Below are 265050 nucleotides of genomic sequence, written 5' to 3' on the forward strand. Positions count from 1 at the left end.
TTCTGCGCACACCTTCCGAGGGCCATATGCGTGCCCCAAACTTTCTTCTCTGACCTCCTCACCCTCCTCCCGAGATTCCTGCCTCACAAATAAGACCATTTCTACCCGGCTCCTAAGGCAGACCCTGGGAGTCATCCTCGCCTCCTTCTCCTCCACTCCCATGGCCACGGGTCACTGAGAGCTCTTGCTTTTCCTGTCTCTCCATCTGCATCCCTTCTCCACCTTCCCACAGCCACTGGGTGCAGCTGCCCCCCCCCCCGCCCCCGCTCACTCCCTGCCTCACTCCCTCCCCTCCCCAGCTGCAGCCAGAGAGACGTTCTCAAGTGGATGTGATGAGCCATTCCTCTGCTGCAGCTCCTGCTGAGGTTTCTGTGAGCTGAGCTCTCCTCACTGTCTAGAGCCACAGCTGGCCCTCGTGACTGGGCTCTGAGTCACTGCCACCAAGACGCTTCCTCAGCTGACCTCCCCCCATGTCTGGGTGCGGAGAGGGGGCTGTTTTGCCATTGTGCCCATCGCGCTGGGTTCTGATTTTTCCTCCTCCCAGCACGGGAGCTCGGAGGGCAGGGGCTCTGATGTCATTCATTCCTGTGCCCAGCACAGTGCCTGGCACACACTAGGTGCTCAGGGGGTGTTGATGGAACAACAAATGAGTGAAGGGGAAGGACCCTGCCTACTGTGAAAGCACGGCCAATGGAAGCACATTGTTGTTAGGTGGACTGGCCGCCTGGCGTGGGGACAGGAAGATGAATCCGTCACGCAACTGCCCTCAGTGGAAACACATCTTGAAAACCATCACTGATGTGACAGCCATTGACGTGGCCTGTTTTCAGGTTTTCAGATCCTGGTGAAGAGCCATGTCCTGGTACCTGCTCTCCTGTTGACCTCTGCTCAAGTCTGTTTCATGCCTGGAAGCCACTGGGGGGCCCTTCTGCTTCTCATGGGTCAGCCTCAGGTCTCCAAGGACATGAGCACCTTCCCTTACTTTAAACGGCCCGCACTGCCTGGCTCAAGGACTCCCAACATGGCTAGCAGGTGGGTTTGGTAGGAAAAGGGAGGGTCATTAGCTCCATGAAGACTTTGAACCTGGAGATTCCCAGACCTGCAGGTGCCTCTTCTATTGAGCCATGAGCTCAGGGGGGAAGAGGTGCTGGGAGTCTGTGCGACAGGAGCTGCATGATGACCACGGGCCCATCTTGGATGCTTGGCTATGTGGGGGCTGGTTGTTCTTGCTTAAGGGACGTGATGCAAGGTCATCGTGGGAAAGGGCTGGAGGACAGAGGCACAAGGATTCGGTGTTTGTAGGACAACCGATTGGGACCTCCTGGCAGAGGATGGCAAATTCTGGTTGTGGAGAACTGCCTCTTGCTCTACCTCTTAGAAGCCTAAGCTCTCACCACATTCCACTAGAACGATTTGGAGCTGATATTCTGTCAATGTCTCTCAAGGGCATGGTATCGTCTATAGTTCAGGACTTTTCTTTATGCTCAGGTCCTTTTAATCACAGCCCAGGGTCCCCAGTTCACCAGGATCAATATCCTGACAGGATGTAATCCATCAGCTTGGGCAGCCTGCCAAGGGGAGGGCTCTGAGCATCATGGTGGCCAGGGTGGGCTTGGCTGTGCCAGGCAGGAGCCTGTGCTCTCACCAGGCCCCCATCAGCTGGGCCTGCTGGGCTGGTGCGATGCCAGGATGCTTATAGAGATGCCCAGTCCCCCGGGTCTGTGGCGGCTCAGGCTCCTGCCTTGTGCACCTGCGGTGTCAGATGCTTCTCCATGCTGCTGTGTGCTGGACTTGAGACACGAGGCCGGAAGGGCTCAGCACGCTTGGGTCATCTGGTCTCCCCTCCCACCAGGAAGTCTCTTTCCTCATCTCTGTCCGGCACAGTTAGAGGAGCCTCATGCAACAGAGTTTCAGCCGCTGTCCTTGAAGGAACAATTCCACACACATGCACAGCTGGTGGTTTTAGAAAATCTGCAGTGTCGTATGATGGATGCTGTGTGGGGTTGAGAGCAGTCCCTGGTTTTTGCTCTTCAAAAAAAAAAAAAAAAAAAAAAAAGATCCCAACTTCTCCTCTCTCTTTTTATTTTTCCTTCCTTAAAAAAAATTAAATAAGTTGAATTGCTCTGAACAACTACTGGCTCATCCCTAATTAGCATACCCTTTTGAGTCTCTTGCCTGAATTTTCCTCTAGACTCAGGGTCTTGTGCTATATTGTCTCTTTCTAAAAGCGCTTTCCTTTACCTTTTACTTGCTACAGTGCAGTGAATCTAGCCCGAACCAACCTGCGGGGCATGTTCCTTTTATCTATACCCCAGAGGATCTAAATGTATAGTTACTTGCAATTAAGCTGACCTGGAATCTGAGGACTCAATTTAAATGGCCGTGTGACCTTGAGATGCCTGCTTAACTTCCCTGAAAGTCAAGCTCTTCATCTGCAATGTGGGGTTGATGTTAATTCATTGGGCGGGTGTGTGTATTAAATGTGATAATGCATGTAACATGCTTAGCAGAGAGCTTGTCATGTGGCAAGGGCGCTCCTCCTTAATGTTTACTTGGTATCTAAATGGTAGCAATAGGCAGACCCACAGAGATGTCTACTCACCGTTCGGGGACTGGGCTGATGTTATTATTATTATTTTTAAATAGATTTTTACTGATTTCAGAGAGAAAGGGAGAGAGAGAGAGAGAGAGAGAAACATCAATGATGAGAGAGAATCATTGGTCAGCTGCCTCCTGCACGCCCCCTACTGGGGATCAAGCCCACAACCCGGGCATGTGCCCTTGACCAGAATCGAACCCGGGAACCTTCAGTCCGCAGACCGACCCTCTATCCACTGAGCCAAACCGGCTAGGGCTGGGCTGATGTTATTCAAGGGGAGAGAGCCTCAGAAGTAAGAGCCAGGAATCCCAACTCTGCTCCTTACTTTCCTCGCCATCCTGACACGTTACATGACCTCCTGCAGCCTCATTCCGGCTCCTAGAAAATGGTGGTTGTGAGGATTAAACGAGGGAATGTCCGAAGGAACAGGTGATGGTGTGCTTGGTACTTAGTGGGCACTGCATTTCACAGACTAAGGAAAAGCTGCGACACTACCTGCTTGTTCTTCTCCCAACTCTATGTGCTCCCTCCGCTTCCCCCAGACAGAGGCTGACAACAGCACCACCCTTCACACAACATCCCCCTCGGTCCTCACCAGCACCTGGGAGCCGGGGCATTTCCAGTGCACGGAAGGAAACACCCTGGGCCGGTGTGCAATAACATCCCCACGCATCCCCGCCATGCATCATGCCACGGAGACATCCTGACGACTGGGTTTTGGCAGAAGAGCCGTGGGAGTTTTAAGCACTTTGAAGGCATGTGGGGAAAGAAGGTCTGAGGAAGCTACGACCTTTTCCCATGGAAGATGCTTGGCTCAGGAAAACTGGTACCTCTAGCCAACCAGAAGCGAAACCTGGCCATGTGACTTGAACTCATGGGGAAATGGACTCCGTTAGGTAGAAGGCAGGTAGGAGAGTCCCCATTCCATATTCATGCTCCTTGTATCTGTCACTTCTCAAACCTGGCTAGGATAAAGGCCCCTCAAAGATGTCCATGTCCTAATCCCAAGAACCTGAGAGTATTTTAGGTTGCCTGGCAAGAGGGAATTAAGGTTGCAGATCAGCTGACCTTACTAGAGGGAGATTATCTTCAGTCATCCAGATGGGTCCAGGTAATCACAAACATCCTCTAGGTGTGAGAGAGGGAGGCTGAGAACAGGGTAAGAGAGGACTGGAAGGTGCTATGCAGATGGAGGAAGCGGCCAGAAGCCAAGGAATGCAGGCGGCCTCTAGAAGCTGGAAAAGGTAAGGAAATGGGCCATCCCCAGAGCCTCCAGAAAGTAGTCCATTTCTCCATGAGTTCAAGTCACATGGCCAGGTTTCGCTTCTGGTTGGCTAGAGGTACCAGTTTCCCTGAGCCCTGCCAGTGTCCTCCTTCTCCACTCTGCTCAGGGCCATCGCCGAAAATGTGACCTCCCTTCTTCCCAGGCTCATGGCAAAGTCCTAACTGCTTTCATTGAACTATGGGGTGGGCACCCAGGTGTTTCAGTGGAACACATAACACTAAAACAACCCCATAGGTAATATTTCTGAGTCAAGTTAGAAGACATTGGCAGGTTCTAGATGTCCCCGAATTTCCGTTAAGAACGTTGAAAGCCAGTGGGCGAACCTGCACCTCCCAGAAGTTTCTGTTTTAAGGGTGCCAGGTGAGCCGATAGGCATGCCACCGGTCCAACCTCCCACACCAGAGATTTAGACACACAGAGAAGGGGGGCATGGGGCCTCTCTCCTCTGAGAAGGCAAGACCAGCACCTTCTGTGTCTCTTAGACTACACTGCCAAGTGGCAGACACGCTTCTGGAACTGTTGTTCATCACACCACCAAGAAGGAGATCACAGGCCTCTGAAAGGGCCTTGCTCTCATATATATCCCTTGATTCGTGGGGGAGAAAAGGAGGCATTCGTTGGGGCTGGAACTGGGGCCACCCCCCTTTCCCACCCCATGCTGATGCTTTTCCGTGGGGCCATCCAAATGGCTGGCGAGTCAGCAGAAGCCTGCAAACACAGCCAGCACCGTTTTTAAACACACACTCCCTCCTGCGTTCATGTATTATCCGGCTGACCTGTTAATGAGTCCTCTGGCCCCAGTAACTCTCTCTACTTACAGGCTAGAATGTCCATTAGCACCCCTGCAATAGTAGTCGCTCGTTTTTGCCTGTTATGTTTTGCTGTGGAAGAAAGAGGAGAGGTTTTTGGCCACTTCTTTTGAAAGAGGAGAAGAAAATGCACCAGGATAAAGAGGGGAGCCCTGGGTGTCCGCCGTGGGCCATGTCTCGGAAAACTTGATTAGGTCCAGTGGGTGAGTGAGTTTCTCTCACGAAGTGACTGTGAAAACTTCTTTTCTTCTGCGAGAGCCTCCCTCCGGGGACTTGTTGGCAGAGAGAATGGAGTTCCTCAGCAATAATACATTTCGAAGTTATTATGCGAGTGGAGGTGAACTACCGGGGCTTGAGGAAATGTTTTCATGATGGGCCGAAGTGCTACAAAATCACTAAACTCGTGCAATCGCCAGGCACAATCAACATCTCAAAGTCTGCTGAAATCTGGCTGACTGCAAATCGACTTGCTTACTTAAGTTGGATCCCAAGATAAAGGCAATAAATGATGTGCTTTCACACCCAGGGACAGAAATGGCAGGGACAACACCTTCTCTCCCCTACAATTCATAGAAGTGTTGCCGTGTTTATTTCTCCTTGGTCATATGTCACTAGATATATACTAATAAGAACTGAATGTGAGACGAGCAATAATATTTATGCTGACAGGCAAATGAATCAATCTGTAGCGAGCTTCCCCCTGGACCAACAGTTCTTTTGAGACCCAATTTCGATGTCCAGTAGTTCCTTATGTGTACCTGTCAGCACTGACCCCTCAGCTTGGATAGTGGACAAATGGTGGTAACGGAGGTCCGACTCCCTCTGGTTTGGTCTCGGCCGAACCCAGGGGCACGGCGTCACCCGGACTAAGGGGCACGTGGCCTCACCCATACCCAAGGGGAGCGTGGTCTCACCCGGGCCTGGGACCCAGCCTCACCCGGATGGATCCAGGGGCGCACGGCCTCACCCGGACCCAGGATCTGGCTTCACCCGTACCCAGGGACGCTTGGCCACTCCCAGACCCAGGGGCACGTGGCCTCACCCGGGCTTAGTTGCACAAGGCCTCACCTGGATCCAGGGACACATGGTCTCTCCCGGACCCAGGGACGCTTGGCCTCTCCCCGACCCAGGGCCACTTGGGCTCACCCGGGCCTAGGTGCACGAGGCCTCATCCGGATCCAGGGACGCATGGTCTCACCCGGACCCAGGGACGCTTGGCCTCTCCCAGACCCAGGGCCACTTGGGCTCACCCGGGCCTAGGTGCACGAGGCCTCATCCGGATCCAGGGACGCATGGTCTCACCCGTACCCAGGGACGCTTGGCCTCTCCCAGACCCAGGGGCACGTGGCCTCACCCGGATCCAGGGACACATGGTCTCACCCAGACCGAGGAACGTTTGGCCACTCCCAGACCCAGGGCCACTTGGGCTCACCCGGGCCTAGGTGCACGAGGCCTCACCCAGACCCAGGGACACATGGTCTCACCCGGACCCAGGGACGCTTAGCCTCTCCCAGACTCAGGGGCACGTGGCCTCACCCGGGCCTAGGTGCACGAAGCCTCATCCGGATCCAGGGACACATGGTCTCACCCGGACCCAGGGACGCTTGGCCTCTCCCAGACCCAGGGCCACTTGGGCTCACCCGGGCCGAGGTGCACGAGGCCTCATCCGGATCCAGGGACGCATGGTCTCACCCGGACCCAGGGACGCTTGGCCTCTCCCAGACCCAGGGCCACTTGGGCTCACCCGGGCCTAGGTGCACGAGGCCTCATCCGGATCCAGGGACGCATGGTCTCACCCAGACCCAGGAACGTTTGGCCACTCCCAGATCCAGGGCCACTTGGGCTCACCTGGGCCTAGGTGCACGAGGCCTCACCCAGATCCAGGGACACATGGTCTCACCCAGACCCAGGGACGCTTAGCCTCTCCCAGACCCAGGGGCACGTGGCCTCACCCGGGCCTAGGTGCACGAGGCCTCATCCGGATCCAGGGACACATGGTCTCACCCGGACCCAGGGATGCTTGGCCTCTCCCAGACCCAGGGCCACTTGGGCTCACCCGGGCCTAGGTGCACAAGGCCTCACCCGGATCCTGGGACACATGGTCTCACCCGGACCCAGGGATGCTTGGCCTCTCCCAGACCCAGGGCCACTTGGGCTCACCCGGGCCTAGGTGCACGAGGCCTCACCCGGATCCAGGGACACATGGTCTCACCCGGACCCAGGGATGCTTGGCCTCTCCCAGACCCAGGGCCACTTGGGCTCACCCGGGCCTAGGTGCACGAGGCCTCACCCGGATCCAGGGACACATGGTCTCACCCGGACCCAGGGATGCTTGGCCTCTCCCAGACCCAGGGCCACTTGGGCTCACCCGGGCCTAGGTGCACGAGGCCTCACCCGGATCCAGGGACACATGGTCTCACCCGGACCCAGGGATGCTTGGCCTCTCCCAGACCCAGGGCCACTTGGGCTCACCCGGGCCTAGGTGCACGAGGCCTCATCCGGATCCAGGGACGCATGGTCTCACCCGGACCCAGGGACGCTTGGCCACTCCCAGACCCAGGGCCACTTGGGCTCACCCGGGCCTAGGTGCACGAGGCCTCTTTATTTTGAAGAATGTGATTGTCAAAGCCAGTGAGTCATAGTGTCCAGAGCTCTGAATGTGGGGTATCATTGGGTGTTTCTTTGAGCAGAGAGAAGGAAGCTGGAAGAGTGATGGGACCCTCAGTGAAGGCTCGGCAGATCAGACTCGCTGGGGAGAATGGATGTGCGGGTCCATCCCCAGGGTGGGAAAGCCATGACTCCAAGTGATTGCCAAGCGTGGAGGCTAGAGGGCGCTGTGTGGCGGAGCCGTCCCCTCTGGACACCTAAGGGAAAGCTCTCAGGAAGGACTTCCCTACCTGGCGGTGGAGTGGGTCCTTGAATCATCTGACCTTTTCTGAGGTCAGGATGGAGGCGTGGTTAGTTTTATTAAACAGTCCATTAGCTATTGTGGAGGACTTAATTAGTGTCGACCTAGTCGTGGCTGCGCTTAACAAGAAAGATTAAAGCACTCGAGGGCTATTCTCATTCTGACTTTCTTTGGCATCCGGGAATCAAGCCCTTTGTGGCCTTACATTCTTTATCCATTTGTTTCCTCATCTATTCACTCATGCATGCTTTATGCATTCATTCAACAAACACTTAATTTTCCACTGCAAATCTTGGGTCGCTGTGCCACTCAATGGCTGAGTAGTCTAAACCTTTCAGAAAATGGGCGTGATGGTGAATGAGGTACCAGAGCTCAGGCCCGGAGCGGGGAGAAGACATTCTGAAAGGCCTGGAACTGTTTGGCTGGTCTCCATTGTGTAGGTGCAATGCTTCAGATGGGATTTCAATTAGCAGTGTTGCTAGTGACATTATGCACTGAACCTTATCCCAAGCACTTTGGGTGAACAAAAAAGTTATTGTGACCTAATGAATGGGAACAAGATGTTCCCCCACCCCCAGGGGCCATGATTAAACGGTCATCATCATTAATAAGGCATGCAAGGAGCAGGGAAGGAGCACCTTCCCTGCAGGGGCTTAACATACATTCCTTTCCTTCGGCTCAGTCGATTTTAATTTTTCATTGCACCTGTTACCTAAGCACGTGCTGGTCTTCTTACTTTTTGTGTGTGTGTGTGTGTGGGGGGGGAGTGGAATGAGAGTGTAGAAGTATATGTAGTAGTGCATTCTCAGGGAATAGATAACACTAAAAATCTAACATCAGTGGGGTTTGTGCTTGGTACCAGGGACTGTGTGGAGTGATAAGCTGGTTGATATATCTTTCAACCAGGATATGTATGTGGAAATTGTCCAGGGGCGTGGACAGCTCTGAGAAATAGATTTCTGAAACTCAGTTTCCACAGGTGCTCTGTGCTGACTGTCCAGTGTCTGTCTGTGATTTGCCGGGTTATTCCTGACTCTCTTTGCCTAATCACCCATTTCCACATTACAAAAGAGAATTCCTCGTGCCAATCTTGGATTTTACTATGGTGTACTAGTTGGGGCAGAGTATACCCCCAGGGCACCCTTAAAAGAGATAATTTAATAATGCATCACTGTTGGGGTGAGATCCCTTGAGACCAATGCCAAAAAGAGCGTCCTTAAGAAATATTGAAGAGGGGTGGTGAACACACAATATGGTGTACAGATGATGTGTTGTAGAATTGTGCATCTGAAAGTTTGTTAACCAGTATTACCCCAATTAATTCAATAAAAAAGGAAAAAGAAAAAATGAAAAAAAATTGAAGAAATATTTGCTTACTCATGTTCACTGCAACATTATTTACAATTGCCAAGAGGGGGAAGCAACTCAAACATCCATCAATGGAAGGATGGATAAAGAAAATGTGATAAATACATGCAGTGGAATGTTATTGAGCCTCAGAAAGGAAGAAAATCCTGTCACATGCTACAACATGGATAAACTGTGAAGATATTGTACTAAGTGAAATAAGCCAGCCACAAAGAGACAAATACTGTATGATTCCACTTACATGAGCTATCTAAAGTAGACAAACTTATAGGTACAGAAAGGGAAATTATGGTTGCCAGAGGATGGGGTGGGGGAAGAGGGGAGGAGAAGTGAGGAGTTGTTATTCAGTGTTATAGAGTTTCAATTCTGCAAGATGAAAAATTTCTAGAAATCTGTTGCATAACAATATGATGTAGTTAGCACTACTGAACTGTCTACATAGAAATGGTTAAAATGGTCAAGTTTATGTAATGTGTTTTTTGCCACAACAAAAAAAATATTAAAGGAGATAACACCTTAATTCATCCAGTATGACAACACTCCCATCCATCCATCCATCCATCCACCCATTTTAGAATTAGGATACAGAACAAATAAAGTTGTCACAAGCACTTGTTTTTGCACAATGGTCTAAGTAAGGCGTCCTCAAACTATGGCCCGCGGGCCACATGCGGGTGTTTTTGCCGTTTTGTTTTTTTACTTCAAAATAAGATATGTGCAGTGTGCATAGGAATTTGTTCATAGTTTTTTTTTAAACTATAGTCCGGCCCTCCAACGGTCTGAGGGACAGTGAACTGGCCCCCTGTTTAAAAAGTTTGAGGACCCCTGGTCTAAGTTAACAAGGTAATGTTAGGCTTCTTCTGACTTCAATTAAGTTTGACTTGGTGATGGGTTTGATAGGCTTTTCCAATCTTTGTTTTCCAGGTAGATTATATGGGAGACATTTTTCACAAATTGGAGCTAAATCCTCAGCTCTGAGATTATGATAAAAACATATTTAAAGTATGCATTTACTATACTGGAAAATATATCCTTTACAACTATTTAAACAATATAATAAAAATTTGGGGTATTCATTTAATGATGTGCAAGAGGGAAATAAAATACCAGACCACAACTTGGAGAGGAAATAACGTGGGTCATTCCAGTGATCTGCTTCTTTAGTTAGCAACTTAGCTGAGAGTTGAGAGAAACGTCTTTAAATCTGTAAGGATTTTCCTAGGATTTCTTGTACATGAGCAACATTTCCAAGCACAGTACTGGTGACCTGAGGTTTAATTTCCATGGCTTTGATCAGCGAAAAATATTTACCAGGTCACACTACTGACAATGGAGAACGGATAAGACACTTCTGGTCCCTTCTCCCGGTCTGTGGTTGTCATGGTTAGCAGGCAACTCAGTAAGCTGCTTACATTTGTCCTCCTTGGCCGGGGGCTTATCCTTTTGGCCATGAAGTGTGAAGCCAGGCCTGAGGGATGTGAAGCCAGGCCGGAGGGAGCCTCTGGCTGACCAGGTTGGCTCTAGTTAAGCCTATTTGTTCAGTAACATTCGGTCCTGGTTGAATAGCAGGGGCTACCCTTACCGTACCAGGGCTTATTACCCTGACACGACTCTGCCTGATTGCTCGTGGGCATGCTCTCCACTTGGAAGAGAGGTTACTGGTTGCAGAGAAAAAAAAAAATTATGGCCAAGAAAGCAGAGGCCATGTCTAAAAGACAGAATCTAAACCTGGAGGAGGCCTGACTGAGGAGAAAAGTAGAGATTGATCACCAAGCTGTGTACCCTGCTGTGGGCTGAGTCTGCCAGGAGGGAGGGGTACCTCTCCCCACCCTACAACAGCACCTTCTACTCTGTCAGCCTCGCTTGCTGCACTGCATCCTGAGCATATGCCCAGACTTGGGTAAAGCTTCCACACAGGCCAGCGGGAGCCGGCTCCTGACCTCCATTTCTGTTGCCCTTAGCCCACCTCATGGCCTTATATCTTCTTGATTTCTCCTTGGCTGAAAAATAGGAAATATCATGCATGCTAATGAGCAAGGAGTTTGACTTAAGACCTCTCCTAGGAGGAGTGTGTATTATGCCTGGGAGAAGGCCATAACCAACACACAGAAGTCAATTGGTGATGGGGGTGGGAGGGGGCGGGTCATCAGGCATCAAGGGGGATGGTTTTTTCTCGGAGGGACAGATCTTCCTATTCTGCATTCTCTTTATACCACTAGATTATAGAAAACCAGGTCTGTCTGTCTGCTGGACTTAAAAAGGTGTGATCTCCGTATAAACGCACAGAAATCCAGGGGGAGAAGAATTGGCTAACAAAGGCCAAGGCATTTAGTCAGGAGCTTCCCTGTGACTTTGGATCTTTCTTCTTCTGATTCCTCCCATTGCTCTTCCATGTCTCTCCTTTCTCCTCGTCCCTGCAGGAATATTGCGTGTAGGCAGGGCCTGCCCTCTTCCACTCTCGGTGAAACGGAAGGCTCCTTGAACTGCACGATGAACAGATGTGACCACGAAGGAACGAAATCATTTCAGGTTCTCCAAGAGGTGAAGGAGGCCCCCTATTTCCTCCCGTTTCAGGGAGTGAAGTAAACAATGTCAAAGAATAGAATTCTGAATTTCAGGTCATCTTGTTAAGCTGCTGAGAACATCACCTTTGTTCTCATGATCTGTTCAGCTACGGGCGATTTGTCCTATGAATCAAAAGCTAAGAAGTTGGCATCCCTGAATTTGCAAGTTTCAACAGGGTGGGCTGTGTCACTCTCTGCTTTCTCTCTTGTTCACGCTGAAATTGAATTTCGTTACTGTGTTAACTCCAGGTCCTTACATACTGTTATTCTACATCACATGTTGGAGAAGGAGAGAGCTGCCAACAGGCGGAATGGTATGAAATATAGCTCTATCCTAACCGAGACCTCCTTGGGACGCATAGATAAAGGATTTGGGAGAAATACCCTGGGCTGTTTCAGGCTTGTCAGGCAAATCCACGTCTGTGTAACAGTTGGACAGCAGTGTCCCAGGAGAGGTTTCACGGCTGCTGAGCCTCCCCCAAGAGTGACATTGGAAGAGAAGCTGGGCTTGGCTCCGGATCAAAATGGCCCTCCAGCTGGCAGCCGCTGCGGGAGGGGACTTCCTGCCTGACCCGGAGGGTCCTGCGGGAGCCTGGGGGTGGGGGGTGCGGGGCGCCTGCTCTGGCTACATTTACTTACACTTCCCCGCCTGTGAGTAATGCACGTGTTTAACAACCTGGCTGGCAAGCCAGTGCCAGCCCAGCAGAGAGAAGAAGGAGTAGATGGAACTCTCACCAAGAAAAGAAAGTTTTCTTATTCTATCAACTTTATTGAGCTGTTTGAAATAGGGAATGAATCAGGAAGGACCCCCCCCCTGCTCCCAACACTGCCCCCTCTCCCCCCCAGTCCCCTTTGGCTGCATCTCAGGGCAGAGAGAGCTCAGGTTCCCACAAGGGACCAAGCCTGTCCCTGGAGGCTGGTGAGCTCACGTTCGTGGTTGGGACTGAATTCTTAACGTTCAACAGAGGTGGAAAATCATGATGTTTCCTGCCTGTAATGGAGCAATCAGCCTAAAGAGCCTGTGTGTGTATGTGTGTGTGTGTGTGTGTGTGTGTGTGTGTGTGTGCGTGTGTGTGTGTATTTGTGTGTCAGAGTTTTAGAGGAGGGAGCGAGTGCACGCATGACTTACATGGAGGCAGGGATGCAGCCCGGGAGGGGAGAGCTCAATAGCCGTTGAACCATTTTTAAACAAACCATAAAATCATATTGACCGAAGGCCTACTGGGCATTCTCCGTGTGTGAATATCTTCGCGCAAGCTTGTTTTCCTAATGGAGGGTTCGTGAACAAAGACTCAAGCATGGAAGTTGTCAGAGTCCTGGGGGCGCCACGTAAGGGTGTGGTTTCATATTGGCCCTTGTTAGATGCCTAGGTAGCCCCTCTGGCAATAGCTCTCTGGGGTTTCTATCGCAGAACCTTGAAGCGTTTCAGGCTCTGTGCCCAAGACCACCTGGGCCCCTGACGGACCGACGGAGCTGGCTGGTCACTGGAGGATGGTCCACTGTCCCTGCTGTTAGCACCAGCAACCTCGAGACACGTGGGAAAGAATGTCCAGGACCCCAGGGTAGGAACGAGCCACATCCACGGCTCATCTTGGCAGCAGAAGTGTTTCTGACGTTTGTGTCGCACAAAATTGTAGCTTACCAAGAGCCTTTTGTTGATTCAGCCATAAGAATGGGACCTCCACTCTGTTTGTTGAGGAGAATGGGCTCTGCTTCTTTATTCTATTGAAGAATATACTTTTCATCACCCGGACCCAGTTTCCCCTAAAGAAAGCCATCTGTGAAATTCTGGTTGTGTTTAGTGCTTTTTAGTCTTTTCAGGGACTGAGGAGGTGGTTCCTACAAAGTCTAATTTTACTGCTTGGAACATGTTAGCTTGTAAGATCCGTTACTAATGGACACCTGCAATTAAGAAGAACCAAGGTTGGGTGTTGTAGTTGGCTGAACAATGGCTCCCAAAGGTAGCTGGTTCTCATCCCTGGGACCTGTAAATGCCAACTTTTTTGGAAAAAGGGTCTTTGCAGATGTGATTAAGTGAAGGATCTTGAGGTGGTGACACCCTGGGTTATGTGGGTGCAATCACAAGCGTCCTTGGATGAGAGGCAAACAGAAGAGGGGAAGGCAATGTAACCATGGAGGCAGAGATTGCAGTGACGTGGCCACAAACCAAGGAACTCCAGGGGCCACCAGAAGCTGGAAGAGGCAAAGAATGGAGCCCCCCGAGGGAGTGTGGCCCTGCCAAACACCTTGGTTTTGGCTCAGTGATGATTTTAGACTTCTGGCCAACAGAACTGTAAGAGATTACATTTCTGTTGTTTTAGGCCACCAAGCTTGTGGCAATTTGTTAGAGCAGCCACGGGAAATTAATATGTGTTCTATTCATTCATTTTATTTATGTGAGCTATAGCTATACCTATCTACCTAGATATAAATATAAACTAAATATAAACAACAGATAGATTTTGTGTGTTTGTTGTGTATGTGGCTGTTACTAATAGGGAAGACGTATTGCGAGGATTGTAGATTTGTTCTTCTTAAGAGCTTATAGTCCAGTACATTGGTTAAGTGCAAGGGTCAGACTGCCTTAGGTTCAATCTATGACTTACTAGCTCTGTGATCTTAGACAAGTTCAAGGGCTTCTTTGGGACTTAGACAGCTCTTTGAGGATTAAGTGCACTGATCCATGTGAAAGGCCAGAACCTGCCCAGAAGTCCTCTACAATGTTGGCCATCCAGCGATGGCTATTCAGGCTGCCCCAGTTACCAGCAAGGCAGAATCAGACAGCTTCCATATCTATGGGCCGAACTAAGTGCTGTAAGACGAAAGGGACATAACTCACTTCGGCTGGAGGATTTATGGAAACATTAAGGATGAGGGGCGTTCAGATCTAGACTTTGAGGATGGATAGGTTTTCTGGAGGCCAAGCCAGTGAGGTGGGGACCAGGCAGACAGTCCAGGTACGGGAGTTTGTGTACCAAAAGGAGCAGTGAGGAAAACCCCAGAATGTTTTCATGGAAGGAGGGCTTGAGGGGCACAGTAGACCAAGCAGGTACGACAGGTCAGGACCTGGTAGAGAAGAGTCCTTGAGGCTCCTCGAAATATTTGCAGCTGTGCACAGCTTCAGTACGACCAATTAAGTCACAGGTAATTAAACCTCCCGCTAGAGCATGAGCACATTCTTGGCTCAGACTGCTTGGAGGAGTGGGAGGGAAAAGAGTCCTCCTCTGTGAAGTGTTGGGTGAAGGAATGGCCTGACACTCACCACCAGTCGGGATGAGGTATTGCTTTGAGCCTGGCAATGCGTGGCCAGGTTTTACAGTAATTGGAGTGGCGCCTTCTCTATCTACAAGGCAATCATTTTGCCCTAACTTCAACCATAGCTTGGGAATCTGTGCTATTCAGTGCATTAAAGTGTGCCCGGTAAATAGGTAAGTGATGCCAGCAGGCCTGGAGCAAACACGCAGGAGAAATGGACACTCTACCAGGCAAACAGCAAACCCAGTGTCTCTCACGCAGCTTGTGGAGAGTTGGAATTCTCACCGCAGTCAATCTTCTGGGATTTAGGCGCCTGCACATGCTGGAGTCAGGAGGGAGGGATTTACACATTGAACGGTTCAGGGAAGGCAGCTGGGGCCAGAGAGCCAGCTATTCTAGGCTGAAAGGCTTGAGGCTGGAAAAACAGCAGCCCCCTATGTCAGTGGTCGGCAAACTGTGGCTCGCGAGCCACATGCGGCTCTTTGGCCCCTTGAGTTTTTAGCAAAGGCCAGCTTAGGAGTACCCTAATTAAGTTAATAACAATGTACCTACCTATATAGTTTAAGTTTAAAAAATTTGGCTCTCAGAAGAAATGTCAATCGTTGTACTGTTGATATTTGGCTCTGTTGACTAATGAGTTTGCCGACCACTGGTGATGTGGTGCTTGAGCCCAGAGCGGGGTTGTTAAAACAGTGAAGTGTACCTGTGCGGGCCTTTCATTATAGAAGAAGACTCAAGAGAGCCTTCCCCTTGAAAAGACACCAGTCCTTGGCTACCGGGACAGCATATTGACATCAGCGCGCTTTCTGACCAATGGGTAGCGTTCCCTAGTTGGGTTGACCTCTCTGAGATGTGGTAGGGAAAGCAGATGGAGCCAGGCTCTGGCGCCTCCTTTCATGGGAATTTGAAAAGGAAACATTCATCACAGTGGATTCCAAATTCTAAACACGGAATCAGTGGGTTGTCTAGTGAGAGGTGTGAGTGGGAGGTAATTCTGCTCTTTCCTTTGCTCAGCTAACGGTAGGTGATGGAAACAAAGGGTTCTATTTATGGCAGAGGTGGGAGATTTGGAAGAAGAGGGAAGTGAAGATATTGTTAGGGAAAGATTAGGGTGAATTGGTGGCAGTGGATCCTGGGGAAGCACTGTGGGGAGAGTTACAGACGGAGGGAATTCAGGAGGCACTTCCAGCTCCTTCTCTCTGCTCTCCTAGCTACTATCTCCACTTGTCATTTGCCTCTTTCCTGCTCAGAGTCTTTCCTTATTGCGGCTTTCCTGCTGAAATTGGGATTGCTAATTCTAGAACAAATCTAGACAGTCTGTGCTAAAAGGTAGCCCAAGAGCCCAATTGTTTCCTATTTTTAGGATGCCGCAAGCTTTCAGAATAGTTTTATAAAAATCTTCGCCTTAAATAAACTATTAGTACATAAAATGGCATAGATGCAGTTCAAAATAAATATGCTGAGTGAAAGAAATCGGTCAACATGAGTACATACAGTAGCGTTTCATTTATACAAAAGCCTAGAAACTGTACACAGTGGTTGCCTGAGAGATGGAGAAGCTGGGGAGGGGGAGGGCTAACACGGGCACAAGAAAACTTGGGGATGATGATGAATATGTTTGTTGTCTTGATTGTGGTGATGGTTGTGTGTGTGTGTTTATATATAATTTATATATATATTATGTATAAAATTGTACACTTCAAATATATGAAATATTGTATGTTAGTTATAACTCAACAAAGCTATTACAAATAACCTAGGGTTAGGACATCGGCGGGTTACACATGGGTGAAAGCAAGGAGCAGAGAAATAACCAGGAGTCCTCATGTGGAGAGGACCAATCACCCCTTCTTGCTGAGCTCACTGTTCTCCTTGGTCAGGTCCACGTTCTCCATGGAGAGAAGGGAAAATTCACTAGCAAGCACGCAGTGTTCCCGGCCTGAAACCAGTGACCCTTAAGGCCTGTTCCCTTCTATTGGGCGAGCCCACATTCACACCCTGCATACCCAGAGACAGTGAGTGCACAGGCCCGAGACTCTGGGCCCCTGAAGTGGTCCTGACTTTTAGCTGAGTCTCTGTTGCTCACACTCTGAGAAATGGAGAAAAGGGAAGCCAATCTCTGAAGTCCTTAGTCCAAATGTAGTAGACCCTGGGAGGAAAAACAAGGGGGCATAGACATTTTAGGTTGTAGGACTTTTTCATTTATTCCTAAAATCCTTGTTGAGTGCATACTATTTGCCAAGAGCCATGCTTATCATTGGGAATAAAATGACGAACAAGATGGAAATGGTGTCTCACAGTGCTTACCGTTTAAGGCTCAGAGATGACAACCAGGGGACTGTGATGTGGGCTGCCTGTATCCACCGTGGGGGGTGCAAGATCAGAGAAGACACCTCCGCCTGGAGTGGTTAGCGGGGGGAGGCATCTTAGTGTTAAGACTCTGAGAAAAGACTTGAATTTTATTTATGAAAACATGGAAGACAATTATTCACAGGGAAGGCAACTGAGTGCCCTAAAAACACTAGAATAAAGACACGAAGCTCACAGGACTCTGCGTCTGCGAGGGGGTCCAGGGAGGACAGGGCGGGAAATTGGAGCCTGTTGCAGGCACTGGGTTGAATGACATAAGGATGAGGTCGCTGCTCAGCCCAGGCTGTGGCAGCACCTGCTGGGGGTGGTGATGGGCAGGACAGAAGCCCCAGTGCAACAGGTCTGAGGACCCCGTGACAAGGACGTGGACACCGAGGTGACCCAAGGGAGGCACGGACTCCCCTTTGACATGTGGAGTTGTGAAATCTCAAGAAAAGCAAGAGGCTTGGCTGAGATAGGAATTCAACTGATAACACAGACCACAGGCTCTGGAGAGGAAAACATCAGAACTCGGCTGGTGTTTAGATTTGTGATTGACAAAAGGTTTAGCCGGGAGAAACACTCTCCAGGGCCCATCCTTGAAGGGTAACTACAGTTCACAGCAATAATCGCCTAGTGGACTCCGAGGGGCCGTAGTCGGGAGGTCACGGCAAAGACATCCCTCTCCCTCGTATGGGATGCTGAGGTGGCTTTCTGCGAGCATCCAGGGCCTTTGCCTCGATCCCGGCGGGCCAGGTAGGCTGCTCGGGCTGCCACCGACGAGGCGGCGTTTTATAATTTTCCGCAAGCTGCTGTGTCTGTTATCAGGATGGTCACTCTCGGGCTAATGTAAAACATCTCTCTGGTCCAAACATGACCTTGAGGTTTATCTAAATCGTTTGTTGCTCAGCAGAACAACATATATCAGAAGTGAAATATATGCCAAAAGACACGTCTAATGCACCATTTATCTTTTGTGTAATTGATTCTCATGCAGGACAAATGCCCGGTGGGGATTCGCAGAGGGCTTAACACGCCCTGCCATTATGATGACATCATCCCAGAAAGCAGCCCTTCTGGAGGCTGGAGAGATGACAGGATCCTTTTTCTTTTTTGTAAGTGCTGCTCCCAGCGCCACAGCTGACTATGGGATTACAAGGAGCAACTGTTCCTCTCCGGCTCCCCACCCATTGTTCCCGGCCTGCCCTGTCAAGCTAGCCCCACACTCCAATCAAAACGAAATTATTTCAAAATCCATACCCGATTGATTGCTCTTGCCAAAAGAGAGTATGTAACAATACGTAGCCATCGACTTTCGGTTTGGGTCGGCGCTGAGATTTATTGTCTCCAGGCAGATATTGAGCGGGGCGACGTTTTGGCTCGTTACGTCCCTCTCAGTCAATAAATCCAAGTGTTGACTTTGGGAGGAGTCAACGGCCACGATCGAGCATTTGTGTAAACTGATGCCTTTAAAAACGGCAAAGGGGATGCAGGGCCACCAAACCTAGTTCCAAAATCTCCCAGACCCGTGGGTTTCAAAGAAAGGGCCGAACGATGTGCAAGAAGAACCACCAGCAACGTGCCCGAGGGTGCAGGTAGAACAAGAAACCGGCTTGCTTTGAAGAACAGCCCAGGATGAAAAGGTCTCTGTCTATGAAAACCATTACATGCAGTTATACATCATGGCGGTATTAATTACATAATCATTGCAAACGGCCCTGCAGGATGTCATCCCCTGACCCCCGGGCTGCTCCGCGCAAGGCAGTCGAGCAATAATTGGTGGTTTCTCCAGATCTGTTAAGTGGAGGGGGTGGGCAGCTGAACCCTCCTGCCGAAACAGATGTCTGACAGTGGACAGGGGCCTTGAGAGATGCCATCAAGCCCACGGCACCAGCTGGGCTTCATGAGTTCATGGAAAACTGTCAGAATATCACTCAGTTAAGCGTATTTGTTCCTTGAAACTTAAGCAGACTGTTCCGAGTCTTAAAATTACATTACATGAATTCTTGGTAAGTTATGAAGAGAGGAGGGGGAAGGGGACATATTGCCAGGACATGCAGAGGTTCTCAGCAGACCCCAAATATATCCTCTAGAGTCAGTATAGGCTAGGTTCTACAGCAGTGACAAATAAACCTCCAAATCTAGGGGCTTCCTTCAACTCTCTGTTTCTCATTCCTGCTAGAGCCTGGTGTGATTTGAGTGGCTCCTCCACGCAGGGACTCAGGGATAAACACTCCTTCTAGCTGTGTTTCTGCCATGTTGACAGTTTCGCTAGCTACTCCTTGGTGTTCCTGACTCAGCATCCAGTTTGTTTGGCCAATCTGCCTGCAGGGGCCTTATCTGGACACTAGCCCCCTCATGCAAGCCTGTGCCTTAGACTGCAGCCCGCAGAGCCACGTGCAAATATAAGTTTCTGATCTGACTTTTCCAGCACCTGTATGCCTTATGCTTCCATTCCCCCACTCTTTTAGTTTGAATTGACCAATTCCTAGCCTGGGAACCCCGAGAACTCTCCTCACAGACCCTAACGAAGGCATGTGCCCCAGGTCCTCCCTCTCTCTGCACCCTCCCTGGGGGGAGAGGGGGTGTGCTCTGGACTTCCCCCAGGACCTGAGAGTAGTTAACATCTCCATTTCCATTTCTCTGTGGTCCGTGTTGCACTCAGCTTACCACTTGGCCCCTGTGCTCCACTTAACACTGTGAATTTAACAGCCATACATGCCATTCTCAACACATGGCCTTCAAGTCAGTCACTGAAGGGAACGAGAACATAGTGGGGGGATTTAAGGGCCAGGCCTGGATGCGCCTTATGCCACTTCTGTCCAGATCCTCCTGGGCAGAGCTCAGAGCGGTGGCACTCCTTCCCAACGTTCCTGTGAGTGAGGCGGCTTACCCCGGGAGCCTGCCACCCAGCCTTCCTGTGGCCGAGAAGAGGTGTCTGTGAGCACAGTGTCGCCTGTGCCACAGCCTTTTTAAAGGAAATGAATCCCCGGTGGGGCTGGTGGTATAGAGGGCGCTGCTGAGCTCATCCCCTCGGCCACCTCTGCGTTCCCCTGCAGCCACAGAGGCCGACCCTGGGCTCAGGGACAGCTCCCTGCTGCTCATGCCAATCTCCTTCCCTGTCCGCGGGCTCTGGCTCTGGCAGCGGGAGCTCAGCGTAGACCCAGGTGCCTGGAATGTAATGCCCCCAGCACAATTCTTTGCCAGAAGTGTTAGGAATTAGTGCCTAAAGACCCCAGCTCCCTCGGCCTCCCGGGACAATTCCGGGATGCACTCTACACAGCTTGTCAGTGGGGCCAAGCCCCCGAGTTCCCCGACATCCCTCCCCCCCCCCCCCCCCCCCCCCCCCCCGCCCCATAACTCGCTCACCAGCTCACCCCGTATTGCTGGTTTCTCCCTTCTGTGTCTCGCTTTCCCACTGGCTCGCTTGTTCCTTGTTCGTCCTAGGGTCCGTCCCAATAACCCAAGAGGAGGCGCCTGAGCGGGAAGGCTGGGGTGCAAAGGTCAGCAGCATTTCTCAGCAGGGACGCTGCAGAGGGTGGGAACAGGCTTTGCTGCAGATGTCAGGCTAAAGCCCTCAGATGCCCGTGGGGATGGGGGTGGGGTGGCAAGCTTTGATAAGGGCTGCTTATCTGAGCTACACTTCAGTGATTTTCCCAAAATACAAACATCTTGCTCAAAATTCCTCATTTACAAGATAAAAATTAAAACCCTAGATTCTTCCACATGGCATGCAAGTCCTTTCATGATCCAACCTCAACTTACCCATCCTCCCCCAGCGTCCGGTCACACGGCGGGCTGGTCCCAGGCATTCCCAGGATACCCTCGGAATGTTTGTAACCCTTCTTCCGGAAATAATTCCTTTAAGACTAAGCTCAATTCAGTGTCTTTTTTTTTTTTTTTTTTAAATCCTCACCCGAGGATATTTTTCTATTGATTTTTAGGGAGAGAAGAGATAGAGACAGACAGAGAGAAACATTGATGTGAGAGAAACACATTGATTGGTTGCCTCCTGCATGAGCCCTGACCATGGCCCAGGCTGGGGAGCAGCCTTCAACCAAGGTACATGCCCTTGACCGGAATTAAACCGCTCTATCCACTGAGCCCAATCAGCTAGGGCTATTCAATGTCTTCTGTGAAGCTTTCTCCAACGCCTTCACTAAGATTTTCAAGGTTTATTCATTCAACCAATATTGCTAAAATGCCTACCATGAGCCAGACACTGCTTGAAGTACTGAGGATACAACAAGGGGAAAAACGGACCACTATCCCTGCCCGCGTGACGTGGGCCTGACAACGTGGGAAGTGGAAGTCAGCGCCCATCTCTCCTCTGGCCTCTGTGCAGCTTGCAGCAATGGCACGTCTTTCATCCTCTATTCCCAGTGTCCAGAGCGTCAGTACAGCTGCTTCATGAGGGCCAGGCACTCAGGGCCAGGCACGGTCACAGAGGAGCTAAGAGGCCATCGCCACTGGACTTAGTGGGACACAATATTGCTACTTTGTTGTCTAGATTCCTTTAAGTCAGGCTCCGTATTATATCTTTGTGTTTATTCATTTCAGAGGAAAAGCTGTTAACCGACTGAGAGTGGGTTTGTGAAGGTTTTAACGTTAAGGAGTGTGACTGCACAGCGCTGTGCATGTGCTTAATGCCACCAAACGGCACCCTTTAAACTAGTGAAGACGGTCAAGTTTAGGTTTTGTGTGTTTTCCAAAAGCACAAGAGAAAGTGAGACTGGACGTTTTATTCTACAAGGAGACGCCGTTATGTACTGGGCACTGCTCCGGGGAAAGGGGACAGGGGACAGAGACAAATAGGATGTGGTCTCTCCATCCTAGAGAGACCGAGGATGTAACAGCAGGGAGAGACACCTGAGCCTCCGGGCGATCAGGTGCTGTTAGGCTGGGGAGAGCGCTCTGTTCAGCCCACACTCCCTTAGTCACAGTGACAGCCACTGGGTGCGAGGCATTGTGGGTGCTCAGAACGCCACGAGGAGTTAATCAGTCTTGTAGGACTATTGCTGTGTTTTCAAAAATGTCAAGTGATGGAAACATGACAGAACAGGTAGAATGCCAGATTCCAAGGTATCGGTTCAACGGTAAACTGAGGGTCGCCAGCCGAGTGACTTCCGAGCGGTAGAGCCCGCTGATGGCCGCGCACATTTGAAGCAGTTGAACTCCGCCTGGCAGGCCCAGGTGGATTGCCACTTGTCGGGAATGTTTAGAAGCGGCGCAGCTACGTTTGAGAAACCTGTCAGCTTGCCCCTCGGTTGAGAGGTGGGGTATAGACAGCAATGGGGTGACACACCGATTCTTGGCATGAGGTCGAGGAAGGGCTCTCCTCACCCCGTGTCTCAGAGGATGCAGGTGCATCACGCTGTTCCTTAGCAACTCAGTTAGCAGCCGGCAGTACGGTGATGGGCACAGAATTCACTCCCTCCAATAGGGAGGGTGGGGAGACCAGGGCCTGGGGACGGAAGTGAGCAGGTGCCCCGAGAGTTTATACACCCAGGGCAAGGAGAGAAATCCAGGTTCCCTGAGAGTTTATACACCTAAGGCAAGGAGAGAAAAGCAGGTGCAGATGGAGGCCCTGGGGGAATGGGCCTTGAACAGGGGTGTGGTGGCTGAGATATGGGACGTTTTTGAAATGGCAGAGGATGCCTTTAAGAGAGGACCGATGTGTCATAATTGTCTGAGTTGTGTATTGGCTTTTGCCTCCAAATCCAAGAGAATCTGATAGTGTTCTTCTCATTGGCCCATGGATGCTTCTTTTTTCTTTTTTGTTGTTGGTTTGTTTACATGAAGAAGGAATGCCAGAAGGACTGCTGTAGGGTGGTTCTCTGTGTGAGGAGTGGGGAGGATCCTGAGCGTGTGCACAGGCCGTTTAGGGCGATGCTTGCTTCTGTACCTGGGTTCCTTTTGGAAGATACTGTGTGACACATCTCTGATGAGGATGGTTTTCCTTTAGCTTCTGATTCTGACAGCTCAAAAGCGGGAGGAGATTACCTTGACAGTGTGTTTAGCTGAAGCCAGTTTAATTTACATTCCTTCAACTTAACCGATGTGTGGCGATAAGTCTCCCTAAATTTTATCTAATAAAAGAGTAATATGCAAATTGACCATCGCTCCAACACACAAGATGGCTGCCCCCATGTGGACACAAGATGGCCACAGGAGATGGCCAGCAGGGGAGGACAGTTGTGGGCGATCAGGCCAGCAGGAGAGGGCAGTTGGGGGCGACCAGGCCTGCAGGAGAGGGCAGTTGCGAGGAACCAGGCCTGCAAGGGAGGGCAGTTAGGGGTGACTGGGCTGGCAGGGGAGGGCAGTTGGGGGCAACCAGGCCGGCAGGGGAGGCAGTTGCGGAGGGACCAGGCCTGCAGGGGAGGGCAGTTGGGGGGAACCAGGCCTGCAGGGGAGGGCAGTTAGGGTTGACCAGGCTGGCAAGGGAGGGCAGTTAGGGGTTACCGGGCCAGCAGGGGAGGGCAGTTGGGGGCGACCAGGCCTGCAGGGGAGAGAAGTTAGGGGTGACCAGGCCTGCAGGGGAAGGCAGTTAGGGGCAATCAGGCCTGCAGGGGAGCAGTTAGGCATCAATCAGGCTGGCAGGGGAGTGGTTAGGGGGTGATCAGGCTGGCAGGCAGAAGCTGTTAGGGGCAATCAGGAAGGCAGGCAGGTGAATGATTGGGAGCCAGCAGTCCTGGATTGTGAGAGGGATGTCCGACTGCCCATTTAGGCCTGATCCCGAGAGGCTGCAGGCTGGGCTGAAAGACACCTGCCCCCACCCCATGTGCACAAATTTCATGCACCGGGCTTCTAGTTTATATAATAAATAGGTGCAAACTTGTCCCTTTGATGCCCTCTGCTCTCTCCCCAGATTAGCCATGTAATGCCTTAGAGCAGGTCACCTGCTGGCCAGGGCCTCAGTGTCCACATCTGTGAAATGCATCAGTTGGACCAGTTAATTTCTTGGGTGACTCTGGCCCTGCCCTACCTTTGTGATTAGTTCTATCTAGATCATTCTAGCCACCCAATTATCCCTCCGACTGGTGACTGGTGTCTGTAATTACATTAATAAAGCCCCAGAGGCCAAAACAAACACTGAGAACACCAACTGTGGGATCTCGGGGAGCCGGGAAGATAATGATACGTTGTACGAATGTGTTTTGTACACACATATCAACTCTGGGCATTTGTTCAAGTCCAGAGAGGATTTATGAAGCTCCAAGTTGCGGCTAATATTGATAAATATGAGTAATGCAATAATGCTAAACATTTCTAGCCTTGAAACAAATACTTCTGTTTTTATGATCTTTAGCACTTTCCCTTTCATTACAATTTTGTTCTAGGTTTATTACTTCAGCAAATATTGATTGAGCATCTCCCATGTGTCCGGCACTGGCCCGGGTCCCGGGAAAAGTGCAGTGAACAAGACAGACAAAAAGTCTTGATCTCGTGGAGCTTAGATCGTCACGTGGGGAGAGAGTTGTAAAATGAGCTGGGCTGCTTCGAATATTTATAATGAAAATAAAATGGGAATAAGATGAAATTAAAAGGAATGACTGAGTTGAAGGAGGTGAAGAATAAGCATGCAGGTCAAGAATGGCCTCTCTGGGGAGGTAACCTTTGAGCGGAATCCTACATGGGGGACATGTGCTTAGGCAAAGGGCATGGCAAGGTCACGGGCCCCATGAACCCAGCAGGAAAGAGAGGGTGTCTTCCTCTCACAGAAGGGTCGCCCTATGCCTGGCCTCGTGCTCTTTTCCCTGAACTATGTTGGGTAGGATCAGGGTAGATACCCGACCATCAGCGGCAATTTATGGAGCGCTCGTTATACACCAGGCTCTCTTCTCCGGGATGCAGCTGAGAACAAAACAGACGAAATCCCTGTTCGCATGGAGCTCTCATCTTGCTAATATTCAAGGGCAACACACGCCGTACAGATCTTTCCGTGTGAGTTTCTTGTGTGCCCAGCTAATGTCGACAGGGAGGGAGGGCGAACCATGTGGATGGGCTATGTGAGCTCTGGGCGTTGGGATCCCCTCTGCCACCAACTAGCAGTGGGGCTTGGAGTTCATTGAAACATCTCTCTGAGGCTCAATTAAGCGGAGGTGTTGAATTTAGACACAATCCAATGCCCCGCTCACTTTTAACACCGATGGAAATGCCGTTTGGGTGGGGAGGAAGTTTTCAGACGACTTACGGGATTTTTCTCAGTCCTGGGCATGGGGACTTTTAGAACTTATTGAGCTTTGTGTTTCCAGAGAGGTAGCCCTTCCCCGTGCCATCTTGGGTAGGTGGGTCACGTGCTGTTTTACAGGGGGACCCAGCGAATATTTCCCTCAGCCTTCCACCAGGATGCCTGGTTACTGCATAAGAGGGGCCAGCCACAGGCATTCAGGCGGTTGAGATGTGTGGCGACAAGTCTCCCTAAACAGAAGCCGTACGTTTAATGAGCGGAATTAAACATGCAAATGATGGGCACGGTTGCTGGAAAATTGCATGATGAGAGCCGGGCTCCCATGGCCTGCGTGCGGGTCCGCGTCCTGTTTATGTTTAGGCAACCAGCTGGAGGCCTCCCCTCGCCTGGGGCTTGCGGTGTGGGGGAGACCCACTCAACACCTACCTCCTTCCCAGGGGCAGCTGGGCTAATGAGGGAGCCGTTGAGATGCCCTGATGAAAGGTGCGGTGAAAGTACAAAGCCTTGTTAAGCTCTTATGAAACCGCATTTCGGCATCTGTTACCCACCAACGCCCGAGTGAAACTCGACAGTCTTTCAGCCCATTTGTTAAGTGCCGCCAGGTCCCCTCTCGGCGGCGGCGCAGGTGAAACAACAACAAATAGAAATTGAATGTGTATCCCAGGTATTTTAATCAAGTCGGCAAAGCACAGTTGCACTGGCCCCTCTGGCTCTTGCCAACTCTTGCTCATAAACAGACACCCCCCGTGGGGATATCCGCCGACTGGGCTGGGTGCGCGCGCGCAAGGTGCGAGCTCCGAGCCCGCGCTTGCTGTTGCATCCGGAGGAAAGTGCTTGGTGGATGCGCGTGGGTTACCATGGCGACCGAGGGACCATGCTCCTGGGCGTGCAGACCCCATGTTTGCAGCATTAGGCTGCAGAAGGGGGGGGGGGGGGATTTAGAGATGCAGAACAAAACATAATAAAGAAGCGTCAAACCTAATAAGACGAGGGACTGAAAGAAAGCCAGGGACTTCTGTTTAGACATCACGGCGTTCTCGCGTTGTGGGTCTGGGAACGCATCCAAGACGGAGGCTTGTTCATTATACCTCCCAGGCTGCCGGCATTCAGAAGGGCTCTCTGCATTGAAATGGCAACTTTTTCTCACCTGGCTGCAAAGAGAACCCACTGAGTTTAGAACAGTACACTGAAGGAAGAGATTTTCTCATTAAAACAACATCCTTTTGTACCTGGTCGATAAGATAGAAGGAAAGGAAAAAAAAAAAAAAAGCCCAGCTTGAATACTGAGCCAGTTGCCAACGTTGAGCCTGGAGCACCCCACGGTGTCTTTATTGGGTAACATGAATATCATTCTTGGATGTAGCCTCATTAATCAAAGCCGCAAATGCTCATGAGTTCTGATGGGAAGGATGTAGCAAAAGACGGCTTTCATCATTTACATAGTTAAAAAAAAAAAAAATCCTGGACTCTCTTCCCCGGTTTGATGCCTCTGGGTTACGGACAGCTGACACCTGCTTTCTGGGGGTGCGCTGTTTCCTTCCTGCAACTTCTCTCTGGTTGTCCAGCAGTGGGCCCCACGCTGCCCGGTGGTAGGGAAGGAAAAGTGAATGCAAACCGAAACGAAGGAATTGGAGAGAGTACGTTAATCGAGGACGCCATGGGTAAAGAGATGGGGAGTGAAGACCCCTGCTTTCTAGCCCCAGTGCGGTCAACGGCGTGGAGTGTAACCCTGGACAACTCCTTCATGTTGCTCATCAACTGAGGCTGGAAGGCAGACTCTACCCAAGGGCAGGCTCTGAGGATGAGCGCTGTTTCTTACTCTCTTTGTGTCTCACCTTGCACACAGTCTGCCTGATACCAGGCGCCTTGAATGCTCCAATTCCCAACCAAGGTTCTGTCCAGTTCTGTGAGACTTTTGCTCCGAGTTGACCGACAGAGGTCACTTGAGGCCATCCTCCTGGGGAGGCCAGTGAACGGCATCTCCCACGGACCTACAACATCTGACGCCATCTCAGAGGCTCCTCAGGGGCTGATGCAAATGGGGACAAGTTAACTCGGACCTCAGAACCTTACAGCCAGGACTAAGCATTGCATTCCATCTGGGAGACCCTGCCTTCCTCCCTGGCTCACGTAACGGATTACTGTGGAGCTCGGGAAGGGGGATGCTGTAGAAGTTGACTCCACGTTCTCCTCTTCCATGGGAGCCTCCTAATTTTTTGGGCTCTGAGGCCTGCCCCATCCTAGTTCTATCTGTAGTATTTGCTGGTTGAGAAAACCTACAAGGTGGGGGGCTGTGTTATTGTTCATGATTGTTGGTTCCCGCTCCTAAGAGGCTTACATACCCCTGCCCTTCCTGAGCCCCCGTAGGTGATGTGTGCGTCCACAATCCACAGTGAGGCCCGACAGGCTGCAGGTCCTGATGTGACTGCAGGGCTCGGGTGGGTCTCCTGCAGAAGGCCAGTCAGGGCCGCTCCTCCAGCCGAGTCCCAGAAGGAGGAGACACCTAGAGCATCGCCGAGCCCAGCCTCCACCAACCTGCAGCCTCCATGTGATCTGAGCAAGAAGTACATGCTGGCTGTTGTAAGCCGCTGAAATCTGGGGGTTGCTTGTTACCACAGCAACAAAGCAGCAATAGCAAGCAACAATTTAACGAGTGGTGTCTTAATCATTACAGCATCTACAGGCGTTTGGAAAATAGTGGGACATAGCAGTTGGATTGACGAATAAAAGGATGATTCGGCAGGTCAGTCATACTTTGTCTTTGTGCTCCATGCCGGATGTCCCATCGGAATGAGCAGGTTCCTTGCCATAAATTGGCAGCATTTCTTGCCGTAACTAAGCAGGATTGAGCCTTTGCCATAACTTGGCAGTTTTCCTTGCCATAATTTGGTTTCTGGCCCCCTCGTTTGGGAATCCCCATTCCAAAACAATTATTCTCCTTCAGGTTTCTGGCAATTTGGAAAGAGAATGAAATGTTGATACAGCGGATGTGGGTTTGGCTTCTGGCTCTGACATATTTCCCGGGTGAACTTGGGCATGACCCTCAGCTTTTCTGAGCCCATGTGTGCACTTAAAACTCTTACGGACAGGGCTGTTGGGAGCATTCAATGAAACAAGCCATGTCGATCTTTCTAACGTGAATTGTAGGTGTGATTCTTGGAGTAACTGATCCAAGGATGAAAGAGCCCATGACACCCTCACTCCTCCTCCTGCCCCCCGCCCGTCTCCCTTCTCACGGAACCCCAACCCACGGCTGTGTGCTCCCCCTGAGGTCTGAGTGTGAAAGATGGCACCGAGAAAACCCAGAGCCCTTACCGAAGGGACTGCTGGGGCATTGGCAGCTCTGGCTGGAGCAGGGCAGGCCTTTTGTTTGAATTAAAAAGTTGATTTGGAGTCTGAAACCCCCAAATTACCCAGCTTTGTATTACTCCCCACGAACGGCCCTAACAGGCTGGCCAGCGCAGCTTCCTCCCTCCCCACCACCCACATTGCCTCCGCCGGCTCCCACCCCTCAGACGTGGGTCTCTGGGCACCCAGTGCAATGGAACTTACAGCAACTGAGTTAATGAGGACCGAGGGGAGCAGGGCCACCAGGAGGCTTCACTCCCAGCCTCTGCACCTCCCCAGGGTGGGAGGACGCGTCTACCGCTACCTCGGCAGCAGCAGCAGCAGCAAACCTGTGCCCGGGAGATGCTGGAGGGAGGGCTCAGGGCTCCCCTATGATGCAGGGCTGGGGGTGGGGGCAGACTTCTGCCACATGGAAGTGACTTTAATGTGGTCAGGAGGACCCGCTGTATGTGTGTGGGGGGGTGGGAGGTGGCTTTAAAATGACGAGAGGGAGGTGGCACCAGCCGTTGGCATGCTGCTGGGTCTCCCGAGCCTTCATCACCACCCTGAGTCTTCTCACCCTGGTCCTCACCAGCCTCCCTCCCAGGCCTCTGCACCTTCCTGCCCCCCCACCTCCCCTCCGGCCCCCGTTCCCCGCTTACTACCTCGTCTGTGGAGTGGGGATAAACTCTTCCTGAGGATAAAGGAGCCCTGGCCACGTGCTGGCATGGTGTGAAGTTCTTTCCATGAAGTTGAACCATGAGAAATTGCCAGTATTTGCCTATGTTTTTTTTAAATCGTCACCTGAGGATATTTTTTCCATTGATTTTTTTTTAGGGAGGGAGGAGGGGGAGAGAGAGAGAGAGAGAGAGAGAGAGAGAGAGAGAGAGAGAGAGAGTTTGAGGGAGAGAAACATCGATGTGAGAGACACACATCAATTGGTTGCCTTCTGCTTGTGCCCTGACTGGGCCAGGGATCGAACCTGCAACTCAGGTATGTGCCCTTGACTGGGAATCAAACCTGTGACCCTTCAGTCTGTGGGCTGACGCTCTAACCACTGAGCAAACTGGCCAGGGCTATTTGCCCATTTTTGACCTACAAAAAGCAGCAATTCCATACGGTGCAGCCTATCACTTATTCTTTTAGCAACTTGAGCGGTGTGATAATTCTATCTCCACTTTTCAGATGGAGTCACTCACTCCAAATCGCTCCTTAGTAAACGACACAGTGGGGATGCACGTGCAGGGCCCTGACTCGGCGGCTCAGAACCAGCACACTGCATGGACCAGCCTACCGCTGTTCCCACACACCATCCGCAGCAGCTTCCCATGCTCCTCCTGGCCGGCCTGAGCTGCATCCCCCTCCAGGTGCATTCAGAGTCTCTCCATGCTGGCATTGGGCGCTATGGCAGGCGTTACTTTTCCCCAACTAGCCGCTCTTCCCAGGAAGTCTCTGATTTGATTTAAGAGGGTGTGCCTGGCCGCCTGGCCTGTGAGACATGCAGTAGAAATGATGGTTGAGGGGAGACGGTAGGGATAGTGCAGAAACTCATTTTCTTAAATTTTTTTTTTTACTGTTTTTCTGATTTAAGAAGCAATACCTGCTCAGTGTTATAAATAAAATAAAAATGATGCGCAATTCTTAGCTAGAGGTAGCCGCAAGGTCTCTGATTGCCATGTATCACTCTCTCTTTCTCTCCAGGTGCACATAAAAATTTTGGAGTGGGGAATCTACTGCAAACACTTTCTTATTTATTAATCCTCCAGTTTATTCCATAAAGGATTTAATATGGTTTCAAGGGCACATAAAATATGACCTGATGGTACAATTGAAGGTGGAGTCGAGGAAGAAGAGTCCATACCATAATGACATATGCATGTGTGTACTTTCCATCTTTAGTGAGGTATAATTGCCACCTACTATTGTGTAAGTTTAAGGTGTACAATGTATTGATTTGATATGTTTATATATCACAAAATGATTGCCTCTATCACGTCACAAATATACTGTGTCTTTTTTTTGTAGTGAGGAAGTTTAAGATCTCACTTAGCAACATTCAAGTTATAACACAGCGCAGATTTGTATTTTTACAACTTAACATTGCCTTGAGCGTATTTGCCCATGCCATTAAATATTCTATAGCATCATTTAAAAAATGTGATCATTTTTATGGAAATAAAACATACAAACACAGAAAAGTGCAGAGATGAGGAGCAAACAAACTCGATACAGCACCATTTCCCCCTTTATTAAATTTATTGGGGTGACATTGGTAACAAAATTATACAGGTTTCAGGTGCACAGTTGTACAGCACATTGTCTGTGCACTGTATTGTCCATCAGCATTTATCCCCATTACACACCCCTCCCGGCAATCACCACACGGTTGCACATGTCCATGAGTTCTTCCTTTTTCTCTTTCTTGCTCAATACCTCCACCCCGTCAGCCCCCACCCCCAGTGGTAGACCTGCTCTCTGAGTCTGTCTCTATTTTGCTTGCTAGTTCATTTTGTTCCTTAGATCCCACATATGAGAGAAATCATATGGCACTTGTCTTTCTCTGACTGGTTTATTTCACTTAGCACAATGCTTTCCAGGTCCATCCATGCTGTTACAAAGGGTAAAATTGTCTTCTTTTTTCATGGCTGAGTAGTATTCCATGGTATAAATGGTCCCACAGCTGTTTTACCCACTCATCTACTGATGGGCACATCTTGGCTATTGTCAACAACTCTGAAATGAACATATATTCTTTTGGATTAGTGTTTAAGGTTTCTCTGGACAAACTCCCAGAGGTACAGCATCGTTTTTAATGGTTCCAGGTCATTCCACTTATTGATGACATGGCTCTTTATCTGACCAGTTCACTTCTCATTGGCCCTTTAGTCTGTTTCCCAAATTTGAGGGTTATACATAAAGCTGCAAAGAAGGAAGATGTCTAGGACTGCTTTCAGCAGCGCTAGAAGCCATGGAGTAAGCAGTAGGTCTGAGTCCCACTCCATCCTTGAGAACACCGTCTCTGGGGCATGAATCCAGCTGCTACCCCAACTCCCTTCTGCCCAAGACTAACACCTTTAAACCAAGTTCAGTCCTCGCCCATCTCCATCTCCAGTTTCCTTCAAGCTCTGCCAGTTCCCCTGCCCCCACCCTCTGAGAGGTGTGTGGTTGGGGTGACTGCAGGGAACCCTCCTGTTGCAGTGAGTGCCCCGAAGTCGGGCATTTTGGGAAAATGGAGTAAGATACTTGCAGGAGATGAATGATGTTGGTGAGGGAAGTCGCCAGGCCTTGCTTGAGTTGTGTGTGATCCTCACCAAGTTTTCTAAACGCTTCGGATGATGCCTCTTGATGGCTGAAGAGGAAAGTGAAAAGGCAACAGGACTGGAGCTTCAGCGCCAGTAACTAAAGGACCCACGAGATGGCGCTGTTTCTCCATCGCGACGGTCCTGCGAGGGGTTCCTGAGTTGCTGGCCAGAGAGGGGCATCCTGACCACCCAGGGAACTGGCCAGACCAGCCATTGTCCTTATTTTCATTCACTCCCTTCTCAGAGCCTCTTCTCTCCATCAGTGACTCCCACCACCCACCATAGCTTTTCCTGGGGTGTCTCTGGGATGCCCCCCGTCTCCCTCATGAGCCCCATGTCATCTCTGGCTCCACTTCTTTGTTCTAGGTGCCTCTCCCTTCTTCTGTGGATTTCTGCCCCTCCTCCCCCCGCCCCAATCCTTAAGGGTCTATTCTAAAAGAGTGACACATACTTATTCCTATTTGTGTATTTAACAAAGGTGTAGGTGTACTTCTAAAATTTTAAAAGTAGAAAAATCGGTCTTTTTGTATTTCTTTATTCACAAAACCAGGATTGTTTTTTCCCTTTGCATGAGGTCCTGGTTGCTTGTCATTTAAAAAAAATATATTTTATTAATTTTTTACAGAGAGGAAGGGAGAGGGATAGAAAGTTAGAAACATCGATGAGAGAGAAACATTGATCAGCTGTCTCCTGCAACCCCCCCCCCCCACCACTGGGGATATGCCCACAACCAAGGTACATGCCCTTGACCAGAATCGAACCTGGGACCCTTTAGTCCGCAGGCCAATGCTCTATCCACTGAGCCAAACTGGTTAGGGCGTGTCATTTTTATATTTACTCTTCTGTGGCTCATGGGGCCTGAGGAGAAAACGGATGAGAAATATAACCAGTAGTCATTAGGTTCTTGGTCTATGATTCCTTTATGGTAAGGGCTGTAAACACATGTTGGCGAAATAATGCACAAATCATAGCTATCAGGTACCGAGCTAGGTGTGTGTCTCCCGTGGTCCTCACACGGCCAGTGAGGTCTTGAGGTTCCCCGAGTGTGAAGAACTGGGCCACGGTGACCTGGAGGAGGAGGGGTGCAGCTGGGATGTGATGTGGTCGTGGTGGCTTCCAGACCTGTCCAGTTGGCTGCTCTCCTAGTAACCCAGGAGGCCAGGCCGGTGCTTGGACCTGGGGAGTGAGGCTGGTTTGGGAGGTCTGGGGGCCCCTTCAGATCGGAGCAAAGTAAGGGAAAGGTTGGTTCTGAAGTACTTTGCACACCTGGAGTCCAGATCCGTGTCAGGCAGGAAATCCTGATGTCCCAACTTGGTCGTAGGTCCAGCCACTGACCCATCCTTCCCTGCTGCTCCCTCCCATGGAGGTGCGATTGCCTCTCCCCTGCAGACCACAGGGCTAGGAAGCGGCAACACTGAGCGCCCCAAGGAAGATTTGGGGTCATTTTTGTGGCCATTAATGTCCAAGAGGTTCCTCACCCAGGTGAGCCTGAGGCTCCCATTCCTTCCTGAGGCTGTGGGAGAATGCAGCCTGGGAACCAGGTGGGCTGACCAGGATGCCTTTGTGGGAGCTAAGACAGAGGTCATTTGTGTTGAGTGCAAGATCGCCCTGCCCAGCCCATGACCAGCCACTAGAGCTAATTTTCTGTTAGTGACGTAGAAATGGGGGCCAGCGGGATCAATCCACGTGGCTGGTGCAGAGATTGTCCTGGGATCAAGGTGGGGTCAGGAAAGGAGGCGGAAAAAGCCCCCTTTGCAGGGCACGGCCCAGTAAGATATCAGATGTTCAGACACATCCTCCCCCATCTCTGGCCCAGGACTTACATTGAAGCGTTAGCTCATTGAAGTCAAAGTCTCTATTCCCAATTAAAAGTATTTCGGGCAACTCAGGAGTCAAAGGGACTGTTTCCAGGGCCCTTGAAATGATCCCATGGAGGCAGCTGTAGCTGTCACCTCCCACGTCTCTTAAAAATAATAATAATAACCTGGTTACACAAGTAATTCATATCCATTGTAGAAAATTTGGAAACTACAGAAAAGCACAAAGAAGGAAATAAATTGCTACTCTTCTCAGCTTAACACCTTTAATTTATTTCTCCAAAACAGTGAGTGCAGCAAGAAGGCATTAAGCTCGGGGCTATTAACATAACAAAAGCCTCCAGTCCCTTCTGCGAACATCCAGGCAGCAGACCTGGGCTTGGAGCGGAGTCTCTGGCGCGGGGCTGCCCTTCCAAACAAGTCACTTTTGTCCCACCCACGGCATTTTCTGAGATTTAAAGAATCATTCCCTTCCTGGCAAACGCTGTAGACGGGGAGAGAGGAGCCTAGGGGAGCAACGATGGAAACCCCTTTGTTTCTGTCCCTACACTCAACATTTTTTGTGTTTTGTTTTGTTCCATTCTGGTTGTTTCCAAAAATAACGTTTTCTTGGATTGCAGTACTCGGTCAAGTACAATCACATCTGAAAAAAAAAGATCTTTTTATAGGCATTTTCAAGAGTGGTTGCATAAACCTTCCCCTGCCTCTGTCTTCACGAAGAGAAGACCTTACTCCTAGACAGCCTGGGATCCGTCGGGGCAGGGAAGGAAGGGGGGGCCGGAGCTGTGCCCAGCGCGGGGTGCTCAGTCAGGGCTTCATACCTTTCCATTCTCCTTTTTTTTTTTTTAAGTTGTAAATTTGTATTAATTTTAGAGAGGGAGGGAGAGGGAGAGAGAGATAGAAACATCAATGATGAGAGAGAGTCATTGATCAGCTGCCTCCTGTACACCCCCTACTGGGGATGGAGCCCGCAACCCGGGCATGTGCCCTTGACTGGAATCGAACCCGGGACTCGTCAGTCCCCAGGCCAACGCTCTATCCACTGAGCCAAACCAGCCAGGGCCTCTTCATTATTCTTACAAGTTGCCCGGCAGTTGTGAAAAATGGCTTAAGTTTTTTGGAGGCACTGTTTCAAAATATGTAAATCAAATTTATTAACCAAGGGCTGACAGCAGTGCTATTCCCGCTGCCCAGAGACGGCTGTTCATAATATTTTAGTGTTATCTGCAGCGTCCTTTTCATGTAGGATGTTAAAAAGTTCCCTCTGCTCTGAAACCAGCTCAGAACTTTAAAGTACACTGTGAGCATTTTCTCATGGCGGTAAGTATGTCCTGCCACTACGAGGATCACTGATGCAGAGCATTCTACCTCATTGCTTCCATTTCCTTTGTTGGATATTTAAAGGTACTGCCCCTCCCCTCCACCCGTTTTGCTAATTATTTACCATGTTGCAGTTAGCATGCTTGGGTGTATGTGCTGACACAGGTTCATAATTATTGCCTTAGGCAAGTAAAAGGGTACATACACGTTTCAGGTGATTGATAGGAGTTGACATGCGTTGCTCCAAAAAGGTTGCGTCAACTTTCACTCCTGCTCTCATTGCGTGAATATGGCCTCTTCCCCCACATTCTCGCCAATACCAGGAATTAGACATGTATTAGTATTTGTTAATGGCAGTTAGACAAAAAACAGTATCTCCTTGGTTCAGTTTTGATTTCTGGATTATAAGATCGCATCCATTTCTAAGTAATCTCTGCACCATCTTCAGTCTCGGGGCCCCATCCTCTCTCCTAACCTTTATTGAACACTTATTGGGTACCACACACTCCCAGGTATTGTTTCCATTGTTTCATATGGTTACCCTTCTTCTCCTTACATAAATGGCCCTAAGTCACAGAGGCAGTAAAAGACAAAGACAGAAATTATCTCATACTGACGTCCTGACTCATATTCTTTTTTATTTTTTCAACCCGAACTCAGTTTCGTTGGAGGTTTGATTGTTATTCAACAGCTTGCCTGCCACTCTCCTGCCTTGAACTTGCCAGGCCAGGCCTTGTGTCTTCTGTTGGACTCAGATACATCAGCCTAAACGGAGGGACAGAGCTGAAGGACGGGCAAATGGAGCCAGGCAGCAGAAACAAGACATGGGAATGTGGTTCTCCTCTGGGGCTCTTCCCAAGCACAGTCTTTAGCCGTGATTACAACGCAGAGAGTGTGTGAGTGGAGTTAGGATCAAGCTGAGTTCTTCCTGACCGGCTGCTGCAGAATAAGATGGGAGGGGCCATGAACAGCTCAGAACACCTATACCTATTTCTAAATATTTTAATATATTTGCTTCTATTTTAAATGGTATTTAAATTTTTTTTCTTTTTTCGTGGTATTTAAAAATGCAATGATGTTTGCATTTTGATTTGTGTCTCCAGCAACCGTGCTAAATTTTCTTGTTTTAGTAATTTAAAAAATTAAATTATGTTTATAAATAAATTTTAATAATATATGTATAAAATCTTTTGGGGTTTTTATGTAGTCAACTTTATTAACTGCAAAAAATGGCAGTTTAATTTCTTTCTTTCCCACTTTAGTATTGTTTATTTTTTTTTCTTGCCATAGTGCTTTGGCTAGGACTCCTAATACAATGTTTCTTGTTTTTAATCCTACCCGAGGATATTTTTTTTCCATTGATTTCCAGAGATAGTGGAAGGGAGAGAAGGAGGAAGAGAGAAAAGGAGAGAAACATTAAAGAGAGAGAGACACATTGATTGGTTGCCTCCCTCTTGCACCCTGATGGAGGCTGGGGAACCTGAAACTGAGGTCCGTGTCCTTGACCAGGAATCCAACCTGCAAACCTTTGGTCTGCAGGCTGATGCTTTAACCATTGAGCAGAAGCAGTCAGAGCCTAATACAATGTTGAGCGTGACGTTTATTGTAGATTTTTTTGTACATACTTTTTGTCGGTTAAAGAAATCCACTTCTATGTTTACTCTGTCTCTATGATTCTTATCATGAATGGGTGTTAAATTTTATCTAAATATTTTTCTGCCTTTATTTGGGTGATGATATACTTTTTCTCCTTAGATTTGTTAACGTGGTATATTGTATTGCCTTCTATACAAACATTTTCTTTCATTTCCCCCTCTTTTGGAAGATCAGCATTGACTTCATTTTGCAGATAAGAAAAGTGAGATGCAGAGAAGTTAAGTGTCTGCCCACGGGCCCAACACTGTAAGCGGTAGGCTTAGCATTGTAGCCCAGACCCGAGTCACCCCAACCCTCATGCCCTTCACACTCATCTTAGGAAGTGGGTGTCTTTCAGCGGAAGGCGGCAGTGTCCTCTCAGGGCACAGAGGAGATGCCCAGCAGGCAGATGGTGGATGCAGGAGGCCTCAACAGCTTCAATGTTATTGGACAGGCAGTGGCTGCCAGGTGGGTGGAGAAGAAAAAAGGATTTGAAAATGCAAAAAGAAAAAAAAAAAAAGAGGAAAACGAAGTGCCGAGCAAAAGAAGAAACCAAAGCCTGTCTGTGCTGCTCTTCAGGGCGCCTTTCCAGGCAGCCAAAAGGTGTGAGGGTGTCGGTGACTCCAGGTGCCAGTGCCCCTGGCTGATGGGACTGGCTCTGCGCTCACCACGGTGCCTCCTGCCTGTGTGGAGCCAGGCAAGTGAGCGGGCGCCTTCACTCTCCCAGGAGGGAGGGCAGTTTGGGGCACTATATTCTGAAGCCTCTTCTTTGAGGCAGTGTGGGGATGGGCATTGGCTGGTCACGGGATACCTGGCTCAGGTGAGTTCCGCATCGCGGGAGACCAGCCAGCAGCGAGGCCTTGCTGGGAAAAGCGTGGGCCAAAGCGCGTTGAGGTTGGATGAGTTCACCTCTCAGGCCCTTTAGTGCTAAGTTTCTGATCATTGTGAGAATTAGTAGCATTTCCACAGAAAATACGTAGAGATTAGAAGTCATGTGACTTAACCACTTGTCCAAAGTGGGAGGCGACATGTGGTTCCCATAAGCCAACAGTGTGAGGCTGGTCCCTGTCCTTGCAGACTTTGCTCCCTTCCTGAGCCCTCTCCGTGGGCTCAGAGAGAGGACTTGGCAGTGACAGTGTCACCCTGGGCTTTAGGAGCGAGTGGCCACAGTGGTCTGGGTGCCAGGCAGCTGTGATAACCAAGCTCAGCCATGAACACCACATGCGAAGTTGATTTGCTGCTCAGGAGGTGGCCGCCGGCCAACGTCCCAGGCAGCAGGCCAGTGACAAACACCCTGTGCCTCTTCCCTTGGTCCCTCCACCAGGGGACGGGGAAATCAGGAGGGACGGCTCCATGGAATGTCACAATCAGCATCGATTTTCTTCCTTTGCCCATTCGTGCCTGTTCTCTGTCACCTGACGCTTTTCCAGCTGCTTGAGAACCCTACAAATCTCCAATTTGCCAGTAAGCAGAATAAATATATAAATAAATAAAAAATCCATCATCAGCTCCTGGCCTCCTGACCCAGTCTCGAAACGTGCTGCGAATACGCTGACACGGGGGTTGCTGTGTTCAATAGCAACCAGCACCAGACCCCAGCCTACACCTGGGCGGGCTGGGCTGGCCTCCACGCTAACCTGCCACAGGACCTTCCTGAGGCCTCGGACCCACAACACACTCGGAATAACACATGCAGGAGGCGGGGAGGGGAGCAGGGGGAAAGGCATCTGCCTCCCTCTTCTAATTCCTTCCTCTACACTGCAAGTGTTAATAATGGCAATGGCCCTAATTACATCTCGGAGCCCCTCTCCCCTGTCAAGGATCTCAGACATACCAGCTGCCCTGATCTCATTAATCTTTATCCGAGGCTGATGAGCACTCAGGTTTAATTTAGGAAGGCAGCCAGGAGGGGAGATCACTTATCCAAGACCGAGGGCAGATGACCAGGTAGCAAAGTGGCTCTAAACCCTGGTTGCATTTTAGTATGTCCTGGGGGAACTTAAAATACACGAGTACTACCCCAGGCCAGTTGTTCTGAACATATTTAAAAATTTTGGGGTGAGGGGAGGATAAAGAGGGTAAAGGGGCCCAAATAAATGGTGACAGAAGGAGACTGGACTCTGGGTGGCGAGCACACAATGCCAGTATTACAGGCGATGTGTCATAGAATCGTACGCTTGAAACTTATGTAACGTAATTAACCAATGTCCCCCCAATAAATTTAGTTAAAAAGGTTTCCAATAACTGAATCCAGTATAAGTTTTACAATTTAAATGAAGCGAGAATCCCTGGGATTGGGGCCTGATCATCGATGTCTTTTAGAAACGCTCCAAGATAATTCTATTATGCAACTCAAATGCAACCGGGGTTGGGCACCACTAGTAGACTGAGCACGAGCCCTCCCCGCACTGAGCAATTACATACTTGGTTCACATGATTTATACGATAAAATTTATACGGTAAAATCACAGCACAATGGAGGTAAGATCCTATTACCCTAACTTAGCTTCCCCCGGAGCCTTATCACCCAACCTTTTTCTCTTCTGGCCACTGAGTGGGAGAGAGACCTCTATCTACTGATAGCTTACATTGCGCCAGACACTATGCATATTAGCTCATGTTGGACTTCACAGCAACCCTATGAGGTAGACATAATTAATCTAACTTTCCACGTGGGAAAAAAATGTAAGGCTTGGGGAGGTTAATTTGCCAAGTCATGGGGGTTGGGGAAAAAGACGTGGAATATGAACCCAGGTCTGAGCCCATGGAAGCAAAACTGTAAATGCGTTCTGTTGTTCATTCCATGTGAGTGTGAACCAGGGGTCCTCAAACTTTTTAAACAGGGGGCCAGGTCACTGTCCCTCAGACCGTGGGAGGGCCGGACTATAGTTTTAAAAAAAACTATGAACAAATTCCTATGCACACTGCACACATCTTATTTTGAAGTAAAAAAACAAAATGGCAACAACACCCGCATGTGGCCCGCGGGCCGTAGTTGGAGGACGCCTGGAACTGTCCCCAGCCTGTTTCGTGGGAGGGATGAGAAAGAACACACTGATCAAATCAAGTGCCACATACCATGCACCTAAGACTCCACTGATCGGCTGTGGGAAAGAAGTCACACCTGACAGGATGGCTACCCTTGGGTTCTCCACCCGTTGCGTTTGAGGGAGTCTATGGTTACTCTCGAATCTGTCTGGTCTGTGCAGGGGCCAGACTGCTACATGAAACAGAGATGGGATGGGAACCACAGCTTCTGCACCCTTTAGACTCTCCACTGTATAAATCATGTGAGCCATATATGTAACTGAAAATGTTTAACAGCCACATTAAAAAAGTGAAAAGCAGTGAAATTGATTTTAGCAAAATATTTTATTCAACTCAATCTATTAGTAATATTTTAATATGCAATAAACATAAAAGGCAACTAATGAAATATTTTATAGTCTCTTTTTTGGGGGGTACTAAGTGTATTTTATACTTACAGTATATTCCAACTCAGATGTTAAAGTTTCATCGGAAATACTTGGTCTCTAAGTTTCTTAAACTTTACAGTTGGAAAAGTACACTCACCTACTCGAGTTGTTCCAACATATTTCAAAGTTTTTCAAAAGTGACTTAAGTATGTTTTAAAATTTTATTGATTACAATGAAATAAAATAAAAAACTTAGTTCCTCAGCTGCACTAACAATATTTCAAGTTCTCAATTCCCACTTGGGCTTAGGGCTACCAATGGGACGTGCAGTTTTAGATCTTTGAGAGAGGCCCTATATTTTGGCATACCACCTTGGGTATGATTTCATTGTTTATTAAGTTGCCTGGGAGATGGCGGGTGCAAGTTTTCACATGATTATAGCTCTTACCCTTCAGGGGTGAGGGGACCACTAAGTATGTCTGTTCTGATATACATTCGCTGGCCGAGGTAATGACCACCAGGTGGGTCTAAAACTCTAGACTTTGGCCAGGGTTCCTTTTAGTATCTAGCACCTATAGATCCCCAAATGTAACAAATGTCAACTTGCATCCTGTGTCTTCAGCATGTTTGCATACCCGCCTCTCCCCAGTTCTTTTGTTACCTGAACAAATGGTCAAAGATCCTTTTGTAGAAGAACTACAAAATAGTGTGAATTCTTTTTTTTTTTTTTACAGAGAGGAAGAGAGAGGGATAGAGAGTTAGAAACATCGATGAGAGAGAAACATCGATCAGCTGCCTCTTGCACACCTCCTATTGGGGATGTGCCCGCAACCAAGGTATATGCCCTTGACCGGAATCGAACCTGGGACCCTTGAGTCCGCAGGCCGACGCTCTATCCACTGAGCCAAACCGGTTTCGGCAAAAAATAGTGTGAATTCTTGCTGTGATATTGCAGGGTCCTTTTACCTGGCTATGGGCCTCTTCTTCAGTCATTGGGCTTGGGGTCATAAAAATAGTCAAGGGATTGTGACATTGGAGTACCCCCGCTTCCCCCAGCCTCCTGATCATGTGTGATTTCTTAAGTGGGTACAAACTGAGTAGTACCCTTCTGGCTGCCCATCAATTTTACCCCTAGGTACCTCATGTAGGTTGACTCTATGCAGGTCAACCCGGTCTCTCCACCCCGCTCCAATCTTGCCACTCGTTATGATAACTACTCCTAATGGCTATGCACTGCCATCTCACCCCTATAATTGGGAGTCCTTTCATCTCATTGTTATCAGTGAGCATAGTTCTGTTATGGCCTTTCCTGCTGTCAGTCTTGGTTTACAGGTGTTTAAATTTTGGGCTCAGCTATTCTGACAATTTGGTTCTGGTTTTGGTCTTCAGTGTCCTCTGCCCTCACACTGCAGGAGACGAGCACCTCTTTGTATGCTGCCGAGGTAGTCTTCTGGCTTTCACACTTAGCTTTCGGTTGGGATTAACCCTCTCAGACTTTTCTTATATTTTTTAGTTACTATTGCCACCATAGTTCTCAACATCTTACAGCGCAACAGCTAATGCATCCCCTTCCCCGTATTCATCCCCATATACCACAGGTGGCTGTTTTTACAACTGGACTGGACTGCTGTGTTGTGTCAGGGGCTAGCTGTGCTCCAGCTCCTACCAGTGAGTGGTGGGATCTCTTTGCTAGCCAGATGGGAAGTGATGCAGCTCCAAATCCCCTCTCTATCCTCCTGCTTTCTCTTACCACTTAGGTACTAATTGTTGCAGGTTGGGTTCCCTGAAGCAGATTCAGACGAAGTTTAGCATGTAGGAGGTTTATAAGGAGGGCCCTTGGGAAGGAAAAAAAAAATGAAGCAGAGCTGTACAAAGGGAGAAATGAAGCCTCAATGCACATCCAAGAACAGTCTTAGATGAACTCTTGGTGATCTCTGAAGCTAAAATGGCTCTTCAGGGTTATCTGGAATTGGTAGATGGCCGGGCCTTTATATTCCGGCACTGTCCAGTCATTGGATGAGGACAATCAGAAGGAACTGGCATTCAGAGGCTGTCCACCAACAGCACTTAAAAGCGCTGGGGTCACAAGTCCTTCAGGGAAGGAGGGTCTGGGTGGTGCGACCTCATGTCCACCATGATGTACAATCCAGAGATTTTTTTTAAAAAAATTGAGGTATAATCAACATATGACAATATATTAGTTTCAGGTTACAACATAATGATTTAATATTTGTATACATTGTGAAATGATCACCACAATAAGCCTAGTTAACATTCATCACCATACATAGTTACAGAGGTGTTTGTTTCTTGTGATGAGAACAAAGACTTTCAAAAGAAAAAGCTATTGTACACCTTCTTACATGCACTTCTATTGGAGTAAGTGGCTTCTAGAGTTAGAATTGATTGTGTGTTTCTCTGCTTCCTAGTAAACTATGAATTCTTTGAAAGGAGGGACTTTGTCTTATGTATTCTGTACCCCAGTCCTGAGTAAATGGCCAAAGGCCTAGGATTAGACACATGGCAGGTATTTAAGACTTGCCTGTTTTTGAACATCGAGTGAGGCTTTATGATTGACCACGCTGGATGGGCAGATAGGCTTTTGGCAATGAAATTGTTGCTCATGAGAGTTCAAGTGTAATACTAGAATGCTCTTCCCATGAACAATCCTGGTGAATTAATTCAGCAAATGTTAACGAGCATTTTCTAAGTGCTAGGCATGCTTATAAATGTTATCAGAGACGTGGTGATGAACAAGACATCATTCCTGCCCGCCCTCAATGGGGTGACAACTTTGAGGATCAGGGTAAGGGGATTGGAGACCTATCAGGTCATACTTTGAGATGCATTATATCTCTTGATGGGGCATCTCTGGGATGAGCCTCATTATACTAACTGGGTGAATTCTGACCACGTAGGTGTGATGGGCTTGGCCAAGGTCAGTGGAGGAGTTATGGTTAGTTGAGGAAGGAGGAAGAGTAGAACACCACTCACTTCATACAACATAGGTGACTTTGTTACCTAGACAAGAAGAATCTGTTCATTTTGGACCCTGCATAGTTCTGTCTCTCAAGGTACTAAGTAGGAGCACACTGAGGAATAACATGGGATTGTGCATAATGGTTTATGCTAGTATTGTCCAACACGGTAGCTACTAGTTACATGTAGCTATTTAAATCTAAAATTAAAATTAAATAAAATGACAAATTTAGTTCTTCTGTTGCACAGTCACAGTTCAAGTACACAATAGTGACATGTGAATAATGCTACTCTATTAGCAGAACAAATATTAGAACATTTCTATTTCTGCAGAAAGGTCAACTGGATAGCTTAAACTGTCACTGACTCAGAGGACATTAGAGCAAGAAATGCCATCCTTATTTATGAGATAGGGAAAATGGGGCCTATGAAGCTACTAGGGCTGGGATCACGAGTCTCAGCTCAATGCTTCTTTGTTTACAGATTTCTTTTAGTTCATAGGCTTGTGGAATCCTTTTTAATCACTCAATATACCTAATGTAATATAAATTATTCATCCATCCATCTACCTATTCACCCATCTGCCCATTTTCCCTCCCATCCTCTAACATATTCTACTTCTCCTTCTACTTGTACTAGTTGCAAGAACAATATTAGTCAATAAGACACAACTCCCACTGAGAAGGTCACCTTACAACTTAACAGAGGAGATAGGAACATGATAATGATACAGTATGATTCGTGCTACAGTTGAGTATGAGTAAAGTGCACAGAGCCCAGAGGGCTTGGGACAGTACAAAGGAGGTGACGTTTAAATTTGATCCTGAAAAATAACAAGAATTTATTAGGCAAGAAGGGAGAAACGTGTTCTAGGAGAGGGAACAGCATGAACCAAGGTTTGAAATGCACTGACCTTGGCAACAGTGAGTTGTCTATTGTGGCTCCAGCGTGCCGTGGGAGGGATGGGAGGTTACCGGTCTGGAATAGTCGGCTGGACCCACCTGTGTAAGAAGGTGCACTCCAGGCGGAGCCATGTGAACTTTCTCTAGCAGGCAACGGGGCTCTTTGGAGATGAATAAGGAGGGGAAAGATGTGATTGGATCTGTTTTTCAAAAGATCAATACCTGGGGTATAGAGAATGGATGAGGGGTGCAGTTGGTTCAACTCCCTGATTTTGTCCAAGATGGAGTAGGCTCCTGAACCTAGCACAGTAATGATACTGTTGCTTTCTTCTCAGAGTTAAGTCATAATTAATGTCCCTCCAATGAAGAATTTAAAAAATTTTTACTGTACTTTTGCTTCTCCTTTTCCTAACATCCTTGCCCACCAGTCTCCCCCTAAACCACATTTCCCCCAGCATCCGATTACGCAGAGGGCTGGAAGGAGTCTGGGGACGTGCCAGGAAGGGCATGCAGCACCATGATCATCTGGGCTACTTGGGCTCCTGAAGCCCTGAGGTCTGTGTGCCCAGTGTCCTCCATGAACCCATGGAGGATACTGCTCCAGCATTTCCCGACGGTCCTGGGACCACGACGGAGAGCGGTCCTCACTCCTGGCACAGAGAAGGAGTAGTCTCTGTAGTCTTGCACAGAGAAGGATGGAGCCTTCCCTTGATTTTCTCCAAGACAACTTAAGGCAGGGACGTGAGCTGAGAGGGACTCGGAGAAACCACTTATCGGTGGAAAAGAGTAGGCCGTGTCCCCATCCCCTTCTGAGCAGAGAATGCTTTGTTGGGCTAACAGTTACGTTGGACTAAGGGCTATGACAATATGCAATTAATAATGAGTCTCTTTGTAACAAATAATAGTCAAAACATCTTGAAGCCCATTCAGGGACAATTCTGAAGCGAGCCTCGGCTGTCCACACACACATCGAACACTGTCATTAAGCCCTCCTGGGATGACAGCAGTTCATTATCCTGGGTGGCGGCAGTGTGTGTGTGGGGGGCTCCATAAATTTTCCTGAGAGAAAAAATGTCTTTTAAAAGTTAATTTGCAGCATAACACAGGCAAATACATGGAAGGGGATGTGGTCTTGTGATTCATGAAGGAGCCCTAACAAGGAGGGGCTGTACTCAATTTCTGACAGCTGAGTGATTTATTTAAAAATTTATTTAAAAAGAAAGCCTCCCCCTGCCCCCTTATTCTGCCCCCCATCAGATATTTCCACTGGCCAGAGGCATATGAGAGTTTCTCAGAAAAATCTTAAGTAAATACAATTAAGTCATATCTTTACTGTGGATAAAAATGTCCCAACACATCCTTCTAAAAATTTATTTATTTTTATGAACAAAAAAAGGCCTGGGCTTTTCATTTCAGTCAACATCAGACACAGTGGTTGCTGATCCAACATCTGCTCTGCCTGTCCTTACTAAGGAACCCCTTTCTGTTTAGGGCAGCCATGTGTCCAGTTAGAAACCACCCCCTTTCTGCTCAGGCTCTTTTCTTCAAGGTGGGATGAATGGCTTGAGTGACTCTGTCATGGGCCATGAGCTATAAGGAGAGCCTACTTGGTGGATTTTTATAACTGATCTGTTTTCTTCCTGTTAAAAGGGTGTGGACTTAGCTACCACATACAGTTTTTTCCTTCATCTTTTCTCTTTTCTACTTTTTTCTTCCTGAAACGGAGATGAGATGTCCAGGATGAGGCAGCCAACTAGTGGCACTCTGCTAGGTGCAGGGGACATTGGGGTAAAAAGAGGGCTTCTAGAGTCACAACAGCCCACAGGAGCATACAAGCATGTGGGTGGATCATCACAACCCAGTGTCCTGAGTCCTATAACAGGGAGAGGGAGGGATGTAGACTATGGGCCTAGTATGAACCATGAAAACAAAGCCCAAATTATATGAAAATCCTCAAAGTGTAAAGTCAATGACTAAGGCAAGGTTGTTCCTCACTGTTATCCAAACCCTGGGGATGGGGAACCTGGGGAACCAGTCCCTTGTCAGTGGGAATAAGCATTGAGAGTGAGAGGGGGCCAAGTGGGGAGGGGTTGCAGTTGCTCTCTGAATTCCCGCCTGCGTCCAGGGCTAAGCCCGACGTGGATTCCATTCTGTGGAGCACGCGAGCCTTGGCCCTCAGGAAATGTCTCTACCGAAGACGAGAATGCCATGCTACCCTAGGAAAAAGAGCAGATTTGACAGCTCCAATTGGTGGAAGAAACATTTAGACCAGCCTCAGGCACTGCTTGGGCACTTGGCCAGCTGAAACGAGCATGACCAATCACGAAGCTCATTTGGTGGCGTGAAAGGGACAATTCTGTTAGGGGTTAGGTGAGGAAGCTGGGGAACAATCCCACACGTGTGCTTCTCCAAATCAAAGGCAAATTATTTTTATTTATTTATTTTTTTAGCAATGGCAGGATGGGCTGTGTGATCATTTCTGCCATCATTGGTTTCTTTTTCCATCCCGATCTTTAAAATCCCAGGGGAGTTGGTAAAAATATTTAACCATCAGTGTGACAATGACACTGACCAAATCAGAAGAGATGAGGGTGTCGTGCAGATAAAGCGTTGCCCATGTGCACCCACTGAACGTCATCTCCTCATTGCTTTTTGGCTTTCTTTCCCGAAGGTTCGTGTTATGCGTGCATGTCCCAGAGCACACTACTGTGTACCGTGCTTCCAGAACACAGTGCATGCATCTGCATACGAAGAGTCGTAACCAAGACAGAAGACAGAAACCCCAAAATGGACAATGGCTCAGACACTCTGTCCCCGGGGTATCCTTCAGTGAAAAACTAACCTCGCAAGATGGTGCATGGAACCCCAAAACCCTTGTTTATGATCTGATAGACTTGGGGAAATGCTTGCCTTCTGCTTTCTTCCTGGAGATTCACACGTGTTTACATGCTAATAGCTTTGAGAAGTCTCGTAAGAGCGACACCTATTTAATTTTGATTTATCGGCACTTCCCACCTTTTCTTTGTTTTAAAACATGGAGTTTTCCTGCCCTCCTCCCACCCCAAGGAGCACCTGTCCTTGGAACACACTTTGGCCTTTTCTTCAGACATATACACAAAACAAAATGAAAGCAATAAGACAAGATACAATAAATAGTAAAAGTATGTAAATCATTTGCAAGTCAAGAAAACGTCTATTTTTGCGTTGGAGCAGGGTAGGATAGTACATATACATTTAGTCAGCCATCAGATCTGGAGGCTAGTGTTTTGGTTATCAATTTCTGAAGCACAAACAACACTAAAACAGAGAGGCGTTAGGCAACATTTCTCCTGCTCCGGGTTTTGTGGGTCAGGGATTCGATGGGACTCCATAGGAACAGCTCGTCTTTGTTCCATGATGACTGGGTGGCTCCAATGGATGGAGGTGTGGGCGTGTTTAACTGAAGCCATATATCTGAGGCTGTGATTTTGGTTGCCAGTTGGGCTTCTTGGTTTTTCTCCAGGTCACTCTGCAGGGGCTGGAATATCCAAGGTGGCTTCCTCATTTCCATTTCTGGTGCCTGCGGTAGAATGGCTGCAGCAGCTTGGTCATTACTCTCTTGCCAAGCGGCATCTTTGCATGTAGCTGGGCTGCCTCACAGGATGGCAGTCTCAGAACAGTCAGACTTACCTGACGGTTGGCTTCTCCCAGATCGAGTGTTCGAAGAATCGTGGCGGGGCTGCATGGCTTCCAGGACCTAGCCTTAGAAGGTCTCGAACTCTGTTGGCCAGCCATGTCGTAGCCAGGTCAGGTTCTAAGGGATGGGAAACACACGCCACCTTTTTGATGGGAGGAGAAGCAAAGAATCTGTGGTCATCTTTGGTCCACCACAGGCGTCGTACTGGTGGACTCTCTTAGGCACCAGACTCTTAGCTGAAATGCCAGTGGGGTCCCACCTGGCCTCAGATTTATCTTAAGCAATGCCTGGCAAAGTTCTTTTAGCTCAGGATGCCATCAGAGAACATAAAAGATTAATTGAGATGATCTAATATCTAGCTACAGAATTCAAAGCAATAATTTCAAACACAACAAACAAAATTACTATTGCGTATGACTCTGGTATTCATTCTCATTATCCTGTAAGAAGGATGAGCTGTTAAAACCTTTCTCCAAACTGCAGAAGAGGTCATGGGGAAGGCCTCTGCTCTGATCCGTTCCCGCTTTCCTCTCCTTTTGCTGTCCTGTTCCCGTGTGGCTCACTTTCCTGTGATCCTCACTAGCTCTGTCACATTTAGGGGTTTATACAAACTACCAAGTTTGCTCAGTGTTTACCTTGAATTGCTCTAAGATTTTATGTATGTATATATGTGCATATATATGTGTGTGTGTGTGTATATATATATATATATATATATATATATATACACATATATATTTGATTTTGAGGAAAAAATAGTGGACTTTACAAAGAGGGTATAACCAACATCCATATTCTCATTTCCCAGGGTTTACCAATATCAATATGCTTACCTATTTTCTGAAAGAATTTTTAAAATAAAAGAAATAAAACATTACAGAGAAAGTTGAAGTGTCTTTTGATCAAATTTCCTCCCCCACATCCCAGAGGCAAGCACTTTCATGAGTTTAGTGAGTAGGGTGATATTTTAAGTAGAGTGTTTTTATCAACTATTTTATGGCTCCATCTTCCCCTGTTTCTAATTTACTGCCGTGCAGATCTGCAGCTGAAATTTAAGGAGGCTGCCCCTTTCAAAATAGCCCGCTGCTTTATTATTTGTGCCTGGCTTCTCTCTCTGTACTGTGTGCTATGAGGGAGTTATTATCTAGGCTTTGGGGGAAGAGAACAACTAGGAAGAGGCACTTTGTAAATATTTCCTCCCACCCCGCCCCCATCTGAGTAGAAACAATCCATGTCCCCCTCTGTATTGTCCAACACCCTCACCCTGACTGTAATCATCATAAGTTAACAGCCTGAAAGTTAACTTAGTAGTTAACTGTTTTGAGGCCACCATGCCTGTAGCTTTGGGCTGGAGGTTTGGGAACCACAGGGATTTGTTAGACAAAATGTGTAAACACTCTGCTTGGCCAGCACTTCCAATATCAATGTCATCTTGTTCTTTGAGAGAGATGCAAAGTGCTGGCATGAAGTCCAACACCTTTTGTGCTATCGACCGAGTGTGTGTGTCCTCCCCAAATTCCTAGGCTGAAACCTAGTCCCCAGTGTGATGGCATTTGGAGGTGAGGCCTTTGGGAAGTGATGAGGTCATGAGGGTAGAGCCCGCATGAGTGGGATTAGTGATCCTATAAAAGAGACCCGAGAGCTCCCTTCCCCCTCTGCTGTGTGAGGGCACAGAGGGAAGGCAGCTGTCTATGAACCAGGCCAGGGGGTCTCACTGGACACTGAATCAGCGTGTGTCTTGACTTTGGATTTCCCAGCCTCCAGAATTGTGAGAAATCATTTCTGTTTATAAGCCACCCCGGCTATGGTTATAGCAGCTCAACAGACAGAGACCTTCCTGGTGATTCTCAACTCTGTCAGACTTAAGTCCTCTTTTATAAAATACTTATAATGCTGCTTATTCTCATCTGCAAAGATAATATAACTTACCAAAATAAATCACTTAAAATAATATATGACATGGCTATACTATAAAAGAAAAATAATATTTTAATAAAATAACATTTTCCAATGTGTAAATGCTTGGGTTTAATAACTAAGGTAGTCAGATAATGACACCTACATGTCAATCATCATGAAAGCAACATCCACAATGTAGACTGATCTAGGCAGGGTCATCGGCAGGGTGACTTTCTAAAATGATGAGCAACTTTTGGTAGATTTTCATACAAAACAAACTATTGATTTCTCAAAAAGCTAAACATAGAATTACCAAGTGACCCAGCAAACCCACTCCTAGGTATAGATCCCCCAAAATTGAAAACAGGTGTTCAACTAAATACCTATACACAAATGTTTGTAACAGCACTAATTACAATAGGCAACGAGTGGATAGAAACCAACTATCTATCAATGAATGAGTAGATAAGCAAAATATGGAATAACCATACAATGGAACGTCAGCCATAAAAAGGAATGAGGTACTGATTGATGCTACAACATGGATGAACCTTGAAAACATTATCCAAAGTGAAGGAAACCAGACAGAAAAGGTTACATGTTGAATGATTCCACTTATATGAGGCAAACATCCAGAATAGGTAAATTCATAAATTCATAGAGACAGAAAACAGATTGGTGGTTGCCAAGGCCTGGAGGTGTGTGTGGGGGGGTGAAGGTGAGGGTAGGTAGTGACTGCTTGATGAGTACAATGTTTTCTTTCTGTGTGGTGAAATGTTTTGGAACTAGATAGGGGTGGTGGTTGCACACAAGGTGAACATACTTTTGTGCCTTTCGTGCATTAGATTGTATACTTTATGGTGGTTAATTCATTTATGTGAATTTAAAAAAATGTCTAACGTCATTTGAAAAAAATCTTTATTGTTGAAAGTATTACCTAGGTCCTCCTTTTTCCCCCATTAACCTCTTCCAGCCCACTCCCATACCCTGCCCCCTCCAGGTCCCCACTATCCCATTGTCCATATCCACCAGTTATGCATATATGCATACAAGTTCATTGGTTGATCTCTTCCCACCCACCCTCCCCTGCCTTCCCTCTGAGGTTCAACAGTCTGTTCATTATTCTGTGTCTCTGGGTCTATTTTTTTTTTATCGCAAGTATGGACTTAATCACATCTGCAAAACACCCTCACAACACCTCGATCAGTGTTTGATTGAATGACTGGAAAATGTTGTCTAACAAAGTTGAGGAATAAACATCTCAAGTATCTGAAAAGTTAAAGTTAGGTTCAGAAAAATATAATGTATCTCTATATAAAGAGAAAACCATGATTTTCACTGATGTGGTCTAAAATAATGATCTATCTATCTATCTATCTATCTATCTATCTATCTAATATATTGGGTATATTGAGGATGATAATTGAAAATTTTCAAATAATTTTGCTGTTAATTTTCAAATCTCTTATTTTCTTTTTTTTAAATTAAATTCTTTATTGTTGAAAGTATTACATATGTCTCCTTTCCCTCCCACTGACCTCTCCTCAGCCGCTCCCACTCCCTCAGCACATGCCCTAACCCCCCTATTGTCTGTGTCCATTGGTTATGCTTATATGCATGTATACAAGTCTTTGGTTGATTTCTTACCCTCCTCCCTCCCACCCTCCTCTGCCTTCCCTCTGAGGTTGACGATTCTGGGTCTATTTTTTTAAAAAAATATATTTTTATTGGTTTCAGAGAGGAAGGGAGAGGAAGAGAGATATGGAAACATCAATGGTGAGAATCATTAACTGGCTGCCTCCTGCACGCCCCCTACTGGGGATTGATCCTGAAACCTGGGCATGTGCCCTTGACTGGAATTGAACCCAGCACCTTTCAGTCCGCAGGCCGACAGTCTATCCACTGAGCCAAACTGGCTAGGTCCTGGGTCTATTTTTGATCATCAGTTTATTTGGTTCACTAGATTTCACATATGAGTGAGATCACATGTTACTTATCTTTCTCTGACTGGCTTATTTCACTCAGCATAATGCTCTCCAGGTCCATCCATGCCATTTATGCGAATCTCACCACATTAAAAAACAAAACAAAACACAGTCTTCCCTAGGTTTATACCTTAAGTGCATTTACAGAATTCAGTGAATATTGGAACTAGGCCAAAAAATGCTGGGTGTTTATATGTAAATCCAAAGTAAGGTTCAGGCTCAGATAAATTATAAATAGATTTTCTCCTATATGATTATCTGGTGGGACATTCAAAACTTGAGTGCGATTTTGTTGGGCAGAACAGCCTTTCCATTAAAGAATGTTTGGGGTCTCTATCCCATCCCACACGTTTCCTCCCAGGGTGAGGTAAAGCGGAGGCTGACGGCCCAATATGAGTGATGGCACCCTCTGCCTTTCTCCTTCCAGCTGGTGCAGTGGTCCTTGTGCCCACACGCGAGGTCCCTGTGTCCATCACTTATGCATGCACTGCCTCAGTGTCCTGCTCTAGACGGGTTAAAAGAATCACTGTGAGACCCATGGGATAACGTTAAAAAATTAAACCCTCTCCTCATTTTATTTTTTATTGATTTCAGAGAGGAAGGGAGAGGGAGAGAGAGATAGAAACATTGATGATGAGAGAGAATCATTGATGGGCTGCCTCCTGCATGCCCCACACTGGGGCTGCCTCCTGCATGCTCCACACTGGGGATCAAACCCAAAACCTGGGCATATGCCTTGACGGGGAATCGAAATGTGCCCTCCTGGTTCTTAGGTCGATGCTCAACCACTGAGCCAGGCCGGCCGGGCTCTCTGTTCATTTTAAAAGAGAGCCTGGAGCTTTATTCCCAGGCCGACTGCCCCAGTGCAGTTAGCAGTGTGAGATGGTGTTACACTTTGTGTTTGTTTTCTGAGGCTTAGTGCCAGAGCCAGGTGCTTAAACGCGCTGTTTCTTTGGCTCCGTCCGCCTTTGGCTTTGGGGAACGATGCTACTGCTAATGCTGCTTGGTCTGATCTGGCTGCTTGGTGTTTCAGAAACCACTTTCTCTTTGCTCTTCCAGCTTCACTCCTTCAAATACAGCGTCTGGGCCAGCCTTTCTCTGGGGGCAGCTGCAAGGCAGCCTACTGACAACTTACCTCTGGCAATGTCCCCCTGTTTAAGCCACAGACCCATGGGAAGAATGGCCAAAATGGAGGTGCTTGGAGAGAGAACTGTCTGAAACACGGGGGGCGCGGGGTGGGGGGTGGTGTCACTGCTCAGGGGAGAAAAGGTCCCTGTGAATATACTCTTCTTTGGTCCTTTTTTTTAAAAAAATGTTTTTATTGATTTCAGAGAGGAAGGGAGAGGGAGAGAGAGATAGAAACATTAATGATGAGAGAGAATCATTGATCAACTGCCTCCTGCACGCCCCTTACTGGGGATCGAGCCTGAAACCTGGGCATGTGCCCTGACTGGGAATTGAACTGTGACCTCCTGGGTCATAGGTCGATGCTCAACCACTGGTTCTCTTCAGGCCAGCATCGTGTCTTCTGTTGTATGTCCTCGGAAGGGCCACGTGGAGAGGGCTGGGGGCAGGAGCTCCTCTTGAGGACAGAGGCTGTGTGTTGTCCCCTTGGGGCCAGCCCAAGGGGACCTGGGTGGTGGAGAGGATCTATGGCAGGAGAGGAGGGTGGGGACCTCAACCCCGCCTAGACCCTGTGCAGGGAGCCTCGGGGAAGAACCTGGAGGCGGCCATGCCCAGGCATCTGGGAGCGATTTCCTCTGTCTGTCAAGACCAATGCGTGTCTCAGATGGTTTCACTCTGCACCCAGCTTTCTGCCTCTTGCCATCATTTTCCTGCTTACCAGGAGCTCCAGGCCAGCCACGTGGCAGCAGCCTCGTTTGCTTTTATTCCGTTCATATGAATTTGTGCGGTTTTGCACATAAAAAGAATCAAACGAACATCAGCCGCTAACCACTCACAACCTTCCACGTGCACGTTGGAGCTTTGTCTGTGGGAACAGACTGTGTGGGGTCTGCTTCATTCATTTTGCATCATTTCACGTCCACCTGGCTCACACGCTTGCATTTTGGCGCCCAGGTAGGACTCTTTCATGAGAAAACATCATGGGCAACCTAGCCAGCCTTCCACGGCCTTATGTCAGGGAGAACCCAAGTTTCCTGCCACGTAAATTATAATTTTCCTAACCCTTTCTGTCATACGTTTTATGTATATTCCTCCCAAAAGGAAGAGCCAAGTTAAAGGGTGTAAACTCTGTTGTTCCATCTACATGCTTCCAGATAATTCCAGAGCGATAGGCCCCATGCTCACAGCCCTTGGAGAACCTGATGTGTCTTTTGCTGCCATTGCTCAGTCATTCCTCCAGCACAGGTGTTTGCTGAGTCCTCCACGTGCAAACACTGCATCGGAGCTGGGGACTGGGGGCAAGCAAGATCCGTGGCCTCAGGGCACTTCTAATTCCTGATGTGATTTCTCAAGGTAGGGTCCTGAGTCATCATGCTGGAGTCACCTGGTGCAGGTATTTATTAAAGGGACTCACCTCAGACTACTGAATCAGAAACTCTAGATCCAGAGCCCAGAGATATGAATTTTTGATAAATTCCCTGGTGCATGAGCATCACTAATCTAATGGAATGAGTAGAAGTACCCTTCTGCTCTGACGGAAACGTGAGGGGCCCAGGATGGGGAGCAGGAGACTGGCTTGACGGATCTGCTGCAGCTGGAAGACAACAGAGCTGGGTAGGTCTCCTTGCCAGAATGCCACCTCCTGCAGGACACGGACAAAGCCAGGAGCCCAGGGCAGGCCGTGACTAATGAGCAAGCCAAGAAGATAATTTTCTGCAGCAGCTGATCAGTCCCTCCTACGGGTGGAGAAGCTTGGGCCACAGGGCAGGATTAGAGCATTTTCTGGTCTCAAGATCACTGTTTCGAATTAGTTGAGCGAAGCCGACCGAGCAGCACGGGGGAGGAGGAACATGTGGCTCTGCTCCGGGAGGGAGCCGTGGGAGGCGCGTGCCCACCCAGTCTCGGTGTGCAATCCAACAGGGGCATGCAGGGCGGCGAGCCCGCCTGTCGGGCAGTTCTGCCAGGCTGGCCGTGGGGATGCAGAGAGAGGCGGCCCGGGCTGAGAAAGACCGGCTGCTCTGCCAAGTTAGGGAGATGGCCAGGCTTTGCTGAGTGATCCGGGGAAGAGGGCTTGGACCAGCTGTGTGGGAGCGGCGTGGCATGCCACCAGGCAGGACGGCAGGGCTAACTGCAGGCGGTGGCTCTGGCACCGAGGAGATACAAACCTGCAAGTGTCAAGCGTGTGGCCCCAGGAATTCCCCCAGGTCTGTGACAGCCAGTGGTCAAAAGTGAGGTGCGCTTAGCTTTCTACAGATAGGGCTGGCCCCTCAAGGGTATACCAACCTGGAGACTTGGTGTCTTTGCCAGTGCACAGCCTGGGCCTCTTTTCTGTGGCTTCTGAATTGGCCAGGTGCACGTGTCCAAGATTCACTAGGCATTTCTGAGGTGCTGCCATTGTGTGATGGCCCTGGGCCCACTGGTGGACTCAAATTTGTTTATTTTCCTATTGGAAGTGTCCTTGAGGTGGTGCAGGCTGGTCCCCCAAACCAAAAGCAGGCAGGGCCTCACCATATTGCTCTTGTTAGATACCAGTGTCCCGTGAGGCTCACAGCAAGCCGGCTTCCGGATCACTCCCAGCAGCAGGCAGGCCAGCATTTGTTCTCAGGAAGCCTGAGTCACCACACGTGGTATGGTTTGAGTTCAGTTGGGAAATGCTCCTTGGGTGGCTTTATTTCTTAATTCATGAAAATGAACATCAATCATTTTTTTTTTTTTTCTGGCCTGACCCCTTGGTGTTGATCATGTAAGGGCCAGATAGACCCAGCATCGGCCATAGTCTTTGGATACAAGTGACATCTGGCTGAGCACAGAGGTGAAGGTGTTAGGTCTCCAGGAGAACAATTCTCCAGGGCCTTTCTTCTGAACAATGTGATCGGCTCACATCATCTGATCAAGGGCGTCTTCTGCTTTCTAACTACTTAGGGTGCTGGTGGGAATAGCGTAACCATAGAAAGTCCCTGCAAGCCTCCAAGGAAGTATCTGTGACCTCATTTACATGAACTCAAACTGCTCACCATCTGTGCTGGGGAATAGAAGATGTGCCTCTGTGTGTCTGCATGTGTACACGTTTATGCACACATGTGCACGCAGGTATATGCACGCACGTGTGCAGATGCACACACATGTGCATGCATGTATGTGCATGTGTGTGCATGTATGTTCCATCAAAGATCACTACTGTAATGTCTGGTTCAAAAGTGGAGAATGAAAACAATGGGAAGAACACCTGTGATCAGCAGCCGTGCTGGACTGAGTGTCTGCTGGAAAGGAATCATTAATCGTAAATAATCAAAAAGAGAGCAAACACTTCCTGCCCTTAAACCTCTCCCTGTTGCCTTTCACAAGAACACAGTTTCTCATGCAGAAAAATCTGTTTTCAGTTGGACTGAAAAACTGCCCCTTGAGTCATAAATGTCTCTGTAGTTGTAAGGCTTTTCACAGTTGACAAAAGATTTTTGTAAAGATTTTCATTTGTTCCTCCTCAGGGGTGGAGTGACTGACCTAGAAAATGGCCCAGTGGAGCTGGATTCTCGCTTGGGTGAGTCCCACGCAGTTCAGGGGCAGCTGAGTCTCTAAGACCAAGGCTGCTGTGGGTGTGAAGGGGCTGTTGAACTTGACGTAGGAGAGGCCAGCCCATATTTTACATCTTGCTCTGCTATTGGCTCTAGGGAAACTCTCAGCCTCAATTTCCCTTCTGGGCTGAGGGTGGTGACATGAACTCATTCCCAGCAAGGAAAAGGGGTCAAGTGCATTCTTACCCTGTGGGCAAAGGGCTTGTGCAAATATTGAAACAATAAAAGTGAAGTCCTGGAATAGTTTTTAGGTACAACTACTATCTGATTCATTACTCTCAGGAGCTATTCTGTCTTGCCTCCCCCAGAGGTGGGCCATGCCCCCCAGTGCCTATTGCCCTCCACAAAGAGGGATGAGCCGAGGCAAACAGCCTAAACCAGGTATCAGCAGATTTGCTTCATGGATGCTTTCTGGTTTCTTTGTCATCAGTGGGACACAAGAGTCATCCTCAGAATCATAGAAGGTAATAATATTAATATGAAGCAAGGGCCTTTATAAAGTAGAGTCAATAGTTCATTATTTCAATGTGTTTTGATATTAAATGAATAAATAATATGAATTACATCCAAATTACTGAAATATGAGAGTCAGCATCTGTTCTTTTTCAGTCAACAACTTGAGCTTTTTATTGTTATAGTTATATATAAGTCTACAGGCATAGTCTTTTTCTGTGCTTCAATCAGGAATGTAATCTTGATTTGCCACTATCTGCCATCCCCTGAGCTACATTATTGGCTTCCTATTTATATGTGTATCAATGCCTCTCATCTCTGGACATAGGTGAACAGCGAATACTACTAAAAATATCACTCTGAGCAAACTTGCTATTTCTTTCGTAAATAATTAGGCTAAATTTATATCAGTCATCTCCCCCATATTTCCTCAGTCTTCCGTGTGTGGAACTGAGCTCATTTAATAAAGCAGACCAAAGACGCAGGCATCTTTTCCCCCTTGTCTGGCTAAATTTACTGTTGTGCACCTCGGAGGCAACTAGGCATACAGGATGTAGAGTACTTGACTGCGCAACGTGGGGCTGAACTTCATAGCACTGACTTCCCCACTGTTACCACTGACAGTGAACTTCTCCTCAGGCGGGAGGAGCAGCCCCCCCTCACACACAATCAGTACCAGCTGTAGTCCAATTAAACTCAACAGTGAACAGGTGTCCACTGTAATGACTTCCACACAAAAGCATGCTTTCATTTAATACTCTCTACATCTGATACACTAACAGCCCCAGTGAAATGAAAGCAGCAAAGGAGATGGAATTCAGTGGAGGAAAATCAGCAGCCCCCAATGTCCTCCACAATCAGCTTCAGAAGCCCCCATTAGCCTCAACATTTCACAGGTGTCCGCAGGAGGGTGTTTCCTGCAGAATCTACTCAAGTCAATTGTCCCTGGAGACGTCTTCGGAAATATTTTGAAGTTTTTCCAATTCAGGCTCTCTCATATTACCACCCCAGTACTGTTCTTACCATTATTTAATGGCTTTTAGCAGTCTACTCTGCTAGACACGTGTGGGCAGAAATATCAATTATACTCATGTAAATCCTAAAAATGCCCTTGGCCCATTGCATTAGCCTGCAAATTCTTATATTTCTGGGCTTGTGCTCCATTTGAAATAGCGAGATCTAGAGAGTACCTCTTGGGGGAAGATGCCTGGAAATGTTTTTAGTCCTACAGTGTTCCGATCAGTTATGGGATGTCTACAGTATGCTTTGCCATGGAAGAGAGGAATGACACTAGAAGCTTTTATGCTACTGGGATTCAGAGCCCCTTTAGGACTGGTAGACTGCTCAGGATCTAGTTAGAGTCACTCATAGTGGCTCATCCCAGGCTTGATGAAGAATGACTACTTACCAGGGAACTCTGGTAAATAAGTGGGTGACACTCTTTCTTCAGATCCCTCATCCCACAGCTTGGTGACCACTAACACTGAGGGTACTGCTGGAGTTGGCATTGACGGAGACTTGTTGCCTCTGAGGATAATAGAGAAAGGGGTGAGTAGGTCCGAGCAGGGACTTCTGAAGTCTGTCTCTCAACTCAGTCAGGGAGTAAGGCACACTCATAAACGTATCACCTCTCATGGTGCACAGAGCCATTTTGAAAATTTGGTCAGGAACAATTTGATAACTCACATCAGAAGGAATCCTGGGTAAAACCCAATCCCATAGGTAGAGCAAACGCTCAATTGGCATAATTAGCAAACTAGTGGATTTCCATGACTGAAGTTGGGACCTGTGACCAGACAATTCCATTCCCAGTTAAAATCCCAACAGAAATTGTTGTGGGCAGACATGACGATGGTCCCCAATGACCCCTACCGCCTGGAATTCATGGTAATCCCCACTTCTCCTCCCCTTGAGCGTGGGTGGTACCTCTGACCTTCTTCTAACCAACAGAATGTAACTGTGATGGGCTGTGACTTCCATGATTACGTTACATACTATTGTAACTTCCCTTATTGCCTTCTTGGCTTGCATGCTTTGATGTTGGAGAGGCCTACATGGTACGTAACTAAAAGGGCCCTTTGGCCAACAGCCAGGTAGGAACTGAGGCCCTCAACCCAACAGTCTTCTGGAAACTGAATTCTGCCAACACTGTGGGAGCTTGGGAGCAAATCCTTCCCCAGCTGAGACTTCAGGTGAGACCCCGCCCTGGCTGATACCTTGATGGCAGTCTGTGAGAGACCCTGAAGCAGAGGACCCAGCTCAGCTGTGTTAGGACTGCTCACCCATGGGCACTGTGGGATGTGTGTTGTTTGAAGTCTGTGCGAATTGGTTCCACAGCAACAGATCGAAAATATAGAAATGCATACAAATGTGCACCCAAGAACACGAATAAGAATTTTCATAGTGGCATTCTTCATAACACTGGGAAGTCCATGGATAGTACGATAGGCAAATACACTGTGGCATGTTCATGTAGGGGAACATTGTCAGCGAGAAGAAAATAATCAGCCGTAGCTACATGTAAATATGAGTCTCACAAATAACTGAGTGAAAAGATGACAGACCCAAAAGAGTACATACTATGTGATTCCATTTACATAAAGTTTTAAATCAGGGGAAACTAATCTACCATCCTGTTTGAAGCTTAGGATGTTGGTGGCTTTTGGGGGTAGGCAGTGACAAGAAAGGGACACAGGAAAGCTTTGAGATGCTGATAAATGTCATGTATAATAATCAGGGAGCTGGTTAGAGGGCTGTTTTGCACACTTTTATCTATGTCTGTTATAGGTTAAAAAGGCAAAAACTCCCACTTTTCCCAGCAGATAATTTTTTCAGCATAGGATATTAATAAATGTGTAGTTAGAAGGCTGCGTTATCTTTGCAGGCTCAGGATCACCATGCATCTAACAGGAAAGATAAGCTGAGTTTTAGAAAGGCTCAGAGAGGTATAGTGCGTCGCAGGAGTCAAGCTTCCAATTACTGTCAGAGCTGAAACTGCAAAACATTTCTCTTTTGTACATTCTGGTTAGATGGGAGGGCAGTGGCTGCCGACTGTCCTTCATGGCCACCATGCTTGAGTCTCTTTCTTCTTCACCCTATCAGATTGCCAGTGGATGTTGCAAATTCAGTCCAAGAAGATTCCTTTCCCAGACTGCCTGGTGTCTGGGTCTAGTCCTATGCTTTAAACTGGCCAATCCCAGTCAAGAAGGCGCCTCTGGGTGCCCTCGTTGTTTTCAAGCCGCCACCTTGCTCCGATTCACTTGAACCTTCCTCGTCATTTGCTTCCAGGCCGGGTTCTTGCACCACAACTAGTGATCTTCCCCTGTCTTATCCAGTCTCATCCTCACCCAGAGCAACGGCAGCTCAGCACCCTCCCCTGGCACTGAACTTGGCAACCCTTCTTGGCTTTGATTCGGATTCATCTTTCAGTGTGTGTTTGTTGCCAGCCGCTCTGGGTTATAACCTTGACTGGGAAGCCAGCAAGCATCTTGCTGTGTCTGCCTCAGTGTCTGCAAAAGAGGAGAGAAGCATTTTTTTTTTTTTTACCAAAGATCTACAAATATCCAATATCTCCATGTCCCAAATAAGTTCTTAAATTCTATTGCAGGAAAACATCAGCTGGTGTGGGTGTGACGAGTGAACTCGATGCCCTTTCCCCTTTACTCCTCTCCCAAGCTCAGAGAGCTAGGCTGTAAAATTAGCTCAATGGATGAGGCCAGCCATACACACTGCACCTCAAAGACAAAGTGTGTGCCAGAGGACGGCTGTGGCACTAACCCCACTGATGGTGTGGATGTGCCTAAAGAGAGAATGTCAATCAGAAAGGCAGTTGGTACGCATAGAGCTCAGACAGAGGACAGACCAGAGACAGCCCTGAAAAGCTGGTGCGAAGGTTCTGGCCGCCTGAAGCCATTAAGCTTTCAAGGCGTCTAACTCAACTGCCCTTGCTCCGATTCCAGACTCACTAGGGAGCTCTCTGGTTGTAATTTGTTTCCTGGGTAGATTTTCTTCAGGGAGAACAGTGCTGGGGAGAAGAGTGTGAATATCTGATCTTTCTGACAGCTGCACATCCTGTTGCCAATGGAGGAATGATATTTTGGTGAGAAGTTTTGGTATTTCATGAGTTTAGTTCACATAAGTCAACCCTTTACCCCGAGTCAGACAAATTCTGGAACACTAACAAGATGGAATTTTTGGACCTGTAAGTCTTCTGGCCAGACCTTGGACCGTGAAAAATTCATTAAGATAATGCCACTTTGGAAGGCCTCTTGGTAGCCAGCCAGCCAGCCATTTCCTGGTAATATTCAATATGGCTTTGGGCCCACCTAACTAGATTGAGAGGAAGAGAAAGAGGGAGCCGAGAGAAGAGGAGGTAAAATAGGGTAGTCCATTCAAATTGGTTTTCATTGTGGCCACAAATGGAAATGGAAACTTACTGAAATGGACTACTTACGTGTTTCCTAAATGGGGGTAAATATCCTTCTGGGAATATGCAGCAATGTGCTTGGGATGAATAAAGATGTGGGATAAAACTCAGCACATCTTTCAGGGAGATTAACCTTTCTCCCTGATTTTGGGAGATGGAGAATGTAAGACATTAAGTAATAACGTAAAGACATACTAGTTACCCCGAGTTGTTGCTGGGTAACTAGGGACTCTGTTTCCCAGCTCTGTTTGCATTTAAGTGGGGCCATGTGCTGAATCCTTGCTCATGGAACATGGGGAGAGTAGCTGTCAATTCTGGGCTCAAGCAGTGAAGAGGAGGTCTCTCTCCCAACCTGAAGCTGCATGGAGAGGACTTAGAGATCCTGAAGGAAAGTAGAGTCACAAGACCCAGGGTCAGGCTGTCCACCCACCAGCCACACCCACATGGACTTCATGTGAGTGAAAAGTGCATTTCTAAATGTTAAATCACCCAGGGTTTGGGCTTGATCTGTCACAGCAGATAACAGTACTATAATAGAGCCGGATAAGTAAGTTAAATATTTCGACATGAAAGCAAACATCGTATGATAGAACATACACTTTACACGAATTCTCAAGTTAAAATGGAGACTTCAAAGACATAATTTGCTTTTGGCAGGCTGTTGGCACTATCCCTGGTGCCCAGAGAATGACCCATCCGCTCTCCTCTGCTGTTGGGGGGACTTGATGGGAAGGTTTGACAAAGGCCAGACACATTCCTGTAACGGGAGAGGAAAGCTGTGGTCCTCCTGTAGACAGGAGAGCCTGTAGTGAGCAGTCACTCAGGCAGGATTAAAGGAGGTGAGGTTAGATTTCAGATGCCTTTCCTCAGTCTCCTACCCCCGACTCACACTGCTCACAATGCCCATTGTGGTCTATGCTCATCAGTGGTCTATGCCCATCAGTGGCCTATGCCCATCAGTGGTCTATGCCCATCAGTGGCCTATGCCCATTGTGGTCATGCCCATCAGTGGTCTATGCCCATCAGTGGCCTATGCCTATCAGTGGCCTATGCCCATTGCGGTCATGCCCATTAGTGGTTATGCCCATCAGTGGCCTATGCCCATCAGTGGTCTATGCCCATCAGTGGCCTATGCCCATCAGTGGTCTATGCCCATCAGTGGTCTATGCCCATCAGTGGTCTATGCCCATCAGTGGCCTATGCCCATCAGTGGCCTATGCCCATCAGTGGTCTATGCCCATCAGTGGTCTATGCCCATTAGTGGTTATGCCCATCAGTGGCCTATGCCCATCAGTGGTCTATGCCCATCAGTGGTCTATGCCCATCAGTGGTCTATGCCCATCAGTGGCCTATGCCCATCAGTGGTCTATGCCCATCAGTGGTCTATGCCTGTCAGTGGCCTATGCCCATCAGTGGTCTATGCCCATCAGTGGCCTATGCCCATCAGTGGTCTATGCCCATCAGTGGTCTATGCTCATCAGTGGCCTATGCCCATCATCAGTGGCCTATGACCATCAGTGGTCTATGCCCATCAGTGGTCTATGCCTGTCAGTGGCCTATGCCCATCAGTGGTCTATGCCCATCAGTGGCCTATGCCCATCAGTGGTCTATGCCCATCAGTGGTCTATGCTCATCAGTGGCCTATGCCCATCATCAGTGGCCTATGCCCATCAGTGGCCTATGCCCATCAGTGGTCTATGCCCATCAGTGGTCTATGCCCATCAGTGGTCTATGCCCATCAGTGGCCTATGCCCATCAGTGGTCTATGCCCATCAGTGGTCTATGCCTGTCAGTGGCCTATGCCCATCAGTGGTCTATGCCCATCAGTGGCCTATGCCCATCAGTGGTCTATGCCCATCAGTGGTCTATGCCCATCAGTGGCCTATGCCCATCATCAGTGGCCTATGCCCATCAGTGGTCTATGCCCATCAGTGGCCTATGCCTATCAGTGGCCTATGCCCATTGTGGTCATGCCCATTAGTGGTCTATGCTCATCAGTGGCCTATGCCCATCATCAGTGGCCTATGCCCATCAGTGGTCTATGCCCATCAGTGGTCTATGCCCATCAGTGGCCTATGCCCATCATCAGTGGCCTATGCCCATCAGTGGTCTATGCCCATCAGTGGCCTATGCCTATCAGTGGCCTATGCCCATTGTGGTCATGCCCATTAGTGGTTATGCCCATCAGTGGCCTATGCCCATCAGTGGTCTATGCCCATCAGTGGCCTATGCCCATCATCAGTGGCCTATGCCCATCAGTGGTCTATGCCTATCAGTGGCCTATGCCCATTGTGGTCATGCCCATTAGTGGTTATGCCCATCAGTGGCCTATGCCCATCGTGGTTATGTCCACCATGGCTCATGCTCTGGACCTTTTCTAACTTGTCAATGTCCATCCCAGCTTTTCTTTCCTTAGGAGCCTGCACTTTGGTGGGGCCAATATGCTCAAAGAATTCAGACTAAGAGGCAGGGATGACAAACAGCTGGCACCCTTCATATCAACCTTTCCCACACCAGGCAGACGTCAGGGACTGCCCACGGGCCTGCCTCCTGCTGAGCAGCTGTGGCCCCGGAAGCTCCTCAGGACAGAACTCCAGCAGCTCCTGTGAATCCGCCAGTGCTGCCTCCTGGGTTGGATTCAGCGTGCCATCCTGGATGAAAGAGAGATCACAGGTGCTCCATGGGCTATCTCTCCCAGGTAATGTTTGCTTTTTCAACAAGGTTTTCATTACTCCATTAACCAGAAGAAGACTCTGGAAATTTCCAGCACTCTGGCAGCTCCAGTAGGAGAGATTTGAAGGCAGGGAACCATTTGTTTTCATTGCTCCTCAAATTACACCACTAACCTGCTGCCTATTTCAATTCAATTCAATTCAACAGATATTTATCTCACTTACAGTAGAGCAGGCTGTGTCTAGGAAGTCACATTTAACTCCATCACCAGCAAGTTTTTATTGAGCACCTGCTGTGTACATGGCAGCAAACTAGGCGCTCAGGTGTTTCTTCTGTGATTATGTTACCTTATAATCACCACATAGAGAAGCTTTATTCTCTCTCTCTCTCATTCTCAACCTCTCTCTCTCCCGCTCCCCTCCCTCCCTTCCTACTTTCTCCCCCTGACCCTCCATTTTCCCCTGAGGGAGCTGACTTCCTGGAGGAGCCTCCTGTCCTGTCCAGGCCACCTGGGCTGTTTTGGCTGCTGTCAGAGCCTCTCACTGCCCTTCCCAAGCTCGCTTAGTGGAGGGACAGTTCCTGTGAGGCCAGGATTTGTTCTCTCCCCAATGTCCCTAAGCCATGGCATCCCGGCAGGCCACAACATTCTCTGCAGGGACCCAGCTGTCTCTGCTGGTGGCCAGTCACACTTTTTTGGAGACTGCCTTTTCAGGGCTGCTTCACCAAAACACGGCCCATGCAAAAAGAGCAGGTGTTTTCAGTCTTCCATTTGTGTAAGGGGAGGGGACTTCAATGGGCAGGATTTCTTTCCCACCCCACCCCCACCCCCACCCCATCCCACATCATATTCTAAACTGAGAGGGGCGGACCCATCCCTTCCCTCCCAGTGAAACGTGTCTAACGAGATGACTGTGGCTGCCAAGCAGAGCTGCAGCCAGCCTGGCAGCTGCAGGAGAGATGGGGTAAGGCAGCTGCCAGGACTCGGGGTTGGAGATGTGCCCCCAGGTGATGGCCACATGCATGGACCCACTTAGCCTTGGAAGTGGAGTTGGAAAGGCATGGCTAGGCGGGCAGAGGGCAAATCTCAGCTTCTCCCACCTGGGGCTACCTGTTGGGTGCTGGGTTTCCATAAGGCTGGGAGTGGGGGGGATGCTAGCTATGGGCACAGTGGGAAGGCCCGCAAACATATGATTAGTTAATGAAAGGTTGGATTTTGCAGAAAACAGCCAAATCCGTGGAAGGGTGGCAGCTGCTACACTGAGCAGGAGCCCTAGGAGAGCCCTGAAGTTGTGGAATCCGCACATTTTCCTCACCCCTGCCTCGGAGGCCGGCGCGGAGCCGTCATTACGGGGCTTTTCCAGAGGCATCAGGAAGCCAGGGAGGGTGATTTGTTTAGATTTGTCTGAAGAGTTGCGGCTGCCAAATCGCGCAGACAGCTGCAGTCAGTTGCTTTCTTCATGCTGTTCCATCCATACCGTGCGTTTTATCAGCCGCATCTCTGCGCCACCCTGACTGTCTTGGGAAATCATCATAACTTCATTGAGAGACAGAGTCCTGAATCTTCTGGTTTTCCGCAACATTGCTACATTTGTTAACCGTATCATTAGCTGGGAGGTGATAACAGACCACAGCTTCATCTCTTTCCCAACTCGGGCATTTGTTCATGGAATTCAGGTAGGAGAACAACGCATGTCACTCTCTCTGCGCCCCATAGTCCCTCCTTCCAGAGCAGGAGTGATGGGAGTGAGAAAGAGAAATCCAATTACGTATGCACTGGGAATTCGGCCTCATAGGAATTCTGTGGGCAGCCTGGCTTTATCTGCCCAGAATTCCTTTGCATAAAAGCAAAACACTGGTTCTCCCCCGCCCGCCCCCCCCCACCTTGCCAAGCAGTCTTTTCTGGTCAGTTTCTGAGTAGGGCAGGGGTAAAATCTGGGAGCTGGCCTTTGTTGTCGTTTTTCTGGTTTTAGGACAGAGTCAGCCTGCAAGATCCCGGAGCCCATTACCATTTACAGGAGGCGGCAACACCGGCCGAGAGTGGAGTTTGGGAGTCTGACTATAGGAATGAGTCTTGTGGTTTCTCTTGTTTGACCATCAGTTTGGCTTAAATCAAATCATAGAATCTTACCACTGAGTGGAAACTTGGAAATAATCTATTTCCATCCTTTCATTTTATAGATGAGGAAACCGAAGTGCAGAGAGATGACGTACATTCTTAAAGGCCCAGATCAGAGCCCGAGATCTCAGGTGTACCAGGTATCCAGGAGTATGAAGTCTTCATGTGTACCAACTCTCTAGGTGTACACCAGTGATGCTTTCTGGTTACAAAGGACAGAAACATTACCAAAGGTTTCTTGGAAGTTTTGGAAGGACACTGGAAGCTTCCAGAAATGGCGGAGGACCTGGAGAACCAGACCTGGAAATGCACTAGCGGAACCCATCTCTGGAAGGGGCCACCTAAGGAGGGTCTGTGGTAGGAGCAGTCCGGGCAGGGCAGTGATGGGCCACCACTCTTTCAGGCTCTGGGAGTGAGCATTCACTGGGCTTACGTGGCTGTGGAACAGGTGCTATCTCTGCACCAACCATGCTCTCTTGGAGGTCACCTAAAGACTGTTGCCTACATGTTCTGGGCTTCGTCTTTTCCTGCCTGAGGGCATTCTCTATCCCTGGGGTTTTGTTCAGCCAGGCAGCCAGAAGTGCTGGGGACTCCACTCCCCAAAAGTGATCTCAACAGCGAGGAACAGGAGCTGATGTATAAATACCCCAGCTTCCGCTCCCCGGGCGGAGACAACCTGAGGGGTGTCCCACACAGTCCCTCAGAGGGTCCCAATGGGGTGGAGCCTCAGTTTCCCACAGCAGTCATGTGGCCACGAGTCCATACTTTTCTCCTTTTCTCTCTCACTTCCCCTTCTTCACATTGCTTCCTGGGAATCACCTTCCAAATAAAATGCTTCTTCCCAAATGCTTCATGGTCTACATTTGGGAGACCTAAATTAAGACATGCAATTGGATTCTTGCTAGTACTACTGCTAGGAAAAAAAATGGTACCTGACAACAGTCCTGTGAGACCATATCCAACGGGGAGGAAATGATTGTCCCAAAAGAATTTTGGTGCCTTTAGGAAGGTGTCTTAGGGGAGACTTCAAAACAAATATCCACTACACTAGCCCACCGACCTCTTGGTTTCATACATGGGTTTATGGAGTGCTTTTTGACATCTGTGTTTATTACAGAGCTTACTAATTTATTTTCAACATGCCTCATACATCTCTTGTTTTTACAGTCCTCACCTGGGCCAGAGCCTATTTATTTTCTGTAGTAGGCCTTGTCTTTCTCCCTCCCTTAGATACCTTGAAGTTCATCCAGATAACATGGCCTGCCCAGCTAAAGACATTCCCCAGCCTTCGTTGCAATTAGATGCGGCCAGGGGACTACGTTTGAATCAATGGGAGGTAAGTTAAAGTGATGATGCGACTTCAAGAGCACTTCCTTTCCAAAGAAATTACATGGCCTTCTTTCTCTCACCATAGGTTCATGTAATTATAGTATTCAGAATCCTTCATTGATCCATGCATGGCCATCCATCCAACTATATTTATTAATTATTTTTGTTTTTAATCCTTGCCCAAGGATATGTTTTTATTGATTTTTAGAGAGAGAGGAAAAGGGAGAAAAAGAGAAAAGACATTGATTGGCTGTCTTCTGTACACGCCCCGACCAGGGATCGAACCTATAACCTAGGTATGTGTCCTGACCGGGAATTGAACCCACAACCTTTTTGGTGTATGGGATGACACTCCAACCAACTGAGTCACCCAGCTAGGGCTATATTTATTTAATATAGCCAGGCAGCCTTCTCTGATTTCCCTCCCCAAATTTTGATGAATGGTCCCTCCTATGAGCTACCAAGGATTCTTTATCTCCCTCGTCATAACAGTTACTAAGTTATATAGTGATTTATTCCCAACTAGACTGTAAACTCCATCAGGACAAAGACCATATTTGTCTTGTTCACCATTGTATCCTTGGTCCCCAACCCCAGTGCTTGGCACTCAGTAATGTTCAACAAATACTTGCTGGTGGACTGGCTGAATGTATTACCCAATGTTCTATGGCAGTGGTCGGCAAACTCATTAGTCAGCAGAGCCAAATATCAACAGTACAACGATTGAAATTTCTTTTGAGAGCCAAATTTTTTAAACTTAAACTTCTTCTAATGCCACTTCTTCAAAATAGACTCGCTCAGGCTGTGGTATTTTGTGGAAGAGCCACACTCAAGGGGCCAAGAGCTGCATGTGGCTCGTGAGCCGCAGTTTGCTGACCACGGTTCTATGGGACTTGGGACTCCTTTGCAGGGATGAGCCAGGGAGAAGAATGTGAAGAGCTCTATTTGTGGTCTCTTATTATTTTTAAAGCCCACTTGTGGCCTCTGATTGTTTTTAAGCCCTAGAGCACTGGAATTAATGGACCTCGGTGGTTAGCTCCAGATGCGCCCAGACCAAGACATGTGCACATGGGGAACTCCATCAGAATGGGAGGCAGATGGTGCCAGCTGACAGAGGCACAAAGGCAGGAGGGTGGGTGGCAGTGCAGAGGGGTGAGCTGCCCAGAGCAGGGCGGGCTCTGCTCTTGGTTAAAAATGATTCTAACTTAACTGGGTTGGGTCTCATCTGGGACCACAATAAGAGAGCCAGAGAGGTTAGGCGGAAATTCCCCAGTCCTCTTAGAGAGATGTTCTTGGAGTGTGGTCCAGGTTCCCGGTGGTCCCAAGGCTGCCTCCTGCAGGGGGAATGCTAATGTTAAGCCTTTGTTGCTGGTGTGAATTAGCCATCACTCATGTTGGTCTCCACTTGGTGCCTCAGTTAAAGGAGGAGCCCTCCTTCTCCTGAATTCTGTGTGTGTGTGTGTGTGTGTGTGTGTGTGTGTGTGTGTGTTTCTCAGGACAGTGAGCAGGTGCTGCTGGGATGTGTCTTTGTCCACCGAAGCGTATTGTGAGTGGGGAATTGGAGAACCGTGGCTCCAAAGGTGACTTAGACAGCAAAAGAACAGAAGCCAGGACTGGCCTCGCAGTCTCCTGGCTGCCCTGCAGTCATTCTCTGCCGGGCAGCTGCTGGTCTCCAGCTTCGAGCTGCCTGGGGAGAAAATTGTAGGCGGAGAAATGGAATTACCCAGAAAGTGTGTTTTTTCTGAGGTTGCTACACTGCAGCCAGCATTAGGTCAGCAGGAAGTCGCTGTTGATGATAATGGTGATGATAAGGGTAAATGAATGCTTAGGCCCATCTGAGCAATTGGAGATTAGGCTAATAGCAGTAGTGGCTGAGTTACTGCTTCCCACTCTTTCTGCTCTGGAAAATACACACATTTATTCCTCAGGCATCAATGTTTTTTGAGCAACTATCAGATGGTAAGCATAGTGCTAGACTCTGAGCTAACACCAGTAAAAGGGAAGAAATGTGTCCCCTGACTTCATGGAGCTTACAGTCTATCAGGGAAGGGGTATATTTTAAACAGATGAACACTCAACTGCTTAATCACAAATTGTGATGTGTGCGATAAAGCAACATAACCAGGTCTGCTGAGAGAATATGGGGCAATGTAATTTAGATTGAGGGGTCAAGGAAGGTTCCTCTGAGGAAGGCAAAGAGGGGAGGGAGGAGCATCCCAGGCAGTGAAACGTGCACAGGAAAAAGCTTCAAGGTCACCGGGAAGATCAATGCAACTGGAAAAAGAGAGCGAAGAGGAGATGTGGAGCAAGATGGTGGTGAAGCAATAGGCAAAGGTGGGTGATCGAGCCCCTTGAAGGTCATGTTAAAAAATTTTGTGCTTTGTCCTAAGTACAATGGACAGACGCTGAGAAGTTATAATCAAGAGAATACTATGTTTTTAAAAGATCTCTTTGGCATCTTTGTGAAAACCAATAGGGGGCAAGAGTAAAAGCAAGGAATCACAATGAGTGAAGCACAGATACATGTGGCAGCGTGGATGAACCACAAAGACATTAGCTAAACAAAGGGTCACATACTGTACGATTTCATTTACATGAAATGTCCAGAAGAGGTAAATCTATAGACAGAAAACAGATTAGGGGTGGCCTGGGACTTGGGGAAGGAAGGATGAGAGTGACTGCTTAATGGATATAAGGTTTCCTTTTGGGACGATGAAACTGTTCTGGAACCAGAGAGTGGTGATGGATACATAACATTGTGAATGTACTAAATTGTACACTTAACCATGGTTAAAGTGGTGTGTTATGTTATAGGTACTCTACCACAAAGTAGATAAAAATCAGTGATAGCAAGGAGACCCCTTTATAATCTATTGCTGTTGTCTTTGTGAGACTAAGGGTGGCCTGGACTGTGGAGTGGACACAGGAGGCAAGTGAGTGGATTAGGAATATGTACTTTACATAGTTCTCTTAGTTAATCTTAACAAGAACTCTGTAGTATCCTCACTTACAAATGAGGAAACTGAGGCACAGAGGCGTTGGACTTGCCCAAGGCCACACAACTAGTAAGCAGGTCTCACACCTGCCTCTCACTGGCTCCAGAGCTCTCTCTACACGCAATCACTACCCTTGAATTCTTGACTCTTGGCCCAACGGGTGAGAATGGAGGTGCATTAGAGCTTGTATTGGAGGTTTCATCCTTCCAGTGAATAAAAGCAATAGGCTTTGTCTTCCCAATAAATCCCAACCACGAGGCCTGACATTCCAGCCGGGGCAGCGACTTCTCAGCGGGATTCCACAAATTTTCACACATTTACACTTATTAGAACACTCTCATTCTGGTTGCTGGCATTTACTCTCATTCATTTTGCAGTTTCAACTTCAACCTCAGATTCCATCCAAAGCTCTGTGCGCCCTCCCCGCACTGGGTGTGCTGATGGCCCCAGCGGCTTGGAGAGGTGGTGAGGCTGCGGCTGGCTTGTACACCCGCCCTTCCCTGTGCTCTTCCCTCCGTGGTGAGAAGTAGGGCTGAAGGGGAGGGCAAAGGCTCTTCCTACCCAACTGCCAGCCAGGAGCTTGCTTGTTTTCTCTCAGGAGGTCATTACACAGCACAGCTGCTTGACCTGGGGTTTGATATGGAAAGGCGGGAACCCCAGCAACCCCCACCCCCTACCCTCAGGGACTATTGAAGGAAACGTGGCAGCTGCTGAGCGTTGTGAGCCTGGACCACATTTTTCAGCAGCTGGTAGCCCGGTGCCACATTCCCCGGAGGTCTCCCCAGTTTGGCCTCGGCCTCCGTGGTGTTGGCTGAGTCTGCAGTGAGTCTCTACACTCCATGGCCTCGTTGCTGGGCCTACAGGTAGAGGTAGATCCATCTTTAGTTCTTCTGGTAACTGGCACTTTCTGGCCTTCTGGCCTCAGTTCTCGCCACCTGGGCTAAGAAGCTGAAAAACAGAAACACCAGCCTCCCTTTCTCGCAGACACCCCTGGAGGTGATGAGCGAGTCTGAGGGCACCCACTTCCTGGCCTGGAGAGGAAACTGTCTCTCTTCTACCAGCACCCTCTCTGTTTCTCCTGCCTTCTCTCCCATCTCTTCGTGACGAAGACCGGCAGGCCACTTCTGTGGCTCTGCCCCCGGCACTGGAGCCTTCTTTGAATCTGGCCCTGAAGATGAGGAAAGGTCTCTTGCATCAGGGATTGCAAAGTAACAGTCTTAATAATCAAACTGGTATTATTTTTCATTTTCTTTTACATCTATTCTGCAGAGTTTCCATCGAAACTACAAAAACAATAAAAATACAAGATGGTATCTGGCCTCTATTTGCAAAGGGAATTTAATACGTATGAAATGCTAAACTGTGGAAAAGTCCCAAATAGTTGCTCAGTAGTAGGCTATATCAGGACCTATGGTATTTTTAAAATAAAATATTAATAAAAAAAACTCTCCTGGAAACCTTACACCAATATGATAAAGGTTACAGATGCTAAGGTCATAGAAGCCAGACTGCAATTCAGCTGCCCTGGAAAGAGCTTTGGGACTGGGCCTGAGATGCAATGTTTTCATGTTTTCAGTGGAAAGCAGGTAAAAATGAGCCTGCTTTGCTCCATGGATTACATACCAGAAACATTGCAAAATAATATCCTTAAAAACTCTTGTATTTGCAGCCCTTCCCCTCTCCCACTCTCCCTCCTCCTTATTTTATTTAAGGCACAGATTGGACTGTTCTACCTCCCTGGCCCTTCCTTTAGAAGCCAGTTTTGTGTGTATACTAGGATGAAGTGGAAAGCTTGCCAGAGGAACTATGTGTCAGAGTTGTGCCAAGTTCAGCTATATAATCATAAGGACTAGATTCATCAAAACCATAAAGAGCTTCAGCCATGTGCTATCATTTTAGAGATTTTTAAGAGGCACCATCTGTGTGGCTGCATATTTAATCAAAGTTTATTATTCAACCTTGGGCGTACCCTTTTTCTTCAGATTGGTTTAAAATCATTTCCATCTCATAATAGATCTTTCCTTTCCTACACTCAGAAGGTTTAGCAACAACCTGCTTCTAAGCTATACTTTCTGTCACAGCAGGGGATCCTAATACCCATAACCACTTCTGCTGTCAGCATCTTCCATTCGGCAACCTTGCTGAACTTGTTATTAGTCCGAATAGTTTTAAATGGATCTCTGGGCTTTTCAATATACAAGACCATACCAGCTGTAATTAGAGTTTTACTTCTTTCATTCCAACCTGAATGCCTTTAATACCTTTAATTTCATGCCTAATTGCTTAGCTAGAACCTCCAGTCTGTTGTTGAATAGACATGGCAAGAGTGGATATTCTTGTCTTGTTCCTAATCCGAATGGAAAAGCATTCAATCTTTTATCATTGAGTATGAGGTTAGTTGTAGTTATTCATAAATACTTTCATCAGGTTCCAGAAGTTCCCTTCTAGTCCTAATCTGCTGTATGTTTTTAGCATGAAAGGATCTTGGGTTTTGTCAAATGATTTTTCTGCATCTATTGAGATGATTGTGTGGCTTTTGTTTTTTATTCTGTTAATATGGAATATCACATTGACTGACTTTCAGATGTTAAATTCCAGTTGGTCATGGTATATAATTATTTTTACTAGTATATGTTGCTGGATTTGCTTTTCTAGTATCTTGGTGAGGATTTTTGCATCTATAATTATAAGGGATATTGGTTTGTAGTTTTATTTCTTGTGTGATATTTTTGTCTGGTTTTGATATTAGGTTCATACTGGCCTCATAGAATGAGTTGGAAAGAGTTCCCTACTTTGATATTTTTTGGAAGAGTTTGTGAAGAATTGTATTAATTCTTTAAATGTTTGGTAGAATTCACTAGTAAAGCCATCTAGGCTGGGCTTTCCTTTGTGGACAGTTTAATTTTCTTACTAGAGGCCCGGTGCACAAAATTCATGCATGGGGGAAGGGGGGTCCTTCAGCCCAGCCTGCACCCTCTCACAATCTGGGACATCCCTCTCGCAACCCCGGACCGCTGGCTCCTAACCGCTTACCTGCCTGCCTGCCTGATAACCCCTAACCACTCTGCCTGCCTGCCTGCCTGAGGCCGCTAACTGCTTGCCTGCCTGCCTGATCACCCCTAACTGCCTGCCTGCCTGATCACCCCTAACCACCTCTGCCTTGGCCCCTGCCGCCACAGCTTTGTCCAGAAAGACATCTAGAAGGTCGTTCAGCTGTCTGGTCTAATTAGCATATTATGCTTTTTATTATTATAGATTATTGAGTTTATTGGGGTGACATTGGTTAATATAACTATATAGATTTCAGGTGCACAATTCTATAGTACATCATCTGTGATTGTATTGTGTGCTCACCACCCAAGTCAAGTCTCCTCCTGTTACCTTCTTCTACCTCCCCCCATTCCCCTTTCCCTTTGGTAATCACCATACTGTTATCTGTGTCTAAGAGTTTTGTGGATTTTTTTTTGGTTAATACTTACCCTATTTCACCCAACCCCCAAGTCCCCTTCCCCTTTAACAGCTATCAGTCTGTTTTCTGTATCTATAAATCTGTTTCTATTTTGTTTGTTTGTTTTTGTTTATTAGAGTCCACATATAAGTGAAATTATATAGTATTTGTTTTTCTCTAACTGGCTTATTTCACTTAGCATAATGCTCTCCAGGTCCATCCATGCTGTCACAAAGGGTAAGATTTCTTTCTTTTTTATGGCCAAGTAGTATTCCACTTTGTAAATGTACCACAGCTTTTTTTATCCACTCATCTACTGATGGGCACTTGGGCTGCTTCCAAATCTTGGCTATTGTAAATAATACTGTATTGAACATAGATTCTTTCAAATCAGTGGTTTGGGTTTCTTCAGATATACCCTCAGAAGTGGAATCACTGGGTCATAAGGCAGTTCCATTTTTAATTTTTTGAGGAAGCTCTTACTGTTTTCTACAGTAGCTGGCACCAATCTGCATTCTCACCAACAGTGCACAAGGGTTCCCTTTTCTCCACACCCTCACCAACATTTGTTATTTGATGATTTATTGATGATAGCCCTTCTGACAGGTGTGAGGATATCTCATTGTGGTATTAATTTGAATCTCTCTGATGATTAGTGACATTGAGCATCTTTTCATATGTCTGTTGGCTATCTGTATGTTCTCTTTGGAGAAGTGTCTATTCAGGTCCCATGCCCATTTTTAAATTGGATTGTTTTTTTTTGTGTTTTTTTTTGTGTTGAGTTGTAGAAGCTCTTTATAAACTTTAGATGTTAACCCCTTATCTGATGTTTCATTGGCGAATATGTTTCAAAATTATGAATTCATTTTTATAGGGAAGAATTCTATTCAGATGATCTATTTCTTTTGGAGTCAGTTTTGGTAGTTTGAGTTTTATAGGAATTTTTTCATTTTGTACAACTTATTTTTTTGGCATACAATTGTTCATAGTATTTCCTTATGATATCTACTAGAGGCCTGGTGCATGAAAATTTGTGCACTTGGGGGGATGGCCTGTACCCTCTCACAGTCTGGGACCCCATGGGGGATGTCTGGCAGATGGCTTAGGCCTGCTCCTTGGGGGATCGGGCCTAAGCTGGCAGTCAGACATCTCTCTGGCATCCCAGGAGGCCTTGGGGGATGTCTACCTGCCAGTGGGAGTGGGCCTAAGCCCTTAGTCAGACATCCTTAGTGCTGCTGTGGAGGTGGGAGAGGCTCCCTCCACTGCCGCTGTGCTGGCCAGCCATGAGCTGGCTTCTGGCAGAGCAGTGCTCCCCCTATGGAAGCGCACTGACAACCAGGGGGAAGCTCCTGCATTGAGTGTCTGCCCCCTGGTGGTCAGTGCACATCAGAGCAACTAGTCGTTTCGTTTGTTCCACCATTAGGGTCAATTTGCATATTACCCTTTTATTATATAGGATCTCTGGTCTGACATGTAAAGAGCTTGGAAGTCATCACTGACATCCTCACAAAAGCAAACAAGCTGAACAAACTGAACAACTCCTCTTACATCCATTAGAGAGTTGAAGTCATAGGGGAAACCACTGCCTCCCAAAACTGGAGAGAGAGGCAGCAACCAGCAGAAGAAGCCCTGAAGCCGAAGTCAGTGCTGGTAGGAAAACCTAAACTGTTTGATGAATTGCTGTAGGCTTTGTGTGGACTAGTTTGAGAGTTAAAAACTCTGAGGGCCCCATCGTAGGGAGATTCCCACACTTTCACTGATAGGAACCTTACTAGTTTCTCAAGGTGAATATTGGAGCATCTCCTTGTGCTTCTAGCTGGGATGGGGGATGTGCGGAGAGGTAAGGTGGGGGAGTAACCATTTTGAAATATGCTCAGAGCATTCTATTCTTTTCTCCTTAACAAAAGACTGCCTTACAAAGAAACTTTTTATTTTATTTTTTAAATCTTCACCTGAGGATATGTTTTTATTGACTTTCAAAGACAAAGGAAGGGAGAGAGAGAGAGAAAGAGAGAAACATCGACGTGAGAGCGAAACATCGATTGGTTGCCTCCTGTAAGTGCCCCAATTGGGGATGAAACTCACAACCTTTTTGGTGTATGATGCTCCAACCAACTGAGCCACCCAGCCAAGGCCAAAGAAACGTTCTGCCTTCCTTTCCCCCAGAGTCTAGCAAACCTGGGAAAAGGAGGAAAAGCTCAACTCCCTCTAGCCCTTGATGTTGGGAAAGGGAAATAGCTAACTGCAGCCCCCACTAGACTGCATGTCACCTATGGGGGTTGGGGGGAATCTGAGATGCTCTTGTGAAGATCACAGACTGGGGCACAGACTCACTAATCATAGGGCTATAAGATGCTTCCCTATACACCACCTCTATATCAATCAGGCTTCTGTGTAATAACATTGGATTATAGGTAAAAGAACTGCAAGGTTCAGACTCTATTTAATAAGGAGTATAGAGAAAAACCCAAAGATAAAAGGGGAATAAAAACCAGGACACTAAAGAAAATTTTAGCCTTTTATAGCAAACAGTATACACAACCTACATTCTAGCTAGGTAAACTATATAGTTGACACAATATAGTTGAATCTTGTTTCTTTTCCAGTCTGACAATCTCACTTAAACAAACAAACAAACAAAACTCTGCCTTTTGAATAGATTGTATAGTCCATTCATGGTGTTTCTATTGATATGGTTAGATTTATGTTTAACATGTTTCCCCCTATAACCACATATCTTTTTCTTCCTCTGTTCCTTCTTTGCTGCTTGCTTTTGCATTAATTGAATATCTTCTAGAGTAACATTTTAATTACTTTAATTATTTTTAAACTACATGTTTTTTGAATTATTTTGTTGATGGTTGTTCTAGGGCTTACAAGATATAGAAGGTGGGGCAAAAGTAGGTTTATAGTGGCGAGTATGCGAAACATGGAGTTTATTCTTATATTTTTATTTATTAATTATTGTATTACTCTCCCTATGAATAACTGTGAACCTACTTTTGCCCCACCATGTATATTATCTTATATTAAGATTTAGTAAATTTTATTAAATAAATGTTTATCCATTTGATGCATGTCCTTAGGAAAAATTTCAAAGACTTTAAAAGGTTGTTCTTTTATAATTTTCAGTAGTTAAATTGTATTCACCTGGAGAGAGGGTCTTTGGCACGCCTCACATTGCCATGCCACATTCAGTCCATATTACTTTTAAAATCTGTTTCATGCAGCAACATCCAAGCTGGGAACATCTTGGGTACAATTTGAACTAATTCATGTCTAGGAAAATACCAGAAAAGTTAAGTCATTTATTGTTGCACACAGCTGAGTCTCTCTTTATCTTGTGCCAGCCACTTCAAACAAAAAGTTTAGAACTACGGCCAAAATGACATGGTGATGGATGGATCTGATGACTCCTTTATGATCACAGCTCTCCAGTGGTACCTGTGCTTACATTGAGAGGCACACTAATTCGGTTCTGCTTTGATCTTTGAAATTCATTTTAAAGAACATTCTGTGTCTACTCCTTTCAGTGTTTAGAGAGCCTTTGTCCAATTGCATTAGATTTTAGATCCATGGCAAAATTCACATGCAAGGAACAATCAGTGAACAATTAAGAACAAAAGTAGTCTCCCAGCCATTGTGGCTCCGCCTTTGAGCATCAACCTATGAACCAGGAGGTCATGGTTTAATTCCTGGTCAGGGTACATGCCTGGGTTGTGAGCTTGATCCCCAGTAGGGGGCATTCAGGAGACAGCCAATCAGTGCATCTCTCTCATCATTGATGCTTCTATCTCTCTCTCCCTCCCCTCTCCCTTCCTCTCTGAAATAAAAAAAAAATTTTTTTTAAAAAAAGAACAAAAGTAGGCAACCCTGTGTTGAAGTACTGTAGAAGTTCAGATAAGGGAGAGGTTAGTGTAGGTTGGAAGATCTGGTTGAGGCTTCAGAGGAACTCTAACCAGGCCTTGAAGGATGAGTTGGAATAGATCAGCAGGGAGAGAGAGGGATAAATATTTACACATGAAGGACCACAGATTCTTCTTACTTGAGGAAATTAATTTCCAACTAACATTCATTGTTGACTTGATTGAAGAGAAAGCAACCCTCAAAGGCAGTGCCTTACTCAAAATGTAATCTGAAGACCAACAGCATCAGCATGACTTGGTAGTAAAAAATACAACTTCTTTTTAGAAGTGCAGATTCCCAAACCTCACCCCAGACTTATTGAATCAGAATCTTCCGGGGTGGGCCTGACAATGTGTGCTTTTATCAAGCTTACCAGATGATCATTCTGCATGCTAAAGACTGAGAAGGCTGCTTTCAAGTGCTTTTCCTGGCCCTTCTTGGCATCCAGGGTGTATTTGAAATGAAATAGCCGGGGCCAGTGTCTAGGACCTCTAAGCATGAACCAAGGCTGGGCAGGCACGGATGCCCAGTTAGCAGATCATGTAAATGGAACACTGTGTGTTTGCACCCAGGCCAACAGAGTAGTGAAATAAATAAATAGAAGGCTGCCTGACTCTGGTCTCCCACAGCTGCCTCCCATTTTTCAACCCCAGGCACTGGGCAGCAGAAGTAGCGGGGGTGGTGCTGGCTCCCTGGCATGAGGCAGCCTGGCTCTCTGGGGAGAGGGAGCAGCTCACTTAAAGTGCCCTCATGAAAATAACTCACTCTCAGCAAGCTTGTTACTCAGAGCTCGTTCCCATGACAGCAAAGCAGAGCTACAACCAAGATTCCCAGTCATCTTGTCAACCTCATTTCATACTTGCCCTCTATTCTTTTCATTAACATTAGTTTGGGGGAAAATTTCCTGATTCATCGAATCTTCAAGCTCACAAATCATTGCGTCTTTGCTCCCACTCTAGACAGGATCTGGAGAGTGTGATGAGAACCACTCATGTATTTTCCAAACAGTCTCTTTTAGCACAATAATGCTAAGAGGGGCTTAGAGGGGAGGGTCTCTAGGGGAGGTCAGAGTCCCTTAGAAAATGGGCTGCCCAGATGGATGGGCTGGCTTTCCAAAGCCCAGCAGTTTGGTTTCCAATGGCGGTTGGATTCAGCTGCCAAGAACCCAAATTAGGGAAGGTTTTGTTGACAGCTCATAAGAGGACACTCTGAAAGACTGATTGAAGGTCATTGCCAACCTTCGACAATAGACATATATACAACCCAGAGAAAGAGTATGTGCAAATATATATGTGTAAATGTATATATGTTGCTGTGTGTTACTAAAATAAATGTGTTTCTCACAGTCTTTGCCATGGATGAAATGATCAAAACCAGCTGCTCCGTGCAGTTCTTCACTGGAAGGAATAGCGGGGTGGAGCTAGCGGTTCAGGAGAATCTGCAGGCACACTTCAGCATCAGGCTGGCTCGCCACTTCTCTGGAAATGGTTAACATGCCTGGCTCACACCACCCATCATGTGAATGTGACGTGCCTCTGAGCAGTTCTGTAGATGACAGGTATTTACTTTACCCCCAAATCTGGGCAGCACAGGGTCACATCACAGGGGAAGGCAGCTTGCTTCTGAGCTAGTTCATTTGCATTTCTCATGATTCCAGGCTAGACCCTGTTGCAAGTCTCTACCATAATCTATTTAAAAACAGTTCAAACATTTTACTTTGTTTTGGTTGAGTTTACTCTAATGTGGTTTCTGCAGAGCTCTCTCTTTTATGGTAATCAAATGTTCTGCCAACATTTCTCCTGCTATGTGCACCAGCTAAGGAAACCAGATGCTTGGGTTGGTCTTCTCAATGCGTCTGAGTGTTGTTTTTGTTTAGAATTTCAGAGGTTTGGCGAAAGAGTGTTGTTTTATAAATCTGACCCTCGATGCACCCCATTTCCCAACCTACTAATAGTTCTGGCTACTGCTCACATCTTGATTTGAAATTGCTCCCCATCACCATGCAGATTAGCATGTGAAAAGACAAGCTCATTTAATTCATCTTGTTTGATTTGCTTAATTTTCCTCTTCATCATTTATTCCATTTTGTAGGTTAAAGAGGATGGGTAGAAGAGCTGAACAGCTAACCCAGAACCACACCCTGCATTGTCTCTCAACCAATCACAGACCCGAGAGGGGCTGTTCTTTGATGTGTGGGGTGTTTTCCCCCCTCTCACACCATCAGTGTGGGAAGGAAGCAGGCCAGCTCTCGTGGGAGTGTTGGCTTATAATGCAGACTGAAAGCGTTTCAGAAAAGTAACTTGGCATTGAATCAAACTAGTAAGTGGAACTGCTTGTCTATATGGATTGAAAAGAGACTTTTTAGGGCTTCAAGAGTTTGTGGGAAAGAGAAGAGGAGAGGGCTTAGGTGAACTCTGTCAGAGGGAGATTTCTAAAATATGGGGCAGAAGTCACCTTATAAGGAACAGTCCCTTGCAAATAGGGAGATGGAAAAGGAAAACACCCTGGGAATTTTAGCCCTCTCTATCCTCGTTCTACCATCTTGTTTAGTTAATATGATTCTCTGGTCTGAAGACAGGGGTGGGGAAACTAGGAATTAATGACCAGATTTAGTAATTGAAAAAACATAGGAGGATCAAGTGGTCCCCCAAGACTGGGCACTGGATACCTGAAAGAATATAGATGGAAGCAGTGTTCATGGTTAATAGTGGCTGAGCCATGGAAAGCAGAGAGGGCAGAGGGCTAGCCTTAGGCTGAACAAAATCAGTGGTGTGAGGGGTCCTCTCTTTAAGGATCGTCATTTTTGGCCCAAAGGCCTGGACGTTGAGGCTCTAAAAGATGAGAAAAGTGTAAAGGGAACCAAAGTTAAAAAAAAAAAAAAGAACAAAGACAACTGTTAATGTTAGTTTAAGGCTATGAGTCTAAACGAATTCAAAGAAAAGGCGTCAGACATTGGTTTTTTAAGAACAATAGCTATAACTAACTCATACAAACTACTCATACAAACCCAAACTCTGAAATCCCCAGGGAAAAGTGTTCAGAGTCTTAGCATTTATTCCAGATGTTCAAAAGACTGTACTTTTCCATTATAAATGTGTGCTTTTGTGAAGTCCACTGACAAAGGGGTAATCCATTTGAAATGGGTCCCATACCACCATAAAGAGTAAGTACTTAAGTTCCAACATGTGCCAGTCAATGTGGGGAAGCATGGCGAAGAGAAGAGTGGTGGGGACCAAGCCTTTGCCCTCTGGAAATGGGCTTAAGAAGAGATAGTGTGTTTTTGGCAGAACAGCAAGCAAAGGTTGAGAATAAAAATGGCAAATTCATTAAAAATGGTTCAATTTTTAGCCCAAATAGGACATCATACATCCACTATAGGTTTTAGTTCTACAAATTATTGACTGAGTTTGGATCTTGTTGTAATTTTCAAAACTACTTTTGAAAATCTACGTACATTTTATTTTACTCATGAGCACCAATGAATTTAACATAGGGAAAACTATCTTGTTTGAGGAGAGATGATTAATTTTGTCAGTAGCTATATCAAGAAAGTCAGGATTCATATATTTTCAACAATTATGTATGTTTATTATAAGTAGTCATAGATGCATATGCAACATGAGTGAATGGATTGAAGATGTTAATATGTCATTTTCAGAGTTTTCCAGGATTTGGCTCAATGAAAAGAAATAGATAAACTGGATTTCAACTATTATGTCATTTAATTTTGTTTTTCCTTTTCTTTCTTTTCCATCTAAAAACATTCTGCTATTAATTCTCCTCTGCTTTTAATGTTTAAGATGGGGTACACCAACCTGTGTGTGTGTGTGTGTGTGTGTGTGTGTGTGTGTATGCACACATACTAGAGGCCCGGTGCATGAAATTTGTGCACAGAGCAGGGGGAGGGGGGTATTCCTCAGCCCGGCCTGCACCCTCTCAAATCTGGGAACCCTCTTGCAATCTGGGATGACTGGCTCCTAACCACTCGCCTGCCTGCCTGCCTGATTGCCCCTAACCCCTCTGCCTGCCTGCTGGCCTGATTGCCTCTACCTTGCCCCCCTGCCTGCCTGATCGCCCTTAACCTCTCTGCCTGCCTGATCATCCCTAACTGCCTCTGCCTGCCTGATCGCCCCTAACTGCCCTCCCCTGCCTGCCTGATCTTGCTCACAACTGCCCTCCTCTGCTGGCCTGATCTCACCCTCAACTGCCCTTCCTGCAGGCCTGATTTTGCCCCCAACTGCCCTCCCCTGCTGGCTTGATCGCCCCTAACTGCCTCTGCCTCAGCCCCAACTACCATGGCTTTGTCCGGAAGGAAGTCGGACATCTGGAAGATGGCTGGTTGACCCGGTCTAATTAGCATATTACCCTTTTATTAGTATAGATAGATTATATAGGATAGAATTGCTTAAATGGGGGAGAAAGCCTTTTTCAGCAGGAGATGCTTTTGGCAGACAAAAATACATAATCCCTATATCTGGACTGATAGCCAGCCATATGCATTATACTGCCAAACTGGTCATTAAAAAATTGAATCACTTTCTTATACCTTACACCAAACAGCTGTTGCCTTTAAAACCCATCCTCAGCCCCCACCTTAGGTTCTGCCTTTGTAGTTCACCCAGATTTGGTTCTGATTGGTCAGTTTCTATGCCAGTCAGTGTGAAAAGCTCCGCCTCCTAGGCAGCTATTGGCTCCCCGCAATTCACCCAGATTTGGTTCTGATTGGTCGGTTTCTATGCCAGTCAGCATCTCCGGGCCTATCTCTGGTCCTGATCATAGAGGCGGGGCTGATCAGCAGCCACCCCAGGCTGTTGGCAAGTGGTTGAACTGCTGACCTCTGGGAGAGAGAGAGCGAGGCTTGGCTGCTGGTGAGGCTGGGAGAGAGAAGCAGGGTTTGATCACCCTGCTTCTCTATCTGGGCCTTGCCAGCAGCTGCTGCTTGCTGCTGATCAGCCCACCTTTCTCTCTCTCTGAGAGGTCAGCAGTTCAGCCCGCTCGCCTGCTGTGCGCGCAGCCTGGTGATCAGTCGAGCCTCCGGTCATTGTGGATGTTACGACCCTGGCTCTTTATATATATAGATGTTTGCGGAAGGACATGATCAGGAGCAGAGTTTTTTAAAAGGCCGAGAGAGTCAAAGTGACACTCACAGAAGGGGAATTTGGGTATCCATTCAAAACGACTTGTAGAAAGTGATGGGTCCCTATCAATGTGGAAGTTTGTAAGGGAATAATTTCAAGAGCCTAGGCAGGATGTGATACGAAGGAAAAAGATTCAGGTACTGCTGAAATTTTGAAGTAGGGTGATGGTTTTAAAGTTTTAAACTTAGGAAACTTAGTATCTTGAAATATGGATAGCACTGCCAACAAGGCCAACAAAAATGATTAGCTTTTTCTTTGCTTGGCCTTAGATGATGGCAGGACATTTATGCCAAAGTGTTGTGATAGACTGACTGGGAAAATGGCAGATGCATAAACACACCCAGCTGAGATCAATCAAGTCAGGCCCACATCATAAAACTCCCCAGTGCACTCATACACTCACAAGCAATAAAAATTGGTGAGTGCTTTAATCCATGAAGTTTTAAGGTGGTTTGTTATGCAATTTTATTGTGACAATGGATAACTGACACATATATCTAGGACAGAATTTGTGCTGGAGGTCATACATACAATTGATAGGAAAACACATCATTAGAGAAACCACTTATTGGAAATGCTGTATGGAGAAGAATGAGAAGGAATGGTTATTGGACAGGAAAAGAAGTAAGAACCTGTCAAGGAGTTATTCGAAAGGCTGCAGGTGATATACTATATGGATGCATCTTTGAAGTCTAGACATAAACTCTCATAGCACTAAAGAAAGTGGTGAGAAGGATACACATTTGTAAAAGGATTTGTGTATAGGGGAATTTTAAAAAAAAAATACTCACTGGAGGATATTTTTCCATTTATTTTTAGGAGAGAGAGGGAAAGACAGAGAGAAACATTGATGTGAGAGAGACACATCGATTGGTTGCCTCCTGCACGAGCCCCAACCAGGACCTGGGCTGGGGAGGAGCCTGCAACCAAGGTACCTGCTCTTGACCGGAATCGAACCTGGAACCCTTTGGTCCACAGGCTGACGCTCTATCCACTGAGCCAAACCAGCCAGGGCTATAGGGGAAATATTACGTTTGACCCAAAACCATATAGGGTGATGGACAGAAACCAGATTACAATGTGTTAAGAAGGGAGGAAGAAGAGACAAGTCAAAGTCAACAAGATTTCCTATGTGTTTGAGAGGAAAGATGTGGTAGGAGCTCTGCTAGGTGGTGGGTAGAGAGAAGGCCTTCTAGGAGCAGAGGGATGCTTGTGTTCCTAAACACAGAGAGGACAGACCAGACAGAGAGAGTGATGGCTCAGGAGAGTGGGCAAGGGTGCCGGGGCTATTAACAGCTTCTCTGTAACGATAATACCCTGAAGTCAACATTCAACCTGGGCCCTTTGCATTAATTCTGTGAAATTCTCTATGAGATTCCGTTACACATTCAAAGTTGGGAGCAGCCCAAGAGCCAAAAATAACAGGGCTCTCATATTGTTTTACTCATGTTACAGATGAGTAACTTTAGATATCAAGTAGTTAAATAACTTGTCCAAAGTCAAACAGGAAGCCGGTTATTGAGTTGCTGAAAGACTCCAGCTCTGCAAATAAACTTCTAGTCCACTAGCTTTTCACCAAGCGAGTTAGTTAGAAGTCAGATTAAGTTCATTTATTTATGGATCCACTGAATTAATGGGGGAAAAAAGTATATATATTTCTTATGGGAGGTCCTAAAATATGAGAATTTCCTTGCATCTGATGTGGTGTTTACTTTTCCATCTTTTTATTTAATTTCACTTATTTTTGTACTCTTTACACACCTGTTACCTTCCACACAGACACTTTTGGCTTCTTTTTGTGGTTTGAGATAACACATGCTGTCGGAGTCACAGTAGCCAGCTTTTTTTCTGATCCACCTTGATGTTTTATAGGCCACAGAAAACACTTAAGGGCATTTCTTAGGTTCTAGAGTCTAAGATTCTTAACTTTTTTGCAGAAATCTCTTTGATCTGCTGGGGAGTCTGGGATGTGAAGAGATGATCACCCTCTTTGCAAGATACACTTAGGTGAATTCACCTATGAAGGTTATAATTATGCTGATCACTTTGAGGCTTTCACCGTCTCCCCTAAGATCACTCCTCAGCTTTGTTGATTACCCCTCTCCTGGGTTGGACAAGGCAATTATCAACCACCCCAGAGCGTTCCGACCTCCAGGTTCTCTATAGACCGAGAGCTCCTTTTCATTTTTAGAAGGAGAGTTTTATACTTCAAACGTACAGTCTGCTGATCAACCAGTCTGACACATGAAAAGGTAGCAGGTTTTTTTTTCTATTTTTACTAGAGATTAAGGAAACTAATGAATATTAATGACCATATGTACTCACCTATGGAATAACATTGCATATGAGATGCATTCCAGTTCCCAAGGCAAATCAGAGAAGTGAGAAACCGAGGAGAGTCAAAATGGCAGAAAAGAGAGAGGAGAGGGAAGCTAGGAGTGAAAAGTGGACAGGAATTTGGCAAGAGGGAAGAAGCAAGTAGGAAAAAGAGAAGCGATGTGAAGTGTAGAAAGCAAATGGAATGGAGAGAAAAGCAAGGCATGGAGGAGGTATATTGATTTTCGCATTTCAGAGCACTGAAGAAGTTGCATTTCATAGGTGAGTGGATGTATATATGTATATATGTGTATGTACATGCCGTTTTCATTACATTAATAATTAAACTTAACCGCAAAGGTTTAAAATATACCATGAAGATACTAATTCAATTAATTCCTTCCTGCAACTGTGAAACAAATCTGCCAATTTCTGTCCACTGGGGGAAACTGAGGCAGAAGAAACAAGGCCTCACTTAGGACATGGGTGAAGCTGGCATGAGCCCTGGCCATCGAAATGGTGCCAACCTGCTTTTCCAATCGGGCCTGTCCCAATCCGAGGGGAAGGTCACGTGTACTTGGCATTTTAATAATAATTCATGGTATGTTATTTTCAGCTGCAATGGTTTTATGTATTTTAACTAGTGTTTTCACGTATTTCACTTGTGCCCCAGAGAACATAGCTGAGAGAAACAAACACCCCAAACCAGAAAGGCACAGAATTGCGTGACTGAACATGGAAGACAGCTCCTGGGAGTTCCTGGCTTGTGTTCTGACCATTGGCTGCTGCCGCCTTTCTCAAGGCCCCCCCTCCCGCCCCCCCAACCTTCCCGCCCACTTCACAGCCTTTCTGTGCCCTGGGCCGCCTGGCGTTCCTCCTGGACTCTGGTTGCTTACACGGTTCCTCTGCCTTCCATCTCAGCTACGCCACAGCAAGGAGCCACGGCGTCTCTTCTGTTTCCTTTCTCTGGGAATCCGTTTCAAGGTGCCCCCCACGGCCAAACGTGTGTTGCTAGTGTGTTTGTTGTTGGCCTTTGCCACCGCAGCCCGCTCCCCTCTCCACCCCCACAATCTGCTGCTCTTTTCGGGTGTTCGTTGCAGTTCCCCAGTCCAATTCTTCCCCACAGGCCTCTGCGGCCTCGCCTCCCTTTCAAGTCCAAGTTGGAATCTTTTCATCACGCTGCCTTCGCCTGAAAAGGTGCCTATTTTCTTTCTGCTGCTGCCATTAGATTTATGGCCCTTGTCAGGCCTTCTCGCCTGGCCTCTGACAGCCCCTGCCTTTCCCAACATCAGATTCATTGCCGTTCCTGAGGTCCTTTAAGATTTTAATGCTAAGTCCATAAATTTCCGCTTCCTTTCTGCTTTAACCTTTCTGCAGACCTTCCCATTGTCTGATGGGATGTCCCCCGGGCTTTGATTTGCAGCTCGTTCCTGAACTCCAGGGTGAGCTGGAGGAGGAAGGGGCTGGTGGGAGCCAGAGGAGGGGGACATGGGGAAACGAACGGATAAATTTAGATTTCCATCAACTCCAACAATTCTTTGGGGTTTGATAGGGATTGACATTTTCCTTCAAAGCTGAGGACTTGTGGCTTTTCATTAAAATAGTATCTGAGAGAAAAAGAAAAAAGAAAAAAAAAAAAGAGGGTTGGCTGAACAGATATCCAACCTTCCCTGACAAATGCATCTGAGCTTACATTTTCCTCTCTGATGTATCAGCTGGGGACTCTCCTCCATCTCCTTCGCACATGGCACCGCTTAAATCACTCTGGTTTTTCTCCCAGGCAGACTTCTGCGGAGGAAACTTTTCTCACCTTAAGATAATAAAGCCCCCAGCCGAGAGAGAGGTGGAAATGGAAACCGGCTTGAAATTTCAGGGGAGAAGACGAGGTCATTGCGGAGAGAGAGAGAGCCTGCCCGCCCAGCACCGCACCGTGAGTCCTTCGGCAGGAGGCTGTTGGAATTCATTTCGGTTTCGGAGGTGTGAACAGCATCATCGCCCAGCTTTGCCTTCCCGCCCTCCCGCTCAGGGCGGCTGTAATGAGGGAGAGGCTGGCGCAGGAGAGGGAGTGAAGGAGGAGAAAGACGTCTGTGTCCAAATCACTTTGATGACATTGCTCTTTATCTTCCATTTATTCAGGCTGACGGTAAAAGTCTAGGGAGCAAGCATGAATGGGACGGTGAGATAGGTCACATCCAGGGAAGTCTGGCTTCCCCAGGCCAGACTTGAGTGAAGTCCAGGCTTTCGTCATTTGCGGGTTCAGGGTCCCCCCCCCACAATCTGAAAGCAGAGGGTGCCCATCCTTTCGTAAGCTGAAACGGTGCAAAGCGAAGAAGCGATTGCCATTGAGGTAGATGGAAACATTTTTGAGGGCTCCAGACCCCAAAAGTAACCTGTGTCCCCCATTCCAAATAACACATGCACCTGGCAGGAACACCAGCACACGGTAAAAGCAGCGACACTCTTGCTTCTTGGGTGCGCGCTGCAAAACAAATGCTGAACACCATTTTTTTTGGGGGGGTTATCTTTTTGTTGTTGTTGTAAAAGTGAAAACACTCTTTGGATTTCGTATGATTAGTGAAAACGTGTAGTACCAATGTAGGGCTTTGGTAAAAGCCAAGTGGTGCTCTGTGAGCTTCGGAAAAGCGGGGAGACCTGTCTTCGTCTGAAGCCCTCACTCTGCTCACCTTCAAGCTCAGTTGGCAGCATATCTCCGGCTACTTGTCTTGTCTTCCTTCCCACGTGCAGCTTTCTTAGGGCCCAGAACAGAACGAAAGGCGGTGGCGGCGGCCCCTCCGTGAAGGTGGTGACCGGTGGAAGCGTCCCTGGGCGTCTGCATCCACCGCCGAATAAAACCAGGCACATTTCTTACTCATTCTGCACCCCCGTCTCCTCACCAGTAGAATGGGATGTTGCGAGGATTTCAGGAGTTGATATTTGAAGCACTTAGAACAGGGCCTGGCGCAGAGCAAACCGCAGGTAAGTGTTTGTTACCTGAGTTTTGAAAAGTCTTGCTAAAGGGGTCCACGGTGTGGAGGCGGCTGGCTTGCCTCAGCCTTGCTTCCTGACGAGGCCCTCTTCGCTCTAAAGCTTCTTTCCCAGCCTTCCCGAGGCTCCCCAGCCCCAGGAGGTGTGGGAGCCTGTCTTTTCCTTAGGGTCCTTCTGTGCTGCAGAGCGAGTCTTGTGTTGTTTTGTCCCTGAGTCTCTTCTTTCTCCCTCAAGGGAGCTCGAGAGAGTCAAGGTGGTAGGTTCTTCTCTGTGGGTCTTCGTTTCTCCCCAGCTCATCCATTATGTAGTCTGTTTAGAGAATTACCCGGAAGAAAAAAACACACACACACAACAAATGGTTCATCCCCACTTTTTCCGTTCACTTTTAAAAAATTGCCCAAGTTTAACCCTGGCCAGTGTGGCTCAGTTGGTGAGGGTGCTGTCCCATTCACTAAAGGGTCTTGGGTTTGATTCCTGGTCAGAGTGCATGTAGGAGACAGCTGATCTCTCTCTCTCTTTCCCTCCCTCCCTCTCTCTCTCTCTCTCTCAAATCAATAAAAAATTTGTCAAAGTTTAATACAGCAGCTTTGCTTTCCTATTCAATGTTGGCATATGATAATGGCACTTTGCCAACTAATTTATGGAAGGTGAGCCTGGAGGTGAATTATTTATTCTCCCCATGTAAAGGATTAACTATTTGTACTTTCTAAGTTTAATGGATTTTTGTTGCAGTGTTTAGGTACCTTTAGATGGATTGAAAAGTTCTCTGACCTCTTATATCCTATCACACAAAGCTATTTGCAAATCACATTAAAAGTCTGAATTTAAACCAATGAAAGCAAAGAAATGAAGAGTTATAATATTGAGTCTGTGACCCAAGGGATTTTTCTTAATTTATATTCTCGTGTCTCAAAAAGAATACATAGATGTAAGGACAGGGCCACACCCATTTGTTCATTGAGCAAGCCAATACAGGTGTCCAACTTCCTAGGCAGTTACCCACGTCAAAGGTTGCGTCCTCCCACAGTGGGTTGGTGAGGAAGCCTGAAGGCTAGATGTACAAGATGCTGAATTTCCAGGGTACGAACTTCACCTACAGAACACCGGCAGGTGAATATGCTCCTTAGATAGTCATAAGACCAGGTTTTCTTTTAACGTGAAAGAAAGGTGGGTCTATCTCTCTCTCCCTATCTTGAGTACACAATTACAAGTTTTATAGTAAAATAGAGGCCCGGTGCAAGAGTAGGCCTTCCTTCTAGCACCCGGGACCCAGGCTTCCCTCGCAGCCCTGGCTTCGTTCAGAAGGATGGCTGGTCTAATTAGCATATTATGCTTTTATTATTATAGACTAGAGGCCCGATGCACGAAGATTCATGCAAGAATAGGCCTTCCTTACCCTGGCTGCCAGCACCACCTTTGCTCCGGCCCGGGGCCGCCTCTCTGCCTTCTCTCCGGCCTGGAGCTGCTTTTCCACCTTTGCTCTGGCCCAGAGCCGCCTTCCACCTCTCACCTTGTCACGTCAATTTGCATATTCCCTCCTTATTGGCTGTGGGCACTGCCATCTTTGTTGCAGAGTGACAGTCAATTTGCATATTCCATCTTTATTAGATAGGATGTTTTCAGTCTTTGCCTTCTCTCCTTCATCTGCCTAATTCTCTGTTTTTTGCCTTGGCAATCATTTCTCTTAGTTTCCTCCATATTCTTCCAGAGTTTCTTAATGTAAAACAAATGCAAGTACCTATCCTCATCTCCTGCCACTTGTATACAAAATTTTAAAAGCCTCTCACACTGTTTTTCTGTGCCTTATGTTTTTCAAAGCTTAGCAATATATCTTGGAGACCTTATTGTTAAAGTACCCAGAAATCTTCCTCATACAAAATTTATTCATTGCTGTATAGTATTCAAATTCAACACTGTATCAAGGTTTATTTGATGGGCTCCCTATTGATGGACACTGGGTTTGTTTTCATTTTCTCCTTTTAAACATCTGAAATGAAATGCCTTATACCTGTTGCATAGCTCATGGGTGAGAGTTAATCTGCAGGATAAATTCTCCAGTGTGACCTGTTGGTTTGACAGGCATTTGTGTTTGTAATTTTGAAAGCTGTGTCCAGATTGCCCTCTGAAGTTGTTCGTCTGCTGCTTATACGCCCAATGTGAGACCATGTTCTCTAATTGCATGAGAGAGAGAGGTGAGGCTTACATTGCCTGAAAGGTGTGATAGTATTTAAATAAGAGGGGTGGAGTAAGAGAGGCCTTTATTTATTTTATTTTTTAATTTTTATTGTCTAAAGTTTTACATATGTCTTCTTTTTCCCCAATTGACCTCCCTCCCCAGCCATTCCCACCCCAGATAAGCCCCCACCACCCCAGTGTCTGTGTCCATTGGTTATGCTCATATGCATGCATACAAGTCCTTTGGTTGCTCTCTAACCCCCCTCCCCTACCATTTGTCTCTGGATCTATACTTGTTCATCAAATTATGTTGATCATTATATCCCACATATGAGTGAGGTCATGTGATATTTATCTTGAGAGAGGCCTTTCTTGGTTCCCAGAGTATGAATAAGAAGCAACAGTGACTCTAGATAATAATACTAACAGCTAATATTTATATGTGTTTGCACTAAGTGCTTTATCATATTCACTCAGATCACACATGGCTCCTTTTAACTTGATTTTCTTTTCTTTCTTTCTTTTTTTAAAAAACAAGTATTGAGTATTTACTAAGTGCCAGACACTCTGCAAGTGTTGGCTGATGTAATTTTTGTTGACAGAGGTCCTGCCAAATGTCAACAGAGAGGGAGTTTTGGGGACAAGCTTCTGCACCAACCAAGATTCTGCAGAACAGACACAGCGATCCTGTTTCAGGTGCTATGTAATGTCTCCCGAAGGATGTTTGCCTTGGAAGCTGCAACAGGAGGCAAAGTGTGTGGCTGGCTCACGTGCTATGCACCAAACACGCCAATCGTTGCTTTACTACACACGTGCACTGCTGCTCTGCTTTGGTCCAGGTCTCTGTTTAAGATTACAGTTGGGGCCTGAACTGGTTTGGCTCAGTGGATAGAGCGTCGGACTGCAGACTGAAGGGTCCCAGGTTCGAATCTGGTCAAGGGCATGTACCTTGGTTACAGGCACATCCCCAGTAGGGAGTGTGCAGGAGGCAGCTGATTGATTGTTTCTCTCTCATCGATGTTTCTAACTCTCTATCCCTCTCCCCTCCTCTCTGTAAAAAAAAAATCAATAAAATATATTAAAAAAAAAAGATTACAGTTCAGTCTTGGAGGAGTTGGAAAGGAGGGAGGAAGAATTTGATTGTGTGTGTGTGTGTGTGTGTGTGTGTGTGTGTGTGTTGTAATACTAAACTAAGAAACAAATCACTTCAACTACATATTAGATGTAATCAATAACTGGCAGTTATTATTAGTACATGGAATGTATTTCTGCAGAGGAATACTGAGAAGGAAAAAAAAATATGACTGCATATAAATGGAAAATATTTTCCAGGCCTGCAGGCAAATACCAGTATACTGGTGCTGAGTGGCAAAAACAAACCCAAAACACTGAGAGCCAGTGCCTCCCATTATTTTCTAGTTTTTCTCACTTTCTTTTTTCTGCCCTAGGTCATCTTCATGCTTACAGCAGTGAGCTCTGCTGTCTTCACTCCTGCTACTGACCCCCAAAAGCTGTCTCTTCGCCTCAGCTGGCCCATCTCCCTGGTTCCTGACCCCATCCCTTCACCTCAGCTGGCCCACCTCCCTCGTTCTTGACCCCATGCTATGTTACAGTGCTAGAAAGTGGTCAGCCTTTGTTCCTCTGCTAGTTATTCTTACACCACATAATGCCAGTGGTGTGGGCATGAACTTGAGTAATGGAGGAGGTTTTGGGGTAGTTAGTGTGTTAGACATTTGAAATTTAGGGACAGTATTAAAGGTAGGTAAAGTATTTGGAGTAAAAGAAAGTCTTTTGGGGTGTCAATGTTATTTGGAAAGAGAAAAATAGAGGATTTTAATAGGAAAAGGAATTAATAGTATTAGAAGACTGTTTTCAAGTCAGAAGCAGAGAATTGGTTCTGACTCTAGAAATCTCGGTTAAATGCTGTTTCAGTCACGGTCCATTAGGTTAATATAAACCACAGTAGTTATTTCAAATGGTGGGGCATTTAATAGAGGGACATGGGTTCAGGTACCGTGTCTGGGAATGACTTGCCTGGGCTTCGAATCACTTGACCCCTTCAGACAGGACCTAGCTCTGCTCTGTGCCACAGCTCCTGCTCGGCACATTGACTGATTAGTAGACTGGCCAGGCCCCTGAGTGTGATCTCTATTGTAGAGGAGGTTGTACCAAGAGAATCAAGACATGTCTCTTGGTTGAAAGCATTTCACCTTGTTGATGTTTTATAGGCAGACTCTCACTACTTATTTGCTAACCACTGATGGGTGGCTCCCTGAGTTTTTAGACCTATACTTTACACTCCATAAGAACAGGTCCAAGGCCCTCTGTTATTCTCAGGCCATATTCTTCCCTAAGACATCCCATCACACAGTGATTTCAGTTACACAAGAACTACTTCATGCCTCCAGCCCAGTCTTCTATCTTGAGTTCCAGGCCTCGTGGATGCCTCAAAGAGATCCCATTTAACACACGTGAGACTGAGCTCATGATGTCCCTACAACATCTTATCTGCTCCGAGGGATGGACACTACTATTTAGATGTTCAGTGGCTCAAATCAGAAAGCTGGAAGTCATCTATGACCCTCTGTCATGTCCTCGTATCCAATTCATTGCCAAGCCCTCCTGATTTAACCTCCTAAATACCTCTTGAATCTGTCTTTTTGTCTCTATCTCTACCCTTATCACTCTAGTCTAAGCTACCATCAACCCCCTCCTGAATTATCAAAATTGCCTTGTAACTGATATGTCTGCATCTATTTGACTTCCCTCAAGTTCATTTTCCAATGCACTCTAGTGTGCTCTTTTCAAAGGCATGTCTCATGCTAACATATTTTTTCCTTTGGGGATGCTTTCTCTGCCCTTCACACCACTTATCATGGTGGCAATTTCACAGTTCTGAGTGCGGTTCTTCAATTGCTGTCTGCCTTTCCCTGTAGACTGTCAGCTCTTAGAGGGGGTGGGGATAGAGGCTCTGTCTGTTTTTACTTATTTTTCTCACACCCACAGCCCTCAGTGTGATATATCGCACATAGTAGGCAATCAGAAAATACTTCCAATAATTGCACAGTGTTTTGTACTTAGCCAGTGCTCAATAAAAATGACACATCTTTAAATACTACATGCCAATTGAGTAAATTGACATTTAATTTTGAAAATGGATTGATAATAAGTTATCAACCTATCATAAAGTACCAAAGGAAGTCTGTCAGCCTCTATTTTTCATGGAAAAGGGAGCAATACCTGCCAGGATTTTTACCTGCAAGTGACAGCAGCTGACTCCTGCTGATGGTGCAGAGAAGGAGCTTGTTAAAAGGGAATAGAGGTGCTCATAAGGTCACTGAGAGGGCCAAGAACCAGGCTAGAGACTAAGCTTTTAGCAGCATGCCACAACTACGCTGTCAGACTGGTCTGATGGGGAGCGCTGCTGCCACCACCAGGAATGTGATACTAGAATTTGCTCTGCTGCAACTTCTGCATCAGAGGAACTAGACTTGCTGCTCCCACCAGTGCATCTGATTGGCAGCGCCCAGGTCACATGACTGCATTGCAGGCGCAAGGGAGATGCATAAGACACATAGCTAAAAGATGTCAGGCAGCCACCAACATGACGGATGTCTCTGCACATGGACAGCCATTTGTAAAGTCTTCACGTGCTCCTAGCTCATAATTGTGCATCTAGATATTAGCATGTACCCATAAGCATAGTTATGTAGATAAATGGTAAGAGCTGGACCCAGAGGACTCTAAACTCCTTTCCTACCTTGGCTGCTGATGTTGCATTTCACCGTGAGATGCTTTAGTTTAACCATCTAGAAAATTAATGTAATGCTAGCTACCAAACGCTGAGAATCAGCAGTAATAGTAATGTGTTTTAAAATCCTTGGATAAAAAGCGCTGCAAAGATTTGCTGTATCATTATTTAAAATAGATTTCTAATGAAAATGCTAAGTTCAAAGGGCTTGATGGCTTCTCAGGATGCAAAATGGGCAATGCCTGGTATATTAGCTTAATAAACCAGTCCCGAAGATGTTTGCCTAACTCTCTTTCTCACTCCTCTGTGGGCATTAGAAGGCAGAAATATGCAGGAATGGTAATGGGTGTAATCAGTCACAACGTGTGAGCTTATTACGTTGGCTGCTTGCACAGTGGGAGCCTTCTGAAGCTAATCACAGCCCTTTTGCAAAGTTCGTTGGGTTGGACTTTCTAATCCATCCTCCTCCCAGGTAGGCTGAGAGGCAGAGAAACTCCTGAGGAGGCCCCTGGGCGCACCATTTACCCACACATGATTCATTGTGAGAGAATCTCGCGTTAAAGACACAAATCTCTTTTCTCTTTTTAGTCGTGGGATCTGCGATCTTTTCCAACAGGGTCATATCAGCAATAGATTTCCTCTTACAGTCTTCTTTCTTTTCTTTTCTAATTTTATACACTGAGTGGCCAGATTATTATGATCTCTGAATGCATAATAATCTGGCCACTCAGTGCGTGTGTGTGTATATATATATATTAGAGGCCCGGTGCTTGAATTTGTGCATGGGTGGGGTCCAGCCAGCCTGGCCTGAGGGAGGGGACATGGGCAGTTGGCCAGCCTGCCTGCTGGTCGAACTCCTGGTCAAGGGGACAATTTGAATATTAGCCTTTTATTATATAGGATATACACTGAGTGGCCATATTATTATGTGTTCAGAGAGCATAATAATCTGGCCACTCAGTGTATATTTTTAAGCTTGGTAGCCTTAGCTCCTTTCTTCCCTAAGCCTGCCAGTCAGTTCTATCACTGATTCTTCTGCAAAGAATAGCAACTGTAGCCTCTCTCTCTCTCTTTTTTTTAAATCCCTCTTATTCTCTTGCAGCTACGTCTTCTTTGGTGTATTGCTCTCCACCCCAGAAATGCCTTCACCTATCCTCATTCTTAGCCCTCTTTCCTTCTTTCCCCATTCATATCTGTCCACCAATTTCCAAGACAAGGATACGAGGCACCTACATGTCTCTCCTCTTTCTGGTCTGCAGCCAATCCTGGTCATTTTCTCTTTCTCCCTTTCTCTCATCAGCTGGAACAGGAGTGCTGTTTCCTTTGTAAGAGACCACGGTTCAGCCGGCAAACTGGATCTCACCGTGTGGCTCTCACCGTGTGGCCACCATGAGGGGCTTTACGGGGATGGTGGCCGGCTCTCATTGCCTGTCAATAAAATGGGCACCTGAACGGGCAGGCATCTCAGGCTCCCGCATCACGTCACCCCAGCCGAGCTGATCTCAGCCTCGGAAGGAGTTAGAGAGATTCTGCTCACCCCAGGACACCCGAGCTTGTTTGGTGTCAAGTTCATTTGGAGGGAAAAAGCAGGAGAGTTCCTTTCTTGGAGCAGTCCCTAGATGCAGGTGCTGAAAAAGGTTTTTTTGAGCTGAATCTGGCCCCGAATCAGTCAGTGATTGACTGTGACAACAGAGGAAAGGGCACAAAAGCCTCCGGAGCGGCATACAGATTACAGCGAGGTGGCCATACACTGAGCGGATGTCGGAGGCAGATTGAGTATTTATTAAAATATCTTTCGTCGGCCAGATTTATTTTCATCTTCCTTCATAAGATGTGATAGTTTTGCATCAGCACATCTAAATGAAATAATTTGCTAAAGGTCAAATGCAATTCCCTCCAGCCAGCTTTCATTTACCTTCTAATTAATAACTAAATGTTCACACATACATTAGCCTAAGGCTCATACATAAAATAATAACCACCATTTATTGAACACCTATTATGTCCCAGGCGTTTTGAATACATTATTTCTGATTCTCACAGACCCAGAAGGTAGAAATGCCCCATTAATAGAGGAGGAAAATGATGCCTGGATAGCAAAAGTAATTTGCTGTTGGTCATGCAAATTAGTGTCTGAAGCCAGATGCTCCGTGCATTCTCAGACCGTGCCATAGGGCAGCGGCTTCCTGCAAGGGTTTCATGCTTGTGCCATCTGCTGTTCCTGCAAAATGGGAAGATGAGAGATGGGTATGAGGACGGACTTTCTGAGTCAAACACATCCCCACTGGAGGAAGTTGCATTGCCCAATGCTTGTACTCATTGATGGGAAACTGAGGCTGGGACCTTGGAGAGGGCTGAATGTCCATAAGAAAGGATATGTCTTAGGATATCTTCGCTCGGATTACTTCTCTGGGTGAGTGAGCGCCTTGATGGGTTAGTTCATATATAGACCTTCTTCTGCAGAACCCAGGTTAGAAGCCATTCTTTCTAGTTTTCTACTGACCTCTGTTAGCACAGGAATGTCACAAAGGGAAAGTACAAAGGTTCCTGGTATGAGGGCCACACTGCTACATGGATTTCTCATGTGGACAAGAGAGAGAGAGAGAAGGAGGCGTGTGCGTATGTGGGAGGGGGTCCGGGGCAGGGTTCCTTTTCATTCAATTCCATTTTCTTCCCAGGTCCTCTAATTGAGGGAGGGCTTGCAATTAAATCAGAAGAACATGCTTTGAACTGGAGAGGCAGATGTGGACACGCCTTACCTGGAGAGGTAAGTGAATTGGGCAAAATGGAGATTTGCAACCAAACAGTGACTTCTTAATGCAGGCATTCATCAGCAAATTAGCTTGAAGTTTATTATTAGTTCATGAAAAATAGGTAAGACAGGTTTCTGTAGCTCTTCAACCGCCCTCCTGAGTCCTGTTTCCATGGGTCCTGAACTCTGAACTTGGCAATAAATTAGCCATTATACAAATACACTGCTTCTCCCCCACCCCCCAATATTTTTGGTATTGAATTTGTAAAAATCATTCAAACCTCTTTTCATTCGCTTAATGTATCTGTAATAACAGTAATAATCAGTCATAACAGGAAGTTTCAAGTTTAACTACAAAGACACATTCATTTGTCTCCAGGGGGGTACATCCTGGAGAAATGGGAGCAGAACATGAGATGCTCCTAATGACAAATCTTATATAATAAAGAGGTAATATACTCCATAAATATACTCCAAATAACTACTCCATAAATGTTTCAAAGCTTACTTGGTTTATTCAAGTTTTAAACTTGAATAAACCAAGTAAGCTTTGAAACATTTATGGAGTAGTTATTTGACGACATCACATTTACATGACAAAATTACTACCCTCTGACCTCTCAGAGTTCTCCTTCTCATTATGCCTATAATTTTGATAAATTTCCATCTGGTGGTAATTCCTTGCTCCAGCTGCCTGGATCCAGGACATTACCTGGTACATAAATCATAAGAGTAGCCTCTCAAGAGTGAGATGTGAATTTCTTGCATCAAATTACCCAGGATCTATTACCTTCCCCTTGTTCAAACAGATTCCTGTGCCACAACCCTACATCCACCTAATTAGCCTCTTTGGTGATTCTGATGCAGATGTATGTTGAGAATCACTCATTTTGAGAAAAAGAGAAATGAGAATCATAAAATCTAAATATAACTCAAAGTTGTAAGGAAGGTATAGAAAGTAATACCTAACTTAGAACAACATACAAAGACCTACTGTACAAAAATTGATGTTCAGGTTAATTTCTTTGTCCCACTAGGCTTTGGTTATTATCGATCATTGTTTATCTATAATTCTACTTTTCCTTTTTATCCTTAAAGCAAAACTTCCTGATTTTCAATTACTCTTAGCATGTTCGACCCACCCCCTTGGTCTCTCCTCACAAACTACTGTCAGTCTTTCTCATTCTGTAGTCTTCACTGGAAACCTGTGGTACTTTGACCTCCTTGTACTGTCTCATCGCCTGGCCAAGGTCAGCTAGTCTTTTTTCCAAGAAAGCCTGCCTTTATTAGTCTCATAAACTTTCCCAAACCACCTTCTGGCTTCCTTGTGTATCATAAGTCTGAGTCAGAAAATAAAATAAAATAAAATAAAATAAAATGGATAAGCCTGCATGGAAATTTTCAAAAATTAAAAATTTTTTCCAATAAGGAAAAGGTCCTTTTGACAACCAAGCCACTCCCCTCTACAACTGCCTCCTCCAGATGTGGCAGAGGGATTATTTTTGCTTAGATGGATGATTATTCAACTAGATTAGCAGCTACATAAACCCCAGCTGTTTTTATTTCCTTCCACACTACTTTGGGTATTGAATTTATAAAAATCAGCCAAGCCTCTTTTCTCTTTCCTAATGTTTTAAATTTGAACAAGCCAAACTAGCTTTAAAGCATTTATTGAGTAGTTACTTGACGGCATCACACAAATACATTTAGGCATTCAAGGGCAATATGTTAAGCTGATCTGCAAAATGTTCCTCTTTATGTTCAAGACATTTTGTTTTCACTTTTAAATTCTTGCTGAGGAAATTGGATATTGGTTCTTTTCCATCTCCAGTCTCTGCCTACTGGGAATAGAGTTTCTAGCAATTATCTCAAAGTGTCAATAGATTAAGAAACATTTGAATATTTTATTGGGTGACTGCAAGGAGGGGTTAGATTGTCATAATGAGATATTTTACTTGTATAACATGGCCATTAAGGATTATGACAGTAATCAATTGACTGATGAGTCATTCATTCATTCATTCATTCATTCATTCATTATTGCAACAAACATATACCAAGCACCTATCTTGTGCTTCGTCATATTTTAAGTGCTGGGAAAGAAAAATATATCTGAGATTGGCTTTTTCCATCAAAGTCACCACAGTTTAGTAGGGGATAAATGCAAGACAATATAGATGGTACAAATATATATACAGTTCTCTTACATAGATACATGTGCCTAGTGCCTTAGGCAATTCAGAGGGGGAAATTTCCCAAGGGAACATTGGGGTTTGGTTCAACCTTCATAGCATTTCTGCAGCCACTTTGAATCGAGTCCTGGAGTCTTCTTTTCCTCAGGTGAGCAATGCTACCATCTACCACTGATCTCGACCTTCTGTGACTGGATTATTTTATTGATTTACTTTTACTCTTGGAAGCCATTCCTCATCACTTTCTCAACTGCCTCAACCTCTTACATTATGTGGAGGCTTGTGGGTAAGTCTTGAGAGAGTTGCCCACAAGCGCTGTCAAGTTGTCAGATTTAAAAAATGTTTCCAAGGAAAGAGGGTGCGGGGCCAGGCTGAACTTAATGTTGGTCTCAGACAATGGTGACCCGAGCGTTCATTGTCTTGATGGAGTAAAAGAATTCATAGCCATCTACCTGAAGAAAAGTAGGCAGCCTTGACTTCCCAACGATCCCTATTGTGTTCTGGACAGAAGAAGATTCTGTTGAGTGGAACAGCTGAGATGAATGATTACATTTTAGTTTGATATTATGCATATTGTTTACATTAAAATCAGGACCTCCCTCCTCTGTGGTTAATGGTTCAGAGCATGAGCTTTGGAGCTAGGATGTCTTTGTTCCAATCTGGCTTGATCCTTTACTCACAGGATAATGTCTGGAAAGTTACTTTTCCTCTTTGGACTTTAGGTTCCTTATCTCTAGAATGAGAAAAATAGTAGGAGCTGCTCTGTGGGAATCATGAGGATTAAATGAATAATTCAGTTAGCATATTGTAGATACCCAATAGATGCAAATTATTATGATTACTAGAGGCCCGGTGCACAAAATTCATGCACGGGGGTGGGGGATCCCCTCAGCCCAGCCTGCACCCTCTCCAATCTGGGACCCCTTGGGGGATTTCTGACTGCCGGTTTAGGCCCGATCCTGGGGAGTCAGACATACTTCTCACAATCCTGAACCACTGGCTCCTAATCGCTCACCTGCCTGCCTACCTGGTTACCCCTTATTGCCCCACCCCTGCTGGCCTGGTCACTCCCAACTGCCCCCCCGCCAGCCAAGTCACCCCTCACTGCCCCCCCCTGCCAGCCTAATCGCACCCAACTGCCCCCCCTGCCAGGCTGGTCACCCCAATTGCACCTCCCCTGCCGACCTAGTCGCCCCTAACTGACCCCCCACCCCCACTGGCCTGGTTGCCCCCAACTGCCCCCCCCCCCCCCCCGCCGACCTGGTCACCCTATGCAGCCTGTTGTTCAGTTGTTTGGTCGTTCCACACTAACCCCCCTGCCAGCCTGTCATAGGCAGCCATCTTGTGAGGGTGCGAGGGTCAATTTGCATATTGCCTCTTCATTATATAAGATTTGTCATTAGGAGCATCTCATGTTCTGCTCCCATTTCTCCAGGATGTACCTCCCTGGAGACAAATGAATGTGTCTTTGTAGTTAAATTTGAAACTTCCTGTTATGACTGATTATTACTGTTATTACAGATACATTCACCCAACCTACACATGTAATGAGATTTGGAGTCCCCTTGTTCACAAGTGTAGCATTTATTAACCTACAGAACAGCCATGAAAGTAGGCACCGGCCCCTGTGCCAGAAACCTGGCAAAGTCCCAGAGGCTGAACCTTCCAGAGATCACAGCAAGGTGACATTTCAGTTTTATTGGGCTTCCTAGAAATCTAAGTCCAGTGACGAGCCAGCGAGTGAGTGTAAGAAAGAGGACATTTGTGGCTTTAGTCATTACAGTCTGTTCTCTGAGCTTCTTCCCGCCCCCAGGACCTCCACGTGGTGACATGTAGTCACTGAGAAGTGGGAATGGCAGCCCATGTATTGCTTAGGGTCAACATGGGGTTTTCTAGAGCCCTGAGGATTTTTTCTTAATCATTTCATTTTTTTTATTAGGTAATCACCCACATGGCTCAAACATGAAAAAGTATAAATAGGTGTATAGTGGACATTCTTTTCCCTCCCCTCCTCCTTCCTCTTAGTTCTCACCCCTCCCCAAATACGTAAACCTGACTATTTATTTCCTACTAGCTTTCCCGTTGCAGGAAAAATCCTGCAATAGGATTTCCTGCTGCACTCTACCCCGCCTCCGTTCCTCCCTTGTTCGCCTGCCTCACCTTCTCCTCCAGCCCGCCCGCGTTTCCCTTCGGCCCCAGCCCCGCCTCCACCCCGCCCTTGTCCCCCGCCCCACCTTCTCCAGCCCACCCGCGTTTCCCTTCGGCCCCGCCTCCGCTCCGCCCCGCCCTTGTCCCCCGCCCCGCCTTCTCCTCCAGCCCGCCCGCGTTTCCCTTCGCCCCCGGTCCCGCCTCCGCCCCGCCCTTGTCACCCGCCCCGCCTCCGCCCCGCCCTTATCCTCCCCCCCCCCCCCCCCGGCTTGCTTGCTTCTTCGAAGCTTTACTCCTTTCTGCAGCTCTTGACTTCTTTGGACGCTGTCTTGATATGCAAATTAGCCGCCATCTTTGTTGGGGCAATTTGCATACTCGTCCTGATTGGTTGGTGGGCGTGGCTTGGCTGGTGGGCGTGGCTTAGGTGTAGCGAAGGTGCGGTCAATTTACATATTTGTCTATTATTAGATTAGATTTCATATTTCAGGTTTACTGCATGGCAGCAAACTAGCAGGACTGGCTTTGTGGGTGTGGAAGTACAGTCACACAGGACCCATGTATAGGAGGGCCCTGCGCTTGCCTTGATGCTCTGCCATTGCTGTTGTGAAATTCTTAATAACTTTGCCCCCCGCCCCCAGTCAATTTTATTCTGTACTGGACCCCGCAACTTACACAGCTTGCCATGCATGCCAGACACGGCTCCTCACTTGGCTTCTTTGCTTAGTTCTACATCTTAAAGATCTTTCCATATCCTATATAATAAAAGCCTAATATGCAAATTGTCCCCTCTACCAGGAGTTCCGCTGGCAGTTTGACTGCTCGACCGGTCACTATGATGTGCACTCACCACCAGGGGCAGATGCTCCCACTGGTAGGTTAGGTGGGCACAGGTGGGCTAGACTGGAAAGTGAGGTGTGAGGTGAGAGCCATTAGGAAGCTCCCAGGGTTTGGCCCAAGCCCCTGGTGGAGGCAGGCGGGGGCGGGAGCCAGGAGGGACGGGGTTGCATGCGAGGCTGCTACATGTGATCTGAGAGCCATGGACTGTGCAGCCCTCCGCAGCCTGTGGCGTTCTCAGTGTGGAATTTATAATCTTCAGAGCTGCTTCTTTTTATTTGTTAAGTTTCACCAACTACTCCAGGAGAGTGGGTAGCACTATTATGGGGGGGACAGGCCAGGCGCACCTACCCAAGGCCAGGGGTGGCCTCGGGCTCCCGGGGACACAGCAGAGAGGGGGGCAGGGCTGAGTTGGAGAAACCGAGTCCAAAACTTGAAAGGAAGCGGAGTCAGTGGTGGGGGGGAGGGCGACAGCTGCACAGGGGCCTAGAAAAGCTGCTGGGTGGGGGCAGCCAAGGAGCCCGGTGCCTCTCCCATTGGGACAGGCTCCATGTCCCTCCCTCCTCCTCCCCATGACCTGTCACCCCAGCTCTCCTCCTAGGCCCCGCCTGGGCTCGCCAGCACAGTCCCACCCCACACAGCCTTTGGGGAGCTCCGCCTCTGGAGGAGAAAGGGGGAGGCTGCAGACAGGAGGTCTCAGGAGGAGGGGGCAGAGCAGGGCCCACTAAGTTAGATGGAGGGGAGGGAGGGAGAGACCCCACAGGACTTGGGACAGAGATGGGTGGGGAAGAAGGGCCATGCGGAAGTGTTGCCCTTGGTTGAAGTAGAAATCCTGACCCCATTTTACAGACCCCAGCAGAGTGTGTGGTGGGGCGAAGACAAAAGAGGGTTTGAGGGGACTGGATGGATGGAGAGCAGCGACGTTTGAGTTATGGCCTATTTATTTTTATTTTTGTTAATATATTTTTATTGATTTCAGAGAGGAAGGCAGAGGGAGAGAGAGATAGAAACATCAATGATGAGAGAGAATCGATCTGCTGCCTCCCGCAATCCAGGAATGTGCCCTTGACCAGAATCGAACCCAGGACCCTTCAGTCTGTAGGCCGTGGCTCTATCCACTGAGCCAAACCATCTAGGGCAGTGATGGGCAACCTTTTGAGCTTGGTATGTCAAACTTTGCCAAAAAACTGAGCATAACTCGGGTAGTGTGTCACTTTGAGGAAAAAACATTATTTCGCGATATTTATAGTTTAAATAACATAAATGTATAATTGTTATATATAATTGTATTTAATAAACCAAAAACTAAATATTTAGTGCTGACACGCGTGTCAGAGGTTCGCCATCACTGATCTAGGGTGACCCATGGCCTATTTAAAACCCCTGCATTAGGCTGAGCAGGGGTCTTACCACGATGGTATTACCTGATAATGAGGGTGTCTCTCCTTATGTTGGGATAATTGGAACTGCAGCGAAGTAAAGACACACCCATGGAGCCTGCAAATGGTTTCCACACACATGATGCAATTTACTTTGTGTGGCAGCTGAAGAGGGTGAGCAGGGCTTTGGAAGGATATGAGGTCTTCAAGACCAGGGGCTGGAGGGAAAGTGCATGCCGAGCATTCCGCACTGTGAGTTAAAATCCTCTCTAATAAAATGGCAATATGCAAATTAACCATCACTCTGCTACATAAGCCACGCCCACCAGCCAAGCCACGCCCACCAACCAATTAGGGCGAGTATGCAAATTAACCCCATCCAAGATGGCTACAGCCACAGAGAGCAAGGTTTCCCAGGTAACAGAGCAAGCCAAGCTTTCCATAGCCATTGCAGGCCTAAGCCTCCACTCAAGCTACAAAGTTTCAATTATAGAAGGTAAACAAATTCAAACAAATGGCGGCAGAATGGAGCTTGAGAGAGCAGGCCAGGGTTGCCAGCAGCAACAGGGGAAGCAAAGCTTTCCGCACACCCTGGCCGGGCTCACCCGCTTAAGGCTACAAAGTTTCAATTGTAGAAGGTGAATTAACTGCCACAGAAATGGCTGCTGCCCCAGAGGGAGCAGCAGGCTTGGCTCCGCTCCAGGCTACAAAGTTTCAATTGTAGAAGGAAAATAAATTCCAGATACCAGGGCCTCCCCTTGGGTTGCCAGGGGGTGTGGCTGGCCTGCAAACCACCACAGGCCCCTCGCTCAGGCCGCCCCATGCCCCAAGGGAACCCCACCCTGATCAGGGACGCCCTTCAGGGCAAACCAGCTGGCCCCCACCCCTGTACCAGGCCTCTATCCTATCTAATAAAAGAGTAATATGCAGATTGATCATCACTGCAACACACAATATAGCTTCCCCCATGTGGTCAAAGATCCTGCCCCCATGTGGACACAAGATGGCCACTACAAGATGGCCAGCAGGGGAGGGCAGTTGGGAGGCACCCGGCCTGCAAGGGAGGGCAGTTGTGAGGGACCAGGCCTGCAAGGGAGGGCAGTTGAGAGGGACCAGGCTTGCAAGGGAGGGCAGTTGGAGGTGATCGACCCTGCAGGAGAGGGCAGTTAGGGGTGACCAGGCTGGCAGAGGAGGGAAGTTGGGGGCAAACAGGCTGGCAGGGGAGCAGTTAGGCATCAATCAGGCTGGCAGCGGAGTGGTTAGGGGGTAATCAGGCTGGCAGGCAGAAACGGTTAGGGGCAATCAGGAAGGCAGGCAGGCAAGCAGTTGGGAGCCAGCAGTTCTGGATTGTGAGAGGGATGTCTGACTGCCCGTTTAGGCCCGATCCCACCAGGATCGGGCCTAAACGGGCAGTCGGACATCCCTCCAGGAGTCCGACTGCCCCCATGTGGACACAAGATCCTGCCCCCATGTGGACACAAGATGGCCACAGATTGGAGAGGGTACAGGCTGGGCTGAGGGACAACCCCCCGCCGTGCACGAATTTCGTGCACCGGGCTTCTAGTCTATACTAATAAAAGAGTAATATGCTAATTAGACTTGGGAGACCTTCAGGAGACCTTCTGGACAAAGCTGGCGACTTGGCTGGCCTTCAAACTGCCCCCAAATGGCCCTCAGCCCCTTGCCCAGACCAACCAGGCCCCCCAGCGGAGGGACCCCGATGGGGGCGTGGCCGGCCTGCAAACCACCCCAGGCCCCTCACCAGGCCAGCCCCACCCCCCAAAGGGGCCCCTACCCTGATCCAGGATTCCCTTCAAGGCAGACCAGTGGCCCCTACCCATGCACCAGGACTCTATCTATACTAATAAAAGGATAATATGCTAATTAGACTGGGAGACCTTCTGGACATCCTTCCGGACAAAGCCATGGTAGCGGGGCTGAGGCAGAGGTGGTTAGGGGTGATCAGGTTGGCAGGGGAGGGCAGTTGGGGGCAAGCAGGTGGGCAGGGAGGGGGCAGTTGGGGGCAAGCAGGCAGGTTGGGGGGCAGTTGGGGGCGAGCAGGCTGGCAGGGGCGGGCAGTTAGGGATGATCAGGCCGGCAGGCAGAGTGGTTAGGGGGGATCAGGCAGGCAGGCAGGCGAGTGGTTAGGAGCCAGTGGTCCTGGATTTCAAGAGGGATGTCTCAGATTAGAGAGGGTGCAGGCCAGGCTGAGGGACACCCCCGTGCATGAATTTCGTGCACTGGGCCTCTAGTCTATATATATAAAAGCTTAATATGCTAAGTGTCTGACCGAGCAGTTGACCAACCTGTTGCTATGATGTGCACTGACCACCAGAGGGTAGATGCTCCAACCGGTAGGTTATCTTGTTGCTGGGGTCTGGCCAATCAGGACTGGGTGAGATGAGGCCAGACATGCCCTGGAGCCCTCCCGCAGTCCCTCCCACGATCCCTCCTTGGCCACCAGCCCCAAATGGCCCCAATCGGGACTGGGTGAGATGGACCTGATCAGCCCCGATTGCTGGCCAGGCGGAGGGACCCCACCCGTGCACGAATTTGTGCACCGGGCCTCTAGTATATACATAAAGAACTTTCTCATTATATTTTTTTATGGCTGCTCCATAGTTTATCCTTGAGGATTTAAAAATCTATATGCATGGCTACTTTAGGAACCCCCTTAGGGATCCCTGTCCCAATTTCCTAGTCCTTCAAAGCTTCCAAACTTGGGAGAGAGAAAAGAATATTGAGAGTGAAGCAGCAGAAAATCCTCCCTCTAGCTGAATCCCTCCTTCCGCCCGCCTGGTTTTAGAAGCAACTCTTGTTGCTTCCTGACTTACAATGTCCCCACTCCCCATGGCTCATTTCTGCCACCCCACCCTGCTTCACCTTTCAACTCCCCGTTACTGAAATGCTTGACAAGGAATCATCAGGGCTCCATCAGTCACAGGGCAAACTAATTTTGTCTTTGCCTCCATGTGGAGACAAATACTTTGGGCTGAAGGTCATAGTGGCCACCAGAGACCCACTTTTAAACCTCCCCTTCCATTGCTTCTGTAGTCCCACCAATCATCATTTCTGGATAAATCTATGGCCGTGGCACAACAGTTTATGTGCTTTTGAGAAGATAGCCTAGGTCCTCCCTCCTCCGGGATCTCCCAAGGTCCTAAAGCCCATAACTCATTTTGAAGCAGCCAGTAGCTCTAACTCCATTACAGACTTATGTCCCCAAAGCCCCCTCTTGGAGCTAGATCCGACCCCTCACTCAATCAGGGACACACTGCACGGTGCACTGTACCGTGGCTGTTCTGACCTTGGAAAGGACAGAGCTTCACATGAAGCCCACATTCCCTGAGAGGCCTGTGCTGGGGGCTTGTCCGTGAGCACATGTCCTGCCTGTCACCCCTCCTCTGGCCACGGCTTGAGGACATGGATGTGGATCGTTGGGTTAGACTGACTTGCTCCGGTGTAAATACATGGCGACTGAGATGGCAGCCCTCCAGCCAAGCCCAGAGGTGCTGGCAGCCAGAGGCATGTGGCTGCCACTTGGCCTTGGCCAGCCCAGCGACTGGACGGTGCACCTGCTGGCATGTGAGCGTGCAGTGTAGGCACGGAAGTGACCGGTGCAGCAGGTGGATGGGAGGACATCCACAGCCTTATGTGTTACCGCCTCTGCTCCTTACCAGGCAGGAGAAACCACAAACCACCCGATGGCTCACTGCTCCTTCTTTCAATCAAGCCGCGCCCTTGGCACCTGCAAGGAAGGTTAACTAGATGCTGAGAGCTCGAGCTGGGCGTCCATTCCCCCTGCCAGGGACAGCTTCCAGGTACCCCGAGACTCCACGGGGAGACGGCAAGTCTACGGTTCCAATTAAACACCGCATTGAGTAGCTTGGTCTCAGTGCACTCTATTTGTTTAGTTTATTTGACTATTTGATAAGAGAAGTGCTGGGGTGGCAAAAAATTAATTAAAATAAGAAAGAACGATCTTAAGAGAAAAGGGAAATAATGCTAAGAAGCCAGAGATGGCTTCTCCCCACACCTGCCAGCCATTAATTAATCACTAATCCGTTTATTATTTCCAGCTTATGAATCTGTGTCCCCTGGACAAAAAAAAATAAGGTTATTATTTTTTAAATGCCTAATTAAAACACGCTGAAAGACGTTCTCTAAAATGGGGTTGGCCGGAGCTGATCCCGTCGGCAAAGTGGCTGGGAGCTGCCGAAGGGCGGCCGGGGGCTTTCTGGAATGGGAGAAATCTTTCTCATCCAAACGCTAAGCCTTGGAGGCCTGTCTTCCTCACAGTCACCACAGTGGGCAAGGACAGGACCAGACTTACAACAATGCTCTCCTCCGTCTTCCTGCAGAGGGGGGGGCGGGGGGAGGAGGATTCCCACGGCAGCCGTCCTGGGCTGCGGGTTGGAATACATAAAACAGCGTTATTGAGACACAAATCACACACTCTACAGTTCACCCAGGATTATGTATCTATTTTTCAACCTGGATTATATTTTAACCCAGGAAAGGGCTGTACCCGGCTGGGCGGAGGAGGGACGCACAGAGTTCTCTGAGGAGTTCTGTGCCTCACCATCCGGGGCCATCGCAGAGCTGGCGGCCCACACCGCGGAGACTCCCCCCGTTTTCCTATCACCTACTCGCCGTTCTCCATCTACCTGCTGAGAATCTTTCCCCCAAGTGATGTACAGCGTGCGTGCCAGGGCGGGTCTGACCTTGAGGGAGCCCCTTCTCTCCCTCTGTGTCCTCCTGGCCGACAGCCTCCCTCCAGGTATCAATCAGCGCATCCGCTCCCCACTCCTGGGTGAGCCAGGGGCCCGCAGGGATGCGTTCTGACTGTCACCTTCATCGGAACTGCCACTTGCCCCTCGAGGCTTACAAGGTCGTTGTAAGGCGTCCAGGGGAGAGGAGGTCATACATACACCATTCCCAGCCAACCTGCCGCAGCTTGGGGATGATTCCATGTGTTTTGGGCAAATTTGGGGGGTATGCTTTCTAAAGGGACATTAACTTGCATCAGCTGTTCAACCCCTGGGGGTCCTGACAGCCACACCTGGCAACCTCTCTTCCCTCCGGTGAAAATCCCCCGGATGTCCTAGCCGGGGCGGCTAAGCTTTGTGAGTTTCTAAGGCCGATGCTTTAGAGCAGGGGTGGGGAACCTTTTCTCTGCCAAGGGCCATTTGGATATTTATAACCTCCTTCGGGGCCATACAAAATTATCAACTTAAAAACTAGCCTGCTCTATTTGGCCCAACATTTAATTAACTCACCCCTTATGCCGTGGCAGGGCCAGACCGGATGATTTCCCAGGCCTTATACGGCCAGGGGGCCGGACACTGCCCACTCCTGCTTTAGGAGAAGGCAAGCGAGGACCGTACTGTACGGCAGAGAGGAGACGTCAAGATGCCAGTGAACACAGGAATGGGGGTGGTGGAGGGGCAGCCCCTGAGGACGCCATGGGAGAGGAACACGCCGGGGCTGGGAGCCGGAATAGAACAGCCGCCTCAGCCCGGCTTTTGAATCGGCCCCAAACGCAATGACATTTTCTTTTTTGGCGGCTTTGGAAAAGGAGAGGAGAAAAATGTAGACACTGACATTAAGATGGATGGGGCTTAGACAAATCGCGGTTTTGAAGGTTTTCCCAGTGCTGGGAAGGCCGAGGGCACGTCTCCACGGTGTGCTTCTGCGGGAGCCGCCCTCTCTCTTCCCGAAGCCGAGAGAAAGCTGCATAATGAGCCGGCAGCTCTCAGCCCAGCCGGCTGCTGGGAGGTTTCACATTTAACACCCTGTTGGCTTCCATCGAGCTGGGGTTTGCTCACCCACTTTAGGCTGACATTTGCACCAGGAAAGGGACCACGGCCTCTCAGTGGTGAGATGCTGGGCACAGGGGCGAGGCCCAAGTACCGAGCTTTCCGGTTTCCAGGGGAAGGCACCTGTGGAGAGCCCCTTCCGGGCAGAGCCCCCCCTGCCCTGGGCCTGGCTGGGCACCTGACTTTAAAAGCAGATTCGGCCGGCCGGCCCCTCTGCACGCGCATGGCAGCTTGAAGGGGCAGGAATCTCATTAAGGAAGAACTACTGACCCATCGGACTGCGTCCCGTTGACTCTGCTAACCTTCCATTTGTGGCCTGTGATTCTTTAGTGTGGGGAGTGGTAACTGGAGAAGAGAGATTATAAAGAGGAATGAGACAATGGCTGCAGGTGACACGGAATAGCAAGGACTTGAAGGCCACTTGGTCTATACCATCTGCTGGCCACCACAAAACAAGACTTTCTGTTCCCAGCCCCCCAGGGACAGGTCCAGAGCAGATCCTAATCCAGCGTGTGTGACTCATTCTGGTCGCTCCGCAGGCTCCAGCTCAGGTGTTCTGCTGGCACCTCCTTCATGTCTGTGTCAACGTCAGGAAAGGTTAGAAGTCCAAGGTTAACCTGGGGACCAACAGGGATGAGGGCCACACACAACTACAGGGAAACACATGCACCCAGGATGGAAGGCAAATGACAGAGGCGGCTTAGAAAGACTCCCCCTGGTTCAATGCCATCGGCAGGTGCCGGACTCCAGGGGCCATGGCTGGTGCCGGCTGGGCAGAAAGCATTTCATGTGGCAGGCAGGCCGCATCTGCTTCAGTGGGTGCTGGCTGCCACCGTGACCCTCTTTTTGATGAGTATAGTTGAATTAACTCCCCTCTCCCCCCGCCTTTGGGCTTTGCTCCCACCATGCAACACAGATTGAAATACTGGGGTGGCAGGCGGTGGCAGTGGGGGCTGTGCTGGGGAGGGGACCGCAGGGACCTTCCATCTTGTTAATGTAACACTTCCTTATGTGATGGGAGCTGAGCGCGCCGGTAATGAATTTCTCCTCTGGTAATCATTCACCAGCGCATTGTGACCTGCGTGTTTTTGCTGTGCTACTCATTTCCAGACTTTCGCCGTGACTTGTCAGCACCCAGTAAAAATGAATTGGACACGACCCATCTCTTCTCGCGATGCCCTCCCCAGCTGCCTTTCGTCTCAGCTGAGAGAAGGAGTAGGTGGGACCACCTGGAACGGCAGCCACAGACTCCTCGGCTGTGGTCCAATTCCAGGCCCATCGCGCAGGCAGATGGACGCAGGCGTGCCAAGTCTGTGGGCGCTCTTGTTACACGGAGCCATGTTCTTTGGTCCAAATGGTTCCAAAGTGGCCTTTGCCTTTTGCACCTGTTGTTTCTTGCTGTACGATGCACTGTGCAGGCAGTTTCTTCCACGGAGAAGACATGGGTGCACATGGTGGTGCAATTAGGCATCTGGGCACCCCATGGGTTCTTACCAACTCTGGTGTGAAGATGCATTGATGGCGGGGGACGAGGCTATCGTCTGAGTCACACGCATGAGCGTCGCCATCTGCAACTGTAATTCTAGCCACGTGGTCAATCGTAAGAAGGGGTTTATAACCAGCTTTTACTGCATTTGTGGATCGTGATGATTAAACAACAGATGGGAAACCCAACCAAGATTTCTAATCTCTACCTCTTCACTGATGGAGAGAGCGAGGGCTGAGGGATCACGGTGTGGTCTCTGTCTAGGGTTGAGTCTATAATTAGAGAGGCACCCCCTGATTTTCCGCGTCTGTCTTGTATACTCATTCTTCTCAGACCACAAACACTGATTCTTGGCTTTAAAAGGATGGTCCTGGGAAGGTCCTAGGATAAAGAGAAAGCCCCTCATTTAGGGTTGCCAGATAAAATACAGGATACAATTTCAGATAAACAATAAATAAACTTTAAATTTAGGTGTGTCCTAAGTATTACACAGCAGTTTATTCTTAAGGCAAGATGCTTAACATTTTTTTCTATGAAAATGCTTTTTAAAATTGTGGTAAAATATACATAACATAAAATATACCATTTTAACCATTTTTAAGTGTACAATTCAGTGGATCTAAGTTCTTCCACAATGCTGTGCAACCATTACCACTATCAATTTCAAGAACTTTTTCCACAGTGGCTGCATGGGATATTTTTATTTGCTAATTCCAGCAACCCTCCAACTTTTCAACAGCTTTTAGATCTGAATACATTTGACCTAAATGATCATATATCATCTCTATATATATATATATATATATATATATATATATATAGAGAGAGAGAGAGAGAGAGAGAGAGAGAGAGAGAGAGAGCCAGTGACTGTAACAGCATCACGACCATAAAGACCGTTAGACCAGAACCACCACGGCCCCCCACTGGGCTGGCCCCGCCCCTCAGGAAGTGGTTAGGGGCACCCCTAGGCAACAAGATAGGGTGTAAGTTTGATGGGGGAAAGTCAAAGAAATAGGGGGGGAGGTCTTAAGAGTCTGCGGGGTTGGGGTCCGTCCGGAGTAGGTTTGGAGTATTCTGGGGAAGGAAGAAGAAGATCCGATTAGAAAACAGCATCACCGCTGGCCTCAACCCTGAAATGGCGCTGCTGGCTGAGCACCTGCTGAAGCCGCTGCGCAAGGACAAGCAGATTGAGACCGGGCCCTTCCTGGAGGCATGTCCCACCTGCCGCCCTTCTTTGATTGCCTTGGGTCCCCAGGGTTTACGCCCATCAAGGCAGACATAAGTGGTAACATCACGAAAATCAAAGCTGTGTACAACACCGACCAGCCAAGTTCCGGACCCTGCAGAACATCCTGGAGGCGGAGAAGGAAATGCATGGAGCAGAGTGGCCCAAAGTGGGGGCCACACTAGAGCTGATGTGTCTGAAAAGGAGCCTCTGCTTCATCTAGGTCTTCCTGCAGAGCATCTGTGATGGGGAGCGGGATGAGAGCCACCCCAACCTCATCCGTGTCAACGCCCCCAAGGCCTATGAGATGGTGCTCAAGAAGTACCATGGCTGGATCGTGCAGAAGATCTTCCAGGCAGCACTGTATGCCGCGCCCTGCAAGTCCGACTTCCTGAAAACGCTCTGCAAGGGCCAGAACATGATGGAAGAGGAGTGCCTGGAGAAGGTTTGCCTGTTCCTGGTTAACTACATGGCCACCATTGACGTCATCTCCGACATGTACACCAAGATGAACGCCGAGCTCCACTATAAGGTGTAGGCGTGCCCAGCGGCCAGCACTCCCAGAAACAGACAAGCCAGAATCACTGTGAAGCAAGCTGGCAGGTCCCCCAGAGCAGCCCAGAGTCTGGCTGGGGTCGCAGGGGACAGCCCTGGTTTCTGAGAAGTCATTTTTGGGGTCTATCCTAACAGAGCAATAAATAACCACCCTACTTCTGAATCACCTTTAATTTCACAGCAGCACAGACCAACTGCCTTCATTTCAGTGTGATAAAAATCAGCCCTAGCCGGTTTGGCGCAGTGGATAGAGCATTGGCCTGCAGACTTAAGGGTCCCAGGTTTGATTCCGGTCAAGGGCATGTACCTTTGCTGTTGGGCACATACCCAGTAAAGAGTGTGCAGGAGGCAGCTGATCAATGTTTCTCTCTCATCGATGTTTCTAGCTCTCTATCCCTCTCCCTTCTCTCTGTAAAAAATCAATAAAATATATTTTAAAAAAAATCAGTTAATGTTGGTAATAAGTAAAGTCCTCGGGTTTTCTGTCTCCGTCCCCCCATGTGGTGCGTGACCCTGGGGGAACCCTGTCATACACCTCATTTTAAAAATGAGGATCTGGTGCAGGGATGTTTCGGGTCACGTAAGGACATGAGGAGTCTGATTTGAAATTATACAGGATTTTTTTTTTAAAAGCAGACTGCTATGTGCTCTCCTGTGGTTACACAGCCCAGCGTCACAGAGCTGTCAGTATAGACCCCGCTCTTTCCTACTGTCTTTTTCCAGACAAAAAATAAACAAACAAACTTTGGAGATAGTGAAGGGCAGTTTGTCCAGACTGTTGAGAGCTCAGAATTAGAGTTTAATTGGGATAGGAATCCTGCTAATAGCACCTGATGCCTGAAATTTGAGCACTCTACTTTTAGGTTTTCTAGTTCAAGTTTTTGGAGACTGCCTATTAAAACATTCCTGATTGGAAAGTGTTTGCATAGAAGCCCATAAGTATTAAGTATTTACTGTGTTTACCATGCTTAGCTCTCTGTAAGGAATATGGAATAATGTTAAATGCCTCATGTTCTCAAGAAGCTTGAATCTTAAAATAAAAAATAAAGAAGAAATATAAATATTAAAAATAAAAAAATAAAAAGCTTGAGTTTTAGGGGCGAAATCAGGAAAGCAGGTGAGTGGTTAGGAGCCAGCAGTCCCAGATTGCGAGAGGGATGTCCATGGGATCAGGCCTAAACTGGCAGTCAGACATCCCCCGAAAGGTTCCGGATTGCGGGAGGGTGCAGGCTGGGCTGAGGGACCCACCCCCCTCCTGTGCACAAATTTCATGCACCGGGCCTCTAGTTTATCATAAAATTATAATTTTACACAGAAACGAATAATACCCATCTCCATGTTGGAACTTGTGGGTATACTTTCTCAGTTCAGACTCTAGGAGACTTCTACATGTTCCACTATAGCAGTGGTCGGCAAACTGCGGCTCGTGAGCCACATGCAGCTCTTTGGCCCCTTGAGTGTGGCTCTTCCACAAAATACCACGTGCGGGCGCACACATACAGTGCGACTGAAACTTCATGGCCCATGCACAGAAGTCGGTTTTCGGCCTGGGCGAGTCTATTTTGAAGAAGTGGCGTTAGAACACTCAATGGGCCAAAGAGCCGCATGTGGCTCACGAGCCGCGGTTTGCCGACCACTGCACTATAGGGAAGCACAGGTAGTGATTAGGAAGAACTGAAACACTTACCTTTTAGTTTGTACAAACTGGGCAGCTTGATGCTATCAGGAAGGGGAATGTAGATGTCATTCATTCATTCAACAAATGTTTATTGTGCTTGCCCAGTACGTGTCAGGTATGCGTTGGGGGCTCCTATACAATAGTGAATGAGGTGCTTGTCCTTAACCCCCACCTTTGCGGCTGCCAGGTTTCCCTCTACCTCTGATCCTTGCTTGTGCTGCCCCTTCTGTCCACCATGCTCTCCCTCCTGCCTGTCCCAGTCATGTGACTCACCCTGAGGTTTCAGCTCCATTGGACATGATGCTCAGGGGTGGCTTGCCCAATCTGCTCCCACACTCACAGCTCTCTACTCTTCACTTTATGGCTCCTGCTGTGATGGTTATGACAGAGTTGTGTGGTTATTGGACTCACCAAAGTCTCTTCTCTCGAATTGTAAGCTCCCTGAAGGCAGGGACCACATCTGTTACACCTATTGTCTCCTAGTATCTAGCAAGGCACATAGTAGGCATTTAATATAAAATATGCTGAGGATATGAATGAAATCATGCATAAATTCTTCCCTCAAGAACTAGTAGGAGATAGACAAATAAGCACATCAACATCTATGTACATAGCTACGAGTGGTGGGCTCTGGGAAACAGAGCAATTTTGCTGAGAGAGAGCTTGGGTTTGGGCCAGCTCCCCCATAGAATCAAGCCCAAGGCTGTGCTCACGGCCTCTCTGCGGAAGGGAGCCTGAGAGAACTCAGCACCGGGAGCTTTCCCTCCCTGAGTGTCTGACACAGATTCAGACAACAAAGCAGAACTGCTGCATCAGCTGGGCTGTCCAAGCTCAGGGCTCAAAATTAATTTAGCCCAATGCCCACTTTAGAGATGGGAAAGCCAAGACGTGCATGACCTTCCCAAGGCCACAGAACAAGAGGCAGAACCGAGAACCCTGGTTCCCCCAAGCTCTGGGACTAGCGCTCTCCCACCTCCTCAGCATGTCCAAGTTCAAGGGCAAAGGAGCATTGGTGGGTTTCAAAACCCTCTCAAGCTTTCTTTGAACTTCCACAAGATTTAAAAGCAGTTGGCTGGGAATAGAAACGTAACTGCTCAAGAAGAGGTGAGATGAGGGGGCTGGAGGAGAAAAGCAGGGACGAGAGAAAGCCAGTCCAGAAAGGCCGCCTGCCTGGCTCTGGAGTCAAGCCCGCAGGGTGGTTATGTGTGGGGCTTGGCAGTGCAGCCGGGCAGCCAGCGGGCGCTCAGATCCCAGCGGAGGCAGTCTGGGCTGCAGGATGGAGATTTATTAGCGGAGCTGTGCTCCAAGCCACGGCAACCTGGCTCTGCTGCTGATTCCCAGAGGCCTGGGGTGGAGGGAGCGGGGCTGGGGGCAGGGAGGCTCTTGAGGTCGTTTGAATTGGGCTAGAGGAGGGCTCATACCTGACCACAGCTTTCAGGCCTGCTGTTTTGGTGAGGAGCCCAGAACGGAGCACCCCAAGTCCTTAGACCCCAAGTCCCTGGACCGGGTTTCACTTCTCTGCTGGTGAAGGGCTGTGCCGGGTGCCTCTGTGTGTACAAGGACTGACCCTCAGGTCAGGGCTTTGCATCCGTGTGGGCCTGCTCAGGCTGGATCCTCTGTGGAGAGAGGGCCCCGCTCACCTGGGGCCACCAGGCAGGTGGAGTGTTGAGGACAGGCTCAGAGCAGCTGAAGGTCTTTCTCTCACAGCACTCGAACAGCCGGCCTGCACGCAGTTGTCCTTTGGGGTTTGCTGGCAGGGGAGAGAGGATCAGGCATCATTCGCTGGATAGGCTGCAGGAATAACTTGGCTCAGGGCTCCCTAATGGTCTCTCACCCTGGTGTTCAGGGAGAACACAGAAGGCATGTCCTTCCTCCAAGAGCTCCTCTCAAGGTCACCGAGAAAATGAAGGACTGAGGAGGACCAGCCTTGGCCGGTAGGGAGCAGGCTTTGGGGCTTGGGGATTCTGAGAGGTGGGAATTCAAGGGCAAGCGTGCCTCTGCCTTAGTCCTTAAGTTTCTTAGGCCCCTTCCTGTTTTGCTGATGGGAACGGGTATTAAAGTTATCATGATGGCCCTGGCGTGTGTAGCTCAGTAGTTGGAACACCGGCCCAAGCACTGAAGGGTTATGGGTAGGGGGCATGTGGGAGAGGCAACCAATTGGTGTTTCTCTCTCTCTTACTCTCTCCCCGCCCACCTCTCCCTTCCACACTCCCTAGAAATCAATGTAAAAAATATCCTCCAGTGAGGATTAAAAAAATTGTACAAATTGTGCAGTGCTCAAAGGCACACACACCCCATAAAAAAAAAAGTTACCGTGAAGCCCAGAGGTGGACAGAAGGGAGCTCTGAGAACCTACGTAGGTAGCATTTCATATTTTGATCATCACCCCCTCATCTCACACCCTATCCCCCGGGAGAAATATTTTCCCCAGGAGTTTTGTTTAGCTCAGCCTGGGGTTAGAGCCTGAAGCTTGGGAGAATGGGAACACACTCCTCTTTCCATTTCCTCTTCACGCTCCCCTCCCGGGCTCTACCACCGCCACCAGCGTTGCGGGGGCAAAGGCACCGTGGCGTCCAGATGGACCCTGTTTCCCTCAAGGATGGGCCTGTTCCAACTTCATTTCACTGCCTCCCCTGAGCACTGAATAAACATTTCCAAAGGATACTGATAAGAAAAAAAAAAAAGAGAGAGATCTTATGTAAACACTAGATGGCTAGAGACCAGGAGATATTATTAGTTTACTAGGGCTTTAAAAATACCCCAAAGCTCAACTAAAGGAAAGTAGAATTTGCTTTTCATTTTATCCTCTGTTATTGTTGCAAGGGCGAGGAATACAAAAGAAGCAGGGATCTCAGGAGACGCGTGATATTACCAAGATCACAGCGAGGGCAGAGAGGGAAGTTGCAGAAATCTGACTCTGGTGACCTTCCGGGCCAGTGAGGAACGGGGATGGGAAGTGGGGAGCTGTTCTTTGCATACCTTAAGGAAGGCCAGGGGTGATGCAGATCAAACAGAGCCTTCTCCCTGTGCCTTGAAGGAGCTTATCTGGCTCCCGCCTCTGTCTTCCAGGAGCACAGCAGACACCCCCACAGCAGCATCTCTATATGCTGTTCCTTCCAGGTGAAAGCTTTCCCCAGGCACTTTGCTTAGCTGACTCCTCATCTCTTCCGGTTTTAGCTTAACTATCACCTGCATAGCGAGGCCTTCCCTGGTCTACCGTTGAGAGGTGTGTTTGTAGGGATCATGGTCTTGGAAATCGACCAGGCAAGTCTTTGAGTTAAAATAGCCCTATGGGACAGGTAGCCCATTACCCATCTCCACCATATTTTTATTTTGTAAAAAGCCAACCAATCAACCTATTAATTCCCCATGAAAATGTTGAGAAACGTTGTCCCAGGAGAGTGACCAAGCATCCTGGTTTGGCTGAGGTTGAGGGGTTTTGGGGACATGGGACCTTCAGGAAAGTCTGGGGCAAGCTGGGATGATTCGGTCACCCCAAGTCTCTTCGTCTCCAGTAAAAAACACTCAACAAAATATCTCTGGTATAATGTTTATTTAAATAGTAATCTTAAAAAGGCTTTATACAAATCATATAAACACAGTTTGACATTGTTGTTTAATTTTTACATTGAAGAATCACAGTAAAAGCTCTCAAGTTCCCGTGATCTGGCTCAGCCAGCGAATGGTCGAATACCTTTAACTGCAAACCATGGAAAAGTTAACCTGTGTGATGGTTTAACTTCTCCCCTTGTTTTCTTGCCATTCATGCTCCTTCCTTGGACCCTCATCCCTGTCAACTCCTCATTCCCACCTAAGAGAGAAAGCAACCCTGTGGCCCTGTGGACCGTCTAGTCCGGGAGAGCGTGGAGGTAATGTGTCATTCAGTACAAGGCAAAAAAGGAGATCAATACTGTGAGTTGAGTTTCCCAAAGGGAATGACTTAAGGAGAAGGATCAGCCAGCCCACCTGCAGATGGAGACGACAAATGCACCAAGGTGCCCTCTGGCCAAGTTATAATCGGGCCCCACTATCTTTCTGTCTCGCCAGAGACCAGCCTCCAGCATTAGTGAGGTATCTACATGCAGCCCCGGGGAGCCTGCTTTTGTTCAGCACTCAGGGCCCACCTGGGGCTTCACGGAGAACATGGATACAGAGGGATGCAGGCTGAGTTGTATGTAACTTAGAGGTGAACTGCAGGCTGGAGACAGGGCTGGTCTTTGGGGAGCTGTAACATGGTCCATTGGGCATGAGACAGCCAGCTCCCCAGAGTAGACGTTTGAACTTCTTCTGCAGGCTGCTCCTGGAAATCCCCAGGACTTGCTAGCTTCCTGAACACGGAGCTACACGGGAAGGCAAAGAGGAGGGTAGGCTACTTAAACACTTGCTTCTGCTGTATGCCCAGCTCAGGGTGGGCCTCCAGCTAAGCCCTTGGGCTTGACGGCTTTACTTTGCACCTCTAACTACCACCGTGCCAGTGAGTGCTGAGATCAGCAGTTAACTCAGGCCCTCGGTCAGAGTCAAAGTCACAACAACACCACTGAGTCCCACGTGACCATTCACATACACAGTAGATACAGAGAACTCAAAGGCGGCACAGACACACACACACGTAGGAATAAATAGCTGTCGGCATGAGTCTCCCTCTCTGCACACAAAACCTGGTGACGTTCCCATTGGAACCAGCATTTCCATGAGTTAACATTTACAGGAACTGCCAGCCCCATCCACCCTTCCCCTTCCACCTGGGTATGAGACACATGAGATTGGGGGTGACCATAGCAGCAAAAATGGTCTGACAGTTTATGCGATAGGCTGGGCACGCTGGGTGAGTTTCAACCAGCAGACAGGTAAACCTTAGGCGTTACTACAAAATCAGATTTGGATCTTGACGCGGACAATCCTATCCTTCGCACAGGTTCATCCATTCCTGATGCGGCCCCTTCTGGAGCAGCTGAGAGTCATCTGGGCATTGACTACCACTTGGGCAGCAGGGCTCATTCCATTAGGTCAGCGGGGAGGTGGGGGGGGGGGGCTGGGCGGGGAGCCCCCGGGGTCAGGGAAGAAGGAATGCCTTAACTTGTGTGATATTCACTGATTTTGACATAGAGGGAAAATACATTTTTCTTCACTTTTCCAAGGCACTTAATAAAAAAAAACACATGAATTGGTGCGTGTATGTGTGTGAGAGAACATCGGTCTCTCTGGGGTTGAGACAGGGTTGCCGGCATTTTGGTTCACAGTGCTTGTAGACTTCTGGCGAGGCACCCTTACATCCTGGCCCGACTTTCCTGAAAGGTGGAGGTGGTGGCCGTAACCCCAAGAAGAGATCCATGTTCACTCCTGGAGAGGCCGACTCATCAAGATTCTCTGTACGGTCTGCTCAGCCTCTGCCCTCGCACGATCAGGGGCTGGACTTCTCCTCTCCACTGCCTCCTTCCCGCCCGGGGGCACCAGGCCCATCGCACCGACAGAGAAAACGGAGCCTGTGTCTCCCCGGCCCTTTGAGACTATCAAACGAGGCCTTTCCTGGGCCTTGGAGACAACTGTGGGGGGGGGACGGGGGTGTGCATGAGTGTGTGTGTATGTGTCCATGTCTTAGGAGAACAAGGAGGAGGGAAAAGAAAAAGAAGAACCACCCCCAGAGGCCCCGCCAGGAGCCCCACAGCCATACATCCTGGTCTGAATGGCTCCTATTCACAAAGCTTGTTAAGGCTCGTCCACGTCTAACACGGAGGTGCTTCCGCGGATTTTGACGGGAGAAGTTTCCTTTCTGGTTTGTTTTAAATCGCCTGTAGGAAAGAGCTGTTCGTGCTGACCCTAAAATGGCAATTTTCCCCTGGATAAAAAAGTTAAAGGCAACAAAATCCTACGTAAATGCTAGGACTGGGCACGGCAGCGTGCAGGGTCGGCGGCAGGGCCTTCGCCACAGCAGATCCCGTGAGTCATGAGAAGATCAGAAGACGGGATGAGCTGCACGGCTTGTTTTTTGAGTTTTCCCCCCTAAAGGTGGAAAGTGTGAAGAGACCCTTTGCTTTTCAAGTGTTGATTCGAAACAGAAAGCAGAGAATAAGGATCCCCCTCTGCCTCTATGCTAGAAAAGTCATTCTCTTCTGCCTCTTCGAGTTGCTCACAGACCAAAGAAATAAAATATAATAATAACAACAACAACAACAACAAACTCACAAACAAAAGAGAACTGTGACCCCAAAGAGATGAGCTCCCGTCTTTGTCCCAGCAATGACTCGGCCCCCCCGCGGTGCTAGGTGGGTCGTGACCCCCCCCATGCAGCTGCATCTCCCTCCTCCCTCGACTTGCCCGCCTGTCCTGTCCACACCTTCGGTAATTCTGGATCGGTGTGATCGAGATTATGGCATTCAGTTTCCAAAGGGAAAAAAAAAATGTGTAATCTTCACTAGCCCCTCTCGCTGGAATGAAACGTCAGATGTGATTTGGGTGCAATCCGTCATGCCTCGGAGCAGCACTTCTGGTGGTTCATCTTGACCTTGTGCTTGAGGCCGTCGTAGAGCTCGAAGTTGTAGTTCTCGAGCGTGGTGCAGCTGCGGGAGCTCAGGCCCGAGTAGGAGCAGGTGCAGTAGAGCAGGAGCCCGGCGCACGTGGCCCCCAGGAGGACGCCCAGCGAGCTCATGGCGATGATGGTGATGAGGATGGGATCCAGCGTGTAGAGCCAGCTCTTCTCTTTGTCGGCCGACGGGGTGCTGGACCCTGAGGTCGAGGAAGAAGAGTTGCTCCAGTCCACTTCGTACTCATCTAGGACAGAAAGCACAGGACAGATGGCAGGCAATGCTCCTTGCGGGGCGAAATACCTGAGCCTCCCCAGCCCAGCCCAGAGGTTCTTCAGAGCGTGGGTAGGAAGCCGGGACTCACACTGCTTGGCTTCAAAGCCCAGCCCTGCCACAGCCTCGCTGTGTAACTTTGGGAAAGTTATTGAACCTCGCTTTGCCTCAGTGCTCTCATCTGTAAAATGGGGTTATTAATAAAGTCTACCTCACTTGGTTGCTAGGTGAACTACATGAATATTTATGAAGTGGTTAGTGTCCAGCACATAGTGAGTATAGTCTAAGTATTTGAAACTTAAATAATTTCACTAATGCTAATACATATTATGACAGAACTTTCAGGGTGCCATTGGAGCCCCTGGGATGGCCCTGTGTCTGGGCACCGTTCCTTCTTTGCCTCCTCATCCCTGACTTCCAAGGGCTTCAAGTTAAATCGAAGGACAGGCTGAGACTATTCTCACAGGAAGAGTGTCTGTAGAGCATTCCTGGCCATCCAAGCAGCAGATGTTTTCCCAGCCACCAGACTTCACTTGACATCCGTCTTACCTTACTAATGGGTTGAATTATGTCTCTTCCCCAGAGTCATATGTTGAAGTCTTAAATCCCAGAACCTCGGAGTGTGACCTTATTTGGAGATAGGAGCTTTACAGAGGTAATCAAGCTGAAATAGGGTGGGCCCTAACTCAGTGTGACTGGTATTCTTATAAAAAGGAGAAACTTGAGACAGCCGAGATGGCAGATTGCCATGTGGATATAGGGATGGCCATCACCAAGCCAAAGAGAAAGGCTTGTAACAGACTCCCCCTCACAACCCTCAGAAGGAACGCACACTGTTGACACCTTGATCTTGGACTTCCAGTCTCCAGAATGATGAGAAACACACTTCTGTTGTTTAAGCCACCCAGTGTGGCCAAGGCACAACGACACCCATGGCTTATTTTGTGGGATTTCCTGATACTTCCATGAAGAAAGCAGGGATATATATATATATATATATATATATATATATATATATATATATATACTAGAGGCCTGAATCACAAAATTCGTGCAAGGGACTCAGCCCTTGCAGCCAGGACTTACACTGGCTTCGTCCAGAAGGTCATCCGGAAGGTGGTTCGGCTGTCTGGTCTAATTAGCATATTACGCTTTTATTATTATAGGTATAGATGATGAGACCGAGGTTTTAAGAAATTAGGTGACTAGGTAACTCACTCAGGGTCCCAGAGTCAGCAAGCAGTTGCACTGGGCCTCACAGGCTTCCTGCACCCTCCTGCCCTCCTCCTCCTCCCCGTCAGTGCTCGTCGCTTGATCCACTGCAGCCTCTTCGCGGAGGCCAGTTGCGCAGCTTTGCCCATAAAAGGAGCCTTGGACTGGATTTGCAGGCAGAGTCTGCGTTCAGTTAACAAGGTGCTGTTTGGATTAGTCACTCTGTTTCTATAACTACACTTGAAGTGTTTGATTAAGGTCGGGTGAAAAGCAGCTGCTCTATAAACGGCCCTTCTTAAATGCATCCATCTTGGTCTAAAAGCTGTTCTCCGAGGGGAACCTTCGTGGTCTCTCTTGGAGATCAGCTCTGGCACTCAGAGAAGCCCGGAGAGACCTGTGCTGCTCCGAGCCCCGGGAAGAAATGACATCTACGTGTTTACTCAGTGGCCCTTTAGCCGGGATTCTCACTTCAGCCTCTTGAAGTATGTGCTCGAAGTGGGAAAACAGAGCTTGAAATAAAATGAAAACACGAGTTAGGCAGTGTGAGAAAGAAACATGGATCTTGCAGTAAGTCCCAACTTGGAGTCCTGGAGGGTGTAAGAAGGGTCCCTACATGCCAAGGAACTGGCAACCACAGCAGGCCTGGGAGGTATTCACGCTGACGCTCATTCACTTAGGCACTTTTTGGAAGGAGGTGAACGGGTTCAAGCAGTGACTCCTGTAGAGGACCCTGGCCTTCACTTCTCAAGGGTTTCTCCAGATTTGAAGTCCATCAATGTTGAAAGTTGCTGGAAGTAGGGGACCTGTTTCAGATTAGGCAGAAGGGACTCGATATACTTTCTAAACTCTAAATTTGACCTTGACAGAGCAATTGGTGGTTTCTGGCCCTCTTCAGTACGTCTTTATAACCAAACTTGAATTTCATGATTATCTGCTAAATCATAGTAATACTCACCAACAACTTCATCTTCATAGCCCTCTCTCCCATGTACTTCTGGGATGTCCACTGTGATGAAAAAGGAAACAAACAAATCAAGTTATAACCAGTTCTATCACCATGGCTACAAGGCAGAGACTCGACCTTTCTGAGAACGACTCCTCGGTATGTTGGCAGCTCAAGCATCCCATCTGCTTCTAGATCATGTAACAGGCTTATTAACGGAGCCTTTCCCCTCAAAGGATCTATCTTTATGTCCAGTAACCAGAAGAACAGAAACAACAGGAAAGGTCTTTAGTGCCAGGTAAATCCTCACTTGTGTCTTTATAATGATTGTTATTCATTAGCAATATAGGTCTGAGTTTTGTCTAAGGCAACTTCAACGACATTGCATGTCCATCCTCGGTTGTCATGACTGTGTTGTTCATCTAGTATAACATGCTGACCCTCCTTATAGGATGATGCATCTAAGTGGACACAAAGTACAAGAGTTTTTCTCCTCTGGATTTCAAATAAATGTATGGTAATTTAAAGAAGTCATGTTCCATCATTATATGCTTCAATGTAGAATTGGAAAGAATGTCATGCCTATTCTCCTTCACATATCTGTGCTAATATCTCCCATCTTTCCTTTCCCGTCTATTTTTCTATTGGCTTTCTTCAGTTTAGAATAGATCAAACATGTCAAACATGGCATCCAATCTGACTAGCCCAGTCTTGAATATAGCTGAGTTAATTTACTCTGAATTTTCTCCAGTATTATCACTATCTTTTTCTTTTTATGATAATATTTTGGGGAAGGGGGTAATACAGGTTTTTCTATTCGCTATGCTGTCCATCTTATAGAAATCAGAGCCAATAAAATTACCTGTCTAAAATGGAAAAACATTAAAAAAGAGAATCAAATATGTGGTGAATAACAGGGTCTTATCACTTCTTTCAATCTCACAAGTTAATTATGCTTGTCCTGGCTGTCAGCAAAATGGCACCAAGTGAACGTATAACCCTATGAGAGTTCTATTCAGCCCAAAGTCAGGTGGGCAACCTTGAAGTCAGCACTGTAAACTATATGCAGAAATCAAGGCTTACCACAGAATCCAAATCCTAAACAGCTAAAGTATCAAACAAAAGGAATAAAAAGAGCTGGTCTGAACTTCTTGATCAGCACAACATCTCAGACAGGCTCTACTTGACCATGACCTGACCTGAAGATCCAGCTATCACGGCCACACATAAAATTCAGACTTTTCTTGGAGGTGCTAGTTGTAATCACGTTACAACCTCATCCCTGGCAAAAGCGCTAAAGCACATTCTCATCCCCTTGGTCGCCCAGAAGCGATGCACAAAACAAGGTGCCAAGACCCCACTTGAAAGGATCGACGCCATTGGCACCAATCCTCCATAAATCCAGCCTGCTCCTGGCATGTTTATAACACAGCAACCGGCACCTGCAGGCTGTGCCAGCCTCCCCGCCTCGGTGCCCATCCCCTGCATTATTCTCCAGGCCTCTACAATGCAGCCTGTTTCCCTGGAAGGAAGACGTGGACACGAATCAACAAGAGGCAGGTGGTGTCTGTCATGGGGATCAAATCAAACTTGTGAAAGTCAACCTGGAGATTTTTTTTAACCTTATGAAAAATAAAACAGACATGGAAGAAAGGGAGAAAGGGAGAAAGCCATCACATTTCCAACCACTAATGGTTTTTGATGCTCAGAGGTCTTAATACCTTCACGGTTAAAAGATGCAGAACATTGGATGAGACTATGAATGAGCCTAGAACAAAAATTGTGGGGCTCCTATCTGTGAGATTTGGGCAAATTCTGTTCTTGCAAAGGATGTGATGAGTTCTTGGAAGCTAGACTGCCATCTTGCTCCATCTCACACCCTCAGAGAAGAACTCTGAGGACACTATTGATGATGGTCTGGAAAGGGGTGGAGGTTGCCTGAATCTTAAAGAAAAAAGGGTAAGAGAGTGGTGATAACTATAACATTTTGTCCCAGGAGATCACAGCCTCTTGTCTCTGGAGGCAGAGGACTGGATGAGATGACCTCCTAAGAATCGTTCCATTTCTAAGAAACTGGACCAATGAGATTGGTCTGTGAAATTGATTGCCTAGATGTGGCTGATAGTTCTGCACCTGGAGAATTAAAGGCTACTTAAGGTGAAGAACACATTAGAGTCTTGACTTGGCTTTTGACTGCTTCCAGCAGTTTGGGTGAGTGGGAAGGGGTCGAAAAGAGGGTAAGTTAATCAACATTTTCAAACATGCATCTGTTCACCAAGCCTTAAAGAAAGAATGGCGCACTGGGGAAAACCCAAATAAAGGGAACATTTGTACAAAAACAATTTAATTTGATAGCAATTTTCTCTAGTCTCTTTGCTAATATTCTTGATATCTGGGTTTGATTAAGAGCTTTCTTTCTCAAAATGCTCTTTGATCTTCAAATGCCACCTTCCTTTTCTGTTGAGCCTAGTAGGTGAACCTCAGCTTGTTGGCAGCAAGGAGTATGGTTCCACCAGGTTCCTGTAGTTTTAGCAAAGAAAAGGCAAGGGTTTGGAGGAGGGAGAAGTAATGAATGAGGAGCTCAAGGCACAGAGTGGAGGTAGCAACTCCCTGGGAAGGAGACCTAGCTTGAGAAGTGAGGCAGATAGCAAAAACAAAAAACAAAAACAAAAAAAACACGTGGGGTCTAGAGACCTGGAATTTAGATTTTTTTTTTAATGAGGAAAAACTTGAAGAGAACCTGCCAGGACTCTGTTGTAGGGAGTGGTTATGAGTGTCAGATGGATGAGGAAAAGCAGAATGGGCCACACATTTAGGAGAACACAGGTCAGGGATGGATCTTACCACCCACATGACTTCCACTTTCAACCTTTGTGCTTACATGACCTTCTTTCCTTTTGGGCCCCTGTAGGTGTTCAATCTCAGGCCATCCGACTGCAAAGCCTAAATTCTGATGATCAGTACTGCATCAGGGCCAGAGGAGAGCCCTCTTCCCCTCGTCTGCTCTCAAGTTCTCTGGGTGTGGGCAGGACACTACAATTGCCTCCACATCATCATTACCCCATCCTAACAGAAATAAAGGTCTTGGATCCTAGTTGCCTGGATACACACCCTCCCGAGGTTTATGTGCATCACCACCTTGATGGGAACTAATGAAGATCTCTCATGAATGAGAAGATGTGGCAATCTGAAATTTGGGGCTTCACATTTTCTATGATAGGCGTTACTCAAAGAGGAAAGGCAGATTTAAATTGTTCTTCATTAACTGGCTAACTAACCAATCAACCAACCATCACTTATTAAGAGGATTTACTAGGTGCCCAGAAACCATATTGAGGACTTTGGGAAATGAAGATGTATGGGACCAGGTGTCTGTAATCAAGGCCCTGTGTGGTTGGGAAGCAAAGACTCACCTATGACAAAATAGTGTACAAGAAAGGGGGGCATTGTGCAGGAGATTCCTACTGCTGCTTGAGCACAGGGTGGGGATTGGGCAAAGGAGGCTAGGCCAGGAAAGAAACCCGGGAGTGAGGAGGAGAATGCTTCAGAATTAAGCTGCAAAATGGGGGCTGGAGGTTGTAGGAATGGTTTCAAACATGGCACCTGAAGCTTTTTACTCATACACTGAGTTCCTGGTTTGGGGCTCAAATTCATTTTTACCAGATTCTCTTTGAGGAATTCAAAGACACTGCCTTGCCCTGCCACAAATCCTCCACCCTGTACTTCCCTACCCGAGAGCCAGGTCTGTCCCCTCTCCCTGCACCCACTGCTGCAGACCAGCACAGTGAGAGGGAGAAGGGCTCATGGCGACCGGAAGGGATTTTAGTAGAGTTAGAGCAATCAAGCGAGCCTTCTTAAAACAAAAACAAACAAAAACGCAATCCAACTAAACATGGCCATTTTTATATGGACCTTGAACCTCAGACTGAAAGTCCTCTTGCTCCCCCAGGAGTTTTTTCTTTAGCATCACTGAGAGGTGGGTTAGGTACACAGTGATGAGTGATTCAAGGTCTCATCTAGCTCCCATTTTCCTGATTTTTCAGAGCAAGAGTCATTAAACATCCACTGGACTGTTTTAGGAACTCCTTCCCCCCTAGAAAAGTCAAATATTCTCCAGTGTCCTTATCATAGATCGAAATACTATGGCACGGAGGGTGAACAGCCATACCTAGTTAAGAACCGAACCTAGTCTAAGAGATGTTTACCCCAAGGGGTCTGGAACACTGCCTGGGGGCGTAAGACCACACATGCTGTGCAGAGGAAACACCCAGACACTCCCACCTGCACCGGGAAATTCCCCACTGAGCATGATTTAGGCCTCAAACAAGAATGCTCTCTCTCACAGTTCTTTCTTCTCTCTCTCTCTCCTCATTTTCTTTCTTTCTTAAATTAAGATCCTTTGGAGTTAGTTTCCTTTTCTGTTATAGAAAAATTGTGACCTTCACTTTCACCACTTGTGCTCTGCTGTGGTCTACTGTGAGTGTACTGGCATTGACATTGTTCTGTGTACTTTCTGTGTGGTACAGGGAGCTTCAGAGGGTGCTGAGAGAGTTAGTAGCCAAACCACTGGCTACTTTTATATAAATGATGTAAGACAGTCCATCCCCAGGTCACTTGTGCACAGATCATTTCAGGACACTGACATACACGGGTTCTCCAGAGAGTCCCTTCCATGCCTACTCTGAGCAGTGGATTGAGAGGCTTGGTTGAAGCCTTAGGACAGGTTTGCCATCTAGAATGTGTAGCAGAGACACCCCAAGGGCCATCCACTCTGTACCTGAAGGGAATATGGAGGCGTAGTGGACTGGGGGCAGCCTGGGAACAGACTGCCTGCTTCTTTCAAAAAACGATTTTTATTGATTTCAGAGAGGAAAGGAGAGGGAGAGAGAGGTAGAAACGTCAATGATGAGAGAACCATTGATCAGTTGTCTCCTGCATGTCCTCTACTGGGGATCAAGCCTGAAACCAGGGCATATGCCCTGACCAGGAATTGAACCGTGACCTCCTGGCTCATAGGTTGATGCTCAACCACTGAGTCACACAGGCCGGGCCAGATGGCCTCCTTCATGCCTGAGTTCTGCTACTGCCCCAGGTGTGAGCGCCTGGACAAGGTATTGACCTCCCTGAATCTCTGTCTGCTCCTCTGTAGAGTAACCATGGACCTTCCCTACTCTACAACTCTATCGTCTTTCTGGACAGAAAATAAGAGAGCTCTGAGGGCCCTTCTGCTGCATGCTTTCTGAACAGGGCTGCTGGCTGAAGGAGACAAGGCGGCTTCTACAGAAAAGGGCTCCATGGCCGCACACTGCTCTGCCCCCACCTTCACCCAACCTCTCCTCTCCTTACGTGGCTACTCCCCGAAGGCATCAATCTTAACCTTTTGCACTCGGATGTCGAGATTAAAATTACTCTTTGAATGTATCAATAATTTGAAATATAAAAAAATCCAAATAAATAAGTTTGTATGAAAAGAAACTCCAGTTTTTTATTCTACTGCCACGCTTTGTAAAATCTGGGGTATTTAAAAAATTAAATCCCGAGTAGAATAAAGGAATCGAGAAAAAAGCAAGCGAGTGCAAAGGGTTAAGGTGTGCGTGGAGAGAGAGGACCATGAAAAGGACAGACAAATGGGAGCCATGGGCGTCTATGTTTTCAATACTTTCCCAATAGGCTTAGGAACCAGTCCTGCCAACTGGCAATCCGGGAACTGACGACGTGGGTAAGTGTGCCCCAATTTTCAGGCCTCCACCTTGACTGAGGCAGGGCTGATCAAATGTCCCATGAAGCCATCCTTAACCCCTCCACTTAACCCACCAAACTGCAAGCAGCTTTAAAGCAAGGATCCAAGAGGCTCTCCCACACCGAAAATCACTGAAACCATTCATTTTCACAGGTACCAGGTGTCATCGCTTCTATGTTAAAGAGGAAGAAATTGAGGAAGGAGGGTAGAAAAATGCAATAAATTATTGAACCAATCAGCAGTGGAACTGAGAGCAAGCCACACTGTCAACACCTTGTTTTGGGCCTATGATTTGTTTGGGATAAGCTCTTGGCCACTTCGAGCTCTTGTTGAATTTGATTCCAAGTTCCCAACCCCCCTGAGCCAGCTAAATCACTGGACTGTTTAGATGGGAGTAGCCTTAAAAAATTCTCTCAGCCACTCTGTTTTGATCCCAGCAGGAGATACAACACTCAGACCAAAATAAATGGGAAATAATGAGGGACTAGGAGATATTTCTTGGCCCTCCAAAGTGTTTAATTTAGCACTGGCTAAAGGTGCACCCCCCTCCCCACTACGTACTCAATTTCCCTAATTTGGTTTGCTCATCCCAGTTGCTACAAGAAGCCAAAGGTTCAGATGCTAATCTAAACTTTGCCAAAGCTGCTCCAGAGTCAGGCTACTTGCGAGCCATTCACCCCTTGCTGGGTTTGGCTTGAGTTTAGAAACACCACCAGAAGATCCTTCATCCTGGGTTATTATCTCGTAGGCTAGAGCCAAATCTAATGAAAATCATGGAAAAGAAATGTTTTTTATTTTTTTTGGAGTTTTCAAATGGCTTCAAGCTGGAAAGGAAAAGGGGGCTTGGTTTGAGATATTGGAAGAGTCTGAACCTGAATTTAGCCATTATTTTTTATTATTTTTAGTTGAATAACTAGGAGGAAACACTAAAAAGGATTGGAAATAGCAACTGCAATGAGAAGGCTGTAAAATGACCTAATAATGCTTTCAAGTGTGGAGGCAGATGAGCAGCTGAGGCCAGAATGGCTCCACCGAGCCCCAACAATAGCGTGGAAATAAGAAAAACACAGTCAGAGAAATGGTTAGCTATAAAGATGGGCTTCACAACTGCGTGGGCTGGGAAAACCCAGCCATGTGGACAGAGGGCAATTCTGGAGCCTCTTCTTTACTCTAGGTCCGTGGTCAGCAAACTGCAGCTCGCGAACCACATGCGGCTCTTTGACCCCTTGAGTGTAGTAGCTCTTCCACAAAGTATCACGGCCTGGGCGAGTCTATTTTGAAGAAGTGGCGTTAGAAGAAGTTTAAGGTTAAAAAATTTGGCTCTCAAAAGAAATTTCAATCGTTTTACTGCTGATATTTGGCTCTGTTGACTAATGAGTTTGCCGACCACTGCTTGAAAAATCCGAGACATTCTCCATTTCTGTAAGAAGACATGTCAAAAAGGATGTCTTCTTTTTTTTTTTTTTTTTTTAAATATATTTTATTGATTTTTTACAGAGAGGAAGGGAGAGGGATAGAGAGCTAGAAACATCGATGAGAGAGAAACATCGATCAGCTGCCTCCTGCACCCATCTCACTGGGGATGTGCCCGCAACCAAGGCACATGCCCTTGACCGGAATCGAACCTGGGACCTTTCAGTCCGCAGGCCGACGCTCTATCCACTGAGCCAAACCGGTTTCGGCAAAGGATGTCTTCTTAAAGATTGCTCCATATGGCCCTAACTGGTTTGGCTCAGTGGATAGAGTGTCGGCCTGCAGACTCAAGGGTCCCAGGTTCGATTCCGGTCAAGGGCATGTACCTTGGTTGCGGGCACATAACCCAGTGGGGAGTGTGCAGGAGGCAGCTGATTGATGTTTCTCTCTCATCGATGTTTCTAACTCTCTATCCCTCTCCCTTCCTCTCTGTAAAAAATCAATAAAATACATAAAAAAAAAAAAAAGATTGCTCCATATGATTCCACAGGTTCATGAAAAGTCTCTTACACATGCACCTCACCGAGAGAGCTGGTTATACTGAGAAGCTGGGCAGCTCTTCTGAACACAAGAATGAATGAATGATTCTGAGATAAGATGTTAGGTGTTCCAGAAAGGTACCTCTCTTTACCTGTTCAAGAGGTGATTTCCACAGAAGCTTGCTGGCGACCAATGCAATTGTGTAATTAGAGAATAATAGAATAATAGAATAATAAATTCTTCTGACTCTAGGTTTGGTCTCCTCAGAGAATGCAACCAGTTGGAGGAACTAAGCAATTAAGCCTTTGTGTGAAGGAATCTGATCCACGCTTTTCTGGGAGAAGGTTTTGGTGGGGGGATGGCAGGGCAAGTGTAAGGATGTCAGAGGAGAGGGATGGGGGCCACCAAGAGGGAGGAGGGTGCAGGCTGGAGATGAATACCTGGTGCAAAGGACAGGCCTCCTTGGGGGAAGAGGAGGGGACGATGGCCCTCTCAGGAGTTGTGAAGCAGATGGTGGTTATGGTGTGGGCCCAGGGCTTCTCGTGAGACTACTATTGAGCTCACATTCTTGTCTGCATTTGGCCAAGGCCTTTGAGGCACCCCAGGTCTCCTTTGATGCTCCCATCTCACGCCCATCTAGGTCCTAATGACTGTCTTCCTATTTTAGTACCAGCTGTCAGAACTGTCCTAGAGAAGCAACGAGGAAGCTTACATGGGCCCCTGAGGTCTTCACGTCCCCTTTCCCAGCTCCTTGGTGCCAGTAGGGAATTGCTGAGGGACAAAACAGTTCTTTAACAGTCTGTGCTAAAATAGAGTCTCAAACCAGCAGGCCGGCTGAGAACAGGACTCTGGTCAAGGCCACCTCCGGCTCAAAGCTTTCCCTGCACTGCCATCATTACCGGAGCTGGCTGCTCTTTAACAAGGCGCAGAGAACTCTAGTCCACGTGTCCTGCTAATGAGTCCTGCTGCCCGAGAAAAACTGCTGTGGTCAAAGGCCAAGACACGGCATACTGTCATTCCAGCTCCGGATCAGAGCCTTTGCTTGTGGGTATGTTAGTTAATATATTAAAAGGGCTCAATTTTGCACAAGTATACACAGAAGGCAACACAAGGCTTGTGTGCGTGGTGATGTCTCTAGCTCACTCCCCCCCCCTCGAGCTTATGCTGCTTTCCCCCGAGCCATCCAGCAGTCCTGGATTTTTGGCAGGTCCTAGAAGCCCACACAGCCCATATACGGCCGTAGAAACGATCCATTATGCTCAGAGTCAGAGTTCCATTTTCATGACCCCTTTGTCTTAGTGCCTGGTAGAAACAGGGTAGTGCTCTTGGAAGAAATGGTGTTTGGAACTAAGAGAAAACCCTTGTTTTCTCTCCCATTTGCCACTCCTGCCTGGAGCCATTTGGGGCTAGTGGTTTTGCCTGCACATATAAACCTCCCACTAGAAAACAGCCTCATCACCTGCTGTCTTTCCTCGGGTCACACCGGCCCGAACCTCCCCTGAAGGAAGCTGGACATCGCCTTTCAGCCCAAGGACTGGAGAATCTCGGTTGGTATGTAGACCTACTTGTGGCAGCTGGAACATTTTAGTCTGCAGCACAGTACTGTGCACTGACCTTAAAGGATGGTTTTACATGAATTTTTTAGTAGAAAACATAAATAAATAACAGCAAGGCATAGCACAGCCACTCTTTGAGTAAACCAAGTGGAACTCATTAATCACGAAGAATAGGGCTCTGCCTGCTGAACCCAGGGACAGAATTCACTCCTGGGCCACAGTTGCCACGGCTCCGGTGAGCTGCCATGTACAGCCAGGCCCACATTCTCTGCATATTAGAAGTGTTTTTTAAAAAGTCCCTGGGATTAAAATTCCCTTTGGCTAAAGCTACCCAAAGTCTTCTCTTGTAAGCACTCTGCCCACTTTAGAGAAAGGGAGACTGTCACAGAGATTATGTGGCTCGTGCAAGTGTGTCCTAGGATGCTCTCCATTGTCCACAACCTTGTTGCCCTCTCAAAGGGGGACAGGTCTATTTAAAAGGAAACCCGTAGCCATCTGAAGCATGTATGAAAATGAAATCAGTCACACCATGTAACCCAGACATGTTATTGGAGACAAACACGTGTACAGAGTTGACTTTAAGGATGTTCACAGCAATCCTATCTAATAAAGAGGCAATATGCAAATTGACCATCATTCCAACACACAAGATGGCCGCCACAAGATGGCCGGCAGGGGAGGGCAGTTGGGAGGGACCAGGCCTGCAAGGGAGAGCAGTTGGGAGTGATCAGGCCTGCAGGGGAGGGCAGTTAGGGGTGACCGGGCTGGCAGAGGAGGGCAGATGGGGGCGACCAGGCCTGCAGGGGAGTACAGTTGGGGGGACCCAGGCCTGCAGGGGAGGGCAGTTGTGCAGGCAACTAGGCCGGCAGGGGAGGGCAGTTAGGGGTGACCAGGCTGGCAGGGGAGGGCAGTTAGGGGTGACCAGGCTGGCAGGCAGAAACGGTTAGGGGCAATCAGGCAGGCAGGCAGGTGAGCGGTTTGGAGCCAGCAGTCCTGGATTGTGAGAGGGATGTCTGACTGCCCACCGGGATCGGGCCTAAACGGACAGTCAGACATCCCTCGAGGGGTCCCAGATTGGAGAGGGTATAGGCTGGGCTGAGGGACACACACCCCCGTGCACGAATTTCGTGCACTGGGCCTCTAGTATTGCTTATTATAGTAAAAACTAAACAAGAAGAAAACTGGACACAACCTGAATGCTCACCAGTAGGGGAGCACTTAATAAACTACAATATTTCACATGATACGGAATGCTCTACAGCAGCTAAAGGGCGGGGTAAATTTGTCCATGTGAACTGATGTAACCTTGACACTTTGTCAAGTGAAAACAAGCAAGTTGTCCAACAAAGAGTGCAAACGCTATGATACCATTTACGCAGAACAAAAACAAACCCCAACCAAACCAAACCGCAGAATTGGGCATGAAGGTTTTTTGAACTCTTGAAGGTCAGACTGAAAAAAACACACAAACTCCCAAGAAATATTACTTTACCCAGAAGAGAGGAGAGGGATTCTGGGTTTTCTGCCCACCCGCTGGCCTTGGGGAAAGAATGGTTTCTGCTGGTTTGCCTGAGGTACCTATTCTCCAATAACAGCATTCCATGCGAAAAGGGGTTTTGCTCTTTGGCGATCCCCCAAACCTCACCTCTCTTCACTGCTTAGGTTTGGGGCCAAGCAGAGCTCCCCACAGTTAGTACAAATGTGCTCTGGCCAAGGGCTGTGGCCTGACACCTTCTGAGGGTGCAGGCTTCTGCTTATATCTAACCTCTAGACGCACCCCAACGGGCGCAAGCTGTCAGGCTTCATTAATTCCTACACCCTTCCAGCTTTTAATTTATTTATATAAGGCGATGCCTCTCCCTGCCGACTGTAAGGCCATCAGCCGGCGTCCCCTCCCCTTCGTGTTCGCTGGTTGGATTTGTTGTGTGTTTTCTTTGGGCCGTCACTAAAGTGGATGAAAGGCAAACTACAGCTGTGAGAAGCCCAGCGATCTGCACAATTAGAGAGAAAATGAGCCGCGTGGACAGGCCTGAAGACTGGCTCAGGTGTGCAGCCCACCACGCAGACAAATCAAAGCTCAACAATGAAGCCCTCTCCATCAACGATTACAGAAAGGCCATGATGTGGGTGCAAAACCACCGCAGAGTCAGGGAGGAGGGGCAGTAAACAGGCCGCGGGAGACCGGCGCGGCTTCGGTTACCTGGGCAGGAGGGCAGGTCTCGCTTCCACAGCAAGAACACTCATTTAAAGCTTCATAAAGGGCCAGGTAGGAGCCCAAACAGGCCATACGGGGCCTTGGCATCTGGTATTTATGATCCATGGAAACACAATTTCTGCAACATTTATGTTTGAGCTTGGTCTGAAATACCACACTGATTATAGTGCTGTGTGGACACCTAAGATCAGAGTCCTAACAGCCTTTCTCCTTTTGGGGCAGAGAAAGTTCCTCTAGAATGAGCTGTGGGGCTAGAACCAAGGCAGGAAGTGCAAGGATGGAATTCTCCAAGGGGGCTCCAAAAACAGCAATGCTAACGGAGCATACACGATGGCTCACTTAATTTAGTCTGGCAAATTTGGTCCCAGGCCAGCTCAGGAAAATGGTGACCGAGCCTGGGTCTTTGCCTGAAAGAAATATTTTACTAATGGGAACAAATGGCTTTAAAAAGGAAAGCCAAATGTTACTCAGACAAAATGGGCAATCATGCTTGTCATTAGAGGAGCAAACGAGCCTCTCGCCATGGACAGTCTCCTCTGCTCCCTGCCCGGGACAGACGGGGACATCTGTGGAGCCATCTGTACTGTCAGAGCTGCCTCTGAGACCTGAAAACCAGGAGCCCGTTTCCTCTGAGCACCACTGGGAGGTTTTATAGCTGTAAGAGCATCTTTTCCTGGACCTAGGTTTAAAGAGGGAAAAAGAAGGACTCGGGCGGAAATTGGGCCTTTTGGATATGTCCCTTTAAGACCTTGAATCATGGTTCTCAGACCCCTGAGGAAGGCTCCTGGGTTGATGAAATGCTCTACCAATAGGGGGTGGTGGAAAAATCCTTCCACATCTCTTTTTTACCACATTCTAGAAACATTCAACAACAGGAAGGTTGCAATTCCTAGATTTTTTTCCTCCGAATCCCACCATGATTGAAATATCCTATATAATAAAAGCTCAGCAACCAAAGCAGCAGAATGACCAGAACAACCAGAGATCAGAAGACCACGCTCCCTCACCCCGGCTGGCAGCCCCTCAGTGAGCAGTTAGGGGTGGTCAGGGAGGCAGGCAGAGTGGTTAGGGGCAATCAAGCAGGCAGGCAGAGGCAGTTAGGGGCGATCAGTCAGGCAGGCGAGTGGTTAGGGGCTATCAGTCAGGCAGGTGAGAGGTTAGGGGTGATCAGGCAGGCAGGCGAGCAGTTAGAGGCCAGCAGTCCCGGATTATGAGAGGGATGTCTGACTGCCGGTTTAGGCCCAATCCCGTGGATTTCGAGAGGGTGCAGGCCGGGCATGAATTTCATGCACCAGGCCTCTAGTTTTATATAACTAATCACTGACAACCCAAAGAGGAGAACCAAAGAAAAATGCTTGTCAACAAGACATGGCTTTTGGAATAAGTTCCCTCAATCCCTCTCCTCAAAGTTTTAAAGGAATGTCCCTTTCATAAGAGTTCAGGATCACAGCAATTTATCATTATCTTCACGACTTGCTCCAAAATGAAGTCAGGAATATCTCTGAGTCTCGAATATGCTACAAGTTTCCATTTTGTCTGTGAAAGTGCTCCCCTTGCTTGGGAAGTAATAATTAGGTAGGCGAGGCCCAAGACACCGCCTTTTCATAGAGTCGAGCTCACCTTTTGGCCTCCCTGGTCCCATTACCCCTGGGCCCCTTTGAAAATAGAGTCCAGTCTCCAGGGGTTTTCCATCAAGAGAAATTTTGTGGAAATCACATCGAACGATTTAGCACTTAGCAACTTTTGCAAAATCCCACACCAATCATAAAAGTTGGCTCAGCTGCACAAATTGGATAAATTCCTAATAAGCAGTAATAAAACTAAAGGGAAGGGAAGCTGGCATTCAGCCCCAAGGAGCAAACCCACCCACCGCCCACAGCAATGCCCTGTAGCTCAGAAGACAGACAACCTGTAGGCTCTGAAAACATCAATTTGTTCAAAGCCTACATTTCCACTTTGTTCTCTCAGGCAAAAGGGAAGAAAAAAAAAACCCCAGATGTTTGTATAAAAAATATTATCATTTTATTACATTCCACAACAATACATTTTCAAATAGTTTCCAATGTCCACAAGTGATTTCGACGCACAGGCAACTGAGCAATGCAAGAGTTGTCACAGCTATAGGGAGAGGGGATCAGAACAGGAAGTTAAAATGTTTATGTTTTCTTGTTGTTTTGTTTTCTTGTTGTTCTTTGGTAATTTTCGATTATTTAGGTGTTTGCTTGCCTGCTAGTTTCAAAAGACAGGGTCCTTTTAAAGATGGGGTATCAACTTCAGAAACATGACTTAATTTCCTATCCTAATCTGGCTTTAATCCCTAAATGGTAGGACAACGGAAAGGACAATTTTACTTTATTTTAAGCATCCTGTTTGGTTAATGGCAATGATATGATTTTTTTTTCTGCCTTTGCCAGCAATCAGGGGACAGCAATTGGCAGCACAATGTCAAGGAAGGGATTTTCACCCATCGATCAGGGCTTCCTTCCTGGGTCTGTTGATATGAAACCTCTACTAAGGCAAAAACTTTAGCAGCCCGAGCGAGACCTTCAATTCATTCATTCACCCATTTATATTTTCTTAGTTGCTATTACCTCTTTGTCTTCTTTGAAGCAACTCTAAACACATGCACGCATGCAGTCACCTGTCCAATCTATTTTTCTTAGGCGAGAGCGACCCTCCCTCCCTCTATGAAATACAGAATTTTGCTTTTTAAAGCTGCAAGGCATGATTTTGTAGAAGAGCCGCCCTTTTAGCATAGTACCTGGGTAATACTATGAAAGTTGCTGGGGCTGAGAGAGGAGAGAGAGAGAGAGAGGATGGAATGACAACCCCAGCTGAAGTGCATCATGGGATTGACAAAGATTTGAGCAGCCTCATATCCTCAACTATGGCATGTCCATAATGATGATGCCACAAGGGGCATCAGATAAAGATACAGCAAGTTCATAAAGGTTGTTGTCTTCTTTTAAAGAAGGGAAATCCTCAAGGGTATATGGTAACTCAAGACAGTTGCTACACTGGCTGGATTTTCCAGGTGTAATTTCCTGACACAGCTCCAGGGGGCTCCAACAGGGGTGCCAATCATTTCCAGGGAATGCCTGGCCCCAGCTGCAGACTGGATGTGGACACCTGCGATACAAGCCCTTCGTGACTGGCATGGAAGTCATCACAGGGTACCCTGGCTCCTGCCCCTCCTCCCTCTCCCTGCTTCTCTCTGCAGTCTTCAGCTGGGCTAGGATTCTTCTTGAAATCTCAAGGTGGCTCATACTCTAGCCTTTCATCTTTCCTTTTCTTGGCAGGGCTGCTGTGGCTGAGACGGAGTCTCTCTTTGAAATAGAATAGGAGTGGGAGAGCACCATTCTTTCAGAAGGATGAAACAAGCCAGATGCTAAAGTGAGTGTGTGCTAGAGGGAGTGATGTGGATATTCTGAAAGAATGTCGAAAAGTCTCTCTCTGCCAAGCAGCCAAAAATAAAAATAAAAATCTATCATTAGGATTTTGTTCTCAGAAGGTACCTGAAGCTTTGAGCCCAGGCAACCTTCTTTGGAGAGGATGCTGTATTTCCCCAGGGGATTCCTAGCAGGAAGGTGAGAAATAAACACCCCCAAGGCGGAGCCCCAGTACACTGTGAATCTCAGTGAATCTCGTTAAAATAGGCATTTTCTATCAATGAAATTGACTACATTATTGAATCTATCCTCTGTACACTATCATTAGGCCGTTTATCTCCAACATCCCTTTCCCTGTTGCTTAGAGGACAAATGGGCAGCAACGGATTTATCTTCATTACACCTTCTCCTGACCATGAGGCAACATCTGGAAATGCCAGGCCAGCCTAGGAGGGTGGACTTGCCAGATGCTACAAATGGTTTAAGGGGTAGCACATTGGTACGTTTAAAAAATGATGACTCTTTATTCTCTCATCATATTCAAATAAGTCAGGTGGACAGCCTTATATATTAGTGGCTATAGGTTCAGGCACACAGCAACACCATGAAAGAAAGCAAATGATCCCTTTCCCCCATATTTTACAAACGCTATTACAGTGGCCGATATAACACCAAGGGATGTGGTTCCTAACCGTCTTACCCAACTCCCTTTAAGGTTGGGCACAGGGATTCCTCTCCGGTGAGGAGACTTAAAGAGAACATTTCAGTCCCTCCTTCTTCCGCCTTCTCTCCCCCACCTCCTCCTGCTCTCCACAAGCTACCGCTTTCCCTACATCAGCCTCAGGTCCGTCATTCGCTATGACTTACTCCAAGATTGGACTTAACCGATAACAGCTAAACATTCATTATGAGCTTCTCTTTGTAAGGCAACATGACACAGATTTGCTTCAGGGCTGGAGGAAGAGGTGGTTCCACTCGCACCCAATGGCTGTTATCTTGTTACTTCAAAGACACCAGGAGACACGACAGGGGGTCCTGTCTGAGTGCACAGGGAACCTTCCTCTCGGGGCAGGGGGCAGGGGGTGGGGTTTTGGGATGGGGATGGGAGGGGCCACATTTCGGTCCATGTGGCCTCAAGGTTTCTAGGTGCCCGGAGATGACAATGGTAGCCAACAGAAAGCCAGCCAGAGCTAGATAAGGCAACAAAAAGCTTCAACCTCTTCTCCAAGTAAACAAAACTAGGACAGTATATTATTTTCTCGTCAAATGTACCCCCGGAGAAGTAACACAATAGTTAAAGGGGGACCCTCTCTCAACACACCCACACACTCCCCACCCCACCCCGACAATGAACCGGTCTCTCTCACACTCACGCACACACAGAGCTACTCACACGCGCAGAATGTATACTATGTACAAACACAGATCCAGGGCTCCCCTCCGGTCCGCCGGGAGGGGGAGGGGGTAAGGCAAGGGGACATCAGGGGACCAGTCTCTGGAAGAAAACCAGCTGAGCCTTGAGCTGTGAAGTGCTTAGGGATGTATCTCTTCTCCAGTCCAAGATGCAACCAACATTAGAGTTGGGGTTGGTCGGTGGGTTGGATTAGAATCAACAAAAGGACAAAAAAAAAAAAAAAAAAAAAAAAAAGAACTGAAGAATAATGGTCAGGATGGACAAGAGTGCACAGGGTTTGGGCCCCAAGAGAGAGATGTCTGAGGGTTCACACAGAGACTAGGCGAGGAGAAAAAAGTGCAAAATCGAGGCAACGTGTCTGCAGTCTTTCTTGTTTGTTTTGGGTGCTGTCCTTGCTTCGGCCTCAGCAGTGCGAGGGGCGGTCTTGCTCTAGCTTAATGGTTAGGGTGGGCTCCACCGCCAGAGGGGCCCCGTTGGTGTAGTGGGAGGTTTTGTAGGTGATGGAGTGATCGGTCTTCTTGGCCGCATAGCGGAACCGGTGGTAGTGGAGCACCAGGGCCAGCGCGACGGAGACCAGCACCAGCACGGCACCCCCGGCGGCCATAACGTAATACCAGTAGGCTGGGATGGGCTGCACGGGCACCGTGTCCACTGTGGGCTCGGTCCCTGGTAGGAGGGTGCCCCCTGGTGGAGAGACACAGAAGAGTGTTGCTAGGCTGAGAGCATGCAGACTAATAAAAAATTAATTAAAAAAAAAAGGAAACACACACATGCTTTGGAGTGGATAGGGAAGGGGACAGGGGAATAAGATGACACCAAGTATCTAGTTCGTAACAAGTACTTCTATTCACAACCTTCGAGGTACGTCCTGTCAGACCCATTTTACAGATGAGGAAATAGAGGCTCAGAGAGGTTAAACCAATAGTTGGTATGCAGCAAGTAGGTAGTAAGTATGGGATTCAACCAAGATCTGTAGGGTTAGAAAGCTCTTCTCTTCCTTCTGTTCCATCACAATTACGCTATAATACGTAGAAGCGGTATAATTTACACACACACACACACACACACACATATACACACACATACACACACACGCATGCACGCACAAATAAATGATGTTGATAGGACTTCTGGGATTCCGTAAGGCTGGTTCCCTGAATGGGTGGAAATACAGTATTTGGTCTGGCTGGCTAGCATTTTCAAACAATGTATTAATTAGGCTGGCTCGACTTGAAGGTAAATTCCACTTTGGATTGCCAACGCTTCCATGCCCACTGAAATCAGCCTGGTCTTGTCTAAACAGGTCAATTACCACTGTCAAGCAATGACTAACGATTCATTAAAAAAAAAATTGTATAGAGGATTTTAAAATCTGATTGGAAGGATGTTGCAACAACAAAAAAAATGTGGCCACAAAATGATAGTGGGTGTGTGAGAGCGAGAGTGAGTGAGGGCAAAGGGAGGGAGATCATTCTTCATCACGGGGAACACAGGGGAGGGAAGAGAAGCTAGCAGAGGATTTAGAAGGCAACCGCATTTGCTGGCCGGCCTCTGGTTGCCATGGAGATGATGTAGTAGATTTAAGCCCAGGGTAACTCTGGGGAATGACTGGCTGGAGTCCCACTTGATGCAAAACAGTACTACAACGTGTTTCTCCCAGAGATTTACATCAGATGAGAATCTGGCCCGGGATGGGACTAGGAGCTTCTGAGCTTGCCAAAACCAGACATGATCTTTACTTCTGAAAAATGATATATGCTTAACCTATGAAAATACCTCCCTAGCTGCTTGCATCAGATGCCGGTGGGTAGAAGGAGGTATCTTCTCTATCCATGGGGTACCCAGTGGGGGGCCGTGGCCATGCTGGGGCCTTCTCCGTACCTCGCTGGTCCTACTCTGTGGGTGTTTCTCTGCTCAAGACACAGACAGAGCTCACTTGTAGTTTCAGGCCTCCCCCGTGAGACCCAGAGCTCCTCAAGCAGGTGAAGAATGAGCGCTCATCTTGGTTTCTACCCCGGGTCTGCACAGAGAAGGACCTAGTAAATGCTTGTGGTTAAAAGACTGAATGAACAGAGGCAAGGGCTTCTATTGCCGAGTCCGTGTTTGCCCAAGCCTGCAGCCCAAACACCAGGACTCCTCTCTTTGATTGGGGGATCGCCGAGGGGCGGGTCAGACCGTCTGATGTCTGCTCAGAAGTGGCAGAAAAATGAGAACATGTTTCTTGGACAAAATTTCAGAGCCTGCCCACCTCCCCAGATCTTCACGTTGCTCCCTCTAGTCCTAGGATCCCTTCTACTACGGTGCAGGGCTCGTCGCTGCCCCTCAGGCTGTCACAAGTGCCACAGGATCGGAGGAGCTCTGACAAGGGCGCATCACACAACACACGCCCTGGCAGCCGCATCCACACACAGCCCCGGGGTGGAAAGGGTCCCAGAATTCCAGGATGCCCTCTCCATGCCCCTGCCTACACGGTCATCTTCATCATCACCTGGTCTGTGTTTCTCGCCATTTATCTTTTAATAATTTCATCACTGTAGCTGAGAAGGTGCCTCCCCTCCCCCCCGTGACCATCTTGAAAATGATGCATAGAAACAGCAAAGGAAAGCAAGGCGCTGCAAAGAGCGCCTTGAAACGGCCAGCTCTCGAGTCACATCGGGCTGGTGTCAACTCATTATTCAGGACACCAGAGTTTCTGCTGCCTGGCAACCATCCTGCCGCTGGATTTTCCTGTGGGCTCAGAAGAATGCACGAGAAACAACAAAGTGCGCAGGGACGGCCCCAAGTTCCTCGGTGCCCAAAGGGCGTCCTTGGGTTTGCCTGTGATTTCGATTTCGCTGCACAGTGAGGGCTGGTATCTAATGAGGCGGCAGCTCACCTGTGAGAGGAAAGGCAGGCGACGCATCTGCAGGGATTAACTCCCCACGGGGAGCACCTGACCAGACCACAAAGGCAGGAGGACAAAGTTTTGTCAAGCGGAAAACGGTCCCAACTGCCCACATTCCCTCCATCACCACCTAGTCTCAGTTCAAAGGTTTTGCTTTCCTCCCGCCAAGATCCTGGTTTTCAACATTAAATGTCCCACCCAGGGCTCAGAGTGCTGGGGCTGAGGAAGGATGTGGCCTTGGTGCTACGCCTGAAGTGTTCCTTATGATAGAGACAAAGTCAGGCACACGGGGGCGGATCTAGGGCGCCCCCTGGAGGAAGGTAGAGTTACAACACGTGGTTTACCCAGTCAGAATCAGAGATTAGACCCCTTCACTTTGGGTCTAAGAGCCTCTTCCCTTTGCAAGTACGATTCTCCTCCCCCAAGTGATCAACATGTAGAAAATTTGGGTGACCAAAGCCACGTGGGGGACACTGAATTGGCTACTTAAACATTTTCCTTAGACACTGGTTTGGAGAAATGAGCAAACATGCTACATGGCTTTGTGCCTTTAAGGTTAAGGGAGTTAGAAAAGAGAAGATACACCTCATAACCCTCCCCTCATCTCCCACAGGCAATCTTGGGGTGATTTGCAGTTGGGGGCCAGAGCTGCTCAGAACGTTCTCCAGCTAAAGGGACTCAACTCCCCCAGGCGGGTGGATGGCTGGTTTCGAGTCTGGCTCTGTGGCAGCCTTCAGGGCCCTATGCTGACGAGGCTGCGGTTTGCCAGAAAGATCAATAGGGTTAAAGCGCCTCCCCAGACAACAGCAGCAATCCAACAGACATCAGAGCGGTGGATGGAGGCATGGATGGGGGAATGTACTCTGGACTAAAATGCAGATGCCCTGGAACATGATAATGACCCACCGGCACTTCATCTGACAGTTATTCTTGGGGAGTGCTGGGGAGTCTGCGAGCTCACACAGTGCCTCTATGTACAACTGCAATAAAGGTGCCCGCTTCGGGCAGACTCTACCTGCGCCGGGGGCCAAGGTTGGTGAGTGGCTGGCCCGTTGCTTTACAATAAAGACGCCGGGGCTTGGTCCCCAACGAGGGAGGAAAGAGCGCAAGTACGGCTCCAGCCTCGCCTAGAGCCGGCCAGGTGCTGACCTGCACGCCCCCTCTGGTTGCTCCCACTTCTACCGCTTACTCACGTGCGTCTTTTTTTCCCAATTGGAAAATCAACTCCTGAACTATTTTTTATTACCCCCCCCCTCGCTCCCCCAATTTTCCACAGAGTTGTCTCCTTCTGTGAGATAATGAGAAACATATTTAAAGAGGCAGTAGTTGCAAATGTATTTGACAGGCTGGACAGGCCTTCATCGGTACAGGCTGAGCCGCCGGGAGAGGGGGTGACATGAACGTATAGCCTTTGAATTTGGAGAAACGACAAATGCAAAGAAGCCACGCGTGGGAGGAAAATAAGGAGACCATGCAAATAGGTTGGTATGTAACTGGGAAACGTGGCCGGGACAGCAGCAACGCTGAGTGGGCGTTCCGTGTGTGGTGGGCCCTGGGCTATGGGCTTTGTGTGAATTACCCTGCTGACGTCTCCTGACTCTCAGACGGGAGACCTGAGCATCTGAGAGTGTAAGTGGTGTCCTCCTGCTTTTCCCTGGAGGAAAGTGGAGGAGGAGGGCAGGGCAGCACAGTGAAACCCTAGAGATGCCACCGGGTCAGAGGCAGGGCCAGGACCGAAGCGCGTTCTGGTGGCACCCAGCCCAGCCCCGATGCCGACACTGCACACTTAGGACGTGGTCCCCTCGTTCGTGCCTGCACGGCTCCCGGCTCTCCGTGTTACAGGGCGGGGCTGAGCACCTCGAGTCTCCCCCAGCGCCCACAGTCACGGTCCTGCCCGGACCCTGTTCTTGGACAGGGCGCGGCCCCTCCCGCCCTGCCGCCTGCCTCTGTCGGGACCCGTCTGAGGCCCGTCCCCGCCAGGCGGGTCCTCACTGAGTCACAGCAGAGTTTCCGGCCGTCCTCCCGGACCTGGGGAGCCCAGGTTTCCTAAAGCAATGTTTTGAAAGACAACAACGGTGAATCGTCTCAGAACGGGAGAAAAAGGCTCGATGTCAGGAAGAACTGTTGGGGCCTGGCCTGTCCGGGCAGTCCTTTTCGGATAGGTTGAAAACACTAGTGAAGTGTTGGTGAAGGGGCATTTCAGATAAAAGGCTTATTTAATTTGGGAGATTAAACAAGCCAAGAAAAAAAAAAAAAGTTGGCTCCTCTATAAAAGTTTACAGAAGATAGTGGAAGAATGTGGTGTGTTTGGAAAGAGAAAGTAGAAGTATGAAATATCCCTGAGAAATGGCTTTTTGGATTTGCCTCTTGAGCAGGGCATGGAGGGTCAGCCGAGGGTTTGTGCTGAGCTGGCAGACACCATGCAGACCCCCATCTATTGAAAATGTTTTTTGTTTTTAACGTAGGATATGGACTTATATAAAAAGAACCTTCTATGTTGCTGTTCTAATTTTGCTTAAAAATTTAAAATCCAGGGGATTCCATGCTCAATGGGTGAATGTAGACACAACAAAAATTAAAAAAATTAAAAAAAAATCCCTGTAAAATTTGCATAAAGATGTAAAGTGCTAAAAATATTTTTGTTTCCTTCCCTCTTTTAACAAAACCACCTGAACTGTACCCTATACTAGAATTGTTTGAATAAAAGTTGTATTAATTGCATAAAAAAAATAACTAAGTACAATGCCTCTCCATTCAGATCTGTGGTTGGCCAGCTGAAGTCTCGGGCACTTCTTACCCCTTCGGGGGCACTCATGTGACTGTCTGGAAGCCACGGCGTGTCCTTTCTGTACGTGGAGAGAGGAAAAGTCCAAGAAAGAATGTTCTCCCCTGAGAGAGGCGGCCGCGGGCCCCTGCTCAGATGGAAGGTGAACCTGCAGGAGGGGGTGCGCCAGCCTCGTGCCAGGAGAGGCGACATGCACCAGCGACCCACAGAGAACGCCTGTGTCCCCTCCGGCAGGTTCGGCAGCAGGCGGTCCCCGGTACACACATCTGAGCTCCAGGCGCCCCGGCTCAGCAACACCTAGGCTGCATCTGGCAGCGGAGCCGGAGGGCGGGGGAGCGGGAAGGAGCCACACGGCACAGCTGCCTATCTGCAGGCCTGGCAGGGCTTAGGAACACTTCTCCGCCTTTCATCGGAGGATTACGTGCATGAACACCATTTAACCCTCCCTGCGTCTCAGAGGTGCTCCCAGCAGAGAGAGCAGCGGGAGAAAAGAAGCCCAGGAGAGCGGGAAGTTGGGGCCAGCCCCGGGGCCTGTGCCCTGGGATGGGGGCCGTGCCGCCGGTGGGCAAGGCCTCCGGGAGGCAGCCAACAGGGAAGGAGCGTGGGGATGGGAAGGGAGAGATGGGCCTTAAAACCTGCTGCACAGAGTCACCCCCCCGCCGGCTCTGTCTCTACCCTCAACGGCTCTCTCCCCTGACTGCTTCCCTCCCTGCCCATGAGAGACACCCCTGATGTTCACTTTCTGCTGGTTTTACCGGGAGAAAACTTGTGAGGACTGAAGAAGGTGAAACCCAAGAGTTGGGCCCTAGGACCCTCAGACCTGGTCTGAGACATGCAACCCACATTTGCCGTCGTTCACAGGAGATACTGATGATCCTTTCAGCATCCATCAGTGGTGGGCATTCCTTCCCCCACGACCACCGCTCACAAGTGCGCCCAGCCTGGGAGTTCCATGGGTCTCTCTCTCGGGGAGGGTACCAGGGTCCCGTGTTCTTCCAAGCCCACAGCCTCCAACGTGAACCAGGACTCCCGCCTCCAAGGTGAGCTGCTAAAAACGGCCACCCGGGCAACAACCACAGAATGCTGATTGTGGGCTTTATATATTTTTACTGGCTTCTCTATTATTCTTTTTTTTTTTTTTATTGAAAAAAGAAAGGATTGGTGGAGAGGAAACAATCCATCACCTTAATTACACCACTTGCCTCCCCCCCCCCCCCTTCTTCTTTACACAGTTTTTCATTTGTTAAAGCTCAAATTCTAGAAAAAGATACACGACGGTAGTATGTTTATAGCCAGTGGTTAAAAAAGGAAAGAGAGAAAAAAAAAAAACAACAACACGCACACCGTGCTGCATTGTTTAAAACGTGACTCATAACAACAGCAAAAGTCTTTCTAAAAATCACGTGACAGCTCGGCTTGTTCCTTCTCTCTCCTTGTCCCCTTTCCACACGTTTCTCTTTCTTCCCATGGCGTGTCCCTCCTCATTACTGACTCACACCCTGCTGCACAATGACAGCGTACACACCAAGCAGAAAGCACAAGGCGATTTATAGAAAAAGAACATGTTTCATGGCAAGAAACGAGTCAGAGGCGGAAAATGAAAACAGACTTCAAAATAGGAAAGATCAAGAATAGCTAATAAGCCCAGGTCCAGAGGCCACTCTCATTGCATTTCCTTCAAGATCTACCCAGTACATTGGTCTCTCCCCTAAAGAATGGGAATGCGGCTGTCTCCTGGTTAATTTAGAATGGAAAAGAAAAACAACTTACATTCAAGAAAACCTACTCACAATGTAAATGCCTGCCGTTAGCAGTGCTTTCGCATCCACCTTCCACATCCTGCCTGCCCCAACCCGGGTTCTCTCTCTCAGCGCGAGGCTGATTTCATCCCCAGGCACCCGTGCCCGCACCGGGTCTGCCTCTGCCTGGACCAGGAGAGGAGCCGAATGCCGGTCGCTCGGTTCCACGGGGCAAACGCCCTCTTTCCTCTCCCAAAGGGAGAGCTTTGCTTGAATCCGAGTTGCATACCGAGGCCCCCTGGGCCTCCGCCCCAAAGAAGGCTGTGGCCCTGGGTTCACTGGCTACCAATTCAGAGCTCCGTGTCCAACTTGTCAATGGGATTGTCACTACCCATTCTCAATTCCGGTCCTGCTCTCGGCCAGAGGAACAGAGTCTCTGCTCCCCGAGACGTCGTTTCTTCCCTCCAAAGATGCTCTTTAGCTCCCAAGACAGCAGCCATGGGCCAGCCCATGCCACCCACGTCTGCCTTTGCTCAACCCCTAAACCAGCCCGTCGGGAGCGCTGGGAATTCTTACCTTCCAGTCACTAACGTCTGTGTTTATTTTGGCTAATTGAGCGCCGTGGCTCTGATGAGATTTTATTTATCTACTAGAGGCCTGGTACACAAAATTCGTGCACGGGGGTGGGGGGGGGGAGAAGGGTGTCCCTCAGCCCGGCCTGCACCCTCTCCAATCTGGGACATCCCTCTCACAATCCAGGATCATTGACTCCTAACCACTCACCTTCCTGCCTGCTTGCCTAATGCCCCCAACTGCCCTCCCCTGCTGGCCTGATCACCCCTAACTGTCTCTGCCTCGGCCCCCACCACCACGGCTTTGTCCAGAAGGAAGTTGGACATCCGGAAGATGGCCGGTTGACCCGGTCTAATTAGCATATTACCCTTTTATTAGTATAGATTTTTTTTTACATGGGAACATGACTGGACCGTGAAGCTCCCTGGTACACACAGCCTCAGGGAGCCCACATGTGCCTGGTTTGTTTATTCTCCTACGGAAGCCAAGCACCCCGCCACGGGCCTGTCAGTCCTGGACCCGGGCCTGCGCGTGCGCACAGAGCACTGTCCGCGGCAGTGGCTGGATGCCTTTCCCCAGCCTCCCTGGGAGCTTCCAGTCTCAACAACCAACGAGGGTCCAGGGAAACAACAGAAGCAGGTTCCACGCCCAGCACCAACTTTACCTTGGGTCCTGAAGGTGAGACCGTGAATTGAACCGTACCCAAGCCCATCGGGAGTGAATTCCTTCCCACACTTAGATTCGCATCTCACATCCAAAAAGCACCAACACAGGCACGGGAATACCCTCAATAACTTCAAAATGTGCAATGGGGGGTGGGGATGGGGCTCAGGGGGGGCAACGGAGGTGAGAAAGAAAGAGAAGACAGCATGTGTGGGTCTGTCATTCCCTGTTGGCCCGTCCCCCATCCCCCGACTTAAGGCTCGGGGGATGAGTGGCAAATTAGGCGAGCTGATTTCGAGCCAGAGAGCGCATCTAGGTGACAACCCGGGAATTCATCTCTTTGCAGCCACGAGCTGGACAGATTAATGGGAGTGAAGATAATGAGTCTAGACTCAGATAGAAAACTGACTTCCCTTATCTCTAAAGCGCTGTCACCTACAGGGTGAGGGCCAGCCAGCACAAACAGGGCCCAGCAAGCTGTCTGCACAGAGCAGGTTCTGAAAAGCCCGTCCCGAGGTGTGGGCGAGGGCCTCTGAGGGTGCGTCTACACCAGGCCCTGAACTGGAGTGCTTCGAGTGGCTTCTAAATGCTTAGCACTGGGACCTGGGTGGGAACGTCAGCAGCGCCAGCCAACTGGATTGCAAAGAGCCCAACATGTGGGACCCGCCGCGTTATAAAAGCCCAGGCCTAAAGAATGGGAATGCTGCTGTCTCCTGGTCAATCCCCCCCCAGCTTGGACCCCCTCCCCCCCACATGCGGCAAACACCCCAAATTCTTCTCTCTTTGATCCGCTCTTATGTACTTTATTAGGGAGAAAATGTCCGTTTCTGTGTCCCAGTCCTCTACTTTAAGGGCCCAAAGTCCAGCCATCAAATGTGCCTTCTGATTCCCCTCATTGGACGCCAGCTCCTGAATTCTGCAGCTTCTCCTCTTTAGGCTGGATAGTCCCTCCTTGTGCCCCTCCTTGAACTGTCCTCCCGCACCGCGCTGCCTGCCACTGTCACTCACCGGAGGTTAATTGAGACCGCTGCCTGGGTACCCTGGAGTTGGGACTGGGAAGAACCTGTCTTCGGGCTAAAATAAATCATTGCCACATCATTTCACTGTTAATTCACTCCCGATTTTTTTTGTTGTTGTTCAGTCTGCTCACAGCTTCTCCTTTCTCACCACTCACGCCTTTTCTGCCTCATTGCTCCCCGTCGGACAATGCGAGGCTGAAAGGTTTATCTGTAACCTATTTGTCTCTATTATTGGCTCCTAAACTTTAATTAAACAGGAGACAGTGAGGATCTCAATCCCCCTTTTCCCCCCCGCTTCTCCAGGCGTGGTTGGTGCCATCTAGTGGCGGGAAGGTGTGGCGTCTATGTTCTCTTAGAGACTTGTTACACTTGGAGGTTTATTCTCTCCATCCAATTCACATCACATGAGGGGAAGGAAAAGGCATGCAAAAAAAAAAAATTTTTTTTTTTTACCTTTAAAATTCTCACCTGCGAAAGCTGAGATGGGTTCTGGAAAAAACAAACAAACAGAAAACATTTTGAGTTAGATGAGGGGAAGGAAGAATCGGGCGAACACAGGGCACGGCGTAGGTGACTTCCACTGAGTTTGTTTAGAATGCCCCTCAGAGAGTGTCCCGAGTCCTCCGCGTGCCCCAGACTCTGTCTCCCACACCATCACCATGGGGGCCGGGCGGGTGGGGAGAGCTTCGCAAAGTTGCTTTGGAACAAAAAGTCCTTCATGGAGTAACGGGTCCCAGAAGCACTGTAATCAGCCACTTACGGCTGATTACTTTCTCAGAGTCTGGATGACTTTGAGATGCCCGGGCCTGAGAGCTGCCTGAAGGGACGGGGGGTCCCAGGTGCTCCTGACATCATCGCCTGCACACACCCGGGGCCGCGTGCCAAGAAAAGCACTTGGTGAGTTACTACAGTCACCCTGCCGACTAGAAGCGGGTTCCCTTCCTTCTCGGGGTTCCCTCTTGCTTTTAGGAATGTCTGCGGCTGGAGAAGAGGGCCAGGGTGCCCTGGGGTGCATATCGGAGGTGGGCTGGCTGCTCTGTGGGGTCCCTTCTGCTTAAGGGTCCCTTCCCATATTGGCCACCTGGTGTGCCATACTCAATCTTACAATAACTCTGGGATCTTGGCCATTAGAGGCACTGGCTTCAAAGCAAAAATCTAAAATGCTACTTCCCAAGCCATCGTTTGCCCCTGCAATTCATTCATGCAAAAGAACTGCCGGGTAATTATGCTATCACTCTGCCATAGCACAGGTACTATTTTTGCTCACCACTGAAGGCTCCCATTAAATCCATCAAACCTCTCCAGCATGTAATTCTGACTGGCAGTTGTTCTCGTCCTCCAGCATTTTCTTTGCTGAAAGCGGGAGCCTGATGATGGGGTCCCGGCACCCCCCCAATCTCCATATACTCAGCACGTGTCTATTTCTGAATGGGAACGGGGCTCGAAGACGTCCCCTCATCGGACACCCCTCCCTAAGACACAGCTACACTCCCACCTCCCCTCCGGCACAGGCTGCCGCTGCCTCACCCACTGGGGGACACTGTGTCTGAGAGGGCGCGCTGCCGCCTCTCGTATGTCCCAGCTCTTGGCGCCTCGTTTGGAAGAACCACCAAGAGACAGATCGCCGCGTACCCATGCAGTTCTCCAGCGGGACGTCGGTGCTTATCCGGATGTCATCGATGGCAATTTCTCCGGAACGTCCTTTCCCTATAACGCCCTCGAACACAATCTAGAAGCCAGAAGAACAGAGGCACGGTTAACTGGGCTTCCTGGGCCAAACAGTGCCAGGATTCCCGGCCTTCTGTTATTGGGTCAAATAAAATGCATATTTGAAGGGATTCAAATACGTATTACAAGGTGATGGACACTGTTGTCTAGTAACTCGAACGTACTGATGAAAAGAAACACGTTCAGAGTCTGTTTAAAGAAGGGTCAAATGTTCCCTAACATTTTTTGAGGCTCCTTTCTCAAAAATCTTTCACATGCCCAACCCAGAGGTAGTTGGGAACTCAGGAGACATGCGCAGGTGGGGGTAAGGTGAGAAATATCTAGTATGCAGGTTTGGATTGCCTTGGGGATAGCACTCTCTTACGGCTCCATTATTACAACCGGGAGGGAAATAGTTTACTGAGCACCTACTCTGTGCCAGGCACAAGGATAGTTACAAAACCCAATAGACAAGACCCTTTGAGAATCTCACCATCTCGCGGGCGAGACAAAAATGCAAGCAGCTACTGACAATGCATGGCATGGAGGTTTATCAGCAGGAATGTGGTTGGGGGTGGGGAGGAACTCGGGACCCCTTACAGGGACCCCTTACAACCCGGAGAGTGACTGCAGGCTGCACACAGAAGCCCCTCTGCTCCCTGGCCCTCCCCCACCCCCCATTCTCACCCTCCCCAGGTTCTCTCCGCACACTAGCACATGTCCTCTGGCAAGCTAAGCGAGCAGTTGGCTGCCTCACCAGCCATCTGTTGCTGCTTCTCATCTGGGGAGGAGCAGGTTAATGCTTTGGCTGGTTCTTAGTCACCTCTTCCACAGTGTGTCTCCTCTACCCAAGTTTCAGCCACAGCTGCGCATACCCATCTGTGCCTCAGTCTCTCGCTCTGTGGGGCCGAGATAATGGGACTCAACTCCTGGAGCCTCGGGGAGAGAAACCACTCGTTTAGAGCCGGGTCTCTCTGGTGGGCTGGCCACGAAGCACACACAGCAACCCTTCCCCTTCCTGTGCTCACACTCGGGCTGGGACAGGCCTGGGAGGTTGTGCCCCCCCTCCCAAAACCCCCTCCCCGGAGTCCTCTTCCCTGGGTGTGGAGCGTTTGTTTGTGTTTATTTCCCTGGCTTCTGTGTCCCTTTGTCAGCCTACCGGATAGCAATCTAAACTAAAATGGAGAGAAGAAACATTGGCTGGAGAAGATTTCAGCAATATAAAAGGCAATAGGAGGAACAAAGAACCAAGTCTGGGTGTAGAGATAGGCACACTCTGAATAACAAATAAGAGTGTCATTTAGTTGCCATGGCAACGTGAGAAACACAATGAAAACAGCAGCTTAACCACGTTCCCTAATGATGAATGGGCGCAGACGGCCCTTTGAAATATTGAAATACAGATCACAAGGACACCCGCGGATCCCCGCACCGGCTCCCGCCGCCACCACCCCACCTGATACTCCATGTCGTAGCTGGGCAAGATGATGCGCCCGTGCTTCCACTCGCTGCCCTGGTCCTCGCGGATGACCCAGAGGAGCTTGCTCTCCTGGCTGGCCTCGCGCACCACCTGCAGCGCCACCCCGCGGCCGCCCGTGGCTTGGTACTGGAACTCCATGCACACGGGGCTTTGGGGCAGGTGCACCGGCGGGCTGATGAGCCGCGCGTACTGGCCCTCTCTCCGCCCGTCGCTCTGCAGCCGCAAGAAGTTCTTGTCATCTGGGGGGAACAAACCAAACAGGGGTTCCTGGTAAACGCCTGGGAAAGACACCCGTTTGCAGCCGTTGCCCCTCCCGGGAACAGCTGGGGCCCGAGTTTGAGTGTCTTGTTTATTTCAAGCCCTGGTTCTCCAGGCCCCACATCCCTTTCTTACGGCTCCTTCAGAGCCTTGATTCAAATACTGGGTCCTCGGAGGCCCTGGAGTCTTTCTGTCTAGCCAGTCCCTCCTGCCTATTCCTCAGCATCACGGTCTTTGAGCCACTTTTACGGCGGGCACCTGGCAGGGCTGGCCCGATGTCTCGGCTGGTTGTGTCTACTTGTCTTCTCTCCTTGGATCCTAAGAGGCCAGAACCACATCTTCTTCATCACTGGCTTACTCAAGGGGCCAACGCAGTCTACTGAGCCGCACTGTAAGGGGGTGAGGTGGCTGCTGGACCAGAGGCTGGCGCTGGCCAGTGGTTTATGCTCTGAGCCTTTGTCATCCTGGCTGGGCACTGTCCAAGTGGAAAACATTTAAAACCTTCCGTCTCCGCCAGCGTTCCTCGACGGTGCCTGGGCGACCGTAAATCAGAAGCCTAGTGTCAGTTTTGAGAGAACGGGGGATGATGGCTGAGTAGGGGTGATTCTCGGGCTCCACCCCCGTCCCTGCCCGGCCTGGGGAGGCCTGAACTTGGCCTTTCTCACACAGTAGGCCAACACAGCTCCAGGGAACACAGGCGCTGTCCTCATCACTGGCGAAGGCTGTGTGTTTAGTGGAGGGCACACACACGTTGGAAAATTAGGGTTTCTCCCACCCAAATGTTCAGAGGAGGGGCCTTTTAGCTGAGGAGTCTTCAAATACATCAGACACTAATGCGAGAGACCGAGTTCCTCTCCCTGCTTGCAGACCTCAGGCCCTGCGGACACAGGTGTGGGACCTGCCCCTGCAAATGCGGCTCGTGCAGGGGGTTCTGGCCACGCGTACAGAGAGCGAGGAGGCCTCTGAGGAGAACCCTCATGGCTCCCGCTGGCCCCGAAACCTCTCGGGCTGGTCACTTCTGCAGCAGGGCAGGGACCCTGGCTGCACGCACCCCGCACGTCAGCCACCTCGGGGTCATGCGAATGGGAGACGGGCACAGACTTTCTCACTCAGCAGGGTCTGTGAACACCTGGGGCTTGTTGGGGAAGGACAGGCCGGGACTTCGGAGCTCAGAAACCACTGGTTTGCTGTTGTTACTCCTGCTGACATGACCTGCGTCATGTTTCTCTTGAGAGCTGAGCCTGCGACAGTCCCACCATCAGAAACAGGCCCTGCCCGCCCTCCTCCAGGCACCTCTCTCTCTTCTCTAAGCCCCTCTGGGTAGAGCCTCCGGATTATTGCTCTAGAAGCTCCCCCACCCTGACTCATATGAGGCCCTGACTCATATGAGAGGACTTAGGATGCATAGTTGGGATTCCACATTGTGTCTCCTTAACCAGTGAAAGCCATATCTATCTAGCACCCCACAACATGAGACCTCTCCGAGGCCAAAGTCAGCACAGAGACCCAGGCAGCTGCCTGCAGCCAAGATTGTTAATGACGGTGATCTGTGGAGGGAGGAGACGCCGGTGCCACAACCAGACACTCAGTGCGCTTCTAACCTATGCTTCTCCCATCAGATCTCATTACCGCCGCTGTTAATGATAATAATTATGTCACATCTGCATAATGCTGTACAGGTTACAAAGCATGTTTGTGTGCGTTATTCCACTTAATCCTTGCTATATGCGCGCGAGCTCGGTTTTCTTCATCCTACTTTGCACGGGATGAAAAAACGGAGGCTCAGAAAGGTTCCAGTGACTTGTCCAAGGCAGAGAGGCCACTAAGTAGTAGAGCCGGAAGGTGTTCCCACCGTCACACAGCACGCGCTCCACTTCAGCGGTGCCCAGGGACCCTGGCCCACGCCCGGGCTCTCAATCACACTCTACTCAAGGCGCTCCCCCCTGGGCCTGCTCCCTCCCTCCTCTCACCTGCAATGCCTCCCTCCCCGGCCAATCCGCAGAGCCCACCTGTTTGGCTCGTCTTTCTCCTGACCCTTCTGGCACATTTCAACATTAATACCTGCCTTCTCTGAACAACTCGAGCATTTACAGACTGTACCACTCGCTTTACCTTGTGTTTAAAAAGACTGGAGGCCATTTTTTTTCATGCATTTCAGCACATAAACACCGACTGCCTTATACTAAAATTTAACAGTTTCTTGTGCGTTTTTATGATCTCCCCAGTTAGATAAACAGGTCCTGGTATCACACACATAAGGCTTAATAGGGCTTCTTCTCACCGGCCCCTAAATAGTGACATATCTATGCCACTATTAGAAATAAATGTTGTTCCCATGAATGACTGAATGACAAACACATGGGTAAGGAATGATAGGAGGCGATGTATTGGAAGGAAGAACAGAGGGAGAATCAGCTAGCTTCTGGCAATCCCTCAGACTCACGAAATATCTTCACCATCCCCCTCCCTACCCTCCCCCCCCCACCCCCAGCCAACAGCCCTTTTCAAAAGTGAGGTGAACTAACAAGAGCAGGGGGACCTGTGGATGTCCCAGCCCCGGAGCCACAGGTGAGAACCCCTCAAATGCTCCCCCGCTGCAGTCCTTTCCAAGCCCTGACTGTCTCCACCTGATACAAAGGCAGCCAGATTTCCGAGACTTATTATTCAGCCTTCCTCCTTCACAGTTTCACAAATAAGACCCCCTTGCCGCCTGAAAATTGCTTGGCAGAGATACTGTCACTTGTGTGAATTTACATTAAGCGGCAGGGGAATCGTGGCATAATGGGTAGGATTTAGGAAGGAAAATGTTCGTGGAGGTGTAAAGAGCGGGGCTGGCTGGGTGTTAGCTGAGTCTGTTTTGTACTTATCCATCCTGTGGCTAAAACTTTGGCACAACGAGGCCAAAGGTTTTACAGACAGCTTCTCCCACGGCCCGAGCTCAGCCCCTTCCTTTCCCCTCCCCCTCCCCCCGCCCCCCGCCCCCCACAATAAGATGATAATCGCTATGCATGATTTAAAGGGCCACTGGAAGATCAGGGAGTTAATGCTGGTGGCGTGCTAAGCACGAGCAGCTGAGGGATCGTAATTCAGTGCTGACATCTGAGCTAAGCCACTAGTTTGCAGAATCTCAAGACAAGCAGGCCTCTGAATTTCACTTAGTTAAATCATTTGTGCCCCACTTGTCTGTTAAGTGCTGTGAGCTTGAGGGAAGAAAGATGATATGTAAATTTAGGGAATTAGCAGTAGACATCAGTCAGAGGGACGCTGAGCTGCAAAATGTCCCTGCCTGCCTGTCACTGAGAGACCTGATTAGAACCAGGACATCACGGAGGAATGGCCGAGACCAGGAAAATCCAGGGAGGGGGAGAGGAGAAGCAGGGGGAAGGGAACCGGTGTTAACTGCGCGCCTGCTATGTGCCAGATATTACACTGGAGGCTTTATCTGCCTATCTTATGTAATCTCCCCTGTGAAATAAGTATCATTTTCTTCATTTCTACCAACAAAAGAAAGTGAGGCTCAGAGAACTGATGTGTCTGAGACCCCAGCTAGAGAGTGATGGAAATAAGCTACGAGCCCTGATCAGTCTGAGTAAAATCACCTGAGCATGGGCTGGAACCCTAGCCTAATCCTCACTAATCTGTTAAAGCCTCAGTCTTCCCATCTGTACAATGGGTGTAACAACGTCATTACTGCATTGGGTTGTGAGGAGGAAATGGAACAAGCAGTGCACAATGCTTTGCACAGGAACAGGGACACAGTAAGCACTTGATATAAATTATGGCCTTTTATCATACTACTATGGCTATCCACACTGCTTCCTGTGCTTGCCTTTTTGTTTTGTTTTTTTTTTAGAAAGAGACAGGGTTGGAAGAGCACCAATAACTTGGGAAGACCAATCCAAGACTCAAAGGGAAGGATGGTTTGGCCCGAGGACAGTAAAAACGTTTTTAGGAATAAGACGGTTTCCGGATCCATCATCCTAATCCCCAAAGCTGGGCAGCCCCAAATTGTGCCTCATGCACGATTTACCACGTATCTGTGTGTGACCCTGTGCGAGATGGAATAAAGTAACCCACGATCCTGGAGCGCGCGGGGGGCTCAGGAGACGGCTTACAGCAGGCCAGCCCGGCCGTCCAGGGGGACGAGGCCGACACATCCAGAACAGCTGTCCGCCCTTGGCTTTCCACTTCCCAGGGAAGGGGTTCCCACAGGCCATGTGGGCTATGTGTTTCCTGGGTCACAACCCTCACCGTCAGGAACTTCTTAAATTCAGTTTTACATTTTCCTGCTGTCACTCTAGACACATGTCCGCCTTCCATCCCTGATGGAGCACAGCCCAATATCTGTCTTCTGACTTAGAAAACACTGTCACTCGGGAAGAATGGGAGACCCCTTAGTCTTTGCTTCCTCAGGAAACACAACCCTTGCTCCTTTAAACATCCACTTTGCAGGCCTTTAGGTCCAGGGGTGGGGTCTCCACTGACCCTTCTCTAAGCGAAGTGTCTCTGTTCCTTTAAGTCAGGGCACCCACTTCAGTGCGACGATGAAGCACACATGTGAAAGTGAAGTTTGTGCTTCTGGAACATCCCAGTGTACGGCCGAACACAGAGGGACTGCTAGGCACACACTGGCTGCTGGTGACCAGAGAGAGCAAAGGGTTGGCATGGCATGGCATGGGGGGACTGTCTTAGTGATTTACTTGGACATTAGGATGAGGCCTTTGAATAGCTGACAATGGACTTGCTGAGAACCACCCCTGGCTGGCGGCTGTCTTCTTGTTCTCCTACCTGGTGGCAGTGATGCCGACAATGGATAGCTTCCAACAGAAAGACAACGGGAAGGAAATAGGTTCAGTTGTTGAAAGAGAAGGAAGAAGTAACGTCCCAGCGATACACTCCCTCGTCTCCCAGACCTGACACGCTTGGGAGGCGTTTGGGGAGGGTCCCTGACTCCAAACATCTGTTGTTGCCCTCGATGCAGGGAAAACCCCCGCGTGGGAATGAACAACGGGAGTTCAAAAGGGCAGGGAGGAAGCGCAGAGGACAGGGTCCTCAGGCGTCTTAACCTGCGGCCGCCTCTACACGGGCCTCCTGATACTTCACCTGGCGATTTACGGCCACATCTGGCTTCAGCTGCGCGAGTGCTTTGTGAGCACGTGACAGCATCTGGCCCAGCAGCCGCGGGACCTCGGCGTCCCCACCTTACCAAACCCTGAAATAAATCACCAGGCGGGTCCTCCTGGCTATCACAGAGCCAGGCACGCCATCTGTCCAGTGCGCGCCTCTCCTGGCCAGCTCTGCGCCCTCCTGCTAGAGCCACCATCTGAAGGAAGATTTAGTGCTGCAGGAGACGCAGTCTCTTTGTACAGGTCATGCTTAAAACATGAGTCAGCCCCTCGGCTGGCCTCCCAAGGTCAATCTGTCTCGCTGAGGTCCTCACATTAACAACCAGCGAGAGGAAACACTGACTTTGGATGAACTCAGCAGGATGTTCTCCAGGTTTACAGCTGACCGCTTGGTGGACAGTTTTGGGATGTCAGGCCTGGTCTTTGCAGGAGTCTCCCTGAAGCTGTTCTGGGATGTCAGCGTTCAGGAACGCTTTGCAATGGAGGCGGTCTTGCTATCATCCCACACCTTTGGTGTTTATCCACACACTGCTGGGGACTCAAGCAATAATGCCTTAAAAAAAAAAAAAAAAGGAGTAATTGCTTCTCCTCTCTACTGCTGTGCTTTCCACAAAGCCAAAGAAGTGTTTCCACCTCCTTAAGGATGGACCTCTATGCTTCTTTTTTCCAGTTGAAGTTATTGCTTGAATATTGGCTTTCTTTTCGCCACGCTGTTCCTGGTCTTTAATTATCTGTCATGATTGAAGCCCGAGAAGTTCCTGTCTCAGTATCTGCAGCGGCTGCAAAGCCCCAGCCAAGCCCCAGCCACCTCTTTCTCAGGGCAACTCCCGCTAAAGCCCATCCCGTGTCGGCTGCCGTTGGCCCCATCTATGGGGAAGGTCTTCTGAGCTCAGACAGTTGCTTTTTAATTCACGGAGTCCCCAGTCGTTTTCTGACAAAAAATCAAGCCCACCCCAAGCAAGTTCACCCATCAGTTATTTCCTCTGATTTCTCTGCAACCATCGCCCGCCATCCTGGCCCACACTTAACCTTCTCGTGGGTGCCCCACCGTCGTGGTCCTCCATTCTAATGGAGTTCACTCAGTGGCCCAGTCTGCACCCAGCAGCCCACGTCTGCCACGCACATTTGGTGGGACAGCCACCAGGTGGAAGATCCAAACATCGCCGAACACGGTCTCCTTGATTCGCTCCCACCGGAGATGGGTTTTGAACCCAGAGGAAAGGTTCTCTTCTCTCAATCCAATAAACATGAATGCAAGACGACCCAAGCTGCCCTTTCCCAACGGTAGACTACTCCATGTAGGCTTTGCCTGTCTTCTTTATATCACGCCCACGATTTGAACTTAACTAAAATGAAGTCACACTGTACCCACCCTTCATGAGGTCAACAGGTGTGTACAAGAGCGCACACACCTGAGGGAGACCACACACACCTGAGGGTCCTGAAGCTGACCTGGCATAAGTACCTGTGTCTCCAGTTTTCTTGTCTCCAATAATAACAACCACAAAAACTATTAGTATTCTTACTGTTATTGGTATCGCTTAGTATTTATTTAGGATGCCCTTTTTGATTGAATGAAACAGTTCCTACCCTAACAAATGCTATGTTACTTGCTCACTTTATTAAGGTTGCACCCTGAGGTAAAACGAAACCATGAGCCAAATACCAGCCATGGGCCACTCCCATCAAGGGACAGTACAGATGGCACGTCCCCCTAATCACTTGTTTCTTGCTTTGCACCAAACCAAGGGGCAGCAGCAGCAGCAGCAGCGAGGGTCCCAGAGGTCACCCTCAGGTCAATGCCTGGTGCCGCTGGAGCAGTGGTCGCCAGGGCAATGTGACAACGAGCATGCCCTATACCTGCCCTGTCCCAGGCAGCATGGGTCTCGTGCCCTTGAGACGTGGCTGGGTGAAGAAGGAACCCAAGTTTTGGCTGTATTTAATTTTAATTAAGTTAAAATAGCCACACGGGGCTACTGGCTGCCCTATTGACCAAGGGCCATCTCAAGGACTTTTTGATCTTGTTCTTTGAAGACCTACATCTGATCTTCCTCAAAACTCCCGCTAGGGGACACTTTCTGTGTCCTCGTCGCTACAGAGAAAAGGCAGAGTGGCTTCGGGAGAGCACGGGACGGGCTCCTCTGTAACCAGCAGGGGTCAGTGAATTGGGAACAGGGTCCCCCGGGGCAGGCTTCCCAGGGACGGGTGTGAACACACTCCGGGCTTCTGAGCACAAGCAAAGAGCTAAAAAAAGAAATTCCAAGCGGCTTGAAAGACTATCTTGCAAAACAAAAACAGTGGAATGGAACCAGTGGGTGTCCTGTCAGCCTGAAGCAACCACCGGCGCTGGCCAAAAGAACAGAACTAATTGCTTACTTAAAAGGAAAAGAAAAAACAAAACAAGAACAAAACAAAACAAAACAAAACACGAGAAAAGAACTAAATCAGAAAATATCTACGGAATGTAAGTCTTTTCCACAGACACTTCTAACCAAATGGCCTGTGTACGCTATTTCAACATGGCTATTTTCTTTCCTGCCTTCTTTTTTCTCCCGACTCTCTCGACGGAGACACCTCCTTTCTTAACTGTAATTACTTGTGTTTACCCGTCGAATGAGGGGATCAAACATATGGCGCACTTCTCTTAAGAGTGAGGGTGGGCTCCTCTCTGTGCGAGGGTGACCTGTGGGGGACACAGCGACTCTCAGGTCTGACTGGGAAGGTCCGGCCTCTCTGATCCCATTAGCATTTACCCTGCCCCTAACCAAGCACAGCTGTTTCCTCTCTCCCAACTGCTCCCCTCGGGGGCCCGTTTTTTTGAAGAAGAAGAAGAAAAGAAAGGAAGGAAGGACCACCCTGAACAGAAAGGGCTTTCTCCCCGCTCCTCCTTAAAGCCCGCGATCCAGTTCTGTCAGGAGAAGGAACATGGGAAATACAGCACAGGCTTTTGTAAGTCATCAGAGGGTGGAAGGAAGGGCTCTGAAGACAATATTATGATTCTGTTTTCTGGAGGCAAGTTACAAGTGCCACTTTCCCAAACTTCAGGGATCCCTCTGGAGGAGGAAAATAATTATTTTCTTTCTCAGTATCTTAGGAGACAAACACCACTAGATCGAGTAGTTCCTTATGGCCCTCATTTTCCTTCTGTCCCGATCCATCCAGCCACGGGTTGGAACTCCGCCCGCTCTGTGAGCTTGCTCCAAAGAGCCCTACCAACCGCAGGCTGCAATGAATCAGCCGGATGAGGATAAGGACTAGAATTCCCAACCAGTAGCCAGGGTCGGGGACGGGGCACTCAGGTGAGGGCGAGGGCGAGGGCGAGGGCTGGGTGAGGGGGAGGCAGAGGTGAGCAAGCAATGGGCAGGGGTAAAGGCCAGGGTCAAAGGGAGAGTGACTGAATTGTCCCTTGCTAATGGGTGGCCGTGCGGCCTGGCCTGGGAAGGCCTCAGACATTCTTAGAGAACATCTGCTCAGAAGAGTGCAAGGGGAGAGGCTGCATTATTAGACAGGACCTGAGGATGAATGCTGGAGGAGAGCCCGTACAGGTCTCCATGCTTTACCATCCACATCCCTTTATTCAAACTGCCTCTGCCAAGCTCCCCTCTTACACACACATGCGTGCATACAAACTACAAACACACACACAAACCCATACACACACGCCCAGAGATTCATGCACAAAACACACACACAGGCATATAGATATTTATCAATATATCTACATCCACACATAGAAACACATGATATATGCACGTACACGCACACATACAAAACAAACACCTTGAGGAAGAAACATACATACACATATGTACCCACAAATACACACACGTAAACACGAGGCATACACACACACACACACACAGACACATACCCTACAAATCTTTAAGATAAAAAGTGGGGGTTGGGAAGAGCAACCAATTAATTGGGCCAAGTCTCAAAGGAGAGGAAATAAAATGAAAAATCCAGGCTGGGTTATAAAAATAAGTATTTTTTTTTCCAGCGTGCAGGAGGCTCATTATATTAATTAAACATTATTGCAGTGAAGGAGAGGAGGGAGGGTGATTAAGGCTGGGACGGGGTAAGTGCTCTCTCCCGTTGCCCGCGGCTGCGCCGACCCTCAGATATTAATCTCTCTGAGCACTCGAACGCTGAAGAGATAAACACTTGAAATATGAAAATGTTTTTCTCTGGAGCAGACGCGGTGACCCTCTGGGGTAGGCCGTGTCGGGAGGCGGCCGCAGCGCCCTCCCCGCCTCTGTCCCACTGCCTCCCCTGGGGGCAGGGGACCCTGCCAGTTCTTGCAGTGAGGGGCAGGGGCCAGCTCCGGGGGACCCTGCCGAAGGCGCGGTCCCTCTCCCCTTTATTCTCTAGTCAGGCAACATTTGATCTGCTAATTTCCAGAGTGAACCCCTTTCCTCTCGAATGCTCCCCGGGGCGGGGTGGGGGGGGGGTGGGGTGGGGCTACAACCCAGGCCAGGGGTGTGGGAATTTGAGAGCGAATGCCTGGAGCGCCGGAGCCGGTGTTTGTGACGACCTGTTGTTAAATTATCTGGGATTTTGCAAGCCAGCTGTTAAACGCAAGCACTATTAAAAATTAAATGATAGAAAGTTACAAGTAAATAAATGATACCACAAACTCAAGATAATAAAGTCTGTGAAACTCAACACTTCCTAATTATTTTCATACCATTTACCGGTACTTCTGCTCCCCCAAGTTATTTGCATGCATCACATCTGCCTGAGGGGGGAAACCGCGGGGTGCGGTGTTGCTGCACTTCTCCCACCTGCGCTGACGCTGACGGCTGGTGGCTTGAGTTCAACCACAGCAGGAGGATCTGCGGCCCTCAGTGCAGATCAGGGCTTCTCATCCTCCGGGAGCTGCTGTTAAGCACCTACCAGGACATCCCTGTCACCACGTGCCGCCGTGGACATGGGGGGTGGCCTGCTTCTACCGATTCGAAGGGCCCAGGGAAGTCCTCACCTCCAGGGGCCAGAGGCTCCTGGACTCTGACTCTGAAGGACAGTGCCAGGCGGCTCTCCTAGACACCCTTGGGCATGGCAGCGTTCAGGCCCTCGACGTGGCTCGCCACAGACGCCAGGCCACCCTGGGAGAAGGTAAGGCCGACTCAAGGCCCGCGGCTTCCTGACGGCCACTTTGGGAACAATACCCAGCCCGGAGCGGACAAGAGGCTCTGTGATGCTGGCAGTGAGGACCGGCCGCGGGAACAAGGGGACATTGACTCATGGCATCTCCTAGACCTCCCCACGGCCCTTCCTTCCTTCCTCTTCTTTTATCTTGGCCCCTCTCCCTCCCGCCCAGCTTCCAGGCCGTCCTGTAATCACAGGCGAGGGCAGGAACCACCAACCCGCTATTCTGTGGGGTGACGTCGTGAGCGAAGACTGTGGTGGTTTGCGGGCAAAGGGCAGGGGGGTGCTCTGTGCTGGGAAGGGAGGAAGCCCGCTGGGGAGCGTGGGGAAGGCGAGCAGGAGTGCGCTCCTCTCCGGACCCGCAGCCGGCTTACCTGGGAACGTGCGGTCGTCGGGGCTGGTGCTGCTGGCCCAGGTGCTGCGGAGCCACTTGGCGTGGTCGTACATCCAGCCGCAGGCCTCCTCGGGGAAATCGAAGTTGCAGTTGAATCCTGAAGGGAGCTGCAAATCTTTGTCTAAAAGGAGAGAGAGAGAGAGAGAGAAAATAAGCCAAAGGAACGCCGATGAAATGGGTTCAGAGAACAGCCACCGTGGTGCTGTTTCAATGGCTGGCAAGGCCTGAGTGCAGAGCAGAGAAAGAAGGCTCCCTTTCGCTCATTCATGGAACTCCTCTTGGCGGCCGCTGGCTTTCGGGTCAGCCTTTGGTCTCATCCTTCCCAGGCACGAAAGCCAAGTCTGCCCGCGGTTCCCATAGTCAGCGATGACAAAGGAAGGCCACCGAGTGGCTTCGGGCTCTCCCTGGCCTCTCTGTCCACCTCGCAGAGCAGACCCATGTGACAATCGCTGCTCCCTAAACGCCAGAGAAGAATGTCTCCCCAGCGCCTCGGCGGAAGGCTGGCTCCTGCCCACCTGGCTCTCGGGAGCGACGGGCAGCCCGTTAGCGTCCAGAGAGGCGGGGATGCAGGCCAGCGAGGAGAAAGTGGGCCCCGAAACAAGGCAGGCTTGTTTGCTCCCCTTCACCTCCTGCGGTAGGTCTCTTGTTTCGGGAGACCGGGCCATTTCAACATCCCCGGGGGAGGCACTGCCAGGTGGCATGTGAGGGCAAAGTGAGGGAACCGGCCCAGCCGGCCGCCCCGCTCAACGCTGACCCGGAGGAGAAGGAATTGCACAGGAAGGTGGGTCCAAGGTCAGCAGAGGGTGCGTCCTCATGGGAGTCTCAGGAGTGGCCACCGGTGGCTCGCCCTGGCTGCTCAGTTGTTCTCGGACCTGAGCCAGAAGTCTGAACCCGAGGTGTTCCTTTGAGGGTCCACTGGGCTCTAAAAAACAAGACTGAGCTGGTGCTAAATGGGTGATGAAGCGGGGGTGGGTGGAGGTGGGAGGAAAGAGGAAATGGGACAAGTCTGACGCCGGTGCTTGCCAGACGGGCCTGTGCGGACGGCAGGAAGGTGATGGCCAGTGCTGGCAGCAGAGAGGAAGTGGGGTCTCTGGCCTTCTCACTTCCGTTCTCAGGGTTCCCAGGGAGGAATTTCTGGGGGAAGGCCTCAGATGTGGCTTGGGAAGTCTGACGTGAGTAACGGACGGGAAACAGGCTGCCCCCACCACGGAGGTGAGGAGGGCACGCCGCTGAGGGCAAGGGCAGGGCTGGCCTCAGCGCAGAGGGCCACCGCGTGCCACCGGGCCCTGCTCATGCCTCTCCTTCCCAAGAGGGAACGTGGAATGTTTGCCCACCGTGGGCCAAAGTCAGCTCGAGTGGAGAAGGAACACATGGAATCCATTACAGCATCAACCTGTGGCTTGGAAAAGTCAGCTCTTAGCCCTCACCATCCCCTTCTCCCGGCCATTTCTGAATTTCTACTTTTTCCGTTCAAAAAGTATGGAGTAATTCAATATACCATAATTCCCCTCTCATGTTTACATGAATGCTGTATCTCAGGAACCAAATTCCACAAAGGGATCGTTTGCAAAAAAAAAAAGAGGGAAGGGAGGAACCACCGAAGAAACCTCAAAGGAAACAAACCACTACAAACGGGAAAATTATATGAAACTTCTGAACGTTTGCAGAACCCTTACATTTTCCTTTGGGCTGCCGTTTAGATAGAAACCCCCGCCCCCCGCCCTGCACCCAGCCAGCCCTGCTAACCCGACACCATATATTCACTGCCTATGCATTCTACTTTTGGCCCTCAAACTATCTTAAACACGTCTTGGAAGATTCCCCAAGTCTCCTTCTCCTCTTGATAAAACAAAAACAAGTTCATTAAAATGTCAGCATTCTGTATTCCACTACCCCTGACCAATAGTGTCCCTCCACCCACACAATACACAAAAGCACATTCCTACAAGCATATGCATTAAATTATCATTTTTCAGTCACACAACTTCAGCATTTATTTTTGGCTTCCCTCCCATTCTTCTTCGCAGCCTTTTTTTTTTTTTTTTTTGAGTTGGCCACTCAATCAGCGCAATCCCTCCGATTGTCAGGCCGCTGAGTGTGCGGGGCCGGCAGACTCCACCGTCCGCCTACGAAGTTGGCGATGCGTCTCTATGTCTCCATCACTTCCCAAGTCTCTTCAATTTTCCCTAATTTTGTTTAATGAACATTTAATAATGGTCAGTAATTGACTGTAAATGGAGGCTGTCAGGCATGAACTTCTAGCCAAAAATGCCAGGTGTTCCCAAAATTTGTGGTTTGTTAGGAATGGCCTCAGACCCCGTTCCTTAGCGGTATGATTTAAAACCTGTCGCACGTTTGGTCTCTGCCAATTGTTTCCATCGAACGTGGGTATGTGTAGGAGGCGGGATGAGAGGAGTCCAGATTTCCCACGTGACGAGGAGGGGCCCTGGGCCTGGAAGGGACGGAGGTGCCTTCTGACACGTCCGCCTTTGACAATGACCTGCACTCGCCCCACGGAGGACGTGCGATCCCATGGAGTCATAAAATTATGACACTTTCTCAATCAGTGGTGGTGAGAGACAGGGAAATACTATTAAGGAATGGTTAACTGCCGAGTTAACTGTGACTATTGGGTTCCCTGAACCATGTCACCTCCAGGTTTCCACCGGACTGTATTGTGAAGACATGGCTTAGCAGGAGAAAGGACCACAGATGTGGCTTCTAACCACGTGAAGTGAGGGCTAGAGAAGAGGACTTCTCGGAGGAGGAGTCCTCTTTAAATGGATCCTTCTGCCTGGCTGTGGTGGCTCAGTGGTTGAGCGTCGACCTATGTATGATCCAGGAGGTCACAGTTTGATTCCCGGTCAAGGCACATGCCCAGGTGGCGTGCTTGATCCCCAGTGTGGGGCTTGCAGGAGGCAGCTGATCAATGATTCTCTCTCATCATTGATGTTTTTCTCTCTCTCTGTCTCTCCCTCCCTTCCTCTCTGAAATCAATAAAAAAATATATATTTTTTAAAAATGGACCCTTATTTCAGCTGATGATCAGTGGGTTCATACCCATAGGGCTGTACAGGTGATTCCAATACTGATTGGTTGGAAATGGCCACTGCCCCAAGCCCCTGAGTACTTGCTTCTCCCTGACCTCTGACCCAGCGACCCCCAGGTCCCTGCCCAGCCGCAGGTCAGCCTCCATCCCCACTGGTCGGCACCCATGCCATCCAGGATGAATGCAACTCTGACCCCGACCCTCACCGTCCTCAAAGCTGCAGTTCTCCCCGCACTCCGTGGCCTCCTCGTCAATGGGATACGGGGTGGTGGTCTCTTCGCTCCTCACGGTGGGTCCCAGTGTCTCCACGGTGGGCTTTGCATCTGCGTGAAGGCAAAGGAAGGGCGTGAATGCTGCATACAGCAGCCCGCATTGAAACGCAGCGGGAGGAAGATGCCCCAAACTAGGTTTCCTGTCTGAGTGGGGGCCATCAGAGAAGGAGAAAGGAAGGCTGGACACACGCACCCTGAGGTCACCCCTGTGTGCCGGCAATGATGTCGGAGCGTTGTCCGAGCTGAAAGAAAATGGGCTCAAGCTGCAGAGACAGCCCAGAGAGAGGCCCCAATACAAACCCCTGCTCCTTACTGCCCAGCAGAGGCCCTGAGGCCGGCATGAAGGCCACGCAAAACAGGGCCACACTCTGGGTGGTCCGTTAAGACAGAAGTGTGGGTGAGCAAACACACAAACTGAATGATGCGCATCAAAACCAGTTTGCGTGCATCTTGCTGCTAAGCGACGTGAGCTTCCGTTCAGAGGAAACCTAGGGCCTACCTGTGCCCCTCCCCTTGGGGGGCAGCCGACATGCCTTCCCGCCTCACCCCTGGTTTTGTGTGAATACAGAACGTTTGGAACCAAAGCTCACCCCACCTGGGCGGCACAATCACCAAAGCCGTAAGCAAAGCCGGTGCCTGAGAGGTGTGATCCCGACACTGCTCTTCACGTTTGCACAAAAGCAATGGAAAGGGCTGCGGATTCCAAGGGACTCAGGCTCCGCTGGGTGGGAAGCATTTGGGGCTGTGCCTTTAGGAGCTATACCTCTGCCTTGGCGCCACTGTGTGTGATTAGGCGTCTTTGTCAGGCCCCCTTCAGGATACCGTGTAATAAATAATAAGGCGTGGCCGATGCAAAAGCTTCCTAAGTGCAAGTAGCTCCTGCAAGGCAGGCTGGGGGTGGGGGAGAGTCAAGAATGGGACAGAAGGTGGCAGAGGGGACCTTGCCTGCCTGATTTAAAGGGCCACCAGGACTGGCTCCGGCAGATTGAGACCCTGAGGGATGGGGGTGAGGAAGTGTGGGGAGGTGCCAGATCTTGCCAACCACCGCCCCCCCCCCCCGCACTCCCAATCCAAAAAATCCCCATGGAAAACCTCCAGACTTATCAATGTTGGCAACTTATTCAAAACATTACAATAACTAGAATGCAACAAAACCGGGCTGGGCCCAACCTGGCCGCAGGCAGTCGGTTCTGACGTGGTGATTCATTCACCTATCCTTTCACTGGTCTATTTGCTCACCCCAGCCATTCATTCAGCAACCATTTGTGAAATGAATTAGACTGTGAGTCAGGCCCTTGGTGGGGCAAAAAGGAGTGCTGGGAACTGGTGTTCAAATCCACGTGTCGTGGGGCGGGGCCTTTGTCCCAGAGCTGTGCTCCCACGAGACTCCCCGAATCCGCCCAGGCGTGGTTCCTCCCCTTTCTATACCTGTTCCTTGGCGCTATTGTGTGTGATTAGGCGTCTTTGTCAGGTCCCCTTCAGGATACCATTGAATAAAGCCAGGGGCTGAAGGAACTCACTAACTACGCGGAATCGCTTTTTCACGGTCGATTTCCCGTCTTTCTGCTATTAAGTACCACGCACCTAACCTTTCAGACTCCCCTTTGCCGTGTCTGCCTCTTGCTCACAGTCAACAAGCAAATAACCTCGAAGCTTCCTAATTTGTAAGTTCGAATTTGTCACTGTGTCACGGAATCTCAAACTCAATTGTACAGCAAACTCCAGGCAGCCAGGCAAGAAGTAACCATTTGAAACACACGCCGACTAACAGGTGAAGCAGCCCCGTCCCATTACTTAGCGGCAGGGACCCGGCCCGGCCCATCCTTTTCCCTGGGATCCTTCTGGGGTGGGAACGAAAGACACGAACCAAGGGTGAGTCGCACCAACGGATGGACATGTGACAAGCCAGAGAGCCACGTGCCCTTAGGAGAGCAGTTTCTGGAAATGTGAGGTAGCAAGATGGGTGAGCTGATCGGTGGAGATGACGCTAAGGGCAGGGGCACCGGGGCTGGCGAGGCCACAGAGGGCAGGGCGCGTGGCTGACAGCGAGGAAACAGCAGCCGGCCTCTGTGTCCACAGTGTTTGTACTGGGCGCTCCGAGGTAACTGCCCGTTAAACTGCAATTGAAACCAGATGTCCGAGACTTCAAAGGGAGGGAGGCTGGGCAGAGGGTAACGAGCCCCAACTCTGCTCTTCTGAGGAATGGCCAGGCAGGACTTTGAAATGGAAACCTGTTGCCGACCATCACCAGTGTCATTTGGGCCAGGTTGGGGTGAGGGTGCAATACGTGGAAAAAGCCATTTGCCACTGTCCGGCCTGTCAGAGAGCAGGGCCAGCCGGGAGAGGCTGGGCCCAGAGGCCCGAGGAGAGGACGGGAGTGTGAGCAAGCCCCCGGCGGGCTGAGCGACCTCCGCCGCGTGGCTTCTTCTCTTGGGGACTCAGTTTCTTTATCTGGGAAAGAGGCGCTGGCTTCGATTTCTGATTTTTTCCCCAGACTGTATGTCACATGCATTAGTAGGTTGTGGAATCAATTTAATGGGTCGTGACCAGCATTTTAAATATAGCAACGATGATACTGCAGCGTGCACGCACGTGGTAAGGATGAGCGCTGCTTTGGGAACCTTTTGTTTCAGTCTTACTTACTTATCCTAACAGGTTTATTAGGTGCCGGGCAGCAGTCTAAGTACTTGCTATCCATTATTTTGTGGAATCCTCATAATAACCCTAGCGGGTGTAGCTATACCGTGATCACCCCCATTTTTCAGCTAAGATACCTGAGATGTTGAGGGCTAAGTAACGGGTCTGACTTACACATGGCAATCTGTGGCCAGAGTCCAGGGACTCAGTGGCACACAGTTCCCCATAGGCACACACGTGTGTGTGTGTGTGTGTGTGTGTGTGTGTGTATACGCGCGCGCGCGCGCGCGTGCATATGTGCGCTTGTAAGTCTGGTGGGTAGTTTTATACGTTTATTTTAAGTTGTGGATGGTGGTTAAAACATTTGAAAGCCACTGGCCTAGAAGCCCCCGTTTTCAGCGCCTCAAACGGGCAGGTGACCCACATTCAGTGAAGACCTGGCCTTAGTCCTACTTAATGGGGAGTAAGTGTCTCCCAGCTAGATGTGCTCATGAGGGCTGGCTGCCTGCACTCCGAGGGGGAGGGAGGCCGGTCTGGGCCCGATTCCCACCTGCACACCTCCACGGGCCTCCTCCTCTGCGCCATCGCAGCGGGCACGCCGGAGGCACTTTTCTCCCTGGGAGCCGAAAGCACTCCTCCGACATGCCCTTATCAATCCTTCGCGATGCCCTGCTGGTGACAGGCACAGCACAGACAGGAGAATGGAGATACCTGGGCCCTGGGGGAGTGGGGCCGGAGGCTCAGCCCGCCTGCCGCTCCGCTCCTGCTGGCGTGGGGCTCCGAGGCCGCCCCAGCTCTTTGGCAGCAGTGAGCGCGCTCCGGGGGACCCAGTGCCAGCTCTGTGGGGGGAGGAGGGTTGGTGCCCAGAGGACAGGTGGGGTCTGTCTCCGAAGAGCAGGGCGCTTCCCAGCAAAGGGTGGGCTTGCTCAGGGGCCCCCTCCTTGTCAAGGAGAAGTAAGAGGCGCTCCCTGGACCGGCTGCCTGGCGAGGGCGGGAATGAGCCATCTCCTGCCACACACTGGGAAGAAGTCCCAGCAACCGGGTCCCTCCTGAGCAAATGAATGCCTTTTACAGATGTGGCTTCGAAATGAAAACTAAGTCTCTTAGCCGCTGACATCTGGAGGCCAGACTCATGCATAAACCGATTACTTGATTATCATGAGGGGTTGTTTTTTCTCCCTTCCCTAAATCAACAGCCAAGCTCCCTGGCCCGAGGAGTCAGGATCTAATTGAATTTGGGTGGGTGGTGTGTGGTTGTGATTTGTTTTTGAGAGACTCGGGCTGGAGAGCTGAAACGATCCTTTAAAAATGACAAAGTACCTCCCCTGAGAAACTCCCAAGACCAGAGGCTCAGTGCCCATGGTCTGAGGCAGGGGAACGTGGCAGGGCCCAGGGTGGGCAGGGATGTAGCATTTCAGTGGAGAGGGATTCAACTGGGGATGGGCGGCCCCTCTGCCCCATCCACATCACGGTCTGAACGCCCCCCTCCCCCGCCCAGGGCATCCTGAGGAGCCAGGGTCTTACCTGTCCAGTCACAGCCAAGCACCTCCAGCCGCATCCCGATTCCCGCTGGCGACCACCTCTCGGGGTACACCCGCACGTACTGCGCAGGGACGGGGTCGAACCTCCGGATGTCAGGGGTGTCGTAGTGCATGTTTCCTTCAAACAGCTGCAGGGGAGACAGGCTGCTCAGCTCTTCTTACGGGGGACCCCTCCTCCATCATCCCGTCTTCCCTTTCCTCCCCCCTTCTTCCCAGCCTTCGCATCCAACCGAAGGCCGCGTCCTAGTTGCCTCGTGGTCGCTGGACATGATGGTCCCCGAGAGCTCCATTCTCAGACAAGGTTCATAGTCATTCGGAAGATGGTGAGAGACCCAGACCATGGAAAGCGGGAGCAGGTCTGAGTGTCCGTTGCCAGGTCCTGCCTTCTATCCTGGGACTGAAACTGAGCCCTCAGAAAAGAATTCGGCTCTGAATGAGTCTCATGCTGGACTTAGCCCCGGAGAGAAGAGAAGGGAGCTCAGGCTGCCTTGCCTGTTCTGAACTTTCCAGTTTATTAGAAATCAGATGTTCTAACCTAGTTCTTTTTTAAAAAAATATATATTTTATTGATTTTTTACAGAGAGGAAGGGAGAAGGATAGAGAGCAAGAAACATCGATGAGAGAGAAACATCGACCAGCTGCCTCCTGCACACCCCCTACTGGGGATGTGCCCGCAACCAATGTACATGCCCTTGACCGGAATCGAACCTGGGACCTTTCAGTCCGCAGGCCGACGCTCTATCCACTGAGCCAAACCGGTTTCGGCTAACCTAGTTCTTTTTCTAGCGCTTGAACGTCTAGATGTAGAAAAGTCCCAGTTCACTGATGGTCCAAGTTCACGGAGAGGCAGAAGGGAAAGTGACCTTCTCGACACCTCCTGGTCACACACTGAGAGTCAGAGACTGTTCCCCAAACCTTTGCTTAGTGGAGGCAATTCTATCAAAAGAAAACTCGCCTGGAGCCCCCGTACATAAAACTGAGGACAGTGGGGCCGCCCTGGTGGAAGTCAGGTGGGGGACCCGCCCCACAGCACACCTGGGAGCCACTGGCTTAGGGGAAGGTTGGTGTGGGGACAGTCAGGGGCTGTGGCTGATCCGCATGGGGAATGCTGCAGGATGCCCAGGTCCACAGCCCCCAAAGGGGGGCTGTCATGCGGAGGGCGGGCTCTGCCCCTGGTGAAGATCCTCTCCTTTCCCAGGCTCCCCCACCCCCCAGTGGTTAAGAAGAGCCAGGATCCAACTTCTCCATCCTCCGAAGGTTCCAGGGTTACTGAGCCCTGAGCCTTTCCCGCCCCTGGAATTGTAAGCTGAGAGCTGACATCAGTATTGCAAACCTCCAACCCAGCCCTTGCCTCCGTGTCAAGAATGAACACACGTGCTTAGTAAAGGGGCTGAATGGGGACATGGGCTACCCCTTCCTGGTTAGGGGCCCTGCTCTTTGGAGGAAAACGAGGGGAAACTTAGAAATGGGGTTGGGAAGGCCTGGCTAACCAGGAAATTGACCTGGAGAAGAGAAACGACGTCTTCCCCCTCCTGGGGCTCCTCCGGGCCTGGAAGGTGGGCCTTCGAGCCCCTGATGGCAGGGGCTGCGCCTCACTGGCCTGCCTCAGGCCTGGAGCAGGTTTCTCCTGCCTCGCCCGGCCGCAGTACCAGGCGGGAAAGATCTAAGAGTCCAGACGAGGGAACTACAAAGGAGGGCAGCCACATTCAGGAAAACACAGTTGTTTTTGGAAGTAAATCCCCCATTTCTATAGTTTAGCCTCCAAAAACCACATCTCCTTTGGATGTCTGGCCAACTGGAAGGAAACTTTATCTGAGAGAGCGTACAAAAGGCGTCGAACTTGACCGAAAGGCGTTTGGGCTCTGGAGTCAGGCTCACAGTGCCTGAATCATGGAACCACCACAGGGACACTGTGGGACCCTGGGCATGCCATCAAGCCTCAGTTTGTCATCTCTAAAATGGGAGTGACAAAGGGTCTACCTTCTACACATGTTGGAAGACGTGAAATAATAATAAGGATTAAAATAAAGCAGTTAGCACAGTGCCTGGCACAAAGTGATCTCTTCATGAATATTCCTCGCCCTGGATTGTAGGGGTTTGGTGATGACTGTCTGGATGGGAAACCAGCACCCCCGACTTAAGGCTAGAGTCCTCCAGGCACCCCTACCTTCGGCTGCTGGGTCCTGGGGTCCGGGATGTATTCCCAGTCCTTGCCGTTCAGGCTGTAAGAGACTTTGAACTTGCGCACAAAGGCCCTGGCCTCCACGGCAGTGATGCTGTCTCCTCCGCGCGCCCCCTGGACGATGACGCCTTTCACCGTCTTGGGCGCTCCCAGGTCCACCTGCAGCCACTCCTCACCCGGCTGGGCCTGAGGGATCCGCGGGAACCAGCCCGAGCGGCTGCTGACCAGGCGGGCCGCGCTGGGGCTCCAGAGGTACTCGCGGGTGGAGGAGGCGGAGATCTGCGAGTCGGTGATGAGGCCCGAGAGCATGCCCAGCATGTTGGAGCAGGGGGCGTCTGTGGGGCGGGGAGGAAGATGAAGGAGGTCAGGGCTGACAGCATAGTAACTGGGGACACCCCGTTAGTAGGGAGCTGTAAAAAACCCCAACTGGTATCAAACACCGGAAGTCAGCCCTGATCTCTTTGCACTTCAAGGTAGAATAGTGCTGAGAGCCGAGACTGGGAGCCAGGCTGCAGGGGTTCATGTTTGCTCTGCCACTAACTAGCCTGAATTGTTCCTTGCCTCAGTTTCCCCAGGTCTAAAGGAGGACTAGGAGCAGTACTTACCTCTTGAGGGTTGTTGCGAGGGTTCCATTAGTTACTATACCAAAGCTCTCAGCCCGGAGCCTGACATGCCGAAGCATCTAATGCTGTTCGCCAAGGACTCTCAGATCTTTGTTGGTGACACCAGCTCCTGCCGCCCCAAAGGCTCTTCCCCTCAGTCGCCACCAGGCTAACCTTTCCTCGCCCCCTAAACTTACATGTCACGCCCTCAGAAAGGGCGGCAGGAGCTGGTGTCACCAACTTTCAGCCAAGTTAATGAGGTCCTTTTAGTCACTCTTGCTCGGAGCCCCTGTTCTTTTTCTCCAGACACACATCTTCGTTTAGAAGGGTCCAGCACTTGTCTTTGCTAATTATCCATCTTGCCCACTAGCCTGAAAGCTCCATGATGTCAGAGACCCCATCTGCTTCGCTCCCTCCTCGGGCCCCAGCTCCCAGCATGGGGCCTGGCACACAGCAGGCCTTCGATAAATATTTGTGGAGCACAGGAGTGAGCGGAGAAGGCAGGGTCCTCTGTCAGGGCGCTTTAGGTACTTGGACACTGAATTACAGACCCTCCAGGTGGTCCCAACTCTTCAATTTTTCCAGAAAATGAGTTTTCCCTGAGTGCTTGCTGCACACCCGGTGCAATGTGAAGGGACAGAAAACCGTCCCCTAGGCGGGTTAGGATGCACGCCCCCATTAGAGGGAAGTCGAGTCTTTGTGCAAAGGTGGCAAGAGCCAAGAATTTGTCGTGAGAAAATGTGGGTCCAGTGCCTGGCTCGGCCCCCTCCTCGGTGGGTGACCTTGGGCGAGCTGATTGTCTCTTTGAGTCTCGGTTTGCTCCCCTACTCACTCACCTCCTAGGGCTGTTAGGGACAGTAGACGAGATGGTGTGCGAAGAAGGCACGGGAAAAATGTAGACTGTATAAATGCGAGGTATTTGGACAAGAAGCCGAAACAGGGCCCCACCATGGAGCACTCGCTCCCAGATCTGGAATGGCTAGGGCACAGGACGGGGGCAGGTGTACACTGAAGACCTTTCTAGGCCAAAGAAGCAACCAACTTGCTCTGGGCTCAGTCTACAAGGGGAAGGGTTCAGACTGTTCACAAAAGGCGAGGGCTGGTCCAGCCACCATCCTCTCTCACGCAAACCCCTGCACCGCCGCCAATGCTCTCCCAGCTCCACGCTGGTCCTTTTAATCCATCCTCCATATTGTACCCCTGGGGTCTCAGCCCACATTCCATGCCCGCCCTCTCACTCTCTCTCTTGGTCCCTCTGGCCCCTGTGCAGTCGAGCAAACTGTGACCACTCCCTGTGGACTTTCCCTCCAGTCTTTAAGGCCTGTGTGGTTTACAGCCATACCACCCTGAATACACCCCATCTTGTCTGATCTCGGAAGCTAAGCAGGGTCGGGCCTGGCTAGTACTTGGAAGGGAGGCCTGTGTGCCCGTGCCCTCAGCTCAGCCACCAGTTCCTCAAGCAAGTCCTCCTCCCTGACCTCCAAGACCGGGGCAAGTCCCCTACAGTGTTCTTTATCATGGTTTTGATTTACCTGTATTTGTGGGTTTGTTGGTTTATGACTATGTCTTCCCAACTTGTCTAGCTGTCCCCCCAGACCTGGGTCTGTTGTGCTCGTCTCTGTACCCATAATGCCTTGCATAGCTCTTGGCCCCCAGTTGAGGCAGCAAAAGGTATTATTTGTTTCATTTCTTTGTTTTTTGTTAATCCTCACTCGAGGATATTTTTCCATTGATTTTTAAGGAGAGTGAAGAGAGAGGGAAAGACAGAGAGAAACATTGATGTGAGAGAAATACATCAACTGGTTGCCTCCTGCACAAGGCCTGACCAGGGCCTGGGCCGTGGAGGAGCCTGTAACCAAGGTATGTGCCCTTGACCAGAATAGAACCCAGGGCCCTTTGGTCCGTAGGCCGACACTCTATCCACTGGGCCAAACCAGCTAGGACCAGAAAGTGTTATTTGAGAGCCGGGCTCTGAATTCAAACTGCCTAGTTTCAAATCCTGGCTCTACCGCATAGTGCCGGGGGACCTAAATCTCCAAGCCTCGGTCTCCTCATCTGTAAAGCGGAGAGACTAGGAACCCCTGCCTCATGGAGTGCTATGAAGATGACAGAAGATAGCACACCCACGTGCTTGGCATGGAGCCTGGCGCATCAGCCTTCAATAGGTGTTAGCTAGTAGAAATAGGAGATGTTTAATAAACACACACTAAATGAAGAGAAGGATTCTGCTAGGACCGGAGACCTCAAGCCAATCCTTCCCGGAAGGTCACGTGGTGCAATCGTGGGCTGAGAGACAGCAGAGCCAGGACGCAATCAGCTCCCAACCTCCCTGGAGCGCCACCTCACCTGTGACCCGGCAGCCAAAGAGCTCCAGCCGGAGGGCGATGCCCGCGTGCCAGGTCTGAGGGCGGACCCTGACGAACCTCGTGAGCAGCGGCGTGTGCAGCCTGTTCAAAACCACCTCCGTGGCATCGCTGTTGCCCGGGAACACCTGTGACAGAGGACACGGAACCACGTGAGTCACATCCCCACGTGTAGCGAGGACCCCCCGCGCAGCCCTTGAAGCGGGTGGGAAAGTTCTGTGGAACCTGATTTCCCTCCAGTTTACAAATCATCAGTGGGTTTGTTGTTTGGGGCTTTTTGAGCAGCGCCATGAAGAACATGAAGAACAACGTTAATTTCTCACAGAGCTCTGACTTGAAAACAATCAGGGGTCTTCACACACACTTGGGAGGCAAAGAAAATGTTGCCCCTGGGCTGAGAGCGAGCAGAGGAAGGCGCCTGGGAAAGGAAAACACTTCAGAAGCTGAGGGAGAGGGAAAAGAGTAGGATTTCCTTTCAACATGGAGCAGAAATAGCTCTTTTAGGGCCAACGGACCTCACCCGCTAGCTTGAACTTGACTCTCCCCTTTCCTCGTGTTGCAGGCGTCTAGCACTATTTGCAGGGTGTTTAATGATGATATGCTGTTTTCCTTAGTTACTTAGAGGCCTCCTTGTGCCACGAACGGGTGAAAGCATTGGGGGGTGGGGGGCATCTACCCCCCATGCCCCTGTGTCCATCAGCATGTTCTGGGTTCTCTCTGGCCTTTGTTGTGGGGTCAGGGTTGCAGACGGTCCCCTTGGAGTCCTGCCCCGGCTTCCTCTCACTGAGGTCCCCGCCCTGTAATGAAATCCATCCCTGTCCCCATCTGACCAAGGCGTCTCTTATGGGAGGCAAGGCTTTGCGGAATAGCTTCTAACCCAACATGGTGGGAGCAAGTCCTGGCTGAGCAGATGGCCCGAGTCAATACCGGCCATATGGACCTTATGCTTTTGTGGGTGTGCGCTCCATAAAAAAACAAAGTAGCTGGAGCAAGTATTGGTGAGTTTCTCTCCGTTTCCTGGACAAGGGTGGAGGGAAAGACCAAGTAACCAGCCACCGCTTTTAAATCATACCTGTCACGGCTGTAACAACCAAGTTTCTGTAAATCTACTCACAGCCGACTCTGCAGCAGCGAGCAATTTCTCCTGGGTGGGGGTCGGGGATAGACGCTCCAGCTCGTGATACCCGGGCCGTGCCAGGGGGTCATTGACAGGGCCGGGGCCCTGGTACATCTGAATATGAAGACCTTTGAGCCAGACACTCTGTAAATATAATTACATCCATAATACCCACGAGGTCAGGTATTACTAGTCCCACTTTATGGATGAGGAAACTGAGGCTCAGAGATGTCTGTCTGGATCCAGTTGCCATGTTTTTAGGCTGCGGTTTCTTAGGTGGGCTCGCATCTCTTTGAACACATGTTTATGTTGGTGGCTTGGAGTCCTGGAGCCTTAAGGTCTCCAAGCACGGATTTGATGAGGTGGAGCGGCTGTTCCCATGTGTTTATAATCCCAACCGAGAATGCTCTGGGCAACAGCAAAGAGCGGCCAGAAGCTCAGAGCTAACGAACAGAGTGGTCCTTTCTTCCCCAGGAAGTGTGCGTAGGAGCTCTGCCATCAGGCAACCTTGACCCCGCCATATTTCCTGCTTGCTCAGGTCCAAAGTGAGAGCCATTTACACAGCTCCCCACTGATGTATTAACACAGCTCCCCACTGATGGCGAGGGTGAAGGGCTAAGAGACATCACACCTTTTGCAACCAAATGAGAAGTGGCTTGCTTAAGACAAACAGTGGGAAGGAAGAGGAAAAATGAAGTTTCACCAGCCCAACACATTCTGTTTAAATCTCTTGTTCCGCCTGCTGAGCCCACGGAATCCTGGGAGCCTCCCTCCAGTCCTGGTCCTAAGGTGGCTAGTCTCCACCTCAACTGCCTTGCGGGTCACAGGAAGCCCAGAAGCAGGACTTCTGGACCACTCACATAGCCCAGGTTCACTCTGGCTGCTTGATGCTTAGTGACTGAGGATAAAGCGGGGGGGGGTTGGGGGGGGTGGGGGGGGGGAGACAAAGAAGGGCCAAGGAAACCCAGGGAAAGAGGGGGTTAGCCAGACAGCTGGGAGAAGTAGAGGTGAAGACGGAGGCCGAGGCTCTTAAATCTCAGAGAGGGATGGCGGGAAGGAGGGAACAGGGCCCGGCAGTGGGGGCCACCACTGGCCAACTCCCTGAGTGCGGTGACAATGACTGTGTGTGGCCTCTGTCAGGAGATGCTGTAGAGTTGGAGGGAAGGGCCTTGATGGCCATGTGAATGCATAATTGGGGTGTGGCGTGTATTCAAACTTTAACCGAGCTGCAATCCACGGCACCCACACGCTGGTCTTGTTTAGAAACACAGCATGTCGCATATGTTCTTAATATCTGACCCGTTCATTGCTCAGCTTGGGCAGATAATACCAAGGGACCTTTCTTCCCTCCACCTCAGTTAGGAATGACTGTGTCTCTGGACTGCCTTTGGGAGGCTGGCGTGTGCGTGAACGTGGCCGCATGTGTGTGCACTCGCGTGAGTACATGCCCAGGGAGAGGGTTGGTTTCCCCATGACGTATGTGCTCACAGGCTTGGAGGGAGCACCGCCAGGTCTCTGCTTACAGTGACAGCAGCCAGAGGGAGGCACACACTTGGTTTATCTGCCCCAGGCCGTCCACCTGGCTGCTCCCACTGAACTTCCCTCTGCTGCTCCATTTGCTCAGCGTCTCCCTCCCCGGGACAAAATAAGGCTCGTTCCACGTGGCCTCAAATGACCCTTTACGTTTCTGAGCCCAGACACTTCTTGGATTTTTGTTTGCTCTTGACTTTGTGCTTATATTTGCCCCCTGCAATTTGGACCCTTTGCTGAAGGCATACCCAATTATTTTATGAAACTACTGATACACTTTCCACTCTGAATGTGGCACAGTAGGGGGAAAACCCCCCAAAAACACCAATCACCACTGAACTGGGATTCAGGAGACAGATTCTACTGCTAATTAGCTCAAAAGTGTGGGTCCCAGCGTCCTCCTCTATTAAATGAGGGGATTGTGTGAGTTGATGTGTAAGGTCCTTTCTGGCCCCCCGATTCTGGCTTCCTTCACAAGAGTTTTCCAATCCAGCACTGCCGTGGTTTTGTAACAGGGCCCCCTAGTTACCCTGTGCCCCCTGAAGGCTCAGAGCTTTTGGGGACAAGTGCTGTGGGTTTTCATGCACTTACAGTGATGCCAGAACACACGTGGTGGGCACCCCACTCACAGGGAGAGTCCACCTCGCTGATGTTTTGGTTCAATAACAGTTCCAATTATTAATAATGAAGAGTAATAAATAACCACACCTTGGTCCTTACATATTGTCTTTTGCCCAAAGATATCCAAGTGCCATTTATGAAAATCCATTTTTAATGAAATATTAAGCACTTTCTCTTCCTCCTGACCCAATTGATTTACAAGGTCTCTATTTTTCTCCCTGCCTCTCCCTATTTATAGCTGGTAAATGCTATCATATATTATACATCTTTATGACTTTCTCAATGCTTCTGTGGTTTCCGAATCACCCCTCATCTGTTTTCTGATCAAATTCTCTGAGATGGATTCTTGGCTTCCAGACTAGGCATTGCAAGGTAAGGAGCTGTGTGCACCGGAAATGGTGCCAGGAAATTGGTTTTATTCCCTATTCCCTGCCGACTCACTGAATCACTATAGGCAAATCGATAAACCTTAGATGCCTTGGTTTCTCCTTCAGAAAAATGAAGTCGCTAACAGGCTTGCAGATAGAGGCTATAAAGTCTACCATCCCTCCTGCCGGCTCCATTGCCTGCACAACACGCAGGGCAGATGCCAGAGTGGAAGCTACGTCACAAGTAGCAAGTGGGTCTTTGTGAAATCGGAAGCGTTCCAGTTCTGAAAGCCATTGACTCCCAAGTGGAACCTTGAGGCCAGAAATTTTCAAACCATCACATCGCAGCGAGATGTCCCTAGGGCTGAGGAAACTCTGTGGATTGTCAGCATGCAGTACCCCCAGCGAGGCCTGTATCAAAGGCGATGATCAAACGATAACATCTGCTTTAAAAGCTGGATGTCACAGATGGTACACACTTCTGTCAATTTTATAAGAAAAATGCTAGTACGGCTGCCTTCCTACCCAAAGGAAAACCAGAAATATGCTCAAGGTGACCCTCGCTTCCTGAAGAAGTGGGAATAGAAAAAAACACACCTATATATGATATGGCTATAAAAGCTCTGTTGAGCATAAAGATTTCTTCAAACGTATCTCTGTAAAACCAAGTCTGAAAAACAATTCAGGGCACAAAGTGGTTTGGATAATCCATTTGGTGCCTCGCTGAATGCTGAACATAATCCAACACTTTCCAATTGATTCTTGAGACCTTTGGTTTATTTTCTGTGAGAGAGAATCTGAAACCAGCAGCACCTCGTGGATTTTCTGATTTGCACCTCTGGGGGAGGGGGCACCTGCCAATTACGTTGGCTGCTATCCAACATCCCAGTTGTATTATTATCTATACCGTGCCCCGTCAGGTATGAGAAAAAGAAAATCAACATGTTTGACCAGGCCTGAGAGCTCATAGGCATGGACTGTAATACTATGTAAAATAAAGGGCATTATCCATATAGAAATAGCTCCCCCAGAAAGCAGCACTCTGCTGTAGTGACTTTGGCTGAGAACAGTGAGTGTTTCGGCCTGCCTACCCCGGAGGCCTCTGGGCTGGGGGATTTCCTGCCAGGCCTCAGTCTCTTTCTTTTTCTTTTTTTTTTAAATATATTTTTATTGATTTCAGAGAGGAAGGGAGAAGGAGAGAGAGATAGAAACACCAGTGATGAGAGAGAATCATTGATTTGCTGCCTCCTGCACGCCCCCTACTGGGGATCGAGCCCACAACCCAGACATGTGCCCTTGACTGGAATCTAAACCGGGACCCTTCAGTCTGCAGGCCGACGCTCTATCCACTGAGCCCAACTGGCTAGAGCCTCAGTCCCTGTCTTATAGCCATTAGTGTCTGCCATGAACATCCAGGTGCCCAGGACGGTGGAGGTGCCCCGTCCATCAAGGCCTTGGCGTGAAGGCTCCCGGTGTTACCTGGCTGTTCACCTTGCTCCGCGGGCAGGCCCTGGCGGGAGATGCAGGCTCTGAGTGTGGCCACCGCCTCCCCTGTGCACAGGGCTTTGGTATTCAGTCTGCTCGCGCCTGTCTCTTCATTACCTATGGTGCGACCTACAGTTTGTTTCTACTTTGCTGTAAATATCTGAACGCAGCCCGCTCCAGGGACTGCAGAGAAAGCAGGAAATTTTTCAAAGCCAGCACAGCGCTGGGGCCCTGAGGTAGAAAGTGTGCAGGAGACATTCTTCCACTTCTTTCTTTAACAAAATAAAAAATACTTCTCTCCGCTAATAAATGTTTCATTGCCCCCAAACTTCTCCTTTTCAATCTACTTGGCACAGACGCCGAAGGAGGAGGAGGACGAAGCAGGCAGAAAAGAGGGGAGGTGGGAATGAAGGGCAGAAACGGGGGAAACCAGGAGCAGCGCCCGTTAAAAATTCATCTCAGAAACAACTGTACCGACGCATCCTCACTCCGCCCAGGGCCCGTCTTCGCTCTCCACCCCCTTCCCCTGCATTTCCTCTAAAACCAGCTATCGGATCCCCATGTAAAAACAGCCCGGCCAACGTGGCTCAGTGGTTGAGCGTTGACTTTATGAAACAGGAGATCATGGTTCCATTCTCAGTCAGGGCACACGCCCAGGTTGTGGGCTCGATCCCCAGTGTGGGGCATGCAGGAGGCAGCCGATCAATGATTCTCTCGCATCATTGACGTTTCTATCTCTCTCTCCCTCTCCCTTCCTTTCTGAAATCAATAAATATATATTTAAAAAAATAAATAAATGCATTGTTAATCAATGAATGCCATCCTGTTTAATTAATTAATTTGTTGCACCAGACAGGCAAGGGGTGGCGTGTGTGCGTCGGTGGGGAGGGGCGGTTGTTACACTCAGGGAAAATGATGTTGAGATAATGGACATTTGCCCCCCCCCCGCCTTTTTTTTTGTAAATCACAGTCCTGACATTTCTCTCTTAAAACTCTTCCTTAAAGACTATAAAATTTTGTTTAAGCTGCTTTCATTCTAGTGGATGTGGGAACCCAGCCAGACGCAGAGTCAGAAGGGACGTCAGTGAGGGTGAGGATGAGGATGGGGGTGGGGCGATGATGCTCCCTCACCGCCAAATGCTCACTTATGACCACGATGCCCTCCTGTCTCCTCCTCCTTCACGTTAGGGCTGTTTTTGTCATCAAGCGGTTTTACTGATGTGAAGGAGGAGACAGAGAGGCAGGAGCGTGTCACGGGGCATGGGTGGGGCCACCGGGGGGTTTCTGCCTGGGGATGGGGGGGGGCGGTGAGGAGGATGTTTGCATCCCCATCTGTGTGTGCCTGGTGGGGCCGCTAGATTTACTGCAGGATTATGTTACCCCCATGGAGACGCTGAGCCCTGGAACATACATACTAACAGGATTAGGGTTTCAGGATTTGAGACAGGAAAGCATCAGGAGGAGAGGAGTGGAGGGCCGCTCAGGGATTTGGGGCTGGAGGAGATGGGGTGGGGGAGATGGCGCATCAGAGCAAGGCAGGGCTGGAGGCAATGACCCGCATCCCCCTGTAAAGGCGGAGGGAGAGACTGACCTTCTAACTGCGAAGGTCCCTCCACACGGAAAACCTCCTAAAACAGACATTGCCCATTTAAAAATATTTTTATTGACTTCAGAAAGGAAAGGAGAGGGAGAGAGAGATAGGAACATCAATGATGAGAGAGAATCACTGATTGGCTGCCTCCTGCACGCCCCACACTAGGGATCGAGCCCGCAACCCGGGCATGTGCCCTGACAGGGAATCGAACCGTGACCTCCTGGTTCATAGGTTGACGCTCAACCACTGAGCACGCCAGCTGGGCATTGCCACTTTTTTTTAACTTGCAGGTGGGCAGATGAGAAAGCAAAGGGTGCAGGGAGCGAGGCCCTGAGCCTATCTGACTCCTGCATTCCTCTTCCGGGGGAATCTCAGCAAACTGGAGAAGGAAAATGCTGAGAGCAAAGAACCCGGCAATCCACCAGATGAGGTGTTGGCTCTGATGCTCGTTGGAAACCCCAGAGTTAGGGCACCTCAAGCCAAATCATGACGCCCGTCCACACCCCTTGCTTATGTGCTCTGTCTCTCTGGCCACGTGCACAGCAGTGGCCTGGGAAATGTGGGGGATTAGCATCAGGGCTGAAAGCACCAGCGAGGCTGGTCTCAGCTCCTGGAGACAATTCCGCACCCGTGGGAGCTGGGTGAAGCCAGCCATGGGAGCCAGAGAGAGAAAAGGTTCCAAGCTTATGTATAATGAAATTTTCCCTTGAGCTTCCTAAGTGGAGAGGCTAAAGGTCTGAGCTCATCCCAGGGCAAATGGATAAGGGACAAACTTAATTACCCAGGGCCCTGGATTCTTCTCTGTTGTCATTGAGGGGGGCAGAGACATGGGGGGACTTGAATTTGGAAAGGGCACCAGCCCTCTTCTGAAGACGCATAGCCCTGGTGAGAGACGATGCAATCAGAGCCGTGACTCTGAAGGCTGATGCCATGGCTGGCTGACGGTTGGAGTCACTGCCCTAATCTTATACACAACAAACACAATTACGACACTGAAAGGATAAGGGGAAGCCAGTCATCCACCAGGAGGCTTAACAAGAAGGTGTTTTTGGAGAATTCCAAGTTATTAATCGGAGGAATTGATTGCACCCTACGAGGAGAATGAGGCTAAGCGGGGTACCATCATCTCAGGCCCCATCGGATGCAGGGAGAGGTCTGGATGACTTATCAGGCCACGCCCAGACCTCGGATTTTAAAAGAGGCAGATAAATATCCCATGGGGCCTTGTTACTTTTTAAATGGATAACTTGCTTCTGCTCACGAAGAGCTTTGTGGGTCTAATACATTAATTATGTCGGCAGAGAGCCTTCCATCTGCGGATCCCAAGGTGCTCAGCCAGCAGGAGCTGCGCCACCATTCCATCTGGGTGGATGGAGACACTGAGGCACGGAGCTGCTCAGGGAGAACTCCAAGGTCACCCGGGGCATCAAGGTCACCCGCCGCATCATCTCAGAATAGACGCCACGTGGTTCCAACTGTGAGCTGACTGATTTGGGGAGTCTGGTTTCCCAACACCACTCTCTCCTCCCCAGTCTCTGGTCGTTTCGCAGAGGTTTTCAAATTCCCCAACGGCTTTCCAAGTGATTTGGTTTAATTTAGAAAACAAATCTAGGACAGAGGATTTTTTAAGTGGGGGTGTTTGTTTGTTTTCAAGGGACGTGGCCAAATCAAACGCAAAGCAACTTCTTTCAACTCTACATCCTCAGGATTCTAGGACGGGGCCCAAACTCAGCAGCGCTGAGCCTGGCACTCTGAGCCATGCTGTCCAGATGCGACCTGCCTTCAGATCTCTCTCACAGGCTCTCTGGGAAAAGGCACCCCTCCTGGCCTCGAGACAAAACATCCAGGCAGCCAGCTTCCCTCTGCACGCAAGATGGCGAGCAAGGCGTGGGCCAGACGGTGAGGACACCTGCCTGGGGATCAGAGCCTGGTGACCAGGTGCCTTCTGCAGGGACCGCGCGGTTCCCCACGTCTCAGGGGCAAATGACTTGTCTCAGAGTTTCAAGTCCACAGTCTTTGAAACCCTGTTAAATTCCGAAGCGAGAAAGTGGGTGCCTGAGGGTTCTCCGAGCCCCTTGGAGGTCATCATTACATTAATATGTCGAGCTTAGGACGTTTCTGCCATGCATCAGGGGGTGATTCTAAAAACTCTCGGACCCAAACCTTTCCTCATCCCAGTCTCACCCTCCCATCCTCAGTGTGGTCATCAGGATCTATTTAGCCCCCCCGGCCCCAGACTTTCTCTTTTAGCTAGAATTTCTTCAAAATACATCAGAATAGCCCAGCAGTGCTGTGACTCAGAGGAAGGTACCCAGAGCTGTGTCAACAGGGGAGTTGCCCACATTTACCAAATAAGGGAGGCCTGGAGGCCAGGGCTTTTGCTTAGACATATACGGGCAACGGCCTCTGTCCCCCTGTCCTGACACCGGTCCTGGCCTCATTCCCTCCAGTGCGGACTCACGGAACCGGCATCCCCGAGGTGAGCAGGAACTTGGCCAAGGCCTCCTGCCTTCCAGCGCCTCCCTCTCCCCCCACGCCTCTCCCTGGCTCTATGTGTGCCTACAATTATAGACACACCCGCGAACCATCTACTATTGTATTTACAACACTCTGTCTATGTTTGGGGTGTTATTAATGCAGCTGGGGAAACCAAAAGCAGCCGTTTTCTGCTTGTGGTTTCTGAGGAAATCTATGGGAAGCAATTTGTGTAATCTAAGGGAGCACATGGGCAGGGTATGGGCTCCAGCAGGCGGCCGAGCTCCGCGCCTTGTGGTTACGCCATAAATGCGCAGAAGGAGGACCCGCCCTGTAGGAAAAGCATAGGTTCCGTGTTTCTGGCATGTGGGACTGGAGAAGGGTTGGGGAATGTGCTGTGCATATGGCCTGCATGACTGTGCCACGCACTGCAGGGGGATGCTCGCCCTACCCCCGGCTACAGTGTAATTAATGCCTTTCTCTCAGGCAGCCTCACCACTACCTGTTGGATGGAAAGCCGCCTCCCCGAGTTTTCCTCACTTCCTCCCCCCACAGGCCCAGTCCTTGCCTCAGCCCAACCTGGGCCTAAATTTTAAACAGTGTTTTGCAAGGAAATGGCACGGCCCTCCTCCATCACCTTGAGCGCTCATTCATCTTGTTTTTCTCCAATTTCCCCAATTCCCTGGTCTTTGGTCCATTGTATGGGTGTGCAGGGCATAAAATCAGGTTCCCACATTTCTGCCCCAAACACCACCGCGCCTCCCCCTTCACACCTGGTGCCCTGGTCTGCATCTGCGAACCCGCCCCCTGCCCACAGAGCAGCGCCGGCTGCTGCCTCCATCTCGGCGACGCTTTGCTCACAGGTCCTGCTGTCTGAATCTGGCTTTCCAGCTACTACTTAGCACCAGTGAGCTTGGCACGGCGCCCGCCATCCAGCAGCTACAAAGAAAGGCTCAGCGGTCGCACCCGGCATAGACAAAGCTGCTCCCTCCACTGCCCCCAAGTCCCCTCCTCACCCCGCCTCCCCTTCGTGGCATCAAATCAGACTGCAGCAGACTTGACAAATCTATTTGGCATGGTCCACTCAGCGATCCCCCACTCCGCCCCCCAACAGCCCAGAGAGTGAGGCTCCTGAACGCTATGGACTCTGCCCCTGAAATACAGACATCTGGGAGGTAGACCTGCTAATGAAGGTGCAGGGAGATCACCCTTGGAGGGGAGGACCCAGCAGGTCTCCCCTGGGGCCTGCCACACCGCAGGGGGTGAGGGGGCGTGAGGGAGGGGGCAATGTCTATTGGGCAGGCTTTGCATCCTCCCATCTCCTTGTAGGTACCAAGAGGATGAATTTCTAAGAGGGACAGACATGCTACTCCTCTGCCCCAATGCCTTTAAGTGGGTAGGACTGACTCACTAAAAACCAGACAATAACAAAACAAAAACAAATTATCCCTTGGCTACTGGGGGGAAATTTTAGACAAGGGTGGGAAGAGGAGGGGAGAGAGAGAGAGAGAGACAGAGAGAGAGACACACACACACACACACACACAGAGAGAGAGAGGGAGATCCAATATGAAAAAGTTGAGGAAAATGGTTCTAAAGGCACCCAGAAAGCAAAATTCAATTCTCAGGAACATCTCCCCTGCAGCACGAATACCAGGGATAAAGCCAGGGAGGACAGCATTCTATCAAAATGTGCAGCGCTAAGGTATTTCCAAAAGCAGAGTCCCTCCAAATGGTGTTTTAAATAGCATCCGGTCCATCTGCATGCTCTTAAAATCAGCTTATGCTACAGGATCCCTCTGGCCTGCGCTGCTTAGTCACTGAGCCTGGACAGGGCGGCGGTCAGGTGAGCCTCCTCGTCCTCCCCCGGGACCCGCCGCCTCCCAGCTGCCGGCCCTCGCCTACCTGCCGAAGCTCTGGGTTCTACCAGTTTCTTACTGGTGGGTGGAGGAAGAAGGCACGAAAATGAGCGGGGTGGGGGAAGACTCAGTGCACAGCGCTCCCAGGCCCCAGCGCCCACCCAGGCTTGCCATTTCCAAGTGATATTTGCCAACTCTTTCTGCAACAGACGAAGCCAGTGAGGAACTAGACCTGGCCCCGTGTGTCAGGGCCAGGAACTCTTTCACGCGCCCCCTTTATCTGTGAAGTGGGGAATTCCTGTGTCTGTGTGCACTGATGCCTAGTAATATCGAGAAGCCACGCTTTTCAGATGAATGGTGCCATGTTACTATGGCAATTTTGATGTAAAAAAAAAAAAAAATCCACTCCTTTAAAAACTCACGTTGCCCGAGTGAAACGGGGCCGCCAACACTATAGCTCAGGATTTTCTGGGCCCGGGGTTTCCAGCTGCACGGCAAGAGCCAGCTGCCTGGGGTCAGGGATGAGCAGAGGGGAATGCTGGGAAGGCCTTTGGCTTCTCTAGGTCTGTGTCCCATTTCGATCCTTCACAACCCGAAGGACCAGGGCTCTGGTGGAACTATAGCCCCAGAGAGGGGACCCCTTTCCCTCTGTCCCCGGTTCCCTTCAGAGAAGGGTGAGCATGCTCCTTCCAGGCCTCGAGCCAGTCGGTGATACCAGAGCTCCCCCACCCAGGTGAGCCCACCAGCCAATCAGCCCCCAGACCCTGAGCGCACAGCCACATTGCCAGCGCCAGAATGTCTTAAGAAATCTGAGCGGCAGACATCCGTCCATAGGTACCACAAAGCCCCACGTCACCCGCCCGGCCACACCTCCGGGAGCCCTCGATGCTGAAGGCCCGGCCGAGAGAGAGAATGCACTGCTCTGTGCCAAGCAGGACTGCCCGTTCAGATGCCATCCCCGATACATGGATTTCTCCTCGCTATTTATTATCCTCTTTCTTCCTTGGGACATGGTGATTCCCTCTCAGGATTTGTGCCCTTTCATTGCCAGACCTTGGTAACTCCTGAACTGCCGGTTCCTGTGGTTTCGTGATTGTTAACCCAGCGTGTGGAAGGGACTCCGGCCATAAATGCTCAATGAATCCTGTGTGGGGAGACTAGGACTGGGAACAGAGTTTCTCCTTCATTTGCAGTCAGAGAGCACTCTGCAAGCTCTCTCTCTCTCTCTCTCTCTCTCTCTCTCTCTCTCTCTCTCTCTCTCGCTGCCTGCTCTGCAGGATGCAACAGCTGCCAGGTTGTTGGAGAAATGGTATTTTCCAATCACTTTAGCATAAGGAAGAGTATTTTCCGGGCCAGCATCTCCCATGCCTCCATCAGTTATTTGAGCCTCACTGAACAAGACTCCGTCCCCGTGTGGAGCTGCCCGGAAGCTCCTCTCGCCCCACCTGTCCTGCACCGTCCCAGCATGCCCGTGAGGTGGGGAAATGGGTTTACCTTGTGGTTTTTGCCATGCCGGTACACCATCCAGTCTTCACCATTAGTACTGACTTCCAGCTTGTAGGATTTGACGTAATAGCCGTTCTGGGTTTCCCTGGAAATCGCCCCCTGCGTTGCAATGGCCGTGAGCATGGTTAGAAAGCGCAGGTCCACCTGAGGAAGAGAGGAGGGGTAGTAAGGGGGCTGTGACTCCCGACGCAAGGCAGCGTCTTGCTTTTCTTCGAAGGACACAATTGTCATACTCAGCGCACAACCCGTGTCTGTGATCACTCAGATGTATCCGTGATTAAGGGCCAATTTGCAATTGCACTAGACAGCGAAACTCAACTTATTTGACACTAAATTGGACACCTTTGAAATTGTAATGATTATTTATCTCTCTCTCTCTCTCTTTGCAAATCTGAATGGACAGTATGAAGTTTAATCTTAAGGGAATCATTGAATGTCTAGAACCATGACCCCTTCTTACTAAACAGCAGCCTGCCTTGGATAGCCAACGCAGATTCTGCTTTAAAGGAACAATGGCTAAATCCAATCCAATCCACTCCAATCCAGTGCAATTCAATCCAATTCACTTACGATGCCCTAGTTGCAAAATCTCAGCTCAGGTCTGTCTCCCCTCCCTTCAGTCCCTCACTCCATTGTGTATTTAGTTGCTCAGGTCAGTAAGGGGCCAAAGGGCAGGCAGAGTCTGCCCAAGCAATTAGGCTTATGCACCAAGACCTGACCTTTGCTCCATGAGGAGGATGGCCAACATTTTGAGGCCCCTCCCCTCCTAGAACACCAAACCCATTTGGAAGTTGCTGGATGTCATTCTTTTGCGGGCCACAGTGCTTCTTTTCGTTTGTTAATCCCCACCGAGGATATTTTTTCATTGATTTTTAGAGAGGATGGAAGGAACGGGGAGAGACAGAGAGAGAAACATCGATGTGAAAGAGACGCATGGATTGGTCGCCTCCCACACATGCCCCAACCAGGTCTGGGGATTGAGCCTGCAACCAAGGTATGTGCCCTTGACCAGAATTGAACCTTCAGTCCACGGGCCGATATTGTACCCACTGAGCCAAACCAGCTAGGGCTACAGCGTTTCTTAATGGTAATCTCCAAGTGATCAAAATTTAGCCAGCACATACTGGGAAAATCTGACCCAGCAAGCCTTGACTGGCGACTTAACATGTGCTCAGCACTATTAAGCATTCAACAGAAGTACCCAGGGCGGTATCTGTGCATGATAAACAGGTGGATAGCAGTAAGAGAAAGTATGTGATTAAGGACCAAAACTCAAGGTATAATCAATGGGATGCCCATTATAAGGGAGAACTTTCTGGAAGCTTTGCAGGATGAGAAAGATTTTTGGAGGGCAGACAGTGACACATGGCCTTAGGGTTGTGCTGTGAGGGCCTCCCTGAAAGTTTCTAAGTGGTCTTTTCCCCGTCCCCATTGTGCGCTCTGCAATGTCCTTCTCAGAGCAGAGGTCACCGTGTGGCATCCGAGCGAAGACAGGCTTGTCAATGGGTCACAAGGCTGTCTGCTGTGAGTCACGAGGCCTTGCTTAAGCAGGGGACTAGCAGCTTGCTCTTCCCTGGGGATGAGAACTGGACACGTCTGTCATGCAAGGAAGGATTACTCAACATGACAGTAAGTCTCATTCGGGAGGGAAGCAAACAGCAGTCTAAGAAGATGTTGCAGAGCAGCTGGGCAACTGGAGTGCCATTCCCGGTGCGGACATTTCCCCAGGTTCTCTTCTGAGAGCTCTGTGCAAACCCTGCCTGGCGGGGCTCCTCCAAACAGCAAGGATCATGGGACGCTGCCCTGCTCAGCTAGCAACTCCCAAGCCTGCCCTTAGGAAGACGCCTACCACCCCCTACCCCCCATCACATTTCCGATGCCTCCCTGTGCCAAGGATGAGGAAGACCTGGGACTGTTCATAGACGGTTCCCTGGAAGTCTATAGCGATAGGAGAAACAGCATCTTGGCCAAACAGCGTCCCCAAGGCCTGGCAATCTTCACAAGAGCAGGGCAGTGTCCATCTTACTCGTCATTTAGCCCAGCACTCAGCACGGTGCCTGCACAGCCTATTCGTGCCCGGCACATGTGTCTGTTCGGGTGGATGGGTGAGTGGATGGTGTTCTCAAGGATGCTGTGTTTATTTTCTTTGTGCCCTTTGTCCACTCTAGACGAGGAGCCACCCCCCTTGCCCGCCAATACACGCACACCCTGCGTACCCTCTGACAGCTGAGCAAGTACCTGGAGATACTCCTTGTTGGAATCCAAGTTGGGTGTCCAGCCGTTGTCATCCCCATGGAGCCGGCTTTGCTGAGGTCTCCACCTCCCGTCAGAGTAGGTAGAGGAGGCACTGATCTGCTCGTTAGCGATCCTGCCGGACTCCATTCCCAGAGGGACATTGCACTGAAAGTCTGGGGAGCGGAGACGGTCAAGCACAGAGTTAGGGATCTCAATCTCATACCCTCGGGACTCGCAAAACACACTTCCCTTCTTGGGACAAGTCCTTGCAGGCACTCTTTCATCTTGAAGACCTAATTATACACTCCCATGTTAAAAAAAAAAAAAAAAAAAAAAAAAAAGCTACACCAAGTCCTAGAGCTTGACAACCCCTCTGGGTCTGAAGGAAACTAAATTGGACCTAAAAGAAATCAGGCTGTGTATAAATAAGAATCATCATACAAATTAAAAATACAATCCAAAGCACAAGAACTGTTAGTGCTGCGGGCTACAGATGCTCACAGACGCCAGATGCACCATTATTGAAATACAGGTACATGTGTGATCGACTGTGGCAATTTGGGTGGGCTGATACATCGTGGGAAGCCTGCTTCATTAATAAACACCCAGAAGGCATCTTTTGCTTCTTCTTTTCTTTCACTCCAGTGTCTCGTGAGTTCTAGCACAGAAGGCAGACATTACAAAGCAGTAAGTACCGGTCTTCAGGAGATCTCTATAAGCATGTGCATGTCAGTCTCCCTTTCCCCGAACCACCTGTCTGGGCAAATAGACCTGGAAGTCCCTTACTCTGACCTTGCGCCATCAGTTCAATTGCTGTCCTTCCCATGAATACTGCACACACTGGTCAATATTTGTGTGTGCATGTGTCTGATAAAGACCAGCAAGCTTTTCAGGTTTCAGGCCTATTTAGTTTTATGACTGCTCTGGCCATTTGCAGAATTTGGTGCAATCTGCAATATTATTTTCTTGTCACTCAATATTCATGAGCCCTTTGAAGAAAAAAAAAAAAAATCCCAGAATAAAACGCATTGACTTTTCAGCAGGCCAGGCTGCCGTGCCTATAGGTAAGCATGAGGCATGCTGTCTACAACCATGGCGGACTTCCCCTGCTCTAACCATCCTTCAAGTGCTCCTTCAGTCCTTAGGCTATCACTTGGGTTTCTAATGGAAAATGGGAGCACCGTTGAAGCACATGCTCAGGAGGAGCAGGTATGAAGATGGAGCTCAGGGCAGGAGACTGGTGGCCCAGAGAGCAAGTCCAGGACCCTGGGCTCAGCTGCACGTTGTGCTAGACACAGTGCCTGGCACGTAGCGGGAGCTCAGACCGCTGTGTGTCCTGGAAGTGTGCAGGGAAGTATGGGATAAGCTCTACCTGGGGCCAGAGATGTTTAACGTCAAAATACATATAGAGAGATTTAAATCCGCTGCTTCTGACTATGGTCACTGAGGCTTGGGGAGGAAGAAAAAGGGTCCCAGACTCAATGTTAGCACAGGGGGAATTTTATACAGATATCCTAACTAACCTCCCTTTTATTTATAGATGAGAAAAACTTGAGATGCTCCTGTAACTTTCCCTGGGAATAACGAATTCTTGGTACACATAACTATTTGTTTCCTTTAAAGAAATGAGCACCCAGATGGACATTTGTTCTGTTTTTATTCATCTTTGCCTAACAGCTCCCGTTCTCTGAACTCAGATGCCTATGCAGGTTCTGCAGAATGCCCGCCAGGCCCCTGGTCTTGGGGAGGTCAGCACGCCCTCCCTCCTCTGAGGAAGGGACAGGACAGAGGTTCCCAACCGGCCAACTCACTCTCTAGCGGTTCTTGGTGGACCAGGTAGTAGCGGGCAGAGAAGCCGTCCTTGGCCACCGCCATGTCCGTGTGAAAGGTCAGAGAGAGGATCCCTGTCGACGAACGTAGTTCAGAGGGTGTTTTGGTCCCGCAGTACTTGCCGATCAGGGGACCCACTGGACACGCAGAACAAAGAGAGGGCAACAGATAGGGAAACGTCAAATGCCATTTTCAGTATGTCCTCCTTCCCCCACAAGCGCAAGTCATTCAATGGGGCCCCGCTTTGTATGCCTTGGCGTAAGAGAACAACCAAAGATATGTTTTAGGGACAATGTCTAACATTTTGCCCGCACAGTAAAGAGTCCCTTCACTGACGCGCCCCATCCTGTGCTCACAGCCTGGGAGATGGGTAGGAAAGGTGTCATTATAACGCCTGCTCTACAGAAGAAAGGACTGAGGCTCCCAGAGGTCACGTGATAGTCGTTATTCAGACAGCAAGGAAATAACAGAGCTCCAGCCCGAGTTTTATGACTAAATTTTGTGTTTTTCTCAGGAAATGAAACTGCTTAGCTGTCGGGTCTCCGTTATGGGGCAAAACACTTCGAATGACTACCCAAGCGAAAGGTTGGGTTCCTCGCTGACACAGACTATTCCCAAGTCTTATGCTGGCCTCTTGCCAAGAAGTACAGGTTCCGGGTTCCTCTTGGCCTTGGGTGCTGTGCCCTTTTGACATCTATGACTATATTAATAATAATGGAATTATAGTAATAATAATGACACCAGCAGCTTATTTATACAGATACGACAGACAGGTTAGTGGCTTGCACAAGGCTGCAGAGCCACTAATAAGCAGAGCGGGATTTACACCTCATCAACCGGCTTGAGAGTCCTATCTGGGCACAGAGGGTGGCCACTGAGTCATTTTCTATGGAAACCCTGACAACATGAAGGAGGAAAGAGCATCGCCGATAGTTTTTCTCATCCTCACCCAAGTATCTCCTCCGTCTCCTCCTATCCTTCTCCAAACCAATGCCTCCAAGCAAGGATTGCCCTCCTGCAATCTCTGAAACCCTCCTTGGTGTAGGATAAGACAAGAACATCATGGTGGGTCCCATACAAACCCTCAGGAGGTTTGAAGTCTCGCTCTCTCTTTTCATTGTTCCTAATGCAATCAGCAGGCCCAGGAGAGGCTCCTGAGGAGTGCCTGGTGACAGCGACAGCACTCACCATGCGGGATGCCGTCCCAGATGTCCAGCCAGTCGTATTTGCAGTCTCCCTCTCCCACCTGCAAGGGGTCGTGCTCCAGGTCAAAGGTCAGAAATTGCAGGACGATCTCCATCTTGGGTTTGGCCAGGATGGTGAAGGTGCAGTCCAAGTTGTGGGGGTACTTCTCGGGGAACCTGGGGGACTCGATGGTCCCGTTGGGGCTGGTGAAGTTTTTCGAACAATCTTCGGAGCCTGCACGTCAAAGAGAACCGTAGCATTAAGAAAGGAGAAGACGATGAACAACATAGACTGATGAACAAGAACAGAACCAGAAACAAGGAGGCATCGATCAGACTATCGATGGGGGGTGGCGGGAGGGGGGAGAGATCAACCAAAGGACTTGTGTGCATGCATATGAGCCTAACCAATGGTTAAGTTCAACAGGGGGTTGGGGCATCCATGGGGAGGGGTGTGGGATGGGAATGGGGGGATGAGGACAAATATGTGACACCTTAATCAATAAAGAAATTAAAAAAAAAAAAAAGAAAGGAGAAGAAGCCTTTCTGAGCTGCCTCTGTTGCCTGAGTTATTGAAATGTCTGGGCCCAAATCCCTACTCATGGGGGGTTTGTTTCCACTGGAGTGGCCCTTGAAGCAACATACTCTTCCCATTCACGTGTCAAGCCCGTGAGCGGGACCCTCTTTAAGAGAGAAATTAAGGAGGCGAGATGGTTTGCTCTACATGTAAGAGTAAGAATAGTAATTGAGGAATTGGGGGTGGGGGGGGAGAAGTGTGTGTGTGTGGAGAGAAAGAGAGAAAGAGAGAGAGAGAGAGAGAGAGAGAGAGAGAGAGAGATTCTCTTGAAAAGAGGAACAGAGACTTCTTTCTCAATTACTCAGCTGCTTGCTCCAGAAATGTAAGTTATTTCAATCCTTAAGGAAGGCTTGCTGATCGCCAGCAGGGCAAACAATGTTACCCCTTATTTATTGCTGACCTCAACACAGCCCCTATTGTACCAGCGCCAAGCGAGTGCCCCCTTCTCCCTCCAAGATCCAAGGTGCCCCAGGGGAGGGGCAAAGGGGAGCTCGGGTCTCATTCATGTCATGACTATATTAAAACGAGCTGCTCTGTAGTGGCCAGACAATGAACAATCGACGTTTGTAGCCGGTGGATCACAGCGGGGCGCTGGGGCTGTGAAAGGCCGCTGGGCAGCAAGTCCCGAAAAATGCGGCCCTGTGCGGCCGCCGGGGAGGCTCCTGGCTCCTTTCTGTGGGGCGGCCTTGCTGTGCTGCTAAAGCGCTCGCGTCTGCTTTCTCGGGACTCAGGGAGGCGTCCTTATTGCATGTGGCACACATTGGCACCCCGGGGCGGGCTGGGCGGGCAGCGGGAGCTGTGACAGGATTCCAGCCACCCTACCCCTAATGCCTCTAGGTGGAGTCACATTCCCAGAGTTCTGTGACGCAGCCTCCATCTGCCAGGAGAGGCCCAGAGACGGCCCAGGACGCTGCAGCCAGGCCCTCGGGACGTGAGCTGCACAGGGCGCCCTCTGAGGCGAGTTAATGCAGCGTGGGTACTGCCGGACAAGTAGAATTGATTTCACGACGTTCTGATTTTAAAATAAAAAAAAAAAAAAAAAGGAAGCAGGATTTATGAGGAGGATAAATAGGCCCTCTAAGCATGAAGAAAAAACACACCCAAATCCTCAATAAAGCAGGTGTTTACTGGCAGGAAGTGTCTCCTGGGAGCCCCCAGAAATACAACTATGGGATGTCAATATGCGGATCCCGGCCTGGGGCGATGTCTTTATCCGCAGCTCCTGCAGAGGCCCCTCCGTGAGCCTCTTTATTGATGATGACTGTCTGGGAAGCAGCAAAGTCTGACTTGGAAAAGGTATCATGCAGATGAGCAGGAAATTCCAACATCGCCACCTACCCAGCACTGAGCTTTGGCAGGTGGGCCCGACACCTGGGGCGAGAGCCAGCCTCTTCAGGACTTGTTGGGGGCTCTCTGCGGGCCACATCTCAGCAGCTCCGCATCCCATCATTCCGGGGCAGGGCAGCCCAATGGGCGGCCAGGGCCAGCGGGAGGAGCTGGATGGCACCCCAGTTTCCTAGCGAGCCCCTGGCGTTGGTTACCGTCTAGCCCTCAGCTCCCAGGCCTCCTCAATGGCCAGATGAGGCGGTTGGGCGAGGCCAGGCCAGCTGGCAGGTCTTGGGGCCGAAGGGAACTTTGAGAAGGCTAGCGCTGTGCGGCCTGCTTCACGCGGGCCACTCAGCCAGGGGAAAGGAGCTCTTCACAGCAGGCATCCAGAGCTGGGAAGGCATCGACCTTCCTTCCAGAGGTGGCTCTACCATCTCTCCCTTCCAAGGCGATGGGAGTCCCCACCCCCGGGAGCGGGGAATTCGTGGTGGGATCTTTCTTTGGTTCCTCCCAACCGTGGGGGAGGCTTCCACAAAGGACACCCAGTAAGCCTGGGGGAGGCCGGGAGAAGGTGAGCTTCTAGAGCCCCCACGGTCTCCAGGTTCTGAGGCCTGCATTTGACGGCACAGAATTTTTCCATCTGACATTCTTATGGAAAAAGAAAAAAGTGTGTGTATCTTTGACATGTGGCTCTACATGGGTTATATCCCCTGCCTTATTTGGAATGAGGTGGACAAACAATTTTATCCTTTTTATGCAGAAAAATCAAACGTACCCATTATAAATCGTGACTTTGTTACAGTGCCTTCTCGTTATTTAAACCGTGGTCAGTGTTGGAAAGCGGGCGGCTGAGTATCAGATGTGGAGCGGAGATCTCAGCACAGGGGGACGATCCCTGACACAAAAGTTGAGCCTTGCAGATAACTGCCTAACCCAAGACCCCTTTTCTGTGATGTGTTCCAGGGTTAGAGGTGAAAGAAAAATATCTCCGGCAACAGATACTCAAGTTCCCGCAGTGCTGAGGTTGTCCATAGGAGCCGGGGGATTTCAGACCAAAAGACTCCGCTATGAAAAATGCCCTCTCCCTGGTTTCCCACCGCACAGTTTACGGTCACCCTGCGAGCGGAAGAAGAATCTGCATGCACAAAGCTATTCACAACATGTGGGCTTTATCCGAAGCTGAGCTTGGCCGGACTACAGAAGGTGCATCCAGTTCTTCAGTCCGGGGAGTGGGGGGAGGGGGCACTCCAGGTTTTCTCTGTCTGTGAGCGACCCCAGAGATTTCAGTTCCCAAAACGTCCCCGGGCACCAGGAAAGTGAACTTGATCTTGAACGTTGGTCCAAAGGAGCACCAGAAAACAAACAAAAAAAAGCCACATTTTCCAGTGATGCAAGTCTCCGATGCTGTATTTTAAGTTATTTTAAAATTCCTTTCTCTGTTCGGCCCAGGGTTTGAGGACTGGGGAGCCTGGGAGTTGACGAGTTGTTTTGGCTTACCCCTTTACATGTGGCTGTCTAGTAATGTACAGACTCCTTTGTAAACCACTTCATTCAGGGCAGACACGCACTCCCACTCCAGCCGCATGGCCCCTGCCTGTACCCAAGTGGCGGGGCGGGGGGGGGGGGGGGGGGTGTCTGTCAGTTTCATTTCGCAGCCGTCTCGCCAGGGCGATGTGCTGGCGAAGCCTTCCAGAGCCGCTCTCTATGGGCATGTGTGTCTGTGTTTACGGTTCCCCCGTCTTTCTCTATGAATCCGACCGGCAAACATAGCTGCGTGTGTTTACACTTCTTCAGAATGTGCACGCGCTTCTTTCATGTTCCGCAGATGATGTCAATGGTGTATTTTCTCTCAAGACTCCCCACGGTGGGTGCAGGGCACGGCGCCTGGAAGAATGTTGACGTTTGCACCCCCACACGTGTACTTGTATGTGCTTTATGCCGAGTTGTCGTTCATGCCCAGAGCTGCTCTTTGGAACGGACATGATGGCAGGTTGCAGTGGCCCCGAGAAACCACTGGGCTCTCGTCTTCTTTCTTATATTTCCCAGAAGCACGGCTGTTGTTGGCGGGGATAGATACCCCCCACTGTAGTCACACCCTTCCTCCTTGTACAGACAACGGCAGTCCTGAAAGCAGGCTGCCCGTGTCTCCACGCCCAAGCCACCCCTCTCGGCGGGCACTCTTGTTTCTAAGAAGTACGCAGACTCGCCGCCTCATTCAAAAAATCCTACCTCAGTCTGTCCTCAACATGGCAATGCTGAGTTCTAATACCCCCCTGTGTTTTCCACTTTTAACACCGTCCCCTTAAATCTGAGTAGAGTTAACATCCACTTTCCCGGGGCTTTCTGGAGAATGTGGCAGCGCCGTGGTGAACTACTGAGTCCGGAGGCATGACACAGAGGTCCTGCTTGAACAGTCCTGCTCATTTTGTTGCGACAGCCCCGTGGCCAGCTCCCTGGAGACCTTGCTTGGAGCTGTTTCCCTCCCACGGCCAGCACAGTGGAGCCGAGTGACAGCTGAGCCCTGGGGACCTTGCTATCGAATAGACTTCCCAGATGCTCCACTTGCCAAGTCACCCGATGGAGCCCTCATTTTCACCACCACAACGTGTCAGTCACACCTTACCTGAGCGCTTACTCATTCTGCCTCGTATTATAGTTCTTCCTCCCACTGACATGTCTATTTACATACATGCATCCAACAATGTGCCTCTGTTGCATGCTGAGGGTCGGCACACCTGTCTCCCTCACTAGAGGCGGGCCAACACTCTTTTATTCCCTTGTCTGCCCTCTCTCCCCACTGCTCCCAGCAGCAATGCTACAATGAGCGTTTCATCAGTGATCGGAGCTTGCCCAGGACTCGGGGACTGTGGATCAAGCGATTCAGGAGCTGCCCACCCGCCTGGAGCCACTGCACACAGACTGTCAGTCCCCGTGACCTTGTGGAGTCAGGCGGGTGATGACCCGCAGCAGATGGCCCTTCTCGGGACTCGTGCCTGCGAGAGTCTGGGCTCCCACTCTGGCTCGACACAGTTCCCTCGGCCCCGCCCCTTCATCAGACTCTCCGTTCTTGTTCTCAGGCAGACAAATTTCACAAATATTTAGACAGAGTGGATATAAAAAGTGCTTTCAGCAGCTACCACTTCCTTTCAAGAACTGTTTAGTGAAAAAGAAAATATATATGAATAGCTCCCCTCACACTGAACTCAACAGGCGCCGGACTTGGGCCTCTCGATGACAAGGCCTCCGCTTTCACCAGCTCCATCCACGAGCTGCGACACTGAGGCTGGTGAGGGGAACCGGCGCCTCCGCTGGGGCGGGAGCCTCGTAGGTGGCAGAGCGGCCGAGGGACAGGGGAGAACTGGGGGATGAGCTTCACTCGGCCTCATGATCATGAGCTCACCTATCGGAGGGCCCGGCACGCTGCTGGGAGAGCAGAAATGGAGATGCTGAGCCAGCGTCTTGGGAATGAAAGTTGGATCTATCCAGGTACGGGCATCAGCGCTGGCCCATGCTCTCAGCAGTCTAAGGGGGAGGTAGTCGAAAGCAAGCAGTCTGCTTGATGTGCATGATCTGTCTTTTTTCTTTTTTATTGCTTTTTCGGGGTCAGCTTCATTGGCATTTAGGAAGTGGGGGTTCGATGGGTAGAGGTGGTAAAGTGGATCAGCGAGGGGAATCTCTGGGAGCCATAACTGAGTTTCAAAGCTACTGTCTGACCCCAGTGGGAGGGCGTAGGTCACACTGAGATCTTTAGAGACTCTACACAATACAAAGATTATGTCCTCCTGTCCCGTGTAATTCCAAATACAGGCAACATTAAACCGTGAAGTAATTAGGAGGAAGGTCAACCGAGTTTCGCCTTTTCCCATGAAGATTACTGTGATTTTTAAAAAACACAAGAATTAGATTCGTCCCAACAGTGGTTTTCTATTGAACTGGTGCCCCTTCTCTCTCGGTGACACAAACAAAGCTTGTCGGCCCGTCGGGCATCACCCAGCACATCGCCCTTGCAAGTTGGATGATAACTATAACTGGCTTCCATCTTGGTCTGTCTCCAGGCCTGCCTGAACCTCTCCTCCCTCCATCAACCTGTCTATGCGCACACGACTATGACACAGTTCCCGTAGGCAGTGCCCCACAGCCAGACACAGAGGGTGGTGCCCCCTCTTCTCTTAGCTGCCCAGGTCCTGGCTTCCCACCCAGGACCACACTCACCTGTCTTGAAGATCTCGTAGCGCAGGGAGAAGCCGGCACCCTGCCGGGCGTAGTCGGAGGTGAACTTGATGAAGAGCACGGAGCCCGAGGAGATGATGGTGGGCGGAGCGATGTTCCCACAGTGCTTCCCCAGGAGGTCTGAAGACTCACTGTCCCCATCCCGGATCTCGATGAAGTCATACCTGGGTGAGGAGGGCGCGAAGGGGCACAGGTGAGAAAAGACCACTTGAAGGAGACGAAAAGGACCCCTTGTCTCACTCCAGCTCATGTGCTCTCTCTCCATTCGTTTCCAGACACTCAGGTGTTTCGGATCGCTCAAACAAGGCCACTTAACGTTTGCTTGCAGAGTGTCACACACACACACAGGAAGTTGCCTTGCTTTACTAAAGCCACAGAGAATGAGCACCTCGGCCGATGGCGAGGTTTTAAGGCCTTATCTCTTGCCCACATATGAGCAGTAGCATCAGTCTATCAAATATCTAAAAAAAACCATTTTTTTCTTCCTTCCGTAGAAGCATTTTTATTTCCATTAATGATCTTTCTGCCTCTTGGTCGTTGCCTCTTAGCTCTGTATCACTGCAAGTTGCTTAACCCATTTGAGCATCCATTTCTTCCTCTGGAAGATGGGGATAAAAACACCCACCTCAGGGGGTTGGGAGAGAGATGGAATGAAAAAATCATATGCGAGGTGCTAGGCACCGAGCCAGGCACACTGGGGATGTTTCAGAGATATTTTCATTTTCCTGCTCCCCCCCCCACATTTAGGTTTTCTCCTGGGTCCTCCCTCTTCTCTTCTCTTTACTTATTCATGACAAAGACTCCCCAAACGTGGGCCACCTCCCTCCCTGAGATGACTCTGCAAAGTTCACATCAGCAACGTCTGGCCAACAACATATTTTTAAAAGGAATCAGCATCACGTTAGATAAGGCCATAAAAACCTTTCTCCCAACGCAGGGGGTGAGTCCCCAGGGACCAGCCTCTCTGAGCACGTAACTCCTAGCCTCAGCAAGAGGCAGAGGGGCCGCCCGCCCTCCCCCACCGAGGCCTGAGCTCATTTCAAACGATCCAACTGCCCGGCGGGGAAAGACACCTCGAAGCCATCCTTGGCTGGGCTGTGCGATGGCATTTACATCCTGCGACACTTTATCTGCACAGACACACCCCCTCGGCCTTGCTGTGTGCTCTGGCAATCACTGTGCCCTCCCTGGGTTCCTGCTCTGGGGTCCCAATGCCGAGGTGGGACATTTCCCTACCAGCTCCCTTCCAACGGCTGGTCACGGCACCGTTATTTACTGAAAACCATCATCTCCCTCTCCACCCCTCTGTCTTTACTTGGCATCAACCTGCTAAACCAACACAGGAGAAATCTCTTTCCGTTAAAAAGAGGGTCTGGCCTGGCCAGTGTTGCTCAGTGGTTGAGCGTTGATTCCCAGTCAGGGCACATGCGTGTGTCGTGGGCTCGGTCCCTGGATCCCTCTCCCTTCCTCTTTCTCTAAAAGTCAATAAAAATTTATTTTTTATTTTTTTAAAAAAAGAGGGTTTGGAAAGGCTACCCTCCCTGGATGTGCCTGCCACACACCCAGGGTCTGTGGGAGCTGGCTGCCTGCAGAAGTGGCTTCTTGGAGCCAGAGTGGCCTGAGGCCCCACTCCAGCCCCTGAGAGTCGCCTTTCAGGTTGCTCGCATATTCAGGTTGCTCAGGTTGCTCGGACACTTCCAGATCACTAGGCCCGAGAAGGAAGTGGAAGGTGTGGATCAGGATTCCTTCATTCGCTGATCCCAGAGACCTGGAATCCCGCAGTGAAAAGACTCACGGAAGCGGGTTCGAGTCTGGCGTTTCCGCCAGGAGCTGTGGAGGATGGCCACAGTCAGGGAAGGCCGTGGGGCTGGGGCATTGTGTAGGTCTGGGATTTCACTGTGGGAGATGGTGCCGACTTTGAAAACATGCTTCCTCTCTTCCGAAACAAAAGTGAAAAGACACTTAGTTGGTCCTCAGAGGAAATCCCCCAAACTTTCTGGAAAATCCCTCCTGACTATTTCCACACCGAGGTAAGTGCTTCGGGCCAGTCCCGCCCAGTGAGTAATGGGATGCCCGCCAGCTCGCACGGTGGTGGAGAAGCCACGCGGACTCCTTAAGCAGACATTCCCTGGCCACCTGGACTAGCCAAAGTGTGGCTCCCGGAGAGAAAGAGCCCTCCCTTCACCCCAGAAGGGACACAGCTCAGCCTAATGAACTGGGTGCCCTCAGGCAAGTCACTTAACCCTCTGAGCCTCAGAAACAGAGAAAATAAAAGTAAAATAGGGACATTAGACCCTTTCTCCTAGGGTTGCTGTGAGATGTCAGTGGCCAACGTGATGCATACACAGTGTCGGTACACAGCCTGGCAGTTAGTATGCGCTTCATAAACGCTCACTGTGACCTGCTGTCCCCACGCCCATTTCACAGGTGAAGAGGCCGAGGCTGGAGTGGCAGCGACTTTCCCTGAGAGGCAGAGTGAGGAAGGACAGGGTAGGAGGAGCAGGAAGGCACACCTGTTCAAACATTTTGGAGGGCATCTTGGCAAAAATGTGACGAGAGGTAACATGTACATACCCTTTACTCCAGCAATCCCACGGCTGGGAATTTTTCCTAAGAAAATAACCAGGCAACTGTGCAAAGAGGTATATGAATCTGTGTGGGTGGACATAGAAGCAGCAGCACACAAGAAGTGGAAAGATGCTATGTTTATAACAGCATCGTGTCGGAATGCCCACATCACAGGTCCATCCGTGTTGGCATACGATAGATAAAATGGAATACTCCGCTGCTCTAGAAGATAGTGCTGCAGGTCTAGATGCTTTGTTTATGGAAAAAAATGTTCATGATATATTGTTCAGTTGAAAAACATAGATATTTTTACAAGTATGTTTTAAAACGTGTGTGTTTACATGTGCATATATATTTTTTTTCTTGCATACACATACAGAAAAAAAAGCCTAAAAGAGTGCATACTAAAATATTAACAGTGGGGCCTTGACCGGTTCGGCTCAGTGGATGGAGCGTCGGCCTTCGGACTGAAGGGTCCCGGGTTCGATTCCGGTCAAGGGCATGTACCTTGGTTGCAGGCACATCCCAGGTAGGGGGTGTGCAGGAGGCAGCTGACGGATGTTTCTCTCTCATCGATGTTTCTAACTCTCTATCACTCTCCCTTCCTCTCTGTAAAAAAAAAATCAATAAAATATATATTTTAAAAAATAAAAAAATAAAAAATAAATAAAATAAAATATTAACAGTGGGGAGATAGATGAGTGGTGGGATAATTGGGAATTTTGACTTTCTTCTTTGTTCTCTTCTATTATGTGAATTGTTTACAATAAGTCTACATTTCTCTAATAAGCCTACGTTTCTCTAATAAGCCACAAAGATATAAAATAAAACAACTTCCATTAAGAGTTGTTTTCCAAGTAGAAGCGCTGGGAAACATAACCCAGCTTTCACAACTTAGCAGATAAAAAATAAATATCACCATCACCACCCATCTCACAGACTCACTGTGAGGACAAACTAAGACACAGCCTGTGGGGGCACCTACCACAGAGCCAGGGACAGGGCCCCCACTCAACAAATACTAACTACATTTCTGTGAAGACCACAGGATAGCTCTAGTGGCTGTGGTGCCACTTCCTCCAGGAACAGGAAGGACAGAGAGAGGCCCCGGCACCCACCAGCTCCTCTGTCAGAAGGGGGAGGGTTTTGTCTGGTTGCCTGATCACCCCTGGACCAACTGAAGGGATCAGCAGAATCAGGGGTGAAGCAGGGCTGCCCAACCAATGCCACAGCTACCTGCTGGCCTCAATGTCCTCAATGGATATACAGGCCCAAACCCTTCCGTGTAACGCTGACAGCTACAAATACAGCCTTACATTCCCACGTGCACACAGAGTGAAGAGATACACCTTGGGAAAAAGTTTTCCCATCACTCCATCGCATTATACATTTTCTCTCTTGAGCTGGTTATTTAAAGGAGCCCTCGGCTACATCCTTTTGTGAGGCAAATAATCCGCCCTTACTTGAACTTCTGGGAAAAGCTGTTTTTTCCCATCAGGTTTGCTTGAGGGAAAAGCTACCTGGCGTTGTACTTTGTGGTGGACTCTCCCTCCCTCCGGTGTCCGGGTTCTGCCCTGCGGACAAGCCCCAGTCAACCACCAGGGCGGTGGCTGGGCTTTTTGTAGACAAGACCCACTCCAAATGACACGCTGACACCACACAGAATGTCTCAGTTGCCTCCTGTGGGACTGACTCATTTGGGGAAATTTTTTATTAGGGATTTGCCACAGCTGGAGTAAATCTCAGAAATTTCGTGTTGTCAGGTTCGTGTGAGAAAGCTCGCAGAAGGACGTCTGTGGCCTTGGGATAAAGATGACTCAGCGTCCAGCATCTAGGATCCAGTGTTTGTTTGGTGAAGGAATCGGGGGTACAGCGTGGGGCTCAACCCCCAACCCCCAAACAGTCCAGTAAGGGCATGGAAATCTTGACAGTGGAATTAATTTTTTGTTGTTGTTGTTAATCCTCACCCAAAGATATTTTTCCATTGATTTTTAGAGAGAGTGGAAAGGAGGGAGAGAGACACAGAGAGAGAAACATTGATGTGAGAGAGACACATTGATTGGTTGCCTCCCACAGGCGCCCCAACCGGGGCCAGGGATTGCACCTACAACTGAGGTACGTGTCCTTGCCCGAATTGAACCCAGGACCCTGCAGTCTACAGGCAGATACTCTATCCAGGAGCCAAAACGGCCAGGGTGACAGTGGAATTAATTTAAGAGTCCACGGGAGAGACATGGAAAAGCAACAGTCTCGTCTCTTCCTCACCTCACTTGGCCAACATGAGGAAGGCTCTCTGGTCTCCACGACCCTGTCCACGCTCCCCACTTCCCGGCAGGCCCCCTAAGGCTGGGCAGCAGGATGACGCCCAGCCCCTTCCGGAGCCTGCCTTTGTGAGGGGATTTCTATGTCACAGTGAGTACCTGCGGGCTCCGAGGAAAAATGCTGTGCCCACCCTCTGGGATTTAGGTCTACACATCGGCACACCTGTGCCCACCCAAGTCCTGAAGCCATAACCTTTGCCTCCCAGGCAATGCCTCCTCTTTCACGCTACTTGTATCATCCAACGTTTAAGACCTCACACTTGGGACATGGCATGCTTGTTCCCGCCTCGGGCCTTTGCACTTGTTCTTCCTCTGCCTGCAATACCATTACCTTTCTCTATTGGCTGGTACCTTCTCATCCTTCGAAGTGCAAAAGCCACCTCTTCCGGGGAGCCTGCCCTGACCACCCTGTTTCAGAGGACATGCCCTCATTCTCTACCTCTCCACCCTCTTATCGCCTGTACAGCTATCACTGCTACAGGAGAGGAGAGGGCCTCATCTCCCCCGAATGCTGTGGGAGTGGTAAAGGTCTTGTCAATATATTTGTTTGTTCAGAATCCGTGTCCTGCACCAGGCAGTTTGCACCCAGAGGGCAAGGGCCTTGCCTTTTCGCTGCTGCATTTGTAATACTCGTTTGGTGCACTGCACACAGGAGGGCTTCCTAACCTACTGTTGAGTGAATAAATGAGGAGCTTGAGGTTGGCACTCCGTGTTCAGAAGAATGAACTCTGATGACACCTTCCGAGGAACTGAGTATGTTTGGTCCATCTTACCCTCTTTCCTTTGTGTTCCGACACAATCAATCCCTGAGTTATTCTGGTTGTACCTGGAAACCAGAAGGCTGCCTTGCGACTCAAAAACACGAAATACAACATTTTGAGTGGAAGAAACATCTCAAATCACGCTGACAGCACGTTCACTATTAGCGGCAAACAAATCAGCTATAATTAAAATGCTGTCAAAGTGATTTGAGATTTTCTCACACTTTCAAAGTTCCATATTCCATGAGTCGATTATCCAGGCCAGAGGATTTGTCACCTCCTGGAGTGCCTCTCTTCCAGGAAGCTCAGAGACACCTACCAGCACTGTCTTACTCATCCTTACGTGAGATCCTGCAGGGAAGTCCGGCCTGTGTCGCTCAGTAGTTGAGCATCGGCCTAGGAACCAGGAGGTCACAGTTCGATTCCCGGTCAGGGCACGTGCCTGGGTTGCGGGCTTGATCCCCAGTAGGGGACGTGCAGGAGGCAGCCAATCAATGATTCTCTCTCATCATTGATGCTTCTATCTCTATCTCCCTCTCCCTTCCTTTCTGAAATATATATATATGCCTTCAGGGAAAAGAGGAGGAAAAACAACGGTCCTGTACAACTTCACAAAGAAGCAGCTGCTGAGACGCAGAGGCTGCGGGGCAGGTCTGCGCAGCGTGCAGTCTCTGGTTACCGCAGGCCCAAAGCCAGGCGCCGGCTTCTCAGGGTCAGTAGGCACATCCCGCCTTCAGGAAGAAATCAGCCTGCCATCAGGTGGGGTCTTGTAAGGAAGCACATCTCCTTTCCTGGACTGTCTCCCTGTCATTGGTCCCACCCATGAGATGGGAAGAGCTCCCATTTACTGAGCACTTACTGTGGGCGAGGCCCTCCGTTTAGGTACTACTACATCTGAACCTCATTTAATATACACACCATGCCCTGTTCCAATTGCCATCCATTTGCAGATGCTGACACTGAGGCTCAGAGAGGTTAAGTGGCCTGCCCAAAGTCATGTGACAAGGAAAGGTCAGAGGCAGGCTTTGAACCCAGGCAGTCTCACTCCAGGGCACAGACCTCCTGCCCTGCCGCCCCTCCTCCCCGCCACTCACCCCGTCCCTTTGCCTCGATGTTGAATGAGTATCTGAGAGCAGAGGGAATGCCAGATTGCTAAAGCACAAGAATATTAGGAGGCACCAGGGGTAAAGAAACAGCTTGGTCTCAGTTAGAGACTTAACAGAATCTTGCTCTTTTTATTTAGCTGTTTTGTTTAAACAAAGCCTATAGGACTTGCCAAAATTAATAGACAAATCACCAATGGAGGCAGTGAGCAAGCAGCTTTACAATTCATGGTTTCAAGGCTCAACCCAGTAGACATCTAGCATGTAAGTGTTCAGATGGGATAACATATTAATCTTTGAAAGTGAAGTATTTTTATATGCACATATACACCCATATGTGAACATATGGTCCATCGAGTGAGCAGATAGTATCCTGTGTATTTATAAGCTCTTGAAGTATGATCTAGAGCACATACTCTGAAGCCCGTGGCTTTTCAGTGGGGTCCACGGATGAGTTTCTGTAGACGGGGAACCCCTATAAACATATGCAGAAATTTTGTGTGTTTGTGTATATGCACATTTTCATAGAAAAGGGATCTGTGACAAAAAAAAAAAAAAATTCTTAAATGACTCCTTCACGGAAACATATCTGTCCACAAAGCTGTGTGTACTCTGGGAAGTAAAGCACATGGGCTCTGTAGACGTGTGGTTGGCAGTTAGAGCAAGGACATGGGCCAGGTGCCGAAGGTCAGCAGGGTGGAAAGCCCTGGGTGCCTAGCAATGGGTGATCCTGTAGTATGGGACCTCGCCCCAGGGTGACCTTCCCTCCCCAGTTTGGACCCCTGACCTTTCCTCCCTAGAGATAACATCTAGGCCTCAGCTGTATTTCAAATCCAGGCCCAGAAAAGCAACAAAACCAGCCACAGCTGATATCAGGACCAGCTGCATTGAATAATGACCCCCTACCCTGGAGTCAGCCAATCCATTAGTGGAGACCCAGAGACCCTGAATGGACATACCTGGAAGACTACTGAATATTCTATTAAGATCTTCCTCTGGGACCTCCCCCAAAATCTCCGCCCTTAAAACTCTTAGGACGGAGAACCCAGTGCACTCTCCCTCCCAGGAGCAAGCCCGGCCTCTGGCTTTTCCCCTCCCCTCCCTGCCCCAGGCATGTTATGTTAGCTTCCTCACTCCCAAGCTCCAAGAGCCCCTTCCTTTACCTCCATGATGTAACTAATTTCCTAAGCCCATTTCTTCCACCTCTGTGATTTACTAAGTAAATGTTCTCTGACAGTTTGGGTTTTGGCTCTGAAGTCTTTCCTAGCCCCGTGGTCGGCAAACTGCAGCTCGCGAGCCACATGCGGCTCTTTGGCCCCTTGAGTGTGGCTCTTCCACAAAATACCACGGCCTGGCGAGTCTATTTTGAAGAAGTGGCGTTAGAAGAAGTTTAAGTTTAAAAAATTTGTCTCTCAAAAGAAATTTCAATCGTTGTACTGCTGATATTTGGCTCTGTTGACTAACGAGTTTGCCGACCACTGTCCTAGCCAGAGCCCAAGTACCGAGGTTCGGTCTGACCCCACTGTCAGACACCTGGTGCCTTTATCACCCACCGCCTACAACAGACAGACCCATCTCGTTTCTGGCTCCCGTTAGTGACAGGTCTGCAGGCAATGCATTTATTTTTATTTTGCCTGAGTCTCAGTTTCTTCATCCATACAATGGGAATAATAACACAGTGGTCGGCAAACTCACTAGTCAACAGAGCCAAATATCAACAGTACAACGATTGAAATTTCTTTTGAGAGCCGAAAACCGACTTCTGCGCATGGGCCACGACGTTTCAATCGCACTGTACGTGCGCGCCCGCATGAGGTATTTTGTGGAAGAGCCACACTCAAGGGGCCAAAGAGCCGCATGTGGCTCGCGAGCCGCAGTTTGCCGACCACTGTAATGACAGTCTCCACCTCCATTGTTGGAAAGATTGCAAAGACACATACCAGCCCAGCACAATGCTAGATGCCTTAGGCTTAGAACGCGCGGAGGAGACATTGACTGTTTCTATTATTACCCGTGTTTCACACAGTAGGACGATGGACTTGGGGGAGCGCAGTTACATACACACATTGCTTTGCAAACCAAACAGACATGTGATGATGAAATGAAAAATCATAAAGCTAGAGTCTCAATGCCCCACAACTTAGGTGCTGGGAGGGTGGTTTCTTAAAATTCCTTCTCCTGTATAAATCCGCCAGCGGTGCTTCAGTCACTTGAGTTTTTGAGATTTCATCTCAACCTCCTGTTCTGGACCCCGGCCCTGGAACCAGCCTGCAAGGCTGGGTTCAAAGCCACCCGTCCCCCCATTTGCTGGGTTCAGAACAGCAAGGCACTCAACTTCCCTCAAGCTGGAGAGCTAACGCCCATGGATAGCTCAGCACAGTGCCTGGCCTGGCACGCAGTAGGTGCTCAATAAGTCGACGTCGGTTGTTAATTGCTCCTGCTGCTGCTATTATTATTATTATTATTAGTTATCTAACTTATTATTATCATTTGCTATCTAACTCCAAGGACTCAGTGCCAAGACTCTCCGTTTGTTTGTAGGTTTGCACTGGTGCCAGTTGCTTTTATAATAGTGGCCGTTTGCAGTTCCGTTTTCTGCCTTCATTTCTCCCCACCACACATCTCTGATATTTTGAGCGTTTTCACAGTCCCCTCCCAGCCAGGGCCACCACAGCTCTCGAGAAGGGAGGAAATCTGACCCCCAGCAAAGGAAGTGTGCAAAGAGAACAACCCAAAACAAACTGAAGGAATTATTCCAAAAAACCTTGAAGGCAAGAATATGGAAACGACAACTAACATCTATTTATAATTGCGGGTTGTTTTCCTGCAGAGGCCCTGGGATGATGGAGAGGGCCCCGCCGACCTCATTGTTCCTGACGGAGCGCGCTGCCAAGAACGCCTCCCACCGTGAGGAAGGAGGCCGCTCCAGACAGGGTGTCAGATAAGTGTCACTGCAGATGAGCTTGCAGGGAACTCAGGGCACACAACAAGGCCTCCCCCACCGCTCCCCTGACCCTCTGGCCGCTTCCCCCACTGACCTGGCTCCCCAGCACGACATTCCTGAGGCCACGTGGCCGCAAACCTGCTCCGCTCCTGGACCAGCAGGCCCTCAGGAGGCCACAGGCAGGACGTGTTTGCTTACATAAGAAATGGTTTTCTAGGCAGCTGGTGGCAATGGGAAGTTTAAGGCCTCGGGGGAGAATGTTTGCAGGGTGGCTGCCGGCTCTCTCTTTTTTCTGTCTGCTGTGCACGTCTAGAAAGTCCTCGCCCGCGGCAGGGAGCCTGCCCAGCCCCTGGCCAGTACCCTGTGAGGACACCAGGGAGGTAAGCAGGGCAGAACAGCCCACAGTTTATGTTCATTCACCAGCAAGCTGGCGCTCAACTCGAAGGTGAAACCCAACAGGGCCAGAGACTCCTTACACTGCCCCAGCTGGCCTGGATCAATGAAGCTCACCTGCCTCAGTTTACCTGACCTCATAAATGGGAACAGGGATCATGGCCCTTGGGGTGAACGGAAGGGGCAGAAAGTGATTGGCATCCAGGTAGGGGAGATAGGAGCACATCACCCGGCCTGGTGTGCGGGCAGCCCCCTGCACTTGGCCGGGGGAATGGTTCCCTCCGGGACAGGTGCTCACTAACCCTCCTCCCAGAGGGTCTAATCGCGAGAGTGAATCAGGACCTGCCCATCTGTCCGAAAGTGGGAGCCTGCGGGGAACGCGGTGTGCTGGGCCTGAGGGAATCAACCATGGCACCGGAGAAGTCCTTTATGGTTTTCCTGGGCTTTAGGCTCCCAGTCTTTCTTCTTCCCCCCATTGCTGGCATCCAGGCTCCCTGACAAAGCATGGAAAACATGAACCTTGTCTGAAAGACGTGCCATGCAGAAATCCAAGCAGGGGACGATTTGGGAGGAGGTGGCAGGTGCGCTGGGCCCTGTCCTTGCATTTCATTCACTCGGTGCTCAGGTTACAGAGCTCAGAGCCTCTCCTGGCTTCAGGGGCAAAGCTGTCATTTCGGTGCAAAAGGCACCACAGGTGGGGCGTGGAAGTGATGGCCACAGTGACGTCCAGCAGGAAGGGCTGCGGCCACGCCAGGGTGGAGATTCTGAATACAGCACTCAGCCAGCCAGCTGGAACTGCTTCCGCCTCTCCAACAGCAACTCGATCACTGCGATTTCTTCAATGGCCGCGTCCTGCAGGCACCTGGCTGAGCTTGGAGCAAAAGCAGCCCTGTCCACCCAGTGCATGCTAAAGCACTCGCCTCTGCCAATGAAAAAAAGTGGGTGGGACCCAGCCAGTGTGGCTCAGTGGTTGAGGTCACCGTTCGATTCCCGGTTGGAGCGCATGCCCAAGTTTCGGACTCAGTCCCCAGTAGGGGCCTGCAGGAGGTGGCTCATCAATGCTTCTCTCTCTCATTGATGTTTCTATCTCTCTATCCCTCTTCCTTCCTCTCTCTCTCAAATCAAAAAGAACATTGGGGGGGGGGGGGGGGGGAGGCGGGGGAGGAGGTGAGGAAAGAAAGAACTGGGTGGAAGCAGCCGATGTTCTGAATGTTGGATGCTCCTGGCTGGAGGCTCCATAAGACCAGGAGGAAATATGTCCAGAAAGGACACCAGCTTCTACAAGAAAGGGAACCAGATTGCAGGAAGTCTCCTCACAGGATGGGAACCGTGTGAGTCAGACCTTGGAGGGCCTTTCTTTATGCCACAGCCACAGTGTGCTGTTGGCTTTGTGCACAGAACTGCTGGCTGGCTGGCCGGCCACAGGAGATCAGGGCCCTGGTGGGCAGTAGAGAAGGCGCCCCCACAAGAGGAGTCATTACCCCAACACTCAGCCCAGCAGCCTGCCCTGAGGCTTGGTCTAGATCCAGTGTCTGCTTGCATCTCAGTTTCCCAGCAGATAAGAAAAAAATAAGAATACTCTCTTGCCCTCCTACCACTCTCAAAGGGATGACACATCGACAAATCACTTTGAACTTTTAGATGAAAGGTGCTCTCTATAAACCTGAGGCCTCATCAACTGTAATTGTTACGGTAATTATTTTAATGATAATAATGATGATAATGGGAGGAGGGGGTGGGGCGGGGAGGAAACCTCCTGCCTTGAGACAAAGGAAAACTCTTCCATGGAAACCCACATCAGGATTCCTCCAGCTCCCAGCACTCAGCCATCTCCTTCACACTGCCCATTCCTGGGCTGAAATATTATTTCCTCTTTCCCTCCCAATAAAACAATGATTTGTTCCACCGTTTTCCCTCTCGCTCACTCCGGTGCGCCTGGCTTCGCCCTGACAGCTCAGCCATGGACTGTTTACACGTCTCGCTCACCCTCCAACACTCTGGTTCGGCTCTGCTGACACTGAAGGCAGGAGAATTCTCTCCGTGTGAGGAATCAATTACTTCCGCTGACACTCTATTAGGAGCCCGCACATCTCCAGATTCTAGGTGGAGAGTGGGGGGGGACGGGGAGAGGAGAGGATGGCAGGGAATTTGAAGAGGGTGGTGAGGGGGGCTGGAGACCAGGGGAGTAGGAGGTGGATGACAGGGACAGACAGAGATTATTGACTGAGAGCCAGGCCCCCAGCTTGTCTTTAAAGACAGAAAGATCTCTCTCTCCTTGACTGCCCTGCTGGCATCCGGAGGTGACCACATGGCAGGAAGAGGCAAAGAAAAGGAATAAAGAAGAGAAAAGGAACAGCTAAGGAAATCAGAGCCGCCCCAAATACCTAAGCTTTGGGATGGCAGATGACAGCTCTAGGTACACGGACACAGGTGTACGAAGGCAGCCCTGGGTGGCGGGCTTCGAACCCCAGTCCTGCCATTACTGTCTGGGTGATCTCTCAGGGCCTCAGTAGCCCCATCTGCTAAATGAGAATAACAGTAGTACCAGACCCATAGGCTGGGTGCTGAAGTAAAACACGGAAAGTTCTCGGTGTAGTAGCGTCTGATGCCTGTGGAGAGTGCAGTAAATGTTTGCTGTTCTTGTCTGACTGACAGTCTCTCCAACCACCTACAAACATACAGTTGAGGCAGAGCAGAAAAACACATATACACGGATAGACTGCCAAGATGCTTGGCTCTAAGGCTAGAAAAAAAAAGCGTAAAAAATCATGTGGATTTTCCTTGCTCATGCTTTACTGCCCTCCAAACCTAGGCCTAACTCACTTCTTTTCTTTCTTCTTTTTTTTTCCCTTTCAAGTTTTATTTTGACCAGCTAACATTTTTTTAGGGCTTTTTTTTTTTTTCTCCATCTACTCTGCAATCACCTGAGATGAGAGAAGCAGTAGGTCTCCTAACGAAGGACAATTATGGAGGCTCTTTTCTAGAAGGAAAGACAAGGGCAGACAATATATTTTCCCCGAGATGATTTATCCAGGCAGAGGCAGAAGAATGGAATTAAATTATCTGTTGAGTTTCTCTTAACTCAAAGGTTTCAAGCCCCCTTGCCATTAAAAAGGACAAAACAAAAGGGAAAAAAAATTTTTATTTTTCCCGTAAGTAGGACTCATGACTACAGGAAAACACACAAGTCCCTTTTTTAGAAAAATCCATTTTTTTTTACTGGGTCTATTTCCTTTTCCTCTGTATCCCCTCCACCCAGAGCTCCCACTGAATGTCTGCAGACACTCTCGCCGGTGTAATTACATGGGAGAATTACACGGAGTTACATGGGGTGAGACGCGGGCCTTCTGGGACCTCTGGGTTCAGAGGAGGTGCCCGGGCTGCCAGGCAGAACAAGTGGGATTGTGTATTAGAAAACCTCAAGTGATTTTTCTCACTTGGAAGATAAAGAGCATCGTTAAGAAGGACGTCCACAATGAAGCTTGCACTTGAAGAGTTGCGATTGCAACATCGCCTGTTTAAAAACAAACTGCCCAAAATAGCGGTGTGACCCAACTGCCCTTTGACCTTTGTAGGAGGAGAAGAACAATCTGCAGTGCTTTTTTCTCACTCCTGTGGCGAGCTCCGGTGCTGGGTGGAGTCCTTGGTCAAGGGTGGTGAGCGTGGGGTCAGCGGCCAGCTGAGCCTGAGTCAGCAGGGCTGTTCCCATTTATTGCACCACATACCTGGAGGGGGATCTGTTTCTGTCATTAGCAGGGTTGTTGCAATACAGAGAAGCCGTGCTGCTCATTGGTTCCTTGGGGGAATCAGAGTATTTCTGTGGTCCAGCAGGCAGTAAATCTGGAACGATGCCAGGAGTAACCACCTGAGGGTCTCTCCTGAGATGAACCACAGAGAACTCTCACTCCGCTCTGGTTTCTAGAAACCCAGGTGGACACAGCTGAAGCCACACCTCCAATCGGACAATGTGGCCTCCTAACATCCATCTGTTCATATGGGAAGGAGACAGAGGTGGTCCGGTGTAGGGGGAAGCCGACAAGCAGAGCCCAATCCAAAGTGTTACCTGGACTTTCCCAGGCAACCCCACTTCCAGGCATTAAATGGGGGTTCCTGGACATAGGGTATGAGACCCAGAGACCCCGGCCAGGGAGGGTGGGGGTAGCACAGAACCTCCATAATCTTAGTCTTTCCCGCTTCCTGACCACAGCCCCTCTCTGAGATGGTGGAAGTTGCCTGGCCAGGAAATAAGATTAAATAGCAACACACGCAGGCACCTCTTTACCAAGAAGAGGGATTGTATCATCAAGTCACAAGGATGGCCTTTCAACTACTGTGGTTCCTGTAGTTATTAAATTCTCTCCCCTTCTTCTTTGACATGTTGCTCTCAGCCTGGACCACCAGCCATACACGCCCCTCCCCCTCCCCCTTTGCTTGGCTAACTTATTCAGGATCAATATGGACCTCACCTCCTCCAGGGAGTCTTCCCTGATCTCCCCAACCTATGCCTGATCTCAGTGCTCTGGGCTCACATAACATGTCCCCAGTCAGAATGCATGGTGTAGGGGGAGGCAGTGGAACATATGAGTAAAGAGCACAGGTTGCAAAGTAGGGTATTCTGGCTTAAAAACCCTTCTCTGCCACTTGGGTCAGTTACTTCACTTCTCTGAGCCCGTTTCTCCATCTACACAATGGAAAGAGTAGCAATGACCTCCAAGGTTTTTTGTGTTTTTTTTTAAAAATATATTTTTACTAGAGGCCTGGTGCACAAAATTCATGCACGGGGGTGGGGGAGTGTCCCCTCAGCTCAGCCTGCACACTCTCCAATCTGGGACCCCTTGGGGGATTGTCCAACTGCCGGTTTAGACCCGATCCCTAAACCGGCAGTCGGACATCCTTCTCACAATCTGGGACCACTGGCTCCTAACCGCTCACCTGCCTGCCTGATCACCCCTAACTGCCCCCCGAATCCCCATCAGCCTGATCACCCCTAACCGCCTCTGCCTGCTGGCCTGATCGCCCCTAACTTCCCGCCCCCACCTGCTGGCCTGGTCGCCCCTAACTGCCCCCCCTGCTGGCCCGATCACCCCTAACTGCCTCTGCCTGCCGGCCTAATCGCCCCTAACTGCCCCCCCTGCCAGCCTGGTCACCCCTCACTGCCCCCCCTTCTGGCCTGATCTCCCCCAACTGCCCCCCACTGCTGGCCTGGTTGCCCCTCACTGCCCCCCCTGCCAGCCTGCTGGCCTGGTTGCCCCACACAACCTGCTGTTTGGTAGCCACTCACTGCCCCCCAGCCCCCCGCCGGCCTGGTTGCCCCATGCAGCCTGCTGTTCGAACGTTGCATGAAGGCGTCCTGACCAATTTGCATATTCATCTATTATTAGTATAGATTGATTTCAGAGAGGAAGGGGGAGAGAGAGAGAGAGAAACATCAATGATGAGAGAGAATCATTGATGGGCTGCCTCTTGCATGCCCCCTACTGGGGATCAAACCAGCAATCTGGGCATGTACCCTTGGCTGGAATCGAACCTGGGACCCTTCAGTCTGCAGGCCGACGCTCTATCCACTGTGCCAAACCAGCTAGGGCTGACCTCCCAGGTTTTTGTTGAAGAATCAACAAGATACTGTCTGTAGAGTGCTTTGGAGATGCTCCACATGTGGCAGCTTTATCATCAGTTACCATGTGTTTTTACTTGCTTCCTCCTCCCAAACTCTAAGTTCCATGAGGGCAAAGAATACAATGTGGTCATCACTGCGTTCCCAATGCTATGATCATGCTTGGCACATACTGGGCTCTTAAGTATTTTGGGGTGAATGCATGAACAGTCTATTGACATTTTGAGGGTGAGAGACCAAGTCCCCAATCGCTTAGAGACATCCACAGCCTGTGTCTGATCCTCCTGCTGTCACCCTGTCATATCACAAGATGGACAAGTACAGAAGACAGCTCTGTGAGCCTTCCAATGCAGGTGCATGCCATGCTGACTCATGTCCTGGCATCTCAAATGTAAAACATCACCAACACAACCACCTGCACCCACCTGCTTAGCATTCTCCAGGACGAGGTGCCCCAGGGATATACACATAAACCGTATGGTCCATGCCCTTAGAGAACTTACATGCTCAGAACACAAGGTGACCACTCATGAACCAAAGGCACGCGAGCAAGTCAAGGCGATATGCAAAGCTCTGTGTTCAGCGTCGGGGGTCCCTAAGAGAGACCTGGAGGAATCCAGCAAACTGGGGGGAGACAGAGGGGAGCGTGCAGGGGACACTGTAGAGGGGAGGGTGAGGAGTGTGAGCACTGGGCACTCACAGGGTCTCATGCAGACGTAAGGTTGTATTTGGTTGTGTGAAATCAAGGGTGTTTACTGAGCACAGGAAATCAATGGTGGGGAGGGGCCAGTTTATTGAAGTCTAGTCTGTTTCCTCTGTTTACTGTAGTCAATTTATCAACTGCTACCTTTCTAAGATATCACTCCCTACTTCGGGAGGAAGAGACACACTTTGGGTTTGTGGATTAGGGCTCCTCTGGCTGTAAATCAACACAGGAACATCTTGTTTATCCAGGACCCTGAGCTAGAGGCTAAATATCCCGAACCTCCAATATCCAGAACATGGGGGTAGGGGCGAGGGATGGTTTCAGAAGGAAAGGTCATGAGCAGCTCAATGCCAAGGACTCCATGCGCTGATGCTCTGAGACCGTGTTCCCTTCCTCACTCTGCTGTGAGCTTGGCTGCCTGGAGCAAGAGGGCGAGCAGGCACTGGGTTGCACTGGCTTGGGGCAAAGCTTAGACCTAAGGACCAAAATTTCCCAAGAAAGCAGGGGTTTTCAACCTTTTCATCTCATCACATAAACTAATTACTAAAATTCTGCGGCACACCAAAAATATATATTTTTTGCTTATCTGACCAAAAAAAAAAAAGAAGGTATAATTTTGATTCATTCATACCATTCATTCATCCCAGAAGGCTGTTGTTGTGTGGGCTGTTGTCACTTTTTTATTTGGCCATCTAAGGGAAAAGAGGTCAGTGACCCTGACGAAATAGTCAGGTATTGCATGTTTTATACATTCATGCAGCACACGAGGGAGCCATGGCACACCGCTTGAAAATCGCTGCCATAGACAGCAAGACCTCCTAAAGCAAAGTCCATACCCAGTAGGAAAGGGTCAAAACAGGTCAGAAGAAGGCTCCAGGAGACAGGTTACTCAGAACAGGAAGTGACAGCAAGAGCAATGATAGAAAAGTCCCAAACTTCCCTGTGACCAAACCCGAAGACGCTAACACAGGAGCTAATGTACTAGTATTGTGCATCTACATTAACAAGTAGTTATCATCATCATCATCATCATCACAGTTTTGCAGATGCAGAAACTGAGGCCTGGGAAGTTTTAAAAGGTCAACAAAAACTCCAAATATGACATTACCCAGCCAGCCTGTCACAAAAAGTGACATTTAGGGGGGGAAAAGTTGACTCGCCTTAGGTTTTGTTTTGTTTCGGAAGACAGGGAAGTGTGGCATAGGTTTCAGAAGGTCCTTTATCAGATAACCTTTGTAGAAAGAACTTCTGGAAGTTGGAGCGGGTATGTCTCAGTAGCTGGAAGTTTCACTTGGATGGAGCGCTATTCTGCACCCGTGCGGCCCCCCCCCCCGCCCCCGCCCCGCCCCACCAGGTGAATCAGATACTGCCGTGCTGCACACACACATAAGGTCGTTCGTGCAGGCTTCTGTGTGGGTTCTTAGCAGAAGAAATGTTCTGTCGAGTCTTCTTAGTGGTTTTTGCACTTTGTAAAAAACACGTTTTCTCCCCATAGCCATCTGGAAATGACCAATTCTTAACGCAGGCTCTCGAATTTGGTTTTATTGGGTGGAGCCGCTGGGCTGGGCTGGGCTGGGCTGGGCTGGCATCCACGCCTCTGTGGGGACGACTCGTGAATAAGCCCTGTATCATGCGCAGTGGGTGTTTTTCAAAAGGCACAGGTTTTAGATTTCAGAAATGGAGAAAGGTTCCGTTTTGTTGCGTGTGTTTCTAAAACCCTTGCATTCGGCCAGTTGGCTGATGACTCAGGAGAAAGGCAGCCAGCAGCAGCCTCTCCTCACCACAGACGTGGCTTCTCCCTGTTTGCTCAGGTGGCCCCGAGTCCCGCCCTTTTGTCCCTGGGCCACCCCAACCTGGCGGGGCCACAAGGCCTCTGGGTGCTGCCCACAGCCGGTGACTAGGCCCCAGAGCAGCCTTTGGGTGCTGGGGGCCGGGATTCCTAAGAATGGCCCGGCGACGAGGCTGTGAGTGAAAGTTTCCAAGCAGACGGAACAAAATTCACCAGCAAAGGTTCGGGGAAAAGGTCTCTGTCTGGAGTTTAGTCAGTAATCGCTTAGACCAGTGATTTTCAATTGGTGTGCTGCAAGACTTTTATTTCTTACTGATCTCAGAGAAAAGAAGGGAGAGGAGAGAGAGAGAGAGAGAGAGAGAGAGAGAGAGAGAGAGAGAGAGAGAGAGAGAAACATCAATGTGGGGGAGAAACGCTGATTGGTTGCCCTCCACATGCACTCCGACTGGGATCGAACCCGAAACCTGGGTAATGTGCCCTGACCCGGGAATCGCAACCTCAGTATCTTGGTGTGTGGGTTGACACTCCAACCCACTGTGACGGACCAGCCAGGGCTGCCACCAGTATTTCTAAAACAGGCAATGCCTGACTATTTAGCCAGGGGGACTGACCTCTTTCCCCTTAGATTGTCAAATAAAACAATGACCACAGCCAACACAATAGCCATCCAGTGTGAATGAACCAAAATTATATCTATATTTTTGGGTCAGATGGGCAAAAAATACACTTTTTGGATTGCTGAAGACTTTTAGTGATTAATTTGTGTGTGCCAGGAGCTGGAAAGGTTGAAACTTGCTGGCCTAGCCCTTTGGGTTGATTTCAAGGCACAGAGGGCCAACGGCTTGGCCAGGCCAGGCCTCTCCACCAGGGCCCATTTCCGGGCCGCGGGGCAGTCTTTGCAGATCACCCTGCACAGAGGAAGAAGCGGGGGCGCGCAGGAGGGGCTGGCTGCTCTTCTGACTTCCTTACTCATCCCCCTTTTCTCGGAAGTGTCACTGCAGCGTTCTCATCCGAAGGATGGTCCGGGCAGCGCCTCTTGGTAAGCACCCACCCCGAGGGGCTGCCAGAGCCACAGCTCCTTGGAAACAGGCACCGGGAATCAGAGGAGAAAGGAGGCTGCGTTCCTTTGCTAGTAAGTGCTTTCCAAACCCAGGAGCTCCCTCGGAACAGAAACGAGAGGGGGAAAGAGAGGAGGAACCGGACAGAACTTCCAGGACTTCAATTAGATTAATTGTTCCTTTTGCAAGTGAGCTGAGGCGGTGGGGGAGAAGCCCATTGATTCTGAATGCAAATGGCCAGGGAAGAATCTCAAAAATACCTTGCAGAGCGAGAGGTTGAGAGGACCGGATGTGTCTCTCTAAATACAAAAATTAATCAGGGTGAGAGAGACATGGGGAGTGGAGGGGACCCGGGGGAGGGGGAGAGAATGAAGGACAAGGTTAAGTAGCAGGGGCTTGACCCCAACAGACCCTTTCTGACAATTTGGCACTGGGGGAGAGAGACCCCAGAAAGGTTTTTCGCTGACCTTCCTGACCTTTCTGGTTCAAGCCAGCAGCACAGAATGGGGGAGTGGGAAGGGAAACAGGAAGCTACTTAGTGAAGATGGTAAACTGGAGGATAACCTGTCACGGGCCTGCTCCAACTCAGCATGAAAGGACTCTGCCCTCTTCCCCAAGGGCTGCAGCAACCCGAGTTCTCCCGTCCCTGGAACTGGGTCTTGGAAGGGGAAGGGGCTCCCTGCAGCCCCAAACAGGGCGGGAGCATGTTTTCCTGGCCTTTCACACTCCAGAACATGTTGAAAGCCATGCTCACCAGCTCCTGAGCGTTTCCTTCCGAAGCCGTGCCTTCTCCCTCTGCCGCTATGAATATACATAGGATGACCTCCTAGCAATTTCCCTGGGAGATTTGCTGGCATAAGCAGAACAGAATTTGGCCCTCAGTCGAGAGAGGTGCTTAGTCAAATTTCTCTGAGCTCAGACCCAAGCTCTCGGTGCATTACGATTCAGTCTGTGCCAACCTCCTGCAGCCCAGCCAGAGGCTCCAAGAGCAAAAACACCTCATAAAGAAGCCCTTCTCACAGAAATTCTTGGTAAAGTTCACTGGCAGGGAACGGGCGGCCTTGCGATTCTGTGCAAACGTGTCCGAGGGTGTGCACTGAACTTAGACAAAGAGGAACTGGGGAGCTACCCTGTGTCCTTCCACGAGTCAAGAGACGATCTGCGATTAGAAACTCGGCCTTATGATTCTTTGTCACATGAGGCATCTATCCAGGAAACCCTTGGGTCCTCAACAAAGACTAACTCTCGTTAGGAGAAAACCATTGCGTAGGTGAAAAGCAGTCCCGGAGGGCAGCAATGACATTGATGCACGGGTTCACCGTGAATGCCGTGTTAACACGAGGGCCCTATAAATCAAGGTGCGGGAGCGGGCAGCATGGTCATGCCAAGCATGTGAATGTGCTTTGTACCATCCAGTGGGCTCTGTCTTACAGTGTTTCCAGAGGGTTTTGCCTGGTTACAGAGGGTCCTGTCTCTATGAGGAAGCGCTGGCTGGATCCAGGTCCGCGTCCTGTACCTTTCCCAGCAGCTGGCCCCTTGATGAATGTTTCATTACTTGCATTGCCTTGGTCACAGGAAAGGCTCAGACTACCTATCAACCATAACGGGGCACTGGACACCCCCTGGAGCGGTGGCACCTTGTAGGTGCTCCTCTGGAGCCAGACATGACCTTCTGCACAGAAGACTTTCCCTTTTGTTTCAGGGAGGAAACACGTAGTCACATTCCCGACATGACAATGCTGCCTGCTCCCGCGCCTTGATTTATAGGGCCTTCGTGTTAACATGGCATTTCTGAAGCACTCCCAGATGTCTCCATGTCCGCGTGGTGTCTCCTGAGCCACACATCTCCACCGTGACAGGACCGAGGGTGTGAGAGCAGCCGAGTCACCGCAGGTGGCTGACTTAGGTTCCCTGGGCTCTGGCTGTTCTCGTTGGCAACATGGAGGTGGTAAGGACCCCCATTTCCCAGGGCCCTTGTGAGAGTGGGGTGGGTTGATATTTGCAAAGCAATTAGGAGAGTGCTTATTAGATAAATGCAGCCTTGAGACTCTAACCTGTGCAGCACAGACACCAAGAAGCAATGCACATCCTAGATCTACCCGTGGAGACTCCGATTTTTAACTGTAAGGAAACCAGCTCCCACTTCCCAGGACAACAGCCCAGCTGTCCACGGCTGGATGTAGAGGGAGTCTCCACGTGGGGATCGGGCTACTATTTTATCAAGGAAGTTGGTGGGGTTCCTATGTGTGGTCGCATAAGAGGAAACGGAGAGACAAGTCCCAAAATCAAGAAGAGCTGCTGCTGTTTTGTAGTCCACCTCCCACCCTGCCCCCACAGGGAATTCCCCCCACTGCCAGCTTTTGAAGATAGGATGCTATTCCTCACACAATTCACTCAAGAAGGCTCTTTCCTCCATACTATGGGACCAAATGGCCTTTATTTCCCCCTGAAAAAGCATGTCATCTCGGGTTCCCCTCGGACCCAGATCCGGCGCTGTGTAGCAGGCCAGGTGTTTCGCAGGCCCGGTGTTACGGGTGTGGCCATTAGGTGGCGCTGCGGTCGGAGCCGGGCTGGAAGGAGGGAGGGCGGGAGGGAGAGTGTCTCAAGGATGCACAGTGGGCAGGAGGGTGCTTACTTGCAGTCATGCTTCTCGATTTCGAAGTGCGGGTTGAAGTTGAGGACAATCTTCTGGTTGGGTTCGGGCGCGTAAACAATCCACTCGCAGTTCTGGTGGGACGGGTAGTCCTGGGGGTAACCTGGCGAGGTGATGTAGCCAGCATCTTTGGAATTCAAACGACCGCCACAGGGTGGGTCTGAAAGAGAGGGCAAACAACCCAAGGAACTTCAAATATGTTCCAGCATTTTTTCCCCCCCTCTCCCTGTTTCTCTCCTCTACCAGTGGCCTGAAAGGGTTTTACAGACCTTTTATGGCAGTCCAGGAAGCTAACCTACTTACTCATTCAGTGGAAGAGGTTATTTCAGCCCATCTCCCTCCTCCTCACATGGCTGAGCACACACACACACACACACACACACACACACACACAATCTCTCTCTCTCTCTCTCTCTCTCCCGCCCCCAATGAAAATATTTCAGAAAGTGGTGGCCAATGTTCCCAATCACATGCTCTGGGATTAACAAAAAAGAACAAGAAAGCTGCAAAGTTAACATGCCTCCCTGCCTTTTCCTGCCTCCTGGCCGTGGCCCATCTTCTTCTGCGCTCGCTCAGCCTCTCCTCTATCTTTACCTCATAAATCCTTCATGCTCTCGGGCCTCCCAGCCCAGCCCAGCCCAGCCCAGGCCGCCAGAAGTAACGGCTCCGGGAACTGACAAGAGCGGTTTTGTGGTGCCGACCCACAAGCCTGGTAACAATTACATGTGATGCGGAAGACGCGTTTTCAGCTTTGGGCCAGAACAGGCCCTGGAGGGTGATTTCAGCCTTTTTTTTTTTTGAAAGAAAGCAAAAGCAAAACTCCCAAACACTTAATTCCACATCCACCACAAATTTGATTTATGATTTCATTATGCACGGAGTGGAAAATCTGCATAGGAGAATCCACCAACTCTGACCTCAGAGCCTCGACAAAGAGCGCTTTGTGCTGAGTGGATGGCTGGCTGCCCCCCCACCCCCCCCCCCCCCCCCAGCTTTCTGCCCACTGTCCCTCCTGCCTGGTCACCACCAGCAGAGTGTGCTGCTGCTTTGTCCCTGGTCAGCAGCCCTCGGGAAGGGGCTGGCGGAGCCTGGCTGAGCATCCCTCCCGCCCTCCCCACAGTGCCTGCTGGAGGCAACAGCTACTTAAGTGCCAGGAGGGAATGGGGCCGTCTTCAAAGGCAGAAAAGGTGGGCGATGACATTTGAAGAATCTCACATATTTGGGAGTGAAGATCTTCCATCCCCAGGAGGGGTTCCTGGGAAATGGGGGGCTTCGCTTAAGACTACCTTAGAAGAGAGGACAGGAAGACACAAGAGACCTGGAAATATCCAGAAGCCTCTGGGAGACCTTCCTGAGAGCCGTGCCGCTCTTAGCATCAATCACGATTTAATATCGCCATCTGCACGGAGCAGCGTGGGCCCGTGAATTATGCATTAGGGCTCAGCAGCCGCCCTCCAGGACGGGCCTCTCTCCTGCGCTCTCTCTTTGAGGGAAAGGGTCATGCATTTTTTAACTCTACAGGTGCACTTCCCTCTTCCCCGCGCCTGTTGGCATGACCGTCTCCCGGAACTCTGCTTTAGATTACCGGGCGGGCAGGCTTCAAACGCATAAAAGATGGGCACAGTGGTGGCGGGGGACACACAAATCCACACAAGTGGCCTTTAGGCCTCAGCGCCTCCAAGAGCTCAAACTGTGCCCTGTGGCGCTGCCCAGAACCAAATGGATCCAGGTCCCATTTCCTGCTGGGTAGAAAACAAAAGCAGGCCGTTTCCTCTGGCTGGCAGAGACCACATCATCCTCTAACTCATGACCCTGCACCCTCCCGAGGCCAGGAGGACAATGGGCCCGGCCCTCCTGCCCAGATGAAGGTGAAGCCAGCAGCCAGGCCTGGTGCCACCGCTTCCCCAGCAGCCAATCCCCGAAGGCTTGCCAGGTGCCCTCACCACTCACCCAAGCTGGGCACCTAACCTCTTGCAGCGAGTCCGACTGGGGCCCTTTGGTCCTGGCTCATGCATGTGAAATGGGACCACGAGTGGCCCTCTGAGAAGGCGGGGAGGGGGGAGGGGACTTAGATCACCAGCTGTCTTACAGCTCGGAGGAGAGGAAATTGTCTACGAACATTTCTACGGAAAGGAGAACTTCACTTCCTCCATGCCCCCACGGCGCCCGGCTTACGCTTTGAGTAATTAGAGCAGGCACACATGGTCATCAGGAAAGACAGGAAGCTTCCTCAGAGGAAGGTTTCATTTCTGAGCCACACCAGGAGTCATCACTTCCCCACTGGAGAAAAAAGTGAAACTACGTGTGTGTCCCATAGCTGCCTGCCTGCCTGTTCTCCTGGTTAAAACTTACTTCACTCAAAGGAAAAGGAGTAATTCTTTTTTTTTTTTTTTTTTCCTGTCCTCTCTTTATCAGGAAAATCGAGGCACTCATTAAAATATCGGAGAACCCATTGAAACATCTGCTTTGCTTGTGTGTGGTTAGCCGTTCCAATATCCAAACATTTACAAACTCACATTCTTTTTTTTAAAAACGTATGTATGTTTATTTTTTAATGTTTTTATTGATTTTAGAGAGAGAGAGGAAGGGTGAGGGATAGAGAGACAGAAACATGGATGAGAGTCGGCTACCTCCTGAACACCACCTACTGGGGATCAAGCCCACAACCCAGGCGTATGCCCTGACCAGGAATCGAACCAGGGACCTTTTGGTTCATGGGTTGATGCTCAACCACTGAGCAACACCGGCCGGGCACAAGCTCACATTCTTGTCTGGATGGCACTCACACTGAGAAACACACACTTGGATACCAAACATACATTGGGTACACATACACATCCTATATAATAAAAGCCTAATATGCTAAGTAGTCCAGTCGTCCAGTTGGCTGTTCAAACAATCAAAGCGTAATATGCTAATGATATGTTAAGGCTGCTCAACTGCTCGCTATGACATACACTGACCACCAGGGGGCAGACGCTCAATGCAGGAGCTGCTCCCTGGTGGTCAGTGCGCTCCCACAGGGGGAGTGCTGCTCAGCTAGAAGCCGGGCTCACGGTGAGCGCAGTGGGGGTGGCGGGAGCCTCTCCTGCCTCTGTGGCAGCGCTAAGGTTGTCTGACTGCCGGCTTAGGCCCACTGCACCCGGCCTAAGCCATCAGTCAGACATCCCCAGAGGGCTCCCAGACTGCAAGAGGGCGCAGGTCGGGCTGAGGGCTCCCCACCCCCCCCCCCCCCCAGTGCACAAATTTCGTGCACCGGGCCTCTAGTTAGAAATTAATGCTTTAGCCCTGGCTGGTTTGGCTCAGTGGATAGAGTGTCAGCTTGGGGACTGAAGGGTTCTGGGTTCGATTCCTGTCAAGAGCACATGCCTGGGTTTCGGGCTTGGTCCCCAGTAGGGGGCGTGCAAGAGGCAGCCAATCAACGATTCTCATCATTGATGTTTCAATCTCTCCCTCTTCCTTTCTGAAATATATATATATATGAAACTAACACTTTAATCCTGTACAAACTTCCACACCCTCTCATAAAAGATCAGACATCATTTGCACAGACAGATCCATCAAGATAAATACTAGAATTTTCATCTCTGTGTTCCTTGGAGAAAACTGAACTCTTGAAATCTATCAGTAAAAATTGTAAAGAAGACACACTTAATCCATCTATGCCTCCTCTCGATAATTGGTCTTTCATCGATAATTGGTCTTTCATTCCCAGGTTTGAGGACCCTCCATTTCTAAAATGCAAACACACACCCAAGAGGAACGACCCAGGTTTTCTTCGGAAGAGCTACACTATCCTCTCCTCCCGAGGCCTTTCCTGTGTCCAAGTGGAACAGCATACAGCTCTCTCCAGAGGAGTCCAGTCCAGCCAAAAGAAAGGTGAACTCAAGGGCAAATGCCTTTAGGCCAATATGCATATACAGAAGAGAAGTTGACCCAGCTGAAGTTTGAGCTACTGAGCCTGTTTGGTGAGTTGACCAGGGACTCCTTTCTCCCTTGATTTTGTAACTACCTTTTACCTGGGGCAAATTTCCCAAAGAGGAGCAGGCAAACCCAGGCCTGATCTGCTCAGAGAAGTTTTCTCCTGCAACTGAGATGGACCAGGTCCTCAGAGGCCCCAGGATAAAAGGATTAAAGTGATACCTCTAGGGCTAGGCAACAGTATGGAGATTGAGGGGGGGCGGGGAGGGGAGGATGAAGAGGGGAAAGGGGGTCAAAAACATGGTGACACAAGGAGACTAGACTTGGGGTGGTGGGCACACAGTGCAATATACAAATGATGTATTATAGAACTGTACACCTGAAACTTATATAATGTTATTTTCCAATGTTGCCCCAATAAATTTAATTTTAAAAAAGTAAGTTGAAATAAAGGGAATGCTATGTGCTGAAGTCCCAAAGGTCTGACACTCCCCTCCCTCCATAACGACTACTTAGGTGTTTTTATTTGATATAAAATGTCAGATTATTTCTGACATTTTTCTCCCCTTACCTCCTCCCTCCCTCCCATGCCCTTGCTTTGCTGATGGCCTAAGCACTATCCGATGCTGCCCTGGGGTTAGCAGGCCGTGGATCAGGTGAAGAAATTTTGTACCCGTCCACCTACAATTCTCAGGTACTCTGCCAGCTTCAGAGGGAACTCACCCTCCTACAGAACCCAATTTCAGACAACTCACTGGTTCCTAGTAAGATCTGATTTTTAGTAAGAAAGACTAAAAGAAGATCTTTTTAAAAACCTGGTCTGCCTTCTAAGGGAACTCAACTGGAGCTGTTTTAAAGGATCACTGTAGAGCCTGAACTTGACAATAATAGTTGTTCAACGCTGAGGCCTGGCTATAGTGAGACTTTTAAATGATCAGAATCACAGGGGGTGACACCAGGTGACACCAGGCAACCGCCTGCAGACAGTCCCATAGTAACAATCAGATCCCTCGATTTAGCTGAACTGAGGGGAAAAGTCCTTGGCAAAAACAGGGGAATTTAGGGCTGGACGTGGGACTGGAGAGTCAGGGTGTTATTGATGGAGGGTCGGGGGTAAGGGGACCAGGTTGCTGGGAAGGGGAGGGGGTACTGATATTACCAAGAAGACATGGCACCTGGATTCTTAACTCAGTGACCTGCCTCGGACCTAGCTTCCTAAACGGGGCGGCAATGAGTGGACTGAATTAAGTGCGCTCATTTCAGAATTCTTGTTAGAAGTGTTTGTTTGTTTTTTCCTTGAACAAAACTCCACCCTGAGCTCCAATGTGCAGAGCAGCTGAAAGTTGAGTTCTTCTTAGGTGTGGGAACGGGGGAGGGGGGGTGGCAGATCGGAGTCATGTCCAGTCCTCGAAGACCCTCCCTCATCTCTGAGGGTCTTCCTGGAATAGGGTTTAAGACCCACGGAGCCAGATCTCAGTGCCCTTGCTATTTTAAATGCCACAGAAAAGCGAGGAAGGCGAGAAGACATCTAACTTCTATTCTCCACACCTGAGGACACTTAGTGGAGAAAAGTACTCGGAGTACTTGGTCACATTCCCATTAAAATAGCACTTTATTTACTTTATAATTCACCCTTTATCCACAGCAGAATCCCGTCCGGTTCCTCTTTCCACAGCATTGTTTTCATTGGATTATCAGTAGCAAGGCAATGAGGCTCTTTCTCCTACTTAAAGAGAAAGTAGTCACCTTGCCACTTAGCCAGTAAGAAGTCATGTATGTTCTTACCACTCCCAAGCTGTGTGACCTTGGGTAAATTAGTAAACCACTCTGAGCCTTGGTTTTCTCCTCTATAAAACGAGGGGAGTGAGTCTAAAGGTCAGTTCCAGTTCTCAAATTCAAAGCCTGTACAATAATGAGGCGGGGAAAAGATCCTGTAACCCACAGAGGAACCGAAAATTAAAGGTTCTCTCCCCTCCCCGATAAGCAGATCAGTTATTCCAGGTGTTGCTCCTGTTTTATCGGCGCCAGGTGAGCCTAAAACCAAACTCCAGGATTCTCCCTTCAGAGGAGCATGTCTGTCTTGCATTATGGAGAGTTCAAATGTCTCTTTTAATCACATTAGCCCTACTGACGTGAGTTTCCTTTCTTATCTGGGTCTGCGGCTGCATATTTATAAACATTACGGATACGCAGTTCTGTGTGCGAGCCCGTCGGCAACAGTGGTGCATAAAAAGAGAGACCAAAAAGTGTTTCTTAAAATCCCTCGGCCCAATCACCGAAGTCCTCTGCTCAGGGTCTTAACCAAATTTTGCTCGCTTACCCCGGATAAGCTGCTTTTTAAGAGTTTTTCTTCTCTGTGAGCTGAGGCTGGATTTTGTTTTATTCAAAGCGACTTCAGCCTGTCACAAGACAGTCTCATAAAATCTGTATCTTGGCTTAAGCGGGGAAGAAATGAGCCAATCCATCAGCCCAGGAATGCGGCTGTTTGACCACTTCCTAAGGCAACGGGGAAGGGACGCAATCTATTCAATTTATGGGGCGGGTGGCAGTGAGTGATGCACTCCTAAAGGCACGGCGCATGGAAACCCCTGTGAACTTTCGCAGTGATAAAGTTCAAAATCGGAATCAAAGACTCTTCGGCCAGGCACGGGGGAGGGGATCAGGGAGGGGGAGAGGAAGCCAGCGAGGAAAGAGGAGAAGGGAACAGGGCAAACCCCCTCTTCTAGAACCCCCCCCCCCCGAAAGGTTCCCCATGGAGAGAACTGGAAACGGGGTCTGGAAATAGGGCTTTGGAAAGTCTCTTCCCCTCAATCTGGATTCTAAAAATGAAGCCCTGTTTAATCATTAAAATGTAAGTTTGATGTGATTACCTCCCTGACCTCGAATCATGCCACCTGTGGTAACCTTGTTATTTGTCATCTTATATCATAAACAAATGCAATTCCAATAGGGCAGCCGATATAATAGCATTAGTTTATATTTATGTCCACTCTTTTCCAGCCTTCATTGCAAATGTAATTTTGATGCCATTGATGAGAGATCTGGGATTACAATTCCTGACCATTTCAACAGACATTTGGGGAAGGAAATAGAAGAAGAATAATTTTGAGGTCCCTCCAAAAACCCAAGGAGGAAACAAACAAGGTAATATAATAGTTTTCTTCATTTATTTTGATTAACTGGAGGCTTATGTTGAAACATCAATGGCTCCCCATTGGTTAGTAAATGAAATCTAAACCCCTTGGCCTAGCAATTTGGGTCTTGCATTTAGCCCAAGCTACTATTTCCAACCTTATTTGCAATCATTTCCCTCCACCCCGAAGCTTCTGAGTGTCACCTCAAACAAACCCAGTGTCCAATTCTCTCTTCCCACCTCCCCCTTCCCTTATGCCTTTCCCCACTCCTAAATCCCATGTATTCTCTCAATCAGGCTCAGCTGCACCCTCCCCCATCCCTGGCCACCCAAACCTGGGACTCCGAAACTCTTCAGTATCTTCTAGGGCAGCGAGTTTCAACCCTTTTTATCTCATGGAGCACATAAGCTAATTACTAAAATATATTATGTTTTTGCTGATCTGACAAATAAAAAAGTATAATTTTGATTCATTCACACCGATGGCTATTGTGTTGGCTGTTGTCATTTTATTATTTGACAACCTAAGGGAAAAGAGGTTAGCGCCCCTGACTAAAAGTCAGGTATTGCATGCTTTACACATTCCTGTAGCACAGTGGTTGACAATCGCTGTTCTAAGGTATGTGAGAGCTGGGAACAGCCTCATCCCTTCTGCTGGACCACTTCAACTTGAGGGTATGCGTGGCTCCCTTCTGATTCCTCTTTGGAGAACTTTATAGGATCAAACCCAGAGCTTTTCCCAAGAGTCAGTGTCAATGAGGTTTGATAAATCAATAAATTGCTAGTTGTACCCTGACCAGTTTGGCTCAGTGGATAGAGCATCGGCCTGCAGACTCAAGGGTCCCAGGTTCGATTCCGGTCAAGGGCATGTACCCTGGTTGCGGGCACATCCCCGGTGGGGGGTGTGCAGGAGGCAGCTGATCGATGTTTCTCTCTCATCGATGTTTCTAACTCTCTATCCCTCTCCCTTCCTCTCTGTAAAAAAAAATCAATAAAATATATTTTAAAAAAATAAATAAATAAAAAAATAAATTGCTAGTTGCCTATAGCAACACCAAAGGTATCAGTAGGTACTACAAATGCTAAGAAAGCCTTATCACAAATTGCTGTGCTTCTCCAGCTCCAACTCTTCCTTCCCAGCCCACAGCTGGTACTAATGGTAAATTTAGTGGTGAACTGGGTGTCTAAATAATTTGTTTGGGATAACAGCACCTAGTCATAAGTCAAGGTAGAGTTAGTGTGAACCATGTCTCTGAAGACACCGGAACCTCAGATAATACTGAGGATGTTCAAATGACACTTGTATTTTAATTCTAATAATGGTAAAAAGAATTTATTGGAATGTTTTCTTGCCTCCTCACTCCGGCCCCCCACCCTCCCAAAGGCAAGTCCTAGATATCTGTTGTCAGTAGCACCAGGAAGATGCAAACTATTACTTCATCACTAAACCTGTGCTGGTAATGGATTGGCTCTTGCTGGGTTTTAGTTCATTTCTCTCAACCCATCTTTCTTCCCCTACCCCCCAAAATGCCTTTGGGGCACATCTGTTTTATTTTCCCTCTTTATCAAAACAATTATTATTACCACTCAGCCCAATAATTTGCAATTCCCTTTATCTTTTTTCTCTGAAAGACTGGCCAGATCACTGGTTATCGCGGGATCTCTGGAGGGTCACACTGGACGTTGCATTAAGCTGGCCTGCAGCCTCGTCCACTGCACACCACGGGGAGAGCTTTCCTTTTGTGTCCCAGGCCCCTCCCTTTCCTCCTGGATTAGATCATGACTCTTTTATGAAGACCCAGAGGGAAATGGGATTATTAAGAGTCTTGCTGGGTAAAAGCTATTTTGTCTTTATGATGACTTTTTTTGAGTTCAGCTGCTGAGGGGCCTTGCTGCCCGAGTAGAAGTTATTACACATTCGGGGCGAGGGAGGATCTCTTCAGCACTGGGATCCCTGCGGAGCACATTTTCCTGATGAAGGACAGAAGAGAGGAAAAGGAAAAGAGGAGAGATTAAAAAAAAAAATCAGTAGAGGTGAGGACACTGAAAGTGGAGAAAAAAGAAGCAAAGCGGAGAAGTAGATCTAAGATGAGAACCTACCAGGGAATACCTGTCTCCAAAGGACAGAGTGTGGAGAGATAATCCCGTGCTTATAATACACAGGTGAAGGGTTAGTGGGGTAAGAGCTGGGAAGGAATAATTATTTACTTATTAAACAGCTCATAAAATAATGTAAATTGACCACAATGTTTGTTTATACTGTGCTTTCTGCGACACAGTAAACCCCACTGAAGCTGTTTTAAAGATGGCATGATTTCCGAATAGGCAGGTAATGATACCTATGAGGTGGGCTATTATTATTCTCAAACACATCTGACAGACCGGGAAACTGAGGCACAGAGGGAAACTGAGGCACGGGGAGATTACGTATCCTGGATTGCAGGGCTGGGCTGGATTTTAAACCCAGGCTGTCTGGCTCCAAAGCTTCAGAAGCTGAAAAGCCCAATGAAGGTCTTTCCCAAACTTGTCTATGTGACAAGCTCATTTAGTGGCATAAGGGAAAGACAAACATTTTGCCTGATGGAAACTCCTTTTTCTCTTCCTGTGCCAGCCGTCTGTCTGTGTGGACAATGGGAGATGTGTTCAGGACTGGGGTGTGAGAGGGCTGGAAGCATTTAACACCTTCTCCACTCCCTGCTCCCACAGGCACCCCACTCCTTGTCCTCCTGGCCCTCTTTCCTGTGTACTGAAAACCAGGGCATGTGTTTGGGGGGCAGGGGAGTAGGTAGGATGCTCAGGCCTGAAGCTATGCGTTACAACATCGGAAGGTTTTTGTTGGCAACACACCCCCCCCTTCCCCTTTCTTCTCAACCCTGCTCCTCATCTGTGCTAAATGCCACGTTGTTATTGTTCTACTGGATAGGAGCAGCGTTTTCAGAAATGGGGGATTTATTTTTATAGCACAGCTGGTCTGCCAAAGGTCACATAATTTGGCAACCTTCCCAGTGGTTAAAAATTAATTTCTCCTTATTAATACAACCAAGGTCCCACAGGATCAGAGCTCAGCCTTATCTAAACTTGACAGCTTCCTAAACCTTTAGAAGATGCCTTCTCCTGGAGGGCCAGCCACACTACAAGGCCACAGTATCCAGGAATCCAACCCCACGGAATCCTGTTCGGTGAGGAAACCATTAGGCCCCTCAGTCACTTCTCATCAAGGCAGATAAGGCTCTGGAAAATGCTGTAGGCTCTCCAGGACGAGCTGCCACAGTAGCATCCAGGAATGGGTTAAAAAAAAAATTTTTTTTTTTTTCAAAGTGAGTTCCTTCCCTGGAAGAAACAGAACAAAGACTTACTTTTGGGATCAAACACATGTCTGCTACTCAAGGAGGGTGCCTTCAAGAGGGTCCAATGGCAAATGATGGTCAGATGATCCAATACATCAAGTATGTTAACGATATTACAAACTACTTCCCAGACGTCACTTTTCACATCCTTTCCGGTCAGTGTAAGAAGTCAAGATGATACTACGCTTCTGCTCCATCCTTTCAGAAAAGGAAAATCACACCTCTGTTTCCTAAAGTCTTTCCAAACTGCACTTTCACAGAGTATGTTCTGAAAACTCTCTACCAATGAATCTAGCGCTGAATTCTGTCAGCTCAGAACTGTCCCACGCTTGGCTTACCCAAAGTCAGCTCATTCCCTCGGTTGCTTCAATGAGCCGCTGAGTGAAAACACAAGGCAGGTTACTCAGGAATCATCTAGGCCAGTGGTCGGCAAACTCATGAGTCCACAGAGCCAAATATCAACAGTACAACGATTGAAATTTCTTTTGAGAGCCAAATTTTTTAAACTTAAACTTCTTCTAATGCCTCTTCTTCAAAATAGACTCGCCCAGGCCGTGGTATTTTGTGGAAGAGCCACACTCAAGGGGCCAAAGAGCCGCATGCGGCTCTCGAGCCGCAGTTTGCCGACCAGAGATCTAGTCCAAGGTGCCTCTCCCCAGGACCCCACCTGCACCCCAGGCCCTTCCCCACTGTTTTTTGCATTCAATTCAATGCCTCTCAATTCAATTTATATGAACTGGCATTTGGGTCCTCTGGCTTCTTTATACCCTGAAGGTAGAAACCGGCCTTGCATTGCCCCGGTGTGGACTTGACATTCAATAGCAGGGGCTGAAGCCACTTGGTAGACAGCAGGAGTCCTGTTCCACAGCCTGGCGTTCCAGTCCCTGCAGCCTTCCAACCTTCCATTTTGCCAGCTGGGAGCTCTGTGGCCTCCTCTGCGGGCTCCCCAGAATGACAAAGTCCAAACCTGCGGTGCTGCCTGGGCAGCCCCAGCTCTGCCGCACACCTTGGACAAGAAGGGGCTTGCCGAGCCCCGCCTCCCCCCTCCCCAGTGCTCCTCTTCCCACTGCTTTGCACTGTGTGCTCCGTTGGCAACAGGCCGCAGTTTCACTACCTCCAGCGGCAGTTTATGGGGTAAAGTTGACTGGGCACCCATGGAATGCGGGCAGGGGACCAGTCCCCGGAGCCTAGGGCAGGCCGTCTGTGTAGAATCTAGGAGTTTGTCGTTTGGTCGCACAATACTATGCTTGCTCGTCATTACCCCGCATTTGGAGGGAGACAGGATGCAAGAGAAATCCTCCTCAGACCCTTATCCAGAGCCTAGACCCTCAGTGCTTCCCTTTCAGGATTAGTTTGAACCCAGGCCTGTCCCCCACCGCCCATTTACACCTCTTATCTGATCATTTCCGACAGAAGGTTGAATTGCCCGCGCCTGCCCGGGTCCGTGGCAGCGGCGGTGAAACCCCAGCGCTCCGGGCGGAGGCGGGTGTTGGGGGTAGATGATAGGGCGCGGGTTCTTTTGGCCCGAAGCGCTGTGGACACTGGGGCCGGGAGTTGCCACCATCTGAAGAAAGCCATTGTCAGGGCCTGAATGGTTTCCTGAGCGTCACCTAGTCCCCTGCGGACCACGATTAACTCTAGCAAAGGGGAGTTGCGCGGCCAGGCGCTGACAGCGAATGGCTAGCGCCAGGGGGCTCTCCTCTCTGTCTGAAACCGAAAGGAAGGAAGGGAGGGCGGTGGAGGGGGGAGGGAGGCAAGCCGTGAGCACACGCCAAGAAACTAGAGCGCGCATTCTCTTCTCCTTCCAGACAGACTCAACCGGAGCCGCAGAAGCTGCGACACGGAGGAGCCGGATTCCCTAGGCTTGGCCTAGAAAGCTGATCCCCACCCCCGCAGCACCCCCTCGATTCCCAGGGGTCACCAGGTTCTTTCTGCCACCAGCCCTCGCCAGCCCTAGGGCGTTAGCTCTGCGGGCCTGTGCGCCCCCTCCCCCCCCCCCCCCCCCCCGCAACCCCTCCAAGCAGCCCCGCGCCCCAGCCCTAGACCTGGTGGGGGAAGCTGCGGTACAGTCAGTCCCAGGCGAAGGGTGGGGGCAGCCACTGAATCACAGCTGGCCTCGCCTCCATTAACTTGTGTTGATATTAAAAAGAAATCAATCAGTGGAAAGGAAGCATCGGCCGTGACTATTTCTTTTTCTCACGTGGAAAAGCAAAGAGCGCGGCGGCGGCGGCGGGGAGGGAGGCTCGCCAGCCCTGCAGAGGTTTCTCCCGAGCAGGGAGCTGCAGCCGAGACTTTCTGGCACTGGACAGGGTGGAGGAAAAGCCGGAGCTTCTCCCTGGCGCTGTCCTCAGCCGGGAGGAGGAGGGGCACGGCTGGGGGAGTTGGAGTCCGCCAACTCTGCCCAGGCTTGAGCCTGGGTTTTGCTTTCACTGGGGGCATTTGTGCCTAATAGAATGTTTATGGATCGCTGGGCTCCGTTTCTGCTGCGTAGCCCAAACAAATCGATGCGTCGTGAGAGATGGCGCTGGGGGCTGGGGTGCGCTGGGGGCCACGGCGTCCCCACCACGTGGGCGCCCGCGCCGCGTGCTCTTCACCTGTCTCGGCGCAAGGCGAGCGCTCGGCGCGCAGCGCGGCTGCAGGCAGTGCAAGCGGCGCGCATTCCCGCGGCTCCATCCAGCTGGCTTCTGTCCGTCTCTCCGCCCTCGGCTCGGAAATCCCACCCCGGCTTCCCGCCACCCAGCTCGGCCCGCGCTCGGATCCCCCTGCCCCGCCGGCCCGGCCTCAAAGCCGGCTCTCCAGGGATGAGGTGGGGGTGGGGGAGGAGGGGTGAGAGGGGTAATGCAGCGCATAGTGGAACGCGCGAGGCAGAGGGGGCGCTCGGGGAGGGCCCGCCGAGCGGTCCTGAGCCCCAAGCCCGAGCGGAAGGCAGGCAGAAAGGCGGCGGTGCTGCGATCCTGCCCAGCGGCGTGCCGAGGAGTGGGGGCGCCGAGGCTGCACGCCGCCGAGGGGTTGTGTGCTCAATCGCCCTCCCGCTTTCACCTTCCGCCCTCCTTTCCCCCCCCACGACTCCTCGGAATGGGTTCCCGCCGCCGCCGGCTGTACCCGTCCCCTCCCGGCCGGCGCGCACCGGGTGAGTCAGAGGTCTAGCTGGGCCTCGCCCTTTGCCACCGCCGCCAGCTGCCGGGGTGCCAGTGGGCTGCTCGGACGGAATCCTGAGCAGCTCCGCGTCCCACCAGGAGGGTGACCTGCCCGCGCTCTGCGCCTCCGGGCTTCTCTAGAAATGACGCAGGGCGGCGAGGGGCCGGGGAGAGGGGGCGCGCCTGCGGAGAGCGCGGAGGCAGGTGGCGGAGCGGGAGTGGGTCCCATCCTCTGTCGCACACACGTACACACTCCATCCACACAGCGCTCGGGGGTGTGGTGGGGGGCATATGTGCGAACATCTGGGGTAGAAGATGGCCCCTGAGTCTTCACGACCCCTCCCGCTCTGCACAGCACACAGAACCTGAAGTTGTGTGTGTGTGTGTGTGTGTGTGCGCGCGCGCGCGTGTGAATGTGTGCCTGTGTGCGCACCAGTGTCCGCGCCCTCGCACACCCGGGTCTACCAGAGACCGTGCCTGAATACATAATATACCGTGGGCATCCTCACCGCGCGCGGGAGCGTGCACACACACACACACACACACACGCACAGCGAATCACACGAACATACATAATTTATGCAGCCTTCAGGTCTGTGGGAGGTAATTTCATTTCACATCAAACTGGGAACTTGGAATCAAGGCAAGAAGGAATGGGGAGGAGGCACAGGAAACCTCCCCAAGTGGGACCTGCACTCACTCTTGGATAGGGTTTGCAGCTGCCCTGAAGATCAGTCACGGCACAGAAGGCGCAGCAAACATGAGGGTTTGGATAGGAAGGGATCAATGCTGAATCTTCTTCCCCTCAAATAAACACCCGAGCTTCAAGTGGGGCGTGTGCCTGTGTGAGGAGGGGAGAACCAACTTCCCCTTCGGTCAGAGCAGGCCCCCGCCCGCTGGCCCCACCAGCCCTGGCGATGGGAGGAGGTGCCCAGGAGGCTGGCAGGGCTTAGCCGGGCACTGCAGCCGCAGCCTTGGAAGTGCCGCTGGGTGAGGGCACGCCAGGGAGGCGTCTCCTCCTTCCCCTTCTCCCTCTTTCCTCATAGACGTTTCCTCGCTCTCAATCACCTGTAGCAGCAGCTTCCAAGAGTTTAGTCAGATCCCAGACACTCTTCTCAGAGGAGAGAGGGGCTCACCCTGGAGGGTGGTGTGAGGAAGGAAGAACAAGCCCCACCGTATTCCCTGACACCAGAGATCCCTGTTCAGAGAGTTGTACCCCTTACCAGCCCCCCCTCCACACACACACACACACACACACACACACACTGGCCCCAGACACTCGGGGCCTTGGGTGCTTATCTCTGCACTCAGTCTACACACCCTTTTTGGCAGTGGTTGAGAACAAATTCCACTCAAAAGTTTCTAACCACTTCACGAGAGACCTTGGAGGGCCACGCACTTGGTTTTATCTAATAATATTTTTTAAAAGGACACGATTTACTTTCCCAGAAAACACGTGGCTGCGGGAAGGAGAGGAGGGTCGATGGACCACCTGGGTCGGCCAGCAGCACCCGGCCCCAAGCCCCTGGCTCTGCGGAAAGCCCCACGGGCTGAGCCCTGCGATTTTGAGGCGGATCCGCACATTCTGCAGAGAAGCCACAGCACTGGGAAACAACTCGATTCTTGCCTTTCCCAAGCCCTTCAGTTAACATTGCTCAACGCGGCTCCGTGGAGGGAATGCACATGATTTATATTCCGCTGGCTAGGTTGAAGAAACTCCAGGGAGATGTGCTCTGCTTCAAGAAAAGGGGAAAAATCCCAAAAACTGAAATGCAGAAAGGCTTTGTAGTATTTTTAAACCTTTGATTCAGTCCATATGTGACATCTGAACACCGCCAAATTCTGTCTATGTTTCAACACACACACACACACACACACACACACACGCACTCCTCGCAGGAGAATAAAGTTGGGTTTTAGCAGTGGCGGTGGTGGTGCTGTAAGGTAGGGAGGGCCGAGTGGGATGGCTCTTTAAATTATTCAGTATTGAGGATGCCTCCTTCTATGCCATTCCTTGTGCCCCCCTTCCCGCCTTAGCAGTTACTTTTAAAGGGAAAGTGTGTTGAGATGAATAGAGAAAAGAGAAAAAAAAAAAAACTTTCAGGGGCTTACCTGGTTGGCCTCTCACTCCGCGTCCTGAAAAGTAGAGAGCTAAGAAAACCCAGGTGAGCGGAAACATATCCATTTTGGAGAAAGAGGCTCTCTCCAGGGCGTGATGTGTGGGTTTCTTGTATAATTGTAAGTCTTTGTGTGTTTTTTTTTTTCGCTCTTGTGATCTTCCTCACAGTGTCTTCTGCAGAGGTTTCTAATGGTCAGCGTTCCCCTCCTGGGCCCTGGCGGCCCGTCTTCACCTTTATCCTTGCTGGATGGATCCCCACCTCACCGGGAGGAGGGTCGGTCGCTCTTGAAATCAGCCAAGAGGGGAGCCAGCCGGGAAGAGGGGACGGTTCTCCTCTCTTAAAACACAAAAACGGATCTATGTCCTCTCCAGTTCCTCAAAGTATCATTTCCTTTATCCTACAACATCACGAATTATTTCCCGAAAGCCAAGCGTAAGAAAAAAAAATGATAATAAAAATAAAAGCCAAGACTTGCCTTAGGCATCACACGGCCCCAGGCAGCTGGGTGATCTCAGAGGCGTAAACTGACACACATCCCCCGGCACCCGGGACCCACGAGAGGGCGGCGGCACCCACCGCCGGACAGCCCGGGTGGGAGGCGGCCGCCCGGCTCTCGCCCTCGCCGGGTTCCCCTAGCGGGATCCTCCCCCAACGGCTACACCCGCTCGGCCAGCCTCACGAGGGGAGTCTGAGGAAGGAAGCCGCCGGTGCCGGTGCCGCTGCTGTAGCTGCTGGCGGTGCGGCGGAGGCGGCTGGGATCGCCTGGGAGCGAGCGAGCCCCTCTCCGAGTTCGCTCGCGCCCGCCTTCACCTCCACCTCGCCCAGCGCCTCGCCGAGTGTCTGCGCGTCTGAAGATGTGCTGGGGGCGGGCTGCGGGCGGCTGCCTCGCTCGCGATCTCTGCTTCCCCTCGGGCTCCCCCCTGCCTTTTCAGGCAGAGCAGCATGTGGATGTCAGAGCGGCGGCAGAGCTATCCGATTACGCGCCGGCTCAGGGCCCGCCCCTTCTGTGTTCCTGATTAAAGAGGCAGCCGCGGAAACGCGCGGCGCAGAGGCGAGCGCCGCGGCACCCAGCCCGGGCGGGGCGGTGGCGGCGGCGGCTTCCCCCACCCCGGCCGCGGCCGGATCAAAGTTAAGGCAGCTCCCACCCCGCCGCCCCTCTCTCACCCGGCATCTCCCGCCCACCCCGGGCTCCTCCGCTTCGGGCTGCGCCGAGCTGCCCGTGCGCAATGCCCCGGAGAAGGAGCGCCCCCGGGCACCTCCAGGGCGTGCTGTCCTTGGCCGTGTCGACGCCGCCCGAAGGAGACTCCGCGGGAAACGGGGTAATCCGTGTTCCCCCCCAATTCCCTGACTGCGATGCCACACACGTAGAACCCAACACAATGCCACGCGCAATGGCGTTGGTGGCGCACGGTGTTTGGAGTAGGGAGCGAGGCGGCAGCTCAGCCATGCGTTTGAACAGGCAGCAGTGCGTGGCGGCGACACACACACGCACACACACACGCACACGCACACGCACAGGCCCGGCTGAATAAAATCCCAAACACCCTGCGTTTACTACTCAGATCCTTTGTTGTGTCCCAAACACACTCCTCTCCACTCTGGGTGATGATTCACTTCTCCCTACGCCCCTAACTTGAAGCTGCCAGAAGAGGAAAGACTTCAAAGAATTTGTTCAGGCCATTGAACTGGATTCCTCCAACCGCGGCGCCCCCCCCCCCCGCCCCCCGCCCCAACATGTACAGGTACATGAAGGTTTCTCCTCGAAATGCCGCCGTAACTACTTATATACATACACATTTTACCCCCCTTGAAAATGTGGCCACAATTTGGGGTGAAAAATTTGCATTATACCCGCTATTTTTAAATGGAGGTATGAAAACTGTTTAGAGGGAGCTGCAAGCTACCAGTTGGGGAAACACTTGTATCTTTGTTTCTGAGGATGGCGTTGTGGATTCTAAACGGTCCTGTTGCACTGGGCACCTATTACTCCATTACCATAAAGACTCTAACAGGAACAGTCTAAATGACACCCTGCATATACTTTTCTGCCACTCTGCAGATTAAGAAAAATAAAGTTTTGGTGACAAGAAACACACACATCCGACTGTCCCATTTATTTCTTCGCTTGTACTTGTGGATTCTTCTGGGTGGTTTTCCTCCTTATCAGGACTTGCCATTAGCTTTGTTTATCACTTTTAGTGTTTGAAAAATCTGGGACTCCCACTTAACTGTTATTTACACTGAGATAACCAAAACAAAATTGAATCAGAAGTGATTTGCAAATAGTGGAGCCAAGCCGTGGAGGGGTTTTAAGGTGCTGTGTAAATCCACAGGCTGCATATCGCAGTGTGGATCTTAGAGGCCTGGTTTGAAAGGGCATTTAGCAGAGGCCTGGTGATTTTCCCAGCAAGCATACCTCCAGGGGGGACTAAAGGCCACCTTTCATTCCCCGCCCCCCTTTTCTTTCTCTCTTTCTTTCCCTCCTTCCTTCCTTGGCTTGAGAGCACATCCACAATATTAAAAACTCCAGATTTACTTTTTTCCCTGTTTAAATGTCAGTTATAAAGAAAGACTGCCACTCCCCAATATTTAATGGAGTAAAGAGGCAGTGCGGATTTTGAATCTTAAGCAGAGATCCCGGCTTCTACTGAGGCCAAGATGCTAACGTAGGGACAAATAACACTATCTACAGTGACAGTGCCTAGAGGGTGGATAGTACCACCTCCCCGACCACTTACCGGGCTGGCCAGACCATTCTCGCAAGTGTCCAGCCTGGAAGAATCCTGTTTCTGAGAACATTGCAGCCAGAGTTTAGGGGCAGGGCCGGGGGAAAGAGGACAGAGAGAAAAAAAAGTAATAAGCTGAAGCCCATTGGGAAACCATGAGAATGACAATTCTGACTTCTGAGCTTGGGGCCTCAGGTTGAGGGGAAGGCCTGGTATCCTGAAGTGGGGTAGAGGTCTGGTGAGTCTGCTGAGTCTGGTTCAGAGCCCTCGGGACTCCATTTTTTTTTAATCCTCTAGGGGGCAGCACTCAATAAATAATGGTAATACTGGGAACTACCTGTGGTAGCACTTCTGTTGGTGCTTTTATTTCTGGAAGCTCAAAGCCCTTTATCAGACCAGGCGAGAGGCAGAGTGAGACCAGTTCTCCTCCAGCCCTCTCTGAACAAGACTCCACGGGCCCAGGGAGGACGGAAAATTGCTTTAATCCAGGACTTCCAAGGACTCTTGGGAACTAAACACAAATCCCACGTGTGCCCAATGGAAAATGAACCTTTAGGGGAATTCTCCAGACTGGGGCTGGCTCAGACCTGCCAAGCCCCAGCTTTTGTCTAGACTGGAATCTCAGGGGTTTGGCTGCAGTTGGTTTGGTTACCACCAGAGGTGCCGGGGTGAGGATCCAGGCACCGTACTTAGACTTTTCATTATTTTGTGAATTTACGTCCCTGACCCATGGAGACAGACGCCTGCCTACTAAAAGGCTGGTTGCATCAACAGAAACAATGGGCTTGTGAACAGAAATACCGAACCGGCTAGAGGCTGAGGTTTCTGGCAGCATCCCTGACTCACCTCGGACGTTTTACATCATTATCCTTAATTGTGAAATAATAATAGATAATCTCACCCTGCATTCCATTCCTTTGACAGGAAGGGATATGGGAAACAGAAAAGATTTGTGAATGATGCTCAGGGAAGCTGTAACCTGGCCACACCCAGTGGAAACTCAGGCGTTCCCGGCTCGGCCGTCCCAAACCAAGAGAGCTCATCCGAATCACCAAGGGCAGCGATGTCCAACCCGTGTGCTGCACAAATGTGTAAAACATGCAATACCTGACTGTTTAGCGAGGGGCACTGACCTCTTTCCCTTTAAATTGTCAAAAAAACAAAAAAAAAAAAACCACAAAAAAAACACACCAAAAAAACCCCCACAAAAAAACAGCAGCTAACACAACAGTAGCCACACGGTGCAAATGAATAAAATTATACCTATATATTTTTTTTGGCGGACTGGCAAAAAATATATATTGTTTTGTGCGCCACAGAACTTTCGCAATTAGTTTATGTGTGCCATGAGATGAAAAAGGTGACCTAGGGTGAGTGTTAACAATTCAGGTTGGGTTTCTTGGATCTGGGGTGGTCTACAGATCTGAATTTTAACGCACATTTTAGGCGATGCTTAATAGGCCAAGCAATTGGCAGCCTCTGTCCTGAGGGTATTTTATTTACACATAGCCTTCGATATCGGCACTTTCATTGAAGGACACCTGGATCCCTGTTTTTTTCCACATCTCCTCTCCAGGCACTTTTCAAATGGGGGGCACATGTCTCAAGATTCTGAGAAAAGCCACCAAAAACATGGTCCTTAAAATGCTGGTGGAGGCCGGGGGTGGGGTGGGGTGGAGGGGGTAGGATGGAGGGGGAGGTTACCAGCTCTACCTCATGACCTTTATTTAGCAGCAACAGCAAAGAACCTATTTGAATACAGGAAAAGCTCGGCTCTAGGGCGGGAGGTTTGCAGGAACCAGTTCAAGGTGCCCGCTGATGGGGCCCATGGAGCTGGATCCAGCCCTTTCACCACCGACCCACGCAACCACTGGCTGTTACTGGCGGTTGGTTTCAGGTGTGGCTCTCCGTCTGCGTTCAGCACAATGTACTTATTAGATGCTCATGGAAGCGTGACTGTGCAGGAGGTGCACGAGGGAGGAAGACGTTTGGGTCTTGCCTCCTGGGAACACAGGATTTGAAAGCTCCAGAAGCTTCGTGCTTCCACAATAGATGGCACCTGTCACAGGGTGCTCCCCCTTTTCTCAGCCCTGACATCGACAAGCTCTCACCCTGAAACGGGGAGGTCTGAGGCCTAATTGCATCCTAATCTGTCATTTACTACACGGCTTTAGTTAATATTTAGCTGCATCTGTCTCAGAGGCAGAAACTTCAGTTAAAGTGTAAAAGCTCCTCATTTTGTATTCTTTTGTTTGAAGCTGAAGTCCAGATTTCTGGTCAATAGGGGTTTCCCCCCCTCACCCTTTAAACCATCAAACATTTTTCTTTCTTTTCAACACATTTGAGCATTGCCTAGTAGTTTCTATCTGATATTACCTTTGGTGGGTTCCCAGAATGCTTACAGATTTCCAAAAAGTATGGAAATCTCCTGTACTCTAAACTGTGTGTGTGTCTCATCTCTTTCTCAGACACAGACACTGGATCAGGTAGGAGGGGACCTTATGAATGAAAATAAGGGGGGGGGGAAGGAGTGAAATGTACAAAATTCATTCAAACATTCCTGGAATCCTTGCAAAGGAAAGTCAAGTCACGTTGCTCTCTCTGCTCTGCTTGTCTTAGCACGAAGCTCATCTCCCTCTGCTACACTAATTTTTATACATTTGAGGTATTGGTGCTTCATGAAGGACCTAGTCAATGCCTCCCCCGAGAGCAGCCCTCTCCAGTACAGCTCCCTGTCCTGCTGGAGAAATCTGCGTTCTTAAATGGCTATTGGGCATTTGAGATGTGCCTGATCTGACTGAGTCACTGACTATCATTGTATTAAGTACAACTTCCTAGCATCTCAAAAATACACAGATTCCACGTGTGTTTAACAGCTTCATATTGGGCAACTCAGCTTTCGATACTCACTAGACCAGATCATGACATTTCCCAGAGAAGCCCAGAGACATTCAGACCCTTATGAGTCTCTTAGGCTACCTCACTTATTCACCAAAGAATGAGCACCAATATCAGCCGAAGCATCATTTGAAAATGTTTGGTGTCTATTTGGTGCGGAAGAGAAGGCCTGGCTCATACTATTGTCCATCATCCTGTGTCCCTTCTGTGCGCTCTTGGATGACTTTCCGGAGGGCTCACCAGGAATCAGGGACTCCACAGCGCTCCCAGGCTCTTGACCTCAGCTTCAGTCCTCAGTAGAGAGAAGCAGGTTGGGGTGGCCGAAACCTGAGGTCAGGGCAGACGGACCTTGGGTCTCCACTGCCCTTGGGGGTCCTTGAAAAGTCTATTAACCAATTTGGGGCCAGCTTTCTCACCCCTAGAAGGAAGAGGTTGGTTGAATGACTACTGATCCTTTTCAGGTTTGTGTGTTTGGCCGGGCTCTCTTCTGACTCCATCCTCATTCATAAATTTAAAACTGGATGGAGTCCTCATTTCATAGCTACCCTAAGTAATTGAAATTGATAATCATGCATGCTCATGCATTGGTGGGGCTGGATGGGAAGTTCCATTATCATAGTATTTGTATTGGGTGCCTTTTCTCAAAACCTATGGCAGGCATCTTGGCGGAGCTTTCAGAGGAGATATTTTCAAACAAGGGCTTTTCCCCAGTACCTCAAAATTTTTTATGTATTCCACTTCACAATCACACACAAAGGCCAAGGACCTATTTGTAATCTCACAGAGCTGGTAGGAGATGTGATTGGAAATTTTAGAATTACGGTCTGGAATTATTTACTATTCAGGAAAATCTTATTTTGAACGGAACATCCCCGCTCTCTCACAAAACCAGTTTTCTCTCATAGACCAGTTTTCTCAGAAACTTGAATCTTCCATCCACGAGTGCCCATTGGCTTTTCCTTCGTTCGCATGCGCACATACCCAGCAAGTCCCACAGATTTATCAGGGAACAAGGGACTTTTTTTTTTTTTTTTGCTATTGCTATTTTCAAATTTGTAACTTGTGACTTATGGTTCCTTAATTAGACATCGACATGTCAAGTGATTGTTACATTATGATGGCAATAGATGCTAATTTGAGCATGAAAGTCGTGATGGAAAGGCAAGAGTCAGGGAGCTGACCTTTTGCTATTGAGGATACTCCAGGGTGGGTTAATTCACACCCACCGTAGTCATTAGTTCCCACACTCCCCCTTCATATTCACTCCTCCGCAGTTTACTGAGCTGCCAATCAACCGGCAGGATCTGGATGAGAGCCTGGCCGGGAGGGGCTCAGGAGGATGCGTGCTTTCCGCAGGGATCACCAAACCATGTGTGCAGGCCGTTTCCTTCTGCAACTCCAGACGCAGATTCTATTATTTTTTTAATTAAAAAAGAGAGAGAATAAGTGGTATATGGACATTGTTTTTAAAACATTCAAAAACACATAAAAGGTATTCAGTGAAGACTTATGCTTCCCTCCCACCCTGTCCCCCAGTTTCCCAGTTCACCTCTCCAGGTCACTTCCCCATTGATACAGGATTGGGGTGTCCTCCCAGAGGTATCAAGGTGATCTATGTTCAAGTTAAAAGCAAACATACATTTTATGTTTTCCCCAGCTCCCTTTCTCCAGCTCTCTTTCCCTCCCTCCTTCTCTCTCCTCCGCACCCTAAGCAGTAATGATCTTGAAAACCATTAGGGGGCAGCTGGGACCAGAAAAGGAAACAGCAGGAGAAAAGGCAGAACTAAAATCCAAGAGGGTGAGATGCCACAGGAAATCAAAAGAATGCTAGGACAAAGATCAGAAAATAAAGGGAGAAATGAAAGAGAAAGCAGAAGCAAACAAATGCAAAGCAGTACAAAATAGGAGGAAACAGAGAATGAAATAATAATATCAAAAAGCGAAAGGAAGTGCATCTGTTAAGAAAGGGGGGGATTTGCAAAAGAAAGGCCAGAGATGGTTTTGCTTTTTGTTTTGTCTTAGGCAAACCTGTAGAACCCCAATTGGCTCAATGTTAGCAGAGATGAGAGGTTATCTTTCTTCTGAACTGGAAGGCATGTATCCTGCTGGACTTGACATTCTGAGGACCTGTTCCACACTGAGGGTTCAGAGTGTCCTAGGTCCATTTGGACTTGATGTGGGGGTGAGGGGGTGGGGAGGGAGACGAGCCGCTCCCCTTTCTTACATCCTCCGCATGCTTAAGAATGCTTTCAGCCCTCAGCAAGGCGGCGAAATTAGCCTGAATATAAAGGTGCAATTCTATTTCTCAATGCAGCAGAGCTCAGAAATGAGGGAACGGGCTTCTTTTGAAGCTGATGCCATAATCAGAGTGCTTTCAGGTGCAGTGCAGGCGAACCTTCCCTGGTTTCAGCAGGTTAACTTCATTAAAGCTCCGAGCTACTGCTTTCATGTTTTCTAGGCTCTCCCCCCTGGGTACATTAGGCAGAAGCAAGCCCTCATGGGAGTTCTGTACCCTGATGTCTGGCATTGTGAATGGAACGTGGGGGCAACATTTACGCTTGGATAATTAGGACATGGAAAATTGCTTCTAGGGCACGATAAATATGATCACTTGTAGTTTGGTCTTCTTTTCTCTTTCTCTTCCAAACGTCCCCTCCCCAACTTTAAAAAAGCCAACAAAAACTTGAGGAGACCATGGTCTAAGGTAACTAGATAAAACACGGAGTGCCTGGCACCCTGTATGTATCAGTTGGTAAATCTGTTTCAGAAGGTGGAATATGCCCAGGCTGTCCCAAACTCTGTACCCAAAAACCAGTGAAAAGTTGCACTGCAGGTTCAAAGGCACTTGTTCCCAGTCACCCATCGAGGTTGTTAGACTGGGTATTTACTGAAGACCCAGGATGGGGAGGGTTATTAAACAGAGGTTGAGGTGTACTTGCTGTAGGGTACCCCTAAACCCAGTATCAGATGCAGCTGGAGTTTTGAGGAATTGGGGTAAGTTGCAATAAGAGCTATTTCAAACAATGGTCATTTTGCAGAATTTGAGCTTTTTCCTATAGCTCAAAGGCAAAGGTTCTCTTCAGTCCTCTCTCCCTCTCTCTCATTCTCTTTTTCTTTGACTCAGTGTCCTGGAATTTAGTTTCTAAGAAGTTTTAAAAGTCATACTGGAAACTTGGCCAAACAAAAAACTCTCTGACCAGAAGCAATTGGCTTCCCTGTAAACAAGTCCCCTAGAATTAAATGACAAAGCACGTTTGTTAGAATTCCTCTAGGATCTAGGATGAGAAAACACTTCCCATTTGATCTGATCATCATTTAGAAGAAGCGAGTGTAATTTTTGCCCTTTCAACATATCTGGAAGTGTCCCTCCCTGTTGCCATAGCAGATGACTGCGTCACATGGACTGTGGCTGCCTAAACACTGGGGTCCTCCAGCCCTTAGAAAATAGACAAGTAGTTTCTCTGTAGGGGTGAAGAGTGTTCTGGGCTAAGTCAGCCTAATAACATTAATCATTAGGTTAACGATGTAAGACGACAGACATGTCAGAGGGAACTCAGGGCCCTCAACCGGGGTCAGGAGGCCGAGGTTCTGGTTCTAGCTTTTTCGTTGACGCTGTGTGCCTTGTGTGTCAAATCTTTTCATCTCTTTTTGATTCTGTTTCCTCTCTCCGAAAAGGCACATTGTTATTCCAACACGTATGGCCTTACCAAACGATTCAGGTGAATCTACACTGGTTATAAAGCAGGGCCCATTTAGAGCCCTCATTGATTCAAAAAGTCTTTGTTGAGCAGCTGGTAGATGCCAAGCTCGGCATGGGTGGAATAATAGTGCCTACATCAGTAAAAACGGCTGTTCTCAAGATTTACTTCCTAGTGGGAGAGATAGATAACACCCAACTCAACAATGAGCAGGATCATTTCGGACTGTGATCGTGAGTTCTTAAGAAGAAAACAAAATAAGATAATGTGAGAGAGATCAGTTAACCAGGAGATAGGAAATCTGGGTTAGCCCTCCCATTAACTAAGGCTCTACTGAGTAAGTAAACGAGCTCAGGCTCAATCTCACATCTTTAAGATAAGGGTTTGTGCTGCGTTGGTGTTTTTTTCAAAGTTCAGTTGGAGATCCATTAGTAGGTTATTAAATCAACTTAGAAGTTTGTGATCTATATTTTAAAAAATGCAGTTGATCAGAGTAAAAGGAATGCATATTACTTTATGAAATTTGTTTTCATTTATGTATATGTATTTTATATACACATAAACACACAGAAATATTCTGGATCATATATAGAATATAGTTCCGTGGGTTGCAGTGGATCAGATGATCTTCAAAGTATTTGTAGGCTCTCAGATTCTATGACTCTATTTTTTTTTATATATATATTTCTTTATTGATTTCAGAGAGGAAGGGAGAAGGAGAGAGAGATAGAAACATCAATGATGAGAGAGAATCATTGATCGGCCGCCTCCTGCACGCCCCCTACTGGGGATCAAGCCCGCAACCCAGGCATGTGCCCTTGGCCGGAATCGAACCTGGGACCCTTCAGTCCGCAGGCTGATGCTCTATCCACTGAGCCAAGCCGGCCAGGGCAATCTATGACTCTATTAAACTTTTATAGCATGGGCCCAATAGAGCATGGCTCTTGTTTAATTTTACTTATGATTGAATAAATAGTAGCATTGCTTATCAGAAAATCCCACGGCTTAACCCAGCTTCAGGCACATTATTGGTGCTTGATAAATGTTTTTTTAATTAATGGAGACATGAGGTTTATGCACTACATCTTAAAATAAATTGAGCCACCTAAATAAATTGCCAAATGACTTACCATAGTATCAAAATAATGTATTATATTTTCCCAAACGCCAACCTTACACACCAAATTTAAAATTACATTGCCCTTGTGATGCTAGGAACTGACTTTCCTTAGAATTCTTAAAATTTTCTCAGAATTTATAAAAAGAGAGAGAGTGAAAGAGCTTAACATGTTCTTCTTCCAAGTAGGGCAACCTGCCTTCTTCACACTTATAACAGTAATTCAATAAACCTTTAGAATGTTTTAGAAAAGGAAGAATTAGTGGGAAAATTTTTCTATTTCTTGTCCTTGGGGATCCAGATAATTCTGTCTTTTTTAAAACTGGCCTTGCGAGTTTTCATTTCTTAAGTCACTTTTTTCAAAGCAGCAATAATCTTACTTTAACAAATATTTTTTTCCTTAGTTATGGCTTAGAAGTAGGCTTCTCAGTCTCAGAATCATTATTTAAATTTTGCATTTGATTAGAAATAGATGATCCAAGTCCTCCATCCTTCCTTGCCTGGAACGCTTGTTGACTTCCATTGGGATGGGGTTACCAGACCGAGGCCATCTCATTGAGGAATCAATGATACATCATCCTTAAGAAAGGCAAGAGTCAACGGACCCTGCTCAGGGCCTAATGCACATGCCCAGGAGTTAATTTTCAAGTCCATTTCCTTAATTGCCAGAAAATTCAGGGCCAGGCAAATAGACTCAGAGTTAGGATTGCTACGCCCCAACCTTCTGTATCCATCCCCTCCTACCTTCCCCAAAGCAGAGCAGACCACATGTAGGTACCAAGAAGAAACATCAGCTCCCCGGCATCCCAGTCACATTGCAACTGCTTACCCAGTGGGGGCCAACACAATGGCCACAGGTGTGTTTCTGTTTTGGGGCACCTTGGTTCATGCAAAAATGTACTCTTAAGCTCAAACATAGGAAATCACAGTTTTGTGATTCAAAATATATTATAAATAATCCAAAAGGGGCCTCTGTTTTAAGGAAATAAAGATCTCAGAGTTGATCAGCCCAGTAAGTTCAGGTTGATCTGGAATTAACCAAAGCATATTTGCTTAGAATTAGTTCTGAAACTACTGCTTAGTAATGTAGTAAAATGTGTAAAAATCATGAAAGGCTTTTGTGTCATTTTATGGTCTATTTATATTGTCTCTGTTGTTATTATCACTGCCTTTACTAATGATTTGCCCAGTCAGAGAAATTCAATATATTCATTTTTCTTTCTTTAAAAAATTTTTTTTTTTTGCTAAAATAAGTCATATCAAATGCATACCCATCCATGTATTTCTCTAAGTAATTCCAGTCTTTGTGGATTTTCTTCTTGCAGGATATCTCATAGAATCATTTTGACAATGACACGCTGGTGAAAATATGCTAAGACTCATAATTTTTTTTCTGGGAGCTGAAGTTAACTGTGCTCATCATTTTGAGACATGACACCCAACCGTCACCAAAATGGCAGCTTTCAGTTAAACAAATGCAAAGCTGTATTTAGGCTCTTTTGCAACATTGTGATGGGAAGAAATCAAGGCCTTTCCTTCTGCTATTTTGAAAATGCTCACCAGGGCAATTCCATCAGAAATATTGTTACAATAGCTTTTCGGTATTTTGATTTTTTTTCTGTTCAAAGCTAACGTGTTCAGAGAAACCCCAGATCCAGTGAAAACTATTTTAAAAAGTCAATTTGAACAAACGCTGCTGTGATATTTATGACTTAATAAAAAATAATTCTCAGACTCTCCTAAAATGTGGTTGCGGGAGAGCTGTTTGAAGAGGAGGGAACCACATACAGTCAGTGGAAGGAGTGTCAGGCCTGGGGTCCTCACTAAATGCTTCAGAGGACACCCTTTCCCTTCTGCTAACGGCACAATAAGCAGACCTCCCTGCTCCAGAGTCCTGGAGACAGTCTTTCTCCTACGGGCACCGGGATGTCAGTGTATGTATCACCAAAGAGTTGTTGTCTGAGCAGGAAATTAAACTCTAAACTTCTGACACCCAGTTCTGAACTTTCACCACAGGGCAATGTTCGGACTCCAAACCCCAGCTCTCCTCAGCTCTCTCTCTCCACATGGTCTGTTTACTCACACGCCTACCAAAGAACTTGGTAAGAGATTCCAAAAGAAATCTTGCAACATACCACAAATCAGCATCAGCTGGCCAAACTGAGCTCTGTCACCAAGATGTTGATGTTTAAAAAAAACCAGTTATCACCATTGTAGTAAAAACATGTCACCCTACAATAGCATTTCCTAAGCACCTAATTGCTCCCGGGGAGCGGTTTGGGACCACACAAAGAGATAGCTCCTCCTTCAGCAGATCCCTGAGAGCATCTGAGTTAGATGGTGTGTGAGCAAGAGAGGGAAAGGCTCAGGCACGCCATGCAGGGCTAGTGGGATACTCCCTCTCCCCCTAGTGCTGGTGTGTTAGCTCCAGGAACAAGCAGACAGGACTATTTCTACGCGTTCCAATGGAAACAGTTAAATAAACTCACTCCTATCTACATGGGGATAAGTTGCCATTACGTGTCATGTAACAGTCTCAGAAATAGAAATAGCTCACATGTCTCCTTGTTGGTTTGTTGTTGCTGAAAAAATTACTTTGCTTCGCCCAAGGGCATGGTGAAGCAGAAAGAGCGTTGCTGTGAGAGATAAGAAGTCTACTTTCTGTCATTACCAGCCTTGCAGGCAAGTTATACTCAACAAGCTAGGTGTCTGTTTCTCCCTCTATAAAACGCGGGGTTGGAATAGACTGGGATCCCCCCCAAGATTACGTGGGTCTATGAAGCGGGAACCCCCCGGGCCATTTTTATCAGCAGCCCTCTCTCAATGTGTGTTTTTTTCAGGAGGTGGGTTAGCTTTACATGATTTCAAATGGTCACCACACTTGACAAGAAAGAGCCTGGCAATTGATAGGTTAGCACCCTTTGTCCCAAAGCAGTGGGATTAGGCACAGGGGTGGAATGCAAACACCACGAGGGTCAAAGGTCATGGCCTTTCTGGATGGAAACCAAGGCAACTGCATACCTGAGTGATCTGGGCTGGCCTCAAGGTCCCTCTCCACTGGAGGATGATGGGAGTCACAGACTGGAGGGTGCAAACAGAGTTCAGGCTGCAGTCCTTTAAGTGATGATAGAAAGACAATTTGGCAAACTTAAAGGGCAAGTCCTGGCACCTGCGTGTTGTTTTGGAGACGATTTAGAAGTGTTGGTGTGTGTAGCTACAATGTCAGTCTGTTTCCCTGAAATATGTGGGAGCTTAAGCAATGGTGTGAGGTCACAGGCCAATGAGGAGGGCAGCGCGATGCTGGGAGGAGCACATGTGGATGCAGGCCTTTGAAAATGCTCATCTGTACCTGCACCTGGGCAGGAGGGGGTATCAAGGAACAGTGGCATCCTCGGCTGAGACGAGACAATGTGGTGGGTGGGGGTGACACGATCCCACAGATGTGGGTGGCACCCCGCAGCGGGCTCCCATTTGGTGGAGTGGCAGGACTGATTTCACTCACCATTGAAAACAAATGAACAGAAAAACAAAAAATGGAACACACACACGCACACACACTGAGAAATGTTAAAAGCGCGAGCACCGAGTACGTCTCTCCAGGATAAGTTGACAGGAAAGTAATTTGTCTGTAACGAAAGGTTGTGAAGGAGACAGATATCCTCTCAGCCCCAAAAAGTACAAAAGCTTTGCTGGCAGGGAGAATGCAAGTCTCATCTGTAAACTCAGGGAAAGCCATTGGTAGGAGATGGACTCATCTATAAACTCAAGAAAAGCCACGGGCAGGAGATAAACTCTTGCAGTATGAGGCATCTGATTTATTTAAAATATGACCATAACTAAAGAAATTCGGAGAGAGAGAGAGAGAGAGAGAGAGAGAGAGAGAGAGAGAGAGAGAGAATGAATGACAGCATGCTGACTCCTAAGGTCAAGCCCACACTATGTATTTCTTTTCTTCTTTTACCATAAGGACTTGAGGCTTTCCTCTTACCTCACCCAGGAAATAGGACCAGGCAAGAACATCTGTGCCTCGTACCCGTAAAAGTGTGCCAGGTACAAGCCAAGGCTCGGGGAGGACTACAGCCTGGGCGTGAAGGGGAGGCTGGGAATCCGGGAGAGCGAAGACCCAGGCCCTGTGTGTGTGTGTGAGCTGAGAGGAAGGTCAAGAGTGAAGAGTGTGGCATAAAAAGGGGAAGAGGAATTCTGTGGAGGATATTCAGTGTTGAAGAATCGCAGTGAGCTGATGCCAACCCCCCGCCCACCTCCAATCTAAACAGTAAAATTTCATGATACTTTATAGTTGGACTAACCAAGCTAGCTTCTCTGTGGGAGCATTTCTCGAACTTCCATGTCACCAAGTGAAATAGATCGTATAATTCTTCACTTCATTCCTGCACTCCTTTGACATCAGTCTTGGCCGTGTAATGTGCTTTGGCCATTGGAATGTGAGTGAAAGTGACGTAAGTCACCTGTTGGCAACCACCCAGGGAGCCGTCGTGGGGTTGGCCATTGTCCATTGCCTCTGCTGTGAGAATGGCATGTGCCAGCCCAGGCTGCTGTCAGCTGGATCCCAGCATGAAGAGGACACAGGAGCAGACCCGGGCTGCAGGTGAGCCAGGCTGATGGGTGCCGTGAGCGAGATGCAGACATGTGCGCTGTGAGTCCCTGAGGCCTTGGGGTGCAACAGCATAATCTAGTGAACATGGACTATGCAAACCCACTGCACAGTGTGTGGGTGCTCCCTGTGATCCTAGGAGCCGGTGGGATAAAACTACAGCTCTGAGGGAGGGGTGTCATTGCCAGAAAGAGGTGTCCCTGGCGCCCACAGAGTGGGTAGGGAGATCAGGAGACATCTCTGGCAACCAGCTGACCAGCTAAACGCCAGGTCAGTGTTACTGCCCACATGTTCCCAGCCCCAAAGGAGAGCTATAGCGCCCCCCCCCCCGCCCCCACTCCAGAGGGGCCAAGAGAAAGACCAAGTGCATTATTCATAATTACTAAGTCTTCAAAGCAGAAATAACCAGGGGAACTGACCCAGTAAAAGGGAAGTTTGGGACAGGGAGATTCTGAGAGGCCAGGAAATTCCACTGAGTCAGAGTGTGGGTGACAATGAGATGAGCAGTTTTCATCTGGAAGTGGGCGTCGGAGGCGGTAGAACTCTGGTTCAGAGAGCATAGACTCCTGCTTTTCTGGGGACCTTAATAAGGAGGAAAACTGAGAAGGAAGCTAGAAATGCCCCAGGTACTGCTTATTGTGAGAAAACATTCTATCATAAGAGAGAGGCAGTAGGAAATGACCTGGGTTGTTTGTGACACAGTTTTCCCAGAGAGACTCAAACTTCTCTCCCCTCCCTGGGAAACTCACCAACCTTCATGTCACAAACACGGGCTTCCCAAGGGCCACTGCATGAGAAGGGGTTTGTGCAGTTTCTTAGGATCCGCTCCAGGGCCCAGGTAGGAATATCTCTCATGTCACCAGACAGGATGTGGTAGAAGCTGTGTTGGGTGGGAGGTAGGATGAGATGACCTGTCAAACTCTTTCAACTCCAATAGATTAATATTTATAGTTTAAGGCTATAATTTATGACATTAAAATGTCAAAATTGACTTAATTAGGGCAGACAAGTAGAATTACATCTAAAATGCAAACCTACAATTTTATCATCTTTATCCCTGAAAGCCACATCAACTTATTTATAGGAATGAAGTGGGGTATACCTAAGTGAATGGATGGATAAAATGCCATGTTGCAGCCTAATGTATTCAGTATAATGGGAGTGAGCCGTGGCAAGTTTTGAGAGGTGAAGAACATGGAAAAGGAACCTTGGGTTGCGGGGGAAAGTCTCCTAAATTTGGGCGAGGCGGGACAAGGACTGAGGGGTATGTAAGGTTCATGAGCTGCGACACTTCTACAAAAGGCTGGACGTGATTCAAAGGAAAAGGGAACCATTAGGTGGTTCCCAGCAGGCACGGCGCGTTCCAACGAGACATGTGCCATTGCTATGGCTTTACGTTAATTTCTTTTTCATCCCCAATGTTCATTTGAGTCTCCAGAGAGGGTTTTCCCCCTCGTGTGACAAATTTTCCAATTTTGTAATGGAAGCCAAGAGAAAATGGAATTCTCTTTATAGAAATCCATTTTGGAGCCAACTTTCTTGAGATGCATATATCCCTGAAAGCAATTTCCCTCATCCAGGAGAGGCAGCGGAGGTGTTTAGGGCCGGCTAAGTGGCTGGCTGACAATTTGCTCCCGGAGCCTGTGGGGGATTGAACAGCAAGGCCTTGGGGCTGTCCTCCCCAGGCCTGCGCTGGCTGGGCGGAGTTCTGTCTTCAGAGCAGCAATTTCCGAGGGAGGGAGCAGGCAGGACATGGGGCGTCCGAAAGTGCCAGGCCAGCCATCCTTACATGGCTGACTCGCGGGATGACTTCTATGTGGCCAGCACACTCTAGAATTTGGCTGGGAAGCCTGCACCCTCACCAGCGAGGTAAACAGAAGACAAGTCAAGAGGTAATGGTGTCCCAAGGTATGTCCCTGTCACAGACCAGAGTGGCCACTGAGGCTCTGTAGGAAAGTGCAAGGAGTTTTCTAGAGAGGACCATAGAGCACGGCTGGCTGGCGCCTTGCCATGGCTTGCATTCTGGGGGAGCTCTTCGGGGGCGCATTTGTGATTATGTAATGGCCAAACAAAGCGTTTGGTAGTAAGTGAAATCAGTGTGATACTATGCGGGTGACTCGCAGGCAGCGCACACCGCCAGGCTCGGATGCATTCCTACGTGGGAAATGCGCTTGAAGCATGACAACTGGCTCCTGTCCATCTGTTCCTGTTCCCCGTTTGACTCATCCCGCTCGGCAAGGGCTCTCCGACTTGTTAGCAAGTTGAACAAATTTCAAAGCTCTGTGATCAGAGCGCAGGCAGGTCAGGAGGCACCTGGTGGGAGGCCTCAGAGGACTCACGGGCCTGCCTTCGCAGGAGGATCATTTCATCTGTCTGACAGGCGGGGACCACGGCGTTCCTCACGCGAGCACGGAGATGCAAATGCAGAGCAGATGAGGGCGAGTGAGGAGGGAACCGGGGAAAGGAGAAGTTTATGCCCCAGAACAGAGTGAAGACCTACCACTGGGATGTGATAAAGAAAAGTCATTGTTTGCGAGGGTAACAAGCTGGAAAAAAAAAAACACTGACAAGCACAAAAAGGAGATTCTTAACCGAATTAAATGACTTTTCACTAAAGCTTGATGGGCTCCCTCAGTCCCCCTCATTGGCTTCCATAACTTTCTCAGGACGCCATCTGTGCCTTCCCTGGTGGTGACACGCCATCGAAGGCTTTCTCCTTTCCCACACAGGCCACCTGTGCCCGACCCCGCAGGACAGTGACCCAGGGTGGAGAAGCATGCACCTGATTTCACAAGCAAAACAATCAGACAAACTCGAAATGCCCTGGTGCAGTAGAGAGGAACTGGCGAGTCCCAGGTGAATGAGACTGCAGGCCAGGCCTCGCTCTTCATACACGAGCTTACACTTACTGTTTGCTATGATCCAGGTAATGTTCTCACTGATCTGGCACAAATCAATGCAATTTTTACAGTAATGTGACAGGTTTATTTTTTGCCCCCTTTTACAGAGGGGAATGAGACGCAGAGATGCAATAATTAACCCAAAGTCACACACCTGTCAGGATTTAACTAAGGCTATCTGGAACCAGGGATGGAACTTGTAACCATAAACTCTAGTATAAACATATCCAGATCCAGTCAACAAAAAGCCTACAAGTGAGTAAAAACTCTCTCTCTCTCTCTCTCTCTCTCTCTCTCTCTCTCTCTCTCTCTCTCTCTCTCTCTCTCCTAAATGTTTTGATTGGCCTACCAATCAGATTCATCTGAGAATAAGAAATTCAGTCTTTTGTGCCTTAGCTTTGCCCTTAAATCTAGTGAGCAGTATGTCACAGCCAATACCACTTTAGTAAACGCAAACTCCCACTATATAGCAGGCAGTATGCTCAAGTTTCAGGGGCTCCAAACTTTTCCCCAAAGAGCTTTTAATTTACTCATGGGATAGCATCTAACCTTATTGAGAATAATATGATGCCGATGGCAGAGCAAAGAGATGAAAATGAAGACTTCTGATGGGGTAGGGGCAAAAGAGAAGGGGAAGCCCCAACAGAGAAACGAATATCAGGAGAATATTTGCTGTTGACCATATGGATTAAATTATAAGAAGCAGGCAGAGAGAATGGACTCCAAACTTCTAATGAGGCCCAACTGACTGGTGGGGAGGCCGACTCCATTCTCTTTAAAAAACAGGGTTATTTCAAATCATCTTTGCTATCTACTTTATAGGTACTGTGAAAAGAGTCACAAAGCAACTGCTTCCTCCAATCATGGATGTTGAACTTATGTGGCTCACCTGCCCCCAAAGGTGAACCGATCAGTCTTGTCTATTCTTCATTGGTAAGTTCATGCCTGAATTATTCAAACCTTTTACCATGACAAGGAACAGATATTTAACCCAAATTAGCTTAAGCAAAATGGGATTCATTGGCTCATATACTCAGGAAATCAGGGATCTAGACACAGCTAGATCCAGATACCCAAACAAGGTTGTCAAGTCATTAAGTCATTGTCCCATAGTGCACACCGGCCCCGAATAATCAGTCATCTCTCTCTTGCCTCGGTTAGTCTCTGATTGGCGACATTCACAAGCAGGCTTTGTTCGAGTAGCAGGGAACCCACATCCTCCCAGCTTTAGCAACATCAATGGAAATTGGACTTGCCTCTCCCAACCTCTGAACATCAATCACTGAGAAGACTCCAACTGGCCATGGTTCAGTTGATGCCCATCTCTTAGGCCAGAGGATGGTGTCAACCTGGTCATGTGCCCGCCCTCACGGGGGGATGTGGATGACATGCCATCCATGAAAGCCCCATCATGACCACAGTGTGTGTGTGTGGGGGGGAGGTGGAGGGAAATATTAGGCATCCAGGAGGTGGGGGTGGGGTGCAGGGTGGGGGAGTGGGAAAGAAGCTAGAGCAACAGAACCATAACGGCTACAATCCATCTGATAAGGCCTGAGAATTTCAAAGTCTTAGAGCTCTTTAATTTCCCTTAGCAGTGCTGCTTAGCATGGATAACACCTAGCGGTGGCTACCTCAGTATGACTTATGGCATGAATAAGTCTGTCTTCCTATAGCTGCAGGGTTCTTATGATGACTTGCCTCCTGCTATTAGCAGTCACTTCCACTCATGTAGCTTTCATGGCTTACCAAGCACTCCCACATAGAAGCAATCTTAGCCCATCTACCCAACAACATGAAAAGTACTAGGGCAGCCATCATTATTCCCACTTCATGGATGAGGAAATGGGGTCTCAGGGAGGTCAGCGGCTTGTCCCAGGCAACATGACTGGTAGGTGGTCAGCCCAACTAGGACCAGCTAGGAACCCGGGCCTCCCAGCTCCCAGATGAGCACAAGAGAAATTGGAAGCTTTGTGTGAGCTTAGGGAATGTTTCTGAGGTCACACAGTGACTCAACCCCTGAGATAGGATTAAAGTCAGAAAATCGTGATTTTCCTTCCAGGTTTTCATGACTAGAATGCTGGCCTCCTAAGGAAATTCCTGTCTTAAAACCTGCTCAGAACCGATGCCAAGAAGTTCAGTTTCAAAATGCATTTGGTGAGGACTCTGCGGGGCCGATTTGTCTCCAGCACACACTGGAATGCGACACATGCTCACTTGATCTCCAGGTTCCTTTCAAAGGGAGCCAAGACAAGAGATTTGTGCTTATGAATTACTGCACTTGTAATGAAGAAAGAATTACAATCCACGCTCGAGATGCTCAGATGTTAGACGAGCGTGGGGTTTCTAGATGGCTAACAGGGCATCCAACTGCCCAGCCTGCTAATAACCCCATTAAAATGCTTACCAAAGGTAAGTCAGCTTAGTTTGGGGTGTGCGTGGCGGCAGAGGGATGCAACCTGTTTCTGGAATTGCAGAAGCTCAGGCGTGGGACTGGAAGGCGGAGTCGGAACACTAACTCCTTACCGTGGCTAATTGGGCTCTTTTCTGACAAGCACATTATTACATTACAGGGGAGAAAGGAAAATAAAACAAGCAGCCCTGGCAATTAGGGGCCAAGCGAAATTAAACAAGTCCTTATGGCCATAGGTATCAGGCACCGCGCTTTGCCTGCAATGCTAGAAACTCATGCATTATGAAGCACTTAGGGATGCTCGCTAATGGGGCCTCTCTGCCTCCTGGAGGGCGGCTTGAACATTAGCCGGTGACTCAGGTGTGGAAACTCGGCTGTATTAGCGAGGGCAGGGGGACGCTTTCCTCCCTCACAGGGGTGCAGCGAGGCTTAATTAATTGTCAGGGAAGCACTCGGAGATTCTGGGACGAAAGACACTATAGAATGAGGATAATTTGCATCGACAAGGTACATTTCTTCAGTGGAATTCCAAGCCCTTCGCACACATTAATTAATCCTCATAACACCCTGGCGAGGCAGGTAAGTTTTCCCAGGATGCACTAAACAAACCCACCGTGTTCTGAGTAGGAGGGAGGCTACTGCTATGAGCTCACTTTATTATTTATTCTCGGTGGGAACTTCCAGAAAGGCTGATGCAGACCCTGCTTCGCATTAGTCGCAACCATTTGCCATTCGCTTTTGATTACCCACGAATATCGGATTCTGCTGGAGCGCTAATCATTCTGCTGGGGAGGGGGGGACACGTGTCCTGAGCAAAGCGAGTCATAAACAGCTGTCATTCCAATGGATATTAATGCCTATTGTTTCTCACTGTGGAGCCCCGCGCCTCCCTGACGCGCAGGATGGTGGAGGAGCGGGTGACATCTGTTTTAAAGACGGTCTGCAGCCACGCTGCGGAGCATGCACCTGGCTTCCACTCTCCAACCGATGTCGCCGGTGGCTCCCTGGCCTTTCTGTGTCACCAGCGCATTTTGCATTGCACGTTCTGGTTTTCCATCTCCGCGCAGCACGGGGAAACGGAGCTGAGGGGCTGGTGGGGGAGGGAGTTCTGAGTTGCATGTAGACAGGGCGATCAGTGTTTCCAGAATCAAGGATCTGGTATAAATCAGCAGTGCAGAAGCAGCTCAAGTGTCAGGACCCAAACAGCCCCCCAAACCCCAACCAGCCCGCAACTGAAATAAACCTAAAGGGGGAAAGCAATCGCGAGCCAGACAAATGACTTCAACATGCTGAGCGGTTGACTTGGTCTTGAGTGGCTCCCTGATTGTACCTCTGGTCCCCGACTCCTGGCTTCAATTCTGCACACGGTCACTGACTGCAGGGTTTGGTCACTGACTGCAGGGTTCCTGACGGAGAAGGAAAAGAAACAGAGCAAAGGAACGTGCTTGCTGGCCTTCCGCACGGGCACCCGCACTTTTAGACAGTTGCCTCCCGGCCAGCCTCCTGGGCTGCAGGAAGAGGGTGGGGCTGATGAATCAGATGCCATCCCGGGGGATAGAGGGAGATGCCCTGACAAGAGGCATCTGATCAAAGGGAGACTAAGCCCTCCTGGACAGGTATTTGATTTTGTCCAAAGGCAACCCAGATACAGATCTGGCACACGCTTTGAGTGAGTCACCCCACCTCCACAAGGGTCCGTTTTCTCTGTGAAATGAAGGAATTAGAACAGACCATTTTCCTAAGAGCCCCCTTTACCTCTCATAATTTATGGTGGGATGACTTGGTAACTCCCCTCCCACCTCCTTGCTCTTCCCACAAAGCTCCCACCAGTGTGCCTTGAAAGGGACACCGTGTGCATAGGTGCTGATCCCCTCAGCCCCCAGGATGGTTGAAGATGAAATCACCTGCCCTTATTTGTTTACTCTGGGATGCTTGACAAATATTTTACTTTTCTCTATGCTCCATGGCATTAAACAATTGGGGAGGGCTGCTCTACTTATTGGTCCACAGATGAATGAATTGAGACAAGGAATGTTCAAGTGACTTGCCCATTGCTATATACTGTATACTCACTAGCTGATTCCAAAGGCTTGGCTCTTACCTGTGACACTAAGAGTTCCCAGTCCTGGCATCCCATTCATACCAGAGGGGGCTTTTAAAAATACATATGCCCAGCCCTAGAGATTCTGACTTTGCTAGTCAGGGTGGGATCTAGTCTTTGTTATTTCCCTAAGTCTCCCCAAGGGTCTCTCAGGTGCAGCCAGCCCTGAGAAACACCGAGCCAGGCAGCATTGCCTCTGCTGAGGCAGTTGTAACCCAGGGAGTGTAGTCTGCCCTTGAGAAGTCAGTGAGTAGCTGAGATTCACCGACATGATGTAGGAGAGGCAGTGTTCTATTTTCATTCCCATATAATGAGAACTGGAAATTTGTTTGAAAATGAAGTGTGCAAAAATGCTATAGGCTTTCATATTATAACTAGAGGCCTGGTGCACGAAAATTGTGCACTGGTGGGGGGGGGGAGGGAGGTGTCCCTTAGCCCAGCCTGCACCCTCTCACAATCCGGGACTGCTGGTTCCTAACCATTCACCTGCCTGGCTGCCTGATTGCCCCTAACCATTCTGCCTGCCAGCCTGATAGCCCCCTAACCGATCTCCTGCAAGCCTGATTGACATATAACCACTCCCCTTTCGGGCATGATTGACACCTAACTGCTCCCCTGCCAGCCTGATCACCCCCAACTGCCCTCCCCTGCAGGCCTGGTCCCCCCCAACTGCCCTCCCCTGCCGGCCACCTTGTGACAATATGGGGGCAGCCATCTTGTGATGATGTGGGAGCGGCCATCTTGTGATGTGAGGGTGTGAGGGTCAATTTGCATATTAGCTCTTTATTATATAGGATGTCCAGAGAGCTAAACAATGGAAAATCCTGAATTATGTCCTAGATAATTTGGTAGGTGGCTGAGAAGCTTTCCTGCTTCCTGGAGGGGAGGCTGGAGGTGCTCTGGGCTGCTTCGGTTCCCCTTAACCTTGGGTTGGGGAAGCAGTAGAACCCAGTGGTACACCCATTTCCCAGGCACTGAGACTTTCTCTATCACATCAAACAAGAAGGTCCCATAGCCCTTTGATCTTCAAATTTCCTTCAGTGCCTGGATAGTTGTCTGGAACCATGGCAAAGGAAAGGGCCAGGTACAGCCTTGGTACCTGCCCCTGTTCTCACATGACAGTGACGTTCTCTAGGCTGCTGCCAATGCCTGTGGCCACGAGACCCTGGTTTGGGGGTGGAGGGAGGAACAGTGTTGGCACCTAATAAATGGGAAGGGAGTTGGGGCAGGATCAGTGCTGCTCCCAGAAAGGAAGTAATCTTCAGTGCCTGCAATAGGATAGTGGCTCTTAGAGAGATCAAGGAGGAGGACTGGACCAGGCTTCTTAGGGAGAAGGTAGCGTGCCCCCCATAGCTCTGCTCCAACAGTCAGCCTCAGATACCTGCTGGGGGAAGCCAGCTCTGTCTCCCCATCGTGCTGTTCCACCAATCCCATCCACCAGTGGAGAAGTCACTACAGGGTAGGTTTTGTCACATCCATTTTAGAGGTGAAGTAACAGAAGCCCAAATGGTGAAGAGATCGGTGCAAGTTGCATAGCTGGTAAAAAGTGGAAGAGCTAAGGCTTTAATCAGGGCTTTTGGCTCCAACTCCATGCTCTCATTTCTGTAATTCAGCATGGTGGTTTGGAAAGGGCATGGGGTTGGGATTCCTCCATTTTAATATTTGTATGACCTTGGACAAGGCACTTGAGGTTATAGTGGAGATTGCATGAAGTAATATAGGTGAAGTGTCTACCACAGCCCTAGCAATAACAGGTGCTTAATAAAAGTGCTAGGCATGGAGGGATGGGAGTTTGGGGGAGGGGATAAAAACAAGAGTAAGAGTGCATTTTGGCCCTTAGGAAGTTCGTTGTTATGAGGGATAAGATAGCAACTAGGCTCATGGATTTTGGAGCCACACCACCTGAGTTTGAAGGCCAGCTTGTCTTCTTTTTAGCTGTGTCCCTTTGGGTAAGTGACTAATCCTTCAGTGATTCAGTTTCATCATCTGTAGACTGGGCATCATGGTAGTATTCACTTCAAAAGGTTATTGTGAAGATGAAATGCTTTGGACAGTGCCTGTTAGTTGTCAGTACTATTATGTAACTATGTAAAAATGTAAGGACAAGATTTGGGTAACAGTCAACAAAAACAATGCAAGACATGGCACAAAGGAAAAAATGGAAACTTTTCAAATATGCTCTAAGGAATAAATTTCCTGCTATGTCTGGAAGCACCTGCAGATACAATTCGTGACCAGACAGCAAGTGATCTCATTCTTAGCTGCTCATGAAACAGAGTCCAGAAGATGATGCAAATCTTTCTGTTAAAAAATAGTCTACTTGTGATTTTTTTTCTCGACTTGTGCTATGATTCTCTGTGGGCATCTTGCTGCAAGGTCAAGGCCTCTGAACTTTCCAGTTTCCATTGGAGAAAGTCTTTGGTACAGAGCATTGTATTAGTTTCCTGTTGTTATGAAAACAAAGTAGCATCAAATTGCTGGCTTAAAGCAACACAAATATATTATCCTACAGTTCTGGAGGTAATAAGTCTAAAATGAACGTGTATTCCTTTTATACATTTCAGGGGAGAATCTGTTCCCAGCTCCTAAAGTCTGCCTACCTTCCTTGGCTTGTGGTTCCTTCCTCCATCTTCAAAGCCAGAAATGCAACATCTTCTCTTTCTGATCCCCTGCTCCCTCTTATAAAGATTCTTGTGATTACCCTGGTTCCACCAGGATAATCTCTCCATCTCAAATTCCTTAATGTAATCACATCTACCATCTAATGTAACACAGGCACAGGTTCTGGAGATTGGAATGTGGACACTTTTAGGAGCCACTATTCAGCTTATCTCAAGTGTCTAGAAGTCAAACACACCTTTCTCTTGCTAATATGGGCAGCCTTGCTTAGAATAACTAACATGAGCTATTATGCAAATTCGCCACCCAACCATGGGTAGGAAGGGGAAAATGTCAATGGTGAGCTAGCATGAGAACCTTGTCCTATCACTTATCCATATAATAATTGTTATGAAAATTTTGGTGGGGGCAGCAAGATAGGGAAGGCTTTTGCTGGAACTAAAAATTTTAAAATATTTTGAGCAGGTCCAAAATATAACTTATTTATTCATCAAAACACTTTTATAGCCCAGCTGGTGTGACTCAGTGGTTGAGTGTCAACCTATGAACCAGGAGGTTGAGGTTTGATTTCCAATTTCCATCCAGGTCAAAGCATATGCCCGGGTTGTGGCTAGATCCCCAGTCGGGGACATGTTAGGAGGCAGCTGATCAATGATTCTCATCATTGATGTTTCTCTCTCTCCCTCTCCCTTTCTCTCTGAAATCAATACAAACAAACAAACAAAAACACTTTTATCGAATTTGATGTATGCCAGCACTGTTCTAAACACTTCATAAACAGTCATTCAATTCTTCTATCAACCCCATGAGGTACATTCTGTTAGCATTATTCCCATTTTACAGATGAGGAGATGGACACATGTCCAAGGTTAAGTTAGTGCCCAACGTCACACAACTGGAAGTGGTGGCTCCTAGTGAGATGGTATCAGATGATCTTGAACAGCAGAACCCCTGTCCTGCTCCCTTGAGCATTCTCCACCCATGGCTTCATGTATCCTCAAATTCACATTCTCCTAGTGTCCCTCAGGGTGGCCTTGTTTAGATGGTACAGCATGAACATGCGGAGAAGTAGTTTTTACCTAATGGAATGTCTTTATCTCACCTCTATAATGAACTAGTAGCCCGTTTGCACGAAGATTCGTGCAATAGACCTTCATTCACCTGGCTGCCTGCACCAGTTTTCTGCCGGCACCGGGGACCCAGGCCTTGGCTGTGGCCACCGCCTTCTACCTTCTTTCAGGGTCCCGGTGCCGGCAGAAAACTGGTGCAGGTGAAAACTGCACCCTAGCGTCCCTGTGACCCGATCGCAGGAGCGAGCCGACCCCCCAGGTGAAGGGAGGGTCCCAATGTCCCAGGTCGGCTCGCTCCTGTGATCGGAGCACGCACCCGGCTGGCGCCCAAGGCCCGGAAAGCCCCGGGCGGCTTCCCGGGCCTTGGGCCCCGCCGCACCCCAGCGTCCCTGCGACCCGATTGCAGGAGCCGGTTCGGCTGGCTCCTGTGATGGGAGCAGGTGCTTCCCTGCAACGGTTTCCTGGTGGGCGTGGTTGACGGGCGTGGCTTGGTTGGTGGGCGTGGCTTGGGCGTAGCGAAGGTGCGGTCAATTTGCATATTTGTCTATTATAAGGTAAGATGAGGGCCCCAGGAAAGCAGGGAGGAGGTACTTTTGAATCCAAGAGTTTGGAACAGACTTTAATGATCATTCTGATTATCAAGGTTTCCAAAACTTCTGTCCTTGCGGGGAAAGCAAAATGGCTGAACTGGTGGTGGTGGTGGGGGGGGGTTGGGGGTGGGTGGGAAGGTCCAAGTACTTTGCCTAAATCTCCTGCCTCAAACAAGAAAACGCCTTTCAAATCTCAAGTTCTAGTTTAAAAATAATCGAAGCATTTTGCATTCTCAACTAGTAATTTTTGTTAATGAACTGTTTTTCCATAAAACGAGTCTTTGAATAAAATGATCAGAACATTGTGCAATGTGTATCTGGTGATTTTGAGTTTCTCCAGACCCATCTCTGAGCTGAACACTCAATTCCCACAGCTATTTAGGAACATAGACTCTAGCCCCACCCACTCATAAGCCTAAGCACCAAACTTATCAAATGATGGGTTAGATTGGCTTGGACACACTCCACTGAGAAGCAGGAAGGGACCTAAAGCCTGCTCATGAAATGTACAAGGTGATGTTGTCAATGTAAGTTTTATTAAAAAATATTTTTATTGATTTCAGAGAGGAAGGGAGAGGGAGAGAGAGAGATAGAAACATTAATGCTGAGAGAGAATCATTGATCAGCTGCCTCCTGCATGCCCCCTACTACCAGGACTCGAAATGTGACCTCTTGGCTCATAGGTCAGCACTCAACCACTGAGCCACACCCGCTGGGCCAACCTAAGTCTTGGAGCTAAGGGCTGAGTTCTTACTTTTGCTTCTGGAGTTCCCTCATGTCAGATCATCCAAGCTGGTGTGAGGGAAGAGGCAATAGCAGTAGATGGGGACATTGGGACCCTCCCTTCACCTTAGGCCTGGCTGGACTTCTGGGGACCGAATGGCTGCCTTTGATGGAGAACCAGCAATGGTTGATGACATGGGCAGAGAGCAATAGTGCTGAGTTCCCATAGGACTGGGGGTGTTTTCTTAGTTTGTATTAGAAGCAAGTAGCCACTGTTGTGAGGCAAGGGAGAGACACTCATTCAGTTCAAAGTCAGTGGGTTTTCCCAAGCAGAGATGGAAAGGGCTGGAGCGGAAAGGTGTGGTGGGGAGGTGGTGGAA

At 49.2% G+C, this 265050-nt stretch overlaps 1 protein-coding gene and 1 pseudogene across 5 annotated transcripts; one reads left to right on the forward strand and one right to left on the reverse strand.

Moving 5' to 3' along the window:
• Window positions 1–111740: 111740 nt before the first annotated feature.
• Window positions 111741–112368, forward strand: LOC103289374 (glycolipid transfer protein-like; annotated as a pseudogene).
• Window positions 112369–117601: 5233 nt separating this feature from the next.
• On the reverse strand, window positions 117602–238129 carry NRP2 (neuropilin 2). Of its 5 annotated transcripts, none has more exons than XM_008145249.3 (17): window positions 237199–238129; window positions 221531–221708; window positions 199621–199802; window positions 193510–193740; window positions 192303–192458; window positions 190495–190664; window positions 188245–188400; window positions 175685–175829; window positions 172722–173071; window positions 170538–170682; window positions 166311–166427; window positions 163036–163176; window positions 152106–152368; window positions 150575–150671; window positions 149411–149431; window positions 123025–123075; window positions 117602–120831 (listed from the first exon to the last, which is right to left on the reverse strand). In XM_008145249.3, exons 1-17 carry the CDS (start codon window positions 237269–237271, stop codon window positions 120527–120529), a joined length of 2781 nt encoding a protein of 926 aa, XP_008143471.2. In that variant the 5' UTR covers window positions 237272–238129; the 3' UTR covers window positions 117602–120526. The 5 variants fall into 5 exon arrangements, with proteins under 5 accessions (XP_008143471.2, XP_008143470.2, XP_008143475.2 ...); XM_008145248.3 differs by having other exon boundaries at window positions 149396–149431; XM_008145253.3 differs by lacking the exons at window positions 117602–120831; window positions 123025–123075 and adding an exon at window positions 136476–139963.
• Between the last annotated feature and the right edge of the window lie 26921 nt (window positions 238130–265050).

The sequence above is a fragment of the Eptesicus fuscus genome, chromosome 11, assembly GCF_027574615.1.
Source record: "Eptesicus fuscus isolate TK198812 chromosome 11, DD_ASM_mEF_20220401, whole genome shotgun sequence".
NCBI lineage: Eukaryota > Metazoa > Chordata > Mammalia > Chiroptera > Vespertilionidae > Eptesicus > Eptesicus fuscus.

Excerpts from the sequence above, each read along its gene's own strand:
- NRP2 (XM_008145248.3), bottom strand. The coding sequence starts at position 237,271 with ATGGATATGTTTCCGCTCACCTGGGTTTTCTTAGCTCTCTACTTTTCA. Across the intron at positions 221,709-237,198 it reads CGGAGTGAGAGGCCAACCAG|ACCCACCCTGTGGCGGTCGT; the intron begins GTAAGCCCCTGA and ends CCTCTCTTTCAG. Across the intron at positions 120,832-123,024 it reads CTATGAAGATGAAGTTGTTG|ATGAGTACGAAGTGGACTGG; the intron begins GTGAGTATTACT and ends TTTCTGTCCTAG.